The sequence below is a fragment of the Plectrocnemia conspersa genome, unplaced genomic scaffold (assembly GCF_051122295.1).
Source record: "Plectrocnemia conspersa isolate PC_06_02 unplaced genomic scaffold, ASM5112229v1 ptg000012l, whole genome shotgun sequence".
Classification (NCBI taxonomy): Eukaryota; Metazoa; Arthropoda; class Insecta; order Trichoptera; family Polycentropodidae; genus Plectrocnemia; species Plectrocnemia conspersa.
The window spans coordinates 25,712,570-26,000,927 of NW_028277176.1; the positions used below are offsets into that span (position 1 = coordinate 25,712,570).

General features: G+C 29.1%; 2 protein-coding genes and 1 long non-coding RNA gene across 4 annotated transcripts; all 3 read right to left on the reverse strand.

The window, feature by feature from the left end:
- Positions 1-15,992: 15,992 nt before the first annotated feature.
- Positions 15,993-235,530, reverse strand: Toll-6 (Toll-like receptor 6). Of its 2 annotated transcripts, none has more exons than XM_088200081.1 (2): positions 231,334-235,530; positions 15,993-16,592 (listed from the first exon to the last, which is right to left on the reverse strand). In XM_088200081.1, the coding sequence occupies exon 1, from the start codon at positions 235,272-235,274 to the stop codon at positions 231,351-231,353; it is 3,924 nt and encodes a 1,307-aa protein (XP_088056207.1). In that variant the 5' UTR covers positions 235,275-235,530; the 3' UTR covers positions 15,993-16,592; positions 231,334-231,350. The 2 variants fall into 2 exon arrangements, with proteins under 2 accessions (XP_088056207.1, XP_088056208.1); XM_088200082.1 differs by lacking the exon at positions 15,993-16,592 and adding an exon at positions 158,029-158,070.
- Positions 22,045-24,153, reverse strand: LOC148228693 (uncharacterized). Its single transcript, XR_015811643.1, has 3 exons — positions 23,612-24,153; positions 23,488-23,531; positions 22,045-23,250 (listed from the first exon to the last, which is right to left on the reverse strand). It is a non-coding gene; the product is annotated as an uncharacterized LOC148228693 (long non-coding RNA).
- Positions 235,531-278,686: 43,156 nt separating the features above from the next.
- LOC148228694 (sphingomyelin phosphodiesterase-like) lies at positions 278,687-283,007 on the reverse strand. Its single transcript, XM_088199802.1, has 11 exons — positions 282,851-283,007; positions 281,269-281,534; positions 280,985-281,207; positions 280,766-280,926; positions 280,536-280,708; positions 280,283-280,477; positions 279,971-280,224; positions 279,794-279,903; positions 279,550-279,734; positions 279,305-279,490; positions 278,687-278,956 (listed from the first exon to the last, which is right to left on the reverse strand). The coding sequence occupies exons 1-11, from the start codon at positions 282,912-282,914 to the stop codon at positions 278,914-278,916; spliced, it is 1,860 nt and encodes a 619-aa protein (XP_088055928.1). The 5' UTR covers positions 282,915-283,007; the 3' UTR covers positions 278,687-278,913.
- Positions 283,008-288,358: the final 5,351 nt, after the last annotated feature.

Consider the following 288,358-nt stretch of genomic DNA (forward strand, 5'->3'; position numbering starts at 1 on the left):
TTATCTAACATAATCACAAGAACACATAACGACAGATCCCAGTTGCTTTACGAAATCACAGCCGACAATAATTAAGCTCGATACTCCAGCGAAGACTATAAGACTTCCAAGACCTGTCATTTTAACTCTACTACAACATTTCTCTATATGTGTGGTAACATCATAAACATCTCGATATTTTATAGATGTCATAACGATTCGTTTGTGAATCATTTACTTCTCTGCATGGTTTATTTTTTTATTTTGTTTAGTTCAAAACATTATGTATATTTCTGATAAAAATACAGACTTTTGTCGTTAATTAACCCATCAATGTAACCTTATTTCTAATCTGACCCAATCAATCTCAACCTAACAGCAAACCCGTCAATTTTCACGGCACAAGTTCTGTACAGTGACAAAGTGAGCGTCGAACAATGCGGCGCGATATTAAATCACACGTTTCATTCATCATGGAGGCGGCTGTCAGGTGACAGGGAGCAAGTGACAGGAAATAGCTATCGCCGCTGTTATGCAATTCCCGCAACCCTTTGCCCGCGGCCTATTAATATCCCTGGCCAGGATCCTCAGCGGAACACATGCAAGAGTCACGTAATAAATTACGTACAAGACACTGAATTATTTTAAGCTTCATACAGTGACACGTCGACCGGCTACAAGTCTATGTTGAGGCATTAGGTGGTAGATCTTGGCATGTAAAAAGTGGTCTATCTGTTGTTGCTGGCTTATGGAAGTGGGTATTAGGAAAATAGTTCTGATCTTGAAATAGAACTTGAAATTTTAATGTCGCGCAATTTCATTTTTTTCTAAGAAATTGATGGATTGTAAGATGTATAATATTACAAAAAAAGGCTCAACTCAAAAATTACGTTTAATAAAATGTAATGAAATATATAGAAAAAGAATTTTGATAATATTTATAGGACACAGGATTTTAATAAATTTATTAAATCTGAAAATCCAGGGACAGTTCGTACTTAATCCAAAGAAAGTCGAGGTCACCACCTAAAAAGGATTACACCCAAGTAGAATGAATGTTCGTGTTTTAGCAAGAGATTGGTCGCTTAGGATATTTCGTGGATTTATTTTATCGTTCCGTACGTATGTAAAAAATAAATATTTTACGTTAAGATTTTACATAAAAATATTAAAAAACCATGTGCCTCAAAATCTATAATGGAAAAAATAAATAAAAAAAACAAAATAAATAATTTAACTGAACCTAAAAAATATTGTCAATACTTAGACGCAGACTTAAGCAAAAATATTATATCAAATTGTCAAATCAAACATGAGCTAAACGAGTGTTTAAAAGCTTCCATATAACGGAAGCTTTGGAAGCTCTAAGCGCCGTTTACTTTTTTATAGATCACTATCTCAGAAATAATTAGAAGACATTTCTAGCGTAATAGTTCATGAGATACAATCTCTTCGAGCGAGAATGCCACTTATTTTTTCTCTTAGCTAGATAATAATAATCCGTTTGGAGCTCTCGGACGTCCGTGCCAAATGTGTGTATGAAAAAGTTTCAAAGTGCAATAATGTGAAATCCAATTTTAAAGTTGCTGTATTCCAGTTTGAACGTTGCTACATAGGTGTAATAATGCAACCATGAGGTTAAAGCGACGTCATAATTTACATTGTTGTAGAAATGGAAGATCAATTATAGATAAACGATATGCATCAAGCGAGGCTGTAGAAAGTGAGATGCGTAATTTACCATTCCATTATGAAAAGTATAATGCAAGACCGTTAAAACAAGATTTATCGTATGTTTTTTTAATACTATTATTGTAGATTGTATCTTATAGTTAATGTAGATCATGTTTTGATATGTAAAATCTTATCTAATGTGCCGCAATCGACGTTTCGTTAAAATATTTTTATATAAATAAACCTTGCGGTAATATGTTGTAAAAGTTGAAATTTAGTTGTTATGTAAGTGAAATATAAAATTATTATAAGTACGTTTTAGTACACAGCTTTGATTTAAAAATGTATCTTATCTGGATACAAGTATAGTTTTTTTATAATAAAGCTAAGAAGCAGTTGCTTACTAAATTTTGTGAAATGAATAAATTAGCTAAATAGTTTTATCGTGAATATATTTTAAATATTCGGATTAAAGTCTCTATTGGCCATCATAAGTAAAATTATGTATATTTGTAATATTAATTGCTGTTTTTAATCTCAAGTAATATTTAATTAGAACGATAGATTAGTAATGTACGTCGACTACTAACATTTGGAAAAAATTAAGTTTAATTCCACATGAACTCCATTATTATTTAATCTTTATTGTGTCTTAAATATCAGAATAAATATTTATATTTAAAGTTCCAAGAATCTCTGACTATGTATTCTAATATTCTAGATACATATGTATGTATCATGATCATTCAAGTCGTAAATATATGTTATTAAGTATTCTTGAAAAAATATCTAAATACAACTTATAAATTGTATCACATGTACAAAAAAAATCTCTGTATATAAATATTATTTAATATTATTATTAAACACACAAATTTTTTCCATATTTGTTTGTGCTATGTATTATAAAAAAAAACAGGTTAAGGAGCACTAATACTGTTAATGTAATTTAATCAATATTATATTGGTCAATTTCATCTTTATTAGAAAATAAGAGTGAAATGTTAAAACAGTGCTATTATCTGTGTATCGTATTATTCTATGTTTCATTTTAAAACCTTGTTACTTTGCGTATAATTAAACGCTATTTAACGATGCACACGTTAATGGAGCATATAACATAATCATAACAAGAAGAGATTTTCGCTCTTTTTGCTTTCTCAATTTTACATTATTTTACAAAGCGCTTCGCAGATAGACAGATTTAAATCTAGAAAATTTACATCAAACGCTGCCGACTTTACATACACAAAACATTTTTTAGAGTTAATGATAATTTTATGAGAGGCATAATTTTAGTCGTAAAAAACGAGTTAAACGACAAAGAGGCCGAGGACTGCGCAAAGCGATACACTGTATATGTATATTTTGACAATATTTTATTACACTTGCACGCTGTTTTTTGTGATTGATTTGACAAGAATTTAATTTAAAAAAAAAACACTAAGGTGAAAAGTGACGCTAATTAAAAAGTCGTTCTGTAAGAATTATTTTCGTACGCAGCTGCCTCGTCAATTTGTCGGACACTTTTTTAAGGAATTTATTTATTAATATAACGTACGTTTGAAACATTAAAAAAAGCTAATTATAGAAATATTCTAATGATATTGTATCAACAAGAGTTAAACCGTTGTATTGGAAATCAATTAATACACGCCTGTCATAACATACCTAAGTGGATGTCTGACAAGATGATGATATTCTTACATAATTCTCTATCGATATTTAACTAATAAAGTAATAATAAACATTGCGTTTCCTCTAAATTAACTGGAATAGATTGTTACTAAGATATGTACTCTGGACGTACATACTTATTTGTTTACAGAACTCTACTTTGCTTCCGACTTGGAATAACAAGAGTTCACACGTACTAGCAAAAAGCGAAGCTACGCTGAATCGACCCTTAGATGCTTCGAATCCTCAAGAATTTAACTTGATCTTCGATACAAATTAAATATCACGACGAGGCTGTGCTGTCAATTGATTTAAATATAAATTAAAAATAAAATTTCTCACCTATATTTTTATTATTAAATAATTGTATGTAATAATTATTTATACAAAATAATATAACTTTTTATATGCCTACTCGTATGTAAACAAATAAAAAAAATATACGAGCATAACTTTTTATACGTACGCTTAAAAGCGGTCATTAAAACAGTGAAACTTGTCAAGCGACATAGCTTCGAGCTTTTCTCATATATTTCGCTGAGAAAACTTTCCCCCACAACAAATGTGTCTGGATTAAGTAAGAAAAACTGAACAGGTTTACAAAAGTGTGCTCGGAAAACAGAACATTATTTGATCTTACAAACATTTTTTTATATCATATTATTAATATATTATATAATTCGAAGTATTTTAGATGACTTATAAAGACCTAAAGTAAACTTACAGTTAATTTCCTGTAGTGCGACAAGTCAATACTTTATTCAGGGTTTATTCAAATTTATATCCGCAGGGCGTTTGGGTCACTTGTTAATCACAAATCAATTTATCGGTGACGTACGTTTCCTCTGAACAGATTAAAACGTAACGATAGATAGATTAAATAGTATCATCCGCCGCTTAGGGCAAAATTTAATATTAATATAATGGCTAAATTTTATATAATTAAGTACTTTTTATTTACCACAACAAAAAATATTGCTTCGTTTCCTGTAAATATATGCAAGTTACAACAAAATAGCGGTTTTTTAATTTTTATATTTACTTAATCTACTTATTACAGTATATCTTGTTTTTAATAAACTATTAAGTTCATGTTTTAGGGCTTAAATTTAATTCTAGAAAAATAATTATTTAAACTACTAAAATAACTGTTTTCCTTGCCTTTAGGTAATCATTTAAAAAAACACTGCAAATTAAATTATGTAAATACTGAGAATGGAACAGCAAATTATATTTTATTTTGCAGATTGTTAATATTGAAAGGACACTACTATAGAGCCCTGCACTATCATAAAATATTTTTTTTTTGTCCTTGGCATTTTTTTATAGTCAATCAAAAATATTAGTCATTTTTCTATAAGTTTTTTTAAGATGATTAATGAGTAATATATCCCCTTTCTCTTTAATAAATGGAAGCCATAATGTTTCTCACACACCAAATTGACTGACCTTTATTTATGGTGAAAAATTTTATTTCTGATTATTAGTTTGCACCCATATGTCAGAAATTTTGACAAATTAACAAATAAAATAAATGGCAAAGTCTACATTTGATCTTTGATGTCTTACTCTGGAATTCTTTTTTTAAAGACCATACTATAACGTTATTCTGAAGCATTTTTTTTTACTCCGTTATTGTAAGATATTTTTTACAAAACGATCTCTATTTTATCTTTGTTAAATGTTTACTTATTAAATTCACGATTATATTTTTTTTCGACTACACTAACATAACTTTATAAAAACAAACTTTGTAACAAATCGATCAAATTTTACAGCTGTTTAATACAACGCAATAGAGAGATTTTTACATCACGTTGCTAACTTTTAAAATAAGTGCGTTGAAATCAAATAAACATAAATTATAATCATTAAGAGAAGCTACTTAATAATATTTCATAAATATGTGCTTTTTTCTATTTTTTCAACTCTCGCACATAAACCGAACCGAACGCAATCGATTATTCGAAAAGTTTTACGTCGTCAAAAAGAGTCACGACATTTATCACTTATGATTGAGTTCGCGTTCGCATAACGACTTTCCAAAAGTTAAGTCATTATCGAAAGCTTGTCAACGATAAACGATCGTTTTCGTTACAAAATTCGTTTGTGAGCCGGTAGTATACTTTTTTTTCGCAATTTCCGCGCAATGCTCATTAAACGCTTCTATTGAACGAATGAATGAGAAACGTTAAGCAAATCGTGCGTCGATTTCGCATTGAAAGGCTCTTTTCATTTATCGGAATACGAGAGGGAGGATCTTTTATCATAGACAGGTATATTTAAAAACCTTATTTATTAAATGATGCGTATTATGTATATCAAATTAGTCTATTTTTAGAATAAGTTAAGGTAAAGAGATTTATTATCAAAGTGAGTAATTGTAAATTTTAATTGAAATCCAGAAAAGATGCATACTGTAGCTAAAGCTTTTTGAATGTTAAAAGGAATGTGTTTTTATCATTATTCTTTGATTCCCTGCGAAATGCTGGTTTACTAAGTCATTAGAGCATTCACTCAATAAAACAGGAATTTACTTGAGATATCAATGTGTCGTTATATATGAGCGAATCTTTCGGAGCACCTAGGTGTTAAAAGATACTACATAATTTAAAGTAAAACAATATGTTAGCTAGTATTAATCGATAAAAATAAATTATATATTAATACAATCGTACTTGAATCCTGTATTAACCCTTGATCTCCACTCACATCATTGTCCCACACCCCGCCTTTGAGATTATACTACTCCAACTGTTTTTTTATGCTTGATGCCCTTCGACAAACCTTTGCTACTTGTCTGAAAATGAAAAAAGGACCCTCGCCCTCGCTGAAAAGGAAAACCACTTAACACACCCATTGCACATTCGCTGCTCGAATAATGAAAAAAAAGAAAGCTTTCGTTCTAAAAAATATACACATAAAAAAGGCAGATAAGGGGCGGCTTGAAAAAGTTCTTTGTTTTGTGCAGCAACAGGTGTCGTTGCACAACGTGAAAACGGGGCAAACGAAACAATTATCAAAGCTAATCTCCGACCGTAGCTCACCTGGTAATATTATGACAGGGAAAATTCGCTAAAAACAATCCAGCGTTTGTTTGTGAAGCCTAATCTGATGAGGCTGTTTAATTAGCATTATCTTGTTATTATAAGGGTGATTTACTTTAAAAAAATACATACCAACAATAATAAAACTTACTTTAATTTTAGTCGACCAGGCGTATAGTCCTCCTTATTTCTGTTTTGGTTACTTCGTATATAAATGATGTAAAAAAAATATGGACTAATGAGAGACAGAAATGTCTATTTACAGCATAATTTGCTCATATTTTAATATGAACACTGAAATTATATATTTAGAAATAACTATTTCATAAGTACTGAATTGAGAGTAAATTTAATCGGTCCAATGCCAACATATACTCTTAACAAAATCCTGTATTTTAGACATTCAATGTATCTTTAGGGGTTGTGAAAGACATATTCTAAAAATATATTTCTTAGGATTTCAGATTTAACACTCAAAACTGTTTAACGCAAAAAACAAACTAATATAAATATATGGGAAGTATTTTCAAGGATCGGATAAGCAAGTTAAAAATGTTATAGTATTTTTTAAGCGTATCCTAGAGTGGTTTTAAAAAATCGTATATTTAAACACTTCTTTAGTTTTTAATACCTAATACTAAAATATATTCAAATTTTTTGTTATATATTTTTTTATGATTTTTCAGCTGCACTTACTTTTTTGAGACGCTATAGACTGCGCTATATATTATACAATATTAAATATAACATTTTTCAGTCATTGAAACGAGTAAACCTCCTCATGAACAACTCTTCTGAAAACACGCAAATATATTTGATACCGTACAATACCACGTCATGCATAATTTTAAGAATTATACCTTCGAAACTCGATCTTTATCTCATAGTATGATGGCCATGATTGTATATTTCCATACAACCTAATCAGACTAGTTGATAAACACTGCTATAAACAGTAGCACGTTCTATTTATTTTTTATATTTAATTATTAAAACATACATATTAAAATTCCTTATCAGAAATAAAAACGGAATGGTTTATCATCACGCTACATTTACATAAATTCATCCCAATTGGGTAAAAAGAGTTCTAAAGTGTTCCAGGCGCCGTGAATTACGTGGGCCGATACACACACACAGCATATTCATGATTTATCATCCGATTATTCTATCTCTTTATGAATACACGGATGCGTACCTTAAAATTTATAGACTGTTCCAGCGCGTATGCTAACGATGTGTATTTACGATATTTAAACTAGGCGCTAACCGAAAAGATCGCCGTTAATATAACTCAAACTCACGACAATTAAACCCTGGTTAATTTACGACCGGCCGACTAGTCGCCGTGTAAACGATTGAATATTATAATGTTGTGTTATAAATATATATAAAAAATCTATATTTAATTATATTTGCTATAAATGTAATATTTATTTTTTGTCCATTGAATGTTTATGTTTTTAATTGATAATTATAATAGCGCTCTGAGATATAAGGCACAGTGCCGTAAATCATGGCAATGTTGTCGGGACGTATTCAAAAGTATCATAAAATTGTACATAAAATAAACAAATATAAAAAATATTAATGCCTATCTCGGTTTTTATTGTATTTTTTTTTGTTGTTGTGTGTAAAATACGTTAGAGATGTTATTTGTTAAATTTAATTAGCGTAATAAAATATTTATTTATGTATATATTCTTCTCATGTATAAGGGTATGATTTATTTCGTTTGCAATTTTATTATAAAATATTTATCTAATATTATTGATTTTATTTTATTATAAAATATTTATAATGTATTTTAATTATTTTCTCTACTATATTGTGTACATAAATTCTGTATCAATGTATCTTTAGCATTAAAAAAAATTGTCTTTATATTTTCTATGGTCGCAAAACGTTGTCCTTTTAAGTTGCAGATGGATAAATAAGGTAAATAAGGTAGCTGCGACATTATAATGTTGTTGTTCTTAGCCAAAAATGATTTATTTTTTTTTAGGAAAATTTAAATGAGCCATATATAAAATAATTGTTTCATAAAACAAATTATTTGTGCATTTCTGTTAGACAGATTAGGTGCGAGTGAACATGTGCATCTCAAAATAATAATAGTACATTTTTTTATTACTTTTAACAAACAGCGTAAAACTACAAGGTATCCTCCATGTAATACGTACGACCTAGTATTGATTTTTCATAGGGAAATTAACAATTTTCATCATCAGAAATATATTTCAGATTAGATACACCGTTTGTTACGTTTAACGAAATAGATAATAATTTATTTTTCTAACAAACATTTTATGCTATAAATATTTGTAAAACCAATTATATTCATTATTAATATAACCTTATTACCATAAAATCTATTTTATCTCTTTACCAAAAGACAATCGGATTTATCAGAAATACATAGATTTATCTCATACGGCGGCTGTCAGATTTATTCGAATAATCGTATATATTACCTTCGTGGACAATTTCGCACAAAAACTAACAAAGCCAGTTTTTACTACACTATTGTTTCTCCCAACATTTGAGTAATATAAATGTTATATCCGTCAATACAATGCGAGTATAGCGACATTTTTCCGCGTGTGACCTCTGCGCGGGTCTGTCGTGCGTTACGACGCCTCTAACGGCGTTTCGCAACGATCAAACGAGGATCGGTTCACACCGTTGCTGTTGGCCAAACAGTTTTCTTTCTTCTTCTCTCCACTCGTCGGTATGATCTGTTCGTGGCAAATTACACGGCTTGTCGTCGTTTATCATACATCTGCTTCGTGGTCCTCGAGCTATATGGCCGGCCGGGCCATGCTTTGGAGTCGGGCGATCGCCCCGAACAGATGTCGTGGCTAAACTTCAGATCGTAGACAATGGTTTCTGTCGTGAAACTGCAATGGAATATGTATCTGTTTGTGATTTTGCACTGGCGTCGTACTCTGGAGGCAAATAGTAAGGGGCGGTCTTGGTAAACATGAACATGTCGTGAGTATTAATGTAATAATAATACATAAACACATCTTGAAGGAATTGTTAACCTATCTAAAGAGTAATATCTGAAAGGACACTATACATTTTCTTATATAATCTAGTAACATTATTACTGGCAAAATAATTTAAAATTCGCTTTTTTGAGTTTTGGATGGACCCAAAACCCAAAAAATTTATAGCTTATTTTAAAGCACAAATTTTAAAGCCAATATAATAAAATAATTTTAAAATTTTATAAAATAATTTTAAAATAATAATTTTAAAATTTTATAAAATAATTTTAAAATTTTAAAGCCAATTTTGTAGCACAAATAATTATGAATACTAATTTACATATGTTGCCAATTGTTAAAAAGGAATTTCACCCTTGGGGGTTCCTCAAGGGTTCATTCTGGGCCCTCTACTCTTAACGTTATTTATTAACGACATAAATAAGGCAGTAATTCAAGTTTTTTGCTGTATCCAAATGATTGAAAATTGTTTATGCGTTCGATCTGTTGTGGACTCCATATCTATATAGAGTGATTTAGATTCTCTATGGAGATGAATCTGCTTTTGAGTGTCGGAAAGTGCCATACTTTGTGATTATCTCGATTCCATTCGCCATCAGATTATTCCTACGATCTCGGTAGAAATATTTTGGTTATAGAAACTTGTAAAGTCTCGATGGTTTTTGCTTAATTTTAATAAATAAATAAGAATAACGTATTTTAAGCAAGTACAATATTGCTTAATAGCAAACATTAATAAAAGCTTATCACAGTGATTGATGTTTATGGTTTTTGATCATTAGTGACTTCCGTTTTCTAATATAGTGATTTCTATAAACAGTTTATTCATAAAGTATTTATAGAAATCACTAAAAAGTATATTTTAAAAATGAGAACAATTTATTAAAACGACTTTGCTTATTTTTTAAATAATTTTAAATATTATTATAAACAAACAACTAATAAGCCAGCAAAATATTTCCACGGTAAAAATGTAGTAAGCAAAATAAATCTAGGATTTTGCAATCAACTAGAGAACGAACTCAAAATCTAAATATTTAAATAAATCTGTGCTCACAATTAAGCAAACATCAACGAAAAGCGAGCGAATATTTTCCACGGCAGAAATTTTCACTACAAAAATAAAATGTTGACTGATTTGATATTTGTACCTTTGTCTAGCAAAAATAAAATATGTATTCTTATTTTTATAATATAGTTTACAATTGTTTTGTATATATTATTGCAATGACGTAAATAATTTATTTATATGACTTAAAATTGTTTTAAAAAAGTAAGTTTTATGTTTTTCACATACGTATATAAATATACATGTACAAATATTTATTCAATTGTATCAATAAATATTATATAAACATCTCGATTTCCAGAATTCCCAGAACAGTTTAAAAAGCCGATATTTTGCAAATATTATTACATATTCATATAATATATCAATGTATATTATTAAAAAAAAAACATTAGTATAATTTATAAAAAATATTGTCTATTACGTTTTTATTACTGATCATTAAATTTTAATAAATACTATTTTTTTAATAAACGCATTAATGGAATAGTATATATGTAAAAAAAAATTAATAATTCCTTTATATAGTACTTTTTATTATTTTCTCTTCAAGCCTCTAAAGTTTTTATTTTTCTTTTTATGTAATTTTACCAAAATAACTACATTTTACACATTTATTTAATAAATCGACTATAACAACAAATATATATTGACTTTAAATCTGCTTTCTTAATATTTTAATAATTGTTTTAAATACCATATATATTCGTATAATATAAAAAATATCAATTATAGCAAAAAAACTAAACGCTCAGAATATAACGAGTAACATTTATAAGCTCATAATTTCACACACATAAATACAGGTTATGGAATAGTTGTGTCAATCAAATTTAATCCTTCGAATCATATAATTTCTAAATCACATTTAAGAAGAATAAATTATGATTACGGCAGTAGGTAGCAATAACCAATAGTAATCTTGTAATAATATAGTTTAAGTATACTTTTGTAACAATTTTTTCATTAAAATATCTGTAACTATAATCGAAAGACTGGGTCATTCGAATGAATTCCAATCATTATTATAAATATATTTTATTTAAGCAATATTTATAAATTGCAAATGCAACACAACGAAGTAAACACAATCAATAACTAATAATTAAGACACCTAATTGTAAATTATAGACCATTATAACACATTACACTCAATAGATGTTACAATGCACTATTTATCTAGATGAAATTTAAATAATTCATTACGATATGCATCTGTAAGATTACTTAACTTAATTTGTGACGTTCGATCTGCATTTAAATTATATAATATTCGTTAATTCCGATCTAATAGACAAAATATAAATTTAAAAACACTATGGTCTATATGGGATCATATCCCAGGTCTTGTACCACTGTTATCTCGTACTGATATAATACATAAATGATATACTAAATTTTGATTGAATCGTAAAATAATTTATTTAATAAATTTTATTCGCCCCACTTTTAAATGCGCTACTACTGATATTATTAAACCCAAACGGAAGCTACATCTCTATGTCATGACAGATAGGCATATTTCTTTGTAATATGTTAATTGTGCGGATTAATTAATCATATAATTCGATACGATACAGATCAACATTTTTTCTCAAACGAATCATCACACGGTCCGCTCTTGAGTAATCAAGTAAACCGGAAAATCCGGTTAACATATGGCGATCCTTGGTCAGTTCTGGAATAGAAATAGTAAATATGTTATTCTCCGTTATCTTTCACATTATTTTAACACAAACACCACGTACTCCGCCAAACACAATATATACTTAAACAACATTATCCATTACAGTAGTACAATATAATGAGCGCGCAGAACCATCTCCGATAATAATATACACATTTTTTTTAAGATGTATACATTCGTCCATATATTCACGTCTCATTGGGATATAAATGTATACCATTCGGTAATGATATAGTCTAGCAACGGTATTGTTTCTGGTTGTGTTATGGCACACATTGATCGTGATCGCGCTAAGTGGAAATGACTCCGAAGTGTTTGTTTACAAATTACCGGTTGTCTAGTCAACTAGATGCCGATGTCCGAATACCAAAGTGTAAATTTTGGCGCACACCCATCAGAACCGAAGTGAGTATTCGGCCAAGGATAGCCCAAGGGCTGGATATTTCATGTGCGCCGGGGCAATCGTGATCTCTCGCCTCTTTCACATCTGCCTATAAATAATGAAAAAATTGCCAAATATTCCATAAGACAAGATGAAGAGGTCGACGAACTGTTTTTTTATTATTCTCTTTTCTTGTTGTAAGTGGTTCTTTATGAAGGCCGATAATGTTTTCGATACGACAAATGAGGCACTACTTTGTTGTTCACTCGCCAGTTTCCAGTCAAATTTAAACGGCATGTAATATATCACGGGATATTAGCACGTCTTCCATTATATTACTGATTTCTGTGTCCATATATCACGCATTAATAGTTTTTTTATAATGTTTTGAATTGTGTGAAAAAATATTTATAGAAATCTTCAGAATGGTTGTGTTATTATGTTGCATATAAAATATTTTAATTAATAGGAAATCGAATGTCAATACTATAATGGTAAAAAAATAAATCCAGGAAAATTAATATTTTTTTTAATATATTCAGCTTATTTTCAATTAAGATTAGTAATGATTTGCAATATTACCAATAGATCTGGATTATCACAAAAAAGCAATTTTGCTTTATTGTTGATTATTTTCCTTATAAATTATAAAACTCAACATAGCAGTTGTTTACTTATTATTTTTAAAATCAGGCTCATTTAAATTCAATGAAACAATTACCGAATCATTTTATAGATAATTCAAATCAGTTAATTTTGTATTATAACGTTTTCCGGAAAGCTAGATAATACGAAATTCCCCAACAATCTCAGCAATTTAATATTTTGAAAGCGAAGTGTAATTTTACCTTTCATATAGTTAATATTTTTAATAAGGAAATTAACGATTATGTGTTTTATGATGCAAAATCCAAAGAACATAAATTATTTATTGACAAGTATGCAATTATATTATGTTAATTCGCAATACGATTAAATATTTCTTATTAGAGAACATACAAAAAATCATAAGAAAAAATATAGATGCTTTTTAAGTAAATACTCAAATAAGTTATAGCTTCTAGATGATACTTGGATAAGGGGTTAAGCAAAAAGATTTTGTATACATATAAAAATATATTTTTTAATAATTTTATCACTATAAATATTTGCAAAAATTATTTTGCTGCCGCTCGTCGATACAATTTAGTTAGTGGAATCTTTTAAATGTATAGACATATATTCAACTACAAATTTTATATTTAACCATATTCATAATATATTTTAGACTTCAGATTGACCAATAAAAATATTGATTATAAAATTATTTTATATTATTAGAGTACAAGATATTTAATAAATAATAATAGTAAGATAAATTAAAGCTTGTTAAATGCTTAATAACTAGATTGATTCTCAAAGGAAGCGATGCATTAGTCTACGTATACTTTAATTAATTTAATGTCTTACTTTTATAAACGGATGCAAAACGTCGCTTTTCACGTCTATATTTTATCGTGTCATCGTATATCGAGATTAAACCATACTTACTTTTCAATCATAGTGATTACTAATTTATCACCTTGACGGTCCAGCAGCGGAAATTCCATCAACCGAGGATTAATTTATTTTTACAAACTTATAGTGCTTATAATATAACTCACCGCTAAGAGATCAGAGCTCACTTCCTCCGGAGAAAATGATAAGAAACTGGTGTGTCTTTCTCTTATGAAACCACGTTGCGTACAACTGCAAAGGTCAAGTGCAATAATCGTACATCATGCAGTTAAGAACAAACAGAATCGTTTAATTTGTCACACTTTATCTCCGGTCTGGACCTCATAAACAACAATGCTCCTTTCTACCATGTCTTCAAGAATTCGTCTAATTATACGTAAATTGGAAGGAAAGAAATAAAACAAATATTTTTATATATTGTACATATATGTATATATACGTATTTAATGTATGTACGATATCACATAGTGAAGTTTATATAATTTATATTATACGGTTATTCAAAAAACTTTTTTTCATTATACGAAATATTATAGAATACGTTCTCTTTATACAGTCACAAAATTGTATAATAATATTATAATACAATATTCTTTCGAAATTATTTAATCAATAGGAATAAGTGGTAAACGACATTATGATTGTATATAAATATAATAGTGGTATGTGATGCATAAATTTAGAATAGATCAAAACTGATAAAAAAGCTTTTAAGAATGTGTACAGTATGGGTTTAAAATTGTTTTAAATATAAAATTTATTCTGTATCAATAAAATTGAGAAATGAGTGTTATTAACATTTTTACTAGCTTGTATCATAATAAAATATGTACATATGAATATCCTGCGGAAAATATCCAGCCCAAATTTTACAAGGCAATCTTTCCAATCATCACTATATTAAAAAAAAGATGGTTGTAATTGTCTCCTGTTGCATTTTTTATTTAGAAATATGTAAAGTGAAATTAAAAAATGTTTTAATTATTGAGTATGTTTTTTGTGCAGAATTGCAATTAGTGTTAAAATATATTTAATTTTTATTTTAGTAGCTCAAAATATATTTTACAACAAGATTTGGACACAAAATGAAATAACAATATTTTTATGTAAAATTACACTTTGATTCCATAACATTTTGCTTTTTAGATATGCATATAATTTTATTTCGTAAACATATTTGTAATTGTTTTTTTTAATATGTAATATGATAGATTTCTTTACTGCAACTATTTTATTTATTAAACTGTTTTATCGACAATAATAAAAAAATCTGATTTTATTTAAAAAAAAAGATATTTTGTATTATTGTAGTAATATAAAAAATATACTTTTATTAAGCTCTTTGCTTTTATATATATTTTATATAAATACTATAATATGCAAAATAAAATCTTAACATAATTAAATTAAATTATTTCAACTATGAACAAGCAAATTTTATTTAAACAAGGTATAATAAGTAATAAAAAACAATTTTAACTAATTTTATTAGGAACAAAAACTATTATAATAACAAATACGGTATCAACGTGTAATTTTACATATTAGTCGGTTTATCAAATTTTTTTGTGAATATATTATTGTTGCATAGTGCCATTTTAGCATAACGTTGATAATAAAGAATAGAACTTGTATCATAACAGAAGCATTTACTAAAAATACATAGTTTCTATTATTAAATAATAAAAATTCATTATTACCGTTTATTTTTGATTATTATTTTATATTGAATTACATAAAAACACACATTTTAACCCATCATGACTCATTCGTGTTATTTACAATCAGTTATACTACAAATATATAAATAATCAGTTCTTAGTATTGAATTATTATTATAAAATTAAAATGGGGCATGTAACATTACTATATACACATGAGATGCGAAAATAATTTGTTTAAAAAAATATTACATTTAATATAATATTTTTTACATCAAGCATCGTCTGAAAGATGAATTATAATATAATTTTATTTTATTTTTTAATTATAACATTTGATCTCAAATATATACACTTTCAATAGGCACACACCAATCACGCTATAAACGCCTCATGTTGTATTTATTTACATTTTTTAATAAGATAACATTAGTACTAAAGTATTAAATAGACAGCGAGTAAATATTTATAAAAGATTTAAAATTAGTTACAGTAGTATTATTGAGAAAAGTAATATGTGCATATTTTAGATTTTTTAATAGCTGCGTCTTTTTATTTGGTTTAGGGATATAAAAATATATTCGATATTCAATCGTGTGATATATTACTGTTTTATTTAGGAACGTTATTTAATTGATGTCACTGAACTGATAAAAGGCATGAAACTTGATGATGCAAACACCAGATGCACTCACTCCGCAACAACATCACTATATTATCACTGAACAGAGCGATGGTTCACTCTTGCTTCTTTGGGATTCAGCCGAGAGAGATTTGTTTATGTCCTAAATAGGAGAGCTTGTCAGTCGCTGTCGTAAACTATGGATGCTGAGCTCTCCCTTCGGTGCTGAGATGATTCCATCTGAGGGTGAGGGAGCCATCTGTACGCAGAACGCTCCAGAGAGGTGCTGCAAAATGAGAAAAACCAGTTAGGTTAGATGCCATGGCGAAATTGGTTTACCTTGTGGTACAAAATTCCCATTCTTAATTTAATACTATGCAAATCTAGTAAGGAAACGTAACGTGTAAGGTTAGACGACGGGAGTGTCAAAGGGTGAGGTTGAATGTGAATGAACGCATTAGGTTTGACATGGATGATAAAATTTGTGATTTAGTTGGAAATTTGTTGTTATATATGTCACATAAAATATAATGTGTCGTTAGATATTATTCATAGTTGCAATGAAAGACTTTTTTGTGCCTATCTAAAAAAACTCCAAGAAATAAAATTTATTGTATTCATATGCAAACATAGATTTGACTTGTTATAACTTTTAGTTGGACTTGGATAAGTTTAAGAATATGTGGATTTGCGCTTGTGTAACTTATTTAAATATAGAGTTATATTTAATCAATACAAACATATTTCTTTTAATATAAAGATTTTTACATTACATTAGGATTTTAGAAAATCCAAATTAAAAATTGTGTATTAGTTACTTATCTACTAATAATTAAAAAGGCTAATTTAAATTCTCTTTAAAAGTTAAATAAGATTTGTGAATTTCACGGCAGGTGTTTGATAAACATACTATAAATATAGCATTAACTGCTTAGATATCCAGATTTATACTTAAAAAAATAATTCGACTATGTTATATAATATTTTTAAATGGTATAATTTAATCCATTTTTAAATAAAAACATATTACTAAAAATATATAAAAATACTCCTGATATTAAAAATAAGTTCAAATAAAAGTTTCTTGTGTTTACCAGTAAGTATGTTTATCTAAAGCTTAAGATTTCTTTGAGACCTAATCTTGCTATTTGAAGATGTAGTAATATTATTGTTTATATGTATGACAGAATATTAAAAATCTTAGATCATAACACATTTATATTAAAATTTATATTTGTATATTTATTTTATATCTATAACTTAAGTAAAATAATATATGCAAATACTTTTAGTTCGAAAATAAAGCAATTAAGCATTTGTGAATTATAAATTCCTCTGTATAATTAACACATTTATTTAATTTTAATATTAAATTTATATAGTTGATATTGCTATTGTATTTTCTACTTCCTTAGTTTTAGAACATTTATAATGGTGTACAAAGAGACTTTTACACACTGCAAAAAAATATTAATGTGGCGGCCAACATGTATCACACAAGCAAAAACTACGCAATTTTAATTACACGATATAACACAAAGGTTTATGTGATATTAAACCTAGGTCTTTTAAATAAATTTGTAGTAATTTATACCACTCGTATACTGTACTAGTCTATTTAAATAATATACTAGCTGTCGGTACCTCACTATCGTGAGGTACCGATAGCTAGCGAGTGTGCGAATACCGGACCCTCAACTTTTTGGGTTTTAAATATAATTTTTGCTTCGTTCTGATTTTTTTAAATATTTTTTAAAATTTAATGGTTCAAATTGGGCATTAATATTTAGGATTTTCAATGATAGACAAAATAGTTCAATCTATAAAAAAACTACTTAACATTTTCAATTCATTTGAAAATAGGTTTACAACTTGACAAAATATTTCCAGAAGAAAACATTTTATATTATTTATTAGATTTACAACGTTAGATTTTATCGTTATATTGAAACTTAGATATTTAATAATAAATCTAAATATTGTATATCATTTATGAATAGGTTTAAAACTTGGCTAGATGATAATAAATTTAAAATTGTACTATGAAATTTCAATACAGCGAAGCTCACGGAACCAATGAATAAATTTTGGTGTACTGAAAATTCGTTATATTGAATGTAAGGAAGATGATATATTTTAATTTTATTTTTAATTACCATATTACTACAGCATCAAAATAACCTCTTATAAGGTTGACAGATCGTTTTTTGTCCTTGTTTAAGGAAAATGTATGAAACACAATAAAATTTGTGAAAAAAATGTTTTATAAAAAAAGTTTGAGGGTCAGCGAAACACCTGTAATGTCGCTTTTGAACACATCTGGCATACGCCAAGTCAATGATGAACTGAATTCTTAAAAATATTTGGCAAGTTATAACGTCATTCTTAAATTCGGATCAAAATATTTCGTTATACTGAGATCAGTCTTCGTTACAATGAAAACATTTTGTGTGAAAGTTTTTCGGGGACAAATTAAAGATTCGTTATACTGGAATTTCAATATTTCGTCTCGCTGCCACTCGCGCCGACCTTCACTATAGAACCAAACAACCTAACCTTTTTTTAATGATATTGTATTGATTTGTTCTCATTTCGGTATATCTTGTAATTGTCCAGAATCATCCAATCTATGACTAACTGATCCCGCGATCGCAGCGGCGTATGAATCTACGCCTGTGAGTATTTGTGGAACTAATTTTGGCGCCGGCGTGAAACGTCATCGTGACGTCACTATGCCGCTCTAACGCGAGTGTTTTGGGAATTAGCGGCCCGTTTTAACGCTGCATATAACACAATTTTATCATAAATTAAAATTTTAGTAATAAGAACGTTTTTTAGTAACACCATAAGTTACTTTATAATTAAAAAAAGTTGTTTATATGTTTTATGTGTAAATATAAAAGCCAATTAGAAGGATATAATAAACTGAAAATATCAAGCACCTAATATGTTACTTTAGACCAAAAATGCGCTTTAAAAATATTAATAATTCTGAGACTTTTGTCTATTTTTATTAAAAAATACTTTGACTTATTTTGATTTATATATTTTTTAAAGTAAATGTTTTTTCTGCGCAGTATTATATATTTTAATAATTGATAAATGCAAAAAGTTTTCACATCATTTAAAATTAATAATAAACTAAACATATTTAAAATCCATAATAAATAAAGAATATTTAAAATCCATAATAAAATAAAAAATATTTTTAAAGTTGAAAAAAATATTTTGAATAAATCTTGAAATTTTATTCTGAAACTTTATAATTTAAAAAATATTAAAATTAGTGATATACAATTTTGTGTAGTTTCCTTTCAAAGGTGTCATTAAGAGGGATTTTTGCAACACTATGTGTTTAGTAGTTGGTTGTTATCGAATAGTACTTATTTTTAAACTTTGCCCCTTTTTGTTGAAAATGTTTTTTCAAAGGAAATTTTAAAAATTCTCTAAAAACTATTACTTTAAATTGGCAACGTTCGCCAAAATTTAAGTACAATTTTTTTCTTTTAAGAGAAGCTAATAAAAAATTAACATTATTTATATTATATTTTAAATACCGTATAAACTAAACATATTTTAAAAAATATTTTTTTTAGAATTGGATGATTTTTATACATATATTAATAAGTGTTTTACAATTTAAATCGATAAAATCAATTTCGTAGTTCGTTCTCAAGCGCGCCGGGGAAATACCATTGCCGGTATTCCCCGGAATTTTTTATATGTGACAGTTCTTGTCATCAGTCAAGCGCGCGCCGGGATACAGCTTAGTGCGATTAAATAAACAGTGAAATATGTTATAATCGCAGCATTCTTCTTCTTACAAAGTTACAATTGAAGATGATTCAAAGTGATTTACCATTGGAATTATAGACTATATCGAAACTAAAAATTATGAGTGTGCCAGTAAGTGTTTGGTTATATGAATACTATATCACGGTTATTCTAATTACTATTGACTTTCTAGGATCTAATATTAAAAGACAAACAGCAGTGATTTGGCAATTGAAGATATACATGCCAAAGTTAATTAAACATATTACAATGGTAGTAATAATGAAAAATCTCATATTAGTGTAAACAAAAAGTTACTTTTTACCCAATATATAGTATCGTTTACAGTCAATTTTCAGAATCAATGAGAGATCTAATAACATTTACCTATGGCAAACAATTAATGTATGACATATTGCGACTATTTTGAAGAAGATGAAGATATGTCAATCTACGTGTTTAATCCTCTACAGTACATCAATTTTGTTCTTCAGTTGTCGGTTAAATTTAATTTATGGATTATATTAGTAGTAATAATGTGTTCAATGTTTACTCTTATTGTTTTTTAATTACTTTTCAGAAGCAATGATGGAACAATTTGATGACCTAAATGGCTACAACGTAGAATTGGTATATATAAACAAAGAGTTAATCTTCTCATGTTGAAGTCACTGTCAGCAAGTATTATCTTTTTATAAAGAACATACTACATAAGTTTGATGTAACTGAATATCTTAAATTTGGCTATTCAGAAAGAGGAATGATGGCACAGAACAAAAATTGTACATATTTTGCCACATCGGAATTAAAAATAACCCACTCTTAGATATTTTGGCTATCGATTATTCCAGGTATGCAATCACATATTTATAATCATTGTAAAATGTCGTTTATTAGATAACATCCAAGAAACTACACATTTATAAGCTGTCCGACAGCGCCGATTTGATCGACATTAACTTTCAATCCTCACATACTAAGGATATATTACACATTCATGTTTAAAACATAACTGGTTAATTTAAAATTCTTAAAATCTAACGTATATATGTATTAAATCGGAAAGCAATGATAATGTTTATGTAATATATAAGTAAAACTCACTTTTCGGCCTCGGAGCCCGGCGACGGGATTTCAAAATTTGAAGATTTCATTACAAAGATTGTTTTATGATTGTTTATCTAATTTAATCAATGTATTCTTCTTATTCTCAACACATTATGTATATATTTAATTTTCATAGTTATAACACACCTAGTTAATTTGCAATCCGATTATTTATAAAAGCAAAAACTCACTTTTAGGCCTCGGAGCCCGTCACCGGGAATTCAAAATTTGAAAATTTGATTACGAAGATTATTTTATGATTGTTTATCTAGTTTAATCAATGTATTCTTCTAATCCTCAACACATTATGTATATATTTCATTTTTATTCAGTCAAATGACGAATTAATGAAAATTATTGTCGCGTAGCAAAATTTTATTATTAAATAATAATTATTTAAAAGTGTTGTCACGGTACTGTCTATTTGAATTTGAATGCTTATTTTTCATTGGTCGAAGCTATTTGAATATTTGAATGCTTATTTTTGATTGGTCGAAACAACAGAACGCATTACCGGCGGCTCGAAAATCAATCGGAACAAATTCAATTTTAATTTTTAATATTATTTATTAATATAATTAAATATATTTCCTTTGTTTACGTGTATTGTTACACACCGTTAATACAAAGCGATACGATTTACAGAGTAGATAATTGAACGGAGAATGTTTCGTTTAAAGTTATGCGCGTCCGGAAGCGGAAGCGACGGCGGAAGCGGCTTAGAACAATTATATATAAGATTATTATTTTTTAGCCCATTTTCATGTCTGTTCACGTTCTACAAAAAACCTTAAAAGAAGGTGTACTTCTAAATATCTTATATATAATTGTTCTAAGCCGCCGTCGTCGCTTCCGGACGCGCATAACTTTCAATGAAACATTCTCCGTTCAATTCTATACTCTGTAAATCGTATCGCTTTGTATTAACAGTGTGTAACAATACACGTAAACAAAGGAATTATAATAATAAATAATAATAAAAATTAAAATTGAATTTGTTCCGATTGATTTTCGAGCCGCCGGCAATGCGTTCTGTTGTTTCGACCAATCAAAAATAAGCATTCAAATATTCAAATAGCGTCGACCAATGAAAAATAAGCATTCAAATTCAAATAGATAGTACCGTGACAACACTTTTAAATAATTATTATTTAATAATAAAATTTTGCTACGCGACAATAATTTTCAATAATTCGTCATTTGACTGAATAAAAATGAAATATATACATAATGTGTTGAGGATTAGAAGAATACATTGATTAAACTAGATAAACAATCATAAAATAATCTTCGTAATGAAATTTTCAAATTTTGAATTCCCGGCGACGGGCTCCGAGGCCTAAAAATGAGTTTTTGCTTTTATAAATAATCGGATTGCAAATTAACTAGGTGTGTTATAACTATGAAAATTAAATATATACATAATGTGTTTAGGATAAGAAGAATACATTGATTAAATTAGATAAACAATCATAAAACAATCTTTGTAATGAAATCTTCAAATTTTGAAATCCCGTCGCCGGGCTCCGAGGCCGGAAAGTGAGTTTTTCTTTTATATTACATAAACATTATCATTGCTTTCCGATTTAATACACATATACGTTAGATTTTAAGAATTTTAAATTAACCAGTTATGTTTTAAACATGAATGTGTAATATATCCTTAATATGTGAGGATTGAAAGTTAATGTCGATCAAATCGGCGCTGTCGGACAGCTTATAAATGTGTAGTTTCTTGGATGTTATCTAATAAACGACATTTTACAATGATTATAAATATGTGATTGCATACCTGGAATAATCGATAGCCAAAATATCTAAGAGTGGGTTATTTTTAATTCCGATGTGGCAAAATATGTACAATTTTTGTTCTGTGCCATCATTCCTCTTTCTGAATAGCCAAATTTAAGATATTCAGTTACATCAAACTTATGTAGTATGTTCTTTATAAAAAGATAATACTTGCTGACAGTGACTTCAACATTAGAAGATTAACTCTTTGTTTATATATACCAATTCTACGTTGTAGCCATATAGGTCATCAAATTGTTCCATCATTGCTTCTGAAAAATAATTAAAAAACAATAAGACTCCTATCAAGAGTAAACATTGAACACATTATTACTACTAATATAATCCATGAATTAAATTTAAACGACAACCAAAGAACACAATTGATGGATGTACTGTAGAGGATTAAACATGTAGATTTTCATCTTCTACAAAATTGTCACAATATGTCATATATTTTTTATTATTACTAGCATTGTAATATGTTTAATTAACTTCGGTATGTATACCTTTAATTGCCAAATCACCGCTGTTTGTCTTTTAATATTAGATCCTGGAAAGTCAATAGTAATTTTGTTAGAATAACCGTGTTATATTATTCATTTATAACTAAACACTTACTGGCACACCCACAATTTATAGTTTTGTCTATAATTTCAAATGCTCCATCACTTGAATCATCTTCAATTGTCACTTTTTAACAAAAGTGCCGCGATTATAACATATTACGCAGCCGGCACAGCGAGCGCTTGCCAGATGTGACAGAACTGTCAAAGCAAATTTGGGAAGTCCCGCGCTTGAGAACGAACTAAATTGATTTTAACGAGCGAAATTGATTTTAACGATTTAAATTGTAAAACATTTATTAAAATATGTATAAAAATCATCAAATACTAAAAAAAATGTTTTTTAAAATATTTTTTTAGTTTATAGATTTAAAATATAATAAAAATAATGTGGATATGTATTAGCTTCTCTATACAGAAAAAATATGTACCAAAATTTTGGCGAACGTTGGCAATTTAAAGTTTTAGTTTTTAGAGAATTTTTAAGACTTTGCTTTAAAAAATATTTTCAACAAAAAGGGGCAAAGTTTAAAAATAAGTACTATTCATTACCAACCAACTACTAAGCGCACAGTATTGCAAAAATCCCTCTTACTGACGCCTTTAAAAGTAAACTACACAAAAATGTATAACACTAATTTAAATATTTTTAAAATTAAAAGTTTCAGAATAAAATTTCAAGATTTATTCAAAATATTTTTTTAAACATTAAAAATCTTTTTTATTTTATTATGGATTTTAAATAATAATAATTTATTATAGATTTTAAATATCTTTAGTTTATTATTAATTTTAAATACAGTGAAAACTTTTTACACTCATTAATTATTAAAATATATAATGCTGCGCAGAAAAACATTTACTTTAAAAAAGATGTAAATCAAAATATTTTTTGATCAAAAAAGACAAAGGTTTCAAAATTTTTAATATTTTTAAAGCGCACTTTTGGTCTAAAGTAACAGATTAGATGCTTGATATTTTTAGTTTATTGTTTCTTTCTAATTAGTAAATGTAATTAAAAACTGACTTTTATATTTACACATAAAACATAGAAATATTTTTTTTTATTATAAAGTAACTTATGGTGTCACCAAAAAACTTTTTTGTTACGAAAATTTAAATTTATGATAAAATTGTGTTATGCAGCGTTAAAACTGACACTCAAACACCTAAAATACGCTAAAACACAATCAATGACTTATAATCACTCACATTGCACTAACTATATATGATCGATTGTGTTGTTGCGTTAGTAACGTGTAACAAAATATTTTTTCATATCAGTAATATTTTTGAGCGGATGTGTTACCGATGCTATTTATTATTATTATTTATTAAACTGTAAACCTACTTTTAAATGATACAAAATGTTACGTTTTAATATTATTTTTTATGTTGAAAACATTTTGATATTTTTTGTTTTATTAATATTTAGTAAAGTTACAAACCTATTTTAAAAAATAATACAATGATATTTTTTTGTACCGAATACCGAAATAACGAAATTCCCAGTTAAACGAATCTTTAATTTGTCCCCGAAAAGCTTTCATACAAAATGTTTTCATTGTAATGAAGACTAATCTCAGTATAACAAAATATTTTGCTCCGAATTTAAGAATGACGTTATAACTTGACAAAATATTTCTAAGAATTCAGTTCATCATTGACTTGGGGTGTGCCAGATGTGTTCAAAAGCGACATTACAGGTGTTTCGTTGACCCTCAAACTTTTTTATAAAACATTTTTTTCACAAATTTTATTGTGTTTCATACATTTTCCTTAAACAAGGAAAAAAACGATCTGTCAACCTTATAAGAGGTTATTTTGATGCTGTAGTAATATAGTAATTAAAAATAAAATAAAAATATATCATCTTCCTTACATTCAATATAACGAATTTTCAGTACACCAAAATTTATTCATTGGTTCCGTGAGTTTCGCTGTATTGAAATTTCATAGTACAATTTAAAATTTATTTTTATATAATAAAAGTTTTAAACCTATTCATAAATGATATACAATATTTAGATTTATCATTAAATATCTAAGTTTCAATATAATGATAAAATCTAACGTTGTAAATCTAATAAATAATATAAAATGTTTTCTTCTAGAAATATTTAGTCAAGTTGTAAACCTATTTTCAAATGAATTGAAAATTTCAAGTAGTTTTTTATAGATTGAACTATTTTGTCTATCATTGAAAATTCTAAATAGTAATGTCCAATTTGAACCATTAAATTTTAAAAAATATTTAAAAAAATCAGAACGAAGCAAAAATTATATTTAAAACCCAAAAAGTTGAGGGTCCGGTATTCGCACACTCGCTAGCTATCGGTACCTTACGATAGTGAGGTACCGACAGCTAGTATACATATATTGGGACTAGGTTTCTCGTTTTATTATATAATATACTTATTTTAAATAAAAAAATATTTTAAAAACAGGTATAATCAATTACGATATATGTATGTATATAATTTGATTGATTGTGAAAAGCGTATTTTGTCAATGAAAAAGTAAACTGTTTTTCAACATAGATCACTTATCCAAGTACTAACAAGGCTCAAAGCTGCTTCACAAGATTCTTAAAACATATTAGATACTATATAGATATGTGTCAGTTTAGTACACAAAATTCAGTTGCTTTTAAAACCATCGACATGACTGAATCGGTTTTTATTGTACATATAATTTTATTATTTTTTAATATCTTAATAAAATATTTGACTCACTTACTTTCAGGCACAGAAAATATTCTAGACATGTAACATTGATTGAATTCGTAACGGTAATAAACTATGTAATTAAAATATTATTAAGACGGTATATCGATTTGTGCCAGCTTTATGTATTTTGGTGGTGCGTATGGGTACGTGTGCGTGTGTGAGTCTTTATTTACATGGTGATATTGCATACACTGGATAATTTTCACATTGAAACTCTTATTCGTATCATATTATTTTTAATACGAATAAAATATTTTATTAACAAATTTATTCCTAATACATAGATCTTTATTTCATAATTTTATTAAGAAAATAAAATACATTCCCTATTTATTTTAGCCTAAACTGAAAATTTTAACTTATGAAAATAACATAAAAACTGTTGGTTATTGTTATTAATTAATTCAAGTAAGTCACACAGCTATTGATAAATAAAGCTGAAAATAATTATGGATCTTATTTATTCACAAAAATGCAAAGAAAGTTTAAAAAATCGTAGAAAACGGAACTTTTTAAAATTAGAAGAGAAAATATTTTCACACAACAATTAATCTCAACAGTCACGTCGCGCGTCCAGCAGTTAAAATATACCAATTTTAATCGAATTCTTTGCTTACACCGCGCTCGTTAAGCTCACCGGAATAGTATGTGATAGGAATAAAAAAACAAACAAAGAATTCTAGTGTGTGTGGTTTTATCACACCAACACCAGCGCTAACCTCTTGTAACCTTTTAGTGTATGGCGTAGGCGCCGCTCGCAAGAGGTGTTTGTTTCTCAAGTGGCTTTCAACAGTTTTGACAAGCGGTCGGAGTTGTCGGACCGGGAAGTCTTTTGCTCCCCCGACAAAGTCAGTCAAAACACGTCAAATACTCAGAAATACTATATAGGAAGTTGCCAAAGTGCGTGTGTGCTATTTCAAGTTGGTTTGGCGAGGGTAACCGACATGTCTAAAGTACGAAATTGAACATGTCCCAAAATACGCCCTCAAAATGTTCATACATTAAATAAAATATGTGCTGAGATCCATTCACAAGTTTCTACTATGTAAAAATATAGTGTGTATAGGATGCGGTATAAAAATATAAATACAATGATTTTGTAATAATAAATTCATATCTGTTGTATAATTTATCACAAAATCATCGTTTTTATCTACAGAATTTTGTAAAAAAATAAGTAGTCAATTCTACTATTTACTAACCTTATTATTATATAGTTTATGAAAGCCGCTACTAAACAATTATTTTATGTAGATACTCAAATATTGTACATAATTCACCATTGATAATAATACAGTTACAGTTATTTATTATTAAAATATTATGATTGATTAATATATTATTTTTCGGCCAAACAACCCAAAATGGATCTGCACCTCCTACAAGAATTTCTCCTAACTCTTGCATCGGGATTCTCAAGTTGCTAGCTCCGGGTGCACATCTCTCGTTAAGTCACCCAACCACCAAAGCCTTGGTCTTCCTGCCAATCAAAGTGTCCTTTTCAACAGGAATGAAAGTAGAGACACTGTCATTGGTACAGGTTGTGTAGCCCCTAGTTGTTTCTAATACAACAATTATTACTATTCTGTATGGCTTCATAAATTGTTTAAAATGTTCTTACGCTAATATACAATCTATATGTCACCTACAAAAATATATCTTTATATTGAACATGTTAATAGGAATAAATACATACTTTCACAATATAAAATAAATGACACACTAGATAACTAGGTAACGTTAAACACGTTTTACGTTCGACGGGATTCAAATAGAGTAATATAGATTTCATTATCTTGTAAAGACTATAATGACACCGTACTTAAGTGTTATGTCTGATACGTCTATTTTTTTAATGAAACATGGTCTTAATTGCTCTATTATAAATAACATATGCTTTTCAATTGTATATACATACATATGTATGTATGTGCACACATAACTAAAAGCACAACAATACGAATTTTTAATAGCACAATTAGAAAATTATATTTCTGCTAAAACAAATTTGGTTCGATGGTTTATCTAAAAAATGTAGAAAGCAATTATGTTTTCATTAGTTGGAAAGGAGTTATCATTCTGTTGAGACTTAGATAAAAGTATAAGTTTGAACGAACTAAAATCATACATATCTTAAAATAAGTTTTAACCCATAAACATGTAGTAAATATATTTTTTTGCTATGGATTTTTTTTAATGTGATTTATAAAAAAATCGTAACAATTAAATATTGTTACGATTTTTTTATAAATCACACTTTTAATGTTTTGCCACAAAAATAAGATAGCTATACTTATATAAAAAAATAGCACGGATTTCAAATCTGGAATCATTTGTCTTCATAAAGTATTTTTTGTACAACTATATATTGTAGTCATAATGTTGACAATAATATTTTTTAATAATTAATTATAAAATCTTGATTGTTATATTTGTGATTAAAAATATATTTATGGATTGGTAAAGATAAAAGGGTATAAAAAAGTACTATGAAATGATTTGTAAATTTTTTTTTGGTGTACCAAGACAATATTTTGTAGTTTGTATTAATATCATCTTAAAGTACATTTCTTGATAATATTAAATTTGGATGTGATAGTAATTTTTCTTTAATGCTAAAGCTATCAAACTAAAGACAAAATTAAGCAAGTAATATATTTTTTATAGGAGTTTAAAACAGGTGATAAAGCAGCAAAATTTGCTCTATAAACTAAGCAATGCTTTTGGTGCGGTTACTGTTAACCCTTTGGTTGTCAAAATACGAGTATTGACTCCATTGACCGTTTTTTAGACATATTTTTTTTATTATATTTAAATAGTAGTCATAAACGGCTTGGTAATCAACGTGTTAAGAAATTTATGGTTCAATAGTGGTTTTAAAAATAAGGACGAGAACCTTTAAGATATTTTCTTAATTTATTTCTATTGATACAGAATCACACACAACAATTTGAGAATTTGCACAAAAGTTTAGCGTTAGTAATGCATTAGTTCTGTAGCACTAAAAACAGCTAAGATCAAATGGGTGCCGCACAATATAAAGGTAAAAAATTGCAAATACAATGTTTGTTTTGCGCTTTATTCACGCAACTAAAATCATCCATTTATTGATTGTTTTGCAACGTGTGACAAAAAGTGGATCATTTACAATAAAAAAAAAATTTAATAAAAATAAAATTCTATAAAATTTCAAGTAACCAAATTTATACAAATATGATCAATTCATGTCGAACCATAACAGCTGTAAGTTATTGTCAATAAATCGACAAAATACAATAACAATTGCACCGTTTGCTTTGCAGACTATTAAATTGAAAAGGTTTAATTCTCTTTCACATCAATGCACGATAATACATCACACGATTGCCTCTTTAAAAGCTTAAATAATTACGTAATAACTATTTTTTATATTCATATCTCACAAGACATTTTGCTAATAGATTATTTGTAAAAGCATTTTGACAACTTCCAAAGGTGGCAGAAGTGCATTTAGAAATTTTAAATCTTATAATAAAATTGTTTAATTACTAAAATATAATTAATGAAAAAGCGATATAAATATATAAAATATTTTTAGTCGAAATCTTGTAGTTCAGTTTAATTATTGTAGGACCAATTATTGTGATATGTGTTTTATTAGGATGTAATATTTCTCATTAATACCTATATTTATAAAACTAACAACACGTACATCTAAACTCTGTATGGAATTCTAATCTTTACATTCTCCTGAATATATAATAGCAAAAGTACCACAAATGCTGAAAGCCTTCGTGTATGTTTAACATACTTGTGCATATATGTATCATATGATTCTGATTATGATTATGTGCGAAAACACCAGCATTAATGTTACAAAGCAATTGTTTTTCAGAAGCTATGTACTACTTAATATGAAGATAATTAATTAACTAAAAACATAACGTCTTAAACAGCGCCTTAAGTAATGCGTATATTTATTATAGTTTGAGTAATAAATGTGTTATTCCATAGTGTTATATGGATAACCTGTTCAGAATTTGTATATAATTGAATTAATTTAACTTGATCGATGCGAAGTCAATTTTTAACAACTCCCCGTTTTGCATACTGTTAAAAAATTAATCGTGTTCTAAATAAATTATACTAACAAGTAGATAATAATCTAAGAAATACCAGAAAGGTAGTGTTGTAGTATCTTTGGAGCGAGATGGATGTCGAGCGTTTTCAAATCTATAAACACGTGTTCAATTTAAATATCACACTTTTTAAAACAAAAACCAGATAGCGTGACATTGATCGAGTGTTTGAGAGCTATTGACGACTGGTTGTAAATTATCGCTATGGCAGCGCTGGCCAATCGTTGGGCCGCGGGCCGTCGTGACATCATCAGCCAATTTTGACAGATTTATTCCCTTCTGCGCGGCTGTTTTGTGTTATTTTCATTTTTTATTTCATCGAAACCCGAATGCAATATATTTTAATGCAGACACGTACTTCGGGGGGGCATTAATCAAACGGAAACGAACGAAAATATGCCTGTAATGTGTCTAAACAACGCGCTTCGTTATGATGTGTACGGGTAGCCTGTCGCCGGCAATTAATGGTGTTTTGTCGCAAAAAATCTTTAAACAATTTTCCTAGTGAGGCATAATAGAGTTTTTTTCATTGGTGTTGGAAATTTATGGTTTTTGGAGAGCGCCTACGTACATAGCCAAAGTGGTTTTTTTTCGGAACCGATCGGCGCATAATGAAAATCGTTTAAGGATGTTTTTAAATTGTTAGCTTTAGGCTATTGTGCGAAAAAAACGTTGTGTAAATAAATGATTATTCACACTTAAATGGGATTTTTTTATAATGGGTTAATAAAATTTATTTATTAAAGATAATTATAAAGCATTTAAATATTATGATTTCTAATTATATTTAAGCATATTGTTCAAGACTATATAAATAATACATTTTAGAGATTTACTTAAAATACATTTTACACGATGCTTGAGACATCACAGATAAACACATATGCATTATACCTGGTAAATTTTGTAAACATATATTATGATCAGCTAGATCGTTTGTGCAAGGAATTTAAAAAAAAGGACTGCACTTGTCAACGTAAGTCCAATAACTCTACAACATGACAATGGACGTCTCCATGTGGCGCAATTAATTTGTTGGTAGGTTTCATCTCATTCACTTATACTTGCTCCTTCTAACTACCATTCATTTTAACCCATGCAACACTTTCTAGATGAAAAAAAATTAAATACAGACGATTTAAAAAGGTGGCTATCGAAATATTTCGAATCAAAGCATTTAATATTTCATGCTAATGGAATTGAAAAATAATTAAAAAAAAAACATATATTGTAATAATTTTAATAAACATTTAATACTTATTTGTGTTTTAATATAAAAAAACGACATGTATTACAAGATTAACTAATACTTATATTTTTAATAAATAAAATCTAGATTTTTTATTAAATTTATTAAATCTATTAAGAGCTTTGTCCTTTTTTTACAAAAAAACAACCTTTTTAGACCTTTAGAGTATAATGTTTTATCAACAACAACAACATTTTATGCTTGCACTACTGAAGTCGGCTTGAAGTTCAACCGAGTAGTACAAATTTCATATGCCATCCGGACGGCGAGCGTGAATGACGTACGCATGGCGGCTGCTGTCATGTACAGCTGGCCTATTTGCGTGCGATCGAAAAATGTGCCTAATAATCGCAATTTTTAAAATTTCATAAAATAAAATTACGCTACTGATAATTATAAATGTTTATGTAGGCACTCACCAATACAATATCAGTGAAAACTTTTCAGTCGTAAATATTCAATTTACTCAAAATCTTTGTTAGCTTTTGCAAAATGCCATAAGGCATAAAAATGATACTTCAGAATACGAACACCACATCTGTAACTATCCTAGAATTTGTCGCCATCGATTCGAAATAAGAATTCGTTATGGTGTGTCATTTATATAAACCGATCTAGGAAAATACATAAGGATATTCGAAACGATTTTTTTAACAAAATCAAGTACCACTAATTATGTTTTAATTATTTAATTTTATATGAAAAAAAATTAATAACGATATCTGTTAAAAGAATATACTATCAAAAATGTAATTAATCCCTTTTGGTGCTCTTAAATATTCAAAGATGTCAGTAAGAGTCTGCTGAAGTCCCCGATAAGCATGTGCTATTATAACTTGACCACGTGACTTGACGTGACCACGATGCAGCGCTCGACGTGCGTGTTAACCATAGGAAATTGAACCGAGTTACTCGTTCTATCTCAGTTTGCAAAAAACCATATCATTATCTACTGTCGTCACTTAACAAGCGAGAGAGCGAAAGAGGAAGTATCTCACAACTCGCGCTCGAAAAATCAGCTCCGACTTCGGTTTCTTTGACTTCGGTCCGTTTGCCGACAATGTTCGGAAGCGCTCGAAGCTGGCCAAGTTGACTGAATGACCCCCACTTTACCTCCCGTTCTCGGTAACCTCGGACAACTCCCGAGAGATTTTAGAGCGGGTAAAACCGAACTCGACCGAAGTAACCCACTATATTCTCCGTCCTTGGCCAACCTTGGCCAACTTCCAGAGAGTGTAGGGCAGGCATTACACTGTGTAATTATATCTTTTCAAAATTAGTTAATCTTAAATTAGCTTAAGCAATATTTTTCTATTTAGAAAATCTACATATGATACAATTTTTAAATTAGAAAAAAATATTGTTCCCAATAAATTAACTACATCTACAAAAGCTTCAAAATAAATAGATATTTTTAAAAGTACATCGAAAGCAATCTTGATTGCCAATATACATGTTGAAACTCGTATGTATTCGTATATACATACATATGTCTATCTGAATGACAAAGTAAATCCATCCGTTGTTACTAGGGAATCCAATCTCGGTCGATTTACGATACATATGGAACCCGAGATTAGTGACAAACAGTTATGTAAATATAATAGGCAATTTGAAATAAGTTAAAATGCTATAAAAAAATTGTATTATATTATACTTTGTTTATTTACTTGCTGAATATCCCTTTATACTTATGTACTTTTCGTTTGTTTATAATACGAAACAAACGTTATCATTTCGACGAAACCTCTCGGTTTACCTTTTCATTATAAACAACACGCAATTATAACCGTACCGAAAATCATGCCTGACCGCAATAATATTTAACAACCGTACATTTAATTAGAGGTGTCGCCGACGTTTGTTTGCTAATTAATCGTCCGACTGCGTCGTTTTACGGCCAATACGCACTTAATATCGTCCCCATCCCCGAAAGTTACAACGACCACTAAACCCTGCCCTGACAATGGCGGTCAAAGTTTACCCCCGTAATAACTCGGATGCTCCTTAATAGTGGCTTTATTGCATCCCTGTGCTCGGTGCAAGCTCCCACAGGCCTACGCCCTTCGTTTAAGTTCCTTAACGGGGAAAACTTAACGGCGCATTCCGACAACAGTACATTATTCGTACACTGTTGAAAGAGCTTTTAGACAATATAACCTTTTTGGATCTCTATATATGAAGAGTCACAATTTGATAAACCGTCTGCTAATAATAAATACATTTATGAACAAACCTTATTGTACTTGCAGTATTTTATCTTTTATTTAAAGAAAAACATATTTTTACTATTTAAAAATATGTCTGAATTATTATTATTGTATATGTAAGGGCGGGGCAAGATTATTTTTAAATATGGGATGTAGTAACGTAAAGTTAGTAAGCCACTGTCCTAAATAATGAATAAAGCGCATACCACAAATTGCATAATTCTATTCTGAATTTCCGTTGAATGAAGTTAACAAAGTTGACTGAATCATCAATTTCACTCATAAAGCCAATATAGCCCTTGACAGTACCTAGCCACGAAACACACTTTGAACACCGACCTGTTATAATGAATTCCGTCCATAATTGGTCGTAAGTGAAGATTCAGTCTGCGGCCGCACCGCACCCACTGACAGTCGATTCAAAGTTAACTAATTACCCTAGCGCTGAAATTAATTTGAACACCTAGCTAGCGTATGGCCCACAACAATTTGAATATTGATTAACGTCATTATTCTTGGACCTCCGAGCACAATGGGCAACGGTGTGCGGCATGAGAAAGATAATTATGCCCCCCTTAAAACGGCCGTAATTTATTAGGCAGACTATCCTATGGTATCGGTGATTAATTCGAAGCAGGGGAGAAAAAAACGCAAGCGAAATTTAGGTGTCGAGTGGCGATTCGTGAGTCGTGATGGATGCACTTTGGGTGTTTGGGCGATAACGGTTCAAGTTAATAAGTGCGGTCGGGAAGAATGCCTCTCGGTACTGCTATCTATTTGACGCGTTAAGTAGTTCGTTACGGTCACAATGTAACAGTTACTGTTTCGGAGATAAACGTTTCAATCAATGCTAATCGAAGTGTCAAGAGAGCCATACTTCACCTGATAATGTGTATATATATTCAGTGTTATAACTAGGCAGGTGTCACAGGTGCATAGGCACGTTGTGAATAAAAATAAAAAAATATATTTTATAATATTTATAATTTTGAATTAACAAAAGAATACATTAAAGCCTAGAGATTTTATTACATATATATACAATTTTATTATTAGATTATTTATTATACAGAATTATATTTCACAAAAAGTGAAAAAGATAAAAAAGGACTGATAATAATAAAAACATAAGTCTTGTATTTACTGATTAAGGAGATTAATGAATTAATATGGTAAATAATAATTTTTTGAGTTGATTATAGCAATGTTCTTTAATTGTTGATATTATAAATCTAATTTAAAGTTTTTAAGATAAGTATAAAAAGGTGTGTCATAAATAATTTTGATAATTTATTTTGAATGTGTTTAAGTTGAAAAAAAATTTACTAGTCTTACTCAACACTGAGAAAGCGCACATTAAAATATCATACTATGTGTTATTCTAGAATATTTATTTTATTTTAATTATTCATTTTTAATCAATCTTCCATTGTAATCTAATGCTTACACTACACTCTATGGAAGTTGTCCGAACCGAAGTTCAACTAAAGTCGGCCGAGGTCGCCGACTTCCGAGTAGCGGCCACACTGCCACAAATTTCATATGCCGTCCGGACGGCAGCCGTGAATGACGTTCGCACGGAGACTGCTGTCACATACAGCTGGCATATTTGCGCGTGATCGAAAAATGTGCCAAATAATCGCAATTTTTAAATTGTCATATTATTAAAATAACGCTACTGATAATTTTAAAAGTTTATCTGGGCACTCACAAATACAATATCAGTAAAACTTTTCGGTTGTAAATATTCAATTTACGCAAAATCTTTGTCGGCTTTTGCAAAATGCCTAAGACATAAAAATGATACTTCAAAATACAAACACCACATCTGTGACTATCCTAGAATTTGTCGCCATCGATTCTAAATAAGAATTCGTTATGGTGTGACATTTATATAAACCCATTTAGGAAAATACATTAGAATATTTGAAACGATTTTTTTTAACAAAATTAAGTACCACTAATTATTTTTTAATTATTTAATTTTATATGAAAAAAAAATATAATAACGATATCTATTAAAAGAATATACTATCAAAAGTATAATTGACCCCTTTTGGTGCACTAAAATATTTAAAGATGTCAGTAAGAGTCTGTTGAAGTCCCCGATAAGCATGTGGTATTATAACTTGAATACGTGACCACGATGCAGTGCTTGACGTGCGCGTTAACCATAGAAATTGAACCAAGCTACTTGTTCAATCTCAGTTTGCGAAAAACCATATCAATATCTCTCTCACTGTCGTCACTTAACACGCGAGAGAGCAAAAGGGAAAGTATTTCACCGCTCGCGCTCAAAAGAGCAGATCCGGCTTCGGTTTCTTTGACTTCGGTCTGTTTGCTGACAATGTTCGAAAGCGCTCGAAGCTGACCAAGTCGACTGAATTACCCCCACTTTACCTTCCGTTCTTGGTAACCTCGGACAACTTCCGAGAAATTTTAGAGCGGGCAGAACCGAACTCCACCGAAGTAACCCACTATATTCCCCGTCCTTGGCCAACCTTGGCCAACTTCCAGAGAGTGTAGTTCAGGCATTATAGGCGTGAATCTGGATTAATTGACGGGCCGCAACTCTATTTTTTTCTAAAATGAAGTATTGAATAAAACATTTATTTTTAACATTTAAGTTTTTTTATTAATTTTTATACTTATTTTAATAATTAAAAACTTAGACTAAACATTATAGTTGTTCTACTGATCAACTGCTTTTTTAAAAATAAAGTGTCAAGTTATGTCTCAAACTGTTAATCTTTTAAAAATTTAAAGATTATATATATAATAATATTATATATTATAACACAAGGTATATTAGGCCGTGTAGTGTAATATTTTAGCATAGCCTAAAATATTTCGAAATTTGATCTATTTGATATTTTTAAATTAATAAAAAATATCCATTGTCTAATTAAATGCAGTTTTAAACACAATATATAAAAAATGTATTAATTTTTTTAACACACTCTTAAACATGTATATAACTAGCTTATATATTTAAATGATTTAATTATTTGTCAAGACAAAACTATTATAAATATCTTTCGTATTATTTTTATTAAATCTAATTAAATTAAATATAACTTTAAAAAAAATCTATCCAATAAATAAGATATAGCGAATGAAAAACCTTTCACTATATTTCATAATATATTTTATGACTTATAATTTGATTAAGCGTAATTACACGCCTCTTAAGTCCCTGTGTGAAATCGTGATGAATTAATAATTCTGTGGCGTTTATTTTAATCTATAGACCCTTGAATTATGCACATACTATTTACCAAAGTATAATACAATTTAACTTTTCAAGGTTAGACCGAAATAATAGTTTTGATGCAAAACTTTCTAGCTACTTTTCGAAATTGTTTTGAAAATAGACGGAAATTACAATAAATAAATGGGGATATTAGAGAGAAATCCGATTTTATAATTAATTGATATTATTAGAATAAAGTTTAAGTTACTTATTGATCGTAAACTATAATTTTATTAAATCATTCTAATTTATTTAAATATTATTACATGTATATTTACAGCTCTTCAATGCGTCAGCGTTAAACCCTATTCATAAAGACCCTACATACGACTAAAAAAATCAACACACATAGGATTACGCTCGAATTGGTCAGTTTTGTTAATAAATCACATTCAAAACTAGACATCAAGCCGATTTTTTTATAACCAACACTAGTCGGATTATATACTCGTGAAATTATCAAGTAGGCGTGTGGGGATAATTTATAATTTTGACACTTTCTATGTCGACGCCCACGCAACTCAACGACAAAGGTAAACCGATTCGTCATTGCTCAAACAACTGTGCCTCTAGTTGTTAAAATTAATATTAACAACCATAAAAATTATCCTAGACTATAAATCTGATTTTAATTTCGCGTAACGCCATTTTCCATTAAGGAGCGCGCGCCTATTAAATTATCATAATATCGTATTATACACACTATAACATATCGTCTATATTTACGTCACGTATTCTCGGAATCCTGCAGAGTTATAATAATATCGTTAGGTTCGGCAAAAAAGCCTTATCGTTCCGGTAACGCGACACGGTTTCGCTTCCAGCTGAGTAATTGAGACTTCTCTTTATTGCGCTTTGTTGTCGAATATAACGCAATAACTGGCTATCGACTCTTACACAAATTCACTTTTACGACACTACCGCATTATAGCGAAGGTATCTGTAGAAAAATATCTGGAAAGCACACGTGGATCGTTAACGAGTAATGATACTGATACAGCGGGAAGTTTTCAATATATGTATGTATGTTAGATCTAATCTTGGTAATCAAATATATACATCTAAGCATAATTATATGGCTTAGTATCGATAAAGTTTAAGGGGTAAATTATAATTAGAAAATTTATACATACTCGTAGGCTAAGTAAATTTATATTACTAAGATGCAATAACGTATATTTTCAAGTATGTTAAAAAAATCTAAAGGGTCTAAAACATATTTTTTTATCTAATATTTGAGCATTCTGTCCTAGGATTTTTATTATTTAAATTCATAACTGTAATATTTTATATCAAATTTTAATTATTTCTATTCTTAATAAAATCATGTATAACGATTTAATTTTAACGTACAAAATTCTGTTCAAAATGCGCTATGCCTAAGGCCGGTTTCACACGTGCCGGATGGATTCACCCGGCACCGGGCCGGCGCCGTTTACAAAGCTTTCACACGTGGCCGGTCTCTGGCCGGTTTCTGGCCGGTTTCTTCCCAACCCGACCTATACCCCGTCAACTGGTGCCAGTAATTTAGGATTAACGGCTTCACATAAGTCCTTCCACACATTTCGCGTTATTTTTTTATTTTTGTATGTATTCTACTAAGATAATTAAAAGAGATTACATGAATATAATTAAAATTTCGAGGTCTATTTCTTCCGCTATTGCCTAAACACGAGGAATATATTTAAAAAATTTATTACAAGATACCACAATCACTGTCAACGGCCCGGTTCATGTTTGAGTTTTACCCCCACCACACTCAACTCGGTACCCGGCGCCGGACAGCTTAGTGAGCGCGGCCGGCGACAACCCGGCAGTCAGCGTCGGGCCGGCGCCGGGTAGATTTGTCCGGCACGTCTGAAATGATAGGTACTAGCCCATACAACACCATCCCCACTACACGGCGCCGGCCCGGTGCCGGGCAAATCCATCCGGCACGTGTGAAACCGGCCTAAGTTATAATATGTCACTATTAATATTTAACAAATATGAAATCTATATATATTTCTTCATACTAATGCTTTCTTAAGCAATCCATAAAATAATAGGATATTTTACATCTCATTTGAAATCGAAGTTTTAAAATGATTTAACAAAAAAGTTCAATTAGATATGGCAAAATATAATACAGACAAATAGAATTTGCAGACTCCATTGATCAAATAAATTTTTAAATTAAAGAGCTTTATTAGTAAAAGCCTAATTAATCTTGAGAAGTTTAAACAAAGACATAATATAATATTGATATAAAAAAATATTTTAGGAATTCTTACTTAAAAAATAAATTATTAAATCACAAGAATGCAAGGATAACGTAATATTAAAAATTACTTTTTTTTATTAGTAATTATTGATTTACTATATACATAAAATGTTTTATTTAATTGTACAAATGATATAAGCTTTTGACATAATAATAATGATTATATTTATTTAATCACCTAGATAAAAATTAATTTCAAAGGTCTTGCATTTTTTTCTACGTAATAAAATATATATTTTAAGATTTTTAAGCATTTTTACTAAAAATATAATATTTAGATTGTCAACACTTTTACTAAAATAAAATTTGCGTTTTATTGAAAATAAAGCATTCACTTTACATACATATTTATGCATTATTGATTAAAATCCTTATAAAAAAATATACCAATTTTATCGGAATTTTAAAATTAAAATTTTTATTCACTGAAAAAATAAAAAGAGTTAAATTTATTTTTATAAATAAATAAAATGTTTTTATTTATTTTTACTGAGATCTATAATTTCCAGTATAAAACAAGGTGTGAGTAAATTTCCGGGATAACAAAAATTGCCGAAATCAGAATAGCCTTTGATATTTTTGCATTTATTAAAAATTGAATTTATTACTTGATAATAAATCCTATGACTTATATATTATATATATGGTAAAGATAAAACCATAGTTTTATAGAATATTTGTTTTAGTATCTATACGCGTATTTTTCTTATGTTGCAAATTTTAATTGTTGATTATGAGGTTTATGGTTTAAATAATTGATAAGGATAACATTAAAACGTGAAGCAATTAAACGTAATGTATTATTTTTATATAAGAATGATTTCAATGTATTTTTAAGTAACTCATTAATTTCCGGATGAAAATTATTAAATTGTCTTTCAATGCATTTTTTAACGAAATAAAAAAAACAAGTACTTTTTTGTATTAATTGCTAACTAAAGTATATATATGGGTGGTCTACATCGAAGTGACAAAAAAAAACACTAGCCTAGCAATGACAAATCCAATTAATCCGAAGCCAACAAAAAATAGTTGCTTTGTGATTGATTGGATATAAAAATATATTGTAAAGCTTCTGGAATTTAACAAAAATGTTACTGCTTGAAAGTTATTTTTTTAATAAATTACACAATTAAATTGCGGTTTTAGCATCACTTGAATAAAATAATTTGACTGAAATATTACAAAACACTCAAAATTTTATCTTGACTAGACTTGTGCTTGTTCAAAGCACTACATCTTTAAATAGTAAAACTCTACATATTTATTAATTTATTTTTTCACTTTTGATGTAAGCTCATAAATAAAGATGGAAAGTTATTAAATAAACTGCTAAAGTTATCGAACATTTTTTTTAAAATACTTCAATAATTTGGAACAGACTCTCTGAATTATTAATTATAAGATTCGAAGTATAAGATTCTTTATTTATTTTATTGTATTATACATTTTATCTATTTGTAGTAAGAGTTCATAATCAGTCAAAATATAAATAATTACTTATGGTGAAACTGGATATAAATTAAATTTTGATTTAATTATTTATTATTTATATTTTTCTTTAAAAATATATATTTTGTGTCTTATAAAATAACGAATGAATTTATAAGTCTTAATTGTCTTATTATGCATAAATGTAGTCGTCTTCGGCTTAATTCGCCATTTTATATTAATTCCTCTCGTTATCGAAGCAAACAATAAAGAGGATGTTATCATTAACCAAATTGTTGGATGATGATGTCATTAGTTAATGCGATACGCTTTGTTGGGTGAAATTATTAACTGTTGACTATGAACAATGTATTAAGTCAACAATCACTTAACGGCTTTAAAAATATATTTGAAATTAGACGAATGCGTGTAGTTAGTTACGCGAATAAAATTCTAAAAATCAGTATTTCTCAAACATTTGAATTTAAAATTAGATGTTATACAAAGTTATCAACCTCAAATCGCGTTCATTTGGAGAGGCGCTCCAAAACAGGATAATTTCTTGTTTGAACATAAAATTAAATTTGTTATATTGCCATACGCAAGACTTTGCCGAATTTGTAATTTGCCATCATGCAAGCTATACGTCTCACGAAGAAAGCAAAATTGATCAAATATTAAAGTTAGAGAGACTTCGCGTTTACTTTGCGAGGATTCGTAAACTCGCTCACTAAGTCCTGGATCCAAAGTTTCATCTGAGGCAATTCAAGTCAATCAAAATGTTGCGTAAATTATATCCGCGTATAAATAAACAAGTGTGTTATAAATTTATACAGTTAGAAATTGATCACATTAAATATTTAGTAAATTAAAAACATTAATGAAATTTGTGTTTTAAGTTTTTTATTGCCTTCAGAGAATCTGCCAAAATTTGTCATCTGCGGATAATCCTTAAAATACTGTTATAGAAACCAACTTAATAATTGAATTTATTTAAAAATGTTTCACATTTTTCATTTATATTATTTTCTATTAATCCATAAACCAACTTGACACTAAGTTTGTTTTACCATAATACATATATCCACTGACATTTTGCCTATTTTTTTAAATCTATAAATATTTCACGATCTCTCTTTATATTCTATATTCAAATTTAAGAAAATCTTAACAACGCGACATATAAATCAATACTAATGGCGCTTTTAAAATATTTGAACTAACTAAGCATGGCAACTTTCATAATGCATCTAAAAGTCGAACTCTCGAGGCGGACATACCGACGTTATTGTCTTAAAAATGAGCAAAGTTTTAACGAGTCTATAGTCTGGACAGACTATATTAATTGCGGAATTTATTGTCGCTATAGTATTGGCTCACCCAACTATATTATAACATCTGGAGATTAAAATCATCGTAAATAACTCGTTGCCGCTGGCGTTATAGTAACAAAACTTATGATTAGGATCGGCGAGATAATGCCAACTTATATCATGTTTTGTATTAATATAAGCTAAGGTTCATACGCAATATCGCTGATGCTAAGTAAGTAAATATATATATAATGTCACCAATTTTAATTTACATTTTTAAATAGATATTGTAAAAATATGGTATGACAAACATAATTGAACTGTCATTATACATATATTGTTATATTATCAGCAGTATAATATCTTAAGAATATATGTATATATATATATATATATATATATATATATATATATATATATATATATATATATATATATATATATATATATATATATTGTATATATATATATATATATATATATATATATATATATATATATATATATATATATATATATATATATATATATCACATCATCAGTATATGTATTAAAATCTATATATCCATTTATATTTAGATTTCTTATAATGTTTTCTATCAGTAGATTAAAGATTAGTGTGGATCATGCATCCCCTTGTTTGACAAGCCAATATTATTTTATACTCCCTGTTTATTACCAATCGGGTTTAATCCTTTTAGTGTCGTTTCAGTCAATCTCACTGATTTATCTGGTATGCCTAGTATTTATAGAATATATAACATTTATTTTCAATGAACGCTATCAAAAGCATGTTTTAAGACTATAAAAAGATGATACAGTTTGTTGATGGTGTCTGTCACACTGTGTGGATATGATCTATGGTAGACCTGTTGACTCGGAATCTACACTGATATTCTCTCAATCTTTATATCACTTTATATAATATGTTTAAAAATACTAAAATTAAATTAATTTATTTTATTCCGGTACTATTTCATTTTCCAGGCGATACATATTAGTTTGTGTATTATTGTAATAATATCATCACATTCATACTTGAGCAGTTCTTAGGTAATTTTTTCTAGCCCTAGTGCTTTGTTATGTTTTAACTATTTCATAGCTATGTGGTCATCAATGTATATTTCTGGTAAAAAGTAGGCTGCTTCTTGGAAACAATTTTGCTCCTTTGAGGGGCTTAGAAGATTTTCATAGAACTCGTACCATCTCCCTATGATTTCGACTTTCTCTATCAAGATGCTTGCTTATTTTTTGCATTAAACCGTGGTTGTAAGGATTTTGTTTGATCTCTGAGTAATTTACATAAATTTCTAGGGTTGGTTGTTCTTTATTATTTCATTATTCAAAGCTTATCTTTTATCACTTCAGTTGCTTTCCTTCTGCACAATTTTGTGGCTATATTTCTTTTTTATTTGTATATTTCTGTATATCTTCTTGTGCTTCTCTTTCATGCTTCGCTTTTTTCAGCGACTTACCGTGCGTTAAATCGCGGAATTTTGAATGTTTTGATACAGAAATATATATTTAAAAAAAAAACACAAGTATTTGACACATTGCTTACCTTTTAAACTTCATCTATGAGATGTTTATTAACTTATGAAAAAATTAAAAAAACAAATTAGGAAAAATTTAGAATCAATGTAAATTAATTTTTCTTTAGAGTTTCATATATATTATATAATTAGTCAATAAGTGCTTAAGGCACGTTTAAATTATGAGGTAATTAAATTTAACCATAAATAATATAGAAATGGTGGTAAAAGATTCATACAAAAAGATTAATTCATTAGTGTACAACAGTAACAAAGTCTCAGGAGTCAATCATCGCGCATATCAATTCGGCAGATTGAAACGAATGTACGGGAAACGCTCTCATAGCCGATGTGATGATAGGATCATTATTCTCCATCAGCATGGGTCCACGCCGCGGATTTCCGGCATAGGCAAAACCAGGGCCGGTGTGGGGTTTAATAAATTATTAATACAACTTTCGTTTCTGGACTATAGATGGCCTGATAAGATCCGTATCTGACTTGGTATTCAATGGTGATTCAGACCAAGGAGACTCATATCCGGCCATTCAGGCTTCTGGGGTCCCTTCGGTAGGTTTGAAAGGTACAAAAAATGATAATACAATAAAAAGAAAACAGGAGTTTGTGTACCGATACGCCCACGCATTCGGTATGCAAAGCGGCACCGTTATTGTTCGGGGTGACATTTTTAACGGACGTTATTTTGAAGCGGTAGTTACAGTCATAATAATGTATGGTTAGAATGGTATTGTGTTTCTTAAAATTTATATAAATTAAATATAATTTTAAAACAGTTTTTTATACAAGGTTGTCATTTTATTTCAACAATCTCAAAGAAGTGAAAAGGCCAATTTTATCATTGAAAATGTTAAAATGCTTAATAACCTCCTCAAGTTATCAACCTTAAGTTTGGCTATACTTCTCAAATCTACTTGATAATAAAAAAATGTATACTATTGTTATCCTAAAAGAAAATGATTTTTTTTAAGAGTGTGAAATATATTTTCCCGCATACTTTACTTTTACATGAACAATTTGCTGTCAAATTAAACGCGTAATGAAAATATTTTTATTAATTATACTTATAAATGAAAATTTAGTTTAGTGGTGAGCAAACGTTTCTTAGGTATAGCCTCAAAAAATTCTCGAGTATATATTATATACAATATTTGTCAGTGGGAGAAATTAAAATAGCATTTAAATTTATTTAATTTTTTTCTGTCAACCAAATATCTAGCTAGTTAACATTTACTCATTAATAACTTTTGTTAAAACTGTTGAAATTTTCAACTAATATTTTTTTTTGATATCACAAAATTTTATTTTAAAAATATTATAATTTACTTGTGCAATGTCTTGCAATATGTATTTCCTTCACTGCTTCAGTCTAAATAAACCCACTTGTATAATAGTCTAACATTCTACGGCACATCTACCGCACAAATTAAATTAAGACGATACACACGTATGGGTGGAACAAAGGTAATATTGTTAATAGGTATCCAAGTCGAATTAACAGATAGGTACATGTGTATATAGAGAGGACATTAGTCATACGCGTTCAGTCGGCGTGGTAAGGAAAAGTCATTAAAGCAATGAAAAATAGCATGGCCACCACCACTGGCATTACTACATCAATAGCGGCTAATCGTGGAAGTTAATGTGTTGTGAAATGAAATATCGACAAACGAAAATTGGACTGTCCGTGATACTAATGTCCAGTGCTGTGAATAAATTACGCACCCGGTATTATGTACATAAACATATTATGCAGAGTGGTCTCGAAAAGGTTTTTTTTCTGTGTGTACCCTAAAAAATCAGATATATCACTTTGTGTATGTTCTTCGGGACATTTGCCCCGGTGGTGTACGTATAGCAAGTGTCCCATAAGTAATGAATTTATGCGACGCTAACGCTGGGCGCTCAAAAGGGGGCGTTGTTTTGATGTAGATTATAAAAATTGTTTTTGGTTATATTTTTATCTTTTAAAGTCAAGGTCAAAAGGCACACAATGAAGATACGGATATGTTAAAAGATGTTGTGCCCACAATTTTGGTATCAGATTTTTTTACTTATTTCAATTGACATATATAGATTATTAATTTAGTAATAAATTTCTGCGCCTCGATGTAGCTCACTGATTTATATTGTTATTTGTCATGTCATTGATAAATATTGTTCTAAAGATTTCAAGGTGGGGCAAAGTCTTAAGTGAAACTCGGGGACTTTTGTTAGCTTCCAGGTTCTAGCTTATCTCGGAAGATTTTGAGAAGGTTTTGAGGTCTTCTAATTAAACTCTCAAATATATTTTAGTGTCTTTGCAGATCGTTTAGTACGAAGTACTATATAATAATGCTTTCCAAACATTATATCAATAAAGATGTGCTGAAATATTTAAGTCACGAACAATCAATTATGGAAATATATATAAATTTTATTTAATTGCATAAATTTGTATGACTAAAATAGCAACTGCAGTAAATTTTTCGAGATTTGAGGCCAAAACACAATATTATTTTAATAACATATATAAATTACTACATATATAAAAATATAGATGCTGCTATCAGATGGTAGAGATGTATGAATAACTTCGCTGGCAGGTCGAGTTGTATTATTGTCGGATGTGATTTTGGTGGAACAGTTAAGATTTGTCATGATGTGTTTTCGTAATACTAACCGGACAAAATATTAATAATTCTTTGCTTGATGCTGTTTTTTGGCTCATCTCTGGTGCTGTGATTATATATTTTATAATGCTGGTTTGAGACAGCTTTGCTAAATCGCAAATGAGGATGTTTACGTCGTTTTTTGACATACCTTGAATTGTGTACGTTGTCGCGAACGATCTCAATGGCCATTCAGGTAATCGGTAACCAAAGAGTGGAAGAACAATAGTAATGTGCGCATTATTGAATGATATTTTTCTTTTATTGTTATTAATAATATACGTAGTCCCACTTTATCTTTCCGTTTGTTCAAACAGACACTATAATGACCTCTAAAATGTATCAAATTGTACATGTGATTAAAACCATCACATCTTATAAACATAATATTAGTTTAAGAGGGCATAGGGTAGTGGCGCAGGCCCTCTTGTTGGTGGCAGGCTCTCTGAGGTAGTATATACATATGGGTTCTACTAACAAAAAATATTTTTAATTTAAAAAAATTACTTACATAGATTTATTTTTTTCAATTTACTTACATAATTTAAAAAATTTAATTAGAATAGATAAAATATACATTATTAGATACATTACATTGTATGTAAAAATATCTATATATGTGAACTCATTGCGATCTGAAATAGTGTTTTTGGATGCCACCGTACATTTTTGCCATTGTCCCCGTGACAGTTTCGACAATGGTATTCACATGCAAATTCCCCATTGGCATCGTTTAAGCGTTGCAACTGTTCCGTTTGTCACAAATTATCATAATGAACGAGTCGAACAGCCGTAATGAGGGGAGAGCTTTACGACCTGCGTTTTGTATCACTGCCGTAACGCTTTTTTGCTGTGTAGTATTGCGGCCCCGCCCGCTATTGTGACCACACATTCAGATGGGACGAATTATAACCACCTCGATGCGCTAATGTATGTATGCGTGCTCAGTGAATGATAATGCATAATCCGAATGCACTAAACGGAATTAATTCTGGCTATAAAAATATAAGAGACGATTTGTTGGGGATGCTGTGTGACTCTGGAGATAATTTTAATAATTCTCTTTGTAATAAATAACATAAGTACTTTAAACTTTAAATTTATATATGGGGCTTACATTATATTATTTAATTGATACTTGATAGTAATACTATTTTTATATGCGGCTTCATTTTTAGATTGTATAAATTTCTCCATAAATTTTCAGAAAAAAAAGTTTGCATATATTTTATAATTTACTATTTCTTCCTTCTTCATATTTCACCATTTTACATTGTTAAAAATAATTTATATTTTAGAGAGCTATATATAAAAACAAGATTATTTGAAGCAAAAACATAATGTATCTATGTGACCATAAAGTGCAAAGTTTACGTTAAAGTAATTATAATTATCATAAAAAATGCCATTTAGGTTACAGTATAATAATATTCCCTTACTATGTTAACTTTTTAACCTTTTATATTTAATGTAAAAAATATACAAACTATATTTTCCAATAATTTTAAGTGTAATTTATTGTGCATATTTTAAACGTACACTTAAGCGCTATAACTCACATTGCCGTATCTACATTTTTATTTATTATCAAAAATATTTAACCATATGCGGTTTGCTAAATAAAAATGTGGCATGTGCATTTAACAAGTGCCGCTCAAATATTGTGATAAAAGGTGTCTCAGTCAATGCTAAACTGCACCATTATTATTTATAAGCAACAAATGTCGCATTGTGACAATATCAAAAATCATGACTGTCGGCAATAATAATCGCTCACGCGAGGGTTACCTACCCCTGGGGGAGGAATCCGCGATTTATTAAACACAATGCGTTAAATGTGACGCGTATGAAAGTTGAAATTTAGGGTTGGCCGCGAATATTATTGAAAGTGATTTATGGCACTGAGTATCAAACGGCTCTGTGTCATTTTTTAATATTAAAACACGGATGCATTGTATTGTGTTTAGTACCTATACTCCCCACGATGCTTTAAATGAGTATATTGTAGGATAAAGAGTGCATTTTAAAATGTGATTTATATAACTAGCTCATCTGTTGAGATGAATGTAGTAAAACGTTTGCGGTTTTGTTATGTTAATGATTGTTGATTATAATAAATAAAAATAAAATGTTTTTTAATATAAGAAGCTTAGAAAAATTATTATAATTATTATATAAAACTTAGTTGATTAATAATTCCATAACCTATTTAAACGAAAACGATATTTAGAATATAATCATTTTTTAAATAATTCGCTAAGTATCTTTTCCAAAAATAAAAAATTGCTGGTAATATTTTTTTATAAAATCGTATCCTCTTATAATGAATTTTATTTCTAAAAATGAAGCATTAACAAATCTTGTTTAAGCAATAATTTTTGCTTATTCCATAAAACTTTTAATGGAAGATAAAAGCACTTATTTTATTTATTGCTCTTGAATTAAATTATCTGTATATATCAATCTTTTGCATTTTATCGATTGTCTTAATTTATTCGTATAATTTAGAATTCCTTATATAGTTAAATTAAAATAAAAAATAAATTAATATGCTTATAATAATACAAATAATTCATGTAGTATATAATTTTCTTCTTTTTCTGCATATTTTCTTCTTTTGAGTTGGTTTAGTAAAATGTATTTGGGCCCTTTTATAATATATCTAAGATATCAAATCTCTTTTATCTTAACATTTAATAAAGCTTATTTCGCTCACGTCTTATTCACAATTATTGCATATTTCATTTTGAATGATTCTAAGAAATAGCTTGTATTATGTTCTTAGGTGTATTAAGGGTGAATTTATATAATTTGTAAATGTAAGCATCTTCAAGCTCCACTAATTTTTTTTTTTAATTTTTATAACATAAAGATCTTATTTTTCGTGATCTTCATAATCATGCGAAGCTTGTCTATTATCGTCGAAGAGATCTTTAATGTATTTCTGTCAACGTTTCAATTTATATTTTAATTTTATTTTTTTTATGATTATTTAAATGTTAAAAATATAAAGCTTAGTTTGGTTATAATTCCTTAGAGTCCTAGATTTTCCAAAATAAATTTGATTTCATATACCTAGCGTTCTAATAATTGTTTATAAAATAAATAAATTAAGATACTACAATATCAGCCCGTCCGAAAGTATACGTAAGCTAAATATATTTTCCATCAAATTAATGCCTCTTTATATAAACATATTATATAACACGAAGAATTTTCAATGAAATTCGCAGGACTTGGCAACAATTTGCGATTTCCCGCAAAGGCATGCCTTTGGTATTTGCGTCGCGAAGCCCAACACACACAAATATTGTTAATATTTAATATGTAAATTTTATTAAGCTCTATTTGCTAGAAAACTTTACATATACATTTATAGATTTATTTTAAATATATTTAGAACCATATTAATATTTAGCTTATAAAAGCATGATGGCAAAATACATCTACAATTTATTTGTTTGTCAAAAAAATCATAAGAAAGTTCTGCACAATCAGAGCAAAGTGATTCAAGATCATTTATTTTTAATTAACCTAGGAAACCAATTAAAATAAAATAAATATTTTTCTGATATTAAAGTTTAATTAATATGTATATAATATCTATCCTATAAAATTTAAATATGTTTTATAATACATTAAACTATTTATTAAATCTAAATCATAATTGAATTGGTTACCACAAATTAATTTAGATTATAATCAACGATCAATGATTCTTAATGATATTCAGTGTAATCAAATTCACAGAAATTAATAGCTGTACATGTGAAACTCGAAAATTCAATTATAATATTACAAAAAATTATTTTCTACGAATCCATTTCATACGGTTAATAGTTAACTCATAATAGACTTTTACCAATTGTTAATATGAACAGTTCCACTGAGTACATGTGCATTAGTTTTTATTTCTCTTACAAACATGTGTAGATACTATGCTATAAATAGAAGTAAACCTTTATTAACTGTACTTTTTAAATAAAAAATTGAATATACAGCTTTCTAATTTTAAAATATACAGGTATTGTCTTTTACTTATGAACTTTTTATAATTGGTAATACAATATTTTAGATTTTAGTTTTAGATCAATATAATACATACATATGCTACATACATAATAAAATATAAAAAAATTAAATTTGGCCTTAAAAGCACTTTTATAATAAAAATAATACAAAATAAACTAAATTTCAATATCGAAACATTACATGTTAAGTTAAAATTATTTTTAATTATGTATAGCATAATTTTAATAATAACTAAAACTTTAGTACACCCTTTACCTTTAGCACTAGCACAGATTTAAAAATATAAGATTTTGTGTTGAGAATCTGTAAGCCATTTATAAATAATATTACACTTCAAAGATTATATTTATTTTTAGTAAGTAGTGAACTTGAACATTTATGATAATTTAACTACAAAAGTTTACCACATAATAAATATATTTTAACTTTCTGAGCATCAAATAAGTAATTAATAAATTAATTTTTATAAATGTTTCTTAAATATATTGTCAAGAATTATTGTAAAAAACGTATTTAATTATTAATTAATTATTAGATAGTAATACTATTGTATTCGTTTCTTATTGTTAATATTTATTTATATAGCTTAATATAAATACTAATGTATTGGAATATAAACAAGTAAAAGTCTATATATTTGTATAAGTAAATTTGTATGTATCTAGCGCAAGGTCACGAATTTAATACAATCTGCTTGTTTTGTTAAACGGTATATATATATTTAAGATTAAATCAATAATTTTTACATTTAATTTGTATATTGACTAAATTATATTTTCCGTTAATTTTTTTTTGTTTTTTTTTTGATTAAATACGATACTTGTGTATTAAAAAATGAAAGTACTTAAAAATATGTTTTATACCGTTAACACACATATTTTAGAACAGGTAATGTAAATAAATTAATAAAAAATAATTTGTGGTACTTATATAGAGTTTTATAGTTTTATCCAAATCTACAACTATAATAAAATAACCGCCATGTCATTGTTAGGGAAAAACATGTTTTTACTCCATTGTTATGGGGATTTCTTGTGGGCGTTTGACGACACTATTAAATTCTTGCGTAAGCAAATACGGTCCAAAAATGAAATATCTTTTAACCTTTTTATGTATGTTAATAAATAAATGTTGGAACTTGAGGTTTAGTAAAATAATAAATAAATTAAAATTTAATTATTGCGAATAATAAATTGTTTCTCAAACCACTTTTTAAAGCCATTTCAAAATTTATTTCACCCTTTTTTCTATTATTTTTTTCATCGCCGCTAATGGATCACACGAGAAGGCGGTACTGTAAAAACGCGTGGGACGCACCAACAATATGGCCCGAACCGGGCAAATAGATCATTTATCATTGAAGTAGCCAGTTCACATGGATAAATTTACATAATAGTGTTAAAATAGACGCCCGAGATGATTTACATGACAGCCGCCGGTGTTTAGACGACACCAGAAGAACCAGAGCCTAAAATTTAAGAAATATAATAAGACACCTGGTGAAAAAATGACAATAATCATGTATAATGAACAATCATGACTCATTGTTAAAAAAATTAAATTTCAGTATAGTACATAGTTAAAGTATTAAAACGTCACTGAATATAATTGATAATTTTATGCTTATGGTTGAGATCATTGCAGAGGAAGTCGTCAAACTAATAGCATAAAAGTTGATTCACACCGTCGAAAATGTATGATTTCACGTTTATTTATAGAATAAATTACATGTCAAAACCATATAACAAATGATTGTATGACAAATCAAGTTTGGTTGTAAAATAATCTACAAAAAATGACGCTGTTGATGTATGGTGTGGTGTTGAATATTTTTATTTATGATATATTATATTTGTCGTGACTTTGATTAAGAAATGAGTCTTTTAAACGATTCTAATTTATTAATGGTTGTGACCGTTTAAGCTCAATTATGAATATTCATATATCAAGTGTTGAATAAGATGTCTGAATTTTTAGACTCAATTTAGCACAATCATACAATGTGAATCATTCGAAGAGCTGTTAATGACACTTTAATTCTTAAGAAGAACGAGTTTTTTTATTATTTTAGCTTAGCTTAGTTTGTATATTAAATTTATATATTGTACAGTTCCATAATTATTTGAAGAACGTAAGCGAAAGTAATTTCATTAGCACCATTATATATTCACTAGTAATCTGCTGGTGAAAATGTTTTCCGATATGATTTTACTGAAATACCAGTAAATATATGTTTACTTGTAATACACATTCACTGTATATCAGGCAATAGATTATGGTTGTGTGGTTAAGTTCTTCTTAAAGGATAAATATGATAAAGTTTTAGAGACCTTGTACAGAAGATATCAAAGACGTGATTAATATTCACTGAAGGTTCAAGAGAGATTCTAAATTTTATTAAAAAAATTAATGTTATTAAAAAAGGTCTCTTCAATGTCCGCGTAATGGCGACCGGCGTTAAACGTGGGTCACTTGTAACGGATCGTTTTCGTTACGGCGATTTTCCGCTCTGTAAAGTTGCGTGGCCCAAACGATCCGGATATCGCCACGATTCCATCTGCGTGTCGCTATTACATCTGACGGGAGCGGACTGGGAAAAATTGCCGGCCGCTAACGCTACATGTATACTCCATTTTCCCTGGAACAGGACCTACCCGAAACTATAGGGTAGTCGAAAAGCGCTGGGAAAATCTATGGAATAATTTAGAGTCAGATTTACTAAATATGCGAAAAATATATCAGCACTTACTTATAGGAATCAAAACTTTGTTCTTCTAATTGTAAGATGACTTGACGAGACTTTACAGGACTTTTATATCACGTCTTTGTTTCAATAACTTTATCGTATGTTAAATATAAGTTCACTAGATAATATGTCATTGATCTGAATCTGGAAGAGCTCTGATTTTGATTTATTATTATATATCGCTATGTATTCCAATTAAAATACATAATCACAGATAAGGCAATTTTAAATTTCGCAAGTTCTTCAATTTAGGTATGATGATAAATAGTCTTAAAATCGTAGTGTAATACATACGCAATCACAATTACTAAATCCTGTTATTTTATAGTCATTTAACTTTAGAAGTTAGACATTTACCAAAGATCGAAATAGTGTTGTCAGTACAATCTTGTTTGGTAACCTGAATGCAGTAGGTTCGAGCCACGACACTCAATTTTTTATTTATAGAAATACCATATTTTTAAAAGTCGATCCTAGCTGTAGGGTGACATCTATTGATAATAAATTTAATACACATAATAATTTATATGCAGATCAGTCTGGGGATTTTAATATCAACTTAATTGTAATTGTAAGTATTCATAATGTCTTTGACTTATTCTCGTGCTACAGATTCTTATTGCTTATTCGCATTGGGCTTACGTCTTCAAGGTTACAACAAAAAATTGAAAAAACTTGTTAAATTTAGTTACGTATTTTCTGTAAAAGTTTCAAGGCGTTTTCTTTTTAGGGTGTGACTTCGCAGCCAATTTAAGATGCAGGTGGAAGCTAGTGAAAATTTTATTAGAATATATTACATATTGAGACAGACTATGATGGGCGAGATCGTTATTCTTCAATCAACGAAATAAGTATACGCCCTTAGAAAGTGACCTTTCTTTGATGGATATCTCTAAGGTCGAATTTCGCAAAGTAAATGTTATATCCTTACAGTGCTATTTGTCTTCCGGTGATATATTGTTTCCCGTGACCGTTTCGGTACAAAGAAATATTCATTCAATACACCAGAGAATTCTTGCATGATATTTATTTTATTGTTTTTTCTAGTAGTAAACCTTTATTTTTTTTCTAGTCGTAACGAGGGCCTTTGATATCTCACTATTGTCAAGTTTATTTTTATTTATAAATAATCACTTTTGGTCAGAGTAATTAACGTGAGTTTGACTATTAAGATTCTACACAAATTAGAGCATTTATTTGGTTCCTCACAGATGATTAAGCAAAATGAAAAAAAAATTTACTTCCTTTTTATGACAACAATGCACATGAATAACTATTGCCGAAGCTTTGCTTTAAATTATTTTAAAATTTTTTTAGCACAAAGTTTAACTTTTAAATACGATTTTATGTCTTTAAAGCAATTAAATACAATTTTTCAATTATAATATGGTGAAAAAATTTCTGTTCAATCTATTTACAGTTGTATCAAGTAGAGCACGATTAAACTAAATTTAATAAACTAGTAAAAAAATAAAGAAATAATACAATATATCAAAATACTTCGATTTATACCTTCTTTAATGAGTTCACTAACGATTGACAAACAGATTTTTCAATACAGAAAGCAACAATATATTGAAAAAAAAGTTGCGAAGAAAATCAGATTCACAGTTTATGAATAAACAATTTCTATACCATTTAATGTCCTTAATAATAAAAAAATAATCAATAACATCGCTTGAATGAATGCTTAAATATTGCTTATAATTTTTTGACAAACGTTCAAATAATTAAATATAACGGAATTTATCGCCAAAATTCTCACTTAAATAAAGGTGACACAAGTGCAGCTCTGAAAATTATAGACAAGCAACAAAACAATTAAAAAATGGATATCGCCTACAAAACACATAAGTAATATTTTTGCTAGAAACAAAAAAAATTGTCAAAATATCAATAGTTTATACATAACTACTGAAAAATTATGAAGGCGAATAGATCAAAGATAAGCAGTCAAAAGCCAACGCATTTACTGAACATTTATAAAAAAATATTGAATTTAAATAAACAGGTACCACCTTAAGAAAATGACTATATAAACCGTGTACAACCATAAGGGAAGTTTAAAAAATTATTAAATATTAAATTAATCTGAAAATTCTCTTCAAAATACTGTCCGTAATTTAAGAAAAGTAATTATTCTTGACTTGACTAATGAACAGGTGCATAGGATAACAAGCATAATAGTAAGATAATAGTGGAAATTAAAATCTTGTCTGCCATCTTTATCCACATTTTTCTGGCGTTTGATAATTATCCAGAAATTTGTTTTATTATATCAACAAAGGCTTAAGAATCTCGACAAACTTCTCAACGTGAAAGATCTAAACAGAATACTGAGAAGAAGCAAAATAAACAAATTAGTACAATTGTAATTATGTTGAGTCAAATGATAAAAAAACCAAGTCATGTATTCACATGTACACCAGAAATTTTAATTTTCTTAAATTTCCAACAAAAAAGGTATATATTTATATTAAAAATACCTATAAACAGTCACTAAGATAAATTAGCATACCGATGCTGCAGCACTGAATTCTAGCATGAAATGGTAAATAGTTATGTTTAAAAAATAATTATTGTATTCACTACGTAAGTACTTAGAAATAAATATATTTTTCATCGCATTTTCTTCAAAATTTAACGATTTATCTATAGCTTAAAAAAAACAATTATAAATTTCAATAGAAGCTTAGATAAAATATGTATTAAATATCGCTAGATGTATAGTATATATGTACATACAATATTTATAGCGCAATTTTCTATATATAGATGTTCCTGAAAGAATCGCGTATAAAATCGCCATTATTTTCGGCCATGGCACGATCGAACATCTGTCATCTTTATTAGTGAGCAGAAACGGAACGAGGCGCAGTTTTATGAGCACCCTATAGATATTTTTTCACTCCAGGCCAAATTCTCATGGTTGATATCTTATACGGCCCCATGAGCAGCCGGCTTTATGTGCTGCCGGTTAATAAAACAAAAAGGCAAACTTTCTTTCGTTTTATCGCGGGGTAGGAGGGAAAAAATACACGGAAAAAGAGATCTTCAGGCTCTCCTCCTGCTAATAGAGAATATTCGCACAAATTGTTCCATCCGCCTGTTTTATTCGCAAACCTTTTTTTTCGCTTTAGCTCTCTCCATATCTGTGTAAGTTGGCTCTCCAAATAGCGCTCTGGCAATATGGCTCGTACACGTGCCGGCCTTTAAGCAAATAGGATATCAATATCCTTTTTTAAAAGCCAACGTACATGATCACTTTTTAAAAGTTGCCATACTAAAATTATATTATTATAAATACATTAAAAAAAACAACAATGTGATAGTAAAATTTTATCATTTGATTTATTAAATTTTATTATTATTAAAAAACATATTCACAAAAATTAATCTGAATAATAATTTAAATTAAAATAAAACACGTATGTATTACTTTTTGTAGCACTATTCGTGCATCATTTATTACGTAAGTATATAATATTATATTTATATCTAAAAAGTTAAAGTGTTTCTTCTATCTCTCTTTTCCAGGCCACATTTTGCTAGCTAGCCAATATTTCATGTGTATAGTACATCCGACACGGGTTCACAGTTTCGTATCAATATATCAAATCATACGCTTACACGATTTTTTATTAAATAGCTCACATATTTTAATTATCGATTGTAGCACACAAAAAAGTTCTTTAGAGAATAATCTATGCCATTATGTTTCACAATTAACAATTTCTTCAGGCGATATATGCAAATTGTAAAACGATGGATTAGCGAGCAATAAATCCATCAATATTCGTATCTTGGTTAAAAAAATTGACAGGTTTGTATCGTATATGGTCATCCATGGGTAACCGAGTCGCTGTAATAATTACGAATTAAATTATCGAATATCGGTTAAAAAAAAGTACGGATTCAACCATAAATATAATTTTATCAACTTAAATGATATTATTTTGATGGTTTCCTTTTTCTTAATATAATTTATCAAACTATTTATTTATTTATTAAAAAAATCAGACTTTAAACCTTCAAAGTAAAGACAAATTTTATTTGGTACCCCAACCTTCCCATCTCTAATCAGGATACATTTGAACTCCAATTTTAAATTAAGTACCCCATACTGATCTTATAGGTTTCATTTCTCAAAGGTAAATAATGTTATTGATGTTAAATATCAGGCTATATTTTTTTGTTAGCTGCAAATTTAATAGATTATGTTTTAAATGAAATATTTTTTAGTGAGGAAAATAATACAAACATCAATGAAATTTTGTATTAAAAGTATGTACAAAGGCAATCAAATGCTTCCAAGCAAAAAATAAACGTAAAAAGCTTTTGCTTTGTGTTTTGTGTAATGTAACGAGTGTCGTATATTCAGATTATATAAACTTAATGAGAACTAAAATAAAAATAAAATACTGTTAGTCAACATAATTTCTTTTAGACATTTATTCCTAGACGCTAATCATTTATAAATACCATTAAAAATCTAATATTTATTTGGAAAGAATACGCAATATATGTTTTACCTTGCGCAAATTACTATTGGTTTTTTACCCTTAGTGTGATAATGAGACCGTTTAATATTTCTAAGTGTAAAACATTTCGTGAATATGTCTAAGAAGCGATGGAATTGACCCGCAAAGATCCTCATCTGCGATTCGACAGAACTGTTTTGAACTAACATTATAAAATATTTGACATTTGGTCAATAATGCAGAAAACAGAATCTTCACAAATACAGATAATAACTGATCCAAGAATCACGGCCGACAATAATACAACTTGACATGCAAGCGAAGACTCTGGCTTCTAGCATCTGTCGTTTCAATTCCACTCGGCATTTACGTTATTTTATATCTGTTTATAAAATAATTATTTACAGCATCTATTAGAGCTGCAAAGTCACGCCATTTCTGCCTTAAAACCGCGAATAAAAAAATCAACAAAAAAATATATATTTCCTGAAACGTTTGAGTCAGCTTTATTTTAATTAATACTAATTTATATATGATAATCGTTTTTTACATTATTTAATAAAAAGCATATTATTTAATTTTTATAGTACATTCTGTATATAAGTTATCTTATGTTGTCCGTTGGTCTCCTTTGCCATTGCACAAGTTATTCTTCATCCATCCTATCAATCAATCAAAAATTACACATTACGCCAAAGTTGGCTTTGAATCGATGGTTGGCCGGTAGCGATAGAGAATGGTATAAAAAATAGGTGTCAGAAAAAAATACATTACAGACCTCAGATACATTAATAACGTTAAATGGTGCTGAATGCTGGACCCTATAAATCGTCTGACTGACCGGTTCAATCAGAAGTTATACTCTGCTTGTGCGATATAAACGGATATTCAATGAACATTCGTCAATCAAGTTGTGCTTTGAACAAATTATGTACGGCAAAAAAATTAATGTTTACTCATTAAAATCTAAGGTGAAGGGTTATTTTTTATAATCATTGTAACTGTTTCGTATTGTAAACCATAAAATTTACCACACACATACAAGAATAACCCAATTAGTGTCACATTTTAAAAAGACATAAACAATTCGAATAGGCGCTTTCCATCATAAAAGCGTATTTAAAAACGAATAAAAAGCACGTTAAAATATGTATATATCATTCGTGTGTGTATGTATTATGCCATACCCAGTAAAGGAACACGAAAGCAAAGCTTTATTGGCGATTAAGTCGAAGCAGTCAACGCTGTAATATTTCACGAATTAAGTATCTCGTAAAGCTTTAAGCTTATATAAATAATTTTCAATGATATTTTAGGACTAAGGCTTTTATTCTTGGGATTTGACTTAGTATTTTATCACCGTTTCTGTTAAGTCGGTGTTTACCTTATGCACATATGTATGTACAGGGTGATTCATAATATTAAATAATAATTTTATAATACGTTTGCTTTCAAAATTATGATTTATAAAGTAATGCTTAAAATTTATTTTGTGTAAGCTTTAATTTTTGGATAAAAACATAAAATTACTGCCTATATTTAAAACTACAAGAAACGAATGTTATTAAGACATTTTTTTTACACAAATCTTTATAAGAAAAATATTAATGGATTTTTAAAGAATTTATTTTTAAAATAATAAAATATTGTTCATCTGCATATAGGTGTAAAAGTCAATTAATATTGATGGTATGATAAAAAATTTATGTGATGTTTATTTCCATATTATGCTTAGTTTGTGTTTTAGTATCAAGTATTGCCGAGGAATTTTGTGAGCCCTTTCGTTATTCTGAAAATGACAGAACAAATAATTTATATTACATTTTTTATTTAAAATAAAATAAAGTGAAGTGATGCAAATAGTCAAAGCTTTTTGCAAAAATGTTTCAATCGTATTAAATGTATATAAATTGTACAAACGTTTTCAATATGGCTCTCAAAATGTTCGAGGATGACGAGAGGAACGGGCGGCCCAATCCGGAGAATGACAGGAGGAAGAGGAACGGAAGAAATGGGGCATATTATTAGGCATATTATTATTATTAAATAACTAGATAACTATAAACGAGGTGATAGCTCAATCACTATTAACAATTGCCAATTCATATATTAGGCATGTAATGATTAGCTGGAAAATTTTTTCCAAAACGAGTAAGTTTTCAACAACATAAAGCATTTTCAATAAATGTTTTTTAAGGTATGGTAACCTTAAGGGGTGTGACTTCGCATCCAGTAAGACGCAGGTAGAAACTTAGATTATATTGCATATTGCGACACACTATGATAGGCAAGATCGTTGTTCTCCAAATGGCGATGGAGAAGCTGGCGGAGGGATGATGTCGGTGGGTGAAAGATCCTCATAGGTCTTGTAGGTGGTATGGCAGCCACAGTATACCGGAGATTTACCCCTCTCTGCTACGGTGTTCGTATGGTGGAGGTCCAAAGATTTTGTAAAATATTTAAATAAGCTAAAAGCCTATATATGCTAAATGCATTCTAAAAATATTTTGCGGGTAAGAAGAAATTCTGGTATGTATAAATGTATTACATCTGATAATTCAATATACACATTAAAGGATCAATAACTATATTTTGATAAAAGTGAAACTAATCGTTATTTATTTGTAACACCATGTTTAAATAATTATAAATTTTGTTTTTACAAATCCGTTTTGTTCATACAAACTGTATAAAACTTGTTGTCACACGAAACGTTTGTATGGCTTTGGAATCCTTGGATGGCATTGTTTTTTAATAGACATTGCATTCTGAGTTTAATTGATATGTTTTTTTTAATTGATTTAAAAATAGTCACTATATACTTGAACGACTTATGAATTATAAGCCTACTGACGATGTTATTGATTTCAATGAAAACTTTAAATTATTAGACACTTTTAACACACTTTCTTTTTTTTGCACATAATTAGTAGGTTTCCTAACAATTCATGAATTAAAAGGAGTATGGAACTAACACGGCTATTTTAAACATGCATTGCAAGCACAACGTTGCTGCTTATAAGCTTTGCTACGTCATGCAGACACTAGCTAAAACGGCAGTGTTGTATGCAATTTTTTTTATATTCTATTGTTTTAAATAATATAAAATTTACAATAATTAAAAGTAAGTATCTAATAGTGATCATATTTTTAAATAGACATTTTAATTGAACACAGAAAGTACATAAGCTTTTTGAGTCTTATAATTCTAATTTATATAAATTCTTAGAAGTAACTAAAAATATTTCAAGATATGGTTTTTACAACTTGAGACTTAAACTTCAATATAATGTATTATATATTACAATATAAAATATATATATATCTTCTTAAAATGTTTTTTAAAATTTTGGTTTAAACATATATATCAAATTGTTATTAAAACCATTTTTTTACTAATTGAAGATATTTTTTAACTACTGCAAATTTAGTAGTGTATTTACATATGCATAAAATTGTAAATTTGAAATAAGTTTAATGATTTATAAACTTTTTATATTATTAAAAAAATTTCCTAAACTTTGCATAACAGTAGTTTTATAGCTTTTTAATATGTAAATAAAAAAAAGCATAAATCTTAAAGCGCGCATATATTCCTAAGAAAGTCTCGTAATTACATGTGTGAATCTACACAGATGCCGACCAGATAGCTTCCTAAATGGCTCCGTAATATGGTCAAATTTTCTGATCGGACCATACGATAGACAGTGTGGGTAGAGTGTGGTAGCAAACATTCTACTATAATCGATACTGAAAGAAAAAAATTATAATCGTTCAAACGCATTTAGTCCGGATGACGATTTAATGCGTTAAGTACAGCGTCGAAAGCGTTTAATAACAATTGTAAGCGCTTAATCGTCTCGATCTCAACAACACCCACAAACCGATCTTCCCAATATATTCGAAAATATGATACAAAATATGTTGGTGTACAGCTGTTATGTAGTGGATAGTAGTGACCGGTTAGATAATCGGTTTAGAACGAGTTGTTCGTACCGCGAGGCAGACAAATTTACATACTGATGACTCTCAGATACACAACTACGCTTATTACGCGGTCAGAGTCCTTTTATAGTCGTAAAAGATCGAATGCCCAAATTGGATATTGATTGGATCATTTTAGAGAATTGAAAAATTGATATACAAGACGCCTGGCGTGTGTGAACGAACGCGTATATAATATAATAAACGATGATGCATATGTATATAGCATATTCATGTGTATAGATATTGTTTTTTGAGAGATCAACATAACATAATATAATACATCCGGAGTTGTTTTTGAGATAGACGTCTTATCTGAAATATGCGAATGTTGTTCGTCTGAGTCTATGATGTATTACGAATGTTGTTCTGAGAAATGCAAGAAAAGATTGTATATAAAATATCGTATTGTAATGAAATTCATTTTATAAGAAAAAATATGTGGATATATCCGATTATATTTGTATATAGTAAAACTCCTAAAATAATTTTTATAATTGTATTCATGCAAATTTATGCTATGTTAATAATGTTTGTATACAAACTCTTTTACTAACAGAATTATAAAAATATTAGGTCTTGTCTATTTGTTAACCATTGAAATTATTGCCACACTAAAAATACTTTATTATTTAATTTAAGTACTTTATTTTAATATTTTCATATACTCATTTCACTTAAACCTTTATTGTAATTCAATATTTTTATTTTCTAGAGCATGGTTTCCCAAACTATGTTCCGCGGAACACTGGTGTTCCGCGGATCCAAAATAGGTGTTCCGCGGAGCCTAAATAGATATTTCACAAAAATTTAGAGTAGATTAAAAAAATTGTTAGTCTTGCTAATACATAAAAATTGTTCATAACTCTGATAAAAAAGCTTAAAAATATGTGTTAAATATTCAACATTGATGTGTATAAAATCTGGAGGAAAAAGTTTCATAAGTCGGTGTTGTTTATTTTAACTTTAAAATTTGATCGTATTTAAACAATATTTTTTTTTGATAATTAATCACACGATATTAGTGCTTGTTATACGAATTTTATTTATGTGACTACATATGCTACTAGCAGTCACTGTATATTCCATAGGCATGCACTGTTGACTAAAAAAATTTCCACAAATTTAAAAAAGTGTTATGAAGTAGCCGTGAAAATGATAAAGTATGTAAAATCTAGACCACTTCAATCTAGATTATTTAAAATTTTGTGCGATGAAATCGGTAGTGAACATGAAGCACTTTTATTACATACTGAAGTGAGATGGCTATTCAGAGGAAAAGTACTATTAAGACTTTATGAACTTCGAAATGAATTATTAGTCTTCTTGAAAGCACAAAATAATTTGCAACATCATTTTATAAAATTCTTAACAAATCCTTCCTGGTTGATACATCAGCATATCTGGCGGATATTTTTACAAAGTAAAATGATGTTAACTTATAATTACAAAAAAAGTATTACAATTTTTAATATGAGAGATAAAATTGAATCTTTTGATAAAAAAATACAATATCAGATTTTATCGGTTGAATCTAATAATTCTGATTGTTTTCCTGTCTTGGATATGAATGTTTAAATGAATTGAATTTTCAAGTAGATTAAAAAGTTTTACAAGTATTTTTAGAACACCTATATTACTTGAAAATAACTCTTTCGGAATATTTTCCGAAAACTAGTAAGGACGATTCCTGGGTTCGGAATCCATTTTCCGTAACAGTAAAACCAGCGGGCTTAAAGGATTATGAGAATTTAGTTAATGACTCTAATTTGAAACAAAAATATCAGCCATTAAATAATTTCTGGGCGAGTCTGACTGAAGAGTTCCCGAAGGTGTCAAAGCAAGTTCTGGTTTGTTTACTTCCGTTTTTCACGACGTATTTATGCGAAGTGGGATTTTTTAAGTATATTGCAACAAAAACAAAATACAGAAATAGTCTCCACGCCACGACAGATATGAAAATACAACTAACCAAAATTGTGCCTGATATAAAAAAATTGTTATTTAAAAACCCAAAATCATCAGTCATTAGGAGTTTTATTTATTTGTATTTTTATGTTTATTAAATAAATTTAATAACATTTCTTTAATAACATGTTTTATTTTATTATGAATTACCCAGCCTAAAAAATAAGCTAAGTGTTCCGCCAAAATTTTCGGATTTGCCAAGTGTTCCGTCGCTGAAAAAGTTTGGGAAACCCTGTTCTAGAGCATCGAATTTGTTATGATTTATTAAGTTTAATAATAATTAATTAGAATATGTTTGTATTTTTCAAAAATTAATTATGATATATTATGATTTTTTTAATTTTTATGAAATGTTTTATATTTATAAGTTTTTTAACAAAATATTAGATTTTTGTATTTAAATTTGATGTATATATTACTTAAATATATTTTTAAACTTGTGTCTGGATGTCTGTTTATAAGTCAAAGGGGTTAAAAATAAGTATCTAGCAAGCACTAAAAGAGTTGACAAAAATATTTAAAATTCAAAAAGTATAACGTTAAATTAGTTGCAATTTTTGATTTAACTGATTTTAGTCAGATAGCATTTTATTTCAGGGTCAACTGTATTATTTATATGAGTTATTGATAAGCAGATATTAAAAACCGTAAAACCAGCAACAAACTTTATAAATGTTAACTAGTTTAAAGCACTGTTTAAGCATAATCAACACAACGATATAGTGTAACATACATATATGTTAATAAACTGATTCGTAAAGAAGTTCAATCTAGATTGTTTAATTATTTTTAAGAAATATTTTTGATTGAGTTTTTAAAAGTACATTTTTAAATTCATTTAAAATAGTATGACTAACAACTATGTGTAAATAGTAAGCTAATAAGTAACAATATTTAGTCTTTTTTAACGTATCTTTGTGTTTATGTATACTTATATGGTCTTATCTTGAGGTACATCTGTACTTTATAAGTTTATTAAAAAAACATAAAATATTTAAAACTAATTAAATATATTAAAAAAATATTACCTTTAAGTTGTACTAAGAATAATTAAGATGCATTGATGCGAACCTAAAACAAATAAAATATATATTATTATTATTAATATATAAATAAAAATTAACACAGACTATGTAAGTATGACGCAATAATTATAGAAAAACTATCCACTAATATTTTATTTATTCAAGACTATTTGTTTATATGGATAAACATTTTATTATAATAATCCTAACAGGAAAAATAAAATATTGTTTAAATAGCAATTTAATTAGCAATATTAACTTTAATTATTGTGAAAATATCACATATTTAATATTAGTTCAAAGTTAATTTAATAAACATTTTTGACTTTTTTAACATTATAATAAATTTGGAAACATATTTATAAGTTCATTCAAGTTATGCTTCACTCTTTGGCTATCGAGCCAAAGGGTAAAGCTATATCGATACAATATGTACAAAAAATATGTTTATTTTTCACTGAAAAAATACTATATATTTCCTTAAGTGTGTTTCCTACTCCTTCTTCAATGATATCTGTTCCAGAAATTCATACTAAAAAGCAAAAGTCAATATATAAAATTTCGGCTACTAAATGTAATTAATTAAAAATAAATTTATTTTATTTATACAATAATTCAAATTTTATTACTAGTAAAATAACGTTATATACATGTATATTTTTTTATTTATCTTTTCTACTTTTTCTTTATAAAGCAAACAACATAATATTTATAATAAATTTATATTGCGTATTAAGTGGAAAAACCATATGCTTTCAAGGATCTTTAAAAAACCTTTTCAATTTTATTTTTAAGCAAAGCAATACCATATGTTATATATTTAATATAATGGTAATGATATTTTATTTTTTTCTATTGTTGTTATCGTTCGTTGTTGTTGCAAAAAATAAAATAGACATCTTAAGTACAGGTTTAATTCTAGTAATCCCATACTACTAAATTTTTGATCGCTATATTTTATATTCAGATGCAAATCTCTATTCACCAGACGTATGTGATAAATGGCTATGAATTATAGCATAATAAATAGCTAATAAAATATTCATTGGTAGCATATCTTAAGCCCGAATAATAGTTTAACCAAAGTAGTACTTCTTAACCATTTATATTAAAGTTTCTATAATAATTAGAAAATATAAGGAAATGTATAAAGAATATTTGCATGTATTGTGTGTAAATAATATATTATAAGAAAAATATGGGTATTTTTATTCTTAAGAATCATTATCGATAAAGAATATGTATTCTTGTTTAGATATGGATTTTGAGCTATCAATATTTAGAAGAATTTAAACTAGTATACCTGCTAAGCTAGTATATTATTAAATTAATATTAATTAACAAATCATTAAAGCACGCATAGTCATCTAACCGAAAGGTAGCTCGCATCAAAGAGGGCTGACCCGGGCTTAGCTCGTGATTCGTACCTCGTACAAAGCATGCGCATATAGAAGAGAGTTTTGAAAACCACCTTTATGAATAGATTATGACTAGGTCTTCGGTTTTGTAATAAATAATAAATTAGTGCCGCACGGTTTGGGGAGCCACGGCAAAGAGCGAGCGCGGTCCATTTGTATCAGCTCGTGGAGATGATACGCTCGTTAAAACACTTTTTTCCTCTGAAATCTCCGCGCCCGCAAGTATCATTATCAGGTGAGTGTGTACGCGGCTTATAATTTATGAGATGATCGTGACACGACGATACGTTATTCGGGCCCGCGTGCGCTGTAACCAAAATTCAAGATGAATAAAAGAGGAGTGGTGTGGAGAAAAAAACCAGCCGCACCGACTTTGGCGCAGGGTAATTGTATGTAAAATACATGCTTCGGGTGTCAAGGAGGTGTGAACGGCGATTGCGCATGCTCATTGCGAATATTATAAAATTCCACGCACGATGCACCATTTCTCGGGGGAATAATTATTTATGATGGGCCCCGTTTTCCAGCAGTATAACTGATTTGCGCGTTTAAAATGATTTTTTGTAAACATAGTTTTGAGATCTTCAAATAAATTTTATTAGTTGTGATAGTTAAAATTAAAGACTTACTAAACATTCGACTTAATTTTAAAAAGGTTAAAAAAATAATGTCACTACACTCTCTGGAAATTGTTCGAACCGAAATTACAACTAAAGTCGGCCGAGACCTACAAATTTCATATGCCATCCGGACGGCGGCCGTGAATGACATCCGGATGGCGGCTTCTGTCACGTACAGCTGGCATATTTGCGCGCGATCAAAAAATGTGCCAAATAATCGCAATTTTCCAATTGTCATATTAATAAAATTACGCTACTGATAATGATAAAAGTTTGTGTAGGCACTCACAAATACAATATCTTTTGCAAAATACCATAAAGTAAAAAAATAATACTTCAGAAAACGAAAACCACATCTATGACAATCCTAGAATTGGTCGCCATCGATTTTTAATAAGAATTTGTTATGGTGTGGCATTTATATAAACCGATCTAGGAAAATACATAAGAATATTCGAAACGATTTTTTTTTTACAAAATCAAGTACTAATAATTATTTTTGAATTATTTTTTTTTATACGAAAAAAAATATAATAACGATATCTGTTAGAACAATATAATATCAAAAATTTAATCAATCCCTCTTGCTGCCTTAAAATATTCAAATATGTCAATGAGAGTCTGTTGAAGTCCCAGATAAGCACGTGACCACGATGCAGCGCTCGACGTGCGTGTTAACCATAGGACGCCTACGCGCATACTGAAATTGAACCGAGCTACTCGTTCTATCTCAGTTTGGGAAAAACCATATCATTATCTCTCTCACTCTTGTCACTTAACACGTGAAAGAGCGAAAGTATCTCAAAGTAGCTCGAAAGAACAACTCCGCCTTCGGTCCGTTTGCCGACAATGTTCGGAAGCGCTTGAAGCTGGCCAAGACAACTAAATTACACCCACTTTACCTCTCGTTCTCGGTAACCTTGGAAAACTTCTGAGAGATTTTAGAGCGGGGAGAACCGAACTCGACAGAAGTAACCCACTATATTCTCCGTCTTTGGCCAACCTTGGGCAACTTCCAGAGAGTGTAGTGCAGGCATTATTGGTTATGTCGCACATACTCTGACAATAAAGCTGACGATATATGAAGCTCTTTCTTTATGTAAGCTAACAAATATATACTATGTATCTTAAATAAAAATTATTATTATTACCTAATACAAAAAGTTGATCATAAAATATATTCTTAAACAAAATATTGCTTAAAAATAATTAAAAAAAAAATTATATTAAACCGCGAAATAATCTTATGGGGTTGTTTGTACTTTTAAAATCAATTTTTTTTTACCAAGTTTTTTATGAAAATACCAATCATTTTATTAAGTTTTCTTAATACGGGTGAATCATAATTGATGAAAATGTTAATAATAATTCTGATTGAATTTATTAAATATTATTCTTAAATCTCGTGGAAGAATATAGATACAATTATTTAAAAATAGCGTTAGGTTTAAGTATTATATATAATAAATAGCTTATGAGACTCAGATCTCACTAATCTAATTAAACTTTGATACTAAACATTTAAATTGCGAAATTTAAGGTTTTAATTCAGTTTACCTGAATTACAAAGCAAACGATGTAATCCTTGTACTTATGTAATATATGTACATACATGTATGTAAATATGTATGTATATTACAATTTGTGAGGCTATTATGGGCGTTTCTCATGAATTATTACGATTCCGCGTATTTTATTATTCGGCATTCATCAATCTTAATCATCATCCATTTACATTGAATATGAAAAATATTTCCAATTTGGGCTTTAAACGTTTTATATTGGTTTTTTTCTACTCGTTTTTTATTCTAAAAATTAAAAATTTTGTACTAAAAAAAATACGCAATTCAGGGGTAAATGTAAAATTTATTAAAAATTGTTGAAACTGGTATTTTATTTGAATAAAATGAAGTATTCCCATTAATAGTATTTACTAAGATTTTCGCATTATTTAAGCTTTACTTTACTTTAACCGAAAGTAGAGTAATTTTCAAATATATTTCAACTAAACTGATAAATTGTAAAACCATAGTCCATTTTTCCATTTCAGTTAAAAAACTAAAAAAAATAATTAATTAGGTAATATTTTTATAATCGATTTATCAAATAACTGAAATACGAAAATCATTTTCTTATTAAATAAAATATCTATTAAATAAACCATATATATTTTCTTTGAATAAAATACCATATTTTAAAAAATACATTTATTTTAATGAATTTACTTTTCTCCATCCTTTTCCGAGATGGTAACCGAATTTGTTCCTTAAATTATGTTAAGCTAAGGTTCAAGTTTTATTCCTTTATTCATATATTTTTATTTTGTTAATTTACTGAGAAATTCAAAATAAGATAACAAAAAAATAGGACGAAACACGTATTATTTTTTTGGGACTGTCTCTGAAAATTAGAATAAATAGTCTTTTTTGTTAATAATACATTTTCCATAAACGTTACTTATCATAGGCCCTTTATATATACAAATAATTTTGAATAAAATATGCTACGCAATTTTTAATTCAGCTTAATCTATTTATAAATATTTTAAATCAAATTATACAATTACTTTAAATGTTTCTATTTTGTATAGTAAATATATCATGATCTGCATTATACCATATTAGATTACAGTTCAACTTATGTATACGTATGTACATTTTTTACGATATGTAGAATGTACGTGTATATCATTAAGCATTAGATTCATCAATAACAGAACCCATAAATATTCCCATTGTATCGATACAATAACATATTTAGAGAATGATTAATGTATGTATTTAGTATCTACGAAATAATGGCGTATTTAGACATTCCATAATGCGATCGTTAGACGCACACATTATGGCGATTTAAATATCTTTGTAAAGACAATGTATCGAGTGTGCGACTCGAACATGAAAGCGTCTAAAGCTCTTCTTAATAGTTTAACATTTATTCAGTCTGAGCGATTAATTGTGATACACAAAGCTTTTTGGTAACGTTCCATATAAGCGCCTCTCATAAATCGTTTTTAATTAAACTATTTTCGACGAGATAACTCATTCGAATTGATAGCTAAACGTTTTCACGTGGCACAGCAGTAGGTGTTTCATTTCTAATAAGCGAAATAATCAACGACTGGTAATAATTCGTCATAAGATTTGGGTGTCAATGACGGAGACTAATGATGTTTAAACACCTACTCTCTGTGTCAATTAACAGCTATAAATACTCTATAAAAATATATCACACGTAGTTAAAAATGCATATTAAAACAGTTGCGCCCACGCGCTTGTTATATTTATTATTTAGTGTTTGTGTAATTGATTTGAATAAGTTATGTACATTTTTTATGGTAGTTTAATATTAAAAATCCTCTTGAAAGTTCAAACATTATTTTATCATTAAATAACAATTTATATTTACAGACTGTTTTTTTAAAAACGAAACATTTTCACAATACATGAATAATAAGTTTGACATTGTTTTAAGACAGAGATTGCTTTATACATAGATAACGTACAATTAAATAATATAAGAAAATCAGGATTTTTTTATGAAATGTCTAAGAAAAATATTTTTAAATTTGATTTATTTATTAATTATTCATTTACAACAATTAAATATAATTACTTTTTATGTTTATTTTTATTTTATATGTAATATTTTATATGCATAGATGTACTTCCAGACACCTTATATATTGTAGATATTTTTATGTGATACATTATATATAGAGCATACATGTTGCGGGAAAACAAGATTTGCGAGAGAGAAAAACGCTACACGGATTTTCATTTTGTTCCAGCTGTTTTTGATGCAAAATTTAGGTCACGGTCACGTGCTTCCGCCCTTATCCCTAAAAAAATCCATACTCACACATGTGCGCATACCCTTTTCCTAAAATATACCAATTGGAAATCCCGGAAAACATCGTAACGCGCATATTTTTTTATATATGTATATATGCAATTACGTACGGGCGAGTTTATATTTTATTTTGTACTTGTATATGTGCGATGAAATATGTTTCGGGTGTTTAAGTAAAGTGATGCGATAGTGAAAGTCGGGGTGACTTTATCGTCCATGGTGACAACACTAAAACACCATGATCCCGTGATATATTATGAGCCTGACACTGAGGTGGAAAATGCGACAGATAAATTACGGGATGGTAACCGTACAACTCGTCTAGGATATTGTGGATTTAAAAATATCTGTATTAAGTTTAGCTTGTATAGTTTTTCTAATTGATTAATTTGCTAGCGTATGATTAAATATTTATCAATAAAATTAAAATTCGTGATATAAAAAACAATATAATATACAACAAGGTTTTTCATTTTTCCTTTATTTTTGGTAACATTTCAAAATAAAAGATAGATACATAAATACGTATTGATTTTTATGAACTCTAGATAAACTCTAATGTATTGTTGTTATTTTCAGAAACATTGCGTAAAAGTATTTTTTAGGTATCATATACTATTCGCTATTTTTTTACGATTATGCTATAATCTACTTATCAGATGGTAACGAAGCAAAATATTTACTTTCGAAACTAAAATAAAATAGTTAGGAATTTAATTTACTGGTCAGTAATATTATCAATATATGGTACAATTATTTGAATAAAATTATTTAATGTTTAATTTTAGGGTTCCTCAATCGAAATTTTCCAGAAAATTAAAAATTGTATTTAATCTTGAAGCATTGAAAATAATAAATAAAACATAATTTTATGTAAAAAATAAAATATATAAAAAAATACATTTAAAATAATAATTACATTACTAAGCGTAAATATAGTGTCTCTTAAAAAAAATAATAACTTTTTATTGTAAAACTTAAATATTGTTATTTATTTATTAAAATTATAATAGTTTAAAAAGCCTAATATACAAAATAAAAGTTTAAAAATTTTAATATTTTTTACAATATCTTGATAACAACGCTGTTAGTATTATTTTTCTAAAAAATATCAAATGATAAGATTTTGTGTAATAAAAAATATTTTAAATCATATTTTAATTAGTTTTAGAGATTTTAAATAAAAATTTTACGAGCAATGTCATAGTAGACAGAAGGCCTAAAATAAAAGAGAATACTCAATATCATAATTGTGTAATAATTGGAGTTTGTCATTCGTCTTATTAATCACTCGTAAGCACCTTAAAAACTACCCTTTTGTGCGTAAATAATGCGCAATATACAATGCGTCTAACCTGCGTAATAATGGCTATTGTCATATACCTTTTACATTAACAATCTTTAAAAGTTTCATTTCAAGGCCTAAACATATTTCGTCGTATGAATAATTAGGTGATGCAATTGCTTCACTTATCCGCATCTGTGATTCGCCAGAGCTGTCTCGAATAAGGAGTATAAAATATATGACACTTTGTCATATTGGCAGATAATGACACAAGTTAAAACAAAAAGTTCAAACAATTCGAGACGAGATGGTCAGAGATAATTCGCGGCGGCAGGCAGTCAAAGATCTGAAGCAAACCCAAAGAGACCCGCATCCACGCGAGAGACATCAGCGATTCGTACAGAGGACGTCACGACGACAAGCTCAGTTTCATTATTAGTCTTCGGAGTACAACTCAAAACCAGTCTGCGGAATATAACTCAAACCTATTTTACGGAATTTAGCCAGTCTATGAAATAAAACTCAAACCTCCTTAGTTAACTGCATATTTATATATTTAGGATTGTGTTTTTAAATAATCGTTTTTAAGTAATTTCTCACAAAACCTTTCTTGATTTATTGCAAATATTTAAAAACCGTTCATAATTGTAATTAAATTAGTGATTCAAATATTATACATAATATGTATTGAATTTAATATTTTTTTACGTGTTCTAGAATCTAATTACGATTATTTGGGAATTAGTTTTGTTTGAGTATTTAGTGTTTTTTTATAATCGAATTTATTTTAATTGCTATTAATAATTAAACGAAGAACATAATTGTTGGTTATCTCTCTTTTATTATAATTTATAATTACTAATCTTAAGAAATATATTCGTATACGCTTTAATCGCAAGTTAATAAAACTAAATACTTGTTATTCCTGCAAAAAATATCTACGAAGAATTTTCTAGCGACAACAGAACAAAAACTACCCCATTCCATTCAGTGTGTAATAATAATTCCGGTCATAAATACCAAAGTCGAAAGGGAAATAAGTCGCTGGCCTACATTTCCCTCGGAAAATTCTCTCGCGCGATTCTTGGATTGTTTTTCTTTTGGCCGAGTCGCGCCTGACCGCGAGAAGATAATGCGGTAGCCATAGCAACGCCCCATCTTCCCCCAACGCCATCGGGAGGCACGGGCGGGTGAACCACCCCCAAAACAGGGTGACTGCACCCTGTGTGGCGGAAGGATAAGTGAGGCTATGTTTCGTGGTGTGTATCGACTCGTGTTTGCTCACATATTATATGGAGTCTCGGACTAGTGGCTGGGGATGACGTGTAATGCGACCGTGTGACAGTCGACTTTTTATGGGGGATGAAACTTGGCTGTGGTGCATTTCGGTGTGCAAATATTTAAGTTTGTGCTTTGGGAGAAATTTTGGTCTGCTAATGCACCGTAAGCTTTCACTGCTGGACTTCATCGTCAGTGAAAAATAGAGTCGTTTGTATGCTATTAGATTCTGAGGGAGCTTTTTAAGCTTTGGTATCTAAACTTACACCCATTCGTTTAGTATCTAACTATTTGTTTTATTGATATGAATTAGTTGGGTAAAAATATACAGATTCTTAATCTTAAGAATTTGTGTTCCGCATCCTAAATATGTTGCTGTAGCCCATTAAATAATATTTAAATATATATTATATATATAATACAATGTGAACTAAAAATCACGATAATAAACCAAAAATATATTCAATAAAAAGTTATTTGACAAATTTAAGATGCACAAAATAAAAAGCTTTCGAATTATGATGTTTATATTTTAAATTACTAGCAAATTTGCCAACACGATAAAACGAGTAATTGCAAGAAAAAAATAGCATTCTCATACGTGTCTGTTAAGAAAGAAGATACAGAAATAGTTAATATTTTTAAACAGAGCAGCTGCATTTATTTTTGAGACTTAGAAGAGGACATATCTTAATAAACTTTTAATCTTAAATAATTTTACTTTAAACAAAGATCATGACGCATTTTTTTACATTTTTAAAAACACACTTAAGAAGTTTCGTTATATTTATGAAATATGAAAGTTATACGTGGCTATATTTAATTTGGAGATGCTGTCACAAAGATTTATCAAAATTCATTTAGCAAAACAGTTAGTTTACAATGTGTTGAAGCAGAGTTCCGTCAGATGTACATAGATTATTCATGTTTCTATTATATAACAAGATACAAACTTGAAATGCATTTCATTGAGTTGGTGAGCTTAAATTGCTTTATAATTTAGTGTTAACAATATTATTTTATATCAATAAGGTTAAACGTTGAAAATAGACGATTTGTATATAAATTTGAATTATTTACTTTTGAAAGTTGTAAAATGCACATAATTAATACAATAATAAAATTATTAAAAATATTTCAAAAGGAATAAGAGCAGTTCTCATAATTAAATTAGGAGTAATGAACACGTGTTATTAAAATAAAAATTGGGATTTTAGTTTAATTGTTGTAATCGGTATTAAAAATTCTCTCCTAATCTATTTAAATAAAAATAAAATATATTGAGTTTTTAATTTTGGAAATATTCAGAAAAAATCACGATTTGATATTAAATGAAAAATTTAAACTTATTTAAATGGTTTGAAACAATCTTAAAATAAAATGTAATATAGCAATAACTCTCATAAACTTTTGAATAATTCAAATACTAAAAGAACGGTTTATATTGAGGTTAATGTATGCTAAACAAATTGAAGTATTATATATTAGTAAAAAAATAATTGTTTAACCAAGTATGTAAATAAAATAATTCAGAACATAATATTAAAAATTCCCAACTAGCATTTTTTAAACGAGATCTTGTGAAAAATGGTAAATAAAATTTTATATTAAATCTTCAGAAATATTTATAAGATTTAAAATCTAAACTTTCTATCAAGTATTGATATTAAAAAATATTGAAGAAACTATAAAAACTAACATTGCTTTTATTACTTTTGTAAAAATAATTATGAAGTCACTAAGCGCAAAAATGACTGATTTAGATAAGTTTTTGGTGTTAAATAAGAGTGTTTATATTATTCAGAAAGTTATAAAATTTTTAAGAAGCTTAAAAATAAATTTAAAAAATAGTTTTATTGAGTTTTCATTTTTCTAATATTTTTTATATATTTATAAACAAATATATTACGAACCTTTTATAGACTAAAGTTGCGTAATTATTTTTTGTAGAGGTTGATTTTATTTTTTACATATGTACTATGAACAAATATAGTTTATGAAAAATATAAAAAAACTACTTAATCGAAAAATCAAGTATTACTTATTAGTATTTAAATTTTAAATAATAATTAATAATAAAACTAAGTAATAAATAAATCAATAATATTTGTATGTTTAAAGCAAAAAATATATTTTTTGTCTATTCAGACATAAAACATCTACTTTGTACTGAGATTTCATAAAAAGTTCCTGCACATATATGGAGTAAATCTGTATTGATTAAAATAAGAGCATCGATTTCCACAAACCATATAAAGAAACAGGATTTACGAACTACAAATTAAATCAATAAATAAAATACTATATGAGTTAAAATAAAATAAACTAATGACCATTTTATTGAAAAAATAAATAAAAATATATTAAACTAATAATAAAATCTTTATGTATTTAGAACATAAACATATGTATATGTATGTTTGTTTTATATTATATAAATAGTTTAAAATATTATACTAAACAATTTAGTCTTCAACATAAGTTTGATACACAATCAAGTTTCGCAACTCTCTATGGAAACATTAATTACTTTGAGCCTGTTCAACTTTTGCGGATATTTAGCGTATTTGCAAAACCCTTTCAAAGTTTAATACTGTGTCACGCACACGTGTAACCGAATTAATTACGACAAAATACAGTAAAATAAGCTTTAAGATATCTCAAATTTTAACGTATACATACGTGCTTGCATATAAATAAAATAAATAATTTATATGATTTTTGACCTTTTAACGGCGAATTATTTTTTCATGTAGCTACAATAATAACGATCACGTCTGAGCGCATAAATATAGTAGACATTTTATTAGCGATCATGAACTTGACACGTGAACTATTGATCATGCCAGTTGAATTATGGTGTACTTGAGTAAAAAAATGTATCGTTATGCAATCGACACAGTTTGAAGCCGTTGTAATTGTTAAGGCCTGAGTGATGGATATGTCGACGGGCGGCTCTTTGTTTATGGTGAAGTCAATGACTCTTAACACAAAAACATAATAATATAAGGTTTGGCAATGAAGTTTGAAGATTTTTAAAAATATTTTACAAGGCTTCGTCCGCGTTTTGTTTTTTAGTTAAAAAGTTATTTTTATCTGCTATTAAATAAACGTTTTATTAATAAAATCTATATTATTAATTAAAAATTAATATGTACTATACAATTTATAATTAATAGATGTCACTGCAGCTGAAGCTGTTTTTTTTTATTAATAGCACATTTTTATAAATAAAAATTCGAGTGACGCTGCCAGGGCTCGAACCCGCAACCTCAGAGTTACTATTTTGAGACGTTACGGACTACGCTATTTTATCATTAAATATAATAATAATTTTACAGATTTTTTAAGATACTATACAAACATGTTGTTGATTTAATTAGGTATTAAATTATATTATACATGTATGTTTCATAACATAATTCATTCTTATCATTCAGATATAAAATCAATTTTGCTCTATATAAAAAACTGTCTTATACAAGTATATTTTTTTTAATTATTGGTTTAGTAAAATACAATCAATAATTGAAAAGCAGTGACTAATACAATAATTTATGAAACATCATTTTATATATTATTATACCGCTCTGAAGATGGTGAAATAGGATTTAGAAATAAAAATAAAATATGGAATTAAATTACATTTTACGTCCTATCCACTTTAAAGCCAAACACGTGTTATTCAAAATTGATGAAGCACTTCGTTGTTTTTTTTTGTAGACTCCAAAGCGATTCAAGTCCACGGGTTTGGGGTGGTGGGGATGGAGTCGGGTTGTAACGCAGTTAAAATACTACAATAACGACACTCGTCGGCAGTTAAAGTCCGGCTTAACGGCCGTATTTGGTCTTTCGGTGTTTTTTGGCATTTAATTTTCGCAAATTACAACGGGAAGAGCGGCCGTTATTTGTTTCGGGTTCGTGAATTACGGTCAGGCCCTGAATATTTTCATTTATCGGGTAGAAAACGTGTACTATTTAATCACCGTGACGTAATGTAATGCGTTGTTTGACCCATTTCGCGAAATTGGAACATAATAATTATAAGCTGACCCTTCGCATGACATCCAGACGTATATTGTCGGCGAATCCTGTAATTAACCGTTTTGCAAAGGACGACCGCCTTTCTGACTTGTTACTATTATACATTGTATGTATGTGAAGTTTATTTGTGAATCTACAATTTTAATAATGATGTTGTTTCCGTTTCCATGTTCGATTCTGTGATGCAGTAAATGACAAAGGTACATTGTTCATCGAGACGTTTGTGGAAGTAGTACTTTAATAGGAAATTCCAGGAATCTCTATGAGTGGAAATAATACTCAAAAAGTATACTTGAATAATGACGCTCTTTATTATTAAGAACGGATTTGTTAGATACATTGTTTTTCAATTTAATATAAAAAAAATCATATTTTTTTTTTAATGTACACATTATATTTTTAATAATAAATTCTTGGAAAAGATTTTTTTTGTTAAAAGTAATTTGAGTAGTATTTTACGAGGTGTGCTTTATTTACTAAGCAAACTTTAGAAAAAAACTCATGGGATTAAATATCAGTAGGACTAACGAATAGCTTTGAACAATATTTAGAATACATACTATATACAGTTTATTTATTATTTATTCTTTAATATTATTGACTAATGACTTAGTAAAACATATATTCTTTCGTCATTAATATAAACATAATATAATTTAACCAATTAATTAATTAATTAATTATTTAATTAGTAATATATATTTTGTTATGAGGACAAATAAATTTAATATGTTTTAATTATGATGTTTATAAACTATTAAAAAAATATATTTTATCATATTAAAACAGGCTTTTAAAAAAATCCTAATATTATTGTGTATTACAAAAAATATATTTTAAAATGACACATTTATTTTAGTTTTATATATTTAAATATTTTTTGAATTAAATTTATTGAGTCTTTGATAAGAAGTATAATTTGAATTAATTACTCTAGTCTTAAATCTCAAAAGTTAGGCTACACACTGTATTTTCATAACAATGGAAAAAAGATTTTGTGAATAAGCAATTGCGTTAGTAATTATAAATATTGTACAGACCAACTAATGTCACATGCGTTCCGTAACGTTAATCACTCATAAATATCGCTAAAACTACATTTTATTTGAAAATGATGCGTATTATTCTGCGCATATTACTATTGTTCTTCTATCCTTCGGTTCCCGATCACCGGAGTGGCCATCTAGACCGTTTATATTTCAACTGCGCATGAGACATAAATCTTATAATTAATTTAAATTATTTCTTATATTAAAAAATAGTAAATGAAGAAACAGAGCTGTGACCGATCTAAGCAAAAATATTTTATCTTTCTCGTGTTCTATTTTTTAAGATACGTTGTATCATGTTGTTTCTATAATATAAATATTCCCTTACATATAACAGTTCAATATAATATTGTTAAAACTAAATTGATGAGTGTGAATGTACGTATATGGGTTGCACAACGTTTTCGGCAACAGCGCACACGCGTGACGTACCGTAATCGAACCCGAATTAAATCGCATGTGATCTAATTACGCCCCAGCGGAGGCATGGGGAGTGTCTCCTCATAGTTCCTTCTCTCTTTTTTATTTGGGATTGGAGCGAGAGGTAAACAACCACGTGGTTCGGCGCCGCCTCCCGCTTTGCATGGCTTCCTGGTCGTGAGAACTGACTGAAAACAATGGTATGCCGTGTGAGAACCGGTCGCTAATTATGCCGGTTGTGTGACGCGACGAAAACGCGTTTCGAGTTTGACAACTTGACGGACTGCCGGTGGCTCTCAAAGTGTGGGGAGTGTCAAAATGGTGGCTCTCAAAACAGTGGTTGATATTTGAGTGATGCTTAGCAAGAATAAACTGTTTATTATAATTTATTTAAATTAAATTAAAACATTGTGACCTAACCGGTTACCCCAATGCGTTACGATGAGCAAAACACAATACACACAAATTATAATTTAAGTAAAATAACTAAATAATACATAGTAATAAAAATACATAAAAAAAAAAGTAATATTAAACGGATCAGCTCCTCAAAGCTAATGTTCAATGGCAGCTAAAAAGGAGCCGGATGGCAACTGCCATAAGCCAAGTAACGAAAAGTTTTGTATTTTTTTGAAATTTATTAATAAGGATATAAAGATATTTGTATCAGGATAATTGTGCATTTTGATATAATTAATAAATTTATTTTGTAGGAGTAATAAAAGTTAAAAGTTGGCCTACAGTTGAACAATAAAGGTTTAATGCAAAATAATGATATTTAATGGTTATTGTCTCAGCTTAATAGTTAATATTACGTTTCAAGATATTGAAATTGCATATATTAATAAATGACTAAGTAAAAAAGTATACGACTATATCAAGAAATATTTATTAATTTTTATAGAAATTTTCATAATATAGATTATATTTTTTTTTCTATATATAAAGCTTTAAATAAATTTAAAATATTGTTACATGCGCATATAGCAAAAGTAAGCAAAAAGTAGAAGTATAGCAAAATATATGAACGTTTAAAAAATGGATTTTTATTAGGATAAATTAAGCATGTGTATTTAACACACCTGTTTATAAATTATAATATACTTCAACAACTAAATATTATCATTATGATATTTTGTATATATATATAGAAAATTAAATTTGACTTTATTTTTATGGTTTATTTTTTACAATATTTTAGATATGTTACCCCATATAAATATATAGTTATAAGAAAGTACTACTATTCTTATTAACTTTAGTTGGTGATGCAGCTTAGCCGAATCGGCCAAAGAATATATATACATATATCATGATTAATTATATAACATGAAATTGGTATGAAAACTGTAACCTAAAAGTGTACTATTATTTGTCTGAAAAGCAATACGTTAGATAAACGGATTAAATCAGATTTCTCATCTCTGTAACGCACCGAACAAATCGGGTTTTACATCAGATTTTTTTTATCAAAGCGCCATTTTTTTTATTCCGCCGAGTGGGCTACGCCCATCTGTCAAGTTTTTCGATTGATGACCGATAATTCGCGCTCGGCCCCGCGCTTCGTGTAATTTATTTATTTAATTTAATTACACGTTATAGGTGTCTCGACGATTATTGAATAATATTTATTGGCGTTTGAATCAGATTAAACGTCCCGTTTTTTTTATTATTTATTATTATTCTTTATTCATTGTTGTACCGCTGTATGTATGTAATTTTTCATTGACGTTTTCAAATTTTCAATTTGAGTTCAACGAACGCGTTATAACGATGTAATGCGGATAACCCGAGGTTCAATTCGATGATGTTTAATGCGTGTACGTGATTTTTTGATAATATGCATTATACTTCCTACTATGTGATATGTATAATTTAGTCTAACTGCAATAAATTAAAATTCATTCTATTTTAAATTCCAGATAATCTTAACACATCTGTGACTGTTGTATAATATGGAAGATATAATATTATATGTTTATATTAAAAAAATGTATTTTTATTAAATATATTTATATTTTATATAACAAGTAGCGAATATAATATATTAATAAACAATAATTCCGTGTAGTAAGTTTAATAAATGCTTTAACGCTTCGGATGGTATTTTAAAAAAAAAACTATATGCAAACTTTTACTACATTAAATGGAAAGACTAAGCCAAGATAAGTAACGTTAAAAGGATAATCTAGAGCTATATTTAATCTATGCTTGCATATTGAAACTAAAAATAAAATAGATGTCACTGAATCCTAGACAATATATTACCAAGAAAAATGTGCTTTATGTGTTGATCTCGTATATACATAAATATTTTGCTTTGACGCATTGAATTTTTATTTATAAATACAATAATATTTATATAATTAATTTGGATTTTTTTACAGATTATTTTAAAAAATAAAAATAAACGAGTTACTGATTAATATATATTGTAGATATTATATTAATAACTACTTCATTGCTATCTACTAATAAGTATTCCTGATCATTGGAGATTAAAATATAATATTGAATGTATTTAAAAATGTGAAAAATTCGTGATTTTCAATATCTTGACTTTTTCTGGTTACTTATCTTTTAAACTATAACAACTAACGTTTTATTTCATATTCTTATTTTTATTATATTGTAGCTAATATAAAAATTATATTAAAATACAGGTTTAAAAAATAGTATAAATTATTGCTTTGCATTGTATTAAAAAAATGTGCTTAGATAGCAGCTTATGACTTATTTTCTTCAGCACAATAATAACGAGCTTTTTAGTCTCTATTTATTATAAGTCCTAGACGCAGGAAGAATCACATGTCATGACTGAATTACTACAGCAGAAAATAATAATAGAAAATAAAATAAAATAATAAAAGACCCAAAACTGGTATACAATTAATCCCAACTTACTTCCAATAATCTAACAGATCCGGATCCGTAAATTTCGCAATATTGCCAAAGTTGTCCGCTGTTAGTTGTATGGATAGCTTGTCGTCTATTAATGCTGGTCATGAACACACCAAATATCAACAGATCCGAAACAGAGGCAATCAAAGCTCGCGCGGGTGGTTCTTGGCATTCAGAATCAATTACAGCCGACATGGGATGAATCTGTTTGCGTTTTGCAAAGTTAATATCCGTGTCATACAAAAGGGTCCATGTCCGCACCACTAGACGGGTCAAAAGCTCACTCAAAGCCTGCGGGATACGTGACAGCGTGATGGTTAATAAAATAAAAATTAAATTAATTTTATCAGAGACCATAGCTAAAACTTTATTTTGATTTTAATATCACAATATTTATTATACAATTATATTCTAAGATAAGTATTGTTTGAGTTACTAATTTAATTTTTAAATATATGGGTCACAGTTAAAAAATTATAATAATTATCATATGAGGCGATGATTTTTTTGGGGCGATCTCAACAAAATGTGTTTGGAGATTATCGACTAAAAAGCTAATAAAATGATTTGTTTAAGGCCTACTAAAAGCATGGATATATTTTTTGTCTTAAAGGATATTTTAAACGATAATTAATTTTGAAAACATTTTGTTTTTGAATAAAATTATTTTACTAAAATAATTAAAATAAGTTTCTTATTGGAAAATAGCTAAAATCATTATATATTTTATTTTTGCATAAATAAATAATGCTAAAATGTTTTACAGTGTTATCAATTAGCTTTGTGGTATCGTTGTATTTATATACAATATAATATACAATTTATTATAAGGAATTAATGCAGGGTCGTTAGTTATTTCGAGAAAACTTTTTCCATTCAATGGACCACAAAAACGCTAGGTCAAGCGCTGTATTATATAAGTCTGACGTTGCTCCTCGTTAAGGAAAATCCTTTCTCTGCGTCTATTTTCCGACTGCCTATCTATTTCCATCTGTTCCCAAATAATCCCGGCCAAGTTTTTCGCGACCTTGACGCTAAACTCTCGGTCTTAACTCCCGCTGTTGTAACCCTAAGGGAAAGCGTCCGAAACTTGATTGATACCAATTCGCGATAAGCGATATTATTTTATTTCATCCGGCAGCGAACGTGTTAAGCCGATCTAATATAAATCATAACACAAAACACAAACGTGGAATGATTGACGATCCGTCCACAGACACTGTAACTTTAACAATAACACGTTCGACCCCCGTGAAACTTTGGGCAGGGTCATGTTTAATAAATTTCTAGCAAAAAAGTAGGTGGTGTAGGAGCGAAACTTTTTGAATATCGTCCTACACGGTCGCTATTAATATTAAAACGATGATCGGGAATATATTGGGCCAACTTTTAGAATGGCCCACATAATAACGGGGGAAAAAGTTTTATGCGTGCTCCAGGGGAAATGGAAAGGATTATACAAGGCATATTTATAACAAACAGTAGAAAGTCAAAGGCAAATTTGTTATGTGGGACGATAATATAAAAGACTATATAGTTAGCAAACAAATAAGCTTAAATTTATATATCTATAATTATATGTGCTGTGGTATCTGAATAAATATACTTCATCATTTTCATATGCTAAGGGTTATTATTAAAAATAAAAAATATTTCAAAAGTCAAGATATAAAGTCGTGTTTAAAGGGTCCAGACGTTTTATTTATAAACAGATTGACATATATTAAGTTTAATAAATATTATGTTTTATTAATACAATAAATTAAAATATAAGCCATATAATATAAATAATACTGTGGTTAGATTAGCATTACTTTATATATTTAACAAGAAAAATCCCTGTGACATAAAAAAATATTTGCAGCTTTAACAAAAATAGTAAGACACGATTTAAAATTAATAGTTATTTAACATATATAATCTTACTAAAGATTTTGATACATTACAAACTAATGTATTGTTTTTTTGCTTTGTGAAAAATTAAACAAAGATCTTAGACTATGTTTAGTATATAAAGATCAACCATATGTTTAGTTGCTTGTTTCGTATTTTCATTTGCTATTAGTTTATTTTTAATTATATATAACATATTATGATTTCAAAATAGCTTAATAGATTTACAGTAGTCATGCATTATGCTGCAAAAAATTGACATTAAAATTACTGACTCGAGTAGTGAACTTTATAAAATGACTAAAATAGGTTCAGCAGCACCAAAACTAAAAACACTTAAAAATTGATCAAATGTCATCTGCTCAAACAAAAGATAAGTTTATCTAACTCTTGTATATATAAATAATTATTAGCAAGTTGCCTTTATTTTTATGACATGTTTTTGCCTCACTCCCGGAGCAGTATATATCTATGGAAAATTCGAAGAATAATATTTTACATATTTTATTGAGCATCAGTCAAACGTGGAGTAAGAGCGTTATGGATCGAAGTTGAATGGAAAGAGTAGAAATCATATTAACGTGAAAGGTTTGCGGCAACTAAATGTTAGAATTTACACTAAATACTTATTTTAAAAAATATTTTTAAATACAATCTATTGAACCATCCGATGCTTACAAGGTAATTAAAAATTGCGCTTCTAGCATTTTTATTTTAATTTCTCGAATTATTTTACAGTATACTATACCCATTAAAATGTAAGTCAATGCTGTACATATAAATTAATTATATTACAATACAATTTTAATTTTAGAAAAATTGTGAATAATATAACCCATAAAGAAAGACATATATAAAATAAATTCAACCAAATATTATCTCTAATGTTTAATGTTATATCAAACAAAACAAAAAAAAATGTACGCACTTATGCGTAAATGTACAAATATTGTGCCATTATATCAAGTATCTACTTGATGCCATAATATGCTTAAACTTTCAATTTTAATTGTCAAAGCTTGTTATATTACTGTATAGTGGTGTGCGATATTTATTTAAATTTCAACATCTACATATACCATAAAAAATAAAATACGTGTGTCTGTCTGTCACAATAACTTTCACCAAACAGTAAACAGTAATGACGTGATATTAGCACATGTCATTCTAGCTGCCACTTCTAGGTCAACTGTGCTATTTTTATCTTTTAACTATAAACTTTTAAGTTGAAAGTTGAGCTGAACAGTAACATGCTGATGATACGTGCTACTGTAATACGTATTGATTAAACTGTTGAATAAACTGAACAGTGACGCGATGTCAACCGAATACATGCTACTGAAATATATTAATACAATTTATAATTTACTACTGTAATAACAGGATAAAAAAATAATATAATAAATAATGAGTTTTAATTTATCTTGGGTGTAGGCAAGTATTAAAGCAAGTATAAGTATATTATACTTTGAAAACAAATTATTTTATATTGTACATGCTAGAATTTCATTCAACAAAAATACTCCTATTTTTAATTAAACAAACTTCCCTACTTCGCAATTAAGATAAAAATGTTTTTAAATGCGAACTAAATTATATTTATTTTCTCATCCTCACTTATTTTCAAAGTACGAAATTGTTATTTATGGCATGCTGATATTTTTTTATCTAAATGTTGGGGTGCGCTTATGGCAGATATTCAAGAAGCAATTAGCTTTCCTGGTTGTCTATGTTTAAAAATGTAAACCTCCCTTGTTATAATTTTTCCTCCGCATTAATTTATTGCCGGAGGCATCTGTATAAAAATATTAGGAGATTAAAAACGAAATACTTTATAGAACGTATAAATATAATACATAAAATAAATATTTATTGAATAATCCAATATATAATATTTTTATTCTAGGACAGCTTTAATACTATAAAATCACAATAGTCTTTTCACAACCGTCAATTAAAAATCCAGGTATTTCAAGGTCTAAATACACATACCCAGGATTAATCCTTCTTTATAAAATTTATTTATACGGCCTTTATATTTATTGTGAGCTGGCTTTATAAAATATTTTTTTATGAAACGTATAAATGTTTAATCGCCAATCTTGATAACACTATTTTGCCGCATTTTTTTATTTTACACAATACATTTATTACATGTCAGATATGTCATTTCTTTTTATTTATTTTCTGATAAGATTCCTTACTTTTTCACACCCGATCTTTCTATGAATTTCAATTTAACAATCCGATTCAATGGGTTCTTTATGTATTTTATTCGCAATTTCCTTTCTCGACGGGGGTTGACAGTTCTTTTCACAGTCATAATGACAAGGACAGGAGAACGAAACCCTTATACTCGGATTCTATTCATTTTATATTAAAAAGAATCGATACAATAACTCTTTTAATATTTAGAATCACCTGCTTAGAATTTTAGATAAAATTGATCCTATTGCTTAAAGGCTTAAGTTAACGTCAGCAGATCGTGTCAACCATTTATTAACCGGTATGATAATAAATGGACATATAATTGAGTTGGATGTGAAGCAGACGAAAATTTCTATTGACCACGTCCTGCTACAGGATAAGTACTTGCTTAATAGGATTTAACTTTGTGAAGGGCTTATATGTAATCGTGAGGATATTTTATATAATTCAGCCGAAATTAAATCGGAGCGTATTCGTACATATTCATGAAATTTTATCGTATGTAATATGCAATGCGAAGGGTATTTTAATTTTATTTTTTATATAATATTGTGCTTTTTATTTTTCATTTTATCGGATTAAACAGACCCCCGTAAAACGTTTAATATATTCGATTAGCTCCAGTCGACTGAAACTTCAGCAATAAATGGGCATTTATCCGACATAACGGTTGACTTCATTTATAAGCGAAACACAAATCAATTGCGTATAAATATTTATTTATGACCGAAATCGTGCCGTAATATCGTTGTGTATTTATTTTATTTTTATTTTTTCATAATGAGTAAACTTTACAAGATAAACAAGATTTTTGTTTGAACCACGTATACGAATATCAACACAAACCATTTGCATAAATCAAAAGTAAAAAAGTTATCTATATATAGAAAGATATGTATGTAATTATTTATACACATGATCGGAGAAATTCTTTTTGAAATACTGATAATTTTTCTTATTCAATACTTAAGTAGACACAGAAGAGTAATATTTTTAATATTATTGGTAAGCAAAAACAATACAATTTGAGTGATGTTTGGAATTAATGGTATGAATTATGAAACATTGAATATTTATAAACCTAATACTATTTTAGTATGATTTAATATTATGTTATAATAAATTATTATGAATGTTACAAGAAATATTTCCTGAATATCTATATCTAAGTTAAAAGTATCATATAATATAATTAAAAATGTAAGTATATAGAAAGATATTTACAAATTGTATTTTATACATGCCTTTGTGTATTTGTGTAATAATATACAAGTATTTTCAATAAAGTTCGATAAAGTTTTGTTACGTTAAATATTTCATTTTTAGAAATATTTAATATAATAATGCCTTGTTTAAAATTTAAAGTACATGTAATATTTTTTAAAAGAGTCGATCTAAGAAGGTACGTATTTTATTAAGTTTTTTAATGTCAAAAATAAAAATGCAACTTTTTAATTTACAATTAATAAACTAGAATTACATTTTTCTAAAATTACTAAATATTTTTATATTTTAAATTACATATAAAATATCAAATAAATAGGAAAAAGAAAAGTTATAACATAATATGGTTTTGGTCTTATTGATCAAAGGTGTTTCTTTATTCCATTCATTACACCCTTAAAATATTATAATAAATAGAAATTTACACATCAGTGCAATATTTTTTTAGCACTGTTACTGACACAATAAATTAATATATCATCAGCAAATAAATAAATATTATTTTTTCTATTTATTATGAATTATGTGAACCTTTTTCTATGTAAAATATTACTATTTTATTACTTTTCTCAGTGATAGTTTTTAGTGGGCTATTTTCCTATTACTGTATAATATATTATATGTATGTATGTTTTTGTATATAAATATGTTTATAAATTAAACCACTTTATTATCAACTGGAAAATTTGGCATGTTTTAACCATCTAAAAAAAAATATTTTTTTATTAAAATAGGACACCACCGTGAAAAACATTTTAATAGCTTAAGTTGCAAAGTTGACGCCATAAATTAGGAAAAATTAAAATACATGTCTTGACAAAATATTGCCTTAAAAATGGCTGTTCACAATCTGATTTAGCAGCAAACGCCAATTTTTTTCAAAAAAATCGTCCTACATAAAAGAGGCGGAGAACTAAAACTTAAATGAAGGAAGGGCCATGAATATAAATACTAAAAACCGGATAACCAAAAATCACTTCGTCTCAGACATTTCGTCTGTAAGCTTTTTTGAGATTTTCCACGAAACACTTTTACTGTCATTCACATATTCATACTAAAGAGTTAAATGCATTATATAAGTGCTGTCCAACTTGGACTACAACCAAGAGGAGTCTAACAGAAACAAGTTATCCATTGTGTTAAATTGAGTTTAAAGCCTTCTTAAATTTTTCGCGTGTTGATTTATTAAAAACCTATTTATTTAATACACATAAAAAATCCGCGTCAGAAGTTGGTTCGATAATTTCACACCATTAAAACAATTTACCAATCATTCAATTCGATCCTCGATTTTGGTAGTATTTTTTCTTCAGCGTTCATCACTCCCTCCGAAACACAAGCGGTCACGACCGCAGAACGTGGAAGTGCAAACAAAAAACGCAATTATCGAATCACCTTTGATCGTCGGACCAAAATTATAGATGGTTCGTACCTTTTGTTTGTACTGACGGACGAAATAAAGGCAACCCGAAGGGGAAAAGTAAAAATCAAAGGCGCAAATCGCTTTCAAATTAGAAGAGTATCGATCTTTTTTATTATGTCTATATCAACATGCGGTCGATTTGGTTAAACTATGTATTTGATGATTTATTGTTTTCTCTATAATATAACATTAAATGTTATTTTATTTCAAATTATATATGGCTTCTATTAATATAATCTTTGATATGAATATATACGGATTTTTAAAGCTCAGTTTTTTTGTGCTATATGTGCTTTTGAGGTATAATTTAAATAGGACTATATAACTGTAATTTCACAACAAAAGTGTACCATCATACTTTAGTAATAAATAAGCAATATATCATATAACACAACACTAAATAAAAATTAAGTGAAACAATAAGATTAAATCGATTTTTGAACCACTGTTTTTTATTTCTAAGTATAATGAATAATTTATTAAAGATTTTTTGTGCTTATCTACGAATGTACTTATTCTAAAATTTATTAGATAATTTAATTGTCTAGTAACTTATTATATATTAATATGATAAATTTTTAAAAACATACCTTAGCTGTGCTTAGTGTAATTAAAACAATTGATGCGAACCTGAAAAGAGTAAAAGAAATACATTATTAATTTATAAAAATTAGTAAATAAGCATTTAATTGCTTTATTAGATTGTTTGAAGAAAAAGATTGTTTCTATTCGAAATTAGAGCTCACTTAAACGTAATTAAATTAATAAATAAACATCAGATTAGATTATTCTATCTACGTCTCATGGAATATATAATAAATATTTATCTACCTATATATAAGGTAATATAAAAATATTTTTAATATTTATTTTTATTTTGTTGATTTAAAAAAGAGTAAGAAAACGATTTTAAAAAAAAATATACTTTTTTTGTAAAGAAATAAGATTTTTTAAAAAAAATTTTTGAAGGTTTTGATTGAAAATATTCCTACTGCCCCCCTTTTATATTTGTTTTACATTTTATACAGCAAGAAAGTGTTGCACCGATCAAAATAAACAGTAGACAGAAGGAGCATGGTCTGAAGCATAAGGTTGATGAGAAAAAACCTTATTTCTTTACTTTCTCCTATCAAAGATACAGCTGACCATAAAAAAGCTTGCTGTTATTGCTTGGCCAGGTTAAAGAGTCTCATACTGCACAATCCTTTTGCAATCCCAGCATAAACACAAAATAAATATTTTTACAGTGAGCCTTGGTTATGTCACTAGACCTTTAAATAACCAATGTCTTCTACGATGATCGTTGTCATACAACACCCATTTCTTATTTTCAGTTATCAAATGATCAAGAAAAGTCGACTAGATTGAAAATCCAAAAGCTTTAGTTTTATGCAGATATGCGCTGACTTATTTTCTTTGCTCAATTCGTTTGTAATTTATATATATTGTCTCCAAGCCTTCCATATTTGTTTATTCTGTCTTAATTTCTCGGTCAGCTAAGGAATAATTTTAGTATGATTGGCTTCCATTTTTGCAACCAGGATATCATTGTCTATCTTTGCTAGTCGCCCACATCCAAGACTAATCTTGATATCGTAATTTTCTGTTCTAATTTATTAAATCATCTTTGACATTCACGAATATCTAATGAATCATCTACCACTTCATAAATATATTTAGTGGCCATAGTGGTCGACTTTTTTGTATATTTTTATATTAAACAATTTCGTAGTAATTGATTAATTTGTATAAATTCAGCCATCATTAATTTGTGAGATCAGGATTTGCACTAACACAGATATAACACCAAAAAAATACTAGGTGTCAACGGTCAATTCATTACTGGCCTTTAAAACTTAAATATAAAAACTGACATTAATTTCAGGATAACATTAAATATCATTAAATTTTAATAACACATACTATGTTTATACAACACATACTTATTTATATAATATATATACATAAAAAATGTTTCGTATATGAGAGCTATGAACATATGGCGTGAGGTTGAATTGACGCTCTTCAAAGACATTTAAGCCGAAGGATCATCTGGAGAAGTGTTCATGCCTATAGTGTTGTTTTGAAGGAACAATTTCGAATTATATAAAAGAAGAATCGGCATATCGATAAAACGGTTATTGAGCGTGATGATAGGTTATGGGCCTCGTTATAACGCAACATCGGCCCGGCTTCGAGGCATACCGTCTCAACGTCGAGTTTGTTAATTAACGAATGTCAATATTATCACATTAGCTTGAGCCACCCACCCGCGTGGAGTTTCGGAGTCTTCAAATTATTATTAATTAAATTGATACTTGGAACGCTCGCTCGTAAGACGATTTGCTCGTTTGCACAGTAACTTTTCGCTGATAAACAAATACATTAAATTATTGAAAACCATTATGTGTACACGGATTATGATGCTATTAGCATGGAAACTTTGCTTAATATTATTAAATAGGTTTTGAAAGTTTCTGGGAAAACTTTGGAAAGGGAGAGAGAGAAATTCTCGGGATTTCTGTAATTCAATTAATGCGATAAAAATATATTGTACTGATTTATAATAACCTTTGTAGTATTCCATTATTATTGATACAGTTTTATGCTTTGATTTTGAATAAAAATGTTTCTCAAAGTAAATAGTATAAAATACTAAATAACCCGATCCTCTTTAATTATATCTATACAATATTTTTTTAATTATTTTGGATTTTGGTTACGATTTTGGTTTCTTGATACTTTTTGTGATAATATTATTTTTAAAATATGTTCATGTTGATATATTTTTAATGTTTGTTCATGTTGATATATTTTTAAAACTATTTATTTTTTCACTAGAGATATTATATAAAAAATATTTTTTTTATTAATAAATTGTAGTTTCATAATATATTTATAGTAACAAACCATATAAAATACAACATTATTACTCTCTTAATATTTTTTTGAAAGTTCGGGTTTTTATTATTGCACTGTTAAATATATTATATAATGAAATCAGAGAAGAGATTAATTATTTTTTCTGGTTATAATACTACGTATGGTTGCTCATTAAAAGTTGTCAGCCTATTCCCATGTACCTCGATATGGCAAACAACCTGCGATTACCATACAACCTGCTGCTCTGTTTGAAGTGTATTTCCTTAACAAGGCCGTGGGTGCTCGTTTGACTACACGACCCAGTGGTAATAATACTATGCTGCTTCAAAAGATTCGAACCCCACCTAGCAAAAATTCGGCGAAGGCATCGTCAAAAATTATCCCCCATAAATTTTGATGCTCCGCAAAAATTTGAATACCTTCACGTCCCACAAATAATTAATTATGGTAATCGGTAAGTATTAATTTAATATTCAATTTGAGTTAAACCCTACTGCACAATACGCGGAAATTTGGATTTGAATATAAAAAAAAGTTAAATTGTTTTAATCGCGCGATGATCTCAATCTTGCGGTTTATTATTTTTTTAAATCACAAATAATCAATATCAAATCATCTCAACACATGGATGATAAGTGATATAAGTTTATAAAAAGTGATTTAAAACCAACAAAAAAAATATTATTACATATGGCTATAAAAAAATAATGATCAAAACAATGTATTTTTTATCATCAAATTCCGATAGATTTTTTACTACATATATATTGATTCAAATAAAGCTATAAATTCAAAAATAAAGATAAGTTTGACAGCTTCCATTAAAGCAATAGTGTCATGTAAGTCATGATAAGATTAAGATATCAGCCTTAAAATACCTGTTGTGTGATACAGTTTTGTAACGCATAGCGCACTTAACTATACGGTTTTATTATACCGTTTCCTTGATTGATGATTTATATAATTAATGTATTTCCTGAGAAAAAACGTAATCAAAACATCACCGTCCTATTTTTTATAAGAACATAATATTTCGTCAAAACTGTTTATATTAAAAATCAATATTACAGTTTTATTCCGCATTAAAATTTTGTGTTACCCTCTATTTTTACTGACGTCTTTATATAAATTTAATAATCTAAATGTATAATCAACAAAAGCAAACAACGTTTAAAAAATATGTTACTTTTTTAACCATTCATTATTAACAAGAAAAGTGGCAACTGAGAATGACAGCCAGTAATTAAGACGTCTTCCGTAATTTGTTTCTTCCTGACCATCTTCGCTCATTATTATGGGGGCCTATTATATACTCATTGCTACAGAGGCTCCATATTTAATTTTTATTTTAATCCGTCAGATGTTTGCGATTTTTCTCTTGTGCAATTGGCCATGGTGCTCAATTAGGTCAGGCCTAATCAAAAGCAGTCTCCGTCTATTATCGTTATTAGCGAGAGTCCTTCGTGAATACTTGATAAAGAGAAAAACGACGCCCGTGACTCGTTTTATTTGTGGCACGTGGGATCATTGGCGGATTAGCATTTTTCAGAAAAGTTTGTACCTCAAGGAAAAGCTAGATTGCTCAGGGGTGGTAAGAAGCTTCCAGACTGGAATTAGTCACGTGCAAATGTTTGCTCTTTTATTGAGGCGCAAGCAACAAATTGTGGACAAACTCGGTATATGTAGGTTAAAAATAAAATTTAATCAATAAGGCAGGGGTTGACTAATCCACTAAGTTGATAGTACGATTGTTTTCGCTACTTAAACGCCAGCGATTCATCAGTGAGTCACTTGTTGATTATTTATTTTTTTAGCTTAATTTATCAGTGAACCAAGTATTTTATATTAATCAAAAAGAGATACTAACGCTTGAAGAGAAATAACATGTGACTCACTAATTAATCGCTACCGTTTAAAGGGTTAAATAAATTATCAATTGTCGCCCGTTTTTAGATTAATATACAACTGAAAATATATCAACAACAACATTGACAGTCTATTCTAGATCAGTGTAGTATTTTTTGTGGTACAATGAATTTAGAATAATTTTTCCCAATATTATATTATATAAAGGGTATTTTTTTTGTCCCATTTATCTAACTACAGCCTTTTTGACAGCTTTGTCATTATACACTTTGCTACCCGGTCTCATATTATTATTTCCAGATTACATCAATTTTTATTGGACAAATTAATTATTTCTATCGTTTTTTACTCCAATATGCTGCTTTATTTTGCAACAAAGCGATTAATAATTTTATTTTTAATCCGTAAAAATTAAAAAGTTCAATGAAACTGTAAGTCGCTTAATACCCAACTACTGTTTTACTAAATTGCATTGTAACATATATTCATACTTAGTAATTATAAAATAAAGAAATTTTTAAATTATGTTATGCGGCAAAGATAGGATAAAACTATTGTTAAAATAAGTTTTTTGCGAATTTTCAAGTTTTGGTTAACCTATTTTTTATACTAATTTCAATGGTATTTTCATCATTACTTATATTATAAAATAATATACATATATAATTAATTTGAAGCAAATCTTTTTTTAATTGAAATAGGTATTTGTCGTAACAAATATATACTATGTAGGTATGTGCTTTAAAATAACTAATAAAAAAATCAGCATCTATGGATAAATCACTATTTAAGCAAAATTAGTAATTTTTGTAGCGATTTTTATACCAAAACATATTTCAATAAACACTAAGCCTTGACTTTATTTGAAATATTATTACTAATTATAAAAATGTTATCAAAAATGTTTGTGTTGTATTTTTTAAAAGCAAAGGTTATATTGAAAATTATTAAAAAACTTCAACAGCTAATTTACAATCACTTATTAGAATTAAATTAATTATTAATCAGTAATAATCAGTTTTTGAGTAACCCTATGCTTACAGAAAACTACTTTTCATTTAGTAATATTGTATGCAATAAAAAAAATATGTACGTACATATATTCTAAAAAATATTTAATAAAAAAATCTTAGTCTATACATAAATCACTGTAATAGCAAAACGTATATTTTTTTATAGTGATTTTTTTAATTAAAATATTTAATTTACAGATCAAAACTTTGCTTTTAATTTTTTTTAAATACCATAGTTTAAAAGAAACAAGCACAAAAATATTAATAATTTTTTTTTGGTATAATTTGTTAGAAAAAGGGTTATATTCAAAATTAAATCTAAAATAATATTTTTCAGATAATAAATTAAATAAATTAAATGAGATATCATTTAATTTGTTTCGAAAGCGGAGCCACGCATAGTATATTTGCCTAATAATAGAAGAAAGATCTCGTGACAAAATACCTGGGTTGTTACTTAGAAATATTACACAGACTACCACATCCGTCCCACGACGTTCATCACCAATAAGTACCGCCAAGAAAATAACTGTTTCTTTATAAAGGATGCGTATTAGACAATACATATTCCCTGCGCATATAAGTATTATTTTTTGACTCTTTGGTAACCGATCGCCTAATAAAATATTTCTAATAAAGTGTGAACACATCTTAGAGATGTGTCCAAGAAGCGATGCAATTAGCTCGCAAACATCCACACATGTAAATATTTAAAGCTGCCTTAAACCAGCATTATAAAATATGTGATACTTGGTTACAAAGGGAAAATACGCCACGGAGTCACTTTAGCAGAGACGAGCCGGGAGAATGCATCGACACGATATACATTAGCAGATCCTCCAGAGAACACATTATGACGAATCCCAGTTTCTCCACCAAAATCACAGCCGACAATAATACAACTCGACACGCCAGCGAATACTCTCTGACATTCAAGACCTGCCATTTCAACTCAACTGCATGATAGTGACATCTTTATTTATATACAAGGTAACTAATATACGTTTATAAAAAAATTCCAGCATCTGCCTCAAAACTTCTAAAGTAATAAATTACTTCATATTTGACATTTTAAAAGTGTTTATTATTATCATTACTTCAATAAACATTTATCATAAATTTCTCGTCACCTCCAATTACCCCTTTCTCGGCACTGAATTTCAACAAATGTCGTCACACCGTCACGCGCCTGGAGCGCCATCTTCTCATCTCACACACCGCGACCGATCAAACAAACCGCACTTCAAATCGACTTTGCGCCATATTTCACCAAAAGCCAAAACCATCCAATTTCGTGTCTCGTACCAGAGGCGATCTTCTCACACCCGCATCTATTTACTCAGGCGTGTATGTATGTGTTATCATGACCCAGTTTCCCATCTTAAATTACCGCACAATCTTCCCATCATTCCGTCTCCTAACAAGCCTCGTGAGTTCGACGTTGCAACATAATCCAAATTGTTGGCAACCGATACTATCTCTCTGTTATCCGCCATAGTTCACAATACCCGAGGTCCAAAATTTGAAACCCGAACTTCATTGTCTTCGAAGTGTTCGAGGGCTTTTGGCGAAAGAGTGTCGGTTGTGCAAAGTCAAAATGTTAAGTGTGCGATGATGAAATCTTACATCGGCGAATGGGTTTTCGCGGAAGTCTTTACAATTGTTGTATTGTGTTCGTTCGAGAGTTTAGCTGTAATCGATAATTAAGAAAGACGTTTTGACGCGTACTATTATAATTGTTCATCTCGTTAATTTGATATTTTATAAGTGTGTGTGTTGTTCTTGACGTTGAAAAAATTAACGGATCTTTAATTACACGTAACGTTAAAACGTGACTCATCTCAAGTTAATTTAGACTTGTTATTATGTTTTACGTATAATTTAAAACGTCTCATTACATTATGTATATTTTTATAATTTTATTAAAATTCAATTTTAATTTCACTTTACGTCAAAATTAGATTTACTAGATAGATTAAAAGCGTATCCACTTCTCCTGTAATATTCTATCATTAGTGTTTTAGCTCTTGTCTGATTTAAGATAAGATTTAATAACCTCAAAAGTTGTTATTACATACATATATTTTAAAGCAAGTTTTAAATATTAATATATTAAAATTCAATAAAAGTGTTAAATAATAAATAAATTAAATAATTGATAAATATTGTAAAGATATATATTTGCCTTGTAAATGGTATTAAATCATCTTTAATTATTGATTATTCTTTATGAATATGAGCTATTTTTATTTAACGATCTTAAAATTATCAAAATATAATATAATTATAAAATAAACATTTAAATAAATGTAGAATAACAATAAAACAGCTGGGAATTCTTCAAATCGCCAAAATTACTATCACCCGCAATGCCCTCAGAAATAACCCTTTGTGATGGCGTGACCGACACAAGTTTAACTTTTCAACGTCGCACACTTTCACAAAAAGCTTCGTTTCATATACACATGCACACATGATATAATGATACTATTCTCGACAGCTTTATTATACATCGAGCACATGCGCTTCCTGTCTTTTCGTATGTTCCCGACAATAATTGTCATATCCAGGGCTGAATTTCGTCGCATGCTTGCATTTAAAGAATTTTCGCAATTCAGTCCCAGAAAAAGCCGGAATGATGCTCACAATAAAACCCTATTATGCTTTTAATTGTTCCTAGCGGCAACACAGTAGCCTTAATGGCAAAAACAGCAGTAAATGCCTTACAAGAGTAACTCTTTTTGACGCGCAGTTAATAGGCAATTTCATTTACGCTGTTGCTTAATGGTCATATATGGCATATTATAAAACATTATAATAAACCCCACCGCTTTAAATTTTATTATAAAAGACGGCTGTTACCATAAGGGGAGATCTAGGAAAATTTACGTTGTTGTTTTGCATTTTTACGTCTTTTTAACTTTGAGTTATTCTTCTTAGTAAATTTTAATTGTTAAATATATATTATAATTGTAGGTATAATTGTCGCAAAAATTCTGAGCATTTCTTTAGCGTTGTAATCTCGTGGTGGATTTTTTTCTGAGGCGAATAACTCGAGTTGAAGAATGTTGGTTTAACGTTTAATTAATTTGTTATGGGGAAATTATAATGACATAATTTAAAAATAATGGCAAAAATTACCAATTATCTTGTCAGTGAATGATACCTCGATTAAATACTTATTAGCATAGCGTAGGTTTAATATTCTCCTAATAAAATTAAAAGTATGCCCTGATTTTGTGCTATAAAGGGAAAAATATGTTAAAATACATTCCTTGTATTTTTTAGGTACTGATCGGATTATAGAACGTTCGCTCGAAAGAAAATCAAATATGTTGGGAGTAACAAAGACAAGACCAAACTTAAATGTGGATACATTATAAATATTTATGATCCTAATTAAATAAATATTTTAAATATTTCTAAACACAATTATTTAAATAATTTTTATTTAACTTTATAAAGGGTTATTGTATTTTTATTACGATTAATTTAAATTTAATTTATAAGCAAGAAAATGGATAAATACCAGCAGCTTGTATATAATTTAAAAGTTTTTCAAATATTTTTTTCGTATTTTTTATTTTACAATTAATGTTTATAAAAACATGTGTAAAGTACAATTTCAAATAATCTTGTAAAAAATGATTTTTACTTTTCTTTAGATATTTAAAAATCTCAATGCGACAATTTCAACTTGTCCAATAACATTTGTTTTACAACTTGTCCATGTGATATTTGAAGCTGTTTTATCAATAAAAATATTAAAATGATGTGTTAAAGAATTTAGCCTTAAAAAAAGTCATTCGTATTTCATTTTAAGAATTACAGATATTTAGCTTTAAAAATACTATCATTTAAAATTTTAAGCAAGTATCAATAAGTTTATTAATTAAATAAAATATTGATAAAGCAAAACAGAGAGTAATGTTTTCAATAATATAAGTCACAGCAATAAATAAAATACAAGATTTAAGGAAAACTTCAATATCAATTCCATATTTAAAAATACAGAGCAAATTCGATATTTTTTAATATTCGTTTGTAATCTAAAAGGCATAAGCCCAATGTACCAACTGGGTAAGTCAGTTAGACATGAATACCTACAAGTAGGTAATAACCACCAGACTAACAGATTAACAACCGATGACATCTATATAATAATTATATTTAGTAGATGTCATTTTGAATATCAGGCCGGTTTTTATTATTTGCATTTTATAGATAAAAAATTGAGTTTGCTGCCGTTGCCCGAACCCTTGGCATCTGAGCTACTAGTCTAGACCTTACGGAGTATGCTATTCTGACCTTATACCTATTTTATTATTATATCGTTAAGTTATCGCTATTTTTGACAATAAAATATTTTTATTTGTAGCTTCTACAGAGTTTAAAAAATTGATAGAGTCACTTGAAAAAACATAAAAATAATTTGAAGCTTTAAACATACTAGATTTTCTATATAATGATAAATTTAAAATTTTGCGGGAAATGTTTCGTAACGCGATATTTAAAAAATAATTTTCACATTTACTAATATTTTTACTAAGATTATTCTTCAGCACATTTTCTTATAACTAAACTAAGAAGCAGACTAAGGGATTTTTCTATGCTTTTATTTTAACCTTTGAGCGGAAAAAATATATTTTAAGGTTTTTAAGATTGAAAAAGCAAGCTGAAGTGTACTGGCAATTCTATTCTTAAAACAAAACTTATATTTGTATTTTTTTGTATTTCAAAACAACAAAACGTTTACTTTGTATTGTATATCCTTCGCAAAAATTAAGCAGCCAACAAGGATATTTTTATTTACCAAAACAAAAAGTATATATTAACTTTAGAACTAATTAACCACAAATACTAATGAACAACAAAGCTGAAAAAAAGAGCAATTATTCTGAATTTACGATATATACAATATTGATTTCTTTATATCCTTATCTTTATTGTTTTATAAATATTTACATTATTTTTTAAAAAATGCTCAAATAATTCTAAAAATATTTCTAAATATATTTTTTATTCTCTTACTTTAAAGAAAAACTCTAAGCCTTGTTTATGATGCAGAATAGAATAACGTGATTTATGAAATGCATTTTTATAAATCACGTTATTTTCATTAAACAAATAAGTACTTTTTCTACTCTTTAAGTAATTTTAGTTTAGGATTTATACTTTAACATACATATATTATGATTATTTTTTTAAATTTAAGCTTTATATTAAATCAACTTAAAATTGTAAATTTTTTTTGAAAGTATTTAGTAACTGAGTTTTATAAATTCAAATGCGTTCGCCCAATGGGTAAATTATAAAATATTTATTAAAATACTATTAAAATGTATTGAAGATATATAAAGATAACATTTTTTGTATTTCTATACATTTATAATACTCTTGGTAAAATTTGCTCCTTTAAATATTTTTATCAAGCTTCTTTGTAATATTTATATATGTACATATATCACCAATACTATTACACTAACAGAATATTATATGACGAACAGTTGTTTTTTAAACAAATTATCACCCCTATGTTACACATATTATTATTTATTTTACGAACTGACATGTCAATAATAATTTCCGGGAAAAATTGGAATTAAAGACAATTTTATAAGGATCTCTGAATGGGAAAAAATGTTAAGAGTCCCACTAGTTACTAATTTTACAATTTTTAGTTTTAAATTGAACTTAATAAATACCTTAAATTAAATACGCTGACAGCAGAGTTTGTCAAATTACCTGCAACAAATAAAAAATATATTTAAAATTTAATTAATTAATACAATGTAAAGTTTATAAATTATGACAATAAATAAAGTCGTAAAATTTTTTTCAAATATATTTAAAAAAAAAAAATCGTGGTACAGAAGCTGTATTGCCGGAGAGTAACTGTTGACCAAAACATGGTACACTTGCTGTGCCATCGGCTCTAAACAATTATTCAGGCCATGACACACATGTTGTGCCATCGGCCTATATAGTGTAAATATTTATTATCATGCTTTAAATATGATAGTGTTGATAGGAGAGATCGATTTTTACGATCCGTCTTTATCGTTTTCCATTTCCAGATTAGTGTGCACCGAAAGAATCAACCAAATGTGATACTATTTTTTTTAGTTTTCCGAACTCAAAACCTTCAACCGGATCGTAAATCTCTCCACCCGAACGATCATTAATCCGATACGTCTTATCATCGGGGCCCGGTGAACCTAGCTAGCGCCGAAAGTCACGATCGGTCGGAGGTCAGATTTTGATGGGCCTTTCGTCGGCTTCGTGACGTAATAGTTTATTAAGCGCGATCCTTCTTCTTCGCTTCGTTTTTGTCCATAGAAAGTCGGCAGATCGGATCGCGGAGCAAGATGGCGCCCGATAATACCGAAAAACCGGCCCGGCTCTCTTATCGCCGAAGCCATCCGTGTAAAATACCAACCGGTACAAGTGCACGATCGCGAGAGTATGTAGTAATGTGCTCTTTTGCCTATTCGGCCTTTTCATGCGGGTCATGGTTAAGAGCGAGCGTTAATTGGGACGTTGAATGTCTTGGATCTTCTTGAGAATGAAGCTCAAAATGTGTGCTCTTAAAAAGCTGCGTATAAATGTGATGATATACATATGTATAATTATTGAGCTTTTAAAAGCAAATATATAATGATTTGATGAAATTGATTAGTGAAATATTTATATTAAATATATGTATAAAATAGTGACTACAATAAAGAAAAAAGATAAAAATATAAAATATTAATTGAAATCATTTTATTTTGAGATTGACTGTGACGGCCAATATGTGACACAAACGAAAAAATACGGGAATTTCAATGGCGCGGTAGACAGACAAGATAAGTGATCACTTAATAATGGATATTCTGACGAGTCATCTAAATTCAAAAATTCTGTTGACAAGAAACAGAGAAATAGTGATAACGGCATATTTAGTGAGAGTCGCAGAAAATAAATTTCTAGTACCCCAGACGTCCTATAATGTTATAATTTAATATTTTATATAAAGTTACAACATTTAGTCTTTATTAATCTTACCCTGTATTAAAACACAATCAGAAACCAACTGCGAAATTTATCACGACAATTTATAAGCACGTCATAAAACATAGTTCATATGGCGAACATTGTTATAGGTCATACTAACCGTCGCGAGTTAGTTTTGAACCGCGTGTGCACTCGTGCGGTTACTTTAACCATAATATATTGCCACCGTGCACATTCCTAAGTGCATGCAACCCTTTTTTATCATACACGAGCGAGAGAGACTATCATTATTGTCAAAGAGGCATGTAATAAGGTTTTGCGTATTAATTTGAATTACTACTTGCATAATGATAAATATGCGAGCGTATAAATTTTCGAGCGCTGCGCGGTTCGGTTAACTTTTTTTAACTGGACCGTTTTTGTATGCAAATTAACTAAATGGTTTATTGCTTTGCATGTCGACGGCGAAACGCGCCGACGATTGTATTGTTTGTTTGTTTGTTAAGGTGTTGCATTTATAATATAATGTATCGGTTTCGAATTGAATTGTTACGTGCTGAATTTATGGATCGTTATATTTTATTCGGTATTGTGTTGTAACATTTTGAGACGATTGAATTGTTATTATGTATATTTTTGATAATACAGATTATCCACTTATTTGTGTTAATAGCATACAATATAATTTCAATAACTATATTATTGTTAATCAATGTATTTATTCCAATATAGTTGAGTTTAATGTAACAGATCATATTCTAAATGCAACGTTTATCAAATTTTAATTCACACGTGCTCAATGTATATATCTATACAATACCAAATCATAAAAATAAAGTCAATATATAAATCAATTTAGAGATAAATAATTAGTCTATAATAACAACCCCGGCTTATAGAAGTGATAATCAAATCTTTTTTCAATCAACAAGATTTCATGACTCATTTACTTTGATAAAAATAAATGTCGTTATTTTATAAATATGTTATAATTTATTTTGTCCTCAAAACTACTAATGTATATAAAAGAATTATTTTGCAATTTAATAAAAACTATTAACCAGGATTAATAACAGCGAAATACTTCTTAGGCGTTATGCACCATTTTTTGTGTATTATAATATTTTAATTATATACATATTTTTTTGTGTATTGAAATAATACAAATATTGTTTTCGACTATTGTGACGCATTGAGGTAACCTATTAAATAAGGCTGGTCCTAATTTAAATTAAATAAATAAATTTAATGAAAAAATAGGTAATTATAGCAAAAAAAATGTAACGCTACAAATAAAAAACTGAAATGATATAATTTCTACCAGATTTAAAAAAAATAGTATCAATAATGAATTTATATATATCAACTTAAACATGTAAAATGAAGCAACAACGCAAAAAATCAAAACATACATCAAAATATTCAAGAAAACTAATTTATTTTTTTACTTTATACACTAAATTCTTAAATTTACTCTTTACTTAAAAATTCTCTTTACTAAAAAATAGTATTTATTTACTCTTTACTCACACTTTATTAATATATTGTATATACATACTATGTTGATTTTTTAAAAATCTCTTTTAAAATTTAGGAAATATATAATTATTATATGAGACAAATTACTCTGCTAAATGTTTCTTTAAATATTTTTTTATGTAAGCAAAAATTTTTTTAGTTTAATTTTTTTTAATTCATGTATGGTTTGATTTTATTTTATGTAAAGGTGTAAAAATAGCAACTTTACTTTAAATTTTCCGTTTAAAAAACTTCTTTACGAAGTTATATTTTAATTTAAAGTTAAACTTCCGTTGAATTCAAAGTGAATTAAAATATCACGCCAAACACACATAAACACGTCCGTTCCTCCATTGAAAATTATCCGCTGCATAATAATAATGTATATTATTTCCCCAAACCTCGCATTATGCGCAATATACATATTTTCTTTTGTTAAGAAGAAATAAATCGTGCACATGTGAGCGATATTCAAATTTGACCCCGCGAAATGTATACTTTATAACAATTTAATAATTTTTGCGCCTATTTTTTTAGTAAATATATGCTTTTTTTAAATAATAACAACGCCGATGTGCTATAATAATTTTTGCCGCAAGAACAAGGTTCACGTTCACGGCCGTATATTACGCTTTGCATAAATCCATTTGCAAATTCGGACCAAATCGCCGACGATTACCATATAAGACGTGTGAAAAAAAGTGCGACGAGTATAATTAAAAGTAATAAAAGGAGAACGTGCCGGTTAAAGTGGCACGCCTTTGACAGGAAAAACGGCCAGGGGCGAAAATCGCACGGCCTGCAAATTCCTACAGCTGCAATAAAACATATCGATAACGAGTCAGAATTGCATATACGTTGAAAGGATGATTGTATTTATGCTATATGCTTTGCTAACCTTACATTTGCATACATACATATGAAAGTAAACCAACTGTGAGAAGCCGTATGATAAACAAATAAAATAAAAATAATAAGGATCTAAGATGGTGTAGATAAATATTTTAAAAATCGTTGTTAAAATTTAATTGATGGGGGTTCGACGGTCTGCAATTTATTGTTGAAAAATCATTTTTTGTATTTATTGTAAATCTTAAAACATGAATATTCATAACAGTAACAAAGTAATAATTAAATTTAGATCTTCATAAATTTGCATTTTTTCCAGCCAAAGATAGATCAAAACGAGATAACATGTCGATATGTGCTAGTTACTCAGTTATAAATCATTTTTTATTCAAATTTCTTTAACTTAATATTTTATATATATCTTAATATATAAATATCTGATATTTATACAAGTTGAATGCAAAAAATATCATATTTCATAAAAAAAATATGAAACAGTTTTTAACTGAATTTTTGTGTAATAGTCATTGCTTTATATAAATAATTTAACTTCTCTTATATTAAAAGTGACGGTGAAAGTTTTTTTCTAATAGTAGTAATAAGATATATTAGGTTGTTTTTTATTCAGTTATAAACAAACGGATTGGAACAAGACGTTTATGATAAATAAACTTGTTTTTTTTTTATTTTTCAAGTTTCTATGTATCATGGTGTTAACAAAATATTAACGTTCTTGTTTTAATACTGAAACACAGTGCAGTACAGGCCATAAAAAATACCAATTTAAGATTTAGCGAGGGTCATATTAGTCAAAGTACTCTACGCTGATTTTCACTGTTTCTTACAGACGATAATAACCTTTAAAATAAGCCCCGTAAAAGACATCCATCTGCTGGTAATAAAAAAGATAAAACTATTGAAGCTAGTACACAACCAACTATTTAAACATTCGTAGTTGATTGTTTCACGACAACCTTAGAAAGCTAAAAAAATGGATAAATGACTACCGCAGAAATTGACTAAAAGGCAAAATCACCAACGTTTTAAAGTCTAGTCTTGCCAAATAATCATTACCTACATTGAGAAATTGATTTTCTTCGACTATCAGAAGAGATCAGGACAATGGTTAGATAGCAAATAAGTTTTAAAACTTCAAAAATTAAAAAATGACAGTATAGTGGTATTCTGGGGAGATTATTTATATATTATTTTTAACACAATAATTTCCAAACAAAGTTTTTATATGATTAATTAAATATTTTTTTTTTTCTTTTAATTGTAGTGGTACGCCTTTGATAAATAATTAGACACTATATTGATAAATAAACTTAGAGATATAATTCTCTATGATAAAACGACCTCAGACAAAATATGCGATTTAGAATTGAAAATTTTTTACCATCTCCCTTATTTCCTTGCAGATAATCAGATTTTTAAACATTTAAACTTTTTATTTTTGAAAAACGATATTCAATATTCAGAGTAATATAATAAAAGCCTTTGACGACTTTACATTATCTAAAAATTAAGATTTTTTAATCAAAGGATTCATTCATTATAAAATTGTTGAGAAAAGTCGCTTTTTAAACTTTTTAATATTAAAATACGGGATTTTATCTTATAAAAAATGAAACAACCTAATATAATATTGAAAAGACTAAAAAGTACTTATTTTCAACGTAAGTTTATGATTTTATATATTCTAGTGAATAAAGGTTTTTTTATTATACTCAAGAAATTGTATTTTTTTCTGATTTTTTAAGAATTTAAATAGAAATTAATTGATTTAATTATTATAGTCATGACTTAAAATTAAAAAACCTAATTTTTGCTGTTAGTAATAATTATATATACATACATATTCAATTGAATCTGCACTATTAAAGATATATAGTATTCCATATTTATCGTGATTTCAAACTTTATCGTACTTATATAATTTCAATGATTAAACTAAATAAATATTATCACTGTTAACAGGTTTTATCGCATTTTTCTTACATATTTATTGTGTTTGTGTATCATTTTAATAGTTTCTTATATCAAATCAAAATAAAACAGATCATAAAGATTTCAAATGTAAGCCTATTTAGTTTTCGAAAAGTCTATTCAATGAAAAAACTACAAAATGTTATTAATCTGTTTGAACCAAACCAAAGAAATTGCAAAGCAAAAATATGCAAAATTTCATAGAAATTTTGAAAAAATTAGTACTAAAGCCATCATAAACAGCACACAGTTATGTTCATTTCTATAGGATCACGTTTACAAAAAAATTAAAGCTCAGGGCAACCACCCTTGCCCTTCCTTTGATATTTACTAATGCTACAGTATTAATCTGAAAATTAAATTTCTACACCGTAACAAATCATATCGTACATTAATAAACATTACATACAATTAAATACAATTGGTATGTATTTACGTACTATATAAAAAAGCTACTGTTTAGATCGTATGCATAATTTGTTATATCTAATGAAATAATTGTCACAATTATTATTTATTAGAGTACATATAATTAAAGTTACAAACTATTTACAAGACCACAAGGGCCCACATGCCCGCGTAATATCATTCTTAATGTAAGCGTTTCATTGCAGATCCCCTCGATTGTTGCAAAAGATACAAAGATACACAAGACTGCGAATGACACAACACAAAAGTTTTCATAAGGAGGCCTGACGTGGGCGCATTAATATAATGGCGTTTTAAATCATACTTACACGCCTTTGAATAATTCAATGCCCACCGCTGGAAAGAGCTTTATGCAAATATATGGAAGTTGTTTGCTCGCATTGAAAGCACAGCAACATTTAAAAAAGAACAATTAGAAGCTAACACAAAATTTATCGAGACTTTATTTTGCAAAAGACGTCGTAAAACACGGTTCATATTGTGTACATTGTTATTTAATGACTAACTGTCCTAGTTAGTTTTGTACCGTGTGCGCAATGAATAAAATTATTTAATGCAATAGGAAATATGATTCGCAATCTAATCAATATTATATATTAATATTTTATCTATATCACTTATTTTAAATTTCTTAATAATAATTTTAAAATATAATATACAAATCAATATATCCACAATTACCACGGTGCGTAACGGTCCTACAATACTGCCCAGTCTCGAGTGGTCATTAGAAACTTCACCCGGTCATTACGCATTTCCTCATAAAATAATAACAACCATCATCATCAGAATAATAGACAATGGTTGTTGAAAAAATAATAGTAAGGCACGGGTGAAAGGAGCGATATGCATCGAGAAATGCATAGTGTTTGCATTTTTATACCCTTCGCAAAATGAAATAGGGAACAAAGCACGCGACCCGAAAACGAAACCAAAGCCCTTGCTAAAGGGCTTTGTCCTGTGCCATATAACGTGTCGCAAGGGTTGTATTTTTTGTAGGAACGAAATTCGATTTCAATTGGCATTATTGCAAAATAAATATTATTCAATTTCAAACGCCTAATTCAATCCATAGCTGACCCTTCAATTCATATTTGGATTGGTATAAATTTTATATTGTATATTCATATGCTTTAAATCAAGTTCAATTTGTATGCAAGCTTATGAATTATTCAGTATTTTATTGTTGTGTTGTCAAAGTAAATTTATATATAGTTGCTGTGATACTAAATAATTTTATTTGGAAAGCACATTATAAAAATGAATATTTCTCTGGGTATAAAAAAGTATGCTTTAATGTTATTCCATGTGCTGTAATTGTATCATTTGATTTCTATTGTAATATAAAAATATTTACTATAATTCTCTTGTATTAAACAATAAAATTATTTTTATTTGTATAAGATTATTTGTTTCTTTGCGTGGTAGCTGTTTACACAAGTTGTAATAATTTTTAATATGCAGTAAACCGTTTCATCTCATAAAATATTTATGTTACGAAGCTCTCATAAAGCACTATATTTTCTTAAATAAATTCTGTTTGTATGAATTTATCTTAAAAAAATAAAGTTGAAATATGAAATCAAAATATTGTTTTATTTAGAAAGTTAGATTTGTTTTGTATTTTATTTTAATATATTACAAACTTGTGGTGTTACGCTTGAATAAGCAATACATTTTTATTGCAAATTCTAATTTTAAAAAGGTTTTCAGTATTTTATTTTTTAATTACTGCATGCTTTTTTTATGGCGTTTTTCCTTTTATGAAAAAATAGAATTGAATTTTTGTTATATAAAATACTAGGTAACCAATAATTAAATGTAATTTATTAGAAAGATAACAAAAAATATAACATTCCTCGAGTTTTAACATTTTTAAATTCATAATATATGATCAAACGATTCTAGGGCTTAGTAAATAGTTCAATAGCAATTCTTGATAAAATATCAAAAAAATGATTAAACTTGTCTCTTAATAGTATTATAATTAGCAACAAAATAATATGTCTTAGATACAAGGTTAATTAAGAGGATCTTTGTGTTTCGTCATTCTAAAATGCATTACAAAATAATCTGTTTTTGGATACAAATTTTCTTTAAAGATTTTAATTATTTTTTAAGTTTTTTAGCACTTGCTGCAATAGGAAATTTGAAATGATCTCCATGGTCTGTAACCTTAGGGATCTTCTTCCTTATGGGGTAATACTGATGAATCAGCGATAGTGAAAAATAATATCTTTACTTGTTAATAATTCGTTAGGTAGAGTATGTAAAAATATCAGAATAAAAACGTCATCGAAAATAAGTAGTGAAATTTTTAATCAGTGTGTTATTATGATATTAAAATTTAATAAGGTTCTAAACTATTGCTTTATTTTACATCCTTCAAAATTATAATATTTACAAGAATTTTTTTTATTGTAAAACAGTGCATGAAACAATATAAACTAATCTTAAAATTATTTAAAAGATAACGAACAAATGTTTTATTTATTTATTTAACCCCATATTATCTTATAAATAAAAAAAGGCTTTTAAAAAATATGTTTTTATCCTTACTTTCTGTTGTATTTGACGCCATTGATTTAGTAAATTATTGGATTTTATGAATACCGTTTTATCAATGGTTTAGATTTTGCATTTTTTTTGCATCGTGTTCGTAATTTTTTACCTATATACTTCGTTGATGACAATCTAAGGCAAATGATTTTAAAGCGTGTCAAAATAACTTAGCGATCCTACTTTATAATTATTTTGGATTTTAATTATCCTTTGGTGTAAGTAAAGTATTCACTAAGATAAAAAAAATTAAACTGAGACTAAAAATATTTAGACATCTGTTTCTTGCATGTTTTTAGCAAAAATGATTTTTTGCTAAAAACCTCAGCAACTTACTATAAAAATTATCGATAAAGTCATTGAATTCAAAATTTGTTGATAGAGTTTTTTCTGGTAATAAAAAAAATAGTAATAAAAAAAGTCAAATAACTTTATATTGGAAAACCACAACAAAACACTTGAAGGTTATAAAAGGATACCAAAGGAAGATTTATTATATTTTAGCCTTCTAATTTCTAAAAAAAATGCAGTAATTTTTTTTAAATGTCAGATAATTTTAATCGCTAGCCAAAATTTACATAAAAAGTAATTGAATATTATTTTTTTACAATATGAATATTTTATATTCTTAAATTGAGCAAATATAATCATCCGATGATTAAGCCATATACCTACTTACCAAAATAAGCTAACTCTGACCCGTAATAGTAAGCAATAGTAATATTGTTATAAGTTAAAAAGATAACAATGAATTTGAAGCTAATAATATACGACAAGCTATGTATTATAAATTCAAGATTTTGATTGATTAATATATCAATAATTAAAACTCAAACAGTAAATCGTAAGTATAAGGTTTTATTCAGATTTGTTTGTAAATATGTTGTTATTTAAAAATATTATTGTATCGATAGCTAACTTTATTATTTTAAACTTTATAGAAACTACTAAGAACTAAAAAAAATCTTTTAATTTATTTTAATGTAAGATAATAATATATATTTCTTAATTTATCTGCTTTTTTTCACTTATGTCAATTTATCTACATGCGTTATATTTTCATAAATCTAAGATATTTTGCAATATTGTTTTAAGTGACAACGAATTTTTATGCTTACTTACTGAAGATCTACCAGAATAGTGAAAGTATGAAATAATTTTTATATTTATTATAGAGCTACAATAATTTAGCATATTTAGGATTAGAATGATTTTCGTGTTCCGTATGTGTAATAATATTTGTCTTTAATATGAATAAATAGATATTTTTATTATATTTTTGACAGCCCTATTGCGTAATAGAGCCCTTTCATACGCAGAGTGTGCGAGTTCACAGCATTCGAGCTAAAATAATGCAACTGCGATACTGATCTTAGTAATTGATATCAAACAAGAACCGGGGCACTGACTCATTGCGGCCAACAAAACAGAACTGGTTTTCGAACAAAGCGCCAAAAGTGCTCTATTGCCACACATACAACGCGTCCGAGTGTCCTGGGGATTGGAGCAGATTCGTCAGGAGATAAAACAAACAACTGCACATATTTGTGTAATCCATTATTGCGCACAAACACACATACAAACCCATCCAGTGGATGTCGGTTACCGGCGCGCCCGGTTTTCGAATTGTGTTTACTCAATTCCAAAAGCAACACGCTCCAATGGAATTTCATGAATATGCTTAAAGTTAACAGTATTCAACGTGCATCGCGTTCTAATTTATATTGCGCGAAAACCGAGTCTGTTTTGACCTCAGACGAAACAGATAGATACGAATTTGCGATGAAGTAGCAGCTAATCTTGATACACAATACATACATAAAAACTTTTAATGTACTTACAAGATTTATTTTTGAGCCACTCACACAATAATATTTATATTTTTTATAATTAAAAATACCTATTTTATTGCCCCTTATTTAGGTAAAATAAATAAAATAAAATAATTCGATAGTCCACTCAAAATAAAAACTAATTTATTTAACTTCACACATAAGAATCACAAGAAACGAAAATATTTAAAGAGCTACATTAATAATTGGATATGACACAATTAATACATAGTTATGTATAGTATGTGGAATAGTAGTTTTTTAGTTTTTACTATCAAGGCTTCAATATGTTTAATAACAAGATATACATAATAACAAGATTTATGCTGATTTTTATGAACAGGCTCCTTTCGAAAATTCAAAAGTCAAAAAAATGGCCACAGATTGTTCATAACGTTAATCTACAAAATATGTTGTAATAAAGTGTAAATTTTCATTTTTAATAACTCTTACTTTGTCATACATTTACTTATTTACTAGTTAGTTATTTCGTTAAAAATTGTCTCGTACGTTTCTTTAAAGTTTTATATATCCTAGTTTTTATTTTGTAAATTTCAAAATACTTTTGCATTCAGAAAATACTCAAACATCATTTTTAATTACAATTTATAGATTAAATATAACAATTTACAGCATGTAAAACAAAAAGTCTTACCGCCTAATTAAAATTAATTTTATAAGCTTTATATGTAAAGTTTGTCAAAAAACACTTGGATATTTTTTTATTATATGGATTAAAAATGTAGCTGTTTTTATCACTTTTATTACTGTATATGTATATTCATCAGGTGTGTACAATGATAAACATTTCGCTCGCTCGCGCATTAAGTGATGAGAGTGAGTGAGAAGAAGTGGGCGTGCGGAACGCATGTAACGCACGCCCTTATCTTTCACTCACTCTCGTCACTAAACACGCGAGCGAGCGAGAAGGATTGTATCTCACCATATAGATGTTTATCTAATGCTTTACAACAGGGTAACAATATTAAAATACGAAACTGAAACTAAAGTCTGGTTTAAAGATTTAAAATTTAAATAAAAAATTATTTCACAATAAAAATCAATTAATGAATCTAAACATATATCGATATTTTGTTTTTTTTTATGTTTTTTTAATATTTTAAAATCATTCTTATAACACATAGTTAAGACTTAGCTTTGAAATTATTTACTATGTACTATGTATTGCGGAATATTTGATTAATATATTTGAGTTTAAAAAATAAGACCGACGATATAAAAATACAATTACCATTACAAGGAAAAGATTAAGGAAAGATAAAGTTAGTGTGTAATTATAAATAATAAATGCTCGTTATCTTGGAAAATAATTTTCTTATGCAGAATAATTCTAAGGACAATTAAATATAAGATATATTTTAGCTTTATTTTCTTTATATTAATAATTAAATATTATTTATTATTGTATACTACGTATGGCTTATATACATATCTAGTTAAAAATATATTAATAATATTTAAACATTTAATTTTTTAATTATGAAAATTTGATAGTTATATAACACACAAACTTCAGCCTAATAATACTTAATAAAAAATTCCTTTCTTACACATTGAACGTGTCAATTTAAAATATACGGTAAACTGTTATGATTCTTCGAATCGATGGCAAAATTCCAACAAATATAAAATGAAATCTTGTTTATCATATCAATCTTTTTATATCTGATTATAAACAAATCAATCTAAATTTTAACGAATATGTAAGCTAAATTTTCACTGATATTTTTAATAATCTAGATAATGAAATAAAATAAAAATAAATGATATTTATTATTTTTATAATATCATACTAATAAAATGTATGATTTGTGACACTACCGAGTTCTCACCCTAACAATTGACTATATGTCTGTTGGCATTAATTAAAGCAATACGATCGCAATCAGGAAGTCTGTGCCATAAACCTTCGTCGTGTCAAAGCGGAGCGGAAATGTTGAGCTTCGCTGGTATATAGTAGCAACTATGCTAAACAAACATTCTTTTGAAGAGCGGCGCATTGACGCACCATGCATCGCCTTAGGTGAGACAGGTTACCGTTTACATTCCGACTTATTCTCCATTTAATATGTGATATTTCAATCCGAAACGCTCTCAGAATTCTCAGTCCTTCTTTGTATTATACAATATAATGCAGCAAATGTGGATCTGTGGCGCACGGATAATTAAAATGGCGACGCGTGCGGAATTGAAAGCAATCAAGAAGTTAATTGTGATAATATTAAGGAATTGTGAGAATGTGGTGTGCTCATATACAGCTTGGTGAAAGCGAAAGGCATAATTTTAATTAATTAATTAACGTTTATCTAAATAATAATGAATAGCAAGCAATGTATACTTGAATATATTATATGTATCAACTCATAGTGGTATTGATGAAATAGATAAAATATTATAATGTAAAATATAAGATTTAATTTTTATTATATATAAGATAAAATACATGGATTTACATATAAACTTAGAAGGTTACTTCAGTATTATCACAATATCTTACTAAAATATTTTTAAATGTAACAACAAAATATCGATAAAATATGCTAAAGTATATTTCACATAATTTAAAGTATAAAATAGCTTAAAAGTAATAAAACAGAAAAAATGCCCAATTTACAAATTATTTAAGTAATGTATAATATGTATGTACTATATCAAAATTGCTTTAATCAACTTGACTAACATCCAAAACTTCTACGTTCGCCAATTGTTAGCCCTAACAACAAAAGTTCAAAGCGGACTCCTTCAACTTTGGTTATGCAAACAACCGAAGCGGATCCACGTCATAATAATGCACTCTTGCGCTTAGTTAACATTGATCGATCGACCTATACCCAACGATAACAACAACAAAAAAGTTTCACCACCACTGGCAGTAGAAAACGCTTTATTTGTAGTCATTAGACAGCCCCCGGGCTGACGAATGCAATGCCCGAGCCATCCGAATCCGAACCAACTGGTCCCAGGGCTATAATTATAAGATTACAGTGTCCCGTTTTACCACTGCACCATTATGGGTAACCGAATATACCGATTTTATTTTTATGCTCGTCATTTCCATATGGAATGTGTCGGGCTTTCACTGAGTTAATTGCGCGCCGAGAAGACCAAGTGTCGGTTAAGGGGTTAACAAAACAACGTCTGGGCGGGATTGACGCCACTTAATAGTAAAATAATATTATTCGACAAAAAAAACAATAACAAAATCGATTCTAAATATTATAAGTGTGAATTTCAAGCTCTCGTCGTGATTGAGAAGTTATTATACAAAACATCTGATGGCTTCAAAGTTTAGACGAATTCATATTGTATTTGTATTAGATGAAAATAGATATTATGATTTATTTATAAATGAAAAATATTGTAAAAATTTCAGAGCTTACATATATAATATATTGCAAGAAAAAAAGTACAATCTACAATTATGCTTGCACTACGCTCTCTGGAAGTTTTTCGAACCGAAGTTCAACTGAAGTCGGCCAAGGTCACCGACTTCCGAGTAGTGGCCACACTGCCACAAATTTCATATGCCGTCTGAACGGGGGGCGTGAATGATGTCCGCACGGCGGCTGCTGTCATGTACAGCTGGCATATTTGCGCGCGATCGAAAAATGTGCCAAATATTCACAATTTTTAAATTGTCATATTATTAAAACTGTAAAAGTTTGTGTGGGCACTCACCAATACAATATCAGTGAAAACTTTTCGGTCGTAAATATTAAATTTATGCAAAATCTTTGTCGGCTTTTGCAAAATGCCATAAGGCATAAAAATGATACTTCATAATACGAACACCACATCTGTGACTATCCAAGAATTTTTCGCCATCGGTTTCAAATAATAAAATGTTATGGTGTGACATTTATATAAACCGATCTAGGAAAATACATAAGGATATTCGAAACGATTTTTCTTAACAAAATCAAGTACCGCTAATTATTTTTTTTTATTTAATTTTATATGAAAAAAAATATAATAACGATATCTGTAAGAAGAATATACTATCAAAAATATAATTAATCCCTTTTGGTGCCCTAAAATATTCAAAAATGTCAGAAAGAGTCTGTTGAAGTCTCCGATAAGCATGTGCTATTATAAATTGACCACGTGACCACGATGCAGCGCTTGACGTGCGTGTTAACCATAGGACGCCTACGCGCGTACTGAAATTAAACAGAGCTACTCGTTCTATCTCAGTTTGCGAGAAACCATATCATTATCTTTCTCACTCTCATCACTTAACACGCGAGAGAGCGAAAGGGGAAGTATCTCACCGCCCGCGCTCGAAAGAGCAGCTTCGACTTCGTTCGGAAGTGCTCGAAGCTGGCCAAGTCGACTGAATTACCCTTACTTTACCTCAAGTTCTCGGTAACCTCGGACAACTTCCGAAAGATTTTAGAGCGGGCAGAATCGAACTCGACCGAAGTAACCCCGAAGTAACCCACTATATTCTCCGTCTTTGGCTAACCTTGGCCAACTTCCAGAGAGTGTAGTGCAGGCATTAGAGTTTTGCTCCTAAAGCATAAAGATGTTTCTTTATTATCCACAAAAACCCTGCTGTTTTTTTATATATTTAAAAACTTTTCTACGAATACTATTCTATGAACCCAATTCTTATTATACATAGCTACTCTTGTTTTTAATCTTTTTATATATTATTTTATCATTTTAATTCTTAAAGCATACGTTTACAATTACTTAAACTAGAAAACCTATTTTTCTATGATTTTAATTGCTTATCAAAAATAACTTATGTCACAATATCATCTTAACTAAATTATGCTTTAAGAAAACAATGATCATCAAGGGGGCCACTAATTTTAAATAAAAGTTGAAAAGTTGAAGTTGGACGATATTTAAGATTCGATGGAGAAACATGGCCTGAATCTGACCATCCTGTATAATATAATATAATACATCTGATCGCGAGCAACAGCACGAGGCTACAAAGCAGATCTCGTCTGAAAAAGAGGAGAAAGAGATTAAGAAATCCCTTACTTCAAATAAGATTATGGATATCTATAAAATGTGGAAAACATTGCCAATTTCATGGAAAGGCACCACATGAGTAAGACCGTATGAGCCATGAATATATTAAATGGTAACGCAATGTAAAATTTTACAGAAAGAACAAAGATTTAATTGAGCTGTCAGTGATTTCGGTATAAATAAATAATAAATATAAATATTATATATGCAATTTAAAATTAAAAAAATCCATTACATCTTATTGTGAAATTTGCTTTGATATAACAGTTTTTTAAAATACGAGCACGTTTCCGAACGAATTATGCTCATAAATCGAGGTTCTACTGTATATACATGTGTTTATATAATACTAAATTAGTTTTATACAAATTCTAAAAATAGTATGAAAAAAAATTATCAAAAAATTTCAACAACAACAAATCAAATCAAAACATCGCAAGTTTCTTCAATTTGTCCTCACTTCAACCGAAGTTTATTTTATTTTTCACAAATCGCCGAAACAAAATTAATAAAGCAACCGCCTTCGGTCCGTCTGGAATATTATCATTTTTTAACGCAAACAAAGTTGAATGCGAGTTTTTAATGTCTTTTTTGGTTGAACCGAAAAAAGTTAGAAATTATTTCGCGCCAAAGACCGAACGCCCGAGAGTCGAATTAAAAGTTAACGAAAAAGTTTCATATATGAAAAAAAACACACATACACATACAGAGAATTGTCCTCCTTGTCCTGTGTAATATGTGTAATAAAAGACTTTTTTGATGACAGACGTATGAAATTACATCCACTCGGGACAGCTGTCCCGGTTTCTCGGCACTTAGTAGTTGGGCCTCCTACTACACACTTCGACAATGACATTTTGTCCACAAATGAAATTTCTGAATGCCGAAGCCGCACAATAAGACATCTCCGCCTTCTCTCATGTCAATACTATGCCTTTTGATCCAAATAATTAAAAAAAATAATTGTAAAAAAATTAAAACTGCACTGAATTAGCGGTTTATAATGTTATTTAGAAACAAATAATATGAATTATTTTTGAAACTAAAAATTAAAATTTTTGTAAGAATCTTTACTATATTTAATAGAGAGATCTTTAACTTATTTTTACAATCAACAACTCTCATTGATTCTGAAGACATTCCAAATGACGAGAAAGTGCCATATATAATCAATTACTAATAACTCCAATAGTTTATAGACAATATGATCAAATTTGCCTATTTATTTATTTTCTGTTTCATCTCTTTTATAAATATAACTATTTTTTGCCTTCACATATATTGCATTTCTAATTAAGGCATCGCTAATAAGTACTTGCATCCGTACATGAAAAACTATTTTAATAAAACGTTTGCGAAAAACCGACTTACAATAGACACCGACCTAATAACATACTACATAAATTCAACACTTGAACATAACAGACCGTTATTAGGTGTAATAAATTTTAAAATCATCATGATATACCTGCACGTGAATTAACGATGTGAATTCTTGAACCTCTCACAGTTGAACGAATAATTAACTGCCTTGTTTCGTTTTCTTATAAGTTTATACACACTTTTTTTATTATCTTGTGCATTATTAAAAAAATCACGTTCAGATCGAATACGTGGGCGAAGATCTACGTGTATATAAAAAACTAGATATACGAAAAATTAATCACAGTATATATCCGATTCGATGTTAAATAGGCCATTAATATGCCAAAACACATGTAAAATTATTTGTTTTCGAACGCCTTTGTTAGTTAGACGTAGGTGTTTTACCCCAATTAATTACATCGCACTGGGTTCAATATATTATTCAACTTATATGATGTGGTATGCATCGGTATATTCTAAGGCAAAATTACTGCATATAAACTATGCATTTGTGCATGCTTCGATGACATGGTGATTACTAAGGCTCGAATAGCGCATAATAGTTCCCCAATATCTCGCTTGTATTGGTCAATAATTAAAATACAATTTCACTATATTCTCTTTAGTTTATTATTTAAAGCAAAACATATATTAAAAGTTTATGTAATAGTGTATTCAAGACTGACAAGAATATTTTATTATTTGTTGCAGCTTCTGGGTAAAAGTCTAGACATTACGGACTACGCTATTCTGACCTTAAACCATAACAATAAATAACTGCTTAAATTTGTAACTGAAACTTTCTAGCAAAATAAAAAAAAAGTGACTGCAATTCTGCATTAAAATTGCAAGAAATTTATCTTTTTTTTTAAATGATATTTTCTTATTTATTAGATATGTTAGAAGGCAGCGATATTCTTTTACCAAAAAAGTAGTACTAGCAATTCTTATGGAATATTTTGTAAACCAATAAGAAGCATTTATTAAACCTATATTACCGGATTAAGTAATTTAATACATGCAACGTCTAGAATACAATAAATTGTAATATATTTTAACGCTCATAAAAAGGCACTTAGATACAAATACAGATTTGATACGTACTCTTTCTTGTTAAAATATCTAAGATTAATTTATTGAATCGTTTTTAACAAAAAGATTACTTTGCTTTCATTGGACCATATTTTAGTTTTCTATTAAGTAACATATTGTATAATACAAAACGGGAATTGCAAATAAATTCAGCAACTCAAGGTATTTTTGTATTTGTGAAAATACTTTTAGAAGTAAAAATTTATCATTTTATTTATTTGTAATTGCTGTATTAATAAAAAGAAGAAAAGTGAAAGATATAAAATAAATCCTTGTGAAATCTAAGAATTAAGACTTATAAGACTGTATAAGAAACTGAAGTCGCCTTATTTTCAAATAAAAATTAATGACAAAATTTGTTGAGCTTTTCGATTTTCATTATAGACTACATCGACATATATTTTAGATTAAAACGACTATATCACATCTTTTGAGGAGCATAAAAAGTCTGCCGACAGTGATTCTCTATAAATTAGTGAAGAATTATAATAAACTTCAACTGAAAGAACTGCGATGGGTCTAAAGTTTCATGTATTTGATTTATTGCCCTATATATATACATTTATTAGAATGACGTGCATTTCTATGTATTATGAAATGATAAAGTTGTTAGTGGCATATTGAAAATCTAAATTAAAATTAAAGTTCTCAATTATTCGTAGTTTTCAACTATTCGAATATTAAATGAAAAATGGATGAATTATTTGCATATTAGAATATATTCCTATTTTTTTCTCAGCTTATACGATAATAGTTTTTTTATACAATTAGTGCAAAAAAGCAATTAATTGGCTGTAAAATAGTATTTTATTTGGATAATAATAATAATTTTAATTATTTATAAATAACTTTCATGATCGTTTTTTTTTAATTTCATAAATAATACATAATACAATGCTGTGAGAATTCCTGATCAGTGAGAGCGTTAAAAAGAAAATGTTTAAATTATTATTTCATACTTTTTGTTTAAGGGCTTCTTTTCAGTCTTTTCATATCACCAGAATTAAGATCAGTTCCGATTGAATTAATTCAGCAAAAGTAATAGAACATTTTGTATACACAATTTTATCGAATTTATTGTTTATAAAATAATAATATTTGTAGCGAATTTAATATACATATAGATTGGGTCTGTATCGGCGTTTATTTTGTGCAGATTCGTATATAAATTAAATAATTAAAAATAAATTGCCCGCGATCGAGCTATTAAACTGATGAAATAAAATCATTGCATCTTGAGACAACCAATAAAAATAACTTATAACTTTACAAAAGTTTTTGTCTTTGAGATAAGCATTAAAAAATAATAAATGGTATGTTTATTCAGCATTTTTTTGTACAATGAACTAATTCTGCGAATTTCAGTCATAGTATACACGGCTAAAAGACATTTTATTCACAAATGTTTTTGAATGCGTAAAAGTATTTTATTGTTTAGAAGAAGCGTCTGATTGTCTCGCATTTTGAAACAAAATAAATGCGTTTAAAGTATATTAAAAGAAAATAACGACTACATGTGTTGCTCAAGTATACAATTTTTCTCATTTAGAGATTTTTTCTAATTTCATTAAAAATAATACAAACGAAAATTTTACGAATATTTATCAATTATTTGAATATGTATATAATTGAAAATCGAGCGAATAATTCTAATATTTGATGAAAAAAACTTTAATCAAGATCTACCTGACAGCCATTCAATATTAAATTAAGAATATAATCAGGTCCTGTGGGGAAACTTTATTATCTTAGTCAGTTGCTTTTTTAGAACAATTAGCTTAGTCGCGATTTATACATTATATATATTTACATACATATATAATAAATCAATGTGATTAAAACCTATTTCTCTACTTTTAAGACATTTTAAATGCTTCACTAATTATTTTTATTCAGTTTTTCCATAAAAAACAGCAACTTTGAGTTTCGTAAATAAATCACACATTTTGCAAATTGTTATTCAAAGTATTTTAGTTTAAAATTATTTTTTAAATAAATGCTGGATTAATTATTCTAAGATTAACTAAGATTAGTAAACTATATTTTATTATTTATATTGCTACTACAAATTGTAGTATTTATTATATGTAACATTTTGTGTCATTTACCTTCGTAATCATCACTAATAAAAAAAATATATGATTAGATATTATATAAATCTGAGATATGGATTGAAAATATATCAAAACAAAATAAGATCATATCACATTTACATATGTAGAGATGGAACGATAGAGCTTCACATAAAAACAAAATAGAAAATATCATTGCAGTGCATGGTGAACCAGGCAAAGATCTATATAACGTTGTAGCATCAAAAACGAAAAGGAGAAGTATGTATATTTGTACAATGTACGTTTCTATTGCATCTATGCAAAAAATGCGTGTAATTGGAGAATATTTACTTTTGCTCGAGCAAATCGCTCCCCAAAGGTAGTACTCGACTACCTTTTTCCACTTTGTAGGGACAATGCATTCTTGTAATACGAGATGCAATACCAATTGACCGTGCAAAAGGTAGCTTTATTTGCTCGCTTCTGCAGATGCCATAGATATTGTTGAATATGCGAGAGAATAAAAATATATATATATGTGAATGAAAAAAAATGCATTTCGATTTCAACGAACAGACACGCGCGAAACTTTCGACAGCATTTTTCACGCTCGATTAAACTTTGCTTTGGATCGTATTACATATTTGCACATCACTCGTGTATAAGATAACGTTACATAATATAATCGTGAAAAAAAATATTTAAATAAAATATGTTACATATACATTACTAAAATGAGCATCAAATGGCTACTTAACATTTTTTACTGACTACTTCAAATGCCATATCTATTAACATATTAAGATTACACTTATTTTTTTACTTTGTACGTTCATATAAATGTGATAATATCTATAACGTGTATTATAAATGTAATAATTTGCCTATCACCAAAAACTTAAGCGATAAGATTTTTTACAGTAAATTAATATAATAATGTAGGGATTCTTTATTATAATTTTAAAATTACAATAATATAAAAATATTGTTCCATTTTAAATACACAAATCGATAAAAATTTTTTTTTTAAAAGGTAATAATTACGTCAGCACCTTAATTTAACGTTAATTATGTAATGGAAGTATAAAATGCTAATAATTGCCCAGTAGACCTGAGAAATGTTGATCCAATAGAATGCAATTAATTGTAATAAAATTAAACACATTATCGATTAACGGAGTTCATTACATTGATAGTCACAAAATGTGATTTTAATTTACAAGATAAATGTACGTTTCTCTGTTAGTCAATTTAAGGTCGCAAAAACATGAGCTTAGAATCCAAAATATCTATCAGTACTATCAGATTATTATAATTTAATAAAAATCAAAATCTGAGATCAATTCAGTAAAAATAATATATAACTGAGAATAAAACTGGGTATGGGTATTAATATATTTGTAATTTTTTCATATTTTATTGTAAATTATATTTTTTTCTGATTACAACTAAAAATTTGTAATTGTATCAGAAAAGTATTTTAACTCATTATTAGATTATGGGACTAGTTTATTTGGTAAGTTGTAAAAATACCTTTAATGGAATACTGTTGACTGCATATTAAATCAAATTACCTGTAACAAACAAAAAATAACGGTTAATTAAATATTGCATAATTTAATACTAATTAAGCAGTAAGTTTAATGTATTAAATTAATTGTACTGTCATTAGGTACATATGTCATTATTTTTATAATTTAGTCATTTACTCTCAAAGTAGAATTCAATAAAAAAAACATACTACTAATAATTTGATTTAACAGTAGAACCTCGAATTACGAGTGTCTCGCAATACGAGCAAACTTTGCAATACAAACAGTATGCATTATTATTTCCCCAAATGAATCGACGATGATGTCTTAGAGTAATTTCGTTATAATTTTATAATCCGTAAATATTCACCATGTTTTGTAAGAAAACAATTGTGAATCGAATTAGATGACACAGCATTATGTTTATTTTGTGAAAAACGTATGTCTGTAATAAAATAAAACAATAGATTCATTACCAGACTAAACACTTGACACGATATTCAAACCTCGCAGATAAACAACAATCAGAAAAGTTTGAAAGTTTCAAACAGATTTTTTTCGCGTAAAAAAGGCTATAACGTATGTCAGTTTACGTGTAGCTCATTTATTATGTAGGAAAAGGAATGTAATTGATTGATGATAAATAATTTAAGTGATGTTCGATTCCTGCAGCTGAAGATATGTATCCAGGAAAATGAATTTATTTCAATCAGTTTTTTAACAGTCGCTAGAAGGATTGAGCACATTGTGAATAACATCAATAGTCAATTAAATAGTTTTTTTAATTTTTAGACTCTCAGGGCCTTTATAAAATCCAAGGCACCAATAGTAACAGCAAATACCTATTTTGAAAGGCGTCTTTAAACAGTGAGTTACTCGTTTGAAGTGACGAATTAGTTACAATGAATAGTGTACATGGAACATCTACAGACGAAAATATTTTTAATGAAGTTGAGAAATGGTACAGTAGAACAATACATTCTAAAGTGAAATCCACTAAAATGTGTCACATTCAATGGGGCAAAAAGACATGCAAAACATGTTAAGGCTTAGATTGAAAAAATATAGAACACTTAATTCTGCTTGGAGAAAACTGTGGCCTAATTTTCTAATGAACGGGAGCCGCCAGTTGTCGATGAAATTGTGTTATTGGAGAAGAACAAGAGTCTGGAGTGGAATTAGGACGATAGAAGACAATATAAAAGCGCTTCATTTACTCTTTAACTTGTTCTTGAAATGATCTATCAACTTTTATGCTTTAAAAGATATTCTGCTATTCTTCATACTCATACCAGATCATGCTGGTTTGCGTTGATACGACTTTAAACTTAGACATCTGTTTGCATTTCTTGAGACCCTCCCGTTTAACTGTTTGCGTCTCTCTACTAAAGGTCCGAAGAGCCTTCTTCGACGACTACTTGAGAGCCTCGTCGACCGGGGACCACCACTTACACGGCAATTTCTTATTTGCCCTCAAACACACAAAACGATCGTGTAAACAATCGGCCGTGTATTGAGCGAAGGCAAACACCGCCGGCCAGCGACTGCCTTCTGTAAACATAATGCTCGTCTACACACATATATACATACATACCTAGGTGCATGTATAGGAAAATTGTCAAATAACTAAAGTCACTCTGTGTACAGTGTATTACATATTCTACGGGCGTGCTGCTTTACTTCACACGCTCAAGAAATTAGCAAATATCCTTGTAGACACGACGTGATTGCGATACAGATCGAGCTTTGGTTGTTTCTTCCCAATCTTCTGGTGTCAACTCGATTTTCTGTGTTTGAAGGAAAAAGTAAACAAAGTACGTGATACGTACCTTTTTTATATAATATATTTTAGCTTCCGAAGTTCCGAATATTTTTTTTAATCAACCTATAATGAACATTAAATCGAAGTCAGAAAAATATTTATAAAATATTATATTTTGTATTAGACTTATATAAATTTAGAACACCCTTTTATTTATTTTTAAATATAGTTAAAATCTGTACTGAATTGCTAACACAATTTTGCTTTATTTTGCCTGTCGTAAAAACGTCAGTGTCATATACAGAAACAAGACAACGATTAATTTTACTACATAGGAAATGGACCACCTTACAAACCTTGTACTTGGTGAGATTAAGAATTTCAAACACTAAGCAAAACATTGTAAAGAATCAAGTATGATCAACTTATCTCGAGTGTTCTAAATAAGAAGAGCAGTGTGGCCAAAAAACTAAGTCAATTGCTTATATTTTATTTACTAATATTCCTCGATTTAAAAATCAACATAATAATACAAAATGATTAAGGACAATAAATGTTGCAGTTAATGACTGTATGAACTTATAAATTAAATAATTTGTATATATTTAATTATATAATATTCCCTAATTATATATAAAATAACTGTTTGGAAAAGTAACAACATTTAAGAATTCTTTTTTTAAGGAAAACATATGGAGAGATTTTTTAATAATTTAAATTTTTGATTACATATTTTATAAATATATATTCATATACAAATTGCAAACTAAATTGCTAACAATTGGCAAGTAAATAAAGCATAAATATCTTTAGTAATAATTAAATTGGATCGGTTTTACATCTCTTAAAATGGAGCTTGCTTAACTCTGAAATATTTTGTTAAAAATAAGTTAAAGAAATTCGATAGATTTTTAATAAATTTGTAGGTTAGCCTTATTGTAGAATAAAAAGTTAAATATTTGTCTCAAATGTCCTGTGACATTCCTAGAAACTAAAAAAAAAATACGTTACGCTGCTAAGTAAACCTTTGCGATTTCTAACCTAAGAAACAGATACATAGAAAATATCTAGCAACTTGATGGAAGTAAAATGATTCTATATGTAACCATTTTTTTTATTAAAATGGATGATTAAGTAAGCATTATCACATTTTGGATCAAATAACATGAATATTTTTATTTTATATTATAGATTCTATCTTTTACTTCTTATTACATATTTTTTAAGCTATTTTATACCATGAGTTAAAATGAAATCAATGAAAATGTTAATATACGCTATTTTATCAATGTTGATTATTTAAATAAATAAAAAAAAATATAAAACAGATGTAAAATTCTGCTTATGTAATAACAATGGTTCAAGTATCTTAAAGCCTCTAAATACAAATCGCAAATATTTACATTTTCACTAGTTAAAGCATAAAAATCGTACTAACATAAATATATTATGCGTATTATATTTTTAGTTATTAAATTTTTTTTTCATTTAATAAAAGTATAAAAGCTAATAAATTTTAATACTTTATAACAAAAAGTAATTCCATTTGTCCACATCCTTTTCTTATATTGGCCCACCCTGTATTGTGATTTATGTATATATAATTTATCCTTAAGCTTAAATCTACACAATATAAATAGTTTTGAAAACATTTACCTCAGTAAAAAACATTCTTAACGTTTGATATTAAAGAACGTCTTTGCATAAATAGAAAAATTCGCCTTTTCAAATCCCGACACAACAAACATACATCAGTGAGCATAAATAACGTTTTAAAAAAGGATGAAAAGGGTACTCCCATTGAACGTGGACACGTTCAACAATAATACAACCTCCGCATGGTAAACATAATAAAATATCCAGGAAAGTAACCTTGATCCGACGTAGGGGGTTAAATGACGAGCTCTTTCAAAAAAGCGCCTCATTTTTTGCGATAGATGCAAAAAAAGACCCGGGTATCGCGATCCCAATACCGGGACACACCTACCGATTGTCCCGATTGGTCGAGTAAGAATCGTATGAATTATATGAATAAAACGAAGGGGGTTATCGAGTGTGTGTATAGATTTTTCGCCATTCATCGACCGATAAAAAAAAGTCTCGTGGTGCGCACAAAGAGCGCAGCTTTTTATCGTTGGACCGAAATGATGAAAGAACATGGCGATCTTGTGTTTGATGATGATGAATTAATACGATGGGGGAGAACAGTAGTGTGTGTGGTAATCTAGGCACGACAAATAGACGACGAGATTAGGCCGTCCCTAATTAATTCGAAGCTTTCAATACGCCCTTTATTCAACCGTAGGGGGAGCATATAATTCATTATTAATAAAAAGGTGTGTTTTATGAGTAATTTCACTGCAATGTAAATGAAATAGGGCTACTTTTAAGTGCGATTTTTTGTGCTATACACTAACTAATGTTTTCTGTATCCTTTGCACGATTTTACTTTAGGTACCTTAATTTATTTTTGTTGAACTACATTTATTACCAAATATATATTAATATTATGTTCACACAAAAATACAAAAAAATAAATTTTAATATAAACGAAAACAATTTGAATTGCACTTTTCTTATTCAAATAATCGATATCCTCCAATGGTCGATCTTTAACTAACTAAAACTTCTATCACACGAAGCAATAAATATCTCCGGAGAATATAACTTTAGTTATGAAAAGCCGGTAAATATTATGCTGAGTTGCAGTTTTAATGTTTTATTTGTGTCTAAGCTCTGTTTCTCATTTGAGCTTGTTCATATTTAAATTTATGTTAAGTTTTAAAATCAACAAAATTTTAAAAGCAGACCTTACTAGATAAGACCTGTGTTTATTACTCATATTTACATAGATCAAGTGCATTATTTGGTGTAAACAATAAAGCTTAGTTTTTAAGAATTGTTCATTTTAATTAGGTTTAATATAATAAATCGAGTTTGCCTATATATTATATATTAAAATGAAGAGCAATTGTGAAAAATACAATTCGATGCGACTCTAGTTTTTAACAAATTCTATAAGATTTCAGTACTAACATCAACAATAATGTATATGTTACAGTAAAGCTATGTGTTTACTTGTACTAATATAGTTTCACTAACTGTTTCAGTGAGATGATATTTAAATTTATGTTCACTTGTAAATAAATATTCATTTCATTTAATTTATAGGCGCTAGTGAAGTTACATGCCGCTTTACAATGTCTATGAAACTCAATTTTATAGTTGCTGAACATTCATTTTCTGTTCAAACCCAAACCTAATTTTAACGAATTACCCTAGTGAAAATTCAAAAACTATAGATCTTATATAATACATTTATATTTAAAATTTTGGGACGTACCGAAACATTTTTTAATAATGGCTTAGTTTTAGAGACGCTATTTATGGATGTGCGTTATTCAAAAAAACGGCATACCGGTAATTTTATTGGAGAATTATCTTAAGATTATTATATGTCAAAGTTATACTTAATAATTTTATTATATTTTGCTTTAATTCATAATAAATGTTGACATATTATTTGTATTAAGTATAAGAAGATCTCACCGTACTTTGTGTCGAATTACATAGTGTCGTATAGGAATGACTCAGAACATTTTTCATATTATATTCGAGCTGCGTTTGAACGACAAAAACACACACTCACACACGCATATCGGATATATAGTCATTTAGTAAAGTGTCTACGTGTACTGAATGTTATGCAAGTCGGTTCGTATATACACTAGTAAGTCGCCTATTTAAAATAAGCCGGCGGTAGAAATTGGAGAGGCACAAGAGTGCCATTGAAACGAGAGAATCCCGATATGTATTCAAGTGAAGTCCTCGACTGGGAGTAGAAAAAATGTCAAAGAACTAAGGGGATCCGCGCATAAAGACCCATGACAATTCCAATAACTAATTGGACGCGAGTCAAAAGAACGGAACCATCCACCTTCAACTTTGGACGCTGCTTAAAAGTTGGTCTCGGTGAAACAAACGGTATACGGATAATTTTTGACTGGTAATAGACTTTTTATTAAATAGCATACATAATAATAAATGTTTCTATGTGTAAAATATATTTATATTACATAAAATAGTCCAGTTATTATGCAGAAGTTAAAATACAGCTGTCGGCAGAGCCAAGCATTGGTCAAGCGTTAAATTACGCAGCTGACTTCATATTTTACAATTTTATAAAAATTATTTATATACAATAAAATAAAATATTAAGTTAATAAAGTTTTTTTGCGTAATACTATTTAAAAGTAAATAAATAAAATAAATTACTAGTCCAATTTAAAAAATATATAAACTGTTCAAATATAGATTATATAATGTATCTCACAATAGTCAGTTGTACAGGGTTAACTTTTCAACCGACAATATCCGATTCGCGTCCCACATTTTAGGAAACTTCACACCATGCACAATGCTCATCTCTTACATCCTGCACGTGTGGATATTAATAAATCTCTCCTTTCCATTCACATCCGACAAAGGCGATTAGCAGAAGAATGAGAGGGAGGTGTGATTGCCGGGTAGAAAAGACCCCACCCACCACTTCACTTCCACAATGACTGAATGAAATAAGGATGTACCTATTCAAGATCATTTGATTGGAGACGCATGCGCATAAAAAGACATTCAATCGCCATCTTCGATCTCTACTAAATAGAAACTGTATGTATTTTTGTGATGCTATAAAAGAACTAACGATATTTAATTTCTAAGTGTGGTATTTTTTATTTATGTCTAAATTCGAGTTCGAATGACTTTATAAAGATAGAGAAGCGTATCGGATCTCGTTACAATTATTCAAAGTAACGTTCCGTATCAGCGTCGCTATTATTTTTGATTCGATCTGATTTTTAGAAATCCGTTATACGATCACAATGTCAGTAATTTGATATTTTAAATGTGTGCGATAGGAACAGCGGAAGTCGGGTGGGAAAGGTAAGTAAATACATATTTGATACCGTCGAATTTTAACGATAATATTGAACCTCGGATTTCACTTTAATTTTAGATGCAGATAGTATTTTTACAAAATTTATTTTTGGCCAATTATCTCATGAAATTTACTTAATCACAAATATGTTTTTATCTGTTGTTGTTAATATTTATTATAAACATACAGCAGTTTCACTAAATATCATGGTAATAAATTACTAAGTTACTTTTAATTGCTTTATGCAAATCAACAAATAATTTTAAAATATTTTTGGTAAAGTCAATCTAATATCAGCAATGCAAACTGAAGAACAAATTAACTGAGAATTTAAGAAAAATCGTCAACGATCAATTCACCAGCAATTTAAAGATCTACACAGCATAAACTATACAAAATAAATATTCATCTTCTTCATCAAAAAGAAGTAGAAAAATACACGTACTTTACTTGATTAATAAAGAAGTACAAGAAATAAAAATAAATCGATAAATATATTCTTTAGTTATTTCACTAAAAATCGAGATACATATTATTCAATATGAAAATCAGCAAAAATTAACAAAAGACCAATAATTCAAGCACAAACACTAAAAAAATATGAAGGCGAATGGGTCAAAGATAACCAGCCAACGCCATTGTATATTTACAAAAAAATTTTTTTTAAGAAACACTACCTCAATAAAATTAATATACAATAACATAACCAAAGGTTAGGGTAGTTCAGTAAACAAATAAATATAAAATCAAGTTCAAGATTCTAATTGATTCTGGGGCATGTACTCAAAGAGCTGCCATAAAAATCAAACGTTAAAATAACACAGAAAATAAACGCAGATTTCTGCTTGAATTACGTACTATTTTTTATATAAAATTTTAGAAGTAATTATGCTCCTAAAACTAGGCAAACACACGCCTTAATTACAGATCAATTGTTCTGCTATCAGTGTGTTTAAAGACTGTTGTAATAGACCCATTGGTATTATGGGTTACATTATAGAAAATAAATATTAAATTCTATGTGCGACCCTTGATCATTTTTTATGGCAATACGGCTTAAATGATTAAAAATATTTGATACCCCTGCTTTAAGAGATTTATGATCATAAAAAAATAATAGATTTTAAACTTACAAAAAGTGGAAGTTTGTTAAATATAATTTAGTATTTAATCAAGCTCATTTACAAAATTCTATTCAAGATTTATTCATACCTATATTTTTGTAAAACTTTTTAATAATACCTATATTTATAATAACACAATACGAATAATAATATACGTGTTCTACGAGATTTATTTATTTATGTAGTTAATTAAGTGTTATTTCCATAAAATTATCTATCGAAATAGTATTTATTTAGATAAGCTACTTTATTTTAATTAAATGTTTCTCAAAGCCTATGTAATATCTTTTAAGGGACTTATACTTGTTTTTTTAAAGATTTATGACTTATTTGTTTATGAATTCCAAAGTTGTATAAGCTTTTTAAAACTTTTTTTATATATGTATATCCGCTTAATATACTTGTACAACAATTTTCATAAAAAAATATGGTGTTAATATTCGTTACAAACTATCCATGTTTTGACGCTATTTAATTAAGGTCATAGAAGCTTATCGAATAATAAATAGTACCCGTCGAAATGAGCTACCACCACCAAACAAAAATAAATTAAAATAAAAAAAACCGATCAATGCACCGATTATACCGGAATCGCCAGACTTAAATTACACGCTGTTAAAAAAACAACACTGTTACGTCCAAATTACATGTTACAACCAGAGCCAAGTTAAAAATCGGCCTCTTCTTTTGTCTATCCAACCACTCTTACTTGTCTATCCGTCTATCCACTGGCGCATGTTAATGGAAATTACCCTGGGCAACGTGATATTAAAATGGTGCTTTTTTGCTTCTAAGGATGGGCAACTCAAACTGGGATTAAAATTAAAATAATAATAAAAAAATAAAAGCAGACTTGAGGCTAATAACCGATGGTAGCCGGGAAGTATGAGCTTCTTTTTTTATTAAATAGCCATTAAGGGAGTGGTATTGAAGGGTTAGTAGTCTGGTTACATAGTATGCAGCCGTGTTAATTAAAACGCGTTTTCTACCGTGTTTGATGGACCATTATCTATGCACGGGGGAAAGTATTAAAATTTGATAATGAAATTTTTGATTGATCCGTGACACGCCATGGATGGGCGAGGTTATTAGCCAATTCTTTAGTATGTAATTATTTTCAAAAATCAATCTGGGAATGGTCTATTAATTTGGTAATTAGCTAGCTTCTAATATGTATGAAAAAACAAATCTCAAGTGATTGATTGGCAATTAAATATAATATTAAGTATGATTAATAATTTCAGACACAATATTAATTAAAAACATTTTTAATTCACACATGTCATAAAATATAATTATTATAATAAAAAAAACGTTTAATTTTCGTAATTATAAGAAAAAATATTTTATGCAATTTATATTAAGACATTCAGTACATGATGCTTGAGGCAATACTAAGAAAATGAATTATAATAACAAAATATAAAAACCATTCTTATAATAATCATAGTTTAAAAAAATCGTGATAAAAACATTTTTGTATCAATGTCGGGCATCGTGTTTCGTACATTTTTAAATGTAATTATTAAATAGCTTTTAAAGCTTTTTCTAATGCCTGCACTATACTCTCTGGAAGTTGGCCAAGTTTGGCCAAGGACGGAGAATATTGTGCGTTACTTCGGTCGAGTTCAGTTCTGCCCACTCTAAAATCTCTCGGAAACTGTCCGGGGCTACCGAGAACGGACCGAAGTCAAAGGAACCGAAGTCGGAGCTGCTCTTTTGAGCACGAGCGGTGAGATACTTTCCCTTTCGCTCTCTCGCGTGTTAAGTGACGACAGTGAAAGAGATAATGATATGGTTTTTCGCAAACTGAGATAGAACGAGTAACTCGGTTCAATTTCAGTATGCGCGTAGGCGTCCTATGGTCAACACGCATGTCGAGCGCTGCGTCGTGATCACGTGGGCAAGTTATAATACCACATGCTTATCGGGGACTTCAACAGACTCTTACTGACATCTTTAAATATTTTAGGGCCCCAAAAGGGATTAATTATATTTTTAACAGTATATTCTTCTAACAGATATCGTTATTATATTTTTTTCCATATAAAATTAAATAATTAAAAAATAATTAGTGGTACTTGATTTTGTTAAAAAAATCGTTTCGAATATCCTTATGTATTTTTATAGATCGGTTTATATAAATGTCACACCATAACGAATTCTTATTTGGAATCAATGACGATAAATTCTAGGATAGTCACAGATATAGTGTTTGTATTGTAAAGTATTATTTTTATGCCTTATAGCATTTTGTAAAAGCTCACAAATATTTTGCATAAAATGAATATTTACGACCGAAAAGCATTGGTGAGTGCCCACACAAACGTTTATAATTATCAGTAGCGTAATCCTAATAATATTATAATTTAAAAATTGCGATTATTTGGCACATTTTTCGATCGCGCGCAAATATGCCAGATGTACCGCCATCCGGACGTCATTAACGGCCGCCGTATACGCCGTCACGGCATATTAAATTTGGGGCAGTGTGGTCGCTTACTCGAAGTCGTAGGTCTCGGCCGACTTTAGTTGTACCTTCGGTTCGGAGAGTGTAGTGCAGGCATAAAATAAAAAAAAGATATATTTATACCAACTTTAAATTAAAGTTGTGGAAATCTTAATATATATATATGTTCATATAAACAATTTTAGATTTTTGGCTTCTTGAAGAAACAGCCGTATGGGTTATAGCTATTTAGATAGATTGTGCAAAGTTCTCTACAAAAAGTCAATATGTAAAATGTATTTAGTATTATCAATGCAAATACTAAAGTAAATTTTGCATTATATGATCAATAATGTTTTGAACAGTCTTAAATTTTAAAAAATAATCTAAATTTGAAGTTAAATACTCTCGAATTTCTAATTAAAAAGCAATGATTTATACAATGAACTGTTTTACTGACCGTTTATTATTTACATTATAATAAATATACCATAAAATATTACAAGCTCCCGAGTACTCGAGCCAAAAACACTCGTATTTATGAAAGATATCTTCCGAAGAAAATTTTTATATCTTTACTTATTCCATATTTTACCATACATTTATACAGCCGGTAGTGTAAAATGAAAAATGGCATCTTCCGCGGCAGAAGTGCATCTACAACAGGGTCAATAGTCCAAGAACGAATCATAAATTTAAACTGCCTACATTACGGTTATCCAAACCGCAGTGGCGCGATTATGAAAGAACCGACATGCTCTTGAACCTCGCCTTCTTTCTTTTGTCAGAATATTTATTTTTCTTTATTCTTTTCTCCTCCTCCTACTTCATAATGTCACCGAAGCGCAGTCATATTCACCAGTAACCAATATACAGACTGGGGCGAAAGATACGTAATCGTTTTATGTTTTAATTTTATTGTATATGTATTTAATAATATTATTATAAATAATTGCACATTTAAAGAAAGACATTTATTAATATCGTAATATAAATATATAAATAATATTATATTTATATATTTACATATTTCAGGTTATAATAAAACTTTCTTATGAATTTAATATGAATTCATTAAATATAACTTCAACACTTTTTATATTCAAATAAAAAAATCACATCAGGTCACGATAATTATATAATTCAGGGTCAGGACTCAAATTAGATTAACAAATAAATGTTTTCCCGAATTTTTTTGTCCACTCTGTTCGTTTGCGGTCTCATCCGTATGGGTGTGTGTTCACATTCAAAGTTTTGAAGTGGATAAATTATTTACATTTTACACAATGAACTTGAGTGCACACAATGCAGCTCCGAGATGAAATTCAGTATTCCTCTGCGCTCTTCGGTCACGTGAAACACATATTTGTCTCTGTATGGCTTAAAAACGAACTATGACACAAATATAAATTTCCACCACCATGAAACGAAACCGACCGAAAAGGATTTTGCGACTTTTGAATCGCGCTCGTGTCCCTAATAAATCATAACCGCTCGATTCCGCGTCGCGGGCAATGTTCGAAAGTGGCAACGTTAAAAAATTGCCCGATCTCGAACAATGCCCAAAAACGCTTTTCCGAGTGAATTATTACGTCGTTACGGCGAATTATCGGGCGATTATTTTATTTCTTTTTTTTATCGAATAAAATCAGGTCAAAAGGTATAACAATTTAGGGAGTTGACTATTAATTAATTTTTGACATTTAATAACGAAGTTAAATTATGGCGTATTAATTGTTAATGAATTAGGGTAATTAATGTTACTAAATTATTGATGATAATTTATTGTCAAGCCTAGATTGATATAAAATTATTATCTATTTACAATGATTATTCAGATAATATGAAGTCTGATTGACAAAATTAGCACTAATTTAATTGATTTCAAAATAGTTATATTAGTAACAAATACATATTATTATATTTATGATGTTTGGATAAATAGAGGTAATATGACCTTTACAATAAAATCATAATAATCATATTCCTAACTTAAAATATTTTAAAGTAAATACAGTTGAAAAAAATATTAAAACCAGACATTTTTTATTTCAATTGTAGAAATGCAATAAAGGTCGTTGAGTTGGTACTCGAGTACAATATTATATATTATAAGAATAAAAATCTGCTATTTTTTCTCCTAAAGGTGTTACACAATGACATGGCCGATTTGGCAAGAGCTACCCAAATATGCGGGAAAGTACAAAGCGGCTGGAATATGTATAGCGTGAAATATATGTAATAATTACAAAAAGGGAGCGACAAAGGGACCATTTGTCGATTTCGCCATCGCCAATGACTCTCCTCGCGCCAGGAAATGGAAACACCTTGTCATTCTTCAAGAGTGACAAATTACTATACGGCACATCGCTCAATGGAACACCACAATGATGCAGCAAAGTTCTAACGCACCGGTTGGTTAACCGACGCACTTTATAACAATAAAACAAATTTACGACAAATATTTTTATTCGGATAAAAATAAAATATAATGAGATATATGCTCAGATTATTTATATCAGCGGTGATGGACCATTTTCAAATTCAATTTTATTTAATAAAAATTGTTTGTGTGTTTCTTTAGATCAAGTTCTTTATATATATTATAGAAAGGTAAGAGTCATTGTAGAACAGGATTAATTATGGACACTCGTCTCCACAATAGTAACCTCATTAACGGTGCTTTGCTCGAGAAAAATACACACAGGCTGACCATCCTTTCGGAGGCTCTCTGCGAGCTTTGAGCGCAAGCCCAGTACTTTTTAAAGATAAAAGAAGCGCTTAGTAAAACTTAATGAATTCTAGTTGGTTAACTTTTTCAAGAGCCAAGTGCCCACTGCGCCACAAGATTTATGACTTTGTACGAGGTAATTAGACGACTTTATACCTCATATTTTATTTTATAATATATAATAGATACACCCACAAGATAGTTTATGGCTCAAACTAAATTCATGAGTGTGCAGATTATTATTTATTATTTCATATATGGTTTTAGGATGAGATAAATAAATATCAAAGGATGGTATAAATAAATTACTCAAGTAAACACATGAATATATTCATACAGTTTGGGAATGTTGAGAGGGACGGTATCATGTAAAAAATTCTCATATGAGCACAGCATCGAAAATAAGCAAAAAAATGTTTTTTAATGTCCGTTTATGAGGAAATTCATACATAAAATATTACATGATATATGTAACGAGAATAAAGTAAAGTAATTTTACAAAGCTGTGAATTTTCGATGTTTTTTGTTGAATACTGTGTATTAATAATGCATACTATCTTTGGAAAATCATTTGTTAAAGTATAATAATTTAAGGTTATTTACATTGATTTCCCATGTATAGAATTAAATACACAGATTATAATAAATTAATAAATTTCACCTAATTGATATTGGCACTAGATAAATTGTATAAAATTAGATAATATAGATATGTATATGCGAGTATCTATTATAAAATAAAATAAAGTAGGAAAAATAGTCATTAAACTAAATAAGCAAATGGATATTTATTTATATCAATCTTTTTGGTGGATAACCGGCTTTGTGTATTCGTAGTCTTTGGCTTTCATCATTGCTCAGTATTTCTTTAGCGGACTTATTTAGGTTGACGTGAAACCTCCTATGGTTTATATTATATTCGTGGTAAATATACGCCTACCAAAGAGCATTTGTGATCAAATTGATATTGATATCGTTGAATTATCTCAAAGTTGGAGTTGGAAATGATAATTTTTTTTTATTTTGTAGAGAAGGCCATCATACCACATTTTATAGAATTATTGAAAGACATAAATACAGCAGAGCAATAATTTTGTATTGATTATTTGAACGACTCTATGCAGTTATTTGACAATGGCGCGATAGTGACAGAAACCAAATGGATGTTTTGGAACTGTACTTTTAATAGGATTGGCAGAAGACTATGATTATACGAGGCTACATTTTTAGGGAGTTGATGGAGAATGATTTGATCAATTGAGATGGAAAAAATATTATTCTTAATATGGCATAATAATAACTGCATAAAACACCTTGAAGAAGACAATAAAATTATAAATACTTAATAGCTTAATCAAAAAATTGCATATATTTCCATCAAATAACAACAATTAAAAAACACTGTAATTTGCATACCAGAAAATATTATAAAAATATCTCGTAAAACTACACTAACCCACTACCATAAAAACAAACTTAAACGTGAATACAAACACAAAATTATTAAGCACATATAACTTTAGAAGTAAAAGAAAGAAATGTACGAAAATTATCACTTAGTTTTTTTATGTTTTCTGTATTATTTTTTTTCTTTTGCCTTAATTGTAAAATGTTTTCTAATTTCTTTCTACATAACCACAAACGTTTTGTTTTATATTCTATTTTTTATAAAATTGTAGCTAACATTAAAATAGTTATAAAAAGTAACATGTATAATACATAAACAGTATGTCTGTAAAATTATTTAAATTATTGTTGATGGTGACCCCAATCAACATCATTTTCAAATACTCATTATGATAAATTGGACAATTAATAATAAACTGTAAATTTATCGCATCTTTTAGGACAATGTTTAAAAACCTTATAAATTAAATCTACCAATAAATATATTATTGAAATCTAAAAATAACTGTGGAACTATTTGATAAATACATTTTTCAGCATGAAATTTTGCAGCAAAACCTTTAAAATTCGAAATTAGAGAAGAATATTCATTATCCACAAGAATGAAAATCGTAAAAAAAAAAATAAAAAAAAATATGGCAAAACACAAAACTAAACTAAACTAGGCATAAAAAACACTTCTTACAACTGATTGACTGACAAAAACACCCTTGACTAGGGATTCCAATCCCGGGATCCCGAACGATTTTCAATACCCGATGAGTCCCGGGATTATAAAACATAATCCCGAATTTTTTGGATTGATTGATTTATCAAGCACAATCGAATTATTATTGACAAAATCGTTATATTTCGTATACAAACTTGCTCGAGTTGCACGTGTCATCTGTGAATCTTTGAGGCTGTGAGTCTGAACGTGCTTTTTCAGCTGCAGGCTGCTTAGGAACCAAAATCAGATCAAGGCTAAATGATGAAACGCTTGATGCTTTGATGTTACTTCGTGAGTTTTTTCCAAAATAATGTTTTCCATTAATTGTGTCTATGAATGTACATATGTACATACATTGTCAAAAGTTAATTTTTTATCTTCTCATATAAATAAATAAGACCTTCCCTTTTTTATTTTTATTATATTATTTTCTATTTTAAGTCCAAGACTAAAATTATACGTACTTTATACATTGTACGTTATAAAAAACGGATGTAAAAAAATATTGTATTATTCATTTTAAATTATTTTTCTCGATAAAATAACATGAAAATTATCCCGGGACTGGTCCCGGGATCCCGGGATCGACTAATTGCAATACCGAAATCCCGGGATCAAAATTTTGGCCCGGGATTGGAATCCCTACCCTTGACTAATGAGGCTACTGACTATTCGCTATTGAAAAAATCAGCCTAAAATTGAAAAAATGGGCTCGAAGTAGTATAAAAGTGTTTTTGTACCACATGACTTTCCTACTGAGGCTTCAGTTAATGAAGAAGAAGAAATCTTTGACGTGCCGGAAACACCGCATCAAATGGATATCCCTATTAAACAATTTAGCGTGAAAGAAGTTTTATATATTATTGAGACGAAGAAAAATGCGAAAAAAGCTCCAGGTTATAACTAGAAGGGTCCAGAAAAAACTTCTTAGCTCAGCCATAAGGTTTGTCACATACATTAAAATTCATAATGTTTTTTATTAATTATTCAAAAAAAATACAGGCAAAAAAATTCTGAATTATTAATTAAATTTGGTTAAGTATAAACTGAAATGTAATAAAATAAAGGTAAATATAATTAAAATTTAATTAACGCTATAAAAAAGTAAGGCAATAATAAATAAGGTGTAAGTTTGATGATTTATTATCGAACATAACTTTTTAGTCAGTTTCTGTTTCATTTCAAGCCATTTTTCACGCCAAACTTCATGCTAACTATCTTTCATTTTTACCATTTTGCAGGGTAATTTGACGTAAGGCTCGTTGCTTAAAATGAAGCGATAAATGACTGTGTAAATGACCCTTAAAACTCCCCCTTTGTGAAGAAAGAAACATCTAGGGCCCACTATTACAGGTATTAAATATGTAATACTTACATTATTATAGATTACTTTTATTACAAGATAAATAAAATAAATATTTGATAACCTAAATAAGTCACAAGGTTATATTGCGTCGCTCTGAATATTTTGTTAACTAATATTTTTTGTTAATTAATAAATATTATAGCACTATTGTCAAAGAACCAAACATCTGTCTTTATTCAGAAGGCATTATTTATTTTTTCATTCTTTAAACGAAATGATGTAATAAATGAAAAATAAATTCCGCACTCAAGATCAATCCCAAGAACCCACCGAGAGTATGCGCTCGCGTAATAGTTTCGGTCCAATTTTCTTAACAAAGAATGCCGATTTGTCTCATCCACGGAGTCCGGACAATCTCCGGAACAAATCGGCACAAGATTGCCGTTGAAATTGCTGCATTCAACGGGGAAAAAACTGGGATTGCATGATCCGCGGTTCAGTCACGGATTCTTTGACGCTTTTCGGACTGCGGTCGCGCATCGCTCATCCTATGACTAAGTGGATGTATTATTTGTGTGACATATGCACGCAGGGACAAAGTGACACAACAATGGTCCAACATCGACCTTTCAAAGCTATGATAGTGCGCCGCCCCTTGGCGGTCGTCAATGGACTTGAAAATTTCGATAATGCGTAGAGTTCGGATCAATGGTCGGCATTCCTTCCATAAGATCTCATATATTTTTTTTGTTATTTTGTCTCATAACACACTTTAGGAATCCCGCATGTGCGACACGAATTCATTGTAGTATCAAAATCTTAAGGACCGTTAAGAATGGACATTATTTACAGTGACCACAATGGATGACAAACATGTGCTCGTGTATACAAAATTCGGCAGTGGGTTATTTGGGATTATATATAAAAATATTGACATCTCCAAATTTATTATTCGTGTTAAATATTTTGATATTTATTTAACAACAATATATCGATGGTCTAAAATGTAAAGCTAGGAAATGTATAACCGTTATTTTATAGAGAGAGGAAAATAAGATTTATCAGGCTATTTGTTCTTGTGACATTGATTTTATTTTATTAGGATGTGATTTTATATAATCTATCAAAAAGGCTAAAAAATTGTGAATTCGTAGAATTTTTGCTTTTTTTATTTTTCTTTAAAATATGCCTTAATTTCTGGATTATGCGATCGAAAATCTAACAAAAAGGTTAAAAAAAAATTGATTTGTATATTTCTAGATTTTTTATTTTTATTCAAAATATGCCCTAATTTTAGTATTTTAAGCCCAAAAATCTAATATAAAGACTGAAAATTTGTAAACTTGTAATTTTTTCTTCGAAACACCGCCTAAATTCAGGATTTTTATACAACTATGTTTTGAAAATATAATTTAACTGATAGGCGTTAGTCTTTTCGTCTTTTTAACCCATTTGCCGTTTAAGCACAAGTTAACCAAAACTTGACCTAATAAACGTTCCAAAACAATAGTTATATTTAGAACTATTATTATGTCAAGCTGTGTTTGGTAAAATCACTTAGATTTGGTTTAGGTTTAAATAGCAAAGTGACGTTTCGCAACAGTCAAATTGAGTTTGACAGAAATTTTCAGTAGCGCCTATCAGTTTAATTATGGTTTTATTAGTGGAAATTTATGTATCTATTGGTGAAAATGTATTAGAATATGATTTCACTGAAATGACATTGAAAATTTATACTACATAAAAAATATTCATGCCACTTTTCAGTAAGATTTTTAAAGTGAACATTAGATCTATTTAAATATACTAAATGAAAAATATGAATACTATTTTTCAGTGAGATTTTTAAAGTTGAATTTATGACCATTTTAGTACCAACTCTATTTGGAATTTGTAAAAAAAATTTTAAAAAGTAATTCATATAAATTTACTAAAATATAATTGATATTAATATGAATATACATATGAACCTATACATTTATATTTTGTGCTAAAAAGAATCCAATGATCCGTAAACATTACCACAATTTAAAATTAAAAATAATATTTTTTGATGCATGTAGCTATGCAAATAATTTATTGCATTTTCTCTCTGCCTTTGATACGAGAACTTGTAAAGTTCAATAAATCAAATCTTATTTTCTTCATTAAAAATAACTTAAGAGAGATTTTTAAATATGGAAAATAAATATACTGTGTATCAATATATTCACACAGCGTAATAATAAATATAGAAAGCTTAAATATAATACAAACTAAAATAATAAAACTATACCGAATTTTATCAATATAAGTTTACTACATATACTAAAACCATAATTTTAATCCAAACATAAATTACAACTTCAGATAAATCTAATACTATGTATCATAAATCAACCATTACAATGAAATTTAAAATTGTTTTTAATTATTTTGTCATATGAAAAACTTAATAAAGCCACAGATAAGGTCGTTAAAAAAATGGTCCTTATAAAAAAATAAATTATACGGAATTAATATTTTCAATATTCTATATACGCAAACAGCATCAAAAATATTTATAGAATTCAAGATATAATTAAACCAAGTGCCTGATTTTTATAAGATTTTCCCGTTGAGATAAATATCTCCAAGATCCTATAAAATATTACAGGGAATGCTACGTTATATATATAAATAAATAATAAGCATTATTACTTACTTTTCAACAACATTTTCAGCAAATGAGTTAAAAAAGTTACTGATTTATGTGTGTGATCTAAATAAATAATGAAATAGATGAGTCTGGAAACAAGTTTTTTAATTCTAATGTCATAGAAATTTTGCGCTTTCTCTATTTTTTGGCACCCAGCTCGCGCAGAGCTTGCGATATCGAAATCATTCGAAAACCGTTTCAAAAATTACAGCTTGGATAATATACTAATCGAATTCGGTCATTGCGTTAAACGCCCAGCAAACTATTTTTTTCGCTATTTTTATAAATGAGGATCAGTTCTATTCCTATATTCGTTATATAACTTTTTGGTTTAAATTCACGACACTATATTTACATTTTACTTATTCATAACGTCATTGCAATAAGCAGGAACAAGTTAGCGATGAATTTCAAAACACTAGACTAGAGATTAACTACAATGTTGCCAACCAAGTAGAATAAATTTGCTTCCACTCTGACTAGTATTGTATCTTTACTTTACGAATATACATTTAGATAATTCTGACACACACACACACAATATACATACACATAAACGTGCCGTATCTCGTGCACGCTCCGGCCTCCCATTCATCAGTGTATCGATAACTTCACGCGCCGTCGATAATCGATTCATCGAATTATCCGCATCTTTTTTATGTACATCGGCCACATTTCTTTTGTTGGGCCATTAAGTTTGTCTTCTCCGGTTGAAGTGGTCCATTCACGCAGCACAGGGCCGCAAAGATCACAAACCCCAAAAGAGACAGATGCTGCGTACGAACTGTGGAGAAACGTTCCGAAGTTGAAAAGGCAATTAATCCTGACAAATTATTGTGCTCGTGCACTTTTGTCTCGAATTATTTCAATACCGCTTGACATCTCGACCCAGACATAATTAATTATTTCGCGAGAGCATCATCAATAATGTTAGCTAATTGGCTGGTGGAGAGTCGAGTGATTGATGCGTCAAAAAGACACGTGTTATGGAAAAATAAAGTTTGTGTACATGTTTAATTTTTCAATTAGGGTCATGTATTGCAAATTCGTGCTATGAATTATCGTTTAAAATGTGTTGGTAATTTAAAAAAATTACTACATACATTAATGTGTGTCAATAGAACGTCATCAAGCTTTCTTAATCCAAAGCGATACTTTAAGAACTTATTATAGAAATGTCAAGAACGTTTTAAAAATCAGACCTGCAATATATATGTATATTAGTATTAAGCAATTTGCCAGTTCAGTCATAAATAGTTTAGGTTAGAAGTGACATTTAGCTGAATAAACATGAAATATACTTTGTACAAGAAAATATTAAAAAATAAATAGCTTTTAAATGAACAGCACATTTTAAGGAGAAAGTTTTTTTCACTAAAAAGAGCTATTATGTGATAAGAAGACCATTTATTTTTAATTAAAATAGTAAACGGTCAGTTTAATCAGACAGTTTTATATTGAAGTATTACAGAGCTCGTTTTTATCATGTATTTTTCCAACACTCCCAAATTTTAGTTTAAAACATGCAAATAATTAAAATCCACAAACATTGCCGCTTACACAATCCGTCACAAGAGTCAATACAATTTTGCTTTGCAATTGTACTGCCAACATGTGCCACAGCCAGATAGGAGCTATTCTCCCCCCGAATCGCTGCTGCCATTGTTGTATTTTGCACCTGGAATTTTTATTACTGCAACAGTATTGCCGTGTGAATGACGTCCCTTTTTTATTATTATATACACCCAACCCTTGAAAATTATTTTATTTTCTATATAGTATATATTATATTGCTGCGGAATAACGAACTGTAATCATATTACCTGCCATCGGGGGTTTATTGGTGGGGTTAACTCGAATGCTCGTTTGTCGATCGGTTTATTGTTTGTGTTTGCTATCAAAAACTACTTTATGTTTTTATTTAAGCACATTTCTATATACGAAGAGAACGGAATTAAATAAATAATTTGCAGATCTAAGATATAACAACGTGCCCGTGCGTTGACTCGCCGACATGTTTATGACCGTGTGGGTTTCAGTTAAGCCGCCATAAATTAATGATCATAATCAAAATATGAATTTTGGAATTAAGTTTTTTTTTGTGTTATTGTATTAATACATACAAAGGTATTAATTCAAGCGCTGTAAAGAGAAAGCGTGTTAGATATTGATATGTAAGTCGTATCGCTATTATAATGCCAGATAAATATATTTGTGTTTTATAATAATATCAAAATCCTATAAATCTACAGTTTTAATATGACAGCCCTATTCCAAATTGTTAAAACAGGGTAAAAAGCAATACCTTCCAGTAATTATTATAAAAACGCCTTAATAAAACTGCCTAGCTAAGAATCGATGACACTGTTTTTATTTATAATACACCCATACCTCGCCATACGGCCGCTCTTTATACGGCCTTTCGCTATAACGGCCCTCTTCAATTAGGCACGTTTTCGATTTACGGCCTAAAATGTTTCGCTATAACGGCAAAAAAACTTTTTTCGATGTCGATTTTTAAAAAAAATTAAAAATAGATTTAATTTTCATAATTTTAAAATGAAAGGTGAAGCAGCTAGCGCCGATGAGGCCGCATCTAAGGAATATCCCAACATTTTAAAGAGAATTATTGAAAGAGGTGGTCATAAACCTGAACAAGTGTTTAACATAGACGAAACAGGGCTTTATTGGAAGCGAATGCCTGATTGCACGTACATTTCAAAAACCGTAAAATCTGCGCCTGGTTATAAGGTGTCTAAAGAACGATTAACTTTACTACTTGGCGCAAATGCCGCGGGTGATTTTAAGCTAAAACCACTTTTAATATATTTGTCCGAAAATCCAAGGCCTCTTAAAGGACTAAATAAAAATCAATTACTTGTCATATGGAGATCCAACAAGAAAGCTTGGATGACTAAAGCTACTTTAGAGGATTGGTTCAAAAATCACTTTTGCACAGAAGTGAAAAAATATTTGCGAGACAATAACTTAAGCAACAAGGCTTTGCTAATTTTGGATAATGCACCAGAGCATCCTACTAATTTATCCGAACTATCTGAAGATGTCATGATTGAGTACCTTCCAAAAAATATAGCAGCTCTGATCCAACCAATGAATCAAGGTGCAATAGCCTCTTTTAAGGCATATTACCTACGCTGAACTTTCCGACAACTTATAAGGGAAACCGATAGTAAATCTTCAATTAAAACATTTTGGAAAAACTATAACATCAAGGATGCTGTTGACAGCATCAGTGAATCATGGAAGGAATTAAAATTAACAACAATGAACCATGTTTGGAAAAAAATATGACCAGAATGTGTAAAAAGTACTGATGCAGGAGTTAATTGTTTTCCTGAAATTAGGCAAAACATTTTGGATCTAGCACATGATCTCGGCTTTGAAGGTTTGAACGAACGTGATGTGCTTGATCTACTTGAAGCTGATAGGGAACCCCTTTAATATGAGGAACTCATTCAGTTGCAAGCAGAACCGGCATTTGATGAAGAGACAGAGCCTGTTGTATTCAAACAGCTAACATCAAAAAAATTGTCAAAAGCTTTTTCCTATTTCGAACAAGGAATAAACATCTTCCTTGAAAACGATCCTGACGTCTAACGTAGCGCTAAAGTTTCTCAAGGAATTAACTCAGCCATTAGCTGTTGTAAATCACTGAAGAACGAAAGAGACAAAAAGGCAAGACAAACAACGTTGGACAATTTTTTTAAGCCAGGCCCTTCCTTACCAGCAAAAAATGAGAACGACAGTGATCTGCAGGTTACCATTTCTTCATGGTCTTCAGATTAAAGCCATTTTAAAAAAAAATATGTATGTATTCATACACATATTTTATGTAACATGAAGTTGTTTTATTTTTGTTTATGGATTATTGTTGGTTTTTGGAGTCTGTTATTATTTTATGTACAAATGTATGTACTTGTTATGTATGTATTTTTAATTTAAATGAAATAAAAAGATAAAATGCATTTTAAATGATAAACCATGTTACATATTTAACAAATTTGGAACCGATCCCATTGAATTTGTATGAATTTGTATTAGAATAATTGATTCGTTATACGGCTTTTCGCTTTACGGCCAAGTTTCGTGGAACGTATCTAGGCCGTAAAGCGTGGTATGGGTGTATACTTATTTATTATTAGATTAAAACTTCAATATACCCACATAGATTCAATAGGTTAAAAAAAGCTGATTTTTAATAAGACATAAATTGGTATATTTAAAGAACCTCTTCCATAGAAATCATTTCTTTGGAAAAATACTAAAAAAAAATACTTGAAAGAGTGTGATGCGCATTTTTTTTAAAATATTAGTTTTGGGCTATAGATTATAGTGCTTAATAATTTTACCTGAATTATCAAAATTTTTACTAGCATACTACTTAGGACAATAAATCACTGCCTTCACTATGTCGTCAATGAAGTAGATACATTTTATTTGGAAATATAAGAAGCACCTTCAAATTTTATGTATCTCTAGATTTTGCACTGATACATAAAGACATTTTTTTCTACATATTTAGTCACAATTAATAATTTTTAACCTTAACTTGCTTTACTGCACCCATTTTGATATTTTATTTTTAAGTCTATGAACTGTTTTTTCTAAAGTCTTGTCAATAACCTTATCAAAGAATACACAATATAAATTGTGAATGATTGGCATAAGTGTTTAATAAATATTTTTACAGCGAAATCAATTAGCTTGTACGTAGAGCTCTAAATGGCCACACAGGTTCCCAGGTTGCAAATGAGGAATCAGCTATTGTGGCGACGCGGTAACCCTTTACGATTTCGGGACAGTGAAGAATAAGTGCCACCGCTCTAAAATATGAACAGCATTTTCGGGTAGAAAGGGTTCGTCGGTGATGGAACACTACCTTTATAGGAGAAGACAACTTTGAAATTTAATACAAAGAGATAGGGCGACAACTTATTTAAAAGAAGAAAACTATGAAAATAAATCTAAATAGATAAACCTCATAAACCTTATCTAGTAAAAAATAACTCCAAGATAAATTTCCTGACAGGGAGCAGCAACACTAAAGCTGATTTACATCGGTAAGGATTGGAAACAGACATGCAGGTTGAATTGTATCAACATTATGCCTTTGAAACTGCGGTACAGAAGGCTATAAGAAACCACTGTACTAATCTCCTTTAAATTGCACTGAAGTACGAAGAATCTCCAGACTCAAAATGATAGATATTTTACAAATCAGTGCATGAATTGTACAAACCGCGTTCCAAGCGTTTAAATTACATAACATTTATTAAATAAATACTAATTCTGAGCATAAATAAAGCAAGATGGCCTCGATCAGGATATACTAAAACTGATGGATATGCAACATTTCATTCAGGACACTAAAACAGCAAACGTATAAATGGTGTTGCTATAGGGGAATTCCTTAACAAATATGTACCATTATCTGAAATTGTTACGATGATACAACTAATGGTGAATCCGATTATATTCCATTTAATTAGTTATTCGCAGCATTTTATAATTTTGAATCGCCGAGTAACTAAATACTTTATTGTAATTTAAAAAAAAAAAAATAAGATTCTTGAGATACCATTATGAGAGGATATTTGGTTATTATCCGTTCTTATATCTCTTTGCGCCTTAATATGATTATAGGTGATTTTCATGAAAAAGTCGGAAATAACAGAACGCTTCGGAATAAGTGAACACAATGAAAGAGGTGAACGGCTAATAAGATTTTGCTAAGAGTAAGATTAAGTCATTACCAATACTTAAAAAATAAAAGACACCCTTAAATGAGTTTCGAAGAACCCTATCAACAATTTCAGATATATTTTAAATTGTTGTGAAAAATCTATGGCAATATTGTGTTCAGTTTTTTGTAAATCCATTGATTTTTGTAGTATATTTTTAATATTTACTAGGATTATATAGTTACAATATTTTTTTTTAATATTATTGAATATAAAAAAATATTATATAAGAAACTCTTAATTTATTGATTTATTATTTTTATTAGTTCAATATTTTATTATAAATTTTCCTAAAAAATTAGGATTTTAATAAAATAATAATAACACCTACATAAATAATATTTTATACACCGAACATCAAACATATTAAACACTATGTTTTTAGCACCACTTGAATGTTCTCACGTATTATTTATAACATCAATCTAAAGCGCTTCGGCAAGCACTCGAGATTCGATCTCGGTTTTCATTCAGACAACAAATACATCATTTTTATTTTGTGGATACAATTTCGACAGGAATAATTTCTCTGTCAGCCAAGATAGATCTGATGTGCCTGAATGCAAAGAACGAAAAAGCAATTCTACACTTTTACACACCCGTGTAAACGCAAACATAAACCAAATAAAAATAAATACTCTTCAAGTAATCTTGCCTAAAGTGTCCATGATTCCAATTGGACTTTTCACTTTCACTGTTTTTGGAGTCACGAATAGGATTCGTATCTCGTCTATAGGCCCTAAGGGCATTTTTTTCGTAACGAAACGTGCTCTATTAAAGCATAAATGGTTATACTCGTATATATGTAATAATGAGCTTAATTTCCGAGAAGTCCGACCGTCCAGGTGATATCATTAAACGTTTACACGTTGTAAAAACTCGTCCGCCGTTATTGCTTTATGGTTTTGGTTATGAAATAATTAACGGACCCCAAAGGGATGCTTCAATTATAACAATGTGCCATTCGGACAGGTATAGAATACATTTTTTTCATATGGGGTAAAATAATTACTGTGTGAATAACATGTAAAAACCATATCAATCGTACAGATCAACGAAATGGTTAAAACACATTTGGTCACATCGTTAAAATAAAAAAATAAACATACACACATGTTTCGCTATCAAACTGACTGTTTGTATACGCAATGAGCTCATCTCCTTTTTATAACTTGGTCCATTTGCGTTATGTAAAGTCAATTGTTACTCGGAAAATTAACAAAGCGTACACTTCGTCCATTGTATGGAAATTATATGTACGGGTAGGCCTGGTACGTTTAAACACGTGTAAATAAAAAATAAATATTTTTTATAGGCACTATTATATAAAAACTGATCATCCCATTTTAGAATTATCGAAATCTAAAAATTTCAAGTTAATAAAGTTGCGTTATTTAGAACTATACAAATTTATAAAAAGGCATAATTTATAGCAATTATGCATTGTAATATCAGTATTTTTTATGTACTTTTGTATTACATTATGTTCGACATAATATAAATATTTTTTTAATATTATTTAAAAAAATAGTAAATTCAAAATTTTAATGAATTTCAAAGAAAATAGTTTAAAGACTTAAAATCATAAATTTTCTGTACCATTCTATTTTACTAAAACTGTCTAATAGTATAAATAATAACTAACTATTACTGTAAAAATCTGTATAAATTTTATTGTTATTATTTTTTAAATTAAAGCAAATACTTTTCTGCTTCTATATTCTTACATTATATATTTACCAGAGGTAGTTAATTTGTGTTGTGATTCATGGGCCAATTTTCCGTCAGCACCCCTTCGAGTGTAAAAATGGAAAATAATATTAATTCGGTGCTCATATATTATATTGCAAAGGTTAATAGTATATATTATGTGCTTAACACTATATAGTATATAATACATATATTTTTTTCTTAGGTCAACTACCCGTTTTCGCCATTTGCCGTGAAAATGGCGATCGTGCCCCGGCACGCAAGCTTCGGAAACGCGGGAAAGCTCGACTGTAAAAAAGCACGAAAGTAATTTGCCATTAAGCTTTATTAGAGCCGCGTATCGTGTAAACATTGTAAAGCTTTTAAAATTTTTACGATTTATCGTTTTCCCTAGTAGCCGTTAACGAGCGCTCGCTTTTCGATTGGGGTCTTAAATTAAAAGCACACACGCGCCGTAAACCCTTAACGATCCTAGTAATTTTTTTATCAATTTTTATTTTTATGAATAAAATAACTTTGATAATAGAATGCATAAACTTTTATTTATTCCTAAAATATATGAACTTATACATTATTAAAGTTTTTTTCAGATTCCTAAATTACAATCTATGTATTACTATCATTGAATGAGTAAGCATTTGAGAAGATATGGAGATCATTTTTTGATGAATGAATCTCAATGAATTTCATTTTCAAGATGACAAAAAGATAGCGAAAATATTTGCTAGCTTCATCCAAGCGATTTAAAAATATATTATTTATGTAAATCGGAATAGCTGTGGATCGATAGTCTTACAATTTTTGACTCAAGTATGGTTTTAAGAAATTATTTGTCTGTAAAATATTATTTAATCAAAAAATAATTATTGGTTCATATTAGTTATTAATTACTTTCATAATCATCAAATTTTTTTAATTTTATAAAATAAGTATGACACAATGCTATGAAAATTACTGATCAGTGAGGGCGTTAAAAGAAAAATACTTATTTTTTTATATGACATAACTTTTGATTTGGGATTTAAGATTTATTTAAGATTTTTTAAGGTGAAGCATAACTTAGACAGTTTGTTAATTTATATATAAAATTAGAACACCTCTTCATATTAAAAATCATCCATGTTTTTTTAGTGCTTAAGTAAACATTGAACAAGAAGCCCTGAGTTAGGGTTCTTAGTATATCAATTTATTTCTAAAAATATAAAAAGCAAAGTGAGATTGAAAATATGCATGAGTTGTTGTTTAAAACATAACCATAATTTGCATTGTAAATTATCTTACGGTGTTCGACCTCGAATTGATTCTAACAAGCATCCTTTATTCGAAGGGTGAGATCAGCACGTGTAAGGGATGCTAGGCTCACACCATCGGACAACCCTCCCACTCCCACGCCCGGCGATTAGTAAGACGAGCTGGCGTCATTTGTTACCGGGAATGACGCGAAAATTGCCGATAATTAAGTTCCCTTAGCTCTCTGGACGAACAATGAAAAATTTTTCACGCAGCCATTGCAAACACCACCGCTGTCGATCTCGAGCCACATCGGCCGGAAAATAATATTCTGCTTGACCGGAACAAAGGGCCTATAACTATGATAATGCCTATTGTATGAGAGAACGAAAATATTATTTCGCTCTCGCGAAAAAGTTTTCACAGAGAGAGAGGAATTTTCGATTGGGCTCCGCGCAAAATTTATGCAAATCGTTATTAAAATGCGCGGCGTGGTTTGATATGCAAAAGTCAAGGAACAATATTTGGCTTGGCCTTTCGGAAATTATTAACTATTCATTTTATGCACGCATGTTTTATTAACTTATATTTTTCAATTATACAATATAAGTTTTGTACATAAGCGTATTATGAGCTCTTTTTATCGTCAACCCTGCTTTCAATACATACAATAAACATGTAGTATGAAGTATTGGCCAAAGGCGAAGGACAGTAAAGATTGAAAATACAGAAAATATTTTAAAAGCATATTATTATTGAATTGGCTTGTAAAAGTTTTTTTATTAATTTTAAAATATAGTTGAATCATAAATTTTAACTTTTTTTGTGAAGCCTGTTCACTTTTAGCACCCAACGCGCACAAAGTTTTCGACAATCTTTTAGTAATCATTCTAAATAAATATGAACTGTTCCAAGCCCTTTTTGACTATAAAAATGTTTTATTATCATTGTTATAATTTATAACAAGTTGGCTACGATTTGACATGGTAATTTTAAAAACAATGAGCTAACAGAAATATAAAGTCTTGATACAAATAATAATTTTAATATATAAAAGACTCTTTATTGGCTTTAAAACAGCTAGAGTACGCTCGGGATAAGGATTCCGGTTTGTTGTTGTGTGCGTGAACTGTGTGGCTCAAAACAATTTCGCTCAGAATATTTAATTTTTTTATTTTAAAAGAAAATATATGTTTATTTAACATACATACATCTGAGCTAAGTTAGAAATTTCAACGGACAATTAAAAATATTTTATATAATCGAAGAAACCAGACATTGATGTCATTAATTAAATATTTGCAAAATTCCAAATCTTTCACTAGTCAAAAAAATATTGAAGTCTTTAGCTATTCTTCAAAATCAAAAAGATATAAAATGGGGAAAGAAAGTATTCGCAGATTGTTTAATGGCTCGACGACTTTATTAAATCATTAGAATCCATTGAATTATTTAAAAAAATATCATTGGCGCAACGATAAGAATAATAACTTTTTTAAGCCTTACAGAGAATAGTGTAAAAAACCAACAACGTACGGATTAATGAAAAAATAATTAAAATATTTTAATCCACGGGTAAGAGAACGAATAACTTACAGTGTATATTTGAAGCCTTGATAGCAATTAGCCCAGATATGCCCAAGAAATTATGTTTTCTTAAAATTTCATTTATAAATAAAAAAACAGTGGCACGAGTTTAGTGACCTACTCGTGGGACAGTGGGCATATCTGGGTTAAACCAATATCAACACAAAATTATTTAAAATAAATCACTAGAGAAGATCGAACTTTTGTGCCACACTGCACTTTAATGACGAATACCAGCGTTGACAAATCAGCGACTGTCCTTAAAAGAGAAAACGAGACAACGAAGTACACGCTACATCGCTTCTTCCTCTCATATACATGTACACGCATACAATAACAAACCGGCATCTTTATTCCGAGCGTACTCTACAGTCTTATCTGGCATTTATCAACTAATGAGTTATTACAATGCCAAAAAATATTTACAAAAATATAATAAAACAATTATTTATATTTTTAATAATAATTTTATAAATATTTTGAAATAAATTATACCTATTTTATTGTCAAGTGACAATGTAAGACAATTCAAAACCATCAATATATTAGATTCGAGCAACCCACTAGTTTCTAGCAAAGTCTTATTAGAATCTAATAGTTGCATAGACTGTTTAAAATTATTTTCAAGACCAAATCAACTAGAAAAAAATTATGTAACTTCAGCACATGAACACGATTCCTACAAATACTAAAATGTCAAATATCAGATCATAAAGCTTCTACCTTCACATTAGATCGTATTTTTGACGGAAAAAACGATCAGATTTTGGCCATCAGATCTTACACATTATATACACAAATCTTGAAAATATATTTATAAAAATTACGGCAAAATTTGTTGAATACATACACGATATTTATTTTATTATGTTGAATACATACAAGTATAAAAAGGTATTATTTTTATTTCTATATTTTGGATGACTTTGCTTGTGTTACTTCACCCCGAGCAAGCATATGTTAAAACGCGTCTGATTAATTGTTTGCCTAATAAAATTTTAGTTTCTGTAGTAAGCGCGTTTTTTCTAAATCTAATATTAAAATACCCGTTTTTATGTCAAACATGAAATTTACTCAAAACTGTAGGATATTATTTTTTTGGTATTATATCAAATCAACCTAATAAAATATTTTGTTCTGATTATTTGCATAGATTAGTAAACCTAGTTTTAGATGTCGCAATGGATCTCACAGAACCTTAACTCACTCTCACCAAAGGCTTCAATGTTGATGATTAATAATTTATTTTAATTTTGTTTTAATTAACTTGCCGTTCCTGCCTTTGCCTTCTTTCCATAAGAACAATCCAACCCCTACCCGAACATTGGCTTCATTAATTCGGTCTGAAAGTGAATTCCGCGCCATTAAATTTAATTTAATCATCTTTGCAATGAATGTTCGCGCCGAATTTGTTTCATTGTCGTACTCTCGCGGCGCGCACCCCTGGCAAAAAGCGTCCCATACACGTTCGACACTCACCGGGGAGGCGACAGATTAATGCCCCCCGGGTGATAGATTGGTCTCGGCTGCGAATTTGGACGCAATATGCGGGAACGCTAGCATTGTGTATTTATTGAGTTCATTTGGACGCGACGGATCTCAAATTAATCTGATTTTAGGAGAAACCCAACAATCATGAGGTGCGAAGTACATTGATGGTTTAGTAAGATTTTTTTATACCCACATCAAGTAAAACCATTCACGTTTTGTACTGACCTTAATCATGGTCATTGCGACCAATGAACCTTACCGATGCTGCAGCGCTGAATGTACTGCAACACACAAAGCTTAACCATGAATGACTAAGCCTTCGACGTCCTAATTCGTCGGTTTCATTGAATGATATATGCAATACATACAAAAGTATAGAAACATGTGGAGAGTAGAAACAATTATGACCCCTTACAAATAAATTTGATAAATCAACCCTTAATCATAAAAAACTAATGTAAAAATTAGAAAAGTTTTATTTCATGTGAATTTTTAAACAAAAAAATATATAGTAAATAAATTTTTGATAAGAAGCTTCAGATACAATACTGCGATTAAAATATTATGGGAAAACTGTTTAACCTAATAACAATATTCTTGAATCAATTGTAATTAATAACTAAGTATATTTATTATATGCTGATGACTAGAAAGTGCATCAGAAACAAATATTAAAAGTAAATATTTCGTTGTAACAAATGGGTTATAACGGAGTAAACACAATCAATAACCACTAAGTGGGATATTAGCCTTAAATTAAGGTCTGTTAATCAGGAACATCTATTTTGTTTATTATAAATTATTACTTACAATAAATAGATGTACTTATGCACGACCTAACTCGGTTTTTATTTTAATCATTTATTACAATATTGATTTGTGAGATTAAAAAATCTAGAAAAACCTTATCAATATTTACAGAATCATGCAGCTTTATAAATAATTACTTATTTGCTAAACTTAAGTATTGTATTGTAATATTATAAATAATACGTGTATCGTATATAAATATTATAAATAAATTAATATTTTTCTCGTGTTAGTTAATCATTAATATACTATTCAAAGTAATAACATTAGATTATCTCAAAAATGTTATCTTTACATTCTCTATAATATATTCTCCACTAATTTTGTTCGTGGTCTTACATTAGCATTTTAATAAGAAAATTGTAAGCCATTTGCACTCAAGAGGCACATTAAACCGAACATTATATCTCAATTCATTATTGGTGTTATTTTATGTTCATTTTATTCTCTAATAGAAACAGATAATTTACATTTAGATGGTTGTTGGTAATCATCAGCTTAGATTATTTCCCTCTAACGTGACCATTACCGAGAAATTCTGGTCAATAAAGCCCGAATATATAAATACATTTTGTATACGTGTGTATACGTGTATCTGCATATTCAGGGTATAGGATAAGAAAGTAAAACTGGCGAGAAGCAATTAAGGATTACAGGGACGACGGCCCTTTTATCTATATTTATTTATATTCTGCAAGTAACGACAGCGTGAGTATTCGAAATGATCTTGGAAATACTTCGTTCAAGAATTTCATAGGGCCGGCCCAAAGTGTTCGGAGGGGTTTTCGAATAATGCCAATTATAGAGGGAGTTTTGCAAGAAAGGGGAGAGAGAAAAACGTTCAAATCGTTATAAACATCCACATAGAAAAATATCAAAATATAAAGAAAAATATCACTAATAATTTTAATTTATTTTATAAGTTTCAATATTTAAGTGTAATGGTCAAAAAAAATTCATGGAAGCTAATAAAAATAAATATTTTTAATTACATAATATTGTAAGAAATGTTTACTCCGAAATATATGATTAAAATTTAATTGTCAATACAAATACATATGAAGTATTTTTTTATTTGAATAAAGCTTTTTATAGTTACACAAAAAGAAACTATTAACTCATTGGCATAAATTTTTTTTTATATATCTTCGATTAGGATTATTTTTATTTAACGAAAAAGCATTTTTTTCATTGGCTTATTAAAAAAAAGATAACTAACTAAATTAACAATTTTTTAATACTATTAAAAACAAGTAATACGTGCATTTTATTTAATGGTAAAGTAAAGCAGATTTATATCCATAAATTAACATGCTTAATATAAAAATGATTCACTCATTTTAAAAAAGATCATATTAATTTTAGTCAAATCTTGTATATTAAAAGATCGTTCAAACAATAAACATATGCTTTAGACAACGCAAATGAGATTTTTTCTACCTTAACTGAAAAATATAATCCAAAATTTCAAACTACAAGAAGGAAATGATTTCCCACAACAATTTCAACAGCGTAAGAATTTATCCTTGACTAAAAATTTTAGAAATCCGATACGTAATCTAAAGTATATTATAAACTCCTATAAAAGTTTTTATTGGTATCGAAAGTATATTATAAAGTTTAACATTGTCTTGAAACTCCGTTCTATTATTAAACCACCGCTTCCTGCGCCTAATGAATTGTGTCAAATATTTGAAACAGTGTTTATGCAAACAAGTCAAACTAGCCTGAAGTTTACGCAGCCGAGCTTTCTACTAAGCTTTGCATCGTGATTTATTTAATTTACTCTCATGGGGCGTTAAGCCGCCTCACACTTAATCCAATTACGTTCCCGGTAACATATTTCACTGGGGTGAGGCGAAAAAATCAATAAAAACATCACATCAGTGTTGGGCCAATATAACCGAGATAAACCTGTATCATTACTCTTTTTTCGACGAGCGCCGCCCCGGCAAGATGACAGTACAAATATGCGCGCGAAAATGATTGATGAACCCATCCGTTCGCATTAAGGCGAAAATCAATAACATGTGAAATTTATTTTTATATGTATATATAGTAACTTTATTTTGGAGAACTTTTAAAATGGCTGCTTTTTAAAAATTTTCATTTAAAATTATATATTTGAAACAATTTTCTACCGATACATTATTCACAAAATGTATCATTCTTACAGAACTGCCATTGCGACCCTAAAACTGATGAAACATAAAAACTAGGAAAACAATTTAAAAACAGTATTTAAAAATAATTGATATCAGAACACTAATTTTATCTAATCGGTTTATTTATTTAGAAAATAAATAGTCGTATAATACAAAAACTAAATATCAACAAAACGTACGTATACTAATATTTATCATATATTTAATATATATTAAAAACTGTAATACACCATGGGATAATACTTATAATCCATTTAAACTTGATGATATTTTTAAATAATTATTAAATCAACTCAAAACTACTTTACATACAGTCATTATTACTTATTGCTCCAATATAATACACCTCTCTACTGTTTTAAAATCTCTCTTAAATTCCAAGATTCAGTGAGTTGGTATCTCCACTAGATTTTTTTTTTTTTTTTATAAAAGTTTATTTCTTAAATAGATATTGGTATAATAGCATACAGATATAATAATGCACAATATCTCCACTAGATGATACCATCTCATTAATGAGGTTTAAGATTTTTTTTAAATAAAGAAATTAATCTTGGCTACTATAAAAATCTCTTAAGCATATTATATATAACAAGTTCACTTTATCAAAAAGTTTATTTATAAAACATTTGAAGAAAAAAATACAGACTAAATAATATACCTGAGCCTTGCTTGAGCATTTAATTAGATTTGGCATATTTTCACAGTGGTAATAAAATACTAATGTCCAACGTAAATACAAATGTCCTTCAGTGTCTACGGTTAATATCAGATAACAGTTTTGTATTTTAAATACTAGGCCTTCCATGAATCTCACAAATTGTTACTAATATATCATGGCTCGTCACGTTTTATTTGAATGTAAGGATTCCAAAGATTATCGGTAATCCTTATGACAGCAAAATTTGTAAAAGTAAGGAGTTTATATTTTTAAAAAATAAGTCAAGCAAGAATACATGTATATCTCTAAGAAATGTATCAGTTGGAGTATTGCAAGGTAACTAATACAATGGCACTACAATATTTATATTTGCATATCAGGAAAACAATAGAAGAATCAACAAGTGGACTAAGATGTGGCATAACAAATTGCATAAAACCTTCTAGTTCTTTATTTTGTCTCAAAAAATATTTTTTAATTAAAAAATACCCATTTATCTAAGTACAGCGTACTCTACGATGCAGCTAATATAACAAATTATGGTCTTAAACCAATCGCAAATGTTTTAAAAATATGTCAGAAACTTAAATAACTATTTCGAGATGTGAAAAATTAGGATTAACCAGAATAAATCAGGGTCAATTATATTCTCAAAACGTAGACAATTTTTTCCATCGCTTGTACAAAGTAAACAAAGCAGTAACATAGTATGAAAATCTAGCGTTAAATACCTAGGCTTACACCTGGACTCTAAAATCACAAATACATTTTCGAACTTTGCTCTAAAAGGCTTGCTACCATAACGTTCCTAAGACCGATATTTAATATAAAGTGCGTGCTTACTTAAAAAATACAAATTTTTATATACAAACAATTAATCAGACTCATTTTGACATATGCTTGCTCAGTGTGAGTTAATTTAGTTAGTTTTTTCTAAATTTAAAGTCATACAACATAAAGCTTTAAAAATAATATACATTACACCATTTTATACTGATCTTGAAATACTAAATATAATAGCTCAAAAATACCAACAATAATTTAAAATTGCATTTTTATACCAGAAAAATATTTTGCCTAACCACACTAACCTATCAATTTCATATATCTGAAACTATAATAGAAGCAATCTTAAATTGAAATATAAGAATAAAATGCTGAAGCATATGTTGCTTTAAAAGCTAAAGCACATATTTAAATGGTTTCAGATCTTCAAGTAAATATATTTAAATTTACACCTAATCCATAGTATTTTTTCTCTAAAAATTTTACGCTTTGTGTTATTTTCCTATTTTTAATATATAATGACAAATAATAAAATTGTAAATATAAAATTGGTGGGAAACCAGTAACATGCATTGAAAAAATACGTTTTATAAAAAAATGCATGAAATAAATACGGGTTTAAGGAATAATTTGTGAAGGTGAAGAAAGTGAAGGATTGATCTATTACCGATAACGATTGCTCATATGGCAATACCACGAATTTCTTGGGTATACTAATTCATGATTTTAACATATCGAAAAAATAATTACTGCAAAATTTTACCTAAACTAATAGTGTATTTTATACATCTTAAGTAAACATTACTTTTCTGCTTATTATAAGAATATCAAATAGTTTTAATTTAATGATATTTTCATAACTAATAATCTCAAAATAATTTTATTGTCTAGTAAATTTGTCGTAAAATCAAAATTGTGTCACTATATCATAGAGCACTATACAAACAGACATAAATTACTGCATTTTCAATAAACCTAGAGTGGGTGAGCTGCGTGTGTGTGTATGTTTGTTTGTAAATTGTATGCGGCGGCCGTAATGTATGCAAATTATTATGGAACACCGAAATAGCTAGCTGCCGGAGTCGATCGTTTTGGGCAACACACAACCCCTCAGAAACATACGTTTAAAGACACGAATATAATAACCATATATCACGGGGTAAATTGTATACTGCTCCCGGTATGAAATTTCCCCTGTAGGGAAACACCTAGATGGAAAACGGTGAGCTGGAATTAAATAGCGCATAAAGGGAGATTTCTTCGAGAGCACTCTCTCTCTCTTGCTCCCTTATTCTGCGTTTTGTACCCTACAATGTATTTATGTACACACAGATGGAAACCACTCGCGGGACGTTAAGCGAGTAGAAAATTTCTTAATTGGACACGACGAACCGATTCCCTGTAACAAATATCGATCTGGAATTGCTTTAGAGCAATGTATCCCGATGGGAATGGAACAAGCTGTTATTTTTTACTAGGGGGCGCTTTGCTATATTTAATTAATTTTTGCAATAGATCTTAATTTTGAGATTAATTATAAGTTGGTTTTTATATTTATTTAAATTTAAAATGAATTTACCTTAGAGATGAACAACAATCACTGCTGGTTTGGAAAACGTACCTGAAACAATACAAAAATATATTTATTAGTACATTTACTGAAATAATAAAGAAAAAACGTAACATTAAAATACAATCAAATACAGTGTATATTTGGATTATCTGTGCTTTAAATTAATGCACATCTTTTTTGACATGTAAAATTTAGTAAATGACATAAAAAACTTTTTCTTGATTATGATAACCAATAATAATAAATATTTTATGATTCTGAAAGTGAGGGTTTTTAAAATATGAATTATTTTTTAAAGCAAAAATCAGTATTGTTAATAAATATGGTTGTTTTAGGGTTGAAAAATTATTGTAGCCTAATGATACAAGTTTAATTCAAAGCTTTCTCAAAGCATCTATTTTTGTGAAAATATTATATTACGACATTGGACGCTATACACGAAATAGCACGATCTTGATCAAAATTAAAGCCAGTAACAGCTGTTTGAGCGTGAAGAAAAATTCTTCCTAATGTGGATTCATTTGTAGAAATACAAAAACATCAATTTCATTACATGCCCTTTTAATAAAATAATCAATATAAATTTAATAAAATTAATACAAATAAACAAACTTAAAAATAAAAAAATCATACCAATAAATATATTAATAGAAATAGTTATCGTAAGCTACTTAATAAATTAATATATTTTAAAAAAGCAAAATAGTGATTTTTCGTGTAGCATTGAATTTTACAAAAAAATATTTATTAATTGTAAAATTTCTATTGCTTAAATATAAGCGTTAACTTAATACGTTACAGAGCTAGTAAAATTGAATATGTGATTATGAATATGAATTATTATATTTTATTAATTACTAGTTCTAATCTCCCAGACAAGATAAAAAAAACAAGGCTCAAATGGGATTCGGCCGGTCCTTATTAATCACTTAAAATTTATAATATAAAATTAATAATCACCGACTCATACCGTTGCTTTATACACATAATATAAAAATATCAACACACTGTTTTAAAAAAATTCTGTGCCTATTATAATAATTATAGCATGAATGATTCATGAGATGTAGAATTCAAAAATTGAAAATATTTTTTTTTAACATTTTGTGTATATTTTCCAAGATAAATTTATATTTTTTTTACCACGTAATCATCAATACCGACAATCTAGTTTAAAAAGTGAATTCTTAACGCGAACACTGTAATTTTAATTTTAAATGTAATTTATTCATAATATATTCGAAGATTACCATAGAATGCGTTCATAAATTTTACACCATTTTCACATTATTTTGCATAATTATAGCACTCACTTGACCCAATATTAACGTCAATTTTCGAAAAATTAATCACCACATCAACCACGTAACAACACACATGTATATTTTTCTGCGAATATTCAATTATATACAATATATAACACAACCAATTGTAAATCACACAAATACCGAGGACAATAGACGATAAATAATTTTTTAAGAATAAGAATACACAGACCGACTATTATCGTGCTATAATTTTATTATACTAAATATAAATCATGCTCCTATAAAATATATTTAATAACATTCATATGTTATAAAGATTATTTAAAAACAAGCGAATAAAACATATTTATAAAAAATAAATGAACTAACAAATTATATATTTTACAGAATAGCGACGAATAAAATACTTTGCTCCAGACAATTTTAATATCTAAATGTAGTTGACTTTAAAATGTAAAAGTATACTTGTAAATAATAAAAATTATAAGATACTTTGTTTTTAGTATTGAATAAATATCTGTATAAACATCATAAGATAACACAACCTGGAAATAATAATACAGGGGCGATTTTTATAATACCCAAAGTGTAAAATTCGCCTTTAATCGTGGGCGTCCGTTTTATCAAATTCCCGGCCGGGCGTTAATTGAAGGTTGTGAAAGATACTTATAATTATTATGCTAATGAAAGGCTTTTCTTTCAAGTTTTGACGGGTTTCCACGGCGACGCTACATAATGGAGACCCGGACTAAGCGTTTTAACAGGGGACTTTGAAAGTGTGCCACCCCCGGACGAACATGTACATTCTATATATTATGTCTATATGTGCAAAAGGGGTATTAATCATCTAGCGAATATTATCATTGTGCGTCAACCCAGATCCGACACATTGTCGAGTTTGCGTGGATGTGTGGATTTTTGGAAGGAAGCCGTGTAAATACGTCTGCGACGACATGTATACACGGATATTAATTTAGTCAGATTTGCTCGTTCGCCACTCTACTCTCTCTCTCCCTCTCTCGACAATAATTGGCTTTGTAGCGAAACGATTGCGCGGTTTCTCTTTGTGTCACAAAATATATACGCATATAATATGTAAGAAGTGCGTATGTAAATTTGAAGTATGTATCGTCATAATCGGCGAACTAATGCGACTTAAGCATCTACCTGTTTAATAAAATAGTATACCAATAAAGTAATATTTAAGCGCTAGCTCTAAAGCATGATATATTTTTTATCATGATTTGGCTTATTATGCAGAGCTATCGCTCATCAATTTAGTAAATTATTTTAATGTGCGAAATATATTCAAAAAAATGTTTCATTAAATAATGAAAACTCGATACCGCGTAAAATTCCAGTTGAAGTTCTTCAGGGAAGTTTGCTCGGTTATATATACGAACGATATCCCGACTATTGTAAATCCATAATAACTATGATTTTTATATTAAAAATAAATATTAATTAGCTAATACTATGTAGTGAAAATATATTAAAAAATATTAAAATAAAATTATTTGTGAATTTCATTAGATATTCAATAATATGATAGACCTACTATTTTATAGTCCCATAATATATTTAATACTATAAATTATTAATAATCAAAATAATTAATTTTGCTCATGATAAATTAAGAAAAATGACTATTATTAATAATATTATATTATTTCATATTTAATCGGAGACTAGCGAAAATATACAAGACATGAATTGTTCCAGGAATAAATTTCTGGTCCCGGCCGGTGTAATGAAATTATATTAGCTTTTACCCCGGGAAATTTAATTATTGTATCAATAAATTATTTTATATATATATATATATATATATTTTTTGCGTTAAAAATAAAATTATATTCTTACTCATTGTAGTAATAAAAAAAGGAAATATTGGATCTAGGAACCGTTGAAGCAAAATCTCCCTGTTTACGAATATATAAATAGAAAGCTTCCGTAAATAATTTCAGATCGATCCGGAAACGTTTTGAGTTAACAACGAACGAAGCGATACATAAATGTTTGTAATAATTTTATATATTCATATTGCGCACTCAATAAGGCAAGCCAGAACGTTGATAAAATAACCGAACGCTCAGCTCTATTTTTGTATTAAATTTACCGCACAAGTTGTAAAAGCTCAGGAGGTGTAAAGAAAATAATAAACCTCCTTTCATTTGAATGGAGCAAAATTCAATCACACGTAGCGGCGAGGGTGTTATATAAAATGAATTGAGCTTTCGATGAGCTTTATCGCTTCACTTGACATGAGCGAGCGTTCGGTCTGAATGTGTTAAAAATGTATACGTTCGGACTAATTGTTCGGCTAGTAGTATATTTTATAATGCATTGGTGGTCAAATGCAATTGCAATTAAATTTATTTCTTTATTTTATAGCGCGCCTTTGTGCGTGTATATGTATCCAATTTCAGCAGTGTACTTTTTCGTCTCGTTTTATTTTCTTTTGCGATAAGAGAACGAAATCCGAAGATTAATCAACAAGCCAGACGTGTCTCACGTCCAAGGATTACCAAGAAAATTGATCGGGTACGCAGGTTTAAAAGTGAAATACAAGAAGAAAGCTTGTTTTGTATTGTATATTAATCTCTGTGTGTAATAGGCAAACGTTAATGAAATTCTAGATTCTAGCTTTTTTGTTAATTTACCACCAAGTCTCTGAATGTCATTTGAGAAAATATAAAAGAATTCTAATTAAATACTAAACCATTTAAGATATTGTACAATAATATGTTTCGGCCAAGTGGATTAGTTTTTTCTTAATAATGTCTGTAAATAACATTTTTTCATTTTTCTAACATCAATCAAAATACTTTTACCTTGACAAAATAATAAATTATTATTTTTAATATACAGGAGGAGTGTTTTGCAATACACGTATTTTTAAAAATTAATTTGACTTTGTAAATGAGCGCAATACGTATTGCGTCACTTTTTTCAAAATTGAGCTGATGATTTCAGACCATAAAAATGACTTACTAAAGGAATTTATGTTCATTAGAATCAAGTTTCTTCAACACCATTCCATTACTCGAGCCCATGGATCAGCAAATTATTTTTAATAATTTCGCTATTTTAGCGATTCTGCAAAGTGAATAAAGAAACAAATCTTACCCTTAAAGACTTGGAAAAATTATTTACACATTTTGAGCTAGCTCAAGATCATTCATAAATCTACTCTAATTGCGTTGGTGGTTTTGCTCATAAATGAGAGCCGCCAATTGTCGATAAAAAAATGTGTCATTGGGGAAGAACATGGGACTGGATATGAATAAGAATGATATTTAACCACAGAAGATCTTACAGATCTGCATCGCGAACAACAGCACGAGACTACAGAAGAGATCTAGTCCGAGGAGGATGAGAAAGAGACTAGGAATTATTCACTTTCAATTAGATAAGGGATATCTGTAAAATATGAGAAACAGTGCAAAATTTTGTGGAAGTGCAAACCATGAATTTATTCAATGATAATGCAATGTCACATTTTAATCAAATCTTCAAAAGCAAGTGTCATTGAATATGTACCTAGTAGTAGGAGTTCCACAAAAAAATATTTCATTATATAGTTATCAGTGATTGCATAATAAATAATTTATAAATACAATTATTTTATAATAAATTAAAATAATATAAAAATATACGTGTATTTCGATCATTTTTATATTAATATTTTTGGGTTTTGAAATGAATAAACTTAAGTTTCCATTGCTTCTTATGGGGAAATTTGCTTTGATATACAAGTTTTATAAAATACGAACACGTTTCCGGAACGAATTATTAAACCGAGGTTCCACTGTATATAAAAATATACTTTATAGAATATTATGTATGATATTATTCTGATTTAAGATTTTGGCAAGTATTTTGTATGACATGTAATTGATTAAAACATCCTTTATATATCGTTTAGTTGTAGATGTGTTTTTTAATATAATTATATATTTAATCCATAGGGTGGGTGTTATGAGCGATCTCAAAAATCTATGAATAATCTGTAAATTATTCAGCTGAAGCCAAGCTGATATAGTCGAGAGCTCATGAATGTATTATCTGCAGGATTAGGAAGGCCCTGATAAATCTTAATTCCTTTAACGCGAGCGCAAGTACTAAATTTTCGCATAATGTGATGAGATGAGATGAACACAGCTTCAATTTATTAAACGCCAAATAATTTTAATTAATAAACTGCCCTATGTATATTATAGAGTAGAGAGAACGAAAAAAAAACGTATTCATCTTTTGCTGGCAACGTTCCAAAGGGGTAATTTAAATGGAGGTTCTCGCTGCGATAAATTTCAGATGTTCCAGTTATATATTTTATCATGTAATATATTATTTATACCACCATTTTTTTCAAAAATCGATTGTTCAACATCCAGTATTTACAACAATGCAGTATCCCGTCCATATGCTGTCAAAGTGGAATATTTGTGATATGTCATTAGAACTAAACGTCGCTTAGTGCCGAGCGAGCTTGACAGACAGACACGAATGCGAGGGGTGATGTACAAAAACATGATGTAAATGTTTACATAGCCTGGTTTTTGTAAATTCTTAGTAGGGCTCACTAAATTGCACCCCTGTTTATGTTATCACTAAAATAAATTTTAACAGTATGAGTGAACAGATGATTAATAATTCACCTTAAACTTACACTCGAAAGTAACCAAAAATTTAATTTCTCATTATTGTTGAACGCTTCTCTTTATTGAAACAAAAAATAACGCCTAGTATTTTTTAAGTATAAAAAATACACTATTTTTTAAATATTAAAATAGAAGCAATATTTGTGAATCTTGATTAATGCTATGAAATGTGTTTTTCTTAGCGCTGTATTTCAAAATTTTATTTTTAGTGCTCCAATAATTGATTTAGTCATCGAATCATTCTAAAAAGCAATATCATAAGATCTCTTGCGTGTGAAAATCTTCGATATACTGGCGAGGAATTTGTAAGAAAATATTATATGAGATCATTTCTAGAAACAGAACATCGATATGCTCTTAACATTCAATTGAGCGCTTAAGTGGTTTCTGGTAATAAAATTTTTACAACGCCTCTGCGTTTATTTCTGTTCTTTTCGGTGAAATGAAATAAAATGCAACGCATTTTTAAAGAAAAAGTGTCAAAAACCAGAAAACTAGATACCTGTCTCTGAGAGTGATGTTCGAGCTTATTTCGGGATATAAAATAGCTAGGGTTTCTAATGTTGTTTTTTGAAATACTTACAACGTGGAGCTATGGGTATTACCATTAATACGCACAACGCGTGCTTTTCATGCGTTGTTTTTCTTCCAACAAAAATGGATCCACGGAGAGAAAAAATAACGGGAGCTAATTACTGAGAAACCATATGGAGGGTATAAAAATTGTGCTTCCAGCGGAACAAGGGAACGAAGCTCGCTCGTGTTTGTATGCGTAAGGTGATTTACTTGAAGATTAAATCTGGGCTATAACAGTTCCCGGGGCGCCTTGTAAATAAACAGTGGCCCTAACTTACTACTATAACGATTTAAAACGTGCATATACATACGTATAAATACGTAGATTAAATGTAGTATTAAAAAATATAATAATTAGACTAGCTTATTTAAGAGCTCTGAAAAACGTTTGAATAATAAATGTATTCTATATAAGTACTCTTCTATCAAATAAAGAAAATGCCGTACCACTAAAAAATAATGTACAACAATGCTTCGGCAAATAATAGTTGCATTTGTATATGCAGAATTACTTGGTTGGACAACAGGGAGTAAATATTAGTTTCAACAGATTTACTGGTAAAATTTAGAAAAATTTCAGGAGCCTATGATTGTCACCTAATTTGTGTACAGTTTTGGGTGTGTGCAATAATTTGTAATTCTTTGTATATAATTTTGAAGAAGCAATGCATGGTCTTACTAGATATTAAAATGTCCTGAAAATATAAGTCACATTTTATTTGACCTTGGATTTATGTGTGACGCTCTCCAAGAATCAGAATTGACTTTGGGCCTACTGGACCACGACGTGGACTTGTACAAGGCAAATAAGAAATTAAAAATACTGGTATAAGTTTTTGGTACAAAAAAGATAACAGAATTTTGCGCCTTATTTTAAAAGCACTGTTGTGCTGTACGTGATCTTCGCTTTCGTGAAGTAAAACTCCACAAAAAGATTAAAAAAAGGAGTCTTTCATGAACCAAAGTACATTTTATACATAATTTAAAAGGCCAATCGAATAAATATTGCTCAATAGCAAAGACGACATAAATAGTCTTAAAGGGTTATTACTTAACTGACAATTGTAAAAGTAAAAAATAGAAACAAAAAATAAATGAAATAGAAATGATTTGTATTATAGATTCCATGAATACATTCTCGCAAAGTTATATCCAGAAAATCTGTGAATTTGATACTGACTCTAAATACCATTCAATTTCTTCAAGTGTGAAAGTGATTTTCACAGATAAATCTATTTGCCATTCTAACAAGAACTTCGTTGTTGAATAAGATTTTTTCAGCACTTTTGTTTATCAAACTTGTCGAACCATCTCTGAGACTTTTTGATCATCAAATTACGTTGATCTGTGGTTACCCAAAGGATAACATTAGACCATAGATCCTAAAAAGTCGAGAAGAGATGACAGACGAGAATTGGACAAAACTTGGGAATTTACTATAAACATTTGCCTTTCATAAAAAAAAATAAAAATAAGATCAGAAGTTTTTAAAAGTGTATATTACTTTAAATGCATCGGTTACATAGTCAGCCAATATTTTATAAACTTTTTAATTTGATATTATCAAAGTAGACAATTCATTCTTATAAATAATATTTCAGAATAGAGTTCTGATAAAATTTTGAATACCATTTTAATCGGAAACTGGAATTTTAGTTTGAACAAATGTGAAGATTTTTATACTTCAAAAATTGAAAAATGGGCAAATATATTTGGTTGCCGACAATGTGTTAAAAAAATAAAAGTAAAAAATAAAACAAACAGTAACTCGAGCACATAGATTTAGTTCTTACTAATAGTAAAAGGGTACAATGTAGAGTAAAAATAACTCCAAAAATTTTATTGTATATATTTATATAGAAAAGCAAAATGTAATCAAGGTGAAAATAAATATTGCAATAAATAAATGGAATGATTTTACCAAATTTAAAATAGAAAATTATGGAGTTTACTTAATTAAGATATTCAGATATACAAAAATGAAACTGAAATGTAGAAAATATGTTAATATGATATAGAAAAAAATTGTTAAAATATTGTAGATAGTAAAATAAAAGTCAATATAATTTTAAAATAGAATATCGATAAAACCCAAAACCGTAAATAATGATAATGTTGAAAATGTTTTAAAGAGAAGAGATGTATCATATAAAATATCTCAAATAAAAAAGTCTTAAATGAAAAATGGAAAATATACCAACAATGTAGAAATAGGGCAGCTAAATCATAAAGAATAGTTAAGAAAATGGTTCGATAGATGAAATTAAAAATGACCCAAATAAGATGTAGAAAAAAATTAATTAGTCCAACGCAGAGACACGACATATTAAGCATGGAGATTGATGGAAATATGTATAAAGATTCTTATATAATAGCAGAAAAAATTAATACATACTACATTGAGAGTCTAGAAGAGATTGAGAATTCAATATTTCTAGGACAATCCTCAAAAATAAAAATGTAACGGGTTTACTAAAGGGAATAAAGAAACACCTTCGTGCATTAAAAAATAAATTATAATATTAAGTATTTTTTTTATTTTCTGTAAATATGTTTTGAAAATATATATAAATATGAGTCAAAGTAAATAAAGTTAGTTTTAAGTTCAGAAAGATGCAAGTTAACATAAATTAAAAACATGTCTAAAATTAGAAATTAAATAAAAATAGTTATTTTAATAAATTAATAAATAAAGAATATTTTAAAAATATATTTAAATCACAATTTATATTTTTTTTTTAATAGTAAAATTGTTATTTTTATAATAAAACTGTAACTATAAAATTTTAAATGTTAGTATTTCAGTTGCCATTTCTGAATTTTATTTTAATAATTAATTGATAGCCGCAAATCAAAAGCGATAATATTTTATAAAAAATATTATTTTTAATATGCAATATATATGAATTAAACATACTTAATTGCTATATAATTATGCATGTAAATTAATTTTTAATTATTTATTTAATAGGCTATGATATATAAAAGTTTAAAAATATATTTTATATTGTGTCTAAATTTGTCTTGCATTTATAATTTCAAACAACGTGTCAGTTGCAGGTATTGTAAATAGAAAACCCATAGTGAGCATAAAAAGCTCTTTACATTTTAACATTAAATATACATATATACAATTGTATACATTTTATATTTATTTAACGTCCCGCTCCTTCCACTGCCTTTCACCAAGACATTTACAAAATCTTTTAATAAAATAATAGACGAGGTATTTACTGATTTTGAGAAAGCTTTTGACAAACTTTGTCATGGGTTATAAATAAAAATGTTATTTTAGCGATCGTTAACAGTTAGTAAGCAACCTATATATCAAATAACGTGTATTAATTATAAAGACAGACCAGTTCAAAGTTTTTTTAACACGTCTCAATCCTTGCGCAAAAAATAATCTTTGTCTTAAAAAAATACACCCTCTGACTAGAAGTATTATTTTTGACAATAATGACGCATTGAATAGCCAGTTAGGCTTCGATGGTCTTAATTTAATTACGGATATTAATATTTAAATAGATAATTCACTAAATGAGAAACATTACAAACAGATAAATCACAACAAAATGCACAATTATAATTTGCACAACAATGCATTATTTACACCGATTGACAAGATATTGTTCATTGATTTAATATATTAAACAATGCAAAAGCTCTTTTATATTACTGTCTATTAAACGTTAGCAATTTTTTTTACTATTATATAGTTATTTTACTGTTGCCTATAAATAGTTTCTAAAGATCATCAATCGATGATCATTTGCAAATATTTATAGGCAGTTAAAGGCAGAAGACTGAAGCTTAAATGGAGCGTAAATAAAATATTTCTCTATGTTTATATTCTTAATGTATATAAAGTATGTTGGGCATCGTAAATACACGTGTTCTTTATTTCATTCCACGTTGTATAAATACGACGCAATTAGATGCCCGACCCCTGATTATTAAGAGCGGTAACGCACCCAACGCAAACGAAGCAGCTATGGGGGAGGTTCGTTAGGCTCCTCACCTACTGCATCCGAGAGATGCATCTCAAGTCTTTTATAATCAGCCTCTGGCCAGGAAGATGGCAGAGCTATGCGCCTATAAACATCTAGGCTGGTTTGGCCTCCGGCTCAACTGAGCGGCGGCTGGCTCAAAACAAAAACTTGGTCGGAACGGGCAGTGGTTTTCAAAGTGCGTGGCGCGATATAAAATCATACAAAATAAATTTCCGAAGTATATAAATATTTTTAAAAATAAAATAAATAATAAAAAAATAGCATAATTTACCGATTAATATATAAATCAAAGCGATTTTCGCAAAACATTGAAAGCTCTCGAATGGAGGTAAAGCCTGTTTTGATAAACTTGCTCTTAAAGTGTTCTCGAATTTCGTCGTTCTTCACTCCCTTAATTATGTACACATTGCTTTACAAATATATGTATATTTAAAATAATAATTATTTCTACAATATACTCTTTCAAAAACATACTATTATAAATTAGAAGCGAATAATGAATACAAAACGTAGATTACAATGTAAATCTCACCCCTGTATTATAACCATTATTTGGACAAAACATAACTTCATTGTTGCTCAAATACAAAAAGCGTCATTAAAATCTCGTAATGCGATTTGGCATTTAGGGGTTGTTTTATAAAAACGTCTTGTCAAAACGTAACCGGTTCGCGAACCAACCCCTGTATTTCGCCAGCAAATATGCAAAACGGTAAAGAAAATAGAGTAACAGAAACTCTGCGAGAAAGAGGAAGGGACGATAACTTAATAAAGATGACAACAAGGAGGGAGCAGATGTGCCTTATCTAGACTGTTTTTTTTTATATACATGCATACGTATTTTTTCAGTTTATTGCATTTTAAAAAGCTCGCCTTTTTGTGTTGTAAATATTTGGGCGGACGCACAGTTTGACTATCGCGCATATATTATTAATGATTAATTTTTTGCCGTTAGCGCACGTGATGAGGGTTGTTAGCGGCGATGATGTAACGTCGTAAAAAAGGTGTTCTTAAATGAAAAAAAATGCAGTAAATGAGGGCCAAAAATATTTGTAGGGTCAAAATTTGGATCACCGTATGATGCTTGGCCGCAAACACGGAAACTATGGGATAATTGATAGGAAATTGTTATATGCCATTATGTGATATTATATACCTAACCATATTTTTTTAAACACATATAAAAAACATTCAACAGATGTGTTAGAAGAAAACTGTAATCAATGATTTTTTGCTGTTTAAAAAAAAGTGTTGAAATTTTTTTTAATACATATATAATCTAGTAAATTTTATAAATATCATTATCGTAAAATTATATATTTAATATATTAATTATTATATAATTTTGTCAAAAAAGATGTAGATTTATTTGGTGATTTATTGTTTAAAAATAATTTTGGTTCTGTGTAAATGTTATTTTAAAGTACATTTTTCGTGTTTTTTTCTTTGATTAAATCCTTTTTTTATGAATATTTTGATTATAACCAGGCGCGTATGATGATATACTTTCCATTTCGCTCGCTTGCGTGTTAAATGACGGGAGTGTGTGAGAGACAAGGGCGTGCGGATCGGAACGTATCTCACCGTACGCGCCTACTTATAACCCAAATAAACCTAAAATTAATTTATTCAGAAATTCAATTTTTTTTAATAATAATTATCTGAAAAAAACGAGTTCCAGTAAGCCTAAAATATTTCTATAGTTTTGTTTATTATTTTCACTTCATGCTAAACTTATTATTTATTATAAAACTTATAATAGTTATTCAAAAAGAACAGTAAAAATATGAAACTACCGTATATTGTACTACAATCGTGTTAATAAATAAAATACTAGTTTTTGTAAAAATATAGGTTTGGATACTGTTAAGAAACGTATGGTGATTGAGATGAGAACCTTAAAAATGAAAAAGGTTGCGGGCAGTCTTTTTCAGTTGATAGCAATCAACTGAAGGCGTTATACTAAACAGAAATACACAAAAAATTTGAGATTTGCGAAAAAATTTGAGAAAATTTGAGACCCAGAAAAAATCGCTACTACGAATTTTTTTTATGCACTTCTTTCCCGAAACAGAAACGATCCATTTTTTATCTCATTGTAACGTGCGACAAAAAGTTGCTCATTTACGACAAAAGAAAGCGGTCAATATAATAGTTTCACTAAAAATAATTTAGGGAAACTATTTTTAAAGTGACGTTTGATCCTTGCACTGTTAAATCGAAAAGGTCTAATTATCATCATACTTATTAGACATAATTATCACTGACAGATTATCACATTTCGACAACAAAGCTGCTGCTAAAATATATTTCAAGGACATTACTTGTATAAAAATACAGTATAGATATAGAATATATGTACATATATAAAAATAAAAATACATAATCAAATAAATAGTGGAACAAAGAATATAGAAAGCTTTCTAAACGACATTGAATTGTCACCAGTAAAAGTCATTTTGTACAATACATACGACATTCCGAGAATTAGATCGTATTATGCATGCACACTCAGGACAGATACACATGTACAATATACATACATGAATGTGTAATATGTGCCAGTGAAGAAAATTTATTAAGACGTCTCTGTGGCTTACCACTGAGCGTCAGGCCATCAATTAAACGATTCCAGTTTGACTGCGCTACGTTACCTGGCAGGATAACAATGGCGGTCGTTACCGGGGCCACCGTTGTCATGTCATTGTTGTAAAATTGTATAAAATTAGGTCTGTGTGCCAATGTCACATCCCGAAGGACCAGGGTCGCACGCAGAGATAATAAGAACTGTGCGCTATATTTTTTGTGCGCGTAGCACTCGTGGTCTTTGTTCGGCGAAAATAAAATGTTGCAGAAAATTTTCGCACAATGGCGCAGCGGGAGTGGGACCCGAGGAAAAATTATGCGATTGTTGTGTATTCATGTCTTCATGGCACGAAATATGGCCAAGTTCCTTAGCGGAAGATTTATAACTACGTTCGAGCCGCGAAAGCGCCGGGACTCCCAGATTATTTCGTCACGAATTAGGAAATTGGGGTAGTTTACTTATTTACGCTCGGGCGGAAATGTCTTCATTGGTTATTTGACGTTTGACTTACTAACGATAATATTAAGAAAACATTGACTATATTCAATTATAAAATAAAACAGAAAATTAATATTCCATAAAAATATACTTTTGAGAGTTGTATGAAACTATAAATAATGTTGAACATGTCATTGTGAAACGATCTGATATTGAAGTATAAAAAATGGTCAAGGACATTATTTATTATCGAATGTCCCACGTTTTTTAATTCTATACGTATTATATTAAAAATAGAGTAGAAAATAATATTATTAAAATCCTGCCTGTCAATTATGATAAAATAATAGTTATCGCTAAGTAATTCGTCAGATCAAAAGTGTTAATTTTTGAAAGCAGCGTTTAGTTAAAAATACGAATCGAATTATCTAGTCTACAATGTATCAACAATCACTACATCCTTTTTAACAGTTATTTTTTAGATTTTTCTTTACACTATGCTATGTATTACTTATAAAAAAATATATCTTAACCTCATATAAATGAGTGACATTTTTCGCACGCATATATGTACTATGTGTGCGTATATAGCCAATTTGCGTTTCTTTTGGCGATATCTCATTTCGATACAAAGCGCTCGAATAAGCCAGGACCATCGATCATCGTAAGGACGGTGGTGCGGTGTCTCCGAAAATTGTTACTGCGAAAAATAAAGCTATTGACCCACTTCTTTGAGCATGGGACGCACGCAATTTATCATCCTATTCAAAAAGTGAACAAGTTCCCGGATATCGGCATGCCCATATATCCCAATATGACCGACGTTACATTCCTGCGAAACACTATTAACCGGTAGTTTGTTTGCAATCTCTTGACTCGACACGAGGACGTTACATTCATCTGACATTCATAGATACAACATACAAAACGTAAACACACTCAAATATTTTTTCATTTTGAAGCACTTACATTACAGAGCGGCGCATTTGTATGAGTGTGGATATATGCATATAAAAATAAGCCATTTTGATCATATTTGATCATATTTGACACATCTCCAGATGTGTCAAATGTGCTTAGCCAAAAGATGTTTAATACTTCGCGACGCATCTTCTAGTGTCGTGCCTTAGTTTGCGTTAAATCTTGCATATTCAGAATTTTAATGTATGTATATATATTTTTGTTTATTTTACTATGTTTTTAAAATAAAATAAGGTAAATTTTCTGTATATGATCTCATGCCTGCACTACACTCTCTGGAAGTTGTCCCAACCAAAGTTCAACTGAAGTCGGCCGAGGTCGCCGACTTCCATGTAGCGGCCACACTGCCACAAATTTCATATGCCGTCCGGACCGGTGGCCGTAAATGACGTCCGCACAGCGGCTGCTGTCACGTACAGCTAGCATATATGCGCGCGATCGAAAACTGTGCCAAATAATCCCAATTTTTAAATTGTCATATTATTAAAATTACGCTACTGATAATTATATAAGTTTGTGTGGGCACTCACTAATACAGTATCAGTGACAACTTTTCGGTCGTAAATATTCAGTTTACGCAAAATCTTTGTCGGCTTTTGCAAAAATTATACTTCAGAATACGAACACCACATCTGTGACTATCCTAGAATTTGTCACCATCGATTCTAAATAGAATTTCGTTATGGTGTGACATTTATATAAACCGATGAAGAAAACTACATAAGAATATTCGAAACGCTATTCTTAACAAAATCAAGTACAACTAATTATTTTTTAATTATTTAATTTTATATGAAAAAAAATATAATAACGATATTTGTTAGAAGAATATACTATCAAAAATATAATTAATCCCTGTTGGTGCCCTAAAACATTCAAATATATCAGTAAGAGTCTGTTGAAGTCCCCGATAAGCATGTGGTGTTATAACTTGACCACGTGACCACGATGCAGCGCTCGACATGCGTGTTTACCATAGGACGCCTACGCGCATACTGAAATTGAACCGAGTTACTCGTTATCTCAGTTTGCAAAACACCATATCATTATCTCTCTCACTCTCGTCACTTAACACGCAAGAGTGCGAAGGAGGAAGGAGGCTCTCCCAAAAGAGCAGCTCCGACTTCGGTCCCTTTGACTCCAGTCGTTTTGCCGACAATGTTCGGAAGCACTCGAAGATGGACAAGTCAACTAAATTACTTCCACTTTACTTTCTGTTCTCGGTAACCTCGGGCAACTTCCGAAAGAGATTTTAGAGCGGGCAGAACGGAACTCGACCGAAGTAACTCACTATATTATCCGTACTTGTCAAACCTTGACCAACTTCCAGAAAGTATAGTGCAGGTATTAAGCCTTGCATATTCAAAATTTTAATGAATATATATTTTTCTTTTTTTTACTATGTATTAAAATACAATAAGGTATATTTTCTGTATATGATTTCAAATTCTGGCAAAAAAATTATTGAAGGCTCATCTACTATAAAAAAAATAATTAAATCAAACAAAACACTAAACCGGTTAAATTAAACTTGATATGTTTTACTATTGGATTTTCATTTATATTGATAAAATTGACATTGCATATAAACATCATATAAAGATTAAGGTAACTTGTTTAGTTGAATAACAAGTTATTTCAATTTTATATAGTTTGACGTTCGGACATTCTATATTTGTTAATAATGGTTACTCTTATTAGTCTGGATACTATAAAAAAATATAATTTTAAATTATTTATATTATCCAGAATGAAAAATATGCCAAGTAAAAACACAAAAAAAATACAATAGTTTCATTTTGCCCCATTTTACTTATTGTGCGACAATATTAAATATGTTTAATAAATGACATAAAAAAATGTTGCAAAAATTACATAAAAAGGGCAATGAGAGTAGTCTTTAATAAAAATATATTAAATAATTTTAGAAGTATGATTGACAGATTAGAATGATTATATGTTGAAGAAATATTGCAGAAAGATGTTTTATTATTTATATAAAAGTTAGAAAATAATATGTTACCAGAGTTTTTTAATAAGTATTAAATAAGAAATAAAAATATAGATTTAATACTAGAAATAAAGAAAATTTAAGGGTAGTTAGGTATAAGAAAAAGAGTACGGCTAAAATAATTATATACGGAGGTGTGAATTTGTATATTAATAAAACAAAAACGCAAGAACGTTTTTAGCTAATAAATATTTATTAATTCATTTTTTTTTATTTCAACGATCAAACATTATTTATGTAGATCCTCATTTCATCAATTTTTTTTAAAAAGATATAAGAACCCACTGCTGCAAAGTAACATTATTTGTTGTTACGTAATTGTATAATTTAAATTCTCATTGAAGAATAAACATAGAGTTAATATAGTAGTTAGTCAGAAACAGCATCTAAATTGTATATTAACATTGAATGGGATAGCTTAATATTATTAATAATTTGGTAGTTAGACAAATATTCGAATTAGGAATGTGCTAATAATTATAATAAGTCACTTAAAATTTCTTTCTAATTTGCAGTGAAGAAAATTGCCAAGTAAATGTCAAACGCAGATGAATATTATTGTAAAAATAAAAATAAAAATAAATGAAAAAAAAACACAGGTAAGCTAAACATCTTATATAAAAATACAATAAGTATTAATGAAATTTATGGTAGAAATTTGAGGACAGTGATATTAATAGTAATTTATAAATTCACATCTTACTGCACAATCATACATACTTTAAAATTATCTAATATGAAAAATAAACTATTTGTTAGTAAAATATATTCAAAATAAAAATAAAAATTTATAAAATCTTTCCGATTAATTAACGCTTGAGTATTTATTAATCAAAATTAATAATAATACAAATATTGGAGCTAAAAGTAAATATTCGTTTTATAAATTAAAACTGTTTAGAAAATTCAGTGGATACACAATTTCAAGTTCTGTCACTAATAAGCAAATATCAATAATAAAGTGCAACTTAACAACAAAAAAGTGATGGATATTGTAAATAGTTGAAGAGAAATTTATTTTTGAGCTTAAAATTAAAACGCTCTCTCTATAATGATAAGATGTTATACAATTTTTTTATATAATAAGAGGTCCTTTAAAATTATTTTATGAGACTGTATATTAAAAGCATCACATTTAGAGAGAAATATTTCTATTCTTTCTTAAAAAGGACTATCATATCCATATTATACATATATTAAGGCATCATTAAGGTATAATCCAATATGGTCGTATGGATAAAAAATCTCCATTATATCGAAACCGTGTTGCCTATTATGTGAGCAATCACTTCGATCGCCATCCAGTTAAAACGAGGGTTTGTACCATTAAAGTAGACTATCAAATTTACATACAGGCCCCTTGGATCCCGGAGAATGGACTCTGAGGTGTCGAACGAGCTACGCACATCTCTGTTCTGTTACATAATTAATAATGGTGGTAAGATGAAAAAAATAACAACAAAACCTGTTCTTCGGCAGCTCCGAATCATCGATGACCAAAAACAAGACGGTAAATGAACCAAGAAGTTATAGTACAAGACCCTTAAACTTTATATATTTTTGTCAAGTCTTTTTTGCCCTCGAGAATAAGAAGAATACCCGTAATAAATTCCAATGATTAATGCGCTACGAAATTAATTTTTCCTTCGATAGATGGCGTCCCGCTGTCATCCTTTAATAGTCCCGCTTTATTTTTTTTTCATCACCACAACAAAGAAAAATATGCGCGCGAGATGAAAAAGTTTGAGAGTCAGGTGTATCGAAGATCGGTCTTTATTAGGCGCGAATATATTTTTTTTTGTATTATTCTTCATCAAAGTCAGCTAATGATATTATCAATGAGCTTGAAGAGTTTGACAAGTGATTGATTGGTGGGCGATAATTCGAAATTAATTTTTAGAAAAATACATTCTACGCGATTCGCGATGGATGTATGCGGATGATAAAAAAACTATCGGAATTCGACGCTAAATGTAATTGATTTTGATTCAATAAAAAAAATGTGTATTAGATTTTTGATATAAAAAATATTTAAATATAATGTAGTACATGATGTTAGATAACCGATTTAAATTAAGATTTAATATTCAATAAGCTAAAAGTAGCCTTTAAAAGGCATGCTGCTTAGTTAGGAATAAATTTAAATAACTGGAAACTAAACCATGATATTCAAATTGATGGCAAAAAACGTTTGCTAAATCAAACGCTCCAATTGAAATTAAACAAACTTTTAGAAAAAATAAAACTTGCATTAGTCGGGATTGAAAACTATACATGTTTTCTGAGTAAATTGATTTATAAGCATTTAAGACATGATGAGAAATTTAAATACAAATATATGATAACTAGACATTATTTGGCTTTATATTGTATTATATGATATGTTTAAGAAATGCGTGTATAATTTTTCAGTATATGTATTATATGAATCAACTATTGTTCTACTCGACTGAATTTACTATTGCACTAATTTCAAATAGTACAGTTAGGCTGGCGAAAGTGAAATCATTGATTACTTTTTAGGCAAATTTAATAATGTTTACAAGTCAAAGCAAAACCTTTTCCTAGATGAGGAAACGATTCCGTGGTTAGGTAGATTTATTTTTCGGGTATGTAGTCCTCAACCAAATATGGAATGAAGAGTAAAACGGTTAGCGAATCAGATACCGGTTATATTTGTAATTTTAAATTATACACCGGAAATGTAAAAAGATTAGTAAACACAGGATGAAAATGCTAAACCCATATCTGGACAAGTGACACCGCGTTTATGCTGTCAATTTTTAAAATAGTGTTTTACTCGCAAAATATTTATTTTTGAGAGAAACGGTAGTTTGTGGAACCATCCGGAAAAATAGGGTAATGCCAGAATCGCAAAAATATAAAATTAATGCCCCTACAGATGAAATATGAGAAAAGGTAAAACGTTTATCCAAATTTGGAAAATAAAATAAAAAAAGATATTTCAGAATGATACATACTTTTCATAACAGCCAGATGATAGACACAGTAAAAAACACAACGACCAACCTTACAATATATAAGGCTCAATGTATAACGGACAGTAATAAATATATGTAACTCTGTATCGATCGCACCGATACATACATAGTTACATTTATTTATGTAACATAGTTACCTAATATTTCGAAAAACAATGAAATAAACAAAAGAGGTTCCTTTTTTTATTTTAATGCGCATTGTTTTATTCGTTCAGTGTCTATCAAAATTTTAATCGTAACAGTAAAATTAAATTCAAAGATTTTCTTTTGAGTAAGACTGAAGGATGGATGCAGAATTCAGTGGAATGTATCGATTCTGAAGACATTTCACAAGTTTCACCACATCTTGCCGTGCTCGTGCTGTCTATCCACCAGAAAGGCTTTCGGATAAGCTAAAAAACCATCAGTCAATAAAATTAAAAAGTGGGGAGAAATGTGTGAGAAGAAAGTGTCGTGTTTGTTCTGCACATGGAATAAGGAAAGATGCAGCATACATGTGCAGAAATTGTGAAAAAAGTGTAAATAATAAAAATAAATATAAATAGTGATATAGTGTGGTTCATAAGTGTAGTGATATAAATAAATGTGTCCGTGACAGTTGTAAGCAGAAAAAGGACGCCGAAAAATTTGGTGAGTGCAAATTATATTATTTTATAAACGGGTATTTTTTATAAATTATTTATATAAAAATGTATAGAAACGTTTAAACATACATATTATTAAATTACAAATCACTGGTTTGTAATAAAATTCATAATTATTCGTTTATGATTTTATTACTTATAGATGCTTTTGAGCACAATAATTTTTTTCTCAATTATTTTACTTAATGACGGCAATAAACTAATACGGCAATAATTTATCCGAAATATAGTTTTCCCCCTGGTTTCTTGATCTGTGAATCATTGCAGTTTTTCAAATGATGTGAAAATTACAAAATAACAAACACCCGATAAAAAAGTTTGTTGCTGGATGATATTTCTTGGAAGTTCTTTGATTACTGTGTAATCAAATTTATCTACATTAACTATTTTATTTTTTAATTTTGCAATAATAAATAGTATTTTATATTGAAAAACTTTGTTAATTTATGTACTTTCAACCGGGATGCCTCGATTTCTTTCGATTGGATTGGTTTTATGTTTACCAAGCTTGACCCTGAAATTTATTTCTGTTCAAGAAGTATAACATCAAATAATATTTTTTATATGAAATAAATAAGTATGGTATATACATTTCATAAAAGAAGGCGACGTCTCATTGTATTGCGTCGCAATGGGTTAAGACGATTCTTTCTACAAAAATTTGAATTAAAATATAATTTATTTTTTATTTGAAAGTACGTAGAAATAGTATACTACCATCTCTGATTATCATATAGAGGTAAACTTAATGGTATCCCATGTTTTTTTTAATAAAAGAAAACGCATAACATTAGACTCATTCTTTCAAGACTCGAATACGAGTCCTCGGGCGTTAATCTGTTAATTAAAAAATGTTTTTTAATAACAAAAAAAGGAATTTAAAATTAGCGTATAATTTTACAAAAAATATTTATCTTGTCTTTACGGCAAAATATTATTGAACAATCTTATTAGCAAAGGGCAATTATCACTATTTTCCATGAAGTTTTTTATTCTTCTTATTAGATGATCTAGTTAAATTAATTGTACATTTAATGTTTTAAATATAAATTTTAAAATCACTAGATCGCCAAATACCATATATTATTATTGATCCAAAAAATTATTAGAGTAAAGATTATTACAGATTAAAGATATAATTAAATAATAAAATGGTTCAACCTTATAGCATACATAGTTCAAAAATGTTCACAGCAAACCGTCAATTAAATACTTACAGTAAATATTAATAAAAGTTTTTTTTTAATTTTAATTTAGGGAAAAAAATTTTGCTTCAAGAATATCTTTTTAATATACTCAAAAAAATATTTTTGCCAATTAAATAAAATTAATTAAAATTTACTTTTAGAATAACGATTTTAAAAATATTTTTTAAATATCATTTTTATATGTACACAAAAAATGTACATATAAAAATGATATTTTAAATACACTTAAGTATGTTTTTAATATATTTACGCAAAAAATGATTTTTGTGAATTAAATAAAATTAATAAAAATTTAGTTTTAGACTTATAACATAAGTTTTTAAATATCTTCATCATAAATTTTTGTTTTAATTTTTTGGCCGAATTCCTCTTGCTTTGACAATATAATAAAACGTTATTTTAAGTTTAGGTTTAGCATAGCAATGTTAATTAAAAAATAGTATTTTTTATAACAAAAAAGCCATTAAAAAACTTTTTTATCTTTTTTTGCGGCAATATATAATATTATTATAGGGTGTTAAGCAAGGTCGATCACTTTTTTTTACAAAATTTTCAATTCCTCTTTCAATTAAATTAATTGTGCATATTATGTTTTAAACACCATTAGTTCTCCAAATACCTTATAATATTATTGCTCCATAAAAGTATTAAATATTAAGGATTATTACGGATTACATATTAAAATAAATAGTTCAAACACAATTCTAAAATGTTCATAACAAACCAATAATTTATTAGATCAATGTTTACAACAAATAGCAATTAAAACATTTTATTTTAGGAATATATGAATATTTGTGAATGAGGAGAGGGTTTTTTTATTTTATTTTTAAAAATAACTAATTCGATTGTATTCACATATATGAATTAAAAAAATTTTCATTTATACATAACACTGTATATAACATAAAAACTTTTTGTGCTATGTACAGTGAATGTGTATTTTATTATTATTTGTATAAATACACTTTCACTGCTCAATACTAGTAAAACTGTATTTTTTTACAAACGAATAATGTTGTGCGCGTATTCTAGATGATTAGAGATTCTCAGAATTATGACATCGCATTGCTCAACTTTTATTAGGTCAAGTTGAGTTTAGTTCATTAGTTTAGGTTAGGTTTGATTTTGAACAGCAAATGGACGTTTCGCAACAATTAAATTTAGTTTAATGGACATTTTAGAGCAACATATAATTTCGCTAGTAGAATTTGTTTCTACTGTTAGTATGATTTCACTGAAACATCAGTGAAACATATAACTTCACTGTAACTTATACATTATTTCTTATATGTGGACACGTGCATGACACGTGATAATTATTTATCGATATCTTAATAATACAATCCACAAACTGTATATACTGATATATCACTCGTAACATTTGAGAAGCTCCACCTCAATGAATACAAATCCACAAAACTGGCTATCCACATTCATTACGACCCGCGTCCTTTTACCTTTTGTGTGGGGATTAGTCGGTGTGCTCCGAGAACATTTTTCGTCAAATTAAAGCTGTAACGTACAGGTAAAGGATTGATTAGTGGATTGTTACCGGTTCAGTAAGCTCCATCCCTTTTGTGGCACACACTATTTTTTTTACAATTTTTTTACCTGGACGTGCCCATCCTCACATACTGACACTAAACTCTCATAACGGTACAATAGCCAGAGAGACTCGTTTAGAAATATGGAATTATTATGCACTTCCTCTGAGGATTATTTATGTATGGCACACATGTATAGAGAACAATGAATAATCTTTTCCCTATAATGCATGCATATTTCCACGTTGTTTATGCTCGACAACGAACACAGATTTATCACATGTGCCTTAATAATTAATTATTGTTCTGTATTCCAGTCTCATTGTTAGTATGTGTATTACATTCTTAGAATCTATTATAAAGGCGCAGTTCATTATTTTTACCAAAAAATTAATAACAGCTATCTCAAAGGCGCGGTCGTGTGCATGTATTATATGTGTAACTATACAGTCAGTTAATTGCATAATTGTTACGAATAGATAAGTGCGTTTCAAGTTTTTGTTTGAACAATGTGTTCATTATTTGAACGCGGTAAGTAAACATTTCAATTAACATGAAACGCGTTTTAATGAAATGCGTGCCTTGAATGTGAATATGGTATATTTTAATTTAATATTGTATATATTATATTATTAATGGGAATGTTTAATTGAAATATACAAATACAAACAAATCAATTTAAACCAGATCGTGTATAGCATAATACTGTTATTTGTGTTCGATCAATGACATTATTTACAGTAGTAGTACATGCATAAACAATATTGTTTATCGTGGGATTGATCTGGTTAACTAATTTAACTACATAAAAAAATATTACTGGGTTAACTTCAGATTTATAATTATCATGAAAATACATAGTACTATATAAAACACGCTCGATAAATTCATATTAAATAATCTTGCTTATCAAAATGAATAACGATACATATTATTAAAAAAATATTGATTTACCTTACCAGAATAATTATTGGACCTGATTGATAGGAAGCGGATAGCATAGAATATTCATACACACGCGTATAATAATAAACCATATTATAAAAATATAAAATAAAATTTCTGAAAAAAAATTAAAAATAGGTCACATAATAATTAATTTCCGGATATTAAAAGTTTAGATTATTATCAAATATTTAACACATTAGATAAGGTTTTTATTTTTGAAACTAAATTTATTGCGTAATATATTGAAGCACGTTCCATTTGGCATGGCTTCGATATAGACACACATTTTATAGTCATTCGATACGCTCCGATACGCTATTGAAAATCGGTCGCCCCAATCCGCGACATTTACCACTATACCACCCATACACTATTCGCTGCGAGTGCACACGTTCTAATATATAAATCTCTTGTGAATCTTGATGACCAGAGTCGGTTTTGTTGCTCTCGGACGCATTTAAAACCGGCGACCGAAAGGCATTTGCACGGAATTGAATAAGAAGAACCGTTCGCGTCGTGTCATTGCGTGATGGAAGATAACTGTGTATCCATTTACTTTACTTTACACGCCGTCTAACCGAACGAATGCACCATTTTACAGCAGTTGGAAGGGAAAAAAATACAAAATAAATCCATTGTCGTCGATTCGGACGTGAGCTTGCATCACGTCAGGTATGTACTGCCTTTGAAAATAAATTGAACGCGATCGCTAACAAGAGAAAAACGCGCCACACCGGTTCGACGGTTAGGTGTTAATGGGTTAATAATTGGAAAAAATGGCAGTTCACAGGTTTAACTGGCGTTTAAAGTGGTCGCTTGATTGAAAATATACACGAGCGACTCTCAGTTGAATGTTTATTTTACATGTAAATATTTGAAATACATTTTATGTATTGTTAAAGCGCTTATTAATAATTTAATTTAACTACAGGCGGCCCTTGATTTTGCACATAATTGATTCCTGGAAATGTGTGCGAATGTTAAATGTTCGAAAGTAGAGAATTGTGTGTATTTTAAAATATTTATATATCAAATAAATATAAGATGTTTAAGAGACATGTTTTAATGGGATTTGCAGATGTTTCCTTTGAAAAGTTATCAAGAGTTACATGTTTTCCACTATTCTTTTTCTTTTCTGCATATAGTATTTTATAACATGCTATGTTTTTATTGATCGCCCTACGCATTTGAGATATGCGTTCTCCATTATGATCACAATTTTCCATAATATTTAAAAAATTAACAAGATGCGTGAAGGTTTCATTCATATTTTTCATTGTTAAAGAGTTTTCCAAAATAAACCTGTCTCATCTACATTAAATATTTGGCTAAAGAAATATTCTCCTTCTCCAGTAATTTTGGATAATTAGGAAATAAATTCTTTTGCAGCATCTTTATTCGCATCAGCCGATTATCCAGTACATTTAATATTATGAAAAGAATACCTCATTTTAAAATTGTAAAACCAACCGTTACTTGCTTGAAAAACCGTGTTAAAATCTTTTTTTTATTTTATTCTTCCAATCTTTGTGCAAACTAAGAGCTTTTGCTTGAATAATTACAATACTCAGAGGAACATCTTTTTGATGTTGGTCATCGATCTATGATGACAAAGATTTTTCCATTTTATCCATGTTTTTTTGGAAACTTTTCTTTAAAGATTGTGGAAATATATCTTTAATTTCCACAATTTTGAACGTATTCCTTAATTATATTTTTATTTTGCAAAATTGAACATATCCTAAACCTGTTTGTATCATACGAACGTCCGATTGAAGCAAAAGATTCACCGCTATCAGAACGTCTAATAATTTCTATCTTTGTCTCGAATCGTGTAAAGTTTATGAGTCCTTGATTTTTTTTTGTTTGTATTAACACTGAAATTTTTCCGTTTCTCACTCATGTTTATAATTTTTTTTTAAGAAATAAAATTTTATTTGAAAAAAATGTTTTTTTTTTAAATGTGCGAAATAGCGAATTGTGCGAAAGTCGAAGGCCGCCTGTACATATATTTTTTTAATCGATTTTATTGAATAAAACTTGATTAAAATGATTCCCCGCGACGATTCAGTGTTCCAAATAATCAGCGAGTGTTGCTTTTAAGTGAATTTAATCATGTATTAAAATCGTCGAAAACAGAAAAAAAAACAACACATAATAAAGATCAAATTAACACTTAAAGTGCCGGAATCTGATTAAAATGCTTTTTTGGGACTTGATTCTACAGCGGGACGTTAACATGCCTTTATAAAACTTTAACAGACTTTGATTATTTTAGAGCACCAAAAAGGATTAATTATACTTTAGATAGTATATTCTTCTAACAGATTTTTTCCATACCAAATTAAATAATTAAAAAATAATTAATAGTTCGAGATTTTGTTAAAAACCTTCTTTTTCAATATCGTTCTATATTGTTCTATTTTGGCTTATATAAATGTTACACTATAACGAATTATCATTTAGAATCGATGCCGACAAATTCTAGGATATAAAAAAATAATCTAGGATATAATAAAACAACATGGCTAATATATTCTTATCACATCTTATTGCAAATAAGGATAAGAAATAACAACAAAATAAGTTATTCATACTTACAACACTTAAAATACAGCAGTTTTAAAGCGATTTTTTTTCTGAAAGTATTATCTTCACTTTTTTAAAGATGTTTAATTGAAATATCAAGCAAGAACTTATTATTCAATACAGTATAGGTTAAGCTGATTCAAGCAAAAGCCCACAGATATTTTTAAATTTATTTCTACACAAATATACATCTAACAAATTTAAGCAAAAATACATTTATTATAATATCATAATACATTTGTACCTTTTAAAAACTTGTGCTGCACTCCACTAAAAATTTTTGAGACTATCAGGCCCTCAGTGATTTTGAGATTGGACTAGCCTAGTCTGAGTAATAAACTTTGTTATAAAATATTTATCTTAGAATAAGAAAAGGGAAAAAATACACACGCAATAAATTTCACACTGCAGTAATTCAGTAACATGTAAAACTATATTGAGTAATTGTAATTTTTTTATTAAAAATCATTTTTTATCACTAATAAACCATATTTAATTTAAAAAAATGTACATTTTTGATTTCGCTCTTAAAATTTCATATGCACAAGGTAAGGTTTAAAATGATTGAAATGCATTTTACTGGATAATGTGGAATTTATTGAGTGGATTTTAGATTTCCTTGTATAATTCTTTCCATGTGCTATATCCTCCTTTTGTAAGCTTTGCTGTTTAATTTTTTCCTTGTGCATTTTTTGCTGTGTAGTTTGCTCACGTAACATACAATTCAGCATTGAGATATTATTTTTGCAAGATTGTTTTAAAATCTTTTGAAAAAAATATTAAATTTGAACATTTTTTTTGATGTAGAAAAAAAATAAACAATACATGACCAATTTTTGTGAAACATTACTTTTATAAATTCTTTATTTTGTTATTGATTTTCTTACACTCTTATTACCCAAACTCATCGTAATTCAACTTTAGCAAAATAAGTTTTTGTAATTTATTATGAAAAGTTTAATACCAAGTCCATATGAATTAATGAGTTGTTGTTAGATATTATATAATACATATTTAAAGAAGTAAAAGTAAAACTTTCAGTGTAAAAATCACTATTAAAATTTACAAACTTCCGGTATTTAATAAATATTTTTTTGTATATCGTATTGCTGTTTACAATACGTGCTATAAATATACAATATTTAGCATTTAAAACTACATTTATATCATGATTATTTTTTTATTTTATTATTATTTTGGCAAATCAATAATTAAAAAAAAATCATCGCATTGTCGATCATAATTATTTTTGATAATTATTAGATTTCTGGATTTCTTCTTTTTAACATACATATTTTTTTCTATGTAAAAGCTTGTATGTAATTATTTTTTTTAATTTATTTTTCGATTAACATATTGTTGTTTATTTCTTAATGCAATATTTACTCTATGATATAATCTATTTATCTTATCGTAAAATAAATCATTGCTATTAATAATCTCACTCCAAAAGATTTAGCAAATCATAAATCAAATTATTTTAATAGAAAAATATAATAAGAATATTAAATTTTTAATTATAGTTATTTAATTGCTCCATAAAAAATTATACTGATATGATCATTTAGAAATAAATTTTATTACACGTTATGTATGTGTCTATTCCAAATTAAGATACCACACACACTCCATAGTTTTATAACGTATGTTTGATAAAATTATCTAAATCTAAGTGTTTTAATTCGAATAAATAAAAATACGATCACAATCACTATAGCTAATTATCATAATCGAGGGCTCAAACCTAAACAGCGTCACTCAAAACGCCTCAATCGCTTCTCAACCATCTCTAGATTGATCTATTTAATATCTAGCGTTAATTAGAAGGATCAGAGGCGCGCAACCATTGAAATTCGTCCGATTGCCCCAGCAGATAGTTACGGTATCCGAGCCAAATGGTGGTTTATCGCCTGGTCTAGAATAGGAATGCCATAATATAAAATATGGATTGAAGTTGTTGCAAGTGAAATTATTGTGGCAACGTGGGAGTCGGAGCGACCGGTGGCACGTCTTGTGGATTTTATTGCTATTTTGAATAAAGTTTTAAACCACTATCAAAACGTGGTGCGGAACTTATGCACGAATAGCGGAAGCATTTCGTTCGTTATGAAATTCAGAAAAGTTTCTCCGCCAGACGCCACTGGCACAATTAAAACGATAAGGAAATATCAGGGGCTCTCGTTTAGGCCCTGTGTTAAATTAATCGTCTGAATGTGAAGAGGCGTTTAAAAATCTGATCAATATAAAAAAATGTCTTGAATATATTATTACTTAATTAAAGTATATTGTATTTAAAGATTCAATAATTTTAAACTGCTGCAATATAATTTGATTATTCTCTGGTTTAAACGCATTTTTTTATATAATCGAAGTTTTTGAGATTATAAGGCTAAATAATATGCCTAGTCACTATCTTATCAAGTTTAAATTATTGAGTAGTGGAAGTATGAAAGGTGGAAGTATTTTATTTTTAAAGAATGTGAAATCAGTCTTTCTGCTCTATTAAAGTTAAATTTTTAACTGATTCTCGTAACGTAATCATTTCCTGATCTCTGTAAATGTACAAAATCACTCGTATTCATAAATTATAAAAATGTGACAAATTGAGCATCAATAATTATAGACGAGGCGCAGTATTGTTAGCACCTGCTAAATTATTTTAATTAAATTTGTATCCATAGATACGTCTTCAATTACTTTCTGTATGTTTTGTTGGTCAAAAGGATGAGTTTTTTCCTACCCGATCCACTGTTATTACTTCATTCTTTACATCGTTCACTCTTGATACAGGAACCTTAGTAGACGCCGTGTATACAGATTTTGAAAAAGCATTTGACAAGGTTTATCATAGGTAAAACACCTCAGTTGCTCAGATAATTTAACTTGATTATTTTTTAGTTATTTGTACGACCATAGACATACTGTAATCTCTGGCGGCCGGTTGCCAAAAAGTATTTCACCCTTTCGGAGTACCTCAAGGGTCCAGCCTGGGCCCTCTGCTATTCGCGTTATTTAATAATAACATAAATACGGCAGTTATTAATTTAAGTTTTCCATAATAATGCAGACGATTTTAAATAGTTTTAGTGCAATCCAACTCTTCTTGAGAAATTCCAGTTTTGGAATTCAGAACGTTTATGAAAGTGACGATTTCGACCACTTTTTTGTTACGAGTCAAGGAGCCTTGCACATCTATTTGATTTTAATTCTTTTTTTTTTAAATATACTAGTATATATCAGTCCGTTGAATAATGTTAATAAATTTGAGCTATTTTTATATGCATCGTATGCTATTATATGTTACTAAATGTAGTTTATTTCATAGAGTAGAAATTGAGACTTCGTTCTAGGAATACTGCGTTATAGGGGGGACTAGGCACAAATACAAAATTTAATGTTAGGTTCTTTTAACTTTTGTGAATTTAAAGAAGTCATCAAATCAAACGTTTTCGCATTTTTATGTACATATTAAATGACCTAGTATTTAGTTTGTAAACAAGAGCACGTGCCCTATGTTCTTATTTTGACACGCAAATGTGCTATAGGAGAGACTGCCGCTTGAGGAAACTTTGCTATAAGGGGTTTTACTGTACATGCTTTTTTTAAATATTTATTTATAAATTTTGTATTATTTAAACTAAATTGGTTGATGTTTCAATATATTAATATTTTTATTTAAAAAAAATGCTTTTAATGGTACTTGTATTTTTTTATTATGCAGTTTTTTTTTAATATCATAATGCAAATATTTTTTTTTTTTTGAAAATAGTTTAAAATAAATACTACTTTTTTTTACTTACTAAAAATAGGGTTACTATTAAATCAAATACACAGCATTTTTGGCAATTTCATTTGAACTTCAAAGCTAAGATTGTTGGTTATTTAATATTATACCTATATTAATGAACTGAAAAATATCTATTTCGGCATTAATTTATTTATTCTAAATTAAATATCGTATCATATGAATAAAATTATAATTTAGCAGAATATATTAAAATTAATTTATTTGTATAGCACAATTTACTTTTTATAAGTAATATCTTTTAATAAGTCTTTTATATTTTATATTAAATAATTTAGAAATCTTAATTCATTTTTTTTATGTTTCTGCAAGAGCAAAGTTCTACAACTTTGCGCTCATGTATATCTTTAAAATTCACATTAGATCAACATGCATTTATTAATATTATATTTAAACTTAATAACACGTATTAAATTAAATTAGGTGGGAATAACGTAGTTTGTAAGGCCTAGACTGGTAACTTAGAGTCCACGGGATCTTTTTAGGGAATTTTTATTTATAAAATTTGCTTTCAATAAAAAAAACTGTAATACACAAAATAATTTATAATTAATTATATATGTATATGTCACCGATTACCAGACTTTGTCTGATGGTAATACTTGTAGGTGTTTATCAAGTCTGATTAACTTACTCAGTTCGTACAGACTATTCCCGCTGTAACGCATTGGGCTCATATCTCAAGTTACAGCATGATAAAACCTTGTTACTATCGCTTCTTTATGATAGTATTTTATATATTTAGGTATTTCGTTAAAAAAATTGAATGCTTAGTATTTAAATGATTAAAAGTAAAGTGTTTTGAGTTATTAATATTCATTATTATTCAATCAAAACAGTAAAAGGTAGAATTTTCAATAATTTCAACAATATGAAGTAGTAGCATATTTATCATAAATATTATACAAACTAGTGGCGGTATGCATAAAAAAGTATATTACGTTTTAAAATATATATTTACCGAGAATATTCTTTAAAAATGCTTTGTTAAAAACATATGTTATTATTTTACATTGACATTAAATTATCTTTATCTATCATTTTATATAATAGCACACGTTGTACTGTGCGTGTTCATTAAGCCTGTGCCCACTGTGAAACATATTAATTAACAATAATATAATTTTTGTCTCATACATAAAAAAATGTCTTTGATATATAGTTAATAATAATGATAAAGTTATGAGTAATAATGCACATAGATAATTATGATTCATATTTTTGTTTGCATATTGTTCAAATATCATTAACATGTACACTTATATAATTTTTGCGAATGTCAAATAATTATCTAAACGATAACAGTATCTAGAACGCATTATCCATTGAACGTTTTATTCAACACAAAATAAACAACATTATCTTAGCAAACATACGCCGGTCTCGACTCAAATTCTTAACGTGTATTTGCGAATCTTAAAATGGCTTCTAACCATACAAATATCTTTCATAATTCAAAACGCATTTAATATTAAAAGCAAGCCCAACGTTTGAAAAACTTAGCTCGTCCCGCAATACCACTTCAGTACGAATTTCTTATTCCGGTGACCGGCTGCTGTTTCGCGTAATACGTGAATCATCTCCGGCGAAACCGGCAAAGTTCCACCGGAATCCGGCATAATAGCACTATTATTTATACCGGCAGGTCTAATATGTCTAGGGCGTATCATTAAATATTCCTTTATTCCGTCCCTGGATTACCTCAACGTGACTATAAACTTTATCCCAAGCGCGGGCTGATTTCAATGCAAAAATCTCTCTCTCCATTGATATAATTAATTATTTAGCAATTTAAAAAAAGAGTGAACACTGTTCTCCGTTCTCGCCTCGTGTTTCGCACGGCTTTTGGAAATTTCAAAACGCGATTTAATCAAACGACTGAGAGCTTATGCGGAGCTTTTAAAAAAGTTCGCTCGCCGGGCGCGCGGAGGCGAAACTTTTTCAAAAAAGCGGACTCTGTTTTAATTAATTAAATAGGACATACACTGAGAGAGTATACACATGTATACTGTGTGTATGTTTCGTAACAACGGTAGTAGCTGCTTGCTGAGCTTACGCATTTAACACAAATGCTTAAATTGAAGACGCACGGAGCGCCAAAAGCCGAGCAAAGAGCTTATGTAACGCGAGAGATCAATAAACGGATTAAAGAACCGAAAGAGCTCATCTCGTGCCACAATACGCATATACTACGTATACAGCAGAATTTAGTTCGTTAGAAGACGAGAATAAACTTAATTTTAATATTAATTTATTATCTTTCATAGTCATGTTAATTTATTTTTTTGTAGATTATTGACATACAAGTTTAGTACTGAAAAGCTTTAATAATAAAATAGTCAAATAAAGATCACTTAACCTGACTCAGTTAAATCATAATTATAATGAAACTACATGTTTCTATGATATATTAAATATTTTTTCTGGATGTTAACAGGAACATCAGCATTAAAAACAATGTTAAAGAAATATAAATTTAAAATAAATTCTTATTTTTTTTGTTACTGTAATTTATTTAATATTGTTCTTCTGTACATATATTGTATATATTAGATTTAAACAAGACCCAGATCTGATTAGTCAATCAATCACGAGTGCACCGGCCGCAGAGTTACTCATTAAGCAGAGTTACTCTTCCTTCTCAAGACCGGTTTCACATACACACGTATGCCTTCGACGACTTTGCCATCCTTTCAAAGCCTTCCGATGTCGTTGCCGTCACAAATCAGGTCTATACAAAGCTAGAAAGTGCCTAGCCATTGTTGTTTAATCGAAAACGCTAACGCGGGCGTGGGTTCGCGAACAGGTAGGGGAAATTAACTCGTTATCTCGGCACAAAGGTCGCTAAAGTCATTAGCGAATGAATAAACGTAGATATATTATTAAGAAGCCTATGTGTATTTGAAATGAATATCAAAGTTTATGGTACAGTATGTGATACTGAAGAACAATATACAATTCAAATTTAGTGAGCGTTTTATATTCGTTATTAAGCTATTGACGTTGGTGAAATTTATAATGAATATTACACGTTTAAAATTAATCGTTTAATGCAACATTAATATTGTTATATTATGATTTTATAATTACTAATTTTGTGGATATAAAATAGACAAATTTTGGTGCATATTGACCGTTAGTGAAAATTTTGCTCGGAACAAAGGTCCGGTTGAGAAGGTACATTACTAAAAAGTAATGTATCTAAAATAATAAAATTACACTGTACTAATTTACTTTGAATGATAAATGAGTTGCACTAAATAAATCTATATTGACTCAAAATTTAGAAATATTTTAAACTACTAAAGCCACTTTTAAATCAACATATTCTTAAAATAATATATTTATTATTATTACAATAAAACAATTACGCGATTGTTTGCTCTATAAATTATCCATAAGTACTCCCAAAATGTGCTAAAAAGCATTGCGCTATTAATATCAATATGTTTTCTGACTTTATTGATTTAAAAACAAAAAATATCTTCTGATAGTAAATATGTTAAAATCCAATAATATTAAAATATAATAAATGGAATCGTTAATAAAAGCAATTTTGTTATATACATATATATATCAAGTACAACATATATATAAATAACATCTTATACTTTTATAATTACATTAAGGTACACAAATTGCTTTTGTATATTAAATTCCAAGAATCAATAGCTCAAAGACAACAAACATTATTTATTGTAATTGGATATCAAAGAAACTCTCAGTAAATTATGCGTAAAATAAATTTTAATTAATTAATAAGCTACAACGTAGTTCAAGCTTACAAAAGTGAAATGAAATATTAGAGTTTGCAATTAAGATTGAAATTTAAACAATTTGTTCGCGGTTACTTGCTTTTATGAGTATCTTGAATGCGAGAATTTTCGTTCAATTTTAACTAAAATATAATAAACCCAAGTTGTCGATGAGTTCACGTAGAAAGTTTTTCAAATAAAAATATCAAAAAAATATGTTTTGCATTCCATTGGCGCATAGCGACATACCTAAAGCTTACGGGACTACGATAATAACTCACGTTTAACGGCTACGCGGTGGGCCCGCGGGCCCACAGTTCGACAGCCCTGTTATAAATGATGATGAGGATGACGACTTTGATTTGGATGATCAGACAAAACCAGCGACAAGATTGATCGACATTCACCTCCGACAATAATGCCGGCGGTCGCTCAATATTTTTATTTGTCTCTTGCGCAACGACATTGTTAACTGGTCGGTTAAATGTGGCTTAGTTTATTTTTAATACTATTAATCTCTTAATCGATCGAATGAAATTATTATCTCAATCAGAATCAATGTTATTAAAATATTTATTTTAATTTGTAAATCTATAGAAAATGGTACTTTTACAAATTAAAATACATGCATTGTTCATTTGCTAGTTTGAATGCGTGTAAATACTTTTTTTTTGTGTGCAAAATATTGTATAAAATGGACTGGTTAGTTACACCACGTGCTGTAAAATAAATGTTAAATATAACGTAAAATATTTATATTATACGTCGAAATTGAAAGCCGTTGATATTATGCGTATCATGCAGAAATTTAATTAAAATGTCAATTGTGTTTGTGTGCTTGTTTAAACTAGTTATTTATATAATACATTTATATAATTTGTATTATATATGGATTGAGTAATATTTAAAATTAATATATATTTTTAATAGTATCTTGAATATCAAATATGTAAAGCTTAAGAGAAATGATTGGTGTCACTTGTAAAGAATAGATAACAAATTTTCTATAAGATTAGAGTTGGTTGGAATTTTTTTCTGAAAAATTCTGAATTGTTTTTTTTTAATATAGTCACTTAAACCAATGACAGTGATATTGGCAATACTAAAATTATCTTAATATAAAGATGAATATATGTTACAGTTAAAGTTATAAATTTCGATAAAGTATACAATGACTAGGCAAAGCATGCAATAATTATTAATTTTATTTAAAACTTACAATGCCACATTTCGTGTATACTTTCCCAAGATGATGTATGCTTTAACTTGTGTGTGTGTGTGAACTCTCCGAAGTGAGCTAGTTACATTGTCAACGGACAAGCGTGCTCGACAACCAACTTAATGTCTTTGTAGCAAAAAACATATTATGGTCATGTTAATTTTTTGGCATTATTTTTTATTAAATTTATTTTATTCCTATTTATTTATATTTCATGTATAATGGATTTAAATTTTATTTAAAAAAAGTTTCAAGTTATTTAATAATAGCATAGGTAATTTCATTTGCAATACAATAGTTCAATATTTAAAAGCTTTTGGCTTTTCTCCTTATTGATGTATTTAAATACATGTATATGTACCTATATATTATATTTTTTTTTAAAGTTTTAGTCTTAAATATATTTTCTACAAAAATAGAACTCATCGATTTAGTTTTTTATGCTAGGTTTGAGTGTTAATGTTATTCTGCAGAAGATGTGATATTTTCATTTTGCTGAATACATATAAGATATTCACTATGAGCTGCAGTAGCTTATTAGTATAGAATTTTCAATGTTTAATATGTATTTTAATTAATCATCGCAATATTAATTCGTTTGATTGAGAAAATCTACGTATACCTAATTTGTAAATATCAATAGAAATTAAAATTTGATAATAATCATTAATTCCGATCTTTCAGATTCCATAGAAATTAAAAAGCAGAATATATGGTATTCAAACCCACGTGTTTCAAGTTAGTAGTTAGTGACTTATATGACTCGTCTATCGTGCTAGTTAATAATTCAATATCAATTTTTCCACTGGTTTAAAACGTAATATTGTTGTAGAAAAGTATTTTGCTAATATGTAAAGTTTTCCATTCCTTGGAATCTCTGTGAACGTCAAAGGAACAATAGCACTTTTCTCTAATGTAATACAGTACTAAGGCTAACAAAATCATTGAAAATTAATTTTCGTAAGAGTTGTAAAATTATATAAGGAGACCATTAATGAATTAGGTATTAAATCTATATTTAGAATTATAAATGCGCCATTTTGTCTTCCGTTAGAGCTGACTAATTTTACAATATAAACACCGAAACGTTTCACAATTTCCTACCTGACCCTGATCCTCAGTCTGCGCACTTTACCCTTGACCCGAATAATTTTCGTCAATTCTCACCTTCAAAATCCTCCCTTATACAAGCACGCAGGGGTGGCAGCGCCCGCCAATGTTTTCCCGAACATTTTCCGAATGCCTCTTAATATATTTCGAGTATTGTTCCGGCAAGGGCGCCGTGTTTTATGCGGGGCCCGAAAGGGCCGACCGAACGCCAAAGGAAATCCCTTGCACCAGCGCTCGCCCACTTTCGGCCAGCCTCTGCATAAAGAGTGATATATTCGATACGAGGCAAGGTTCTATTTTGCATCCCCTTTGTTGTGTGCACTATGCGCGATGCTCATTTTTCCTACCCTCGAGTGTATCGAGCCACTTTCCGGCAGGAAAACCACTAGGCGCCTCTTTCCATCAAGGATGATGTCTGCCCTAATGTCTCGTGTGTATGGTTTCAGAAGTCTATGGCTTCAAGCTTCCGTGAAACGAAACACATTTTCTTGAAATTCTTGAGATATAAAAAATAATTTAAATATTTATATAGTGCTTTTCTAGTTTTTATTTTCATGAATTAAAGTTCATAGTAAAATATTTTCATGAAACAAAGTTTATAGAATAAGCTTAAATTGACTATTCAACTAATATGATAAATTGATAAATAATAAAAATATTTAGTAAATCAACTAAAACAATATATTAAATATACAAAATTGCATTTTAAAATGGCTAATACAATATTTTAAGAAGCTCCACCATTTAATTTATTGAACATTGTAAACAATATTGTTGCTACTATTGTAATAAATACTTTTCATTCAAGGATTTAAGATACAGATATTATAAGCTCTTGCTCTCAAAGCAAATAGTCGTTTTAAGACAATATAATAAGAAAGTCTGTGAAATTTTGTATTCCATACATAATAAATAAAATTGCAGACGAAAGCTCATATATATGTACATATTTATAAAATGGTTATCCATTTAAACTTATTAAGTTACACAAATCTAAATTATCTGTCAATGGTAATTTTTATTCGTATAGATATCTATTTATATGAGAAAGTATTAAAAACAATACATTTTTATATTGTAAATATATCTATATACATATAATTTTATGTAGCTGTTTTTAGCGCATAGATTTATTACAAAATTGTAAATAAAGTCATTTTCTTACAATTTTTAACAGTCAGTCATGTTTTAGTGCCGTTTATACTAGAGTACGTATTTTTTTATAAAAATCACATCCAAATGTGCACAACGAATGTTAAGTCCAGATTCCACATTTTAATATTAATAATAAAATGGGGTTTCAAAATTGATAATGGCAAAATTTTTAACAGGTGAGCATTTTGAACCAAATTGCATATTATTCGGCACCTACGGTCACAATTTTTTTTTTTGATATATGTTATCAAAGATGACTTAAAAAAGTAAACATGAAATTACGATATCAAATGTAGTCCTTCACGTGGGAAATCAGCAAAAGCTAATAAATTGAAAAATTTAATTAATCCGATTTATTAGTGCATTGACATATTAAAAAAAGAGTCAATGTTTCACGCGAATTGATCAAAGAAAACAAATCGGCGCGTATCAGCATATTCCAAGAGCTTCTGGATTATGAAGCTGAGTTACCTTTTCACGATCATTTAATGACCGGAGGTGAGAAATGGGTGTTTTAGGACAATAATCTTAGTTAGTGCTTATCATAAGGTCATGTAGCAAAACCTACCTCACAGCTAAAGCTCACTGTAAAAAGTTATTTTGTATGTATGGTGAGATTGCAAAAGGATTGTGCATTACGAAACCCTCAAATCTTGCCAAATAATCACGGGTTCATTGTTTGTTCGATAAAGCCTTTACTTGTAAACATAAGTTGAATAGTTCTATAACACGACAATGTGGCGAAATTTAATATCGATAAAATTAAGGAATTTGGAAGGTTTCATATAAGCAGCATTTTTCTAAAGACCTTGCTCCTTTATATTTTTTATTGATTTTTAATACATATAAGATATTGTCTATGAGCTGTATTAGCTCAATATTTGAGGATTTTTAATATCAGATATGTAACTACCTAGCTCGATTTTAATTAATCATCCGTGAGATTAGGTAAATCTAATATTTGATGATTGATCGAAATTATATAATAAACACTAATTCCGATCTTCCAGACACGATATAAATTTAAAGACACTAATGTCTGTATGAGATTCGAACCCAGGTCTTTCACAGTACAATACCCAGAGACTTATACTACTCGTTTACCATGCTTTCCTTGACGAAACACTTCCTAAACATAAACAAATTAAAATGCATTCGATGTAAGAAGGATTTTTTTTAATATTTTGAATCAAAACCTCCATCATTTTATGTTTATGATATTTTAAATCATTAAAATAAATATAAACATTTAGAGGAGATTTTTTGTCTTATTAAAAAAATGACATTTAGACAGAGATTAGTATTAGAGATAATATATACTGTAAATTCAGATCCTTAATTAACTTTTAAATGGATAAATATCATTTGTGTACTTTTAATGTGTGAATAAATATTATGAAATGACTTTTTTGTTTTCTACTTAAGTTGTACAAGTTGTTACTGTAATTATGATTTATTTGACGGCATGCGTACAAATAAAGCATTTTTCAAGCAAAAAAAACATGCGATAAACATTATTAATCGCAGTACCGATTGTATTTCCTAATTGTAAAAGTTTTAACTACAGTTGTAACTTTGCTCGAAACCATTTACAAACAGCGTAATCCAGCGGCTTTGTGAATACATTCGAAGTTTTGCATTGAATTTTTAATTCACCCCTATTGTTTAATTAAATAAATGTTTTGTACGTACCTAATAATAAAAATATACTAGGCTACATTACATCATAATATTAATAAATGCACTGGTGTCGCCAGAAAAATACAATTTATCACCGCAGTTGACCCAATAAATCATCACTCTGTGTACATACATTTTATTTATTGTATGTGTATGTACATTTTTTTGTAGGATACGAAAATAAACAAAAACTTTTTTATACTTAACAACACAGAAACAGGAAACTGTCCGGGTTAAATTTAACGGTCGTGATTTAGTATGCGAAATTTTGACACGGTTTCGATATTTTTATATATTATACTACAATATATTATACATTCTTTCGTTGATACACTCTTTCGGGCTTTTCTCTTCTCTCTCTTTTCGGGGCTTTGCTTCGCTCTCTCTTTCGGCAATAATTCATTTTCTACGCGGATTTCGCCAAAACACACAATGGAGGGCCGCGTAATAAAATCACAACAGCTATGTAATAATGCCGAGTCGAAACTTTTATATATTATATTATATATATATATAATTTTTTCTCAGCTCCCGAGCGACACCTAAAAAAGTATTATATACACACGTCGAACGCTGAAAATCGTGGGAGTAAAAAATTGTGCCACAATGGATTCGGCCAATGAGAAATAATTTGATAAATGACAAAAGCGCACCCCAAGATTTTCTCGAGGCGTACCTGAGAAAGGGTCCCGTAATCCCATTCGGAAGGGTTTTTTTAAGGTGGGTCATTTCAGAAAAATATACTGTCGGGTCGCTTGTTAAACGCCGTCAGTGTAAGAATTGGCGTTGGAGGCGAGACGATCTCAATTTTTTTCGAATTACGAGTAATGCTCGTATAAGAAAATAAATATGAAGATTTTACAACTAAATGATTTGAGAGAGTTAAATATCTTTTATATACTACTGTGGTATTTCAACCACCTGATAAACCTGTATTATAATAATGTAGCGTTATTTTTTACGAGTATTTCGAGCAAATGAAAACATTTCGAAAATAAGGCAACACAATAGAGAGATCCCGTTACCAAGCATTTAAATTAAGTATGGAAAATATTGCATGGAACACCTTATAAAAATTTTCCGGAGCCAAAAGCACCGCTGAAAAACTACTTTGTTTGCAAAGGATACGCGATGGGCAATACGTTCTATCTTGCGCATAATACTATTGTTATCTTACCCTTCGGTTATCAATCGCCGGAAAAACTTTACAAGAAGAACAATAAATTGTATTTAAATATGCAATAATATGGTCTTCTAGGCATTTTTTTTAATTTACTTGTAGATTTTTAATAATTATGATACTTTTATATTCATTTACAATACATATAATAAAATAAAATAGCAGTATTAATCGATTTTAGCCCTAAATTATTCCTGCATGATATTGATATGAACTATTTAATACAAAATTTATTACTTTAAAATATATATCGGTTATTATCAAGAGCTTACGGAAGGTACATGCAAAAAATCATTTCAAAGCATACCTACGAACAGTCAATTCTTGGCGTATTTTGATTGCAAAGATCATGCAATATATATGGCTAAATATAGCAATATGGTGAAAATTGTCTTTAATATTTCGATAATATAAAAATAAACTTCAATGGCATATACTAAAATAGCCATGTATTCAATCGTAGTCTCTCCTTATTTTTTTCTCCAAAAGTATTTTTACACATTTTTCTACATAATACGCTCGTATTGTGCTTAATATAAACATCAAACAAAATTGCCCGTTTTATTTTCATAACGGCTCGTATTCGCAAAAATTGTCCAAAAAAATAAGAGGACGCGAAAAAGCGTATATATTTTTTGGGGTACTCTCTGTCTCGTGTACATACACGTTTCCTAGGGTCTATTTTACATTCGCACAAAAGCGAACGAGATGATGATGCCAGAACATTTCTCGCTCCAAAATGATATACTGGCCGCGGTTAAAATAAAAGGTTTTCAGTTTTTCACGGACGACGAAAAAATATACTGGCGTGTACAGGACAAAGTGGAAAAATTATGTAACGTTTCCAATAGGTTGAACCCATGTACATAATATGAAATCAAAAATTATCTTAACATTATATTTATTAAAAAATTGTATTAAACATTTCAAAAATACTATAATGAAATCGCAACACAATTTAATATTTAAAATTATTTAACTTTTACTAAGTAATTAGAAAATCTTATTATAATACAAATCTGACCATCTTGATATTTCTTGATTCATGATTTATACAAAAAAGTTTTATTCACCATTTCATAAACTATAAATCAACTCAAATGATAAATTACAACAATAAATATTTTTAAAATGATGCACACCTTGAAAATTGTGTACCATCCTAAATAAAGTATTCCAGCTCATCATAGCTTATCGATCACCTCTACAATGACTCCCATATATTTTTGAAAAAAGGACAAATCTGCATTTGTGCGAATGCTAAATACAATAAAATTTATCTTCGAAAAACTTTCATACGAAATGTTTTAATTGTAACGAAGACTAATCTCAGTATAACGAAATATTTTTATCCGAATTTAAAAATGATATTACAACTGACCACAATATTTCTTCAAATTTAGTTATATATTTGACTTGGCATGTGCCGGAAAAGTTCACAAGCGGCGTTCAAGGTGTTTCGCTGACCCTCAAACTTTTTTTTATAAAACTTTTATTGTGGTTAAGAGGTGATTTTGGTGCTATAGTAATATGCCAATTAAAAATAAAATAAAATAAATCATCTTCTTTACATTCAATACACCGAAATTTTTTCTTCGGTCCCGTCAGCTTCGCTATACTGAGATTTCACTGTATTTGAAATGAGTTTTTGACATCAGTATGTAATACATATTCTTAATTTCCGCATTTCTGTTATTAATAAAGAAAAAAAAACAAAGGACCCAAATTATATCCCTGTAGTACTCCATATTGAGCGAAATCTTTATCAGAGCAACCTTCCATAGCTCATATACTGATCCAAGTAATTAAAAAATAAACCAATAATCAAAAAGTTTAAAAGATATTTATAAACATCTCGCATTGTCCTTTTATACTCGTCGAACTCAAAGCGTCTTTACAAGAACAAACACTTTAGCTAGAATAATCCAACCCTGAACGAAATATTTATGATATTTTGTGTAAGTAGCTTATGAACTTTCTTGTGTTTATACATTAATCTATTCAGTATATTTTAACGCTTGGTAAATTATTTTCATTTGATCGTAAATAAATTTGTTTCTGAAGCTCCGTATATGACATAAAATTGCCCATTAGAGAAGTCTTGTAAATTTGAGCGATTGTAATTGTGACTTACTTGCATCATAAAATCCTAACAAGCCGCTTGAAGCAAATCACTAAGAAACAGTTCTGGGTAAAAACAGTTTATTGCCGCAATTACATGTGCGTTCAATCACTTTACAACCAACAGAATTCCATTACAGCGTTTTAGTGGATCGAAATAGAGCTTTAATGTTAATTTGTGTTTTTAATTAAAAAACGGGATCATTGGTAACTTTTATATCCATTTTATTATTAAAAAAAGTAATGTGGTGCAATTGACATAATCTTTTGAACTAAATAGGAATCTATTATTTTCGTAAAAAATGTTTTGTAAAAAATGAAAAATTTTTAGATATGAATAGGAGTGCTAAAATTTAATTTTCTACCTTACTTATTATAAAACGCTTATTTTTGCATATATAATTGCTACATATATGTTACTTGTTTATAAACCTTTTCATTTTAAGTGTAATAAAAAAATATCAATGGATTTATTTCACATTTAGGTAACTATTAAAATGTTTTTTTTTAACCTCTAAAGCAATGTGTTTTGGTATTTTGTGATTATATTTAAATTTGTGGTTGTTTTTACCATATTTTCTAATACATGAGATTATTAAGTTAGTGTGATAACCTGAAATATTCTTATAGTATTTTCTGGTATAAGAATGATAATTTTTTTTGCTCGTTTGTCTGTGTAGGCCAAGTTTTTTTAAATATTTAATTATTTTTATCGATTTATTTTGTATGACTTACAATTAAAAAAAAAATTATGGTTGGTGTTACTCCACACCGAGCAAGCACATGTTGAAATAGATTTGATTAATTGCATGCATTTTTTTAGTAATCGCGTTCTTTTAATTAACAATTGGCTTAAGAGCCGCAATGCGAGGATACCATTTTAAAGCAAAGTTATCAAATTTAAGCTTTGAGTCCAGGCGAAGTATTTACACTAGATTTACATTTTTTCGTTACTGTCATGTACATTTTGGAGAGGCGGTGACAAATTTTGTCTGCATTTCTAAAATATAATTGACTCACCTATTGAAATATTTATTTGAGTTTTCGAAAGAATAAACTGCAGATTAATAAATGATAAAAGTATGGGAGCAGCTTGAGTTTTATTCAAACTCGACATCCATTCAAGATGATTTAAAAATCTAACCTTTGATTATGATACATTCTAATAAAGATAGGACATAATATTTTTAATGACAAAATGACTTTATTAAACCATATTGGCAATGAAAATATTGTTTATAAAACAGCTACTGAAAGTGCCATAAAATGAAAGAGGCACGCGATTTCTATAAAAATGATATCGGTTTTTCAAATAGTCTGTATAAAAATTCTTTATTTTGTTATTTTATATTAAATATTATTGTTTAAATGTAAAATTTAGGTTTTAGGCCTTGCCGATATATATTTACAAAAAATAAAATAAATACAGGTGAAAAATATGATTTTTCCGAATCTCACATTATCCATGCGAGTGATTGATTGTATCTTCACGTCACCGTGGAACGTCACCAGAACATCGTGTGCGGTTATTTATAGCCCGAGTTTGTGTGTGATTAAGCGAGCTCTGATAAGGATTTACACATACACATAGACCCCGTTAGTAAACCAAGAGAAAAGTTTCCCGGGAACGTCGTTAGCACACATTCAGCCAGCTGCGTTATCTCCTCCTGTGCAACTCTGCGGAGGTATCTCTCGGTTAATGAGCAAAGTGTGCCCCGACGAACAATTCCGGCCTGAGTTACGTGTATGTGTGTGTGTGTCGCGCAGATACGTCTTTTATCGATGTTTTCCTGAAAATCGGCGTTCGATATCTAGTAAAGCGGGGCGCTATTTTGCCGAGTGAGCCGTTTTATGGTTTCGCCGACCCACTTTTCCCGTCTCATATATTCGCGTCGAGCTGGCATCTGCGAATTCGAGCCTCGTTCAATTTTCATTATGGTTCTGAAGTGTTTTAACTTTGAAATTTGAAGCTTTACTATGCGAGTTTTCGATATTGGCGGCGTTTTTGACGATGCAGTCAAATTGAATTGGTTGAGAAGCAACAATGAGTGATACGTATAAAATTAGTATATATATATATAACAAAGTTTTATTTAAGATAATATAACTGTTTCATTTTGTAGAGAAGGCTATTATGCCACACCTAATTGAATGACAAAAAATGCAGCAAGGCAATATTTTTAATATCAATTTTTTTTATTGATTATCTAAATGATTATTTGCAGTTGTGCGTTAGTGGCGTATTGGCGATGAAAACCTTATCGTTACAGTTTATATTTCTGCATATCTTTCCTCAATAATTATACAAATCTCCGATAAGCATGGCTATCCAACTATTTACCAATGCCCTTAACTTTTGATGTAATGTAATGCTATGTTATCATGTGGGTATTCACAGTTGTTGGACTTTATATTATTATTATTTGTTTGATTTAAATCTAATCCTTACACATTTAATATATATACCATCTATACTTATGTATTATTTTATACTATATATTAAGTAAACACGGCCAAAACGCCATATCGAAAATTTCGTCATAATCTACAACGTTTGCCGAGGCCGAATTCGCAAATAAGCCGTTTATCCGTGTACGCACTGTACGGCACGAATGGTAAACATCGTATTGGCGTAACGATGCAATTAGCAAACGGGTGCCTCAGAAGAAGGGCCCCAGAGTTCGACCCTTTCGATGGCTAATTTTGCGCCACGGTCGGCGACAACTTTGTGTTTTTGCTATCTCTGTACCGCCGAACAGGCTGATAGGAATCCGAGTTCGTTAAATTGGAATGCCCTCTAGGGGTGAAATAGTCAAAGCCACCCTCTTATAAACAGGGCTGGATCTGAGTACATAGCAACTATTATTTGATATGCTGGGTATATAGTCAACCTTACGGATAAAAAACACTCTTCCTATCAAAGTTTTTGTAATATAATAATGACATTCGAAAGTCTCAAGAATAAAATTTTTTTTTTTTTTAATAAACATGAAGATTTTTACCACTTGATTTTATCTCTTTGATAAAATTCAACTTAAATATAATACAAGTTGAATACCAAAATGGATTTTTTGTCAGTAACGACTTAGTTAATATGTGTGGGTGATCTGATTCTCGTTAATGACTGATCAAAAATATGTATTTATGACATTAATCAATAATGTGAAGAACAGTGAGCCAAAATTGCATCCTTGAGGATCGTAATATTCTTTTGGAAATCGGCCACCATTAACTCAAGAATAAGTCTGAGCGATGAATTACCTGAAAATCCAGGCAAAAATTTTTATATCAATGACTCATGATAAACCTTGTCGAAGGACTGTTCAAAATCTATTTGAATTCCCGCATTAAAATATTTTGTCATTATTTTGCTGAAAAACAGGTGGGACAAAACTTATGCTGTTAGTTCAACAATATTTCATTAAAGTAATTGAAAATGTATGTATGTATAAATATATCTAATAATTTAGCAGAAATTTACAACGCATCTGATCAAAAATACGTTAAAGTGATACTCAGCATGATTTTTCAAAATTAAGTCATGATTAAAAATCTCAATTTTAAGTGAATTATGTATGATATATTATAATAGCAATCGTGATTTTTATCCTTTGTAACTTTAAGTATTAATGAATTCAAATTTCTATGAATGAGTTCGCTGAATTTGACTATGAGTTTTCCATCAAAGGGCACATCTCACTATGCCCGAATACGGCCCTGTCGTCACCCATTGTTATCCGGCGGAATGCGAATATCCTATAAGGTGCCCGTGGAAATGCTAATGAAACGATTTCTCCAGCATAATTAGAGGGCATCAGCTCGAATGGATTTTCATTATGCTTGGCGTCCTCTGCGACGATCATTTGTTCTTAAGAATCGTATTATTATGCGCCATATCTCAGACTCGGGCCAAAGGGAGAGGGTCTTTGATCGCTTTGAAGACGTGCCAACTCAATCGGATCGGCTCACATATCGAAACCGATAAAAGTTTGATATCCAAACCCTTTTTTTAAAAACAGCCCTTCGTTTTGCGAACAATTGCCGAACAAGATGGGCAAATTCGATATTGGTATGAAACATCGCTAAAAAACCTTTTGTGAATTGTTCGATTGCCATCCGATACGATGAATCTTCTAAGAACTTTGTAGGTACCTATGTTTTGAAAAGGTGAAATATAATTACACTGTATAACAATTTTGCACATTTTTCTTTGAATATTTTATATAGAATATAAATTTTTGGTCTAAGAAAAATAAAATTTGTACACGTAATATTTTAAAATATTACATTTTTCACAGTAAAATATGACACAAAGACATTTGTGTTATATTACCAAAATTTAACTCAATTACAATTGTACGCCACAAAGATAATATAACTTATTCAATAAGAAAAGTTATGCGCCAATAATTAGTTTTATGCTATTGTCGATTATTAAATTTACAACTAATATTTCATTATTATATAAATATTACTACTATATATACAATGTTATATTCATTATAGAAAATAAGTTGTTATATTTAATTTTTAAGTTACATAAAAAACGATTATATTTTCGATTTATGACAATGAAAAACACTTAATTAAAATTATTGTCCAAAATATGGAATAGACTGAGTTAAATAAACAATTATCCATTGATTTTAAAACAATTTTTTTATGTTAGCCAAATGTTAGACTAGGAGGGCGGTAATAGTTCTCGGTCACGTCCTCTCTTCCAGACTTTAAAGGCTAGGATTGAAGCACTTTCTAACTCTTCTCTGGCAATAGCTGTCCGACTGCTCAAAACGGTACATCAATATCTTGATATTTTCTTGTAGAGTACGCTCAGAATAAGGATGCCGGTTTTTTATTGTGTGCGTGTACATAGTGAGAAGCGATGTAGCGTGTACTTCGTTGTCTCGCTTTCTCTTTTAAGGACAGTCGCTGATTCGTCAACGCTGGTATTCGTCATTAAAGTGCAGTGTGGCACAGAAGTTTGATCTTTTCTAGTAATTTATTTTAAATAATTTTGTGTTAATATTGGTTTAACCCAGATATGCCCACTGTCCCATGGGTAGGTCACTAAACTCGTGCCACTGTTTTTTTTTATTTATAAATGAAATTTTAAGAGAACAAAATTTCTTGGGCATATCTGGGTTAATTGATATCAAGGCTATAAATATACACTATAAGTTATTAGTTCTCTTACCTGTGGATTAAAATATTTTAATTATTTTTTCATTTATCCTTACGTTGTTGGTTTTTTACACTATTCTCTGTAAGGCTTAAAATAGTTATTATTCTTATCCTTGCGCCAATGATAATTTTTTAATTTCTTTCAATGGATTCTAATGATTTATTAGAATCGTCGAGCTATTCAACAATCTGCGAATAATTTCTTTCCCCATTTTATATCTTTTTGCTTTTGAAGAATAGCTTAAGACTTCATTATTTTTTGCCTAGTGAAAGATTTTAAATTTTGCAAATATTTAATTAATGACATCAATGTTTAGATTCTTCGATTATATAATATATTTTTATTTGTCCGTTGAAATTTCCATATTATGTTGAATAAACATATATTTTCTTTTAAAATAAAAAAATTTAAAAATTCTGAGTGAAATTGTTTTGAACCACACAGTTCACGCACACAATAACAAACCGGAATCCTTATCCCGAACGTACTCTACACGTACGGTACCATAGACAATGTACACTTGTTGATGTGATTCATATATATTTGTCCTATTTTTATGTTTTTATGTTTTTAAATATATATTTTTTTAATAGTTACATGTTTCATGTTTTCTCATAATATCAATAAATAAATTACAGATTATCGTCATTGGTGTATCGAATGCTATTTATGATTTGATCTGATAATATTCCTTTAATTTGAGTCTCCATTATAAGTATTCACTATTTTATAATTTCCGACTTATGCGACATTTTAAATGTATTAATATATACCTTGCGTGCGCGCATTGTCAAAGCTCTCTACCTGAAACTTTTATTCGGAGCTTTTGACATAGAGAATAAAGGAAAAACGACTACACGCCTCAGTGGTCGCATACTGTTGACAACTCTCAGAATATACCATATAGGGTAAGCACATTATTTTCGTCTAGCGAAAATAATGACCCTATTCACGGAATCCGTTGGAAAAAATCAAATATGGGTATTCGCCTAAAAGAAGAATTCGCCTCTCCGGCGTGTATACTTTAAAAATTAGGCAACGCCTCATTGGACCACTGAAGGCGGCTCGGAGGGCCTTTGCCCTTAAGAAACAAGATTAAATTCAAATTTGATAATAGTAATGGTAAAAGGGACGTGTGTCGTTGCTTTCTGGGCAAACACAATAAAAACACGACATATTTATTGTATAACTTATTGAAAAAGATATTCACAGAAATTTAATGATCTGTGTTTATTATTTATACTATTGGATATATATTTAGTTCCCTTATTGTATGACAAACTCTACTTTTACTTAGTAATTCATTATAAAATACTTTAGAAGTATATTATTTAAAAAAATAAATAAAGTTTTAAAAGCCGGTTGTAAATATAAATGTCAGTTAATTTTAAACTAAAATAACAGATTAAATTTATGGAAAAAAGTTAACCTATGGTTATTGTCTACAAAAGTGTTTCTGGCATAAATGTTCCTCTCGGTGCCATGATCAAAGCATACGGCCGAATGATGATGATGGAGAAGCTCATTTGTCAGCTTCCTTTGAAGACGAGTGTCGTAACATGATCCAAAACATCAGTATGCACTATATTCCTGAACATGTGTATGAGTATAAAATACATGTGCGACAAAATTTATGCGCGTTTAAAAAGATTTTTGTACCTTTATAAAAGATATTGCTTCACAATGTGAGCTGGTTAAACCTGAGAGGATGAGCGCACGAAAAAAATGGTAATTCGTTTTGGCTAAGAATAAGTTGACAGTCTTTCATCAGATATGAGCCAAAGCCGGATTAGTATGAATGCGTAAATTATCGTCTATTACCATTTCGGACACAAGGAACTGTTGAATAGGATGAGATGAATCTGAATGTGACAAATCAATTCTGTGTGTGTATAAAAACGTCATATTTTTATTGTGTTGTGTTTTTATGAAAATGGATGATTTTTTATGGTATCCTTCAAAAGGAAATGCTGGAGTGTGCATACCACGCCTTTTCGTGTTATTTATGTCTTGACTTTGTCTGTATTACTATGAATTATGACGTCCATACATATTTTGTTTGTCACATGGACGTGAATTAATTGTTATATTGTATGTGTGTCATGGAAAAATTCACTAGCTAGCATTTCTAGATAAGATATGTATTTCTATAATACATACAAGATTTTTCATATTCCTTGCATAAAAATATTAATAACATCTATAAGATTTTCCCATCTTACTTACATATAAATCTTGTGACAATAATTCAAGTTAAGCAAAACCGCAATCTCATTTCTACATCTAATTATCTATGTTCCAACAAAATATATATGCTTGATGTAATTAATTACTTATTTGTGAGTTTAATAAAAGCTTAAAATACTTCAGATCAGTAAAAATTATATTTTTTAGATCTTTAATAGCAGTAAAAATTATAAATAAAATGTTATTAATGTATAACAGTCCACAACATGTTTAATTATAAGCAATGATATATAAATTAGTAAGTTGTGCCACAAGTACTAAGTTTAAATTGTTTAAATTACGTTTATTAGAATATTCAACAGTTATTCAAAATATGTTGTAAAAAGATTCGTGCAGTTAAAAGTAGCTATAAATTTAAAAAACACAAGGTTCTTATGGGATTTTAAACTTCTACCTTTCAATAGCTAAGAAACTATCCATATATCTACTATCGATTTAACGTGTTGGTAGATATATTATTTTTTAACTCTAAAGTTCAAAGTGTGCCATAAGCACTTACTAGTTAGTGCTTATGGCATATAGCTCATTAAAAATAAAAATTACATTTTAATAACACTTAATAGTGTTATTAAAATGTAATTTTAATAACACTATTAAGTGTTATTAATTTGTATTTAATTCAAGTGGCATTTTTTTTATCAAATAATAACTATAAAGAAAAAAATATCTGCATTACTGCAAATGAAAATCAAGGAAAATAGCTAAGGGATAATAAATAGACATATTAAAGTTTATTTTTTATAACACAACTTAAAAAAATATGTATGTAATTGTTCTAAAAAAGGAAAGTATGGTACAATTTACTAGGAAACCGCTTGTAAAATATTTTGTGGCTATCGTTTGCCTAACAAAAGCTACTTTATAAAACAGCTTTTCGTGAGAGATAAGAAGCCTTCTTAAATAAATTAAATCGTTGGCTTTATAACACGCTTCTTAATGGTTCTAAAAATCTCCCTACATTCGCTAGGCTCCAAAGATAGCAACCGTTGTGACTCACGCCAGACAATTAATCTTAAGTCGCCAAGCGGTGCAAAAAGGACAGTATATTTCTCTTTTTCTTGGACTAACGCCAGGGTATCTTTAATCACTTGACTTATCGAACCTACATTGCAGACTTCATAACATGCGAGCTCCACAGTGGGCTTGCTATGAGGCCTTAAAATTTTGGCAGACAGGCATCTAGATTATAAAGTTTTCTATATGAAAAGGCCATATCCACAGCGGGCCGCAGGCCATATTCACCAACCTATCGTCTTTGGCCGGGCGCCTCCATTTACAACTACGTTTCATTTAAGACATCCTCTGAAATAAAAGTCACCATCGAGGCTTTCTAAAACTGCACCTTCACGCTATATTCACGGAAGACCTCCTAAGAGAGTCAGCCAGGAGTATGCGTCACCTCGGTCATTGAGAGTCTATATCACTAGTGGCGCGGTTAACAAGTATTTTTTTACATGCATATTTGAGTCAAAGTTACTTAGGTATTATCTATATTCTATGTGTACGTAAGTTTAAATTTTTTTGATCCCTTACACAGTAAATAAATAGTGGTATTAACGCAATATAAAGAGATATTTTGAAAATTTAAAAGTGTAACATTGATATTTTTACTTAAATTTATTGCTATTGGTACAGGCAAAGTGGGATTTTTTAGTGAAAATTCTTAATATTATTTTTAATATTTCAGAAAATATTGTATTCCCTCAACATTGACCACATTTTAGGAACACCGTCATAATATAGATTAGCGAAAATGGCACTTGAAAAGGGGATGCGGTTTCGAGAGACAGCCGAAAAGGGCGAATCCTTTCACGGTTATTTTTTGCTTCGAAAAATTTAAGTGGTTCTGAATAACGATTCGAGGACGGAGTAAATCACGCGTAGTGGCCCTGCTTGAGGATATATCAACCTACATAGTACCTATAGTGCGCCTATCTACCTATCCCTTGTGGGAAACTCATAAAAAAATCATAGCGCAGCCCCGACCTCTTGAAGCATATGCAAAACGCGTAAAAATACTCTAGGAATTTATGAGGTGTCGATTGCAGGGGCGGCCAACCGAAGAGGGTAGACGTGTAACGTCGCCGACGCAAAAATTTTTATGGGGTCGCAGAATGCGAGCACCTTTGCAACCCCTAAAAAGTCTACGGTATGTGCAACACATGCATTCCGGTTGGGGTTGTTAAAAAAAGGTCAGCAGCGGATACGTTTGATAAAAAAAGTAAATGGGGGACTATTTTAAAAATTTGACCCCGCCACATGCGAGTAGTAATGTGTGATTATCGCTGGCGTGAAAGAGAACTTAGATTATAATTAAAGTTATTTAAAAATAAATAACAATAATAAATTTTAATTAGATAGATTATTTAATTGCGCTGATTTATTAAAAATATGTTGAATTTAAATACTAATAAACAATACAATCAGTTCTAATGTTAACAAACATATTTTTTTTGAAGTTTTACTTAACTTTATTTAGAAATCACTGTCAGTGGACCGCTATATATTTTTTTCTGTTTTATATTTTTTTCTGTTTTATATTTTTTTAATATGTGTAGGTTTATATATTTTTTTAAATATTACAAGGAATTTAACATCTTATGTATATCTAATTTAAAGGTCGGTTACTGATGTCTAAAATACTTCAGTTCTAATCCCACATGGACCGTAGTGTTTTTTTAGAATTACTAATTATTTATTAGTAAATCTAAAATACACTTATTTAGATGTTAAATAAGTGAATTTGACAATAAATTTTAAAATAAATATAAATAATTGTCTCAATGAGATCAGATCTTAATTTATTAAATAATTTGAGCTTCTTTCAAATTTGCCATTTTTACAATTTACAATTGTAATTATTTTTATTAATATAAATTATTTAATATACTTGTATTATTTTGATACTGAATGTATGTAATAATATACATTTAAGAAAATATTAATACTACTAATTCCATGAGAACAGAAATCTATCGAATAATTTCTACTAGTTTTATGTATTTTCTGTTTATTTTTATTTCATTATATACCAGTGAACTCTATTTATAAAATACAATATTACGTATTTTATACAAATTATATATTTACTTAATTATTATTAATAAAATATATATTATATTTAACTTAAACTATATATTAATCATAAGCTTAAAATTATAATCTTTTAACCAATAATTGCCCTTTATGCTATTAAATGAGGATTAACCGTATTTTAATCTGATAATTCTATATTATATTTAATTTTAATATCGAAACATTCTCTTTTATGATTAAAAAAAAGCCAAAGTGAAATTTTATATAATCACAATATACATCAATATTTTTAAACTATATATTTTTATGTGCAAACCCACAAAAATGTTAACTAAATATATTTTCCCATCCATTGCCCATAAAATATTGGATTTTATATCAAACTATAAAATATCAAGACGCTCCTTGCGGTTTTAACTATCGTCTGCTCGAAACGACCATAAGCTCCTCGGATTCATCTCTTATTTATCTCTCAATTTGTAATAAACGTTTTTAAAAATTGACAATAGTGTCCATCTAAAGTGCAATAACGTAATAAATAAAATAAAAATATATAACGTATATCAATACAATCAACCAATTCTATAATAAGCTAAAAAAATATTGCTTCTTCTTTACACCTGTTTAACAAGTATAAGCACACCTGGTCTATAAAAAGCATATTGAATGATCAATGAAGGATCTCCTCATTGGCTGATTGACCATGAAGGTCAAATAGGCGTGTCGCTTATAGTGCGTGCAACCAATGCGAAAGTTGAATGTCATATGATATTGTATTTTCTTGTATGTATGTATACACCTCTATCATATAAAAAAATATACTAACACAAGCCCTTTTTATTATATTTTAATAAGAAGGATGGTATATGTTTAGTTGAGAGCTTAAAATAATTATATAAGACAGAGTTTGACCTCTTATACATTTTAATAGCCCGCGGGTGTAAGACTATCATGTCATTATATATTTATTCAGCTGGAAATTTTTTTTGAAAAAATGTAACCAAAGCTTTAAGCCAAATAAATACTTAATTTATCAAGCCCTATTCTTAAAATATAAAATAACCTCAAAATTTTATGCTTTACTTAGCTTTTATTTTAAAAAAGCAGGTAATTATTTACTTTCGCATTTGATTATTATGACTAGATAGTTCTCCCCAAGGCACCATGAACAAAAAATGAAAAACAATTATATACCATTCCGCATATTCGCTGAGCATTGTTGGATTGTCGACACCGCCCCTTAACAACTTAAAAAATACTTCATTGTATTTCAATGCTTATAGAAAAAATCACTAGAATACAAATACGGATACGATATGTTAAAAAAATATTTTTTAGCATTATTATTTATTACATATAATATATTCTCTATGAGCTTAAGTAGCTCATATTGAATATATTGTCTTGAATATTTGCTTTCTGGATATCTGGAGATTGATTTAGTTTTTTTATGATTTAAAGTTGATATTTTTTTGGTTGGTTTTCCTATTTCGTTACACATTAACGATTTTTTAAATATCAAATAGATACTAGTCATTCAAAATTGTTTTCTAATATTGTATTTTTTTGACGTAAAAAAAATTAGAAGCTCTTGTTTAATTCCATTAAACTATTATTATTATTCAAATTTAGGACGTGCATGTAACGTTCGGCTCGCGAGTGCAAAGGGTTTGATATCGCTTTTTCGCATAAAATACACGTTTTTATCCGTATAGCCAACCCTTTTATGACCCACTGGGTGGCATGACTCACCAAAAATAACACACGCCACCATTCATACATAACCCGTTCACGCCATTCACACAAATCAAGATATTAATTCGCGGCCCGCGCTCCAGAGCACGAACTTTAGATTTAATTGTGCCAACAGTTTGCCTGAAATCCGGTTAATGTTCGGTGGTGGTAATCCGCCGGTCGCCGGATTCGTCACAACCCTTACAAGATAAAGTGTTATCTGCACAAGAGTGGCAACCCTTTTCCACTCTGGCCCCCAAGCTCATCAATTTCCCGCCCGCCCTCGAAAGATGTATCTACACGGAGCGTGTACTACTATTGCATAAAAGCGTCAGGTAAAATATGTTTGCTAGAGGAGCGTGCATTTGGCGAAGGCGACATGTGTTAAAAGCTCATGTGGCAGTTAAGATTCCCTTGTCGCGGCCGTTGATGTATGGCATGACTCTTGTGAACAGAAATAGAACGGCGGTTAATAGTTTTGGATGTGTCGTGGGATGTTTCAAGTAATCGGTTATAATCTGGTATAAGGCGACAAATAAAAAAATAGTTAAAAACTTGACACTTTTAAGGTCATATATTATATACATGTATACTATTATGTTTGTTGATTAATACATTAAAAATTTGTAAAAAAAAATCAAAAAATAATAATAGTTTATTAGGTATGAGAAACATTTTACATTTTGACAATCCGTTAGTTATTTATGTTCTCTATGACATTAAATATTATCATTATTGATTTAAAATCTTTAATTTGGAATTCGCAAGTATCTAAATACTTCCTCTTAATCAAAAATGTTAAGAAAAGTTTATTGAGATTAGTATATACAAGTATATTAAGGGAATAGTTTTTGTATTTCAGCGACATTCTTTTAGAAGCGTTATCATGAGTTCTTGCAAAGAGTCTGTCGCTAATCATTTATTTAAGCTACTGAAGGGTTCTGTAAAACACTTTAACTATTTTTTAAGAATTCTAGTTTTAGGTTTCATAATATAAAAGATTCGATCTTGTTATATAAAAGATTTAATCGACCCAAAACGTCTGCACTAGCTCATTTTTCTGGCATTGTACATTGATATATTTAATATAAATTATAAGAAGCTAGTCTGGTTCGTATCTTTTTATTGAAATATTTTATGATTTTTTCCTTTATAATATATATAATTTTTTGCCCATTTTGGTGCATGGTGTAATTTGTTAGGTCATGATGTTTTTAATTGAGGATGTTGCTTAAATATTTTCTCAAAACATCTACAGATTCCAAGTAGTTATTCAAGAAAAATTGTAAATATAGTGGAATATGGTTAAAACAAGTTGAATTATATTTGTTTATGGGTAATTTAACTTAACTAAATTAAATGTGGTGTGATAAATATGATTGAATAAACGTCTTGCAAATATTGGAATCCTAAGAAAAATATTCTCAAGGTCATATTTACTTGTTCTTGTGTTCATTTAATCTACTTTAAATAATCTGTAGGAATGAATATATGTATATATTAAATTTTTCTCGTTTTTGTTTAAAAAAATGTAGCTATATAATTCATGACGCACGCAAATCCAACGATTCCAACAAACAAAGGTACGCAATTACGTGCGCAATCTCTCCACCCTTTGCCATTTGCATCGATTCAATATTCACTTTATCATCGTTCCCTTTGGCGTTTTAAGCTAAACATAATAAAAAGATCTAATCTCGAGCGCTTGGATGCCATTAATAACGCGACATCCCCGCGGCTCAAATTCGGCAATGACAATGTCGATTCGGCCCTGCATTGTCATCTTAGATACTCGACAATAGAGCCTCTGATGTTGGAGATTGTCTCTATTGTGCAAAGAACAAAATTCAATGGACCCTACTCATCATAAAAAATGTTAGGTAAATAATAAATATTTTGTATGGCGGTGGTGAACTTTTGCAATTTTTTCTTATACAGCGAATAAAATTATAATTGGCCGTTAAATTGGGCGCACAATAAAACGACGGTCATTTAAGACTCCATGCCAGGGACCTATAAAATTGGACTCAGGACGATGCGGTGTCTTCTTATCTTAAATGTGAATCCTAGACACTTTATAGAACGGACACTCAAACTTTGTTTAATTTATAAAAAATACCAATTTAAATTAACTGAAATTTCAAAACAACTATAAGATTTGACTTATTAAATTGAATACTTGAAATAATAAATTCTCAAAATATATAGATTATATATATAACATCACACATTGATTCACTATATAAAACATGACAGTTGCTTTTGACTACTACATGACTACTAGCATAAAATGTTTGAAGTTGTGATTAAAAATATTCCAATAGCTTAATTTTCACATAGTGTGCATTTTGATTTTTTCTTCGTTTATAAAATTTTGCATCGATCGAAATAAACGGTAGTCGGAAAGAGTAAGGTCAGGAGAATAAAGAGGATGTGATAAAATCTTCATGAAAAAATCCTAGATTTTATCAAGAGTCAATTTTGCCACATGGGAACGCGCTTATCGTGTTGTAGAACTATTCAACTTCTGTTGACAAGTGTAGGTTTTTTATTTTCTTCTGCAAGCTATTAAACTGATCATAATAACAAATTGCTGTTATTGTTTGATCAGGTTTTACAGTTTGGTAATGCATATTACCTTTGCAATCCCATCATACAAACAAATAATATTTTAACAGTGAGGATTTCTAGGTACAATTTACTATTTGCTATTAGCATAAACATTGTCTTATACGACGATTATTGTCGTATAACACCCATTCCTCATCTCCGGTTTAAAATTATCGAGAAAAGGCAACTCAGCTTCAAAATCCTGAAGCTAAATCCATACACATTGTCTTCAATCTTTATATAATCTTTTTAATGTGTCTATGCAAGTTAAATTAGACTAATTTATTCATACAGTCAGCTTATTCAAATCGTAATTTACCTTTTGAAATTTTCTAAACTATCTTTGCTATTTAAGGATATGAAATAAATTACCGACTGATTTACAATTGCTTTTGATGAATTTAGAAATTCATATAACATGCAATTTTGTATAAATTTTTTACTTGGTAAAAATTCTACAATCGTAAATTTTAGTGAGCAATTTTTTAATTTTTTTAATGTTCAGTCTAGTTGTGTACATAGATATACTAAAATATGTACTCAACAAAGATTGGCTGGTAAAAACAACATTTAATTTGAGGGCTACCAACACGCATTGCTGACTTCACTGCTATTGGTTGTGTTACATAACCTTCAGCTGGTGATGCGTGATTCTATTTTCGTTTAAAAATATTAAGATATATAAAAATACAAAGTAATGATTTATATATTTTTACAATAGTGTTTTTACCAAGCCATTTCTTATTAAATTAAAACAAAAACACGTCGTATGCAGCTCATGCTAAAATGTTTGTCTAAATTGAATTGCTTATTTTATTTTCAGTATTCGTTTACCTCAGAGATTTGTTGTAAAATAATATTTTAATTATAACAAAACCTTCCATAATATGAACAAAAGTGCGCGAGCTTACAATGTCAAAGTTAATTAATTAAAATAATATTTTATGAATAAAAGTTTGAGAATCCCAAATGCTCGAAGGGGGTGGTTTTATTGTGCCATTTGTCCCAATGGTCTCGTATATGGTTGAGAGGTAAAATATAGTAAAACTTGCGCGCCGCTGTTCCTACTGAACGAATAATGCTCTCTATATATTTTTATTATGAAACTCGTTTAATTCCCCGCACTTTTTTATTCGTCAATAATTTAAGTTAGTTAACAAAGCGGCGTCTTTGTGGCGGTTTTACTTCATAAAACAGAGTCTGGGTGCACAAATTACAGGTTGACCACTCCGATGAACATCTTGACGTAACATTACCAGACCTAACTAGATAACTAGATTACTGTCTGGAACTCGCCTTTGTGAGATACCGGATTCGTGTTGTTAATTGTTGCAACAGTTTCCCACATGTGTGTTATAGATTGTGTATGTAAAAATTAACTAGCACTTTTCACATGGAAAATGATGCTCACAATGACATCGAAATTGACTGATAGTCATCTGGAGAGTCATACATGCATACATGACAGGCACGTGAGATTTTTAATTTCAATCGCTATTGTAATTTATCTTAATCATTTTTTGTATGTCTAATATGATACATCAGTTAACAAAGCCTCTGAGAATGAGGATCTTTAACGGATAATATAACTAATGATGAATATTTTAAATAGTAAAATAAGTATAATTTTACTCATAAAGAAAAGCATTCAATACTGTAAAAAAATTTATAGAGCAATATAGCGTTTCAAGAGCGAGAAAGAATTTATTGTTCAAAGGATTGTAATTCAGGGTGTATTATTTCCCTGATACTTTTCAATTTGTGTGGAAAACATATTGTAAGGAATTTAATAGGTAGTTTTTCAATCAGAGAATAACTTATATACAACGTGCATTTAAGATTAAATACTTAGGTTAAAAATTTAAATATATTTTAATAATTCTGGCAAAGATTTAGAACATCCATCATAAAATTAAACCTTGGTTTAATATATAGTCTTACATGTTTTAGAGTACTAGAAAATTAGTATGTGAAAAATAAAGAACAAATGTTTGCGTATCAAAATTGTCTGTTTTCGTAAAATAAATATGAATTAGTAGTGAAAGTAAAAGCTGGTGCGATATTTTAATGTAAAATCCAAGAGTTGTTTGTCCATAATTTTGGTCACTTTCATAGGATTTCCCCACTAATATTGCTTAAAACTGGCAAGTAATACTCCTTATTTATCTTATAGCGTAGTAGTGAACATCGTTAAAATCTGAGAAAACAGTAAGGAGAACATTGACATTCGATTAAATTTATTGTGGTTTTTTATCTTTGTTCTTCAGAGAGCTACACTTGACTTCAAGAGTAGATTTTAAAATTCCAGAAAACAGCAACTGTTTCGCTACTCTATTCTCAGTTGACTTCGACATATTGCCTGCAAACTTGCAGATGTAATGTATATATATATAAAATCAGATATGTAATTTTAAAAATTATTTATTCAAGGATCTTATTCGCTGCTTTCACATACCTTTCTGGAAACGTTTATATCATTCTATCACCCTAACCAAAAGCTTTCTACAACATGTAAGATATTATACAATTTTTCTTAAGAGCAAATTAATTATATACTCTAACGGAATGTTCAATAATTGAATTTAATACATTTGTCCTATTTTCATTCACATAAACTAGTTTTACTTAGATTGCTTTAAACTCAAAATATCGCATGATAAATCTTGTAGCTTTGCCACTTATGGAGTTCGATAATCTACGCAAAATGAAAGCTAGGTTAGACAGCCTCCGCGGTACTGGTCCACGATATCATGATAATAATAGGCCGCGATAATTTGTACGTATCAAACGCAGAAAAGCGATTTGCGCGTAAGCAAATTGCTGCAAAATGAGAACTTTATTGCGGCGCTTAGCGAACGCGGGTCATTTGTTACTCCGGCAGAATTATCTCATTACAATACATAAATTTTGAATAAGTATCAGGCGTAAATTATGTCGAGACTCGGTTATAGCGAACGAACAAATTACCCTTCTTTTGTAACGAAACGGCCACCGTTTTGTGTTTTATCATGACTAAATGTTAAAGCATTGAATTGTTGCTTACAATATTGGGTTATGTAACCATTCGCTAAGACGTCAAAATATTGCGGATAATAATTTTAAATTAAAACTATATAACTTATGTAATCATATTAAAACATAATCTTTCATTATTATGCTAAGAATTATATGTGAAATAAGTAGAGAACATTGTTTGTTAGGATCAATCCAAAGAAATTAGGTAAAATTTTAATCGAATGTACCTCAAAAGCCAATGACTTAAATATGCGTCATTATAAAACCATTGTTAAGAGCCACTTTAACGTTATTCAATATCAAAAAATATGTTACAGATATTTTTACATATATTATATTGTGATCGAAATTTTTGAGCTTCCCTGATTATAAAATATTTTTACTTCAGAAAACTGTCAAATGCTTAAAATCATAGATATGTACATATTGTTGTGTACATATATTATAATTAGTAACAAAAAAACTAGGGCGATTTATTTAAAATAAAATAATTTTATAATAAAAAAATATCGATTTCATGAAAGTTAAAGGTTAAAAATATTTTATTTTTATATTAAATTGTGTTAATTGACTTGTTTTGCGGGCGTTAATAAAAAATTGTATTTAGAGTCATTACATAGCATTTTAACATATAAGTTAAAAACATGATTTTTTCATTAACAGTGAGAAATCGTTAATAAAACACTTTTTCAATGGCCTGTAAAGGACCCTCAAATTGATGTTTTATAAAAACAATAATAATAATTACATGTACTATTTAAAAAATGTTTAGAATTTTTTTCAATACGCAATCGTCAAAAATTACAATGTTCAATAATATTTTTGCTGCATAGATAAGATTACTTGATGTATATCTTATATTACACACTGATAATGTTATTGTACAGTATCTTTTTTTTATATCGTTTATTTTATTTATAAAATAATCCACTAAAATTATATTGATGCTTTCTAAAAATCCAAAGAGGTTTTTAATCTGTATCTTAATGTGAAATTTAAAAAATGTAAAGTAGCATAAGCTGTTATTGGCAATTTTCTTTACGATTCGAGAATAAATATGGGGGCCCGAAATTCCTTTGTAGCTCGAAGCTTAGTAATCAATCGTATTAATATAAGTAGTACATATTTTTTTCTTCATCAATACAAGAAAATTGAGATGTGAAAATAAAAATTCTAATTTTTAATTACTTATACTACTAGTCTGATAAATCATAAGTTAGTAGAATATATTTTATTATTTATAAGCTATTAATTTAGCGCACAATCAATTGATTTTAATATGCACAATCGAGCGTAATAGAATTTTAATTATTCATTACAATATTTATCATTGAAAATTGGAAAAAAATAGGAAACCTTATCGATGATGATCGGAAGTAAAATTATCTAATTCCGATCTCCCGGATGCAATATAAATTTTAGGTTCTTGAATCATAGTCTTTTAGATATCAGTCAATAACCATAACACTGGTGTATCATGCTGGTTAATATAACTTTACATAGTTTTATTAACTGACATTTAAATTAACTATTAACAACTTCCTTTAAAAGTTTTATTACTATTCTTAAAAAGTGGTATTTTAATACATAAAATAACATTGATATTAGAAATTCATATATTCAAAAAATATTTTAATAGAAAAAGTTTTCTTTGGGTGTTTTTTTAGCTTTTATGCTTTTTTTAAACTACTGTAGTATTCATTGAAATGATTATGTAACCTTAAACCATACATTAATACAAATAATTTATAGAACACTAACGGTTAATATAATATGTAAGAAAATCGAGCTTAGATTAAGAAAATCTAATAAAAATGTTGTATTTAAGTCAGCAACAATCAGATAAAACAATCATAAAACTGTATATGTGTGTTCAGAATAAAATATTTAGCGCAGTATTTTTGATGTTATTTATTTTCATGTTTACTTATAAATAACGCAGCGTGAAATAAATCACCTACAATAAGTCACGATACGTTCAGAGATAACAATGGGAAATTCGAGATAAGAAACGCGAAAAATACAAACACATATGTGTGTATTGTCGAGTCGATTCCTAGGCGTCGTCAACAAGCGTCGCTCGCTCCGTCAAAGTTGAAGGTATTTCACTAACTCAACTACCCCTGGCCTGACATGACTGACAATTGAGTTTTCCGCTTTTCACGGTGAAAGTTTTTCCACTTCCGATATATATTTTCTCAGACCTCTCGGGAGCAGCTCGCGGCTTCGCTGGCCACTCGTCGAAAATAAATCTTGGAGCTCGGCTCTACGTGGAGTGGATTTAAAACATAATCCACTTACGCAAAGCGAAAGTTGGACTGGAAAACCCTATGGTTTTGGTCAGACTGGAAAATCGTTTCATATTAATAACTTTGCGACTTCCATCTTCTACATTAATTGCTCGGAAAAGTAAATTAATTGGAACGGTTAGGTTTATCGTAAATAAATATTAAAAATTTAATATAAGTTGATGTAGCCACTATTAAAAGCATTGTTTGTATTAAATACATTAAAATCAATAGCAATCATTATCCGGTGAACTTTAATACTTAACACACACATGTCGCAAACCTTATATGGAAGTCACGTTAATTACAACATTCACAAACGTTCACCGTTAAAACGTGAACGCCCACCTGCACATCAACGTCAATCGTTACTAACGATTAGCCTCGTCACGTCCTATCAAAAACAATCACATCCTGACAACATCATTGACAACGGCGTTTACACGCATTGTTTAGCCTTTGACCGCTACAGCATCAAAACCTGCTACATACATACTTTTTAGAATCATCTATTCCAGAACTAGTTTTATTAATAAGAATTTTATGTTTGAAATTGAATAGTGTATTGTTGTATCTATATATTTTTTGACTGACCTTATAATAAATCCCGAATCTCTTTTGAATTTGACCTTCCTAAAAGTTCACCGCACGACAATCCGAATTCAAGTATTGTGCGAATCGTTTTAATTTCTTGTTCGTCAGCCAGCGCTTCCCAACAGTCTTAAAAACGCGAAAATATCGACACGTCCATTCCGAATCGATTAGCGTCCTTTCGCTCGTCGATTTATCTCAGACGTTGCGAATCGAATTACGAAGAGATGAGGCGTGATGCTGTTATCGCCTTTTCATGACATGGAAGCACTGCATATTCCGCGCATTGTACCTAATAATAAGACTCATCGAATGTGCGAAGACGACGACGCCCCTGTGATTATTAGACGTGGGAAATTATTTCTGGTGCGATTCACATAACTAGGCAACGCAAATTTTAGGTTCATGTGCGAATCAAACTGGTTCCGGACACGATCTGTGGATTAAGCGGATTTTGTACCGTTTGACGGAATGGCGAGTATTGCGTTTTGATCCAATTGGCACAGTATTTACTGGTAGCCAGTAACAATATAATTACGGCTGATCGTCTAGAAAGAAAATTTTCTTAAATCTGCCATTTTAGAGTCCAGAGAAACCTAAGAATCCAATTATTATGTTGTAATAAAAATCGAATTAAAAAAATTGTTAATATATAACCTCCTTGGCTAGATTTAAAATAAATATAAATAAATAGTTTTTATTTATCTAAATTGCTTTAAAAATTTACATCTATTAAATAGTCATTTTTATCTTTCTGTCTATATAAATCTAATCAATGAAACTATTTGTTATAAAAATTTGCTTATTTTGTGAAAAAATTTTATTTCACATTTTTATTTCTTAGCTCATTATTAATAATTAACATTTAGCATCTTTAAAATATAATGTAAATTTGCCATAATGCTTCATAAAATATAAACACGGGTCGTTAATTAGCGGAAACTGGTTTGTCGCCGAACCGCTCGTTAACCGCGTCCGAAAAATATTATTAAAAAAAAAATAAACTTTGGTGGTATTTATAATTTATGCAATTGGATTCACAAACGTATATTATAATTAAAAATAAGCATAATTGCATTTTTAGATGAAATTCTCTAGCGGTCAAAGCTTTGAAAATAGATTTTGAAAATTAAACGCACCATAAATCATAACCACTATGTTACAACATTTTATATTGTAAAAATATTAAATCAAATAAATATAAATAAGGGCATTTAAGGGCATTGTGATACTCGAAACCTTTTTTTACAGTTAACAATTTTACAGTTAAATGGTGAAAATATTTTTATACATTTTGGTGTTGCTTTCAGTAGTTTTTTTTTTACTTGCGATTTTTTTAATCTATGTATCATAATTAGAGATCCATCCTTTTATTTTAAAATTCGAATACCAGACATTTTTTATTTTTCAAAAAAAAAAAACAAATCAAAAACCGACTTTAAAATCAGAGTTATGTATTATTTTTGCGTAAATTAACAACCAAAATATTTTTTCTTTGATTTAACACTGCATTATCTACAGCCCCATTGTGTATTTTTTTCATTTTAAATCTTTTTATTATTAACCGACAAATAAAATATTGAAGATAAAAACTTTTTTATTTTATAAATTACAGAAAACACAGATTTTTTTAGTAAAGTTATTTTTATATATTTTGCAGTGTTGCTCTAAGCGACAAGGATTTTTTTGTAATTTAAATTGCATTTAAATTGTAGCATCAAAATTTAATATGTGATAAATTATTCATATTATAAAAATGACACAAGTTACCTACATTTGATTTTATTTATTATTTTATTATATAAATCATAAAAAAACAGTAATATAATTTAAAAAAAATCGAATCTTTGCATTTAAAAGTAGCCCCAAAATTTTTGTCAAATTACAGACTACAAACAACAATATATTTTTACCAAAAAATTACAGCAATAATTTTTTTGCATGTTTAATTACTATGTGAATTTCGATTTAAAAATATCAGCCATTATATATAAGCGATGTAAAAATTTATCATCGTGGAACAATTTTTAGTTTAATCTTTACAGAAAAGAGAAAAATATTAGTGGTTTTACTTAATGCAATAAAATAAAGTAGTAGCAAGATATTTTATTTTCTATCTGCTTTTTTTCAACGGAAAAATGGTGAATTTTTTTTTATAAATTTCGCAATGTTGCTCTTAGTAACTAGTTATTTTTAACATCTGAGATTCTTATAACATACAAATGTGTCATGATGTCTTAAGCAAATTTAGTATTTTTACCTAAAAATCTAATGGGCACATTTTTTTTTCATTCATTTTTTTTCTGTGTTCAGTTTCTAGATAAATTTCGAAATCATATACTTGCGATTTTTATATAATCTATTTTTTATTGATTGCAGCTGATATGGCGCTTAGTTTTGCACCTTATCAGCTGTAATCAATAAATCAATATTTTCCAAATTATATAAGATTAACGTTATATGATAATATTTTTACGATAATATGGTAAAATTGCGTAAATTATTGATCATACAACATTGATTTAGATTTTCATAAATTCTTAACGAAACCCATATGCACCCAAGAACCCTTTTAACCCTTCATCCCGAACCACAAATATTTGATTATGATTATGGAAACAAAAAAATATATTAAAAATTAGCCCATAGAATCCACCAGCGATTGGTGTAATCATCTCACATTACCAGTTAGCGCCATGATTTATGAGCGCATAGTCTCATTTTTCCCAGTATTGATAAATATGGTGGACGGGCTCGTTTCCCAGTGGGCAAAGGCGAAGATCACAGCGGCCGACCGGCCATAAAGTATGGCTAACCATTTATTAGAACAACGCTGCCTTCTCGTATCAAGTGTTCGGAGAGGAGGCGACTCTAACACTCGACTGCATTATAACTGCAGTTGAACTCGAAAAGTGTGGGTAGTATATACGTACCCATTTTAAATGGGGTTTTGTTGAGCGCGCTCGTTATGGACCCCGATTTCTTGTCTGTGTCGTACAATGTATGGACATAAGTTGCAAATTTTGCTTTTGTTCGAGGAATGAGTCATTCGGGATGACTAAAGAAAGGCGTTTACTGTTACATGATAAATTTTCTTCTGATTAGAATCGAACTAGATAACAAATTTAATACTTTATATCTTAAATCAAATATGATACACTGTTTTTCGACAAAAAAATAATAATTAAAAATTTAGGTTTATAAAGATTAACTGTATTAGTGGATATTAGCATAGTGTTTTTTAATACTATTTCTATGCCAATAATTTTTTAAGTTCTTTTTTAAACTCGGTTATAACTGACGAATACACAACTCATACCAAATTTATTTTAGTTACTATTTTTTTAATAAAAAATGTGAAATTTTGTGTTCACAAATCATTGCTCATAAGTATGTGTGACATATGGTATAAACAATATTTCGTTGGATTTGAACTTTGTAACAATTTTTGTACAAAAATTAAATTAATAAATTTATATATATATTATACAAAGCATTGATCATATCTTAAGAATTTAAATTACTTTTAGTATGTGTATTTTTCTTAAAAACAATTTAAATATAAATGATAAAATTTACTATAATGTAACAAAAAATCTAATAAAATAATAATACAAATTATTAAGATTATTTAAATCGATATGAAACTTTGTGTAAAATTAATTTTTAAACTCAGAAAATATTATATTTTAAAATAAATGTATATACTATAATATGTATTTTTGCCACATTAGTGGTTTGGTTCATTCACCGTTGATTTTTCAACTGATACGATACTCGTATTACGCCATATTACTCATGTTTTAGTTTGGGCGGATATAGAATATTATTTTAGCAAAAAACTAATCTCATATTGCAAAATGTAAAATTTGATACAATTTATATATGAAAATATATATCTAAATATGATATGATTTTTTATTGCAATTAAAGCAAAATAAAAATAACATACTTTAATATTTAAAAAAAACAACTTACTTAATGATAACCTTTTCGCTTATTTTTTTAACAAAAATAAGATAAATATTGTAGAAACTTTTATCCTTTTATTGAAATTATGTTTTTTATATTTTGATTTTCATTGCACTATAAAATACGCAAAAGTATTCTTATCATAAAATATAATTAAAAGTTATTTTACATCTTCTTTTGTAAGAAAAATCACTTACTTATTATTCATATTATTTTCTTTAAAATATTATATAATATTATATGAAGAACTTTTTAAAAATATTTTTCTTTTTCCCAAGTAGCAAAAATTACAAAATAAATTGACAACTATATATAAACTATTTTGCATTTTATATTTCAATAAAATTAGTTATTTTGAATACAAAAACATTATGTCAGGTATATTAAATTAATTTATTTGTAAATATATTAAAAATGTTTTTAAATATTTTTTTTGACATAAGTTTTAGAACACCTGATTTTTTACAACGTCTAAATTAGATTTTTATTAAATAAGTACTAACTTATACACACTGTAGTGGCGCAAAATACGTTTTTATGTCTTGCCGAAGGCAATCTATAAAATAGATTTGAGATATACATAAATTATTAAAATCCTATTTTTTTTATGAAAATTTTAATAACTGTTTAATTAAAAAAATATTTAATATAAACTAATTTTTACTTTAAATCTTACCAATAATCTTGTTTTCGTACATTTGCTAATATATGTAATTTTAATCATTTTTTACGAATTTATATGCTAATCCCCCCAATTATGAATTAATCAATCGATTGTCCGAGATTAACAATTGTATCGAAACTTCGTCGGTTATTTGCATAAATTTTTAATAAAACTCCATTTTTTCTGTTAATTTACGCGTTAAGCAGCTATTTATTGTGTATACCTTCCAGCTAGATCACATTAAGATTACGCTGGAACATTTTTCGAGATCAAATATGTGCCGACAACTTGAGTGTAAGAGGATTTCAAACGGGTTGGCTTCGTATAGTAATACATATCTTATCTGGAAGGCGATTGTGTAGGAGAATTTATCTATTGTCACCAAAAAAGCCCGGATTAAAAAAATATAACGAGAAGTCAAATATTCTAGTGCCATTTTTATATTCTTGGTATAAATAAATCGGTCATTATTTATATATTAGGAATTGAGAATTTCGCCATAAAGTAATATTTTGACCATTAGTCGCTCGAATTTCGACGCCACTTTGTGGTAACTTGGAGATGTAGAAAAAATGTATATAATTGTGTGTAATGCCTAGACCGCGTTTTAGACCCGAATTATTGCAGGTAAAATTGTACCTGCAATTATAAGTGGACAGGTAAAATCGACTGGAACGATAAGTGTTACGATGATTTTTTTGTTCTTGGCGCCTATGAAATCCCTGATTTTTATTATATTGATTGTTTGATATTGCTCTTACTCTTTATGGTTTTATACCGCAAACATTAAGAAATATAAATTAATTTTATTATAGATAAATACTTATTTATAGTTATAGTTTACTAAAGGATCAACTTTAATTATTAATAAAATTAAATACTACTTGCTTTCTAAATAACATTATTGAGTTATATTAATATTGATTTAAATTCATACGAAAATATGCTTATATTTTATTTATTAAAAGATAATATTGCACATCAAAAGACCCTGAAATACACAACCTGTACGTATAATCGGCTTTAGTAGGATGCACCCTTTATGTCAGTCAGTCCCTTTAAAATTCACCCCCAACCTACCAATTATTAGAAGGACATAACCAATAAACAAGGAGAGGACGTCTATCTCTTTGTTATCTCTCAACCGGGTTTAATCTGTTCGTGGGGGCATTCCATTTAAAACTCCTCAAACATTCTACAAAAATCGATTATATTTATCAATATATTTATTCAAATAAATTAAAGTGTAATAGATTGAACAATTATTCCAGAGTCAGGGTGTGTGACGAGTTCCGGATTATAATACCAAAAAAATATACAAATATTAAACGATGCTACAGCATAACAACAGCCAAAAAAAGCATAAACGTTAACGATGCATAATTGAGATATTTCACACACCGAATACTTTTCGGAGTATAATTATTTTCCTCTTTGTATACCCATGTATAAAAAAGACGAGAAGAGCTCATTCGGTTTTGGTGTTAAATTGATTTTATTCGATCGGCGCGATTTGGTGAAGATAATTGGATCAATCAGTATGATTGCCCAATTTGACCATATGCTCGAAATTTGTGTTTGAAAGGTAGCTTTGGGAAGCGCTGGACGGAACAGATGGCGAAATCCGCCGGAATCCATTAGGCCAATTTTATTAATTTTGTATCAGTTCTATGCCGTTTGAAATTTCAGTTACTTGTGCGTATAATGGTACATTGATGGAGAACCTTTTTTTGCGTCGATATGATACGCTTTTAAAATAATTGCCTTACGCATTATGTAATTTCTGATAATAAAACGATATCTTAAAGCGGCAACCTTATTTATTTTGATTAAACAATCGAAATACTGACACCGTTTGGTTTCAGTGAGAACAATTTTCGCCCTTATTTTATGCTATTTATTTGAATAGTTTATAATAACAATTTTTAACCACAAACATATGATCGAATTATGTGAATACTTTTAAGCTGAGTTTTAACCTCATATTTACTCCTATTTTATCATAAAAAAATTCTTTATTTACGTTGATTTTTCCAAAATGCTCAAAAATATGTTTTTATTCAAGTTTTATAATACACGTTACACCTTAAAATTATTTAACCCCGAATTCTAGTCTCAAGATATTTATTATGAATTTTTAAGAAAAATAAAATCAATACTTTAATCTCTAAAATATATTAATAGATATATTACATTATTATATTTTAAATTATCCATCATGTTTTGTAATAATAAGTTTTCACAAACATTTTTTGGCAGGGGTTCAGTATGACAATTTTCAGAAACATATATTTTACATAACCGGAAAACAATCTGAATTTTGTGATTAAAAGAGTTTTAAGTCTAAAAGAAAAAAAATATCGATTTTTTAATGTAATAAAACATAATGCAGTAAAAATATTAAGTACTAGGAATAATTGTTAGAAGCTTCAAGTTGTTAAAAACTATTTTAAAACCCTGCTTGTGAGTCACTATTTTTTTTTCAAAAAAGTTTAATAAATCGATTGACAAAAAAAGTAATGAAATGTGTACCTTATGATAATAAATGTTCAACAGAAAAATTCTTTGAAATATTTTTGCGATATATTATAATTATATTTTTATAATTATAATATATCGCAATATATTTTATTATATTTTTGTAATACTTTATTTTAATTTCACAATTTATAGTAATTAGTTAATTTGTTTTTTACTTTAATCTTGATAAAAAAAATCTTACTCGCAGTAAATTGATAAATACTCTTTGGCATCTTTTTCAAGAAAAAATTGCTACCTACATTATAGTAAACCATTAACGTAATTTTATGTAGTATGAATGTATAGTTTTTTTTAAATTAAACACTGACTAAACTTACTTTATTTAATTATAAAAAAACACTTAATCAAATATTAAATTTTTTAATAATAACATAAAAGTAAATTTTTTATTTTATTGCAGATATGTAAATCCAAATATTATTGATTTTTTTCCATATTTAATAGTTTAAATATTTACGAATAATATTATGTTTATATTAATTAATAATATCAACAAAATAAATAGTAAAATATCAAGCTATTAATTCGATATGCCACTAAATTAATTAATAAGTTTTTATAATAAAAATAGTCAGTACCTTTAAAATAAAACTCTGTTATATACATATTATATGTATATATATACTTTACTAGAATACACAAAATTATCATTATAATATTAAATCCTATTATACTATGAATTATACAGAATTAATCTAATATAAAATAGTAATTAAATAGTTAAACTACCGTTTATAAGCTATAGTTTCGATATGATACTAAATTAAGTAATCAGTGTTTATAATAGTAATAAATAATCTGTCAAATATATTTTAAATATATGGTCAGTAACTTTTTGACAAAGCTCAGATTACGGCTATTAAACCATTATAGCCACAATACCAAAACTAATTATTTTGATATATTAAGTATACTTACAAAACTATTCAAAGAAAATAATGTATTTTTTGTATTAATTCTTGAACTCGATTTTTGAGAAGTCATTTTATTTTATATATACGCAATTTTCGGTTAAATATAACTAATTATTTAATTGTAAAATATAACATTTAATATAAAATGACAGATCTTTAAAAACATATTGAAACTTTTGCTATTATTTTATATGTCTTATATTGTTGCATTATCTACATTTATATAAAACCTCATAATCATTTAAAAATAATTAAAAATAATTAAAATTAATATACAGTAAATTAAAATTGTGTCCTATCTGTTTTTTAACATTTAGAAATATTCAGCAATCTACTGAAAAATAATTTATTGCAAAAAAAATGATTTATTGTTAATAAAAATGAACTTATGTTTGATCTAACTCAATATTTTAATATTATTACATATTGATATTGTTAATCAAATAATTATTAAAAATTAAGTATTATCAAATTAATTAAAGCATTTTCAATATTTAACATTCATGGTGTGTAATACGCCTCAGATGTTTATTTTTAAACCATTTTTTGCCAGTCCGATGTTTGTTTGCTCTGCCGACGGTTAGTTAATTTTTAACCCTTTCGCTACTGCACACAACCGTGCAAATCAAACACGACGTACGCGCACCAATTAGACGAATATCGTTGAATCGTGAATTTCGTCAAATCGTTCGTGTGTCCCCACTGTATGGTTCGATGCATCTGTTTATCCATCCCTTTTTGCCGAATGCTCACTTTTGTCATCTGCAAAACAGTACATCTAAAATCCTTGTTTACATTCTTCCAGTAGCTGAACGTATTCTGAGCCTCCATTTTGAACTTATTACACGTCCCTTTGCCCCCATTTTAGGTATCGCATTACGTTAATTTCGTTCTATGACATCCACCAAAATGGAAGGGGACTCTTCAGTGACATTATTTACTAGACTCGTATAGGGTTTCGTGTGGTTGTTGTTTTTTTTTCTTTTAAATTTCATGATGAAACTCTTACGAATAACGGCTTTCCGCTACAAATTAAGATCTTTTATTTATCTAAATAATGTGTGTGTGTTTGTGAATGTGTTAAAATAAATGACATTGGGATGTTTAATAGAAACGAGATAGATTTCATTTCGATAAATTTGTTTTATTGTCCAAAATAAAAATAAAAAATAAAACAAAATAATAATAATTAAAAAATAACAACAATAACGTATCTCATCGTCGACTACGTCTACGACTATTCCATATATGCATTTGATGATATAAATTTTAGTCATAATTTGGTTGATTTTTTTATAATACAAAATATGGACAAAGTGTTACATAATATCATTTTTTTAAATACATGTTTCTCTCCAAAATTTAGATTATGTTTTTATGTACAAAATTAAATTAAAAAAATAATAATTAATTAGTATACACAATAAAAAATAATATTGCCAAAATCAAATGCGGCAAATGAAAATAGTGTCGCATTTTAAGTCATACAATAATTATTATTTATTAATTTATAAATTAAAATCATAATTCAATCATCATGAATAATATTTCCATAGGAACATTTATGTATATAATCAGACTTGTGGACATGGTGATCTTATTAAAAATGTATACATACACGTGTATATAATATATTTATAATACATATCCATTATAAAAATTGACAGCAACATTTGATACAAACGCTACTGTATATAAATCTAAAATAAATGCAATGACTCGCGTGTTAAGATTATTTACATTGATGCTGATTTAAAATTTACAAATAAAACATTTCATGATACAAAAAAATAATAATAAAAAACAGGCAGCCAGCTGAACCTTAGTTTATAAATATTTTTGCGAAGGATTTCATCAAATTTGCACTACACACTAACAGCAAGAATATAATTGATAAATATGAATTAGAGAAATGTTTATTAATTTTTAATATATATATTATAGTTTTTTGGTAATATTTATCGATTATATTCGCTCGATGTAAGCAGGTATATCGATTGAATTTTTGATGATTACCTGCGGTAAATCATGCGCTACGCCCACTGAGTCTGATGAAGACGTCTCTGGTCTCGGGGGTCGCGGAGGTCTCTCGGGGGCCCCAGCGACGCCAGAGGAGACCCCGAGAGCGGTCCTCCGCCCCCGCTCAGGATTCCCGCGCTCAAGAACGGCGGCAGTTTTCCTGGCGGTGGAGGCGGAGGCAAAGCTGGACTCCTGGACCTGTCCGGCTGTCCAGGACTGACCGAAGCGTAGATGTTCACCGTGGACCGCTGATGATGGCACGACTTCTTCACGTCGGGCATCGAGAAACGCAACTTTTGCCAAAACTGTCTATCGCCCCACTCGATGCACGTGTTGGTCTTCAAATACAGCCTCAGATCGGGATCTAAATCCCGCATCGGAAGTTCACCCATCAAGATTATAATCAGTCTCCTTCTTCTCTCCTTCAGCACTTCGTGCAGGGCCGATTTGAACTCGAACCTGCACCATTCGTTGTGTATAAAGTTTTTGGACAACACTACAATAGTTCTTTTGGACGATTCTACCGCCTCGATTATAGTATCGGCTACGTATGCCGACACGTTAAAGTCTCTATAATGTAAACACAGTCTATAACCAGGCTCACCAGCTTCCAGACCGGGCGCGAGCATCTGGCTGACGAACGCTTCGTCTTTGACGCTGTAGCTCAAGTAAGCGTCGAATAGTCTCTCTTTATCTTGTTCTTCTTCGAAAGCCGTCGTTTTATAGCACATTCTTAAACCGCAGCGAGAGTAGATCCAAACTCTTAATTCGCGACGGTAATAAAACAGACCGCACACTAAGGCAACACTGACTATAAACACGCAAGCCGTGATCAACATCAACGGCAAATAATCGTTTATCACTTGACTCTCAACGGCAGAAGCGCCACCCAGGAGATAGCTGGAGCATGTCGTCGAGTTGAAATCTGCCAAAGCTGGTCCCAAAGCGTTCGTCACGTTATTGAAAACGCAGACGATCTTGTCGTAATCCATAACCTTGCCAGTGTTCACCCGCAGCCACTCCCTCGATTTTCTCAAATACTGACAGTCGCAAGACCACGGATTCTCTGATAAGCCGATCTCGACCAAATACGGATTCAAAGTAAATTGCCACATAGCGAAGCCGTAAATCCTGTTGCCGTCCAGCCGCAACACTTCCAACTGTTTCAGTTCAATGAATGTCCGATTATCTATGTAATGTATCTTGTTCCCCTGCAAGTACAGTTCCCTGAGGCTTTCGAGAGTCGCCAACTCGAATCCGAGCAATTCTTTGATGAAATTGTTCTCTAAATGCAACACAGTCAAGCGCCTCAGACCGCTAAATGTGTGATTATATACAGCGGCGATGTTCGAATTGTTCGCGTAAAGTACTTTCAGATTTTTTCTACCGATGAACGAATGACTGGACAATTCGCCAAAATTGTTACCGTCCAAATAAACTTCAGTGGCGTCCATCGGAATACTGCTGGGCATCTCTGTATAACCTGCACTGGAACATTCTACCACGTTCGCCGACCAAGATTGATCATGATAGCAAGTACAGTTCGTAGGACATGTCATCTCGCAATCGCAAGCGTCAAAATCGCAACAATGACACAAAGCGAAACAGTGAGTTTTATAAGTGCACAAAAACTGAGAAGATTCCGCCTCAATTAACGGCACATATACCTTTTCTCGGTTATACAATAGTTTACAATAAATACTTTCGAGATCCATAACTCTCGGGTGCTGTCGTAGGTGATCGAGCTTATTTATCCTCTGGAGCCACTCCATTGTGCAATCGCATTGAAATGGATTCCCACCGATGTAAAATTCAGGTAAAGGCCTGTCCGGGTCCACGGGCGTCAATCTCAAAGCGCTCAGATTCATACTGACGATCTGATTAGCGTACATGTCCACTCTAGTCAGATTCTTTTTCTTCAAGAAAGTGTTTGCGTCGACTTGCGTGATCAAATTGTCGTTCAAGAACAACAGCTCGACACTATTTGGCACCGAGCTCGCCGTAACTTTGGTCAACTTATTAAAACTCGCGTCCAAAGTTTGCAAATGTATCTCGGCATCCAATTTGTAATGATTGCCCAGTTCTTCGATCGAGTTCGTGTGCAAGTCGAGCCATTGTAAACTTTGAGGTATCAGAGCGTAATCGAACCAATACAGCTGATTGTCCGAGACGTTCAACCAGAGCAGCGAGGATATGTTGGCGAAGAATCCGTTTATGTCGGTGATCATATTCGCATCTAATCGGATCGCTTGCAAATTTTTCAAAGAGTCGAACGCTCCAGTCTCGATTTTCTTTATCCTGTTGCGCGCCAAATTCAAAATCTGCAACTCGGGCAGTTCCGAGAATGTGTTCCGACTGATATTTTCCAGTTTGTTTCCAATCAGACGCAATCCGTACAAATTGTCCAATCCGACGAATCCGGGCTCTTCTAAAGTTGCGATTTTATTCTCTCCCAAATCGACGGTTCTCAAGAGCCGCATGTCTTTGAGGGCCAGCGGCACTTTGATCAAGGCGTTTCCGTTCAAATTGAGATCTTGCAAAGAAGTGCAGTTTGTGAACGCCTGCGGGTGGACATCTTCCAATCCGTTATTATCGAGCGACAGCAGCGCCATTACGAAGAGGCCGTTCAAAGAGTATGCGTCCAAATACGTAATGCGATTATGCGATATAATGAGCGTGTGGAGATTGCTCATGGGCGCGAACGTGTTCGGAGCTATGGACTCGATCATGTTGTGTTGCAGATTCAATATTTGCAGCGTGTATAGATCTTTGAATATGGTCGGCTCTAATCTGGTCAGTCGATTGTACGATAGATTCAATAGCACCATCCTAATTAAGCCGACGAACGTCTCTCCGTTGATCCACGAGCTCGTGAGATGATTTCTGGAGAGATCTAAAGCCAACAGCTGTTCTAGATTTGCGAATAATCCGGGAGCCAAAACACTTATGGAATTATTATACAGATAGATCTCTTTGATGCGATGATTGCAGTCTCTGAAGAGCTCCGGCGGAAGAGCGACAATTTTATTATTAGACAGATCGATGATTTGTAAGTTTTTGAGATCGGCCAGAGCTTTATCGGCGACCATTGATATTTCGTTGTCGTGAAGGTGTAACTCTTTCAATCGACGCAAAGCGCTGAACCCGTTGGCCGGCATCAAAACGAAATGATTATAGGACGCGTCCAAGACTTGGACGTCTAACGAGCACGGAGATGCGGCTAATGGCTGCGAAGTGGACGGCGACGGTCGGTGATCGCCGTCTTCGTGAGTGCTGATTAGCGGTTGAGGAGGAGCGGCAGTTTTCTCTCTGAAGCCCAAATCGCTCACGTCCTGCAGGCGATTGAACGACACGTTCAGATACATGAGATTGGTGAGAGGGCAGAATATATTTTCGGGGAAAGACCAGATGTTATTATAGCTCAAATCTAATCTCTCCAACTGTCGCACTGGCGTGAAGCTGTCCGACGCCAGTTCCAAACTCATCGCCGCCCATGCCGTGTTTCTGGTGCGGACGGTCAGATTGCGCAGATCTCTCAAGCCGGTCAGAACTCCCGACGGCCATCTACCCAATTTGCAATGATCGATGACGAGATCGCGCAGTTTGATCAGATGAGCGAAACTCCTGTCGTCTAACGAGCTCCTAGATAGGATCACGTCGTTACATTCGATTTTCAATGACGTCGTATGTTCAGACGGAATGACACTGAAGTTGGTGGTGTCGAACTCGCTGTTGATGGTTCTTAATTTACACGTGAGCGCTACTTCGTCGCTGCCTAGCGGATCTCTCAGCCACCACTGACAATCGTCTGGAGCTTCGTATTTGATGGGTATAGCACCATGATCACTCTCGATGGTGTTTGTAGCCTGGATCACGATGGCGAAGGCGATCAGCGCCAATTTGAAGAGTGCGTTTGCCATTTTGTCCCGATGGATCATGGTTTGACTTTGCTGTGGGACTTCATCACTACACTGTTACTTCATCACAAGAGTTTTTAGGGGTTGGAACGAGCTTTTGCGAAAATCACGGGTTTTCACGTGGGGGTGGTTTCAACAGTTCCGAGATAGTAAACTGGACGCGTGGTTCAGTGGTAAAGATCGATGCATCTTTTCGCGGTGTTTGCGTGAAACGATTGCCGGTTAGGGAGTGTTATCGCGCGACGCACCCTCCCCCGACCGAGGGCAACCGTCGACTGAACGTTCCGCACGGAAACTCGACGAGCAGAGCACTGATTGTGGTGGGGGGACGGAAACGCACGAGCGTAGCCGACCGCAGCCGAAGAGTGACACACTCACACATGCGTCCGCCCATTGATGCGGCCCACACGTTCGGCAAATCCGCGCAAACTTACTCTTTCTCAGGATATTTTTTAAACGAAAAAGGTGCCGAAACTCACAACTAGTCGAGTTTTTTACTAAAGAAATTAGATTAAAATATCATTAAAATTAAATTTAAAGCAGCTTTTCCTATCCCACGAAGCGCATAAAAATTAAATAAAATTTATCATATTTTTTTCTTTACTTTAGACATGTCGAATCTGAAGTAAAATGCACAAATGTAAAATAAAATTGTAAAACATCATATATTTTCATAAAAGTTTATAGTTATTTCCAAAGTTTTGTTCAATTCTCGTTTGACAAATCGTCTCGATTTTTTTTTAGTAATGGTGTCTATGAAGGATCGAAAAGTGGCAAAGGTGATCCGACGAGTTTGATTGGTTTGGTTTTAAACGAAGCTCTTATTGGGGTAATAATTTGATTCATTTGCGAAAACTTCACTTAAATAGAAATAGAATTTATATCATATATCAAACGCAACGTTTTTTTCATGACATATTTTCGAGAATGTATACGCAAAATCCACGAATCATTTCTTTCGTTTAATGGTAGTCTGACTGATATGTTTCTAATTTCCATCTTTCCAAATATCAACATGTCATTTTCAGGCCTCTATTTTTCTCAAATACGCGAGCATCCTTTTTTAATTGACTCTTTCTACATGGAATAAAAAGTTTTCGGGTTGATAGGATGATCATTTTTTTAAATATTCGTGATGTGAAATGTTCAGCAGCATCACATTTAAAATAGCGTCCGAAATCAGGACGTAATTTGGGGGGGGGGGGGCACATGAGAGTATTTTTTTTTATTTCTAAATTGAATTTTGCCAAAATATGCATGTCATTTTATTTACTATTAATGTTAATGAAATCAAAATATTAAAAAAAAGAAATACACTGACTGGCTAACTTTTGTCCCCCTCTCCCTAGGAAAAGTTGAAATGGCGTTCCCAATTCTAAGCCAAAAAATCGAATCTATTGCGAAAATATTTTTTAAAACATATCATTTTATAATTTCGATAATTTTCACCAGAAAATATATATACTAGCAAAAATATATGATTTAACTCTTCCATATGTAGTAATATATACATTATTATACATATTATTATTTACTTACATGTGATGTATAAATGGTTGTATTTTTTAGTAGTGAAGTCTGAATACATTTTCACCGGTAGATATATATTTTTACTAGCGAAAATTAAATTTAACTGATAAGCGCTAATAAAATTAAATGCCGTTCTAAAATGTTTCTGAAATTTGACAGTTGTGAAACGTAAATTTTCTGTTCCAACCCAAACCTAACTTACACAAATTATCCAAACCCAACTTGACCTAAGGAAAGTTCTAAAATTAATTAAAATTTTTGAACTTTCATTGGGTCAAGTTTAAAACACAAACTTGGCCAACTTTATAAAAATGTCCGAGGTGAACTTTTTTTAATTTTCTACGGCATCCCTTAACCCTTTGAACGCGGAAATAGACTACAGTCGCCCAATTTCTTTACGAAAAAATCAGTAAAAATAATGCTTCTCAAGAAAAGACTTTTTTTGTGAATAAAAATAAAATATCTTTTTAAATAAATAAAAATTAAAAAATCAAAACATTTAAACACAGTATCAAGGCTTACATTTTTCAAAAAAAATAAAAAAATAATTATTATTTTTGATTAACGCGTCCATAGGGTTAATGAACAAAAATTTCCTAAATAACCTTTTTTAAATTTTTAGCTCCCGCAGCAATCTGTTTTTCAGTATCCTCAAACAAATTTTCTGAGATGGTCGTTGCACAAAAAAATCCGTGACGACCTATAATTTTTAATGCCTTGATATTTGTAAAATCTGATCACCTTATCAATATCAATATATAGCTAAATTGTTATTAAAATTTAAAAAATCTGGTTATTATAAATACAAGATTGATTTACATAAAATATACATATATTTTCGTAATAAATATTTAGTAAAGAAATTATCTTTATTGACGTTTAATACGTTAAATTAAAATTTAAATATTTATTTTTTTATGTTGAAGTTTTATTTTACTATGAACTCGAAGATTGAATAATCCAAATATTAACGTAATTTCTTTAAATTTATTTAAAAAATATTTTTTATCCGGAATATTCTATGTCCATAATAATCTGTCTAATCTTGTCCGAAATTTCCGAATCCGCGATAATTTGTCTGCAAATTTTGTGTCCGGAAATTTCCTGTCCAGAATAATCACTGAACCGTCACAAAAATAAAATTTTATAGGGAAGAAAAAAAATATTGTCCTGTTTTATTTTTTGGTATATGAATTTAATAAAAATTATTTTAATAAATAAATTATGGTACATTACATTTATTTAGCCAAACAGTGGATATAAACTGTCTTTATGCAAAACATAGAACACTTAAAAGCAAATCATGTTTTGTAGTGCATTAATAAAAAAAATTATGAAAATATATATTTAAGGATTTTTGGGTTTTTAAATTAATGCTAGATTTGTAGAGACTAACTGCCGTAGTTATTATAATATTTTCATAAAAGTTTTTTGAAAAATTGTAAATATCTAAGTTTTATTAGTGCGTCTGATCCACAATCTTGTTTTAAAATGGTGGCTATTAAATACAATTAAAAATAATAACTATTAAGGTAGTACGTTACAAAAAATTATATAGTAAAAATAATAGAGGGCATACATGTTGTAACTAATAAAAAAAATGTTTAAAATATGAATATCATTAATGTAGCTTTAAATAAATGCTTGCATAATTTTGAGGTTAATCAAATAATTTGCAAGGAAAACCAGACATTTCTTGTTTTTATCGTATTATTTTTGGACACATTAAATTTTTATTTAATCGGTGATTTTCCTTTACATCTTATTCATTCAGTAATTTTATATTAGTTACGAAACCATTTCATACTGCATTGTGTCTAGACACAAAGTCTAGAAACGCATATTATATCCGCTATAAAATCAGCATTCAGTCAAATCATAAACAGCCGTTAACCAGCACAATAGACGAGTGGTACAACCTCTGACTATTAAGTTGAAAGACCTGGATTCGAATCTCATATGGACCCTAGTGTTTTTTCATTTCTATCGTGTCTGGGTGTAATATTTGGTATCACTAAAAATATCAAACATGAGAAAAGGTTTGATATGTGTAGGTGTACCAAATACTCAACACGTCTTATCTATATCCATTTGTAAAGCTTTAAGTTTAATTTAATTTTACCAAAAAAAAAACAGCATGATAGACGAGTGGTATAAGTCACTAACTATTGATCTAAGAGGACTGGGCTCGAATCCTATTTCCCATTGTCTGAATAATCAGGATTAGTGATTCTTAGATAATTATAGTTTTTATAAATTATCTCAGATTAGATTAACATAGACTTTCTTAATCTCATGGATAAATAACGTGACGATAAATTAAAATCGAGCTTTGATTCTATAATAAAATAAATATATTGTATGTATTTATTAAAAAGAAAATTAAATCAAAACATTTTTAATTTATTTATCAAACTTAATAAATAATAGTTAAATAAAAAATGCATATATTTACATATGTATATGTAGACGTAGATAATAATTTCTTAACATGTATTTTTTATTTTCTTTTGCCATTGAAAATTATTAAATATCAAAAATCTCGCTATATTTTGCTTTATAACATTATATGTTGTAACATAAATATACACAATATAGGAAATAGGCATCGGAAACCTTTTCATAAATGTCAAATCGAGCGTAGATTCGATTGTATCATACAATCGGTCGGCAATCGCTCGCTTGCCCTCGAAGTAAAGTTTAATTATTAACCTCTTGAATGCGATGGGGGATGATGATTCACCGCACAACTGAGGTCATATCAATCGAGATTATAACACACAACGGCCGAATTATGGATACAACACCGCCACACACGCCTAATTTATTAAACGTCACAAAAGCCATTAGCGCCACGATTCGAAGCGCGTTATGTGGCCGTTTTAATTGAAGCTCTCATTTGCGTTTTGATTTGTATTATTTATATTTTTATGACTGGAATGAGACCACTATGGAGCGCTCAACCCTTTTTTGGAGCTAAAGGATTGTGATGTGTCGCATGTGGGTGTTTAAAATGCGAACCAATAAAAATCGCATTTATATAACGAGCGATTAGCGCCCGTTCCAGCAGCTGTTGGGTGCTCTCAAACTTTATGTTGTGGAATTAATATTTTTATTTTCTTGTGGTATTAATTTTATTATGAAGTAATAAATACAGATGTTAATTAATGGAAAGGATGAGAGACTGAGAATATTGCCACGAATACCTTGGACAATAAAAAGGACCAAGCAATACTTAATTAGCATCAAATATATGAATGATCAGTGTTAAAAATATTTTTTATATATGTATGTTTATACATATATATAATTTATTAATAGATAAATTAATAAATATAATAATAAACAATTTAAAATATTAAATATTAATTTAAATATTTTCATAGTATATCTTCTAATCGGTTGATTTTCAAACTAATGGAATGCTTTAGTTAAACTCTGATTTAATAAAAATATGTTTGCTTTGATATGCAATTTTTTTTATGTATTTTAATAAAAAATATTATTTTTTGTAAATAAAATAGTAGTGTCTAATATTTTACTAATAAAATATTTTCTGTAGTTGTAAATAAAACTGTCTATGTATCGAAGGACGAAGATTCTTTTAGATTTGAAGGTTGCTATTGGTAAAAGCGATTATTGTAGCACATTTGATATGTAATTGATCACATACAATTTCGCAATGTACTGAATTTGATTTGTTTACATAGACACGATCGATTGTTGTGTTTCACAAGAGGCTTAGAGCCACTGTGCGATTTGTATCCCAAGCTGGAAAATTAAACCTTCCGGGTGGGTTTCTATTTTTTCCGGGGATGAAAATAATTGGATTACTTCCTTGGTCCTTCCATCCTGCGCTCGTTTCGATCCGCGGGTGGAACTAATTTTTGTATATTGCATTTTACCTGCGATGCATCTGGCTGGCAAAAGGACGCTGTTGAATTTTTCATTCACGGTCCGAGCACAAAATTCCCTGACCGCGATCCTTTGAAGCCAATCCATCAATATTGCAGCGTACGTGTGCAAAACATATAAATAAATTATGTAAGTGCTCTCCTTTCGAATGTATATTATAAAAAACAAAATTTTAAAATCGAATCTATATTTTTAACTAATATGATTGATATAATTAGGTACAACAAGTTTGTCGCTTTTTAATCTTAGTTATGAATTTATTAATGGTAAAAACAGTTCTTAATTGAATATTTAAAGTAGATTTTATGGCGATAATTTTATTAAAATGTGATATACTTATATAAAAGGTTTCTAAAAATCTTTCTACCCTAGAGAGTAGTCGAGTACAAATAAACGTAAGGAACAACACAAATAAACCATGCAGAAAAATTATCTGCTAGTAGTACACTTAAAAGTAGCTCAGTAAGAAATATTATAAAATCAAATCTCTAATATCACATTTTTAAAATAAAATATTTGCTAAATTTTCGCAAAAAATTTTGGTCTAAAAAGAGTAAATAAAATTTAGAAAGCTTTTTATTATAAATTGTATATTATGGTTTAGTTTTAATAACTAAACATAACGTAATAAAATTTAATATGATATAAAATTTTTTAAATAGTCATCCAAAATATCGGAAATTTATGACATATAAAATGATTTCCTCTATTGAAACGATTGAGTGACACAAACGATTAGATATTTTCGTGGAAAATGAATTACGTATTTCCTGTTGTTTTTTGTATCATACAATTCATATTATGAGTATATATTATATATAAATATATTTTAGAATATAATTCTTTTTTTTATTATAAATGAAAAAATATTATCTTCTTATAAGGTTTTGAATGTAGATATATGTATATCTATACTATTAGCACACACTTCAGTGTTTCTATAAAGTTAGAATAGTTTTACATACATGGTTTATTGTCGGCTGAGTTAGCCTTCCGTTGATTTTCTTTAATAAGGAAGATATTAATATATACTTTCCAACCGAATCACCATAACGTACCACTTGAACAACGAAGAGTGAAATCTCTTACACATGATCAATCCGCTATGAAAGTTTAGACCTTACACATCACACAACGAAAAAGAAATCTTAGTGGCGCAATAGATCAGTATTTATTTGGCTGCAAAGTCACGCTCCTTCAGCCTTAAAACCTGAAATAATAATAACTATAAAATACGTTATGGCTATGTATCTGAAAATTACTTAAGCATGCTCTGACACGCATTATCTATGTAAAAATTATCTAGTGTCTCTCAAACTATGTATTTGTAATGCATTGCTTTGAACATCAAATTAATACTAGATTTATCAGCTGTTAAGCTACTTTTTTATGCATGCTTGAGATTGATTTTGGCAAAATTTTGTTATTGTTGTTTTTTTGTATGTGTAATTTATTATTTTTAATAATTAATTAATATACTTTCGATTCATATAGATGGTCTTTAGTGCAAGTATTTTAGTAGCGAGCTTTAGAGTACCCTAAAGAGTCTCGATCGCATACCTTATTTTTACCCGTCGCTGCCAGGATGCCAGCGCTTAAGAACGAGCCATCCAGCTTCTCAACGAGCTTCCTAAGCGCATTGATGCTTTTTGTGATAGCTATGAGGAGCTGGAACAATTTGAGTGGGCTGGTGTATATTTATTTTAGCTGTGAACCATATTTATTAAAAAAAATATATAAGTATTATTTATATACGATTGCATATTTAAATATACAATATTACTTCAATTCACAGTCAGATCTTCTAGGATAATTTAATATTTACATATTATTGATTTTGTCAGATTCACACATAAAATTGTAAATTAATGGCATTGCTTTATGACTACTGTAAGGAATCTAATCCAGGGTTCCCGAACGATTTATGATACTTATAAATCCTGATATTAGGTGAACACGGTCCAAAAAAATCGATTTATTTTTTATCAAGACCAATTAAGTTGGTCTTCGAACAAATTTTTAATGTTTGATACACCTGCACTTGTTACGTGCGGAACAGCCGGATGCTCACAAGTAATAAATAAACAAATATTTGATAATGAAAACTGCAATTATAACAACGTCAGAGATCTGAGTAGCTATTTTATTAAATTAATTTAGAAAACGAGAAATATTATATAGATAGAGAGCTCAATAAATTACGTTTTAATTTATTTCGGGCATACGTTTTACATTATATTATGTACTGTATTGAATATCTAAAGATTCATTACATGCATGTATTAAATTAAAAATAAATATTCGTATTTTCTAACCAATTTTCAAATATTATTTGATATATAGTATTCATGTATAGTATGTAGTATTCATAAATAAAATAACTAGTCCCGAGATCCAGGAATTTTAAAATTGCAATCCTGAAATCCTGGGATTGCAATTTCCTACTTGTGAATCACATCAAAAAATATTTTTTAATCAAACGTAGAATTACCAGCTAAACGCTTAAGCTATGCTCTAAATATATGTATTAAACATGTATTGTATACGAAATTCATTATTAGTATACAATTTTATTAAATCATTGATTTAAATATAAAATCTAGCATCTCTACTACTTAACTTTTATTAATATTATTAACCTATACATATAAATGTTATCCGTAAGTCTAATAAGAGTATTTATTTACTGCGTTGTGCGGATTATAAATATCAGTTTTAATTAAGTTTATGACTCGTGAATTAATTATTGCATTATATGGAATATAAATAAATTTTAATCTAAATTAATTATTAACGTATATGGATCCATGTGGTTCTAGATTCGATTAAATCGAATATGATCGTGCGCGTGAACCATCACACGTTACTTAATATCTATCTGTTGCTTTTTTTTCATACTTAATATCAATCTGAGCGTACAGCTCACATGTACTTATTATACCGCGCATGTATTAGTATCGATTTAATTTTTTGATCCAGCATATTAGACGAATTGGTATAAATCACGATCCGAGTCCGCGTTTGATTAACGGCCGCGCCGATAATGGTTTTATAATACGGTTTTTATTGGCGATACGGATTTTATCATCGTGTTAAACTTATCGGGTTACCCCTCTCTCGGTGGAAAAAAAGGTGATGATCATAAAGCTTTTTTTGGCTTGCTGATCTAAGGTTACTGCTACACATGTCCGAAACCGGTCTGAGACTGACGTTTTGGTGCTAACATAAATTTTTATGTACGTAAGACGTGAATCGCTTTTGCATAAAAATTAATTAAATAATTATTATAATGGGTGTCGGTCGGCGCGGGGTTAACTTTTATAACGCTCAGAATAGCCACGATTTTTTATTATCATATTCAACGATTCGGCTTAATTGTTTGTTATTTCGCATAAGAAATTTGAGCGTTAACAAAATTAAAAAAAAAGTAATTTGCTATTATAATATTATTATTATATAGGCATGACAAACACGAAGCCTGTCCAGCTATACTAGATTTTTAAATATTGTAATTAAAAATAAAAATCTCTCGCTTAAGATAAGATTATTTTATGCATCATTAATATATTATGTATATAACGTGTGTTTTAAAATATTTTTATAATATTGCTATTTTTAAGCACTTTATATAATGATTATACCATATATGATATATATTATGAAAGTTACACTTAAACTTTATTAATAAAAAAACATTTCTTTCTTAAAATAATAAATATACTTATCTAATTAAAGCTTGTTATATAAGCTGCTTAAAATTTAATTTCATTCTAACAATCAGTAGTTATTAAAATTTCTCTGTGTTTCCCGACAAAGCAAGGTGACTTTTCCAGACACGTGGACACCGTGGAGTGGTGTTACTATAGTGAAGAGCTTTCAGCCATGTGTGAATTTCCAACGGGGGATGATTTGAATGCCAACAAGAAAACACCCTCGTGATCAAGTGCATGGAACACTCGACTTGCATTCATGCGACGAGTCAAAAATGAATCACGACTTCAACCCTTTCCTCTTTTGATACGTTCCCAATCACCAAAGTGTGATGGGAGCATAATTACTGGTAACTATCAATTAATAAAACGCGTACGCACAAAACTACCCCTAGGACACTTTTTGAGTACTTTTAGTACTGTGAAGGAGGTGAGTCACTTTTTATTGATACACATATCAATAGGATTCATAACACCCTTTTAATTTATTACTGTATAATATTTGAGTTGTTTTTTTATCTTACGAAAAATATTAGGTAAGCAAAAATACAAAATCCAGAAAGTATTTTAAAAATTGATATATATTTAAAACCCTCAAATTATTTATTTTTCAATTAAACATATTAAAGAATATATTCGTTATAAATAATTGCAAAATACATTTTAAATATTAAATGCAGGTTAAAATACAGATATTTTTATGATAACAATAAACATATTTAGGACTATTTATTTTAATTAAAAAAATAACAAAGCATTCAATTTTACAAACTTTAAGTAAATACGAAATTTAATTTTAATTATTATGTTACTTCTGAAAAAAGTTACTTCAGTTGTTGTTGTTGTGTAAGTAATATGTACTTTAAAGTATCAAAAAAATCGTGATTTTCAACTACATATTCGTATATCAAATAGTAAACAATAAAATATTATTATATATTCGGAACAAAAAACGCATTTTAAATTTTTGAATACAGTTTTTTTTATTACAATATTTCTTAATACAATATTTTAAAAATATGTACACATTTTTAGAAAAAATTTAGTTTAAATATTTTGGTAGTTTTTTATTGAATTCGGATTTTTAAAAATTGTTAACAGTCAAAATATATTTAAAAAGTTAAGTCTTCGAGCACACAATAACAGTTAATTTTTTTGGAAAAATATCGGTTTAAAAATTTAAAAATGAAACTTTTAACCAAAAATAACGATCACAATATATTAACTAGCAAAAAATTTATAAAAAGTTGAATTTAAGTAAAAAAAATACCGGTTTAATAATTTAATTTTCAACAGCAGCAACAGCTAAATAGCAGTATATAATATAGTATTAATATTTATCTGTAAATTAAAACTCTTAAATATTTTACTACTAATATAAACAAATATTTTATATAATTAATGAAGTATTTTTGCCAAGGGGTGGTGTCGATAATCTGTTATTGCTTGCGATTTTCATCTGGGAGCTTTAGAGTCGCGATCGCGTCCCTTTTTCGTGCCAGCTTTTGAGAACGCTCCTTTTCCACGAACTAATCAGCTTCTTAATGAGCTTGCGAACACAAAGATTGTCCTATAAAGTCGCGATTGCGTCCCTTACTCTTGATTGTCGCAACAAAAACATCAAAAAACAAGGTTGTTACTAAAAACATATGTCGGATATCATCTCAATTTAGCATGCGCACAATTATTTTTTAATAAAATTTATTGCTCTAATTTAAGATTAAATGTGAATTTTTAATAATAATGACAAACAGGTTTAAAATAAATAAATAAATAGTAAACTAGAGTCTAAACTAATTACGTATTCATTAAATGTTTTTTTTAATAAAATCGATTTAATCTAATAAAAAATGAGACCCTACAAAATTACATTTAATTAAATTGACTTTATGATGAAAATTTTTTAAATTGTTATAACACTTAAATTATTTTACTATCTTTCATTGCTTAAATCATATTTTTTATTTTAACGGTTTTTGCAATAAATACGAGTACTTTTGAATAAATTTTCTCTTACAAGATCTTCTCATGGAGACATCCGCCCGTTTTATTTCACTTTCTTCTAGCCCGTTTTTTCTTTCTTATTCCCTGACAAATTTCTCCGAAAGCTCGCGGATTTGGATGATGAATTTGCCAAGCCGTGCGATATTCCACCAGAAATATGTACATATTTTTGCCGGAGGAACGTTCGCGTGCGAGCCGTTTGATTGAATTCTTGCTACTTTGAAGGGGTACACGATTCGTCACGCCATATGCGTGCACTTGGTTCGTCAGGATACACAGGATCCGTAGATATGTAGTACGTGTTTCGAAGGTTACCGAGAAAGTTTCCATTAAATCGCTCCGACTCTAGACGAGACAAACCTGGTATTGTTTTAAAATAGATATGGAATTTCAGAAATAAATAAAAAATATTGCCACATACTACTGATACAAAATTTACATACTATACCTAAATATAAAAGTCTTGGACAATGATGCATCCTAAAAAATATACAAATATACATTTGTGTATTTTTTTTAATATTAAGAAATATTTCTTTGTGTTGAGATTCCATATTATCAATCAATATTCTAATAAAAATCAAATGGTAATATTTTTACTTTTTTTACAGGCCAATTTTATTATTACTTTAAGCCTATACTATATTTTATTCATTTCCTTCGATAATTTAACCAAATGGCGTAAACTAGACATGATCTAGCGCCTTGGCATGTTATTATGTGCACATGGCGATGTTTTTCACCTATCCATCGAACTATTCTTGTAAATTGTTTAATGTTGGGCTTCGATAACGACATCGAGCACCAATCTACATAATAATCACAGGAGGCGACAGATGGTCGGCATCTTATGCACGGTAGGTGAATGCAATTATGCATCCCCAGCTTCCAGAACGCACTCGAATGATTGCACAATTAGGGAGGAGAGACCAAAGGGATGGTGATTCACTATAAACTCCTTTCCATCCTATGGTGAAGTGTTTCTTCTTTTTTGCAATCGTTAAAAACGCATATGCTGCCACCTCAATGAATGCTAATGTAGCATGTAATTTATTTATATTACATGAAATTATATATTTTATTATGTTTTGGGAGCATCACAGATGTTTGACGGATTGGTACTTGAATTGAATATGCAGTTTTTGGTGTACAAAATTAGGGTCTTCGACTAAATACAGTAATCCATGTAACATTAAGATTTTGCTTTCAATGAGTCGTAATACAATAGACATGCTATGGAGGCTTCTGTATCATTTACTGCCTTCATTATCGATCCAATACATGAACATGTATCAGCACCTCTCATAGTATCTTGTATTGTGCATCTATCACTGTTTAAAATTTTAAAATATTGCCTTATTTTTAACAATCAATTTTTACTCTAAAGCTTCCTAATTGATTATTTTTTATGGCAAAATATTTAGTATCACATCTCAAATAATACATTTCTTACGCGCTGACTTTGTCTCAATATGTTTTATGAGCGAAGGTTCAAGAATAACTCTTTCGCGTACATTTTCACCGACACACACTTTTCCTTAAAAATACGATATATTAGCAAAATAAGATTTACAATTGCAATTTGCAAATGCTACTTGAATATATTTATTTAAAAATAAAATCGATTAAAGTGGGTAAAAATAATATTGTTGTATGTTATAGGAGCAAACACTATGCTGTTTTTTATTATTCTTATATACATATATTACATTATTTTTTTGTATATTTCTATGATCAAAATAAATTTTAATTTCTTGTATATATATTTTATTGGCAAAGTTACAAATGGGCGTGCTTCATAAGAGCGCTGCATTATAAGTTAAATTTCTGTCTATATAGTCGTAGTGATGACTCATTTTTGTTTAAATAAAACGTATATTAAATCTGACATCAGTTCATCCCTCGTTACATAATTTGACACTATTCAGCACAAATGATCCATCATCTTTCATACAATGAATTTTTGAAAATAAGAGCACTCATAGCCTTTACAATTGCGTTATGAAGTACGCTCTTTTAATCTACTTTTAGAGACGGATATTTTTAGCCTTTTTGATGCCATACATACATTCATTCATTCATGCATTCTGCAATGGTACAATACCGCCAAAGACACCCTGCAAAATCAAAAATGTCATTTGATCTTATAAAAAAAAAATATTTCACGGATTGGAAACATCCAATGGCTCTCTTACAATCTTTCTACGTTGCTGCGTTGAAAGAAGCCTGTGAATAATTCAATGGTAGCGAGGATGGGCATAGCGAATCGAGCTAGCCTTTTCTGCGGATCAATCCCTGTGCTCCCAGACGTTTTGACCCAACAAGCATAAAATTCTTTGGCCATTCAAGGGCCAAGGGCGATTCGCCTCGGTCGGGGATGAAAACGAACTCCACAATGTCGGCACTCGTTCGCCTGTGCACAATTTCTTATTTATATACACAGGCGTTTATCTGACCAGCCCCAGAAATCCATTGGTTCGGTTTTCGGATCTTGAAAGGTCACTGTGAATTTATGGCAGTTTTCTTTCTGGCCAACGAGTCGAACGCGTGAAAGATTAAATTGAACCCAGCAAGCTTGAATAAATACGGATCAACGGTGAACTGAGGCAGTTTCAATTGAAAAATTCGAGTGATTGGAGGGAATACATTAGTGATTCGAAAAGTATCGGAGATTGGATCGGCAAGAAGGAAGCAAACACAAGTAGTACAGACTGGCAAATATTAAGATATACAATTTAAATATATAGTGTTATTTTATGTAATGAAACAAGTCAAAATCTTAACTAAAGATTATGTAATAATCTATATACACTAGTAAAATTTAAAAAGAACTATAAATTATCACCACAAACTAATTTTCCAAGCCCATCATAATATTCAAAGAAAATACTAGTATTAAAATAAATAAAATATGTAGAATAACCAATATAAATAATCAGAAAACATTGATGAGCACATAGCATATAAATGTAATTTTTATTAAAAACACCACAAATTATTTTGTAGCACTGCGCAATATTTTCCATTAACCAGTTATTTTCTTTGATCAAAGCTTAATACAATAATACTTAAAGAGGTAATTAGTCACGAAAGTTAAGAAGGCAGAGTTGCATTTAATTGCGTTGTGAATTTAAAAAAAATATGTACTCGTATATAGTATTATATTAAAAAAATTATATGGTTCGATTGGATGAATATCGTGGTGATTAATTAAAATCGAGCTAGGTCGTACATATCTGGTATTGAAACTTCTCTAATTTTGACCTAATACAGCTCATAGAGAATATCTTCTATGTATTAAAAAAAATGGTCAGCTCATTTTTTTTCACGTAAAATGTACGTGAAAATTTAATAGAGTAGTTAAAAAATATCCTAAGGATTGCTTATGTTCAATGCATTGAAATGTTTATTTGAAAACTCAACGGCTAATATTGTCTCGATTTTTTGTGGTTAAAGATTCAAGATATAATTGATTCGTCATTAAACGTTAGTAGTGAAAGCATTAGAATAACTTTAAATAAACAGATCAATCTGATTTATTTAATTTTTCTTTTTTTTATAAGATCTTTGGCCACATAGTTCAACTATTGTTTATGCATACATTCTGTTTGAAGGTACATTCTTAAAATTCGATCAACAGGACACCTTAAAATTCCCAAAAGGATGTACCCCTGACCTTTTCAAGAGATGGGATGACCTTTAGCTTCAATTCTATTAAAATAACTGTATCTTAGGGCTAGAGCGTATGGAATAAATTATCTGTTTAAATTTTAAGACGCAGCATAAAGGAATATCATTACTACCTAAGGCTTTATGTCTTTTCATAAGTAAATTAATATTTATTCAACGCACACGCATTAATAAGAGCACACATAATGGCACGTACATATCCTTGGGATAAATTCAGGTATTGTATGAAGCTTAAATCCATAGCAGGCGCGAATCACCGGGGAAACAATAAAGGGAGGGATTTTGCAGGCGAAATGAACAAAGCGTTTCCTTATTTGATTTGTCAAAAGCTCCCTTGGTGATAAATATATTGGAGGCGCGTCACCATTATTGATGTCCTTTAACAGGATTTGCCGCTTTCTTTTCTTATTTTTGCCACTCGACGATCAATACGGGGTCTTATCTGCCCTCGTCTTGTTTTAAGAATGCATGCAAATGCACTCAGAGGGCTGAGGGCGTCATTCGCATATTAAGCACTGTAGAACATAAATCAGGGATTTGCGAGTTTTTTATGTAAAAAAAGGATAAATTTTTGGTTTAAAATAGGGGAAGTTTTTCTGGTTTATTCAGTTAAATAATCGTGACCCTCATTATGCGCTCGACAATTCTCGAGACGGTGAAGGCTAATAGGCATCTCCGTACGAACGATTCGTCTCGTTTCATTCGAGGAAATTGGCTGTTGATCCGTATTAAGGTGTTTGAGAGTTGAATGAAAAAAATAAAGGAATTCTTTAAATTAAACGACCGAGTGAAGATAAAGTAATAAAAACTTGATTTGCTTTAACTTTGCATTGTAAATTAAAATTAAACGTTTATTTCATACCAATAATGTAGTTACAACTATTCGATTGATTTTAACAGTTGATATTTTTTATTATTAATAATAAAATATTTTTTTTTAACTTTTAAGATATAAAATATATGTGGTTGTAAAAAATTCTTTCATTTGAATTGTTTGATTAGGTTGAAATACTTAACTACCTTTCTGTATTTTTTTTAACATTCCCCTCTTACTTAAACCCTTGAAATTTATAAGTGTTAATAATTAAAATGAATATATTTATAATATATATTACAACGTAGGAATATTTAATTTATTTTAATTTTATTAAAATCACAGATAAAGTTCAGATTTATATTTGAATATTTTACAGTATAAAGATTATTAACCTTTACATATTTTAAATATAATATATTATTTGCATATTAATTCACAAATTATAGATTAGAAAATATATATCATCTAAATAAAATTAGTGTGGCGTATTTAAAAGTAGCCTGCGACATTATATAATTTTATTTTAATAGGTATTTGTGATCATAAATAGATGTACTATATTCTATATTAAGACATTAAGTTAAAATTTTAAAATAAAAGTTTTATGTATAAAAAAAATCGAAATATTACATTTAAGATAATATAAAATATTAGTTTTTCAGTAGTAAATAAATAGACAAAAAAACGTATTTTTAATAATAATATAACGTAAAAACCTTACGAGGTGTTAAAAACACTTCTTTATACATTTATTTATTTATTGTAAATCTTGTAATACAACATTACAGACGTAAGCCTAATGCGTTTAAACGGGGTAAAAACGTGGGTCTTTGAATTTGTGGCATCTATTTTATTTATTATAAACTATTATCACAGCTTATAATCAATATTTCGATTTTATTTTAAATTATTAATTTAATAAAATATAGATAAATTTAATCTGTAATGATTGGTTGAAATTCCAATTAAATATTTTTACATGGGATTTGATCCCAAGTCTTTCATGTATTAGTCACTGACTTACAACTCTGGTCTATCGTGATGGTTGATATTTACAATAAATATCAATGAGTCTTGCGCTTGCTCATTTTTTAAGCATTTTTAAATGGTTTTAGTTGCTCAACAAACACAATTTAAAACGATTTTGTTCAAAAATCAGTTGCTTTCCTATTTTATTTAAATTAATCTAAATTAATCAATACCATTTTGACCATTTTTTCTGTAAAAAATGTCATTATTAAATACAATAATCAGTTGCCAATGGATTAGTCTGTGCACAGTAGAAACAACTATATTTTAAACACACGCTCCAAGAAAGGTTGATAAGACTGAGGTAAAACAAAGGGTTGTCAATCGAATAGAACATGCTTATATGTATCTAATACGGGATTTTGGTCTAAAAGACTGACGTTGCATCCAAATAGACGGCGTTAAAGATGATAATGTATCAAAATGTTTTTGCTGTTGTGTTGGGCTGTATTTTTCGGCTGAGAGCTGGTTGTGTCGTGATTTCGTAAGGCTCTCTGAACGTCCCTGTCTCTTCGGGTCTCTCTCTCTCTCTCTTTCTGTCTACCTGAGATGTCTCTTTACACTTTAGAGTCTGCCTGAATCTCTTTAGTCTGCTTAAATGGGACCAAGTGTCATTTATTTTATATTGATCGTTTGAGACAGGTGTGCTGAATCGCAGATGAGGATGTTTGCGAACCAATTGCATCGCTTCTTGAACACACCTCCAAAATGTGTTCACGCCTTAATAAAAAAAAAACACTTCAGAAGACAGGTTGAAGGCTAAAAGTTTGAAAAATAAAAGTAATAGAGGAGCTGACATATTTTTTATTGTCGGTAATAATGTATGGTTAACATAGTACTGAGATATCTCTTCTCCTGTGTATTATGGTAGTTCTTATATTTCTTAACGGTGTTGATAATTTCGTGATGTAGGATATTTATTTTTTCGTTGTTGATTGCTTGTTATGGTAACTTCTAAATTTGTGACTAGCGCAGCTGTTTAAAAATCTTTTCGTATATCTCTTGTATGTTAAATAAAATATATACAGAGAGACAAGAAACTACAAGTATTATATTTGTTTATAAAATAGTTAAACTTATCGTTGGAATTTTATAAAGGTTTGAAAGATAAAATTGTAAATTATTTTACGTATAATATTTTACTTCATAAAACATTAGGATTATCAAACATATATATAACAAAGAGTAGGATATCTCGAATGCCGCAAAAGGCAAAAATTCCAAGGCTCTCCGTATAGTGCTTTTCTAATATGGACCACGGAATTCGCATACATAAATTCGAACCGCCCCACATATGAGTGCATAAACGACGAACACGCTATTCTCATATCGCGTAATCCCCGGGCACCTCCATGCCGACTGACGTGTTTCAAGACCACAACAGAATATTGAGAAACCCCAGACACTTGAGATTTGGCCGTAAACACATTCAGATCCTGGGTTTTCCTCGGCACGCCATTCAAAGTGACCCCCGGGACTAATACGCCCAGGCCCAAATCCATCGCGCTGTCTCTGCTAAAGACGTATGAAGGATGTATCAGGGAGGTTCGTTTACACACTGACCCAATAATGAGTCAGTTGAAGATGTTTCATATCAAAATTTGATTTTGATATTTTTGTTGTAGTAAATATTTTAATCGCAAATAACATTCATAATTTTTATACTTAGGTTTCTTAAATTATATATTTAAATTTTTTGTGAATCGTCTGTTACAATTTAATGTTAATTATTGTATCTGTAGCTTGACAAAAGTCAAAAAATCATAAGCTCTAAATATTGTTAAAATATATTTTAAACGGGTTAAAAATTGTTTGAATTACACATATGGTTAAGTCTGCCTTATTATCAACTATGCATTTATAATCTTGTCATATGACTGTTTTATTATATATATTTTTTACTAATAGTGACTTATAGTAACATTCATATATTCATATTTTATTTCATAAAAAAATATTTTTATGACAGTCATTAAGCTCACATAAAATGGAGTAATAACTCTAAAAAAATAAATCAGTAAAAAATAGCATGTTGAAAACTATATGTATCGATTCTCTAATTTAGTAATAACAACAAATTAGTACTTCAAATTTCTGGAAAATCTAGTAAGTGAATATTAAAACCAATTTTATTATCACTCAATTTACTCTCACGACTGCCCTAAAAATTTACACATTAGACTTATTTCAGCTATTGAGAAATTATGTTTATTTCTAATTACAAAAAAATAATATATTTTAATTATTACTTTAGTATAGATTGTGTAGCTTAAAAAATTAAAGGCAATTTTAATTAAAACAGGGATGTTTTAAATTCTAAGAATCTATCGAAATTTCAGTTTATAATTATTCGATAATGCAACTAGAATTGGGTATTGTATAATTTATTATTATTTGAGTATGAAGTTCAAAGTAGTATTTGAATTTATCATTTTTACTTTTAACGTAAGTTATAGTTCAAAAACTTAATGATATATGGTTTTAATATTATAATTGTGTTTTCGTGGTTGTTAAATTTAAAAAAAAGGAATAGAAAAAATATTTTACTCTCAAAGTATTAAGTTAATCTAGTAGACCAAATGAAAAGAATATATTCATTTATAAACTCTAAAATTGCAGAAAGGTAGTTATCTACAAATATTTTAGGTTAAATCTATTTCATTAGGAAAATATTTTGTGCCACAATAAATATTTTTTTATATTGGAATAACTTTTTTACAACATAAAGGAATATGGAAAACGTTTCAAAGTTAATACATTGTTGCTATATGAATATTTGATTTTAACCCTTTTTTTCATAATAACAAAAAAAAACAGAGAAATGACCATTGTTAATATTTTATACAAGGTTTACTTAGTCATTAATAATATGGTTTTCGCTAAAAACAATTATTAGATATTCAGTATCAGTTTATGTGTAGCATTATTATATAAATATGTCTTATAAGATCAATACAGAAATTAAAATTAATGCATGTCAAAATACTATAAAACCCATGACTTGTTTTAATTTATTATCGCGTTTTAAGTGCAGTCAAAGTCAGAGTCAAAATCGTTACTCTTTTTTAGTCATTAAATATGAATATATCTTATTAAATATGTATATAATTATTTATTTAGATCATTTACTTTTTTACTATAAAAATATTGGTTAATGGGTATTGTGTGTATTTTTTAATAAATTGATTTATGAGTACCTACTTTTTCATTTATACATGTAGTCAATAAACATGAATATGTGACAATTTTTCATGTCAATTTTTTGTAAATTCTCAAATATTGTGAATTTTTTATTGCTTTAATTTTTATATGCATTTTTATTGCTTTAAATTCAAGTCAGAGTCTAGCCATTAGATAAAATCAGAGTCAGAATCGGAGTCGGTAAATTTTGAAATAATCCACACCCCTGGTGATTATATATGTTACAGTGAATATGTATTTTTTAGTGAAGTTATATTTTTTCTAATAAAATTATAATTTCAATGTTTCAAAAAATTGTTTTTTAATTTCACCTGGGAATATTAGTAAAATTGTATTGTTACACGTACGTTAAAAACATATTTTGAAAATACAATTGCGCTAGTGAATATATATGCTGCTTTAAACTGCGTTAAATTAAATTTGACAGTTGTTTTGTTTAAACCTAAACTTGACCTAATATAGGTAAAAAATCTATAGCAAGTTTTTGTTATTTTATTAGGTAAAGCTGCTTTTAGTTAATTTGCTTAGGTTTTAGTTTCAACAGCAAGTGTACATTTTGCAACTATTACGGTGAATAAGTATTTTTCAGTGAAGATATATTTTTATTTTGTCCTTAACAGAAGTCACTCAAAAACTATTTTTTAAAACGAAATTTTTCCGTTTTTTTAAAGGCTTATTTTTAAGGGATTCACCCCTCTTTTATATAATTTCGGAGCAGCATTAATTTTTATATTTTTTTCTGAAATACCAGTGAGAATATATTTCAATTTGTACTACATATACATTGTAACATATACGCAAAAAAATATTAAATCGACTACATCTTAATAATTTTATAAAAATCAAATATAATTTAAACGAATTAACCAAATTCAACTTGACCCAAGACTTACTTTAATAACTTTAATTGCGTTTTAACGACAGTTTAGAGCAGCATATAATTTTATTAGCGCTTATCAGTTTAATAATGTTTTTGATAGTAGAAATATATATGTAACATTAAAATATGTACTCAGACGTGATTGCACTGAAAACGCTAGTAAAAATTGAACTTTATTGGTAATACACATTCACTGTTTGGTATTGTGTTCCGTGTATTGTCGTCGTTGACGAGCATAATAAATATTATTAGATAATATTAATCTAAGCCTATTTAGTAATAAAAAATAATATTTATTTTTTGTTTCGAAGCAAAGTTTTGTGAAAGATGCAAAACAATAAATTTTAACATATTAACTAATCCAACTGATGGAACTTATAAAAGAGAATTATTTTGCATTGCGAATCTAATGTTATGTAAGGAATTTAAATTGGTTTAAAAAATAAAGTCGCGTAATATGTATTTATAATATTGCCATAAAGTATGAAATGAGAAGCTGTAGTATGTGAAAACATTTTAATGTAAATGTTTTGGGGATTAATAATTCAATACAAAAAAATAATAATATAAATCTCTTATATATACTTATATAAATTTGCCAGAATTATTTGAAGTGAACGAATTATTTATTATTGTTGAAGATAAAATTATTTGATTAATATGTTACGCTTTAACTTTAATATTTTTTTACATACAAAAACATTTGTTATATTGAAGTAAAATATAAAAATACAATATTATGTAAGTTAGGTGCAAAAGTAGACTTAACTGAGATCTGAAAATTTCATGTAGGCAGATAACCACTTTAGCTTTTGAACGACTATCTAGACAATAATGAAAAAAAAATAAAAAAAAATTGCATACTAAAGAGATTTTTATAAATAGATTACATATTATTTCACATAGAAAGAAAAAAATAGACAATATGGCCGATTAATTCCTTCAAGGATACTCGCGGTCTGAAAATGAAAAAGGATTAGGAGTCCTTTTGTGTGGGGGCAAAAGATGCTATCTTTTAATGTTCGCCGCGGTCGTCGCGGATTCGACGCTTGAATTCGTTCGTTTACAATTTGCTCTCTGCATAAACGGATTATGAGCTTAGGCGGAAAGAGGCGGACTTTTCTTTTGCCATTATTTTTTTATTCCGGGAGGCGCACACAAAAAGACCACCACCTTGGCCCGTTTGATAATGGAAGCGCGGCGACGGACTCAGCCCTGCTTATTTATCATTTATATATTTTATTATATTTATATCCTGTTGCGTATTGTCGCTGGAAGAGAGATAGAGAAACTGGGCGAAAAAAGGAACAACGAATTTGTTCTGGGAGAGGACTTAACTTGCGGTTTTCGGAATCAACAAACGTTGAAAAATGTTTAAGAATTTCTTAAATGACGATTTATGAATGAAAAATTGCGTTTATTTGCACAACAGGGTACGCGTGGAATTTAATATAAACATGATGAATATATTTATGTATGAATATTATTTTTGTGCTTAAAAATAACACGTGAAGCGTGAAATCGTTACCTGATGTAGAAATACCTATAAGAAGCTTTTCTCTAATCCTTGTCAACCCTTTTTATTATGAGTTTGTATTAAAACATATTGTGCAATTTTGTTAACACCTTTTCAAAGTAGGGAGAGTTGATATGGAACATCTGTTTAACTTATTCATATTTATTATTAATAAGAGACACACTGAAACTATTAATTTATGTAGACTGTAAATATATTATAATTTAAATTTAGTATATATTATTTAGCATATATTAATACATACTAAATTAAAAAGGGGGAAAATTGCTATTTCATTTTAATGCTTTACAATTGTAGAGCTATCATAATTTAAGCTAAAGAGTATGTATGTGCTACACAATTCATAGCAGTGAAGTCAGTAATACATACCAGTACTGCATATATAAACTGAAGTAAAGTGTTCATCAATTGAACAAAATTTTGCCACATGCATATATTGATCTTGGCGTGAAGAATGACAAATTTGAATGTTTTTTGATCAGATTATTGAAACTTCGTATATACTATGGTTATTTGTCAATATCTCACTAAATAAAAATAAGTATCTGATACTTATTAAAACATAAAATTAATTTGTTTCTTAATATAAATTTATTAGAATTTATTAAGTCCATTTTGGTTTGAAATGAATGTTCAAACCAAGTTGTAAGGGTTATAAAGCTCGTTACGAAAATCCATATTGTACTCATAAAAAGTTCCATCGTTGTTCGAGGTGAATTGAACAATTTCGGAAGTGGAAAAAGGTAAAAAGCGCAGGTGCACGAGAAATCAAGGTAACCCTATCTCGCATGTAATGGCCATAACTGACCGTTGACTTTTATTATACGCTCTAGGGTTGAACCCTATGTGTGCTATAAAGCCCATGTAATATGTTAATATGTGCGTGGGTACAAAATCGCGACCTTTAAAATTTCGTTTTTTATTCAGTAATTTCGTGATTGAATTTGAAAATTTAATTCCATTCTCGGAGCACACGGGCGCGTGCACTTCGAGGGTGAATTTTTTGCTACTTGGTTATATACTACATAAACGTAATGAATTTATTATTCGACAAGACCATCAGTGCTCGATCAGGGTTGAATTTTTATATTGGAGAAGTTGATAATGGTGCATGTTTTAAATTTAAATGAAGTGTATTTTTAAAGGCGCATTGTATATGCTAACAAACTACTAATACTTCTTATCAATTAAAATGATTATTAAGAAACTTGTATCAAATGCTTTTAAAATTCAAAAAACGCATGTAGAAGAACGCTCGGGATAAGGATGCCGGTTTGTTATTGTGTGCGTGTACATGTACATATATGAGAGGGAGAATCGATGTAGCGTGTACTTCGTTGTCTCGCTTTCTCTTTTAAGGACAGTCGCTGATTCGCTCAACGCTGGTATTCGTCATTAAAGTGCATTGTGGCACAGAAGTTCGATCTTCCCTAGTGATTTATTTTAAATAATTTTGTGTTGATATTGGTTTAACCCAGATATGCCCACTGTCCCATGGGTAGGTCACTAAACTCGTGCCACTGTTTTTTATTTATAGATGAAATTTTAAGAGAACAAAATTTCTTGGGAATATCTGGGTTAATCAAATCAAGGCTTCAAATATACACTGTAAGTTATTAGTTCTCTTACCCGTGGATTAAAATATTTTAATTATTTTTCCATTGATTGGTTGGGTTTTTTACACTATTCTCTGTAAGGCTTAAAAAAGTTATTATTCTTAACGTTGCGCCAATGATATTTTTTTAATTTATGTAATGGATTCTAATGATTTAATAGAGTCGTCGAGCCATTAAACCATCTGCGAATAATTTCTTTTCCCATTTTATATCTTTTTGCTTTTGAAGAATAGCTAAGAACTTCATTATTTTTTTACTAGTGAAAGATTTTGAATTTTGCAAATATTTAATTAATGACATCCATGTCTGGTTTCTTCGATTACATAATATATTTTTAATTGTCCGTTGAAATTTCCAACTTAGCTCAGATGTATGTATGTTAAATAAACATATATTTTCTTTTAAAATAAAAAAATTAAATATTCTGAGCGAAATTGTTTTGAGCCACACAGTTCACGCACACAATAACAAACCGGAATCCTTATCCCGAGCGTACTCTAGTATACTTTAACTGAAAGTTTTGTATGTATATTAAACATAAAAGTTATTATTTATATTTTTATTTAAAGCTGCACTTGAACATATTTTTTAACTTCATGATTTGAATAACCAACTTACATAAAAAAATGGATAAGATATTTTGGAGCTTTTTTAATCAGTGTACTGTTTATGATTATATTTATTTTATATTGTACATACTTTATATTATTTTATTTGTAAATCTTGCGCTACTAAATGTTTATCTTAATAACTACAGTAGTCCATGTAGGCAAGAAATATTCACTTTTACAAATTTAAAAGTATAAAAATAAATTAAAAATGTATTATAGTTACATAATATGTTTATTAAGAACATATGTATATGTATGTTTGTTTCTTATAATCCTCCACTTTCGCAATAGAGCAAATATTATTCATTAAAATATGGTATACAATATATAGAACATAAATTAAAGCGTCACGGAATCTAGTAAAAAGATTAATTAATACGGATAAGATTAGATTGCGTGTCTAGTTTGTCTTGAGATTTGCTCTTATCCGTGACATTAAGCACTTCCAAGGTATATTTTTTCTACAAGATTTTCTTCCAATATTGCGTTTCGTTCCGCGGTTTGCGTTTCGATCCGTTCTTCATCCTTTTTTGCGGAAACAATTTTCTTTTTTAATTTCCTTCCAGTCGATAGTCTCTCATTTCGCTCGTGAGCTCCGGTCGAGCGTGAAAAAATTGTTGTGATACGGGGAAATGTGCGTAGTGATACGTGATTCGCCCGAAACTCAATTTTAATCACAATAAAAATTCTATTATCGGCGAAGAGAGAGAGAGGGAAAAAAAATCGAGTTACCGAGAAACCCAAGTCCCATTAGTACGCTCAATAGGCGAACACGACAATTCCAACTTGAAGTGAACTTATACCTAAACTAACAATGTTCCTTAGCACAACGGATTTTTTTTCAAGATATCCCATTAAGAAGTGTAATGCCGACACACTCGTCTAGATAATCTTCAAAAATATGTATTGTGTCAGTTGTGCCATATATAAAAATATTTATGAATTTGTCTATTCATCTCTTTTCAGTTTGACTACACGTTTACATTTGCACATCCTGATGGTTATATTCACCAACTGTTAAATAAGACCACAGAATATCTTCTAAACTTAACTTAGTGATTTAACTAAATAAGCTCATACATGAGCTTATTTAGTTAAATCACTGCAAACACTGATAGATATATATATAAAAAAAAATCTTTCGTAGAAGTTTAACTAGGAACTTATCCAATGACAATGATTCTTTTAAGGATTTGGAAAAAATGTAACATTACATTGTCATTGAATAGATTGATGGCTTGATTAATATGCATTTCCACTAAATTTTTCGTTTTTTCTTATATTTTATATAAGTGAGGGTTTTCTCAGACTTTTTTCTTCCATAAACAAGATCTCCTCTGTTGCATTATGTTGTTGCTTGTGAAACAAATCTAGTAGTTATTCAGTGGTCAGTCCCTGGCCACGTTCCTCTAGCAACCCTTGAATCCTCATTCATCTCAAGTACCACGTTCTTCCCTACAGACACGATTTCATCGACAATTCGCGGCTCTCATTAATGAGCAAACCTATCAACGCAATTTGGCAACTGTTTTTTCAAACATAAATAAGGGTTCTCTTGGTTACCTTACCCCATGCTTTATCGATGATATTGAGGCAGCTCACGATGTAGAAATAATTGTTTCAAAAGTCTCTGGTAATACTTCGAAGCATCGCTAAAATAGTGATTTGATAATAGCTTGTTGAAGTTGAAAATGACCTGTTGTTTCATTTGGCTTAAAACATGATCTAAAGAAATTCAAATTCCTTCAATAAGTCATCTTTAAGATCTGGTGGATAAGCATGAATATTTTTTATAAGCAACCAGACTTAAAATGCCAATTTTTTTCTTCTAAATGTATGTCTATACTGCAAGAATAATCATCGCCATATTTACTGTTCAAATTGCTAGACGTCGCTTGTTTATCAAGCTAGATACATTAAAAATATTTGCTCGTATTTCGAAATTCTCTTATGCCTGCACTACACACTCTGGAAGTTGTCCGAACCGAAGTTACAACTGAAGTTGGCCGAGACCTACGGCTTCGAGTAAGCGACCACACTGCCGCAAATTTCATATGCCGTGAATGATGTCCGGATGGCGGCTTCTGTCACGTACAGCTAGCATATTTGCGCGCGATCGAAAAATGTGCCAAATAATCGCAATTTTTAAATTGTCATTTTATTAAGTTTGTGTGGGCACTCACCAATACAATATCAGTGAAAAGTTTTCGGTTAAATATTCAATTCACGCAAAATCTTTGTCGGCTTTTGCAAAATGCCAAAATTCAGAATACGAACACCGCATCTGTGACTATCCTAGAATTTGTCGACGTCGATTCTAAATAAAAATTCGTTATGGTGTGACATTTATATAAACCGATCTAGGAAAATACATAAGGATATTCGAAACCATTTTTTCAACAAAATCAGGTACCACTAATTATTTTTTAATTATTTAATCTACGATATCTGTTCGAAAAATATACTATCAAAAATATAATTAATCCCTTTTGGTGCCCTAAAATATTCAAAGATGTCAGTAAGAGTCTGTTCATGTGGTATTATAACTTGACCACGTGACCACGATGCAGCGCTCGACATGCATGTTCACCATAGGAAGCCTACGCGCATACTGAAATTGAACCGAGTTATTCGTTCTATCTCAGTTTGCGAAACACCTTATCATTATCTCTCTCACTTTTGTCATTTAACACGCGAGAGAGCAAAAGGGGAAGTATCTCACCGCTTGCGCTCGAAAGAGCAGCTCCTACTTCGGTCCTTTTGACTCCGTTCGTTTTGCCGACAATGTTCGGAAGCGATCGAAGCTGGCCAAGTTGACTGAATTACCCATACTTTACCTCCCATTCTCGGTAACCTTGGGCAACTTCCGAGAGATTTTAGAACAGACAGAACCTACTATAGTCTCCGTCCTTGGCCAACCTTGGCCAACTTCCAGAGAGTGTAGTGTAGACATTAAACTAAGTTAATTGCAATCAGAGGTTTCACTGTATTCAATGGTACGCACTATTTTATTTTATCTTAGCGGTTAAAATTGTTTGGAGAGCACTATCTTAGACAATGCTACTAGTCACTCTTATAGCAATAAATACTTTTATTAATAATTCTTTGTATATATACCATTCGTATATATATATAAGATACCCGCGCTCACTTACTAATTTTTTCATTCAATACATATATTATATGTTTACAAAGATTTGGAATAATAAGTACTTCTATCTGAAAATTTCTGTGAAAAAAATTTAATAAGCAAAGAACTATGCATGAATATATATCGTCCTTCAATCATCTGGTCCCTCTAAAACATACTGTACAACAACAAAAAATAAATAATATCAATCATGCTGCTCTTCCATGATTAGGGATTCCAATCCCGGGCCAAAATTTTGATCCCGGGATTTCGGTATTGCAATTAGTCGATCCCGGGATCCCGGGACCAGTCCCGGGATAATTTTCATGTTATTTTATCCACAAAAATAATTTAAAATAAATAATACAATATATTTTTACATCTGTTTTTTATAACGTACAATGTATAAAGTACGTATAATTTTAGTCTTGGACTTAAAATAGAAAATAATATAATAAAAATAAAAAAGGGAAGGTCTTATATATTTATTTGAGAAGAAAAAAATGAACTTTTGACAATGTATGCACATACCTATGTACATTCATAGACACAATTAATTGAAAACATTATTTTGAATAAAACTCACGAAGTAGCATCAAAGCATCAAGTGTTATATCATTTAGCCTTGATCTGATTTTGGTTCCTAAGCAGCCTGCTGCTGAAAAAGCACGTTCAGACTCACAGGCTCAAAGATTCACAGATGACAAGTGCAACTCGCGCAAGTTTGTACACGAAATATAACGATGTTGTCAATAATAATTCGATTGTGCTTGATAAATCAACCAATCCGAAAAATTCGGGATCATGTTTTATAATCCCGGGACTCATCGGGTATTGAAAATTGTTCGGGATCCCGGGATCCCGGGATTCGGGATCCCGGGATTGGAATCCCTATCCATGATACATTATGTCTGCATCCGCGCTCCCGTCACTTATAGGATTACGGCTCTTATTTATTTTGCACTAGCATTCAACACAACACAAACATAATCACGATGACGTATCATTTCAACAAATGACTTACACGCATTCATTTCATTTGATAACCGAGTAGGCGAGTCGGGTAATTTGAAAATAATGCGATGTTACTGTGCGAGCAGTATAATGACTGAGCGCTAGTTTCGGCCGTGACTGCCGTATAATTAAAATCGTATATAAACAATTTCAGGTCGTTGCCGCTATTCTTGTTGTTGTTGTTACGTTAAAATATACTATGATACTGCCACACATAGCATTGTAATTTACGCTGGTGTATGCCATGGATTCTGTAGCGTTTTAGGGTTGGCAGCATAAAATGAAACTACTGCTTTGGGATGTAAAGATAAAAATAATAAAGTGAAAATAATTATTCAGACTGACATTGTTATTATTATATGGTACATGTTATTCAGTTGCTTAACAAGAAATTTAACTACAATTCCAAAGAATAGTTTTAGTTTAAATTAAATATAATTTTTTTGGCATAAAAACATGATAAACAAAATTAAATAAACTATATTCTCAACATTCTGCTTACAGTTTGTTTATTTTTTCAATCACTTAAGAAATGCAATTCAAATTATTACCACATGTTTGATTGAATAAAATATTTGCTTTTTTTCGAGAAAGTTATACTTAAGAGACGAATGCTGTGTATAACAAATTACACCTTATATAGAAAATATGTTTTTTTGCTGATCTTTGTCATAGTTTTTATTTGAATAAAATACTGTGTTAAATTGTTACTTTAAAAACAATGTGTTTTTTAATTAAATTTAATAATATTTGTATGTATGTATGTACATTTAAATTAACAAATATTTTTCAACGGTCAATATAGGGTTAAAACATACATTTCGTTCAATAATATACACGCATATACCGCGAAATAAAAATAAAATAAAATCGAGAAAGTTCCTCGGGAGGTTCGGCCATTAAGAGAAATGTTATCACCACCGAAATCGGTTTCGCGACGGCATATAAAGAATAATAAAATCCTTGCGCGTTTAATCTGGCCCATTGCTCGGGGCGAGAACGAAAACATCGTTAGTTTAAAAACTAACGAGCCGTTTAACGACGCGAGTGTGGCCACTTAGCCAAAAATCCACTTTCGCTATGGGTAGCTCACCTACGCGTCTGTCGCCGTAACAATGGAACTGATGGTCACCCTGGAACAACAACTTAATTATGACGTCACTAGCTCGAAGACACGGAGCAATTTTTAGGGAGTCTTCTTTTAGGTAATTACGATGTCACGTCCGCAAGACAAACGAGGATAATTTGGTCGCTTTACAATTGTTCACGGACACTGTGGTTATAATCCGTAGCACGCCATGCCTCTAAGTAAAAAAGGTCATTGTATAATATATATATAAAACATGGGTTATAATAGTTATAAAGACATGCTGACATATAAATCTAATGTATGTAATGAAAAATAAGTTTTTGAGAAAATGTTAATATGTCAAATATTTATTACGCAAAATAATTTGATTCAAAATTGCTATAAAATTATAATAATACCGATCAAAAGAGAAAGTTCTGGATGTAATAATATATAAAACCATAAACGGAAACCGCAATTTATAACTCCGTGAAATGTTCAGAAAGTCAATAATCACATAGTTTCAAATGTTACATCATAAAATGCTACATCTAAAATTATATGGATTCAAACGTTGCTTCAGACAAAGTAAACAAACTTTTAATCGAACTCGCAGCACAATTATTAAAACAGGATAATTTATACAATTATTTATTTCATATTTTAAAATAAATAAAAAAATATATTGAATCAATATAGAAAACTTAAAATAACAGAAATAATCCAGAGAAATGATTTAATAAAAATGTTGTAGAGCTTTCAAAATAAATAATAACTTTATTTATTCAAAAATACTCGATAATACTTTAATTACTAATAAACAACATTTTTATAATTTAAATATTTATAAACTATGTATAAATAATATTATAAATAAATAAAATCTAATCCATAACAATATTTATCTCATCCCAATTTTTAATATTAAAATATCTATCGAACCATTTAGTGACATTTTCGTTATTAGAAAAGTATATTTTTAAAAATCTCATGTAATAATTTATTATTTAAGTTTAACACTTGCAGTTTAGAAAGCATTCGATTATTTTTAAATATTCATGGAAATTATCTTTGTTGCCGAGAGAAAAGTCTGAATCTATGAATGTTGTTAGTATTAAAAAACAATAAAAGATGTCAGAATCTAAATACTCAAGTAGCGAGATTAGAGTGCCCTAATGTAGTAGTGCGCAAACTATTTTCATTTCCGATTCCCATTTTGTTTAAAGTTTTGTCGCGACCCATAGATAAAGGTTTATTTGGTTGTAGTTAAATTATATGTGTGAATTGCGCTTATGCTTCTGAGTAGTTATAAGTATGGTAATGAAGCAATGATTTTAACTCTGCATGTTGGTATAAATATTTTTTTAATAAAAATACAAATTCAATCTGTATTGGAATCTGCATTAGAAATCGCAAGTCATAAATTATTCTCTGGGCACGTCACACGTCATTTACTTCACGTGTTGCTAAGAGACTGAGAGAGCACGCGATCTACATCGCGTTGCTAAAGTAATTTATGCATGTACCTATTTAGGATTGATCCTTCAATCTTTAGTAGCTCCGCTTATATCGTATCTATTCCAAATACTTAATTGTTTTTAAGCTTTTCTAGTGCACACTTTATTTTAGTGAGTGTGGATTTTTTTCAGCTGTGTAATAGTCTTATATTGATTCTTTCGTTATTACTTTGGTTTGAAAGAACTTTCTACTATTTTATTTTTCTCAACTGGATCAGGATTGATACTATTTTGAAATACGATACAGAATTTTTATGCTCTTTATTTTTTAGCGTTGTCCATATCTCGTACTTCATTTATAATTTTTGTGCTTTTTTCTCACAACATACTTTTGTTGCTATGGGTCGCTTCTAAATATAATATATACATATATGTCCATGTTTTGTGTTTCACTAATTTTCATGTATTATTTTATAGTTTTTGTAGGAGCTTAAACCACGTTAGTCATTAGTCACAATTTTAAGGTCACCATAATGATAACTTGAACAAAGAAACAAGAAATCTCTAACACTAACAAATCATCAAACCACACATTATACAACAAAAATGAATATCAGTACCATAAAAGACACTGTAAAGCATCCGATAATACGTTAGACCCTGCGCCTATTACCACTGTTCTTCGAACTCCCTTGATTACCAATCGCTGAAGCAGTCTAGACTGTGTTTTCTTTTAAGGCGTGAATACGATTTACATGTTGGTTTTAGTAGCGGTGCAATTGGTTCGTATACATCCTCTTTTTTGCTTGTCGCAAAAATCGCTACACATAATTAGGTATATTCTAAGCCTAATTACGTTAGAGTGAATAAACAATTATTTATAAATTATAAAATAGCTTTAAAATATTCCAAGCGTACCGAAACGGAAAATGTTATTAAACGCATTATATTAGTACAGAGTAGTACACACGATCGAAATTCACAATGTGGTTTGTGGTTCTCGTTATGAAGGATACAGGCGAGTTTGCGGTGGCGCCCCATAGTCCTTTCACTAACCCTGACTTGTACAAATTGCATGCGCAAAGTTTAACCAAAAACTTTGTTCATTGTTATAGGGTGGGGTCTGCAAGACTGAATGTTTGGTTGCGAGACCGAAATGATCTGACGTTGCAACAATTAAACGTAATTATTTTTGTCAATGGCAACCATTAAGTTGGTCTTGTGCGGGAGGAAGTTGTTTCCGATTGCGGTATGGAGCTAGGGGGACGAAACCAGAATGTTTTAGAAGTTAGTTTTATCGCATATAACACATTGTTAGCGCATATGCTCCGACTGAATTCTGCATGAAACTATACATGATTATGAGCTGTGAACGTGTCATGCAGAGTTACGTTTATACATGTAATATACTACTTTTCTACTGAAAATGATTTATGCTCTTTGTGTTAACTAATTTCAATCACCCTGCATATATATATATATATATATATATATATATATATATATATATATATATATATATATATATATATATATATATATATATATATATATATATATATATATATATATATATATATATATATATATATATATATATATATATATATATATATATATATATATATATATATATATATATATATATATATATATATATATATATATATATATTAGGGGTACCGGAAAGAAAACCATTATTTAAAACATCATAGGTCTTATTGAAATTTTATTTTCATATTATTTTACATATTATAAAATATAATCCCCATAGTTATCTAGAACTGTTTGCCAGCTTTTAGGCAAATTTTGGATTCCCGCTTTATAACAATTTAGTGGTTTCGAATTAAAATACGAATTTAAATAATTTTCGACTTCCTTCAGATTTTCAAATTTTTTGTCCCTAAATGAATGTTCCATAAATCTAAAGAGATAAAAATCAGAAGGAGCGAGGTCTGGCGAATATGTAGGATGCTTCAAGACTTCAAAATTTAAATTGCATATTTTTTCACGGGTCATCTTTGCACTGAGAGGGTGCGCGTGGTCGTGTAACAGAATCACTCCTTTTCGGTTTATCAAATTCGGACGTTTCACTTTTAATTTCTCATTCAATCTTTTGAGTTGTTGACAATAAACTTCTGCAGTTATCGTATCACCCAGTTTTAACAGTTCATAATGGATAATTCCACGAATATCCCACCATACACACAATAGGACTTGCGAAGGGTGAGGTCGGGCTTAGGGGTCGGAACAGGTACTTTCTTCTTTGAAAGCCATTGTTTTTTTCGCACCACGTTATTGTATACTATCCACTTTTTGTCACTAGTCACAATTTGATCCAAATATGGGTGAATTCTGTTTCTTGACAACAGTGAATCGCACGTGTTCATTCGCTCCTCTTTGTTCGCTACGGACAGCGCACGGGGAACCCAAACACCCATTCGATTAGTTTTGCCGAATTTTTTTGTGTTCTTGCACTGTAGACCACGGAGCAGCAAGTTTTTGGGATAAATCCTCGATACTTTGACGAGGATTTGATTACAAAATGACCTTCAGCAGTTCATCGTCGAATTTCGAAAGTCGTCCTGATTTCGGAACGTCTGTTAAGGTCCTATCGCCAGATTTAAATCGCCGGAACCAAAACTGGCATCTGTTTGCTGTTATTACTGCTCCATAAATTTCAATAATGGTTTTAGCTGCCTTAGTTGCTTTCCAGCCTTGATCGAAAAAAAAGTAGCATGCAATGCCGTATGTATTGTTCGATTGCTTCTGGTTTGCTAATTTTACCCTTAAGATTAAAAAAATATTTATGGCGCAAAAAGAAAGCCGAGGAACAATACTATAGAAAAAAAAACATACAAAGATGCTCACTCCACCGTGTCCAGGGTCAAACTGATCTCAAACAAGGAATGTAAAAAAAAATGGAATCTTTTCCGGTACCCCTAATATATATATATATACATGTTTTAGAAGCTTTGCTTGTGATACTGTGATATAAATTTACTACTATCTTAGGTAAATTTACTGTGATGGTAAAGGCAAATCGTTAGAAATCAATTGGATAATAAGAACGCTAAATATGTGTTGTCTTAATACCTCAACATGTAACAGCAATTAATTGTACTGTTTGGGTAAAGATATTTTCCTCAGTGGTATACTAACTAATAAAACACCAACCTTGGATGTTAGTTTGTAGAGTACGCTTGGGATAAGGATGCCGGTTTGTTATTGTGTGCGTGTACATGTATATTAGAGGGAGAAGCGATGTAGCGTGTACTTCGTTGTCTCGTTTTCTCTTTTAAGGACAGTCGCTGATTCGTCAACGCTGATATTCGTCATTAAAGTGCAGTGTGGCACAGAAGTTCGATCTTCTATAGTGATTTATTTTAAATATATTTGGGTTGATATTGGTTTAACCCAGATATGCCCACTGTCCCATGGGTTGGTCACTAAACTCGTGCCACTGTTTTTTATTTAAAAATTAAATTTTAAGAGAACAAAATTTCTTGGGCATATCTTGGTTAATTGATATCAAGGCTTCAAATATACACTGTAAGTTATTAGTTCTCTTACCCGTGGATTAAAATATTTTAAATATTATTCCATTAATCCGTACGTTGTTGGTGTTTTTACACTATTCTCTGTAAGGGTTAAAAAAAGTTATTATTCTTATCGTTGCGCCAATGATAATTTTTTAATTTATTCAATGGATTCTAATGATTTAATAGAGTCGTCGAGCCATTAAACAATCTGCGAATAATTTCTTACCCCATTTGATATCTTTTTGCTTTTGAAGAATAGCTAAAGACTTCCTTATTTTTTTGACTAGTGAAAGATTTTGAATTTTGCAAATATTTAATTAATGACATCAATGTCTGGTTTCTTCGATTATATAACATATTTTTAATTGTCCGTTGAAATTTCCAACTTAGCTCAGATGTATGTATGTTAAATAAACATATATTTTCTTTTAAAATAAAAAAAAAAATATTCTAAGTGAAATTGTTTTCAGCCACACAGTTCACGCACACAATAACAAACCGGAATCCTTATCCCGAGCGTACTCTACTGTGGTACTCAACCTAGATTCAAGTAATTTAAGAACTAGTAAGAAGTAAACATATTGAATATCTCTTATATTATAAATAAAAAGTATGTATTGCTCAAAATAAATATACATCAAAAAATAATCGATTTCGCGGCTTGACACCGTCCTTGCGTATGCGCACAACAAAAACACTTCATCTCATTAATTGCCGCGGCATACCTGCGACGCATTCGAAATCTTTACTATTGTCGATTGCTTAATACGTTTTTTCGTTTCGCTTTCAACGAGTCTCTGACGAGTTGATGAGTTTTTTCTTCATATGCCCATACTATTATAGTATGTGTGTGTGTGTGTGAAATACCACTTTGGTTTTGAACCTGTCGGCTCGGTTTGTGTTAGCAAATTGAAGTCCGTCTCAGCGGGCAGTCGCTCCCGTGGCCCATTGACGACCTCCACCTGTAATCAAGGGTCCGGCACCTTCCTAAGCTTGGCCTAGAGTCCTAGGCCAGCATCGGCAGGTGATTTATCAACATCAACAACAATGAAACCGAAATCGTATATAAGATTCTTACGAAGTCTTAGCCGGTCGTGAAATTAATTTTTAATAACGCCCGAATCGATTAAGGCGGTCAGATTCGAGTTATAAGATGTAGATAGATACTTTTGTGAGTGATGATTTATTTATTGTGAGTTTAGACAATGAATTTTTGAGCTCGGAGCAGGTGGATTTGCTTTGATGTAATAATTCATAAATGACGTTGTTTGCTAAACGAAATTTTGACGCATTAAGAGTGATGATAGATTTTTTCATTTAAAATATTTTATTAGTGTATTGAAAATACATATCTCGTTGTGCTTTTAAAAACCACGTTGTATAAATTTATACATTTAAAACAACGTAGTTTAATTTAGGCGTTACACTAAAATTGAAAATACAAATAAAATTTTGTTAATTGTTAATATTTAAAGAATAAGATTGTATTGTATTGCGATGTTTTTTTACAGACAAATTATAACTTTTATGTGAAATGTAATGTTATATTATATTATTCAATATTTTTTGATGTCAATTATAAATTATGCTTTGGTTTTTAAACTATATGAAATATTGCAAATATGCGTCACCTGTATATGTTTCAGTAAAGTTATGCTTTCACTAATATTAAATATAATTTCACAGTTTCAGTGAGATCATATTCGAATATGTTTTACCGGTATATATATTTTTACTAACGAAAATAAAGTGCTAGTGGTATCAAATGCTGTTCTTACATGTCTATAAAACTCAATTTGACAGTTGCGAGACATTTGGTTTTAAAATTTAAACCTAAGATAAACGAATTAAAAAGTTATAAAACTATAGTTCGTTTTAGATTTTATTAGGTCCTGTTTAAATGGCTTAAAATAGCAATTGAACGTTCTGCAACTGTTACAGTGAATGTGTTTTTTTCAGTACTTGTGAAAATTTAGTAACAGATTAGGTTTTCCTAGATTTTCTTTATCTTAAGCACGATAGACTAATACTAATACCTGAAAGAACTGGGTTACCCTATTGTTTTTTATTTTTTGCTTTTGCCTGGGAAAGAAAAATTGGTGATTAAAATATAATTATAATTCCAATCGATCGTCACATTTTGTTAGAAAGAAAATTTAACAATAAATAAATATTACTACGTAATTCTAGGTTTAATTAGGTTTTTCAACTTTGTAAAAGAATGTAACTTTAATAATGTAAATACAACAGCAGGTATGTTTTTTTGGAGCCCCTGTTATTTTTAATTAAAATTCTATTATTTCGTTGACGATAGCTGTGATCCATATTTAAATTCATCGAACAATTTTGTTTAAAATCACAGTGTATCAATCTAACAAATATTTTAATTATTACCAAAAAAAACTGGTGCCATCGCGTTAAACCTGTAATATATTTCAAACATTGCCAAGCGGACACAATAAAAATCCAATACCCCATCAGCGTATCCGAATTTCGATCATATCTCTGCTTTATCTCCGCAGCCTAAATTGGAGATGTGTATCGGACCGCTGTTCACACGGACAGTATTTTTTATTTTCATTCTCTGTTCCGTTTTACATTTTTGTCGGCGCATTTCGAACGAGTGTTGAAAATGTAAATCGTGTTTCTGGAAGTGTCACTTCTCTTTGACAGCCGAGTGACGGTCGTTATCCAAAAAAATCCAGTCGTTATTTTTGAAAATGGAATTTTCATGCGTGTACATATATACATCGGAGTGAAATCCCCAGAAGTGAAAATCTGCTTAATGTTAGCATCATACTTTTTATAGTGATGGAGCTGTTTACATGCAACGTTTCAGCGTAAACACGTTAGTGCTTTCTGTTTATTTTATTTTATTTCACTCTTCTTTTATATCGTTTTTCATTCGATTTTTTTCACCCCTCCGGTCTTTGGCGTATTACCTGTCAATTTTTTTCCGGCGGGCTGATTGACTTTTGGCGCTCGGGACTCTATATTGAATTACGCACGTTTTGATACGATTTCTTGTATAAACATTTTGCGTTGACGTCATTTGGCTGGGTCGGAGTAATTAAATTTTGATTTTGTAACGATTTACGCAATGATATCGCACATAAACTCGTTTTCCTAACGATTGAATTTCAATGATTAGTAAATTTCGTAATGTACATTTGAATTGCAGACAGGTTGAAAATATATTACGTAACCCTTAAGCATATTAATCAACTTTAAATATTATATAAAATAGAGTGTATGAAACACAAATAAACGTTCAAAATCTTTGTGCGTGGTAGAATAAATCAATTATAATTTAGCATCTAAAATGTTATTCCAAAATACATCAATGATCAAAAACAGCATTTTATTTTGATTATGAAATAAATAGTAACGTATTTTATTGAAAATATTTTTAAACTGATTTGTATGTTTAACAACAGGAATTGGCAAACTTTATTTGTAAAAGACCTAATAAAAAATATTATATGCCTGCACTACACTCTCTGGAAGTTGTCCAAACCGTAGTTACAATTGAAGTCGGCCGAGACCTACGACTTCAAGTAAGCGAATACACTGCCGCAAAATTCATATGTCGTGAATGACGCCCGGACGGCGGCTTCTGTCACGTACAGCTGGCATATTTGCGCGTAATCGAAAAATGTGCCAAATAATCGCAATTTTTAAATTGTCATATTATTAAGTTTGTGTGTGCACTCACTAATAAAATATCAGTGAAAACTTTTCGGTCCTAAATATTCAATTTACGCAAAATCTTTGTCGGCTTTTGCAAAATATCATAAGGCATAAAAATGATACTTTAGAATACGAACACCACATTTGTGACTATCCTAGAATTTATTGCCATCGATTCTAAATAAGAACTCGTTATGGTGTGACATTTATATAAACCGATCTAGGAAAATACATAAGGATATTCGAAACGATTTTTTTTAACAAAATTAAGTACCACTTATTATTTTTTAATTATTTAATTTTATATGAAAAAATATAATAACGATGTATGTTCTAAGTATATACTATCAAAACTATAATTAATCCCTAAAATATTCAAAGATGTCAGTAAGAGTCTGTTGAAGTCCCCGATAAGCATATGGTATTATAACTTGACCTCGTAGCCACGATACAGCGCTCGATATGCGTGTTAACTACAAAACGCCTACGCGCATACTGAAATTGAACCGAGTTACTCGTTTTAACTGAGTTTGCGAAACATCTTATCATTATTTCTCTCACTCTTGTCACTTAACATGCGAGAGAGCGAAAAGGGAAGTATCTCACCGCTCGCGCTCGAAAGAGCAGCTCCAACTTTCGTCCTTTTGACTCCTGTCCTTTTGCCGACAATGTTCGAAAGCGTTCAAAGCTGGCCAAGTCGACTGAATTACCCCCACTTTACCTCCCGTTCTCGGTAGCCTCGGACAACTTCCGAGAGATTTTAGAGCGGGCAGAACCGAACTCGACCGAAGTAACCCACTATATCCGCTCTTGGCCAACCTTGGCCAACTTCCAGAAAGTGTAGTGCATGCATTAGACTCGATGTGCCAGAAAGCAAAGCTTAAGATAATTCTCTAAAATTCACAATTTAAGCACATATTTGCATAATTAATTTATTATAAATTTTGACATTTGCTAATGTGATAACCACAGCTATCTGACTTTTAATTTAATTTCACATATTATTGATACTCGAAATTGTTTGTATCATATCCTTAATCTCAACTTATTTTTTTAAATATGTTTTTTAACTATAATGACAATAATATAAATTTTGTCTTATATATTTATTACTCTTACTTGTATTAAAATATGAATTTATTATTATAAGACTCAAATTAAATTATTATTCTTAATAATAAAATTTATGTTATGTTATGACGAAATTACAGACTACGTTAAAATATCGCTTGAAATTTATTAAATATGATATTTAATTAAGGTTTACGAAATTATATAACATAATTACAAATATGTAACAAAGAGTTCAATATAAAGCAAAATATGAAGTACGACCTTCGCAACCGCGCGACCTCTAAATCTTAGACAAATCGCCATTTTTGTGACTTGTATTTATTAATGCGGAGTTTTAAAATTAAAATTTCCTACTTTTAATCTTGAAAATATTAAATCAGACAAATTATTTATAAATCAATTAAATATTTTGCTTATTTAGCTCTTAAATAACTATGTTAATTTAAACTATAAGAAATATGTTTAATAAGTTACGGTTATGCAATAAATATTTTTTTTAATATAATTATGTTAAAAAAATCAATGATCGTATTATTGAAGTTTTTTACATACGACAATTTTGTTCAACGACAAAATTGACTGTGTCCTATAAGATTTTTTACTAGAATAATGATATTAACGACAGTAGGTTCTATTTATCACACGCTCTATATACATATGTATATAAACAATTTTGATAACGATGTTATACCAATATTAAACATTTTTACTAGAAAAAATATAGTACAATCCTCAATAAAAAAATTATCAGTTCTTATTATTTAATTTTAAAGTTGAAAAAAAAATTTAAAAGCAGCGTAAAAAACATTTAATGAGAATTAAAACAATATATTAAAACCTGTAGATTTCTAATCAACGTGTAGTTCTACATATAAAAGTAATTATCTTCTTAGTGTGGTAAATATATATATATATATACATATGAAAAAAAATATTTTATGATATTAAAAACATGTTATTTAGATATAAAATTATGATTTTTTTTATTATAAAAATGTTTTGGCAGAAAAAAATATTTTCTGATCAAAACTTAAAAAACAAATATATGTATATAAATTATTGTGGTAGTTACCAAAAAAATTTTAAATCTGAATTTTCTTTTATTTTAATTTAAAACAACAAACCGCAACTTTATTTTTATTTTCTGCTCCGTCGTTATTTGTTATATATTATATGTATTATAGCAAAACGAAAAATGGTCACTGAAACGGAATGTAATTACGGCTCCCCACAGGGTTTCCTCCGTATCTACAACAAAAGAGGCCTCCGAGGACCTCTGAAACACCACGTCATCCCCTTCGGTTTTCGCTAGAAACCCACCTGACTGAAACATAATTAAAACCATTCCCTTCTTTTCTGTCCCTTTTTTCACTACCCCGACAATTGCATGAGTCTTTTTTGCACGGTGGCCGGAAAAACGAAAAGACCATCATCCTTACTTTTCGATCCGAAACGACCGTTAACAGGATCGTTTGCGACAAGATTGACAATACTTTTTTAGTTTTGATTAAGAAGTAGAAATAGCAAATTACAATTCTTAACTGTGTTTGAGGAATTTATCAAATTTACCCATCTCATTTCACGGAACATCAGGCGTGATCGTTTGATTGATTGACTCCTGCTGGAAGATTAAAAATATTTCTTGCACTCGTAATGGCTTTAACCCTTGATGTTTCTTTACTTACACAGTGGTTTTAAAATATATTTAAGAAAGAGAGAGAGAGAGAGAGCTAACGTTACATGATTTTTTCAGTGTGCAAGTTGCTTTTCAAGCTTTTTTGATCAGAAAAAATATTTTTACGTAGCCCCTAACATACGACTATATAACATCAATCTAGAAGCTATTTTGCTGCTTAAGTTTTAGCAATGTCTTTTATAATATAATATGCTATTAGTAGCTTTTCACACAATAGAATATATTGTAGTTAAAATTTGTGTATTTTTTGGATATTTTCAATGCTAGAGAATAACACCCAAATCTTTACTTATGCCGAATGTGTATATACTTTGGAGCCTTGCTGTGCTTGGTCATCGTCCTGTGCAAGACTCGGCGGTCATTTATAATCGTCCCTGTCGCTTTGTATCATAATATTTGGATTCGAAGCCGTGTTAATGGATAACGCATTAAGCGTACCCGGCGCCGTTGGCGGTCTCTTTCGACGTTTGGGAACACTGGGCAACTCTGCTTGCATTATGCAAATCCTCGATGTGATTTGCAAGTGTGCACATGGTTAATAAATCTTGAGGAAAATGCATGCATATGCATATTACACAGGATTAAACGTCAATAAGAAGCGGTTGTAATAAAGTAATGGCTCAAGGTGATAAAATAAATATTTTGTTTCAATAAATTATTACACATTCTGGAAATAAATAATAGCAATTTATCCCAAGCTTCTTATTTTATTGTTCCATATGTTAATATTAATTTTTTTACAAAATGCTTTCAAAATTTGTAATTTGTTCCATGTAATATTTCTGAGAGTTTTTCTTACTCTTCCAAAAACATTTGTATTGTAGAGGCGCTTTACAACTACCATTCTCTATTATGAATTAAATATTCTTATTTTATTATTTTAATTATTATTATGATTTTTTAATTAATCTTAAAATAAAATTCCTAATAATATATGTACTTGAGAGGTAGATAATATAACGTAATAGATTTTTTTTAAATAAATTCTCACTATATGTAAAAAAATTTCTAAGGGGTTAGAGGGTTAAATAAACAATGCTTAATTTTTTTTAAATATTCATATTATATTGCGCTCTCCTAGCTTATTCAAAGTAATATTTTTTATAGTTCTAAGACACAAGCTGCTTATTGGTTTACTTAGATCCACCATTAGATCTTAAAGTAAAGTGATAATATGAGATTTAAATATTGATTGTACTATAAATATTATAACCCTTTCAAAATTTAGTAAAAAAAATATTATTAGAACATAGTGTGTTTATTTGTACACAGCTTTATGTTTTTTGCAGTTGTGAATTCAAGTGATATAGGATATTGTCTTACTTATTTTGGCTAGTTTATTTCAAATTCCTGGAAATGCGATTTTAATACAGATGACCATACAAATTATAAATAATAAAAATCAGTTTTATACCCAACATGATTTTAATAAATCGTGAAATGCAATAGGTAAAATTTATAGTAATTTATATGTAAATAAAGATGCATACTAAAAATAAATAATTAAATTCATATAGCATCTTAGAAAAAAAAATTGTATGAATTTAATTATGAATATACTGGACAAAAAGTTAATTCATGACAATAAATAGCGTTTTTTTCAACGCCTAATTATTTATAATGAAGTAGCTCATATTTTATTCAGTTATTTTGACAACACGAATTTGAAAGTATTTATATATTTTCAGCAATCACACCAAAAATAATTAATACAAACAATCAATATAGTTTACACGATTGCAAATATCGAGGCGTTAATTTAAAAGCAGGACCTAACTCAAACAGTTAATAAATTCGCGCAGTCATTATTATGCAAACGTTCACGAGTTGTTAATTCGCGCACGTTTGTAAATTGCGTTTCTCAAAGTGTTCTTTTTATTTTTATTTTTCATCAATATTTATTTGACGATACAACCGGGATAATGTAGTGTTATAAATAACGACAAGTGGAGAACATGCTCGGCGGACTTATTCAGACGAAATAAACAGTCTTGTTGAGAATTGTTTTATTTTATTTTTTTAATGTTGTTTTTAATATTTTTTTCTGTTTCATTCGTCCTTTTCATCCTCTACTGACTCGTTGTTTCAAGAAATTAATTTGCGAACTCGCATACTCGCACAAAGAAACGTTTATTTTTAATTAGAACCGCTCCTTTGTGTTCAATATGGAGGGGAAAATATATACACAGCATATCGAACGACATAAAATAAAAATAGCACATTCACGCAAAAACTCATTTATTGTTTATTATAAAAAGATTAATTAAATAAATAATAACAAAATTAAAACATTTGATATGTAATTAAATTTATATTAGTCTTTTTATAACAGCGGTCACATTAAAGGCACAAAGAAATTTAATTAATAATACAAATAAAATACAATTACAAGAATTTTCTAATTAATGAATTAATTTGTTTGTGCCAATTAATATCAATATATTTTATTTAAGCTGAATTGGGTTGTAGCCATCTAAATAATAACGTTGTCCTGTAAAAATAAAAATAAAATATTTACAGTTTTAGACATAATTAGTATCATAATTTATTTGTTGTTTATTTTGTTCCTATTGTTAAATATTTGCCTTAAACGTGTATATACACAATAATATACGAACATGTATGCATAATTAAATTTATTTTTTTGTTTAGTAATAAAATATTACTAGATTTAAAAGTTAGTTGTTAAGACCAAGTTGTAAGTATGAGGCTTAAGGCCAAGAAAGGAGCGCTTTAAGGTCTAATAAAAACTTAAACGCTCTTCACTTTGATTTTACTGCCTTAGAAAGCCCTAGTGAATACTTTATGTATATTTATTTTAAAAACAACAAATACTTACACTATAGAAAATTCTTTAAAAACTCTTAGGGTCCATGATCTGCGACTTTTCGAATCCATTGAATTGTATATTTCACCACAGATATGTTTCCTGTCGTGAGATCTTCCAGATCTAGCATCGCAAATCCTTTCTTTTCTACAAGTGCTATCACAATTTGGCTTGGTATCACTCTGCTTCCAATAATTACTAAAAAAAAAACACACAGTTCAATTAAAAAAAAAAAATTAATCTAAATTGATATTCACCTATAATATTCTTTAAACAGTTCGTCGTTTACGGTCATATCAGTTATAACAACATCCCAGTCTTGTGGTCTCAAAGCAGTCATATTATAAGCTGACATTGCCGAGTATGATTTGTACCAAACCGGGTCGTCTTTGGCATTAGCATACGTGAGATTCATTATCCATGTCTCATGATCGACGATTTGCTAAATTTTTCGTTTATGATTATAAGATGCAAAATTAGAATTGGATTTGATATACGTACTCTAGTTGTAGACGAGTGGTCTCCGTCTACATAATAAACTCTATAACCTGGATTTAAGTCGTTATAAGGCGTAGCTGACGGACTTATATAAGCGACGTTTATTGGCCTGGCTGTTGAAGTTGTAAATAATAAACTTTCGATGGAAAATAGCTATTATATAATATATAATATACATACCTGTATCGTTCATGGCGTATTGAACTTCAAACTCGTCAAAATGCGTATGGCCGTAAAATTGAGCCATAACCGTTCCTTCGTACCTGTTTATAATCTCGTTGTAGTTACGACTCCACACTTTCAGACAATCGGAACTACCTGGAGGTATATGACTTAATATGTGAACCTTCTCTTTATTGTCTTCAGCTTTTTGCAGCTCGTTAACGAGCCATTTTAGCTCGCCTCCAGGATCATCACCATGAACTAACATCCACCTAAAAAGATTCATATTAAATAATAGATATTTTATTTAATTTTTATCTGCAGACGTACCAGTTTAGATTATAGCAGAAATTAGAATTTAAAGATATGATTCGCAAACCAGATCTTATTGGTATCGAATAATAACTACCATAGCGTACAGTTTCTGAAGTGCTAGCAGGTAACCATCTTCTCCAAATCGTATCTAAACCATCATACAACCACATCATGTTGAAACCATCTATTGTCATATTAGGAGATATGAAGCTAAAATGAGATCATAATTAATCATTGAAAAGGCACTTTTTTAGAATCATTATAATACTTATTAATCGGTACAGCCTCGTGATTCCCAATGACAGGATATATAGGAGTTTTTGGAAAAGCATCTGCCAACTGCTGTGCCGCCTGATCAATTAAATATAAAGCTTCTTCTTTGGTTTGATTCCATGGATCGTGCGGTGGAACATCTCCAGTCCACATTATATACGCTATATCCTATGAATAGCTTTTTGTATAAATAATCATATACATTATTTATTATGTAGCACTTACAGGATGATTAGCTTTTATATGACTGATCATATTATCTATTAATCTAGGTGGAGCATCACAGTATCGATAATCTCCCCATTTACCAGCCATGTCTGAAGGATTTCCTACTTTTCCACTTGATCTTCGGCAGCATAGTGGCTCTTTACAATTTGCGTTGGTACCTATTGTTTATTTAATATTAAATTTCTGATTATAAATAATTAATTAATTGTTTATTACCTTCAACATATTGAGTATCAATATGTAGATCAGTCAGTTGAAGAACTTTAATCTTCGGAGATAATAGTTTATGTGGCTCTAAAAGCTGCACTGGTGGTTTTTGTACTGGAGAAGGCTCGACTCTCCAATCTTGTTTCGTTTCTCCACAAGTGTCACCCAAAATATTAATACAAATTTCTTCTGGACTCAGTTTTGTATTTTGTAATATTTTTAAAACTGTTGGCTTTTTTTATAATTAAATAATAATAAATAGAATGTGTTCATATTTTAATAAAATAATTTACCGAAAACATTCTGGCCATTCCTTTGCATACTTCGATAGTTTGCAAGTTCAATAAAATACACACAGTCGCTACAGTCACTCTGACTTCTTGCTCGTTTTTAATTTTTACAACTATTAAGATAAAAGCAAATGCTGCTTTGCAGCCTCCGCATGATGCATGATTTAAAATCGCCGATCCTATGTCGTTTAGGTAATTTTTAGTGTCGTAAACTTGTAAAGCTTTATCTATATATTTGGCTGCGCTCTCCCTGTGCCTGTGGTTCTGTCCTAAAATATAAAACATATTTAAGTTTAACATATACAATAAGAACTTCATTTTCAAGGACTTTCTTAATATTTTTGTAATCTACAAAATAATAACACTACAATATTTTTGACACAGAGCTTATTTAATTTATTTATAGTTTTATTATTAACTTCCGTTTTTCTTAGATATTTAAACTTTTACTTCGAAAGAATAAATATTTAAAATATATTTGTATTTGTATGATGCATTATTTCTTTTTCATATATTTTATATATTTATTTTATATTTTATTTATTTGTTAAGTAATAAACTCTATATTATACTTTTATCAATTCAAATTGTGTATTATTTTCTGTTAAAATCAATATTGTATGTGACAAAAAAATGCTTTTGCAAATATATTAAAATATATATTGCATGAACAATATTTTGACAGATTACAAACTCACCTAAGCATATAAAACATACCATAGTTTTATATTAATTATTTCAAGGAAGCCTCCAGTGAGAGACTTTTATTTTTTTCTTTCTCTAGTGCCAAGTTGCTGGGAGATTAGAGAAAGAAGGAAATATGTATAATATACTAATTGCTTACCGTCCAAATAGACAAATTTTATTTTATAAAAAAAAATCTTTGTTTACATAATTTCACTCACATATGTAACGCTTAGTTACATTATTTTACCGTAAATAACCAAATCAAAATAATTTTGCCATAAAATTATTTTGTAATATTTCGCGCTTATTAATTTTTTTTGGAAAAACTATAAACAGATTTAATATCAGTAATTAATTTTAAATATAAATTAGACTAATAAATAAATTATCTTTGCATTCAATAATATAATCACAGATATTTTAAATAGTCACGCATCACACGTTGCTGCAAAAATTATAATATTATAAAAAAATCGATCTTTGTTTTTATATATTATATTAGCATTTTATAAAATAAAAAAATAATAAACTAAATTCTGCTTTAAATAAATTAACTCAACGTGTAATTTTTAAAATAGTCATTTAAAATTTTTATAAGATGCAAAATGTAATTTTAAAAATTAAAACCTATAAATTGAATAATGTTTTTTGCAGCAGAAAATAGTTTTTTTTATTTATATTAATTACATTATTCTTAAAATAAGCATTATTTAACAACTTCAATTTTTTAAATATTTAAGGAGCAGCTAATAATGTATTTTAAATAAATAAATAAATAAAATATATACATATGGATATTAAAAAATAAAACAACTACTTATTTTTAAAATAATCAGAATTGTTGTATTTAAAAGCGCAACTACATATGTTGAACCTGTTTGGTTATTTTATATATTACCTGCAACAAATCCAACTGAAATGGCAGTTGTCACTAATAGAATCCATTTTGATCTAATAATCATATTATTAAATATCCAACTACTATAATTGCACAATATAAATGTCACTTTACTTTTTTTATTAATTAAACATTTTTAGTATGCATCTTTATTAACATTCTGATATAAACTAAAATTTAAACACAATTCTCATTCGTTTATATAGGTGTAAAATGTTTTTTTTTAATTATGTAAATTGTCGGTTTTTCGATAAACCTTTGAAACTAAGCAGAAAATATTTTTTTGCTTATTTAAATATACGTAAAAAAACTGTGAGTATATTTATTATTTTATAAATAAACGGTTTAAAAGTATGTTAATGATCGTTTCTGAGTCGTGGGTGACCGACCTGTAAAATAATAAATAATTATTTATAAACCATTGAATACCAAAAAATATATTTGTAGGGTACTTACATGTAATATTGTAATAAAAGCAATATTTTTGACCCTATTTTCTGAGTTAACCCTGAGGCGTTCAACGTACGAACAAATCTGCAAAAAGCAATTAATATGAATCAAAAGAAATTATACAAAAAATTATTACATTGTTACAATTATATTTTGATTCAATAGTCACAAACCTATATTTTTTATAACCCAATGCGATTCAGTAACTTTATTATATATTTTTTTATCTCAAATTTATTGTTCGTTTCTAACAATATGAGTAACACAATGCCTTTTTAATACATATTTAAACCCATGTTCCTCAATATGGCGCTCGACATGATTAATTAATGTTTTGATGTGACCTTCCATTTCGCGCCATGTCCCCAGCATCCCGCCAATGTCAGTCTCGACCACCCGTTGGGTTAAAACCACCAAACAATATTCTAATTTTAAAACTGGCATTCCAAAACGAACAATTCTACAGTAAAATACAATTTTATTTCACGTACGTATAATATATTGTTAAATAAAAAAATACGGTATTAATTTTTTTAATAATAATTAACATTACTAGCTTGGATTGAATTATGGCTTTCCTGTCTTGTTTTATAACACTGAACGACCTCAATTGTGTGTCAGATAAATTAATTATATTAACCAGCTGTTCTACAAACTAATACTGCGTCAACTTTTAATTTTCGCTAATGAAGCATCGTTAAAAAGCTAATAAATTAAACTTAAAATATGCGCACTTGTTAGTTTGTGCGCTCATTCGAAATTTTACGCACAGATAAAATGATTTATCGTTAAAAATTAGTCTTTGTCCCTTTCCAATTAAAGCAGATATTCCAATCGAAAACTAATTTTTAAAGTTATTATAAAATTAATATGTTCATTTTTTTAAATTTTAGATAACAGTTTCGATGTAACATATTGATTATTGTCAAATTAAATTAGCTGTTCATAAGATTTATAAATATGTAAATAAATTCGATATTTGAAGGTTAATCATTCTCGGATACAATATCGTAATATCTTGAATATTATATTGAAGAGTATATTTTGAGCAAGTAACTTTAAAATGGTTAAATACAGTTTTTTATAGTTAAATATATATTTATATTGTGGTTTATTAATTATTATAATATTTTAATTACAAATATGTAAAAGTTTTTATATAGTATGTTTGATTAATTAATTGATTAATATTTAATAAATGACATTAAAAGTAAAGAATTTTTATTAAATTATACTTCATACGATAATAACCTGTTTTTATCAATTTTATTTGTTCTGCTATTAATGAGGGTGAAACTTAGTTAAAAATGCACATTCCTTAGACATAATTAAATGCTTGTTATTTTAATGACAATTTATAAACTTTTTTTTTATTAAAAATGCATATAATTATACAAACGAAAATATTCAAAATATACGTACATCTTGTATTAATAGAAAATATTTATTAATTTACTAATCCTTAACAATAAAATTAGATTTAAAAAAAATAGTATTTATAAATAATTATAATAATTAGTCAAAATAAGTTACAACGAATAACACATTTTAAGACATAAGAGCTAATTAAGAGTATTTCAACAATTAATATATTAATCTGAGCAAATTTTTTGGTATAACTATCTAAAATTATATATTATGAACATAAATTGATGTTGTAATCGATAATTTTAAGAAGCTTATTTCTATGTTAAAGAGCAGTTTTTATTAATTTGATGCTTGTAAAAAAAATCGTTCAGTTCAGTTAGGGTATATGTAATACGTTCGTCATTAAGTTGGTAAAAAATACGACGAAAATTTTCTCAAGACAACTCTGCAAAATTTAAACCAAATGATGTTGGGGTGTTATTTATATTCCGTAATGGAGGGTATCCACTTTATGCACCGAATACTGTAGGCATTAAAAAACTAATTTTTTTGATAGAAAAGTATGTATAAAAGAATATAGGCTCAAATTTGGACTGTAAATTAATGAATAACTCATGTTATAGCAAGTAATGTTTTTAATCAATTTAACCATTATTTGTAAACATTTTTGGCATATTATAGTAATGTAAATATTTTTTTGGTTATTTGGTATTTTTTATTTGTATTAGGTTTTTTGTAATACTGCAAGCCAAAGGTGTTCTACATCCAAAATTAGTATAAAAAAGGGTAAAACAGCTTTCGTCTAAAGGCCGCGTTAAATAAAAGTTTTATGATTGTTTACAAAAATACTATATATTATATAATCAGTCTAGCAGTAAAATAATATTTAGTCGCTTTTTTGCATTAATATTCTCATAGATTTTGTCTTATAATTTTTTTCGATATAATATTTCATAGTCAATGAAACATTATATCCGTTGTCTTATATTTTATTTTGTTTTTGCTCAATTACCGTTTTAACTTTATGATTAAATATATTTTAAAGCAACTTTTAATAATAAATACGGATTTATAATATTTTTTTTTAATAATAAAAAAACATATTTTTATTAAATTATTTAATCTCTTGATCATTTGAATGTTATCTAAAATAATTTTATCTGCATCCGTTTTAGGTACTTTTTGACGTACTAAATCTCTCGCCTATTATGTAAAAATGCAATAAAAAAATCTAAAAAAAATGCGTTTGTCGTTTTTAATTATTTTTTTCACACACTCGCACACATCCAAAGTATCAACCTTGACTATGATTTTTTGTCAAAGGCAATTTTGGCCATTTCGGCTCGGTCAGCCTGTTCATCAGCGGTGGCACAGTGGCAATATCCCGAGGCACAATAGTTCGAGGTGATTTCATTACCACTCCATTATGTTGGTTTATCCGTGACGGTCTTTCTGATAATTTAAATTAAACAATTTATTTCCGTGCGCCCCGGTAACCTGGCCGCCTCGCAGCGTGCAGTCCGGTGCTCATTTGCTCCGTATGTATACGATTCACGAGAAACGGATCATTAAGTAAATTAAAAATAAATATTAACAAGAAATCTATCACACAAATAAAAAAAACGAAGGTCGAAAAATTACAACAATGACAATGGTGCAGACAAAAACATATATTTCATTAATGCCTAATTTTTTTAACAAATTACGTACTATTATAATGAAATATTTTTGTATTACAAATACCTATTATTTTATTTTAATATTTATTTTTCAGTACAAATTTGATTATCATAACTTAATGGTCATTATACAGGAATAAACAAACAAGGGATATAGCATTAAATATATAAATAATAATAAAAGAAGACTCCAGATATTTTTCCCAGCGCCTCATAGTTATCGACGAAATCACCCTTGTGTTTGACAAATGACAAATGGATATATAAAAGTTGTTACATATATTATTTAATCTATTAACGTTTAAATTAAAATTTTGGTATAAAAACCGCATTAAAATTGCAAAAATTGCATTTATTATTAACATATTGTTTTTGCTGATAATTCAATACATATTGAGCAATACAATTTCAATATACGTAATAATAAAAAAATATATTACCATAACTCTACATAAGCTATTATCACCTCATCTGCTTGTTTATGTATAATTTTTATCTTAATTATTATATTTTTTATTTAATTATATAATTAAGCCATTAGGATCAGAGTTGTATTATTTCTTCAATTACTCCAAAAATAAGCACAATTAATATAGTTTTATACAAATAATGTCTGATATTACTTACTAATATTTTTTTAAATGGTTGAAAATGGCTTAAAAAACTGTTACGTTTGTCTTAACATCATTTCATTTTAAAAGCAAGTTTTACTAAGATAAATAAAAAATGTTGATCTCATCAAACAGATTTTCTAATCAGTATGTAATGGACAGTCATGCGACAATAGCCAACTTAACTTGTTTCAAAACCTTTCTCTATTTCTAACTTTGATGTTAAATCGCTTAAATCGTCTACCATTAGTCGAAGGGTAATTCGGCGATCTTTTGCCACAATTTCACGAACTTTAGTTAGTATAATTATAGAGTTAATATTCTTTCATCAAAGTATGGACTCTGTCGATCGGTCTTTTGGAATGTCGAACTCCAATTATCTTCACCTAATTTTATGTTGTGTTCGCATTCATTAAGTCATTCCAAATTCTAAAACTCTTCCAATAGTACATAGAGCTTTAGAACATTTCGTCACAATGGCAACACCGCGCGTATAATTACAGCTAGTAGCGTTGTGTGCAACTCGGCAAAGGGCCGAAATTACAAACCCTACTGCTGTTTAATTAACACTCGCATACAAATTGGCGAGGAATTAATTACGTTTACGGACGAAGAAAGGGAGGGTGGGTCACAAAATATTATTAGGCTTTCCAAGATTATCGGCGCCACAACCATAACCGATAACGCTCGCTTGGCAAATTTTGATTAATCAAAGTTTAGTGAATGTATAATACATACTATTATATATGCGTATAAGAGGGAACGAATAAACTTTCATTGCTATTAGTTAGTTGGTAGTGTGATTTGGATAACCTTTTATTAAAAAATCCGTATCTTAAAAGTGCAAATATAATTATACAAATTCATGGTACTAAATAATGATTTTTAAATACAAAATAAATAGTTAAATAGTTGAAATTAAAAAATATTATTTTTTATTTTTATACTATTGCAACATTATGGGTATTTATATATTTCTTGTAGTTCTTTCGTTCGCTCGCGTGTTAATTGACGAGAGTGAGTGAGAGACATGGGCGTGCGTTAAATGCGTTCCGCAAGCCCACTTTTTCCCACTCACTTTCGTCACATAACACGCGAGCGAGCGAAAGGCAATGTATCTCTAATAATACACAGATTTTATTATCTTCGGTGAATTCAAAAAGTGGATTTAAATTATAATAATATTCAAGTGCTTATATCTGCATTACGTAATATTTTATTATTACATGTTTTGCACAATATATTTTTTAATTAAACTTAGGGCAAACATTGTTGGCGAGTAATATCAGTGGGGAATATGTAAAGTTTCCGTGGTGTAACTGTAAATGGAAATGGCTCGAAGAAACGCTCCCGCTCATTATTGTAACGCAGTGCACATGCAGCGCGAACTAAAAATAAAA

Excerpts from the sequence above, each read along its gene's own strand:
- Toll-6 (XM_088200081.1), bottom strand. The coding sequence starts at position 235,274 with ATGATCCATCGGGACAAAATGGCAAACGCACTCTTCAAATTGGCGCTG.
- LOC148228694 (XM_088199802.1), bottom strand. The coding sequence starts at position 282,914 with ATGATTATTAGATCAAAATGGATTCTATTAGTGACAACTGCCATTTCA. Across the intron at positions 280,927-280,984 it reads TGATACTCAATATGTTGAAG|GTACCAACGCAAATTGTAAA; the intron begins GTAATAAACAAT and ends AATAAACAATAG. Across the intron at positions 280,709-280,765 it reads ATATAAAAGCTAATCATCCT|GATATAGCGTATATAATGTG; the intron begins GTAAGTGCTACA and ends AGCTATTCATAG.